This window comes from Manis pentadactyla, chromosome 9 (genome assembly GCF_030020395.1).
Source record: "Manis pentadactyla isolate mManPen7 chromosome 9, mManPen7.hap1, whole genome shotgun sequence".
In the NCBI taxonomy this organism is placed as follows: Eukaryota; Metazoa; Chordata; class Mammalia; order Pholidota; family Manidae; genus Manis; species Manis pentadactyla.
In genome coordinates, this window is record NC_080027.1 from 50,634,352 (window position 1) to 50,922,709 (window position 288,358).

Genomic DNA, 288,358 nt, shown 5'->3' on the forward strand with positions numbered 1-288,358 from the left:
TCATAATAAATTCTATATGAGTATTAGCAACAAGAGCCAACAACGTCCACAGCAAAACAAGAACAAAAGCAAACAACTGTAATAAAACTCCCACAGAAAACAACAACCCCCAAAACTGATGAGGGATGACTGAAGGCAGTGTTGATAAAGGTGGAAGGATGAGTCAAAGCAGAGATGGGATGTTCTCCCTCAGTTTTATGCTAAATGATTGGGAATGCTCTGTGACATATCCTTGGGTTGGAGATCTGTTTGAACTGCAGCACTAAGGTGCACCATGCCCTTGCATGTGGGCACACAGGAACTGAAAGCACACTGTGTCTCCTCCTTTACCTGACAGGTTGGCTAACTGCTCACAATCAGAGAGAACAACTGGGAACAGACTGTGCTGTACAGCAGCTTAGAATTAGCACTTGTAGTGGAGACCAGCAACATCGCCATTGAAGCCATGAGTTTTCAGTGTTTTTCAAACATCTTAAATTCATGTGGAGAGCTCACTGAACAGGTGCCTGGTGACTGCCCACCTAGTGAAAATCTATGGGTTGGTTTTATCCAAAACATACACCCAGTGCACACATTTGGAGGGCGTTGGCTTCATGCACATGCGTGCTGTGTATGTATGTGTGTGTGTGCTGTGTGTATGTATAGATGCATATGTATTAATTCACATCTTCCCATTTCATTTCAGTCACTGAGCTAAATTCAGCCTAAATATTTTTCTAGAAACCTTTACTACTTCTATAAAGAGAAACTTTGATTCCAAAGGGGAGAGGGGGAGGCTGAAGGAGAGTCAGTGAGAATGAGATGGGAAATGGGAAGATATTCATGTTGCAACTCCAAATTCCAGGTCTGATCCTTGGGGGCAGAATTAGCCTTTGGGCACAATTCTTCCTGATTTTCAGTTGCTGAGAGGAAAAAGAGGAGAGTGTTTCTTACTGTCCCAGCAGTGAAGGTGTCTTATTTCTCCTGGCCACCTGAGCTAGGGGCAGGCGACCTTCCCTTTCATTAGAGTTCCTTGGGGAAGGTGACTTCTTCATCCAGCAGATGCTTTCCCAGGGCAGTTTTGTTAATCCTCCAAGAACATCAGTTACTGTGTATGAATAGCTCACACAGGGGTGCCAAGTGCGAAAGAACCCCTGCTTATTTCCTGATGGGCAGGCGGTAGTGTGCCCATGCCTGGCTTGACACACTATGCTTGGGAAAAGGGCAGTCAGCTGTGTGCTGGAGGAGGGCACCAGCTGGGTATCGGATTTCCTACTGCTCTGTGGGCTGCTCATGCTGGAGTCCTGAGCTCCACCAGGAGTCCCTCTGGGCTGCTGAGCAAGTGGATCTCCCAAGGGACCCATCTGCTTGCTCCACACAAGAGTTATAGGACTTGTAGAGCCCCAGCACAACAGTCAAGACCAGTATAGCTGTGGCCATCATCCAGATGACTTGCCAGTGCTGACACAGTTTGGGATACATGACTTGTAAGAAATGAACCAATTCTTCAAATTTGCTGTAAAAAAAAAAAGAGGTGGAAAGTTTAGTATATTGGGTGCATATATGATGCCTAGACCCTACTTCTGTCTAGGAGTACCTTCCATGTTGTCTGCAGGAGTGTTTTTCAAACTTAGTTGTGCATAGAATCACTTGACAGCCACTATTCAAAATACCTCAGGCCTCCAAAGGTATGGTCTAGGAATCTATAATTCAAAAATTTTCCCCAGGTGATTTTTATCCCCAGTCCATAACCTTGATGTTGGGAGCCACTTCAATGGCTATGAGACTATTTACTTGTCTGATCACTCATTCATTCACACATATCATCTATTTATGAGATGGCCCTTGATAATCTGAACTCTCCCTAGCCTCAAGATACAAGGTTGGCTGACCCATACTCCCATGCATGCAGACAGGACCAGCATCTTTTCTGCACTTAGTGGTATTAGTTATCAGTTACAAGTTCTAATCTGCCCCTGCCTCCATGTTCAGATGCATAACCTGTTGTTCTTGTTCTCACTTCCATATCTGTGTCCAGAGCAGAAGGACTGTGTTAAACTCCTACAATACTCTTGATGTTGAGTGATAAATGACAATAAACTAGATCAACCTTTAGAGCTTACTTCAAAGTATCCCAGGAGCAACCCCAAATGGTTTATTCAAGGTATTTTCTCAATCCCATTAATCCTCATTCCTTAATTTCCCCTCTCCTTTTTCCCTCCCCTCTCCCCTCTGATTTCTCTCCTCCTACCTTCCCTTTCATCTCCCCCTGCCATTTTTTGCCTGCTTCACTCCCCTCTTTCCTCTTCTTGTCTTCCCAACTTCCTTTCAACGTTTCCACTCCCTTTTGGCCTAGTGAGAAGACATTTGATTTGATGGCCTGCTTTGATGAGTCCATTCTTTGAGCTCTAGAGTTTCATCCCTATTTCTAATCCCAGACCTATTTTTTAATAATATAAAAAATAATAATACTGAGGATCATCAAATGAGGAGGTGAGAAAAGTGACAGGAGGGCTTTCTGAAGATCTCAAGGCTCACACAGACCCTGAAATATGCAGGCCATCTGCTGAGAAGTAGAGAGCTCTAATTAAGAGTTGGAAAAAGATGCCTCACAATGGGTGGAGAGACTCAGCAACTATCCTACTTCAAAAGGGACCAGATGCTCTGAAAGCCTGCCTTGGATACTAAGGCACCTACTGGTTTCTTTTTCATATAAGAACTCTTTAATAATTGTTTCAGGAACAATTAAGCAAAGCAAAACAGTGAGCACATAAGCTGAGGTGAAAATCATTGGCTATTTGTACACTGGGAAGGGAGAGCTGAGAAACAGAAGCTTGTTTTCTTTCAGCTCTATTTAGATTTTTTAGTTTCTATTTAGATATAACTGGATGTCAAATTGCAATCTTTCTTTTGGGCTTTATTTCCATGTTCCAATACAAGCTGCTAGAGTGGGGAGAAACCCATTCTAACCCCATTTTTAAGTGAGACTGCAGAGGAGGAGGTCAAATCTGGGTTTGTGACCCTTAGCTGGTACTCATTTCCAGCCTATGAAAGAGGTTAGAACTAGAATTAGATTAGAAATAGAATTCCTGTGAAATCAATTTTTGATTTTTGGTTTCTCTTTCGGAGGTGTGAGGTTGTTTACCCCTCACTCAGCCATAGGGAGAGGGGCTTCAGAGATGCTGCTTAGAAAGCTTAATATGTTGCAGTTTGGGGACATAGTGGATTGGTGTGTGCTTCATGCATGAGCAATCTTAAGAGCAAGGATCTTGTTGACATGCTTGGTAGCATCAGAGTAGCAGGCCATGATAGGGAAACTTGTCCTTCCACCAACAGTGGGCCAAGGGTACACATTTCACCTTAACTGGATACAGCCAGGTGAAGGGGAGCTGGCATGGGGTGTCACAGATCCTGCCTGGAAATGCTGCCTAGAAGCTGAACAATGAAGGTATACTTCCAGTGCCCAAGGACTAAGAGAGGGATTTTCAGTGGGCAGTTAGAAGAGATGCATTCAACCTTATAAAGGGACCTGCAGCTGAGAAATCCTCAGCAATGGTGTGAATGTGGGTATGTGTTAGGGGGTGGGAGAAGCAGTTTCCTTTGAAGATCCCATAAAAGTGATACATTAAACAAAGTCAGAAGTCATTAATCCCTGCCAATCCCTGGAGTCTGCTCACAACAATATCAGTTAGGTTATAACTTCCGTCCCCTCAATCTCAGTTCCTTTTCCCAGCATTGATCTTGGAGACATCAGACACTACATTAGCAGATCTGGGGTGGAGAGTGGGAGTACAAGAGGGATTGGGGGGAAGAAGCCATGTTCTCTGTCCCCACTATAGGCTTCCTCCCTAAAGCAGACTGGAACAGGGGGAAAAAAGAAGCTTGAACTTTGTAAGAAGCTCAGACTTTTCACTATTTCAGTGATTTGGCCATTTTAATTGCTAAAAAGAAGTTATTCTTAGGACTTAAACTCAACCCAAGGATTTCTGTTTTCTGAGAGTTACTGGAAATCTGCCTAATATCATCTTAACCCCATAGAGTAGGTTTGAAAAGGCAGAAAAGACGAAAGTTTTCTGTTGCTTCTTATGAGTCTCACTTGTTCATTACATAAATGTCAGAAGACTGTTCTCTGTTTTAATATGGTTAAGATATTGGGATGATTCACCTGAAGTTCATTTAAGCTGCTCCTCCAGAAAGTAATATTTATAGCACATTATAACAGAAAAGGAATTCAGACAAAAAGACTGTAGTGTTGATGTCATAGCTCTTAAGTAAGGAGTCAGCTGCTGGGGTTAGCCCAGTATTTTTAAAATATACCAAGTGGAACATGGAACTTTAAATAACTTCAGACCTTGCTTGTTAGTGAGATGCCAAAATTTAATGGGGGAAATTATGTTTGAGTACAGGTTCCTAGAGGCAACTGTGTGCCTAAGAGACTCGGGAATGAATGAGGACATTGACTGGCATTGAAGACAACAGCTCTCAGGACCAGTCTGGCTTGGGTGACAGGTTAGGAAGGGACCCCATAACAGTGAGTGGGCAGTTTATATGATGGCACTGTCAGTTGCCATAGAGATGTCAAGCCATACTGCTGGGCATGAAAAAGGGAAGCTACACTCCTGTGCTGAAGGACGAGGACCCTACTGAGGGCTGTGCTGATGCCTGGTGTTTGTCACCCGAGGTACACACATGTTTTCAAGACCAAGAAGTGAATCCAAGAGGGAACAAAGTTTGGGAGAGAGAATGAGGTCTCTCAGGATAAGTAGGACCAAGCAGACACTCTTGGGCAGCATTGGTATGTGCTGCTGACCAGGAACTACAGAGAGGGACCCAGACACTGCCTTACTTCCCCTGGAGGTTTCATGAAATGAGAGGGAGCTGCCAATCAACTGAGATCAAGTTAGCTACATAAGAATTCCAGCCCTGTACTTCATAAACCAAACTGTTTATGTTCTGTGTACTCTCTCTGTTTAGTTCTCTTTTGTTTTTTTTCTCAGTATTTGAAAGTGTTTAAATACAGCTAAGACAAGCTGGAACTTCTAAGAAGAAGCCAAAGGAAGGGCTGTTGTCTAGGCCTGGGCTTGACTGCATTAGAGGGGAGAAAGGCATTGTAGTGGCCTAAAAAATAAGAGGACCAGGACCCCTAAGAGGGAAAGAAGAAGAGAATGAAAGCAGAAGATAGAATAGGAACTGTGCTTTAGTGTTAAAACTTGGGTTTTCTTTCTTTAGGGGAGGTGGTGCATTCTAGCTCAGCTTTATTTTCAGCAGTGAAGCATTTTCTCCTGCTCTCTTGGACTTCTCTTCCCTTGAACATTGGGGTTAACTCATGCAGGTTGAGACCCCTCACTCTGGTTGAAGCTTCCACCAACTGGGCTGTATGGGTTGTTTCTATGTACTTGGAAGCATATCCATCTCATTTCTAATCTTTGTTTTATTACCTTATTAGTTGTATGCATGTAATTTCCAGGGTCAACCCACAATGAGGCATAGACACATACCCTGTCCTAAGTTTAGCAGCTGATTAGATATCATTTTGGCTGGAGTCACACTGGACTCCAAGATAGCCTGGGGGCCTAAAAACTAAGATTTTAGTGAAATGTTCCAAGTTTGCTGTAACCACATTTTAAAAATCAAAATTCAAGACTTCTGGTTTGATTGTATTAATAGAGACAATAGGGAAGAACATATAAAATTGGGGCTATCATTAAAACCAGGATACTGATGAGGGCACCAGTAGGACAAGAGGCAGGATCTATGCTATCTTTATATACTGTTTATGTTCTGTGTACTCTCTCTGTTTAGTTCTCTTTTGTTTTTTTTCTCAGTATTTGAAAGTGTTTAAATACAGCTAAGACAAACTGGAACTTCTAAGAAGAAGCCAAAGGAAGGGCTGTTGTCTAGGCCTGGGCTTGACTGCATTAGAGGGGAGAAAGGCATTGTAGGCATGTTATATATTTTTTCCTTATTTAGGGAAAAATACGCTTAAAATATAAAATCTATATATTTTAAAAAATCAAGTATGTCCAATCCAGCATGCAAATACTATCAGATGACCAAGCTTGTTTAGTCATCTTGGAACATGCTGGAGACACCTTTGCCACTTAGCTGAGTTGGTACCCTACCCACATGTGTTCCTTCTGTCCCTGTTCTTGTAAGAAACCCCCTCTAGGGTTTCAGGTCAGCTCTACTAACTTTGGCTCTGTCATGGGGATGGCTGGGAAAGGAGCTAACTGACTGGACTAAGAGCGACTCCAGTCAGTGTCCCTCACAAATTCATGGCTCCTGGGAGCTCCTGATTGCTCTTGGCTCCACTCTTGACCACCTCTGACTCCTCAGCTCTTGCAAATTCTTGTTAACTATTTTGGCTCTTTCCTCTGCCTCTTTGTTTCTGTTGGCTCCTCTTTTCGGCCCCAGACCCACTGCTGTCCTCAACTGGTACCGCCAGGGATGTTGTACAGTTAAATGAATTATGAACCATTTCAGCAATGGCAAGGATTCCAACCTCCTTCTCCCATCTTTTTCATCTTCCTCAAGTTCTGTCTCTTCAGGCTCCTCAGGATTCTCACTCTTTCGTTCTTCCTCCTCTTCCTTCAGGTCCTGAAGCTCTTTGGTCTTCTTTAGACCTTCCTGGTATCTGGAGGGCAAAGAGGAACAATTGAGTCTGGAAAGAGCAGGCATGGAGTATCCTTTCCTGAGTTCCTAGAGGTGGGAACTTGAGCACCTCCAATAATTATGCACTTCCTGTGGTTCCACATAACAGGAAAAAGCTGGGAAGCTCCACTGAATCCCAAGGTGGCTCATGTCAGTATAATTTCCCTTCACTCCTCGTCATCTTTCCTGTTTATGTGAAAATGTGATAAAAATGTGGGTGCAGAATCTCTGGACTTGGTTCTTATCTTACAAAATGCCCAGTGGGTAAGAGTGCATTTGCTTTCCATGTAACCTTGGCACTTCAGCTCCCCACTTGGGTAGGGTGGCAACCATCTTACAGGGTATGGGAATATTTTGAGGAAGTGCCAACCGAAAGAGTTCATCTAGGGAGAGCAATACCTATCACACAGTCTTGTTGGGAGGTTTTATGGAAGTGACAGGCACATACCTTGGCCTAGAGAGGTTCCCAGTAAATGTTGACAAAGCCAATGGAGGCACTAACCCCCACAGATTCTAAGTACAGAAGAACTTGTAGGTGAAAAGACAGGCTTTCCAACAGAAACCCTTCCATTTCTTCTTTCAGGATCAATATTACACAGAACACATTCTTTTTGCTTGTCTTACAGCTGAGTGTTTAAGGACAGCACGGTTTGTCTGAGGCTACCCCACCATGGTGTCTATTGCTGCCACATGGAAGCCCACACATTCCACATGGACGGGAATCTGTGTCTCCCGCAGAAGGCATAGAGAAAAGAGAAGCTCAGGACATAGTGATGCCTGGTCAAAGGTAATTCTCTACCTGGCTGGGCTTCAGCCCTGCTCAGAACTCTGTGCTGTCAGTGACTGACAATGGGCCAATGGTATTATTGAAATTCAGTTAGAGAAGGGGAAAGTTGAAAATTGAGGGGACTCCCAGTTTATAGGAAGAAGGGGTGGCCAGGGCAGTTCTAGGAAGTGGGGTTGCAGCTTCCTGGGCATTGTTGGCAGCCACATGTCTTCTTTGGCTGGGCACATGCCAGGAAACCTCAGCATCAAAAGAGGAACCCACCCAGAGCCCCTGAGTTCCAGACTATTATGCACAGTGGAGTTCTTGTGGCTTTCTGCCTAAAAAGAGGGCAGTCTAGTTATTGTTTGACCACACCCTGTTGCCCTGCTTCCTCTTGTCCTTCCTGTGGAACAGTATTGGTGTTTCCTGTGTAGTTCTTTACTGAGGCAAGGAGGTCCTGGGGCTACTCGTTGCTTCCCTAAATCCTCTAAGAAACAGGAAAGGACCATGGGAAGGTATCTTCTGGACCTGCCAGGTAACCTCAGGTTGACTAAAGTCTGACTCACCCCTTATTGTATGCTTCTTCCTCCATCCTGGCCTTGGTCTTCTGGCTAATCTCCTCCAGGCAGCTTGAAGTTGGCATGGGAGCAGAAGCTTCACAATCTGGGTCCCCATTTGTCTTTCCACTAGTGAGAGAGGAAGTACAGGGTATCCTTTCAGGGACAGATTTGGTGTCTGAAAACCAAACCATGTCTGTGGCCTGATTCCTGATCATAAGTGAGGAAACTCATTCTGGATTGAACTCAATGAGGCAAGATTTTATAAAGGCCCTAGTCCAATGAATCTTCCCTAGATCCCCAAACATCAAATAGCAACCAGCTCCCCTTTTTCTTCATGCTCCAAAATTCACCTTTATTCTTATTCCTGGAAATGCTGTGAGTGGATAGAAAACTATTGGGGCCTCCACAGCACTAAGAGGAAGAAGGAAGCAAATTAAAATGTTCAGAGTCATTCCATTCCTGTAGTCCATCTTTTGCTTTCTTCATTTAAGTATCTCTCGAGTACCAACTAAATCACACGTATCTTGTAATGTGCAGGGGATACATTAGAAAATAAAAGAAATGGTCTTTTGCCATTGGAGCTTAGCAGGAAGGAAATGCCAAAAAAAAAAAGAGAGAAAATAATTCATTACAAATTGTGGTAACTTATATGAAAGAAACACACTGTGCAGTGACAAAAAAATAATGAAAGAATCTGCTTAGACTGGGTGGTCAGAAAAGGCCTCTTTGAGGTGGTATGACTGAAGCACAGATCTAATAGATGAGAAGTCAGCCATATCTATAGCACAGGGAGGATAATTCTAGGTAGAGGATGTAGGAGTGTGAGGACCATGAGACACAAAAGATGCAGAGATGTTTGAGGAACTGAAAAGAAACAAGTCAACTTTTGGACAAGATAGATTTTTGGTGGTTTTGAGGTTATTTAGATAGAGATGTCAAGTAGGTAGTTCCACCAGAGTGAGTTAGAGAAGAGCTCTAGGCAGGAGATATTCATTTGGCATTATCAGAATACAGGTGATATTTAAAGCCAGAGGGAATGGATAAAATTGCCTAGAGAAATAATATGAGGAAAGATGAGAATCAGGACCAAGCCATAGGCATTTCTACCCTTAGTGCAGATGGAGAAGAAGGAACCTACAGAGGAGACTGAGAAGTAGCAGCCAGAGAGGTAGGAGGAAAACCAAGGAAGTGTGGGGTCCAGGGAGTCAAGAGAGGAGAGTGTATCATGGAGGGGAGAGCTAAGTGCTTTGCACTTTTAAGAGATGTCAGATAAGTGCAGAAAAGGTGACTATTAGATTTGATAATATGAAGGTCAAGAAGAGCTTTGGTGAAATGATGGGAGCCACAGACAGATTGGAATGAGCTTGGTAAAGAATGGAAGTAGAGAAATGGGAAGACATAAATACAGTAATTGGACTAGGAAGGGGAGAACAGTGTGTTATGGGAAAGCATAGCTGAGGAAGTGGGTCAAATAATGAGAGTACATTTGGCCATGGATAGAAATGATCCCATAGAGGGGAATGAAAAAGGGGATGACCAAAGGAACAAGTTCTTTAAAAACAGAAGTAAGGACAGACCTTAGAAAGGTGGAGAAATTTCTCCTGGGTTATATGAAGATGGTGGGTTGGAGATCTGATAAACAAAGATGAGAGGGTTCCTATTTGATAGCTTAAAATTTTTCTATAAAATGGAAGACAAGGTGATATGCTGAGAGTGAGAGGCAGAGAGGCCTGGGAAGGTTTGAGGACAGAGGAGAAGATATCAAAGCATTGTGTGAGAGAAGGGAGAAAACAAATATGCTAGAAAATCATCACAGGATGGCTGGGCAGTGCTGGGAGCCCATTCGAAGTATGGCATCATGAGTCTAAAGGAAGTATCCTGATGGCCATACCTTCCCTATAAATCTTTCAGCCCACCTAGGTATCTGGGATCCCAGTGGGAGTCATGTCATGGAGGAGCCCTTGAACAAGGCAAAACAGTGAACATAGCTTTTCATCAAGGACTCTGAAAGATCACAACTGCCACCCTCCCTAACCTCTCAGACAAGCTTTATGAGTGAGCCTTATATCTCCTTCTCATTCTTGGCATCATCAGTTTCCCGTGTCTTACTTTTCATCAGACCTTGTAAAATTTACATTTCATCAAGCTGGAAACCAAAACCCATTGTGAACAAGAAAGATAACACTCTAAAAATATCACCTATTCATAACATTTCTCATTTTGCAAATTATGTACTCCCTTCCATGTGACCTTTGTCTAATGTGTAGTTTCCTATTTGTCCAAACAGAACAAGAGCAGAAAAACAGCTACAGCCACAGGCAGGAAAAGCAATTCTTTTATGAAACATGTTTATGCATTAGAAATGAAATATTGGTATTAGACTTTTAGAATTAGAATTTTTTATCTACAGCTATCAACCTTAGAGGTTTAATGACAGCATGTATAAAGGAGGACAGTGTAAAGGAAAAGAACCTGCCTGAGACAAATGTGGGTTTAAATCCCAGCTTCTACGTGTGTAAATTACTTAAACTTCCTGAACTTCAGATTCCTCAGCTATAAAATGCAAATAGTAATATTCACATAATGGCAATAGTGTAAGAATTAACAAAGAAATATAAGTAAACTTTCTGAAATATGGTACTCAATAAATGATATTATTATTATTGTCATAAAATTTATTGGCAAATGTTGGGAGTAATCTGAGGTTCTTCTAAATCTGATTCATAAAAAATCTAAAACTGACAAATTACCAGGTGATTATTTGTAATCTTTAAGGCAGAACTTGGTATATATTACTGACACTTCAGAGTCAGAAGAACCCAAAATGTGAATTTAAAGTATGGTAATATGTACATAAAATTGCTTTAGTAAATTTTGCAAGTGCATGCCTACTGTGTGCCATAACACATTATGCACTTTAGAGTTTTGCTGGCAAAGTGATGGTAAACAAAATTTTCACTATCCTTGGGTCATTGCTTTCTAGAGACTAAAACTTTTCCCTGGTAGATCCAGGAAGCCCATTTCACTCACCATTTAACGGGCAGATCTTCTGTTCTGGGTCCAGCTGTGCCAGGTTGAGTTAGTTGATCACCCTGTCCAACTCAACTCACCTATGGGGCTTTAGTTCTTAACATGCTTTTACATACATTCTCTCCTGTGACCCTCCCAATGATAAGAAGAGCTAACATTTATCTTATGTTCCAAGCTCTATGCTAAGTAAGAGTTGAATGAGCCAATAAGAGAGGTAATACTATTGTTCTTAGTTTGACAGGTGAGGAAGCCAAGGCTCAGAGAGATTAAATATGTAGCCAAAGATCACATGGCCAGAGCTTGACTTTGACCCTGTGTAGTCTGACAGCTGCCCATGCTTTTAACTACACTATTCCAAAATCCATTCAGGGTATTATCCCATTTAAAAGATAAAAAACCCAAGCTCAAGTTGATTAAGTGACATGCCTAAATTCACATTATTGGTGGTTGGTGGGCCTGGCTGAGACTCTCACCTTGGTCTTCTAACCACATGCCAAGATACATTTTTCTACACCCCCTTTCAATAGAAGTTTTTTCCTGAGGCTCTGAGTGGTGTGTGGGGCTCCTGGATACTTGCTGAGTAAAGCCATTCCTGCTCTTGGCTGGGCCATGGCTTATGATGCCTCCCTTCTTTTAAAGGCTGCTTGTTTAGAGGGAGAGATGAGCTGGAAGAACCTTTAGTTAATGCTGGGGGGTAGGGTGTGAAGTGGGGGAAACAAACAACATGTGAAATGTTTGCTGTTGTCTTCTGACCCCTAGACTGAGCTTATAGTTCCTTAAATATCTTCTCTAACTACCTAGAGTTTCTCCCTGTGCATCTTTAAGACTCAGTTCAAATACCTTTCCTCTGAGGAACCTTTCCCAGTGATTTTCCTTCTCCCACTTCCTTTGGTTAGAGTTGATCTCTCCCTCCCTCTATTCCCTCATTGTACCTTATAAGAGCAGAACTTGGAGATGGGGCATTTTTTGTTTTATATATATGCCCATCCCTCCATGTGACTGTGATCACAGGGAAAGGGACTAGCTTGAGATAGAATGGTGCTTGGCACACAATAAGCACCTTTATGTGTCTGTTGAGCTTTATTGACTTCACTGTGGCTCATTCAGTCCCTGCCTATTAATCCTGTAAAACAGGTAGGTCCTTTCCATAAATGGCTATTTCCTGATCACCCAGTGTTTGGGTTGAACTGAAGGAATTTCTATTCATGGCTGTAAACTTGAAGCTGTGCACAGCCTGTGCCCACCCTAGGGGTTTCTGGACCAAATACTCATGGATCTTGGCATCTTTTCCCAGTGTGAAATCTTGCATGTTTTCTTTCTGGGATGATTCATTAAAATAAGACTCATTGTTCTCTCTGTCCATGGGTCAAAAATGTTAGTCACTATGCTTGGCTCTCAGTAATGTGGGGGCTATTTAGTAAAAATGTATTGACAGGCAGGTATATTAGAGTTTTTTTTTTCATATGATAAGGAGTATTTGAAAGTGTAATTGAGTACAATCCTTTCCAATGGACATATCTTACCTTTTTGGACTCAGCAATGTCTCTAAGCCACCCCTATTGCATGGCTCCTTCAGACAGCCCAGCCCAGGGAACCTGAGCTAGAAGACCTTCCTTACTCCCTGTTATCCACTCCCAGATTCCTGGGGTCTACTACTAGATGATAGAGGGCTAATTCATTCCAGAATACTATTAGCAAAGGGGAGTTGCTTATTGTACATATCTGATGTCATATAAAGCCTTTAAGCAATTTACTCTGGCTGCTTCAAAAGTATAAAAGATATATTTTAGAGATGATAGTGAAAATTGCTGTGGGATGTAACAGTATAATGGCCTCCTTTATGAAACAAATGTGCATCAACCGTATTAGTGGCTTTGCTGATTCCTCAGCGAATGCCTCCACATACACCCTCTGCTTCTACTTCACTCTGCACTCCTCTCCACACCCAGCTAGTCACCAGGTTCATTCACAATAGCTCACAAGAGCTCTTTCAAAAACAGCTCTTAAATCCATCCTCTTCTCTCCAGTCATACTCAGCTTCTTTTCTGCCTGTTGGAGGGTCTGTTAAGAGGTTAAGAGCATGAGTTCTGCTATCTAGTAGCTGAGTGATCTCAGGCAAGTAATGATTTCTGAGGTGCAGTTTCCCCATCCCTCCTTAAATAGGGTATTATCTCATGGAATTATTGTAAGGATTAAATGAGAATCATTGATGTAAAGCAATTAGAAAAGCATTTGGCTTAAAGTAGGCATTCAGTAAATAATCATCATCATCATTATCATTATCATTATTATTCCTTGACTATTCCGTACTTTCTCATCTCAGAGCCTGAAATGTTGTTAACCTCCAGCTCGTCTCCTTAACTATATAACCTTAAGGTTTCACTTCAAAAGTAAATTCCTAGAGAAAACATTTTCTGAGCTTCCCCACTCAAGTCTGGGTTAAGATGTTCATTTTCTTATGTTGTTCCCTTAGCAACCTAGACTTCCTTATGATATCACCCATCACATTGTGTTTTAATGGACTGTTTCCCATCATCTTCCCATTATTGTGAGCTCCTTCAGTGCATTCTAGGTGCCTGACCTTTGGTGATTAGCTGTTGAAGAAATGAAGAGTAAAGGACAATAAATAAATAACTCTTCCTATTTGTGGAACTGCTCTGTTTTAATCTTTAAAACTAACTTTAAATAACACTCTATGTTTTTCTCTAAGTCTACAGTTTCTAGACCCTTGTTGAGTAAAGAACAGTTTACTATAAAGTGACCTATAATAATAAGGCTCAGAATTCTCTCAAATTACATTAGGCAATACACTTAGCTCTCAGGTATTTGAGAACTAGACACAGGTAATTTAATCTTCTTATCTTTCACAAGTTTAATCAGTTCCCTTCCTGCTTTGTCACTGTATGCTTAGGAAAATGTGAAATCATTTTAACATTAAGCTGAATACAGCAATCTAGAATGTACTGCATATTAACTTATAATGTATAGTTTCTCTTTGACACTATGGGCAAGGTAGCTAAAATCAACTGTATTTTTGTTTGGATGGAAGATAGGAATTTATTTTCACTCACAGATTGTCTCATTGTTAGCATCTTGGCAATCTACTAAATGTTTCCAGTTTCATGAATTCAGATGGAATTCATGAAAAAAGTTAGCAATTTTTTTTTATAAATGGAGAGGAGCAAGCTGTTGTTAGTTTGAATCCCTACTCTTTTGAATAGTCTTCCCCTTTTTTCAGCCATTTTTATAGGCTAGGTGTATTCTCAACAGGTAAGTCAGACACAGCATGGGTATCTCTCTGTAGCTTCTAAGAATGAGCTGCAGACACCTTCTTGGAGCTTCTTGCTTGATGTGTCACAATCCTCACTCTGTCCCTATCTCTCCTGGTTCCATACCCTTAGAATGGTGATGCCACCATTGATCCTCATTTGTTGCCACTCCTACTTTGGGGCTAATGCCTGCTGTCCCCAATTTTGTACCTTACTTTCTCCTACTAAGGACAGCTCAGGTTTTTTATGATCCCCACTGCCTCAGATAGAAGTGCTCAGCTGGCCTGAGCATTAGTTTCTCTAGAGTCTAGGCCCTGTCTCATCAGTCTGTTGAGAAGAGTGGAGACATAGATCTTCTGCCTTGACTGGCTCTGCAGATATCGTTGGGAATGGGGGCCTTGTTGGGGGCCCTCCTGGGGAAGGGGTTGATACACCCAAAGGCAGGATTGGAGAGGAGAATTTTAGTGTCCTTATCTCTTAGGGCATCAAGTGACCATTTCTGAAGAGATTCAGAGACTATGGACTAGATACTGTGACTCTAGGGACTTGTAAGATGCTGTAACCTTGGTTATTTCCACATGGTTGTTAGTTTGTCACCCCTTTACAAATTCCTTGTGGTGATCAGGAAAACAAGGAGGCAAAGAAGCAAACAAAGACACCCTATACGATGTGAAAGACCCATAAGCTTATGCAGGGTGAAATGGAAAGGTGAGGGATTGCTGAATGAAGATCAACACTTAAGTGGGGTGAGTCACTGAGTGATAGGTGGGTGGTTGCATATACTGAGAGCTGAGAAAACATACTGAGTCTGGGTGTGGGGAGGTTGGGAGCTCGTTTGCACTGAAAAGGGGCCCAATAAAGACTTCCTTGCCAGGTCAAGCAAAACTGTCCTAACAACAATGAAAATTGAAGGATAAAAGCTGTTTCAAGCCAAGGAAGAAAGAATAGAGGTGTATGTTCTGTCAAATGAAGAAAGACACAAGGGAAAAGTTATGAGACGTGACAGCTGTGATCCAGATGTTTTCCAGCAAGCAAATGAAAGAATTTGTAAAAACAATTTATAAACTCCTCTGAGTGTGTAGAAACAGCCTGCCTTGTTCTGGCTGCAGATGAAAAGACCTGCAAATTACATAGATGACTGGAAAAGCTGGGTGTAGCAGACACTGTTCATTGCCAATCCAATACTCATTCTCCTTCCTATATCTTAACAGCCATTTGATTTGCTCAGAAATTTACTCTTCTTCACAAAGCCATTTTGCTTCAAGGGAAGCTGACCCTCTTTCTCCATCTCCAGGGCATAGTGTAAGCCAATGACAGCAATCCCATTCCCAAAGTTTGTGACTGGCTTAGAAAGGGACTATGTTCCAAATTTGCTAACAAGAGGAAAGACTGAAGAAAGGTTTCTGGGTTTATTTCTAAGAAAGAAACATGGGAAAAGAGGGTTCTTTCTTCCTCTAGATATTATCCTGTCTGGATAGAATACCTGAAATAAGCAGCCATTGCGACAAGCCTGCTGACTGAGTCAACATACAAAGTGGGTAAGGGCAAGGAAATTGCAGAGGCTGAGCTGGGGCCTTGCTATACCACACCTAGAAAAGCTCTGCCTCTGGACTTACTATTTAAGCCCCTTGAGTTGGTGTTTTCTTGTATCTGTAGCCCAAAGAATCTGAACCAACAGAACAAGGCTTCTGTTTCCTCTGGGCTTCTCTGAGATTGTGTTACACCTGGCCTCAGCCACAGCATCTTACTGGGCCAAGAACTTTGAAAACTAGTCTGAAATCTTTGTGGGTCTCAGAGTCCCATAGAATTGTTAAAGTAGGTAGATAGCTAGATATAAGCAGGAAGAGGGAGGGGGACTTTGGTTGGATGCTTGCTTACATTCTACACATTCTATATAAGATGTTCCTATGGGATGGGAACTGAGGGTATAGCTAATAGACTGGCCCAAACTGGCTGGTTCCAACATGGAGGAATTGAACCTGACTTCATTTCCAAATACATTATCTACTCATCAACATAGTAAAATCCACACAACCCCCCCACCACTAACATAGTAAAAATAATTCCTTCTAGCACCATGACAGTTCCAGGGAGAACCAAGTATAGTCAAAACCTCCCCAGCTCCCCCACCCACATGAGGGTGGAGCAAGCCAGGACTCCAGTAAGACTCCACCTGTTCCACTTAATGAATATTTACCTACCTTCATATAAAAAAGGCTCCCTATTGTTCCCTGCGCCACCCACTCTGGGTCTGCCCACTCCCCAACTCTGGGGCATGTACTCTTGTCTTTTTCTGAACTTTATTCTCCAAATAAACTCTTAATGCTCAATGGCTTTTCTATGTCGGTTCTTGAATTCTTTCTTGGAAGGAGACCAAGGACCCATCTCCAGTAATAGAAGTTAATTTGCTCTCCATCATCACATTTTGGGAGTAGGGATGGAAGGAAAGGTGAGTTGGGAAAATTTTCCTCAGAGATCCCCAAAGTTAAGATGAAAATCAACAAACTTACTTTTCCAAAAGTGCAGGCAGTGCAGAGGTGGCAGGTAGGTTGCCTTTCCCATTGTGTGATTCCGACTGAATGGAAAATAGGAGACAAGAGAATTAAGGATCAGCTAGGAAGGAAGAAGCCAGAGATGCTGGGTCTCTGATAATGCTGGGGAGGGACTGCTGCTGGACCTCCTCTTCCACTCCCCTCCCCACCATGCTTTCTAATCTGCGTCTGAGCCCAGACATCCAGGCATTGCGGCTTCCCTGCCCTCCTTTCCTTAGTGTCCTTTGGGGCACATGCAATCTGTACCTTTTCCTTTTCCTCTTCCAAGTTTCCTTGAGTGAAGAGAAGAGTTTACATTTGAGGCTCCATTCAGGAGGGGAACCATCAGTTTTGCTGTCTCCTGTTTACTGACTTGGACTAAATACCAGCAGGCCTCCTACCAAACGCAGTTCCATCACTGCCCTGGAGATAAAGCTCTAGGCAAAATCCTTAGGAGATGCCAGTCATTACTAGAAGTTCAAGCCATCAGAAATGTCTTTAAAATGAATACCCCAGGACTACCATGCTGTTTTGGTGCAATGGATTTGGGTTAAGCAATGGTTTTCAACTCTGGCTGCACATTAGAATCACCTGGGGAAGATTTTGAAAATACTGATCCAATTCATAACCTTGGAGTAAGGCCTGGGCATAGAAAGTTTTAGAAGTACCTAACATGATTTTAGTGTATATCCCTGGTTGCCAACTCTTTGTCTAAAGGAATATGTATTTGGAAACCACATTTGTACATTTAGTATAATATCAGAAATAGGTCTGTTAAAACATATTAACTAACACTCCCCAAGCTCCCTTAAAAAAATGTTTTTCAGATTGCTTTGCTTTAGTGGGCAATTTGCAGGTTTCAATTGATTTCATAGATGACTGAAATGCTCGAGGCAAGAAGAGGTGAAAGAAGCTATTGCTGCCTATTGGGACAACAATAGAATTTGAATCCACTTTACCTATTGCTTACACAGTTAGATTGATTCCTTATGGAGTGGTGCTGGTTGTGGACACACAATAAACAACTGGAGAAAGAATTAGAAGAGTTTTAGATAGGATCAGCCAGATTCACAGAGGCCTGGGATGTGGAAAATACTGTTATGTAGGAACTGTCTTTGCTTTAAAAAATTGAACTGGATTTTTTTCTGATTACTAGTAATAGATTCTTATTATAGAAATATAAAAAGACATCAAGAAAAAAATAAAAATCACCTTGGTTTTACCATTGCCCAGTGGTTAATAGTTTTACATATATTCTTCCAGACTTTTCTATGTCTACACAGAAAAATTCCTTAAAAAACTACAAAGCAAATTATACTGTATATACTATTTTATATACTGTTTTTACATTTCTTTTTATTAATAATTATGGACTTTTTCATCAACAAAGATTTATATTCTAATTGTTATTTTTAGTGGCTTCATTAAAAACCTCTTATAGGGCTACACAAAATTTATTTAACCAATCTCTTATTAATGGACATTTCAGTAGTTTCCAGTTTTTCATTGTAAACAATGCTGCAGTGTATCGATACAGGATAATATTAGTTTTAATAACTCAGGCTCTAGAATCAGAGAGCCTAGTGTTCAAAGCTCAGCGCTACTACTTACTACATAATAGAACCTGCAGATACATAAACCCACTCCAGAGTGGAAAAAAATCATATCCACCTTGAAAGATTGTAATTTAAGCATAAAAACATTCAGTTTGCAAGAAACACTCTCTGAGTTACCAGTACCTTGCTCAAGCATTCTCAGGGCAGTGGAAAACATTGGGTCTGGCCTATATGAGCTTTTTGAGCCCACAGCCCAGAATCTGTGCTGGAAATTTCCTTTCCTTGTTGCACCTGCCCCCATCTAGGTCACCCCCATAGAAGTAAGTGTGAGGGAAAGATTGAAGAGGGCTGGAAGGAAGTTCATCATCATACTCACCAGGGCTGGTAAGGAAGAAATGGGTGTTGAGCTGGGAGACTGGCTGGGCAGGTTCAGGGCATTAAATTTGGGAACCACAGCAACGCTGACCCTTCGGCGGGGCATGTTCTGTGGGAAGAGGAATGATCAGACCCACTGTCGTGGAGGGAGCAGTACCCACAGTTCAGAAAGACCTGGGAGATGCCTCCTAGTTCCTAATGCTGAAATAACATTCACAGGATGTTGTTGGCTTTGGGGTAGTGATGGTGTTGGAGCTTGGTGTGGAGAGAGTGAACAAAGTTGAAACAAATTTTCTGTTAGTGGTGAGTGATTTTTCAATATGTTCTTATTTTAGCTTATTAGATTCTGAAGAAATGGAACAGAAATAATCCCCATTGTCTCAGTAACAACCATGCAACATTTCATATTCATTTAAGGGATGGTAAAATCAGGGAAACCACGAGGAAAGGAAGGTTGGAGGATGAGCTAGGAAGTGTCAGAAGCTGAATTAGAGACGATGTTCAGAGGTTTTCTGGTACCCATGCATCTAAGAATGAATGATTTCCTGTGGAAATTCCTGTTGGACTCTCCCTGGGAGCCCTGGTATTCCTGGAACATGCATACCTTTGCCATAGTGAGGGACATGGACCGCACTGTGCGAGGGACCCCGTCTTCTGCAGCAGGAGAGAAAAAGAGAACTAAGATAAGTTTTCAGAGTAGGCTCCAGCAGGAAACCAGTAAGCAGAAACTAAGCTAAGGTATCTATGGGTCAGAATTGGCCCTCACAGGGTAGCCCAAGGGCCTAAGTATTGAGGACACTGATTTTGACACTTCATCCTCTGAGCTGATCATCTGCAGAGTGGGAATTTTTTTGGACAGATCTTTTATCCTGAGTCCTCTGGGCATTATGAGAAGCCACATCCTCTGATCTCCCCCCAACATCTGCATAGTCTCGGTATGCCCTTAAGAGTGTGTGAAAACTATGCATAACAATACTAAGCTTATTGGGTCATTTCTTGCTCATTCAGTGGATATACAGTCAGGGAAATTATGAGCAAGGAAGGTACAGTGTTGATAAAGGATGGAAACTTATTGACCGAGTGGTTTCAAAGTAATTCACAACAAATGAAACCAGCACCCCAGGATTGTCTTCTCCATAGTACATACATTAAATGATACAACTTATGTAAAATGTTTTGTACTACACCTGGGTAATACTGCCACCAGAAAACACCATTACGTACAGAGAAAGACTTTTGAAAGCTCACTTCCATTTGATTCAGTTTGACTAATATCATCTAGCCTGTATATCTGTCTATATCTCATATACAGGTATTTCAGGTATGTTTCTTAAAGGCACATAGCTGATTTTTTTCTTTTTAAATTACATTTTATTTTGAGGTACATACAATAAATGCAAAAATCAATGTACAGCTTGATGAATTTTGACATGTGTATAACTCCTATAACCATCACCAGGTCAAGATATCAAACATTCTCCTTTTTTTTCCCCTTCACCTATTTCACCCATCTTTCCACCCTCCTCCCCTATAGCAACTACCAATCTGTTCTATATGTCTGAGTCTATTTCAGTTTTGTGTGTTTGTTAATTTGTTTTGTTTTTTAGATTCCACATATAAGTGAAATCATATGGTATTTGTCTTTCTCTGGCTTATTTCACTTAGCATAATAGCCTCTAGGTTCATCCATTTTGTCACAAATGGCAATATTTCATTCTATTTTATGGCTGAGTAATATTTAATTGTGTGTGTGTGTATATATATATATATATATATATATATATATATATATATATATATATATATATATATATAGTACATGTTTTTTATCCATTCATCTATCATTGGGCATTTAGGTTGCTTCCATATTTGGCTATTGCAGATAGTGCTACAATAAACCTAGGAGTGCATATATCTTTTTGGATTAGTGATTTTGTTTTCTTAGGGTAAATTCCAGAAGTAGAATTGCTGGATTGTATAGTATTTTTATTTTTGTTTATTGAGAAACTTCTATACTGCTTTCCTTAGTGTCTGCACCAATTTACAATCCCACCAGTAATATATGAGGGTTCCCTTTTTTCCACATCCTCACCAACACTTATTATTTCCTGTCTTAACCCTTCTGACTGTTGAGAAGCAATATCTCATTTTGGTTTCATTTTGCATTTCCCTGATGATTAGCAATGTTGAGGATCTTTTCACATGTCTTTTGGCCATCAGTATGTCTTCTTTGGAAAAATATCTATCCACGTACTCTACCCATTTTTTCATCGGATTTTTTTATTTGGTGTTGAGTTGTATGAGTTCCTCATATATTTTAGATATTAGCCCTTTATTGGATATATCATTTGCAAATATATTCTCCCATACAATAGGTTGCCTTTTGTTTTATTGATGATTTCCTTTGCTATGCAGAAGTTTTTAGTTTGATGCAGTTTTTAGTTTGATGTAGCAATGTTGCTTTGGCTATTCAGTGTTTTTTGTAGTTCATACAAATTTTAGAATTATTTTCTCCAATTCTGCAAAAAATGCCATTGGCATATTCATAGGGTTTGCATTGAATCTGTAGATGCTAGAGTAGAATGACCACTCTAAAAATTCTTCCTATCCACTATCATGGAATAGCTTTCCATTTATTTGTGTCTTCAATTTCTTTCATCAGTGTCTTACAGTTTTCAGAGTACAGGTCTGTCACCTCCTTGGTTAAATTTATTCCTAGGTATTTTATTCTTTCTGATGCAATTATAAATGGTATTGTTTCTTAATTTCTCTTCCTGTGAGTTCATTATTTATATATAGAAATGCAGCAAATTTTTGTATATTGACTTTGTACCCTGAGACTTTACTGAATTCATTTATTCTAATTGTTTTATTTTTGGTGGATCTTTGGTGTTTCTGTATATATATAGTATCATATCTGTAAATAGTGACAGTTTTACTTCTCCCTTACCAATCTGGATGCTTTTTTTCTTTTCTGATTGCTATGGCTAAGACCTCCAATACAATGTTGAATAAAAGTGGTGAGAGTGGGCGTCCTTGTCTTGTTCCTGATCTTAGAGGAAAAGCTTTAAGCTTTTTGTTATGGAGTATGATGTTAGCTGTGGGTTTGCTGTATATGACCTTCATTATGTTTAGATATGTTCACTCTATACCCACTTTGTTGGGAGTTTTTATCAGGAATGGCTGCTGAATTTTGTTAAATGCTTTTTCAGTATCTATGGAGATGACTGTATGGTTTTTATCCTTCATCTTTAAATGTGGTATATCACACTGATTGATTGTGGATATTGAATCATCCTTGCATCCCTGGAATAAATCCTACTTGGTTGTGGTGAATGATCCTGTTAATGTATTTTTGCATTCAGTTTATTAATATTTTGTTGAGGATTTTTGCATCTTTGTTTATCATAGACATTGGTCTATAATTTTCTTTTTTTATAATGTCTTTGTCTGGTTTTGGTATCAAGGTAATGATGGCCTTGTAGAATGAATTTGGAAGCTTTCTTTTCTCTTAAATTTTTTGGAATGGTTTGAGAAGGATAGGTATTAACTCTACTTTAAACATTTGGCATAATTGTCCTGTGAAGTCATCTAGTCTTGGACTTTTGTCTGTTGGAAGTTTTTTGATTATCACTTCAATTTCATTATTTGTAATTGGTATGTTCAGATTTTCTGTTTCTTCCTGGTTTAGTCTTTGGAGATTGCGTGTTTCTGGGAATTTATCCATTTCTTCTAGGTTGTTCAACTTGTTGACATATAATTCTTCATAGTAATCTCTTACAATTGTTCATATTTCTGTGATGCCATGATTTTTTCTTAATCCAATCTGAGATATTCTATTAACCAATGAGTTTAAGCTGTTTATATTTCTTGTGATTATTGCTGTATTTCTACCATCTTATTTTATATTTTCTATTTACCTTGCTTTACTCATTGATATTTTTTTCCTAACCACCCCTCCCATCTTGCATATTGATTTTGGAAGTTATTCTAATCTTTAGTGTGCCCACTTAAATGTTTAACATTTTATGTGACTTTAAATTAAAAATTAATCAAGATCTCTATTCTTTTCCTTAATAATCCTAAAATAATGATAACTCCCTTGCATCTTAAATTATATTGCTTTTCAGTATTTTTATTTCACTTTGTTTTTATCTCAAATGTTTCATTATGATTGTTATTTTAAACAGTGAATGCTTGTTGAGATTTACCCATGTTTACAAATGTTTTTGATCACCATTCCTTGCATTCTTCTCCTTTCTTTTGATCTCAATTTCATTTTGCCTAAGTACATCCTTTAGTTTTTCTTTTATCAAGGCCCTGTGAGAGATAAAATTCTCAGTTGTTGTGTCAAAATATCTTTACCTAGCTCTCAATCTTGCATCTTATTTCAGGTGGTTGTATTATCTCCTAATAAGTGTACCATTTTCTCAGTTGACAGTTATTTCCTCTCAGCTCTTTGAAGATTCACTTCATTGACTTCTGGTTCTATGATTCCTATGTAAATAATCTGTCACCTCTTTCTGGTTACTTTTAAAATCTTCACTTTGTCTTTGGTGTCCTGCAGTTTCTCTTAGATGTACTTTTATTTCTCCTGCGTGGAATTCACTGTCCCTTCTGAATCCAGTGATTCCTTTCTTTAGTTCTGGAAAATTCTCACATTCTGTAAAATCCCTTTTAATATTTTCTTTCCCCCATTCTCTCTTTATGGGTCTCCTAATACATGTATATGGAACTTTCTCAGTCTATACTCCATCTTCCATATCTTACAACATTTCTCTCATGTTTTTAATCATTTTATCTCTCTGAGATGCATTTTGGGTAATTTCCTCAAATATATCTTCCAGTTAATTAATTTTTTCCCTCAATTATACCTGGTCTAATTTAAATGTTGTAGTACCAATCAGTTAGGTTATGCTACCCAAATAAACAACCCAAAAGTCTTAATGGCTTATAAAAAGAAAGATTTATTTCTTGCTTATGCTACATGTCTATTTGCTTCTGAGTTGGAAGCAGGCTCTGCTGTGAATTTCCTCACTCAGGACTCAGGCTAATGGAGCTTCTACTGTTTTGAAGCAGTGATGATTGTCATGTCAGGAAGAAGAAACATAAAGCAAATTACACATTAGTTTCTTAAAGGCCCCAGCTCAAATATGAAACATGTCCTTCTATTCACATTTTATTTGTCCAGTCACATGGGCCTATCTGATTTCAAGGATGTGGTGAAGTATGCTCAGAAGGAAGAGATTTGGAATACTGAAGAACAGCCTCAACTATAGTAACCACCACAATGAAACTACTGCATTTTTAATTTTCATGATCCTTTCTCACTTCTAGGAGTTCTATTTTATTCTTTTTTAAATTGTATTCTTTTATTCATGTTTTTGACTCATTCTTTTCTGCCTCTAATAATTTTAAACATATGTATTTTTAAAATTTTATCAGATTGTTTTATTATGTAAGATTCTTAGGATATAGTTCTGTTGTTTAATGTGTCTGATGTTTCTCACTCAGGGTGGATTACTTTCTTATGTATTTTATAATTCTGTGTTGTGAACTCATCTTCAGTGAGACTTTACATAGAGGAATCCTGTGTGTCCTGGGCAGAGGATGTGTCTCTCTAGAGTGGCTTTATGTTTGCTTCTAACAATGTTCCTAAAATCACCATCATGATGTTATTTTCAGATTCTCTTCATATTACATCATCACTCCTGTCATGACACTTTTAGGCATGCACTTTCTCTATGAAGAAGGAAAAAGTATTTTTTCCTGCTAGAGTCCAGGGTGAAGCAGACAAACTTGCTTGATTTGTTTCTCTGTTGTTTGGTGTTTTTTTCTTGTCCAAGTTCTGTCTGGAGATGTTATTGGAAAGTCTTAAATTTCCATAGGCATCTCAGAGTCAACTTTCTGCTGTGCATGTCTGAGACCTCATCTCAGATTGCATGCAAGTGCAAAAGCCTAGCACATCAGATAACTTAAGCTGACACTTGTCCCCAAGGAAGCTGTAGACTCAGCTTGGTTTCAGTTCCCTTTTCTTATATCTTGAGTATTTCCATTTCTTTTCTTGTAGATTCAGCTATTCTTTTAGATTAATGTTTGCTTTATTTTATCCAACAGAAATTTCTACGTATCTGTGGTCAAAGGATTTTCAAGTTATCCAGTTAGCCAAAGTAGCAGAGCCAGAGACTAGTCTTTATATATGAAGAGTTCATACAAATTAATAAAACACCCATCTTACAAGTGGGCAAAAGATAGTAATTAAATAATTTACAAAAGTGGAAATACAGATGTCTAATAAACATTTGAAAAAGTCAAAATTATAAACTCAAATATGAGATGAATTACAATTTTGGCCCAAAGTCAAAAATATTTTTAAGAAAGAACAAGAATGTCAATGTCACAATGAATTGGACATTTTTGTTGCTCATTAAATGGAAATATAAATGAGTTACTTGGGAATAATTTGGTTTCAGAACCTTACAAATATTTCTTTCTCCTGAGCTACCATTTATACTTCTGGACACCCATATTAAGGATATAATCCAAAATGCATACAATCAACATTTCATATTCAGAAAAAAATAATAGATTTTTTTTTCTTTTAAATATATTATCACCTTTCTTTAAGTCAGATATCTTTCAGAGTCTCAGGCATAGCAAAGATTGCCAAGAGTCCTACAGAGGCCTAAAACCAGTGACTAGTAGGGAGTGGTTGTAGAGTATCTGATAGATACACCTGTTGGGTAGGTGCTAGCCTTTCGACACCAGCCCAAACTGAAAATCAGTGGGGTGGAAACAAATGTCTGAAAAACACTTATTGACCATTCAAGACTCAGCTACCATCTTCCTTCTTATTGTAAGTACTTTTTTCATCCTCCCAAACTGAATGTGAGGCTCTGTGGTGAGCTTTCCATGGAAGTGTGCTTACTTCTATCACAGCACAGGTTACACTTCCTGTCCTCTTCACAGGTTGGAAGTCCTTTGTGTCAGGGACTGTGTACCCTTTATCTCTATATTCCAGTATCATGTAGGGTACACCTGTGGTGTTCAATAATGTCTGTAGAATGAATAAATGAATGAGACTCACGGGTAACTGTTCATTCTATAAATCTTGGGTAAGGTAGTTCCCAGGAGACCTTGAACCTTACAGACAATAATCCAAGAGCCCACATGTTAGGATTTCCTTAGTGGCAAGTTTCCCCAACAATGACAGAGAGCAGTTTGTTAGAGGCTCAGATGCATATGGGTCAGGAGTCTTGCAGCCAAGATCCAAATCAGGCAGTCTGGAGCATGTGTACAGCCTTTGGACTCTGGGAAGTATCACTGACATTTCCCAGGAAACTTGTGAAACCTCCTGTTTATAAAGGTTTTTCCATCTGTTAAATTTTCTGTACTTTCCCTCCTCCTACTCTTGGTAACATGGATGTTTGCATTCTACAGAGATTCCTGTCACTAAAAGGTCTGTTTTCTCCTGCTAACACCATCCTTATTAGCCAGAGCCCAAACCCTGACAGTTTACAAGGAGAGGTCCTGGTCTAAGGGTGCAAGTGCTCCTAACTCAATGTCTACATTCTCCTAATGCACTGCTTACTCTGAAGTCAGAGCAATCTTCTAAAAATTAAATCTGACCATGTCAGGTGGCATAAGCTTACTGGTGCCTCCCAGTTCCTATAGGACAAATGGCCTGGCATGTGGCCCTGGCCTAGCAAGGGTTACCTCCCACCTGTCAACATCATACTCCAACACTGTAGCTACACCAAACTATTTGTTTCACATTCTTTCCTTCCTAACCCTACAACTTTGTACGTGATGTTTCCTCCACCTAGGATGTACTTCCACCTTCTATCTCAAGAACTTCTATTTTTACTTTAAAACACTGCCCAGATGCTATCCCACTGTAAAACTTTTCTTGACTCCCTGAAGCAGAATCATGTGGCCCTTCCTCTGTGCTTCTATAGCAATTCATATAGATTGCTTTTTTAAAAAAAGAATAGTTCCTTAAAACATTTTTCTTACCCGATGAGACTGCTATTTATCTGTTTATCTCAGCAATATTTCCTTTAGCCAAGCTCTTACTCTTCCCCTGCTGCCCATACTTCATCTTTCACCTGAAATGGTGTGATAGTAGTTTAATAGCTTTCCCTGTCTCTTTTTTTGCCCCAGTAATGTAACTATAGTCAGAGGGAACACACCATAGTCAGAGGGACCCTTCTAAACTCCGTATGATCATGTCATTTTCCCAACTAAAATATTTGGTTGGATCCCTAATGCTTTCTAGGATCGAGTCCAAATTCCTTAGCATGTACTGCCTAAAGGGGGACTCAGAAGCACAAAGACTATAGGGTCTAGGGTCTGTCACTCTCTCAAAGTAGAATGAGCTCTTGCAGCTCATGACAGTGTCAGCTTTGTGACAATGATCAGCAGCTCTCATTAATCGTGTCAGGAGTCAAGAGTTGCTTTGGGTCATTCATGTTTTCTGGCTCCAGGCTCACTGGAGCAGCTGCTGTGGGGCTCCTGTGGGCACACTGGACAGAGGCAGTGAGCCCTTGCTTAACCTGAAGCAGGTCTGGGGTTGCTCTAATAGATGTGATCCTAGCTTAAGTCATCAAGGACCTACACTGCAGGGCCAAGATGGAGACAGGAGCCCAGTTCCTTACCAGAGGGGCCACAGGTACGACTTGAATTCTGATTTGCAAGTTTTTTAAACTCCATGAGCTCTGCATGGTCTTTCTCATATGTCCTCTTCAGATTCTCCACATACTGCATCATCACCTCTGTTGCCTTTGACATGCGCTTCTCCTGCAAGGAAGGACAGTATGAGCACAAGGGCATTTGGAAAGGCTCCTCTGCACTTGTTTGCTCTGAGTGAGGCTCTGGGATGGAGAATGGAAAGGATACAGGGAGCAATCAGATGTGCTTCTGCCCTCTAAGAGTTTGCTGTCTGCCATGTGGGCTGAGAAGGGAACTCAGGAGGAGAACCAGAACAGGTATAGCTACAATGCTTCAGGAGATAAGAGGTGTGAGAGACATCTCTGTTTGCAGAGAATGAGTCAGGGAGGATTCATGCAGATGACATGAAGTGGATGTAGGAAGTAGGCATCTGGGCATGTAGATATGGGCAAGAGGGACAAAAAGCATTCAGGCCAGGGAACTCTCAGAGCAAAGGTGCAAAGGTAGGACATTGTAGGGCTTGTATCTAGGTGAGGATTTATCCTCCAGACAAGAGTCTTTAAAGAGTGAAAAGGGGTGCTACTAAGAATTATGGTGAGACAATAGGCACATACCAGGACTGGAAAACTGGGAAAGCACAGGTCATCCTACTTATGTAGGAATCAGCAAGTGGTTGTGTTTGTTCACAAGAAGAAAAGTAGTTAGGGCTGGGTTGGGAAGGACCTTGAATGTTAAACTAAGGAATCTGGACTCTTTCTGAAGGAAAAGAGGAGTCATCAAATGTCTTAAAATAAGGGAGTGAGAAATCAGGCCACCAGTGGAGACTAGATAGAAGGGAAAGAGACTGGTGGCAGTGAGAGCAACAGGAAAGAGAAGACAGGTGCCTAACCAGTCTGGTGGAACCAGAGAGAAAGGTGAGGACTGAGACAGGGAAGCTACGGGTGGGGGTGCCAGTCAGAGAAGGTGAAGACTAGTAAGCAACAGGTGGGCTGAGAAACATGTTTGGGAAGGAAGGCTCCTCAGAATGAGGAAGAGTTTTCTCTGCTTATCTTCCTTAGATCCCTCAGAATGCCTAGCCCAGGGCCTGCCCGCTCTGCAAGGACATGATCAGTGACCATTCCTTGGAAAAATTCCCTGCAGCCATGTACTGAGACAGGCTACTTCCCTCAAGCTCTCCCTTTATTGCTGCTCCCAGCTGGAGTGACTTCCTGGGTGCTGCTGCTGAGCTAGGCACCCTTTCCCTGAAGAACACAGGGGTGGGAGAGCCCAGAGGCTAGTCCTTCCAGTGTTCTATAAGAAATGCTTCAGGCTGTGCCCCAGGAACACCCTGCTGATGCAACCAATGCAGCAGGACATGGGTCCACGGCCAGAGCAGCAGTGTTGATAATATGTAGGTGCTTTCAAGGTATTGCAGTAACTCTATAGCAGATGCTATCATCTGCATTTGTGGTTGGAGAGGCTGGAGCACAAAGAACCAGGTAACTGGCCCAAGGCCACACAGTGAATCATGGTGGAGGCTGGATTAGACCTTAGGCAGTCTGATTCCACACACCATCCTGGACCAGGGTGGTGTCCTGTGTGCCTCAGGACTTCAAAGTGACTGTGAGGGAGCCAGACCTGGGCTTGAAGCCAGCTTTGCCACTCACTAGTACTAGTACCTTTCTGAGATGGTATGTCTTCATCAGGGGATAAAGATATTTACTTCACAGGGTTGCTGGGAAGATTAAATGATATGAAGTAGTTTTTCCTAAAGTATGTTTTGCCAAGTACTAGTTGCGTATGAGTTGAATAGGTATTTGTGAGAAAAATAAAAGGGGAGGTGGTTCTTCTGTCAAATACACTTGGGAAATACATAGGTAAAGTTAAACAGGCTTCCTCACTATAGGACTTCCTGAAGCCTTAATTATGCCAATATGTATTAGAAATCTCCAAGGAAGGAAGGTAGTACACAGTAGTTCTCAAACTTATGTGCCCACAGAAAGCTCTTCTCAAGGAGCAGCTTGAGGTTCAGTTGTCTGCCAAAAATACTCTGAAAAAATCACAATGTACATGAGATGTTTGGCACATAGGAAGCCACCAATAAGTGGTATCTGTAGTTGTCACTGCTTACATTATTGCTCTAGTTACTGTGGGCAGAGCAGAGCCAGTCAGAAGGGATGGGAGCTGGTTAGGCTCACCTGGCGGACAGCCCCAACCATCTCAGCTCGGCTGGAGAGGCGGGCAGACAGGCGGTGCAAGACAGAAATGTCCTCCAGCAGCTTCTGGTAGGTCTCTCGGTGCTCACAGTGGTGCCAGAGTGAAGCTGAGGACTGAAGAGTGAGAAGAAACATCACTTGGGGTCCTCTCATACCAAGACTGACTTAGGTTCTCAGAAGATGAGCCCTGGTCTGCATCCTAGCTGAAAGGGGTGGCTTCTTCAGAGCCCAGGCTACAATTTCTTCTGGGGATTGGAGAAGCCTAATATTGACACTCTATACCTGGTTGGCCTGAAAGAAGGGACTCACATCCAGGTCTCTTGGTCCCCAAGGAGCTCCCTGTGCCATCCCAGTTCACCCAGCCCCTTCCTGAGGAGCTCCCAAGAACTCAGAGTCCTTGCCTACAACCCTGAAGTAACCAGGGCTTCAGGATCTCTGCCTCAGCAGCTCCCAGCTCTCTGAGGAAGACTGTTTGGCTTTAGGGCCTTGGCCTGATTTCTCACTTCAAGAGCCTCTACTCGGTGACTGAGGAAAGCAGGACACTTGACATAGGCCTTGTAGTCAGTCCCTCCTCCATGGATTTCCCCAGTCAGGCTTCACATTACCGTAATGGAAGCTTTGAAGTTTTCCAGTTCCTTTTCTGTGTTCTCCTCTGTCAGGTTGCGTTCCCTTTCAGCCTGGTTAATTCTAGATTCCAGGGTATAACTGTCATTTCTAAAGGCCAAGGACAGTTGTACAAACACGTTCTGTTGGAAACAAGAGTGTGGAAGAGGTGCTAGGAGGAGTTACTGCAGAGAATAATGCTGCAGGTGTGTTTCTTTCATGAACATTTATGTTCCTGGAACAAATCATCAAAGCAGCCATGTACAAGTGAGACTCTCCCTTCATAGTAAACTGCATAAAAAATGGTGAAATAGAACCTGAGGTCCATGCTAGGTGCTTCCCAGGACCTGAAGACCAAATGCATTTTAGTGAAAAATAATAAGAGAATAACACTCGCTTTTTCCTGAATTTCAAGAAAATAACATCCTGCATTTGGGTTTAGATAAATTCAGGCGAACACAGCTGATTATGTAAGCAGTTTGGATTCATGCTAGGATTTATTACACATGGGTTTTGCATGAAACCACTGTATTTAAAAAAACCCATTTGGGATGTAAGCCTGTTGACTTAAAGCAAAGTTCAGCCACTTTGCCTGAGTATTCTGAATCCTACATTGGAAACAGCTTTAAGAATCTACCAGGAGATTAAATAAAGCCAAGTAGGATTCTGCTGGGAGAAACTTTCTGGAACAAATAATCCATGCCAAAAATGTAGGCTGCATGAATGAAACTTTGAAAGGTGGTATTGATCATATATGGGATTCCTGGTAGAATAGGAAACTACTGTGGAAGAGAAAGAGACAGATGGACTTTACATAGGAAGCAAGCAATAACCTTCATTTTTATAGCTTTCATTTGCCCTGCCTGAGTCAAGTGGTAGCAGATTTATACCTTTGGGGTGAGCTAATTCTGCCTGAGCTTTTGAAGCTTGTGTGTCATTGCCCACAGTGGGCAGACATCTCCTGATAGAGAACTGAAGGCCCTGAGTGACTCAATAACAACAATGATGACAGTATTGAAAGCCTTTTATGAGCATCTACTATATGCTAGCACTAATGTGAGTTTTATGCACCTTAGCTTATTTAATCCTGCAACAACCCTGTGTGGTAGGAACTGTTATGTCTACTTTATGGGTAAAGAAACTGAGAACAGAGAGGTCATTAACTTGTTCAGGGTGACAGAGGGAGTAGCAGAGCCAGGATTCAACCTCAGACTATCTGATTCCATAACCTGTGCTACTTTCAGCTTGCTGAGCACTGCTTGTGTTAGCATACATCTGAGGACAGGAGCTGGCCCTTAAACCATCTACCTATAGCTCATCTTCACTAATATTCATAGGTGGAGATTCTTTGTCCTACAGAAATCTCAGTCCAGTTAAGTTCTTCAGTAATGCTCAATCTTTAGTTCCCTATACCTGGATTATCCCTTTCATGGCAGTATGACATGAGTTCTGAATTCACTCAGAACACTTGGGTCCATATGTTGGTTCTGCTAAGCACTGATTCTGAGACCTTGGGTAAGTTTTGAATCACTCAGTTTCCTCCTTTGTTCTAATTCTTGCTGTACCTGTTTCTCAGAGCTGACGGGGATGGATATTAGTGTGTTATGAACTGTAAGTGCAACATCTGTGTGCAAGATAATTATTACTATCTATGGCAGATTTCACATTGTCTGTCTTCCTCTGTTTATGTGGTCCACTGGGTCTCAGGAAGGTATGTTCATTTTCTTGTTATCAATGACAAACCATGCTGTAAAGACTATAAAACATTTCATCCTCCCAACCTGGAAGGAAGAGATTTGGGAATCATCCATATTCTTGCTCTCTTCCTTCTATAACTCTGACATAATTGTCTTGGAAACAAAATAGTGCTGGCATTAGAGGTCCTCACCATTTCACCTCAGAGGCATTCCCTTTGTCCATCTACACCTTTACCAGAAAAAAATGCAGAAGAATTCCTCTCAGCTCTCACCACCCCATTGGGCAGCATCTCCAAAGAGACAAAGAGGCCCAAGGGGATAATGAAAGAGTCAGGAAGGCAGGAGTGCCGACAGTACAGCTTCCCACCTTATCTGAACTAGCTTCCTTATGTGTGAAGCCCTCAGAAGGGAAGAACCTTCTTCATCCAGACCAAAGTTTGAAACTTAAAATCTGACCATTTTTTAATAATTTTGAAAAAATTAGATTCAGTTCTGCAGCCTCTCATCTGACTTTATGTATCTAAGTCATACTTTTAAAGAACATCAACAGTCCTTGAAGGAATGTGGAATATCCAACTACCTTCTCATCTCTGACCAAATTTGTCAAAAGCTTCCATTAACTGGAGTAGGAGATGTGAGTGGTTCAGTAGGACTGATCGTGATGTCCATATTGCCCCATTGTCACTTATTCTCATTTTTGTGTGAAAATGTGAGGGGCAAAGGCTGGAGAAGGGAATGTTTTTAATAAACCCAGTCAAGCCCAGGCATTAAATTTTATAAAGCACTAGAGTTACTTACCTCAACTTCCTTTTCAGTGAGTGGAGGGGCACTGTGAAAAAGAAAAGACATGCGAATAAACTTTATCCAACCTATGAAATACCAAAAGGTGACTTTGAACAAGCAGCAGACCATGTGTTTCCAGGAATTGAGTACACAAAATTGCTGAGCTGGAAAAGATGCAGGGTACCCTTTGTGTGAGCTCTGTAACCCATGGAATAATTGTCCAGATATTGACTCCTATGGAGGAAGTGGTGGAAAATATTAGGTCCTGGGGGTGTCAGTCTTCCATCAGTGCCACTACTATTTATGACTTTGAACAAGTTATTTACAAGTTTGCTCATCTGTGAAATGGAAATAATAATATCTACTTTGCAGGGGTCTTAAGGAATATATGTATGTATGTATAAGTGTGTGTGTGTGTGTATATATATATGTATGTATGTTGTGTATATATTCACATATATATTATATCCATATATATGTGTGTATATATGTATAAATGCATATATTCTATGTGTACATGTGTGTATATACACATAACACCCATACTCAGTAGGCATTCAGAAGATGGTAGCTATTGTTATTACTAAATCACAGGCTTGTTGTGAGGACCTAATAAGTAACTACATGTGCTACATACTTTATAAACTATACATATCTGAGTAGCCATTATAATTTTGGGAGGCTACCTCAGGTCTGCAAAGCTTGACTCTCCTCTCTCTGCAGGTGGTAACAAAGGTGCATGTGGGCCAGAGAATAAAAGGTAGGGAAGAGTGGCCTAAGCTCTTCTCCGCAGGGAGAACCACCTCGGATGGCTGGGATCAGAGCCCCAGCTGGCACAGGCATGTCACTCTGAGAGGTCCCCTTTGCTTGTGGTCCCCACAGCAAGAGTCCTTTCATCTGCATGCTCTTGCTGCTACTACTGTTCTTGCTGGAAACTAAAATTCGCCTTGTTCTGAAGCCCAGTGTAAATAATGTGTGGGCCCCTTCCTGTGCTGGAGTAGGAAGACCAGGAGAGGTCCTACCAGCATCACAGGACTTGGCAAAAGAGCATACCATTGATAAGATTCTCAGGAAACACAGCTTCCTCCTTTTGATGGGTGTGGAGGGACCCCAAGAGCAAAGGTAGAGGTCAGCTCTCTCTGCAAGGGGCTGGTTCTCATCCCTGACGAGGGACTGTGAATGCCTTCCTGTCAGGATGAGGCAACAAGACCCCATGGCCATCAAGTCAGCAGAGTACAGAGCATGGGATAAACAACGGCAAAGATGTTTGATGCTTACAATTCTTGTCACAACCCCATCGTCACGCCCTTTCCTCTGTGGGCCAGCCAACGTAATCTTAACTGTCATATAGAGCATGCACATGTTCTTTAAATGTTTATCAAAACTCACTGAGCTTGCCTTTGACTCCTGGCTTTGTTTGGATAGTATGTGAAATTTCTGTATTTTCATCAATTATTAACCAAACATTTAAAAAATTTTGATGTCTCACTTTTTGCTTTTTTGCTATAGAACACAACTTTATAAAAAATGTACAAAGCCCTGAGGAGTCAGAGAGGTGTGATTTAGGTGAAAGAGCCACATGACATGGCCAACTCCTTATGCAAAGAGCTATGCCTTGTGAACTGCAATAGGCAGCTAGGGGCCAGAGCTATAGGCCTCCAACAAGATGGAGTCCTAATTGATGATGCACTGGGAAACTACTCTGGATGGCATTGTTTGCCTCAGAATCCAAACTCCACTAATATGCCTTAGAATACAATTAAGGCCCTCTGTGAACCGGTGCCTGTCAATTTCTCCTCTTCCCAATCTCCAGCCACATTGGCCATTCTGCTCCTCAAACATATTTATCTCATTGTGGCCCCTGGACCTTTGCATTTACTGTTATTTCCTTTTTTCCACCATTCTCTTTTGAAAGAGATTTATTGAAATATAAATCACATAATATTTACCCTTTTACAGTTTATAATTCAGTAGTTTTTAGTGTACTCAAAGAATTATACAACCATCAGTACAGTTAATTTTAGAACATTTTCATCATCCCAAAAAGAAACCCCATGCTCATTAGTAGTCACTCTCCACCTCCCCCAGACCTCTATCCCCCAACCCTAGGCAACCACTAATCTATTTTCTGTCTCTATGGCTTTCCCTATTCTGAATATTTCATATAAATGGAATCATACAACATGTGGTCTTTTGCAACTGGCTTCTCTCGCTTAGCATTTTCAAGGTTCATCCATATGTAGCATATATCAGTATTTCATTTTTATGGCTGAATAATATTCCATTATATGAATACATTACATTTACCAATTCATCAGTTGGTGGACATTTGGGTTGTTTCTACTTTTTTGCTGTTATGAAGGTGCTGTTATTGAATGTTTGTGTACAAGTTTTTGTATGGACATATATTTTCATTTCTCTTTATAATATACTTAGGAATGGATTGCTGGGCCATATGGTAACTGTTCAACTTTTTGAAGAACTGCCAAACTGTTATTTCAAAGTGGCTGCACCATTTAACTGAGGGTTCTAATTCCTCCACATCCTCACCAACACTTGTTATTGTTATGTGAAATGGTATCTCATTATCATTTTGATTTGCATTTCGCTAATGACTAATAACATTGAGCACCTTATCTTGTGTCTATTGGACCCCTCATATATATTCATTGAAGAAATGTCTACTTAATTCCTTCACCCATCAAAAAAAATCAGTTGTCTTTTTATTACTATGTATTCTGGGAACAAGTACCTTATCAGATATATGATTTGCAAATATTTTCTCCCATTCTGTGGGTTGTCTTTTCACTTTCTTGATAGTACTTTTGCATCACAGAAGTTTTTAATTTTGATGAAATACATTCATCTATTTATTCTCTTGCTGCTTGTGCTTTTGGTGTCATAGCTAAGAAACATGAACTAACCCAAGGTCATGAAGGTTTGCTCCTGTTTTCTTCTAACAGTTTTATAGCGTTAGTTCTTATAGTTAGGCCTAGCATCCATTTTGAGTTAATTTTTGTGTGTTGTGGAATATAGGGTTCCAATTTACTCTTCTGCATGTGGCTATCCGATCACCCCAGCACCACTTATTGAAATTACTGCGCTATTTGTCTGGATATCTCTTCACCAAAATCTTTGCATAGATAGCTTCTTTTGTCATTTGCATATCTCTAATTAATTACTATTTTATCATAGAGGCCTTCCTTAACCCCCTACCCAGTGTTCCATTCCCATGTCATTCTCTATATGTATCTATTTCATGGTCTTCCTAGAAGCTTTGTTATTCAAAATCATTCATTTGGTTACTTGATATTATTTGATTCCCCACCTAGAATATAAGTGCCATGAGAAAAGAGACTATGTCTGTTTGTTCTCCATTCTATTGTATGGTACATAATAGGCATTCAATGAATATTTATTGATTAAATGACAGTTTATTGCTCCTGTTAATGTTTAACTCTGGGCTACCTCATCCAGTGACATCTCTTTGCATTCTTGTTAATCAACCATTGACCACATCCCTAATTCGAGTTCCAGACCTGGTGTTTCTACTGAATCCATTCAACTTGCTGACCTTATGAGCTATTTCTTGATATGGTCCAATCCCAATTCACATAGTCCACATAGAACATGAAACCAATTTTTTCTTCATATTAAAACTCAAGTGTAATCTTCCCATATTTCTGTTCAGGAAAGGACTCTTGAAGCTCTGGCTTCCTTCTGTTGGAGGACATCTTACATGACCATTTGTCCATCTATCCCATGCTCCAAACCAAGGCCAGAGAGATCTTGGCCTAACCAAAGGCCCAAGCTGGAAACAGTCTCTGCTGAGGCCATGAGTAGGGAGGCTGGTCTGGTGGTTGGAGCAGATATCAGATCTAGAATTTCCCAATTATAGGGACATGGTGGATCTGGGATTGAAACCATATTGCCTGGTCCAATGCCCACCACCCTGTGCTGTCATGAGCCTCTGGTGACCCTTGTGGCCAACTATGAACCCCACCTGCTTTTTCACTTGGGACCACCTCATCTGGGCCTTTACCATTCTTTTTGTTTTGGATGCATTAGCTCTCTGTCTGGACCATTTGACATTGATCCTTCTGGGGTTAAAAGTCAGGGCTGTCCCATCTAACATCTAACACAGAGGACATTCAATCTGTAACCTATGGCCTGATTTTACCTTCCAGGGAGAGACTTGTGAACCCGCAGTTTTCGCAGCAGCACATCAGAAATATTGGGCATCACGTCCAAGCCACTTTTTGACTCTTCTTCCTCAGTAGCTGGTGTGAGTTCAGAAGGGAGCCCTGAAAAAAAAGTGCTTAAATTATAAAATGTCTGTTTGAAATGTGCCTTTGGTAACTTGCTTCAGGGGGTGAGCAAGAGTTTTAATAAGAACCTAGTTATATGCCATAGGCTTTATCATTGTTATGTAACCCTCTCGATGACCCAGTGAGCTAGCACTTAATCATTCCTCTTATACGTAAACCAAAACTGTGAAAGGCTAATAACTTTCTTAAGGTCACAGAATTAGTAAATGGCATAATCAGACTTCAAACTGATTCTATCTCCTCTAAATTTTATGTTCTTCCCATTGTTCCCCACAGTAACAAGCTCTTGTATCTGAGGTCTGAGGTTGGTTTCTGATAACTAGAACCTGGTTCGCTTTTTGGCTGTAATGTTTGGAGAGGTCCCCTATCTTCGGCAGATTTCTCTGGAGGCCTGTTGCTTAATTATTCTTCATCAAATGAGTTCAACAGTTGCATCACTTGTATCCTACCTAGAAATCAGCATCTGGTTCCATATTGCATAGATAGAAACAGAAACAGAGTTTTTCCAGTGTAAAGAAAAGGTCATTTAGATTTTTTTACAGATCTCAGAAAAAGATGCTTCCTAGTCAACAGAACCAATGAGCAGCCTTTTGTTATCTCTGGAAACTATCTTAGTTCTGTGCTGTGAGGCAGAAAAACAAACCAAGTATTCTCTTTCCCATAAATCCTCCTCCTGTTTGAAGATAGCTCTTGTACCATTCCAAAGCTTCTCTTCCCCAGGTTCTAGCCCTGTTTTCCCAACTTCCCGTTGTGGCCCACTGTGGCCCATGGCCTCTCGAATCATCCTCTGCCTGTTCACACTCTGGCTGTTGTTGCTCTAGAGGCCCAGATGTGCCCTAGTAAACTCTTACTCAGGAGGACATTGGCAGATGTCTCTGGCATTGATGTGTGCTATACATGCAGCATAGACTTGGTGTGCCTTACTATGGATTCACAGTACACTTAGGATTAAAAGCCTCAACTCTCACTTGAGCAAAATCAGCTATCTTCATCCCATACAATGCTTACTTTCCATTTGCATGCAAGACGTTACAGGATTCCATGTTTTACCATCTCTTATGGGTTTTAACCCAGCAGATTTCCAACCTGCTCAGTCATTTGCCAGAATTGTAGACCAGGACAGAGATAAGGACTATAGGCATAGTTATGGTAGCCATCTAAATGAAGCTAAGATTGGGAGTCATGTGAATTAGAAGCCTTACCAAGGAAGACCATGCAGAGAGAAGAGGAATTATAGTTTGACTCAAGGTAAAAGATATTTAAATGCTTTGAGCTTTACAAAAACATGAGTTCCAGTAAAGTCTAGAGGGCCATCTATCAGAGGAGAGGCAGTCAGTGATCCTACATTTGATATAAAATTCGACCAGATGTTCTCTTAGCTACTGTCACCTCTTGGGTTCTGTTCCGGCATTTATTGTTCTCTGAAATTTCCATGTGACAGATGGTAAAACTTGTGATATCTCTGGCCTTACTCTACCTTTATGTATCTCACTGTACCCAACAGAGACATAATTAAGTACTGGGCTCCTGAGAAATCTGTATGATTAACTGAACCATTAGGGGTCTAATAATAAAGCAAAAGCCATGTCAGGCTTTTGCCTAGCAAAGTCCCATGGGTTGAACTCTTGCCCCACTCCCAACCCGCTAATCAACTAGTTAAGGTTTCTATCCCTGCTGAAACAGCTATCTGAAGAGTAATCTCAGAACTGGTGGGTCCCAGAACCAGCCACCCTCCTCCCAAACAACCATATTAACAATAATAACAACAACAAAAAACTGAAAACCAACCAAAAATATGCCCACAACTCTCAAAGACAGGAAAAGGCAATAATCTTTAAAATTAACCACCAGACAAAAAGGTGGAGCCAAGATGGCAGCATGAGTAGGACAGTGGGAATCTCCTCCCAAAAACATACATATTTTTGAAAATACAAAAAAGATAACTATCCCTAAAAGAGAGACCAGAAGACACAGGACAACAGCCAGACTACATTCACACCCACAAGAACCCAGAGCCTGGCGAAGGGGGTAAGATACCAGCCCTGGCCTGGTGGGACCTGAGCGCCCCTCACCCCAGCTCCCGGTGGGAGGAGAGGAGTTGGAGCAGGGAGGGAGAGGGAGCCCAGGACTGCTAAATAGCCATCCCTAGCCATCAGCACCAGAGTACAGACACAGTGCATGCGTGGGGTGCTGGAAACTAGGGAAACAGGACAGTAAGACCTGTGAGTGGGTCCCCGCAGCCGGCGCCCCTGGGACAAAGAAAAGCGAGTGCTTTTTGAAAGTCTTAAAGGGACAGGGACCCCACAGCTGGACAGAAGCGTCCCGGGACACTTAGCCGAGCAGCTGGGAATCCCAGGGAACTCTGGGCACACTAACCCCCTGGGCAGCAGCTCTGAGACCCCTCACAGAGGTAAACAGCCCCCCGTCTGTTCCCCCTCCGGGGCCCCACCATATCAGAGCAGCAGCCTGAGGCTGGCCACACCCACAGCAAGGGAGCTTCCTCCATAGCCCAGCTGACAGACAAGTCAACAGCATACCACTGCATCTATCAACATGAAAAGGCAAAAAAATTTGATCCAGACCAGACTAACTCAGACATCTTCCACATCTTCCCCTGAGAAGGAATCTGGGGAGATAGATTTAACCAATCTTCCTGAAAAAGAATTCAAAACAAAAGTCATAACCATGCTGATGAACTTGCAGAAAAATATGCAAGAACTAAGGAGGAAGAATACAGAAATAAAACAATCTCTGGAAGGACTTCAAAGCAGAATGGACGAGATGCAAGAGACCATTAATGGACTAGAAATCAGAGAACAGGAATGCAGAGAAGCTGATGCAGAAAGAGATAAAAGGATCTCCAGGAATGAAAGAATATTAAGAGAACTGTGTGACCAATTGAAACGGAACAATATTCGCATCATAGGAGTACCAGAAGAAGAAGAGAGAGAAAAAGGGATAGAAAGTGCCTTTGAAGAAATAATTGCTGAAAACTAGGGGAGGAAATGGCCTCTCAGACCACAGAAGCACACAGAACTCCCATGACAAGGGACCCAAGGAGGGCAACACCAAGACACATAATAATTAAAATGGCAAAGATCAAAGACAAGGAAAGAGTATTAAAGGCAGTCAGAGAGAAAAAAAAGGTCACCTACAAAGGAAAACCCATCAGACTTCTCAACAGAAACCTTACAGGCCAGAAGAGAATGGCATGATATATTTAATGCAATAAAACAGAAGGGCCTTGAACCAAGAATACTGTATCCAGCACGATTATCATTTAAATATGAAGGAGGGATTAAACAATTCCCAGAGAAGCAAAAGTTGAGGGAATTTGCCTCCCACAAAACACCTCTACAGGGTGTCTTAGAGGGACTGCTCTAGATGGGAACACTCCTAAAAAGAGCACAAAACAAAACATCCAACATATGAAGAATGGAGGAGGAGGAATAAGAAGGGAGAGAAATAAAGAATCATCAGACAGTGTTTATAATTGCTCAAAGAGTTAAGTTAGACAGTAAGATAGTAAAGAAGCTAACCTTGAACCTTTGGTAACCGCAAACTTAAAGCCTGCAATGGCAATAAGTACATATCTTTCAATAATCACCCTAAATGTAAATGGACTGAATGCACCAATCAAAAGACACAGAGTAATAGAATGGATAAAAAAGCAAGACCCATCTATATGCTGCTTACAAGAGACTCACCTCAAACCCAAATACATGCACAGATTAAAAGTCAAGGGATGGAAAAAGATATTTCATGCAAACATCTTACTACGCTGATGGACAATGACTGTGAAGGGGTATGTGGGGGGGATTTGGTGAAGGGGGGAGCCTAGTAAACATAATGTCCTTCATGTAATTGTAGATTAATGATACCAAAAAAAAAAAATAACCACCAGAGAAAGACAGAACTTACTAGGAATAAATGTAAAGCTCTCATTCTTGGAAGCCTTTTCTTCTTCCCTCAAAGAATCAGTACTGAGGGGAAGATGTAAGAGGAAAAGTTCTGACAAGGAGTGCAATACTACGGGATGGGAAGGAAAGAGAACTAAGCAGGTGAGCAGACAGCCTTTGGAGGAGATGCAGAGAGTTTCTCCAGAGCAGAAGGATCTCCATATAACATAACAACATTCCAACAAGAGAAAAAAATGGCCTGTGCTGCTGTTTGCTTTTCTTGCAGAGAAGGAGAGGAGAGGAAAGATGGAATGATTGCACAGTATTCTACCAGAGCTGATTATCTTGAACAATGTGGAAGGATTTACCAGAAAGGAAGATGAAAGAGAAAATAAATAAAACTAGTCCATCTGATGGAGTGAGTGTCAGGTGACATATGGAAAGCCCCAGATGAAGCTGTATCCTGCCCCCAATTCTGAAAATAGCACAGTGGTCAGACTCCTTAGATTTTGCCTAGTTTTTCCTTCCTTTACCTGGCAGGGAGTGAGAGCGGCTTCTGGGAATAGTTGGGTCAAGTCTGGAAAATAAACAACTGTCTCTATAATCCTATCCTAAATTGGTAAAATAATATATAACTCACTACTACCCTCTCAAAGGAATAAAATATGTCACCACTTTTTTGCAAAAAAAAACTGAAGTGTTGGACTATGAACAAAGTTATAGAACAAGAACAGAAACCAGTCCCACAAACACCACTGCCCACAGACCCAACTGAACTTCCCCTTTTCCCCACCACCCAAGCAGTAACAAAGCAGACACAAGCCACCTGATCCTCAGCATTGCAGGAAGAACAGAAATCTCAGATACGTAGCAAGGAGTCAATGAAGATTAACCTAAATAATATATCTAGGTAAAAAGAAAATCCACATAGAAATATCCATATCAAAAAGAAATAAAATAAAAACAAATGGCATGGCAACTATACAAAAATACTAAGGTCAAAAGAGGAAGGAAAGAAGGTATAAAGAAGAAACATGCAGAAAACAGCTGTCAGAATGGAAACACAGATGTAAAAAACACATCAAAAATGCATTTTTGTGCAAAACATATCACAAGTGCTTTGACTCAAGGAGAAATAAGGCCCAGAAAAAATAAAAATAGGGTATCAGAGGAAAGATGAGAGGATCACACAAAGATGGAAGCCGATTACAATTTAAGGAAATAAATTGAAGACCAAAATAACAAAACTAAGCAAGAAGTTATAAAAATATAGAACTAACAAACATGTTGTAAATATTGTAAATAAAAAGAAATAAAACACATACAGCCTCAAACTGAATTATTAAGGAAGGTGGAGGAGATTGAGATGAAGCACAAGGGATGTAAAGAGGGAAAGAAAGATTGAGGTATTTAGAGATGGAATAATGGACCTGCAGTTGAGACCCTGGTGAGAAATTTACAAATTTGATGTTTGTGAACTAGTGAACAAAAGAATCAAGTACCTATTTGAAGGTATAAGAGCAGAAAAATTTTCCTCAATTGAGGAAAAAAGCTGAACTTGCAGATTGAAAGAGTACATCATACATATATATGTGGAAAAAGAAATGTTTCTCCAACTATCCTCATAGAAAGACTAAGCCATCTACAGGAAGAAGTGAGAGCTGAGAGGTGCAAGAAGTCAGCTGGTCTCAGACTTCTCTACAACATTGAATAATGTGCAGCATCTAAAACATTCTGAGGGAAAGTGATTCAGTATTTGCAACTATCTAAGTCCTTCAAAAATAAAGAACATTTTCAAGCATGCTAGAATTCAGAGAACACAGCACCTTCGAGTCCTTTTAGGAAAAACTGTTGGATGATGAAATCCAGCTAAACAAGACATAAAGCAAAATTAGAAACTTGGGAATGGTGAGCCCTGGTAAAGAGTCTGGCAGTTAGCATTAAATCATTTTTAAATCCTTTTACATACAAGTTTAAGGCTAAACAACTATAGAAGTTAAAGTTAGACATGGAATGTAAATGTGACAACTTTGACAATATAAAAAGAATATTTTATCATTTGTATATGTGGAGATGGAAAGGTAGGAAGAAATATGATGGTGAGAAGAAATGCTGCCATTCACGTCTTTTTCTGCAGGAAGTCAATAATCCAAATTTGAAACATGTAATATTAAAAAAGCACCTCAATGACTCCAATAGTATTTCATAGTATGTATTTTAAACTTTTAAAACTAATCTTTTTTTTGTATGAAGCTATTACCAAAATTCAACAAGTCATTTAGTTTCACTTTAATTCAAGTTCAATTGAATTTTAATGCTTTTTATTTTTAAAAAGAACATCAAGCAATCTTCTCACCAGGATCTCAACTGCAGGTTCATTATCCTTTCCTCCCTCCTTCAGTGTTTGTGGGGAAGGGGACATTTGGTGTAAGCTATTTTTACTTTCTTCTTTATATTTTTCACTATAAGTTTAATTCTTTGATAATGGGCATGAGCTATTTTTAATAAAAATAGTAAAATTATTTTTTAAATATCTGCATGTACTAGCTCATTCCAATGAAGGCATTTGTTTCTGGCAATCTCCAGGACTCAGAAAAGTAATGTTTGGGGCTTCTGGTTAAAGATGCTCTGAGACACAGGATGACCCCCAGAAGGCCAAAACTACTGGTTGGGAATAAACTTTCTTCAGCTCAATCTTCTCCAGGAAGGCCTTTTCCCTGGCTTGAGACCTGAGGGCTCTGAGTCCAGCCTGGGGGTGTCTGGAAGGAGTTCCTCAGCTCACACCTCTGTCAACATCCAAACATCCAGGTCCAGTTATCCAACCACTTCCTAGACACTGCCACCTGCATCAGAATAATAAAAACCACTCAATAGCCACCATTTATCAAACACCAACTTGCACTATATACACTTTCTCATTCATTCCTTACAACAGTCTTACAAAGTAAATATTGCTAAGCTCATTTTCTGGGGAAACTGCAAACTAGAAAAGTGTGGCTCAGCTGAGTTAACTAGGTTCCCCAGGGTCCCAGACAGAGGTACAGCCAGAATGCAAAATCATGTCTGTCAGACTATGGCATCCAAGCTGCACCCCAAGGACATTCACCATGTCCAACCTAAATTCTTTGCCTTCCTCCTCAAATGAGCTCCTCCTCCTGAGCTGCCCATCCTCACACCACACCCTCAGCCATGCAGACACACTGGTGGTTTATCTGGTCTCCCTTTTCACCTCATCCTCTCACTGAGTCCTGCCATGCTGACCTCCAAATAGCTCTCAGACCAGTCCATCTCAGTCTATAGTCTCATCACCACACACCAGGCTGTTTCCATACTGGTCTCCCTGCCTCCAGCCTCTCTGATTTCAGGCCAGCTTTCCTAATTTATCCAGAAGAATTATTATCAAACTCTGTTTGGTCCTGATGTTTCCTTACCTGCATGCTTCTCTGGATTTCCAAGGGTTTTGAATGAAGTTCAAACTCATTAACTGGCCTTAAAAGCCTCCTGCCTCCTTCATCCTCTCCATCCTTGCTGCCCATCTCTCTGGAACACATGGCCCACACTTGGTTCACATGGGATTTCTTCTGCTCCCAGAACATGCTAAGCACTAGAAGATGCCTGTATGCCTTTGTTCCTGCTGTTCCCTATGCTTGGGACACTCTTCTCTTCCTCCACTCATGCTGCTCTCCTGGACTCCTGCCCTGACTCACCTCTACTGAGCTGACAGCTTATTTCTCTGTCTTCCTAGGTACTTTATGTTCTTAAAGCCTTAACACAATGTATTAAAGTGATGTTTTCTACCCTGTGTTTCTTCTCCTAGAGAGTGAGGGTGAGCTCATTCATTTTTTCAATATTTATTGTGTGCTTACTATGTTCCAGGCAATTGGTTTGGAGCTCAGGATATAATGCTGAGCAAGATAGACATGTCACTGTCCTTTGGGAGCTTGTTATTTAGGGAGACAGAGATTAATTTGAGAAACACTCAAAGATTAAATTTCATACTGTGATAGATTTTATAAAGGAGAAGAATCTGGAGGTGCTGGAAAAGTCTTCCCTAGAAAACTGACATTTGAGCAGATATCTAAAGACTGAATGGTCCTGGCTAATGGTTCAACAGGCAAAAAGGAAGATAAGAATATTCCAGAGGCGGAGCCAACATGGCGGCGTGAGTAGGACAGTGGGAATCTCCTCCCAAAAACATATATATTTTTGAAAATACAACAAATACAACTAATCCTAAAAGAGAGACCAGAAGACACAGGACAACAGCCAGACTACAACTACACCAGCGAGAACCCAGCGCCTGGTGAAAGGGCACTATTTACAATAGCCAAGAATTGGAAGCAACCTTAATGTCCATCGACAGATGAATGGATAAAGAAGATGTGGTACATATACACAATGGAATACTACTCAGCCATAAGAAAAGGGCAAATCCTACCATTTGCAGCAACATGGATGGAGCTGGAGGGTACTATGCTCAGTGAAACAAGCCAAGCAGAGAAAGAGAAATACCAAATGATCTCACTCTTCTGTGGAGTATAAGAACAAAGGAAAAACTGAAGGAACAAAACAGCAGCAGAATCACAGAACTCAAGAATGGACTAACAGGTACCAAAGGGAAAGGGACTGGGGAGGATAGGTGGGTAGGGAGGGAGAAAAAGGGGGGTATTAAGATTAGCATCCATAGGGGGTGGGAGAAAAGGGAGGGCTGTACAACACAGAGAAGACAAGTAGTGATTCTACAACATTTTGCTACGCTGATGGACAGTGACTGTAAAGGGGTATATAGGGGGGACCTGGTATAGGGGTGAGCCTAGTAAACAAAGTATTCATCATGTAAGTGTAGATTAATGATTAAAAAAAAAAAAGCAGTTCCTGTGTGGTGACCTCCAGTGAGTTCTACACAATGATATAAAGGGCATATAAAAGTGTAGGCAAAGGGTCTGTTTGTGTTTATACAGAGAATCAAAGCCTAATTTGGCTACCCCAAAAATGAACTAAGATACAATATGAAAAAGAACTTCCAACATCAGCACTCTTGGGAAGACTCATGCCAGAAGACAATCATCAAAAAAACCCCAACAAAGATCCACACACTGCTACAGGTGTAGATGCACTCATCCCACCAATTCCTGGACTTGCCATGGGAATGAAGAAGGAGATATCTAAGCTGGCCTGTGCATACAGTAAAACAACAAATTTGACTGGATCTATACTGTTGGAACTCAACCAAGAATTAGGAGAAGTGCAAATTGTAGCACTCCAAAATCTTACAACTACAGACTATTTACTGTTAAAAGAACATATGGGATGTGAACAGTCCCCAGGAATGGGTTGTTTTAATTTATCTGAATTCTCTCAGACTGTTCAAGTTCAGTTGGACAATATCCACCATATCATACATAAGTTTTCACAAAAGTCTAAGGTGCCTAACTGGTTTTCTTGGTTTCGCTGGAGACGGCTGGTAATTACAGGTATGCTTTGGTTACGTAACTGTACTCCTATTATGTTAATGTGTGTGCACAATTTAATTAGTAGTTTAAAACCTATCCATGCTGAAGTTACTCTACAAGAAGATATGTCAAAGAAATAATCAATCTTTCCAGGTTTTCTTCTGCCTGCTACTTCTATAGCTTTTCTTCTTCCTACCTAATTACAACCCTTAAATAGAATTCGTGTCACATATCGAATTTACCGAGTATCATAATTCTTCCAAGTGGTAAAGACACCTCAAGACAAATGCTGGGCATAGAAGCCACAGGGCATTAATATGCAAAGAAGTAAAAAGCTAACCTTTTCAAACAATAAGGCTTCTCTCTCACTTACCAACTTTACATTTCCCTGTATGGCTCCGGAAGATGACTGGTTAGCCAGAGTTGGGTAAGGTTCCTCAAGGGAGGGACAACCTAAGACAGGCACAGTCGCAGGGGGGCCATCAGGTGAGAAATTGGGGATCAACAGAGGTGAGGCTTAGAACCTCACCCCCCTGTTCTGAGAGAAATCTTCTGCAAACGTGGATGTTTTATTGCCCTTGTCTAGCTTGGATTAACACATAGTCTACAGGCACACACCTGATCATCTACATTTGCTCTCTTACAACACTAAACTATGTTTTCTACCTTTATCTTGTATCTACCTACCACTTCAGCATTTTATTAAAATAATAATAATAAAGAGAGAAATGTGGTATCCACATATAAATTAAGTATAAAAATCAAATGAGTATTCATATTTGAACTGACTGTTTATAGTTCATAATGCATGAGCAAAACTGAAAGTTTCTGTGATGACTGCCCTTGTACTGTTTACCATGTAACTTATTCACTATGTAAGAATTTGTTCTCCATATAAGAACTTGTTCGTTATGCTTCAGAAGATTGGTGACTGACGAAAATTAGGCTTGGGGTGGATTAATGATTGTGCATTGAGCATTGACTCCCCTATACAGAATTTTATTGTTGTTAACAACCATTAGATCAATAAATATGAGAGATGCCCTCACACACACACACACAAAATATATATATATATATATATATATATATATATATATATATATATATATACATACACACTTCCAATTGTAAAATAAATAAGTAACCAGGATGTAATGTATAGCATAAGGAATATAGTCAAAATATTGTAACAACTTGGTATGGTGATAGCTGGTACCTAGAATTATCATGTATATAAATGTTGAATCACTGTGTTGTACACCTGAAACTAATGTAATACTGTGTGTCAACTACCCTTCAATAAAAAATAATTATCCAGAAAAAAAAAAAAAGAATATTCCAGGTAGAGGGAACAGCATGTGCCAAGCCTGTGAAGAAGGAGGAATGAGTTGCTGAAGGAAGGCCAAGATATTAAGAGTGCAGAAAAGAGTGATTCTAGAAGTTCTGGGGAGGGTAGTAGGGTTAACCACATAGGGCCTTTTATGTCCTACCATAGATTGTAGTGCTCATTCTAAGAGCAGAATGAAGCCTCTGAAGATGCTGAACCAGCCTTGCATTTCAGAGATTTTTCTCACTGCATGTGGACAGTGGATTGAGCTGGGTGAGGAGGTCAGGAGTATAGCCAGAAGGATGAGATAGGAGGTTATTGAGGTAGCTGAGAGGTCTGACAATGACAACTGGAACAAGGGCCTCTCTTCTTGACCGCAGGGTCTAAACCTTTCTCACTTCTGCAACCCCAGCATGCAGCCTGGGAACTGGCCCACAGACAGCCTCACATCTTTGGCTTGGAATGTCTTGCAAATGATCAAGACCCAAACATCCTATAAATGGTCCCTGAGAAGAGAACTTGTTGGTTTTTTGGAAAGCTAGATGCAGCAAGGAAGAGAGACTCCCAGCCCTCAGAAACTGAATGAGAGCCAAAGTTCTTAAGACCCTAGAATGTTCTTATTAGGTGTTCCCCACCTTCCAAAGAAACAGTAAACAATTGTCATGAGATTTGAGTTTTCCCTGTGAGCTCATATGCACTGTTGTATTTAGAGCCTCTTAAAAGGGCCAGCCTCTCCAGCCCCTAAAGAGGGCTCCCAAGGCATTTTTGTCCTGGATTCAGTGGGGAATGAGGCTCTTCAATTGGGCTTTCAGAATGTAGGAAAAGGAAGTCACAATTCTGCAGGTATCAATCAAACACAATGGTTACTTGTCACATCCACAGCACTGTCCAATACACTGTGGAGCACTTAGCTTGCAAGACAGAATTTTGCAACCTTGATGATAGGAATTAAAATGTATGCCTGGTTCCTGCTGGGAGTAAAGACCAGCATCGTTATATCAGTTCAGTGAAGTAGGTTCTATTATTATCCCATTTTATAGGTAAGCAAAGGGAGGCATCCAGAGAATAAGAAACTTGTCCAAGGCTATGCAGCTGAAAAGTGGTGAAGCTTGAGCTCTTAACCACTCAGATCCTAGAAATGAGAGAAAAATGGGATAGAGGGTTCATTTATTGAATACCTACCATGGTTAGTTTTATTTTCTAAATTTATTATATATGGGAGTCAAATTCATTTACCTGATAACTCTATTTCTAAGATCCATGTTCCTTCATAGTATGCTTCAGAGTGAGGCGTTGATGTAGGTAGTTGGTGTCTAAATTGGTATCATCTTTTGTAAATTAATTTGGCAGTATGTATACATATTTAAATATAAATATCTTTTATATAAATATAAATAAAAATATCTGACCAAGTAATTCTATTTACAAGGTATTATTCCATGGGAAAACATGATTTCTATAAAGATACATCTAGAAGAATGTTCATTATAACATTGTTTATAACAGAGAAAGAGTGGAAACAACCTAAATATTAATCAATGCCCAATGAATTGGAAACTAGAAAAATGTGTGCAACTCTCTACTTATTAAAAAAAATATAAAGCCTGCTCTGGACTTCTACTCTTTCTCCTTTCTACAAACTTTCTACTCTTCTACTCTTTCTCCTTTCTACAAATTTTAAATACAAATTTGCACATGATTTAGCTTCAACCATATAAACAATTATAATATCTAAGGGGATAGCAAAATGGCCACAGGAAAAACAGGGTTCCTGAATGATCACATGGAACAGAGCCACCTGCTAACCTGACATCTCACCTTAGAATTATTATTTGAGTGTGAAACAATCTTCCCTCTCCTGTAAGTTATCAAACTTTGAACCCTCTATGTCACAGCAACTTAGATTTTATCTTAACTAATGCAGAAAGATTGCAGAATACTTTAAGAGACACTTATATAGAAAATTTGGTAGTACATATAGAAGAAAATATTCCATGACCAAATGAGTTTAATTCCAGTACCTACAAGTGTTTATTTCTATATATGAAAAGTTATTAATATATTAAATGATATAATTTACATAATTATCTTAATAGATGTCCAAAGACAATTGATAAAATTCAACATGAATATTGAAACTTAAGAGAAGAACATTTCCTTAGAATGATAAAAATAAAAATACAATGTAATATATATGAAATATTTTTATATTTTAGTAAATAATATATTTTTCTATTTAGTAATAGTATAAAGTGATTTAATATGAAATAATAATAAAAATTAAAATGTTGCATCTATTTAATAATCAGACACAACATAATCCTTGAAATAAAAACTCAGAAAACAATTCAATTAAAAACAGACAAGGAAAGTGTTCTCCTTATCATCATTAGCATCATAATTAAAGAATGTTGCCAAAGAAATAAAACATATACAGATACACAAGAGAAATACATATATACACACAAACACACAACTAAGACAAAATAGTGAATTTGATAAAAATAAATAAATAACAGACTGTGAATATGAAAAAGAAAGGCATTTTTCAAAGTGGTAAAGAGCTTTTGGATTTAGACATATCTTGATTTCAATCGTGACTTCAGCAGTTAACAACCATGTGAACTTAACCAAACTGACCCTCAATCTCCTCATTTGTAAAATGGGTAAAATAAGGCCTACCTCCCTGGATTGTTGTGAACATTAAGTGAAATATTATTAAACTCTTAGCATAATACCTGAGATGTAGTAGTCACTCTAGTTATAATAACTGTGCTAGTTAATCACTATTGTAATCACTCTATCACTTGTTAATAATGTTATTTATTATATAAGAAACATGTATTATATAAGAAACAAGCAGCATTCATCTATGCCACTAATCATCAGCTAGGAAAATCTAATGAAAAAAGAGTTATCTTCATAAATAAGAAAAATTATAAATCACATAGAATATATACCAAAAGAGATATGGGGAGAACTAGAGAAAGAAACTTAAATCTTTTAGACTAAAAATAAAGGTAAACTTAAATTAATAAAGAGACAAACCATGTGACTGAATGAGAACTAAATGTTTGAAAGTAAATTAAAAGTCTATAAACTGTAAAACAAAACGAGGATGGTTCTTCTGAATCCACTGTGTAGCTTTAGAGCAATCACAAACTGTTGCATAAAATGGTATAAATTTCACTTAGAGAAATAGGTAGGTTAGAGGCAAAACTGTAAAAGACCTGGAATCCTTGACTCTAAAGTTAGAGTTAAGAACCTTCTGATGTCATCTAGTCCAAGAGGGAACAGGGGCCCACAGAGGTTGAGGAACATATTTAAAGACTCCATTAATTGGTTCTTGAACTGGGATGTGAACTCAAATCCCTGACTTCTTGTCTACTTGTTCTTTCTTTCATTTTGCACTGGATCTTTATATCTAGAATATAATGAATATTCTGAAGAAGAAGAGCACAGAGGGAAAGTAACCCTACTACATATTAGAACATACCATAAGGAAGCAGTAATTAAAATGGTGCATGTAAGAGAATGAAACTGGATTACTGTCTACCTGCATACACAAAAGTAAACTCAAAATAGATCAAAGACCTGAATGCAAGTCATGAAACCATAAAACTCTTAGAAAAATCATGGCAAAACTTTATTGAATATAAATATGAGCTTTTTCATGAATATATCTCCTTGGGCAAGGGAAACAAAAGCAAAAATGAACAAGTGGGACTACATCAAACTAAAAATCTTCTGTACAGCAAAGGACACCATCAGTAGAACAAAAAGGCATCCTACAGTATGGGAGAATATATTCATAAATGACATATACAATAAGGGGTGGACATCCAAAATATAGAAAGAGCTCATATGCCTCAACACCCAAAAAGCAAATAACCTGATTAAAAAATGGGCAGAGGATCTGAACAGACACTTTTCCAGAGAAATTCAGATGGCCAACAGGCACATGAAAAGATGCTGCACATCGCTAATCATCAGAGAAATGCAAATTAAAACCATAATGAGATATCACTTCACATCAGTTAGGATGGCCAACATCCAAAAGACAAGCAACAACAAATGCTGGTGAGGATGTGGTGAAAGGGGAACCCTCCTACACTGCTGGTGGGATTGTAAATTAGTTCAACCATTGTGGAAAGCAATATGATGTTCCTCAAAAAATGAAAAATAGAAATACCATTTGACCCAGGAAGTCTACTTCTAGGAATTTACCCTAAGAAAACACGATCACAGATTCAAAAAAGACATATGCACCCCTATGTTTATTGCAGCACTATTTACAATAGCCAAGACATGGAAGCAACCTAAGTGTCCATCAATGGATAAATGGATAAAGAAGATGTGGTACATATACACAATGGAATATTATTCAGCAATAAGAAGAAAACAAATCCTACCATTTGCAACAACATGGATGGTGCTAGAGGGTATTATGCTCAGTGAAATAAGCCAGGCAGAGAAAGACAAGTACCAAATGATTTTACTCATCTGTGGAGTATAACAACAAAGAAAAAATGGAAGGAACAAAACAGCAGCAGACTCACAGAACCCAGGAGTGGACTAGTGGTTACCAAAGGGAAAGGGGTTGGGGAGGGATAAGGGAGAAGTATACAGCAATACAATAATAGTAGAGAACTTTAATACCCCATTTTTAACACTGGATGGATATCCAGGCAGAAAACCAACAGGAAAACATTGGCCTTAAACAACATGTTAGACCAGATGGACCAACAAACATATACAGAACATTCTATCCCAAAGTAGCAGAATACACATCCTTCTCAAGTACACATCAATCATTTTCCAGGATAAATCATATGTTAGATCATTATAACACAAAATAAGTCTTAATAATTTAATAAGGTTGAAACCATGTCAAACATCATTCTGACCATAATGGAATGAAATGAGTAATCAATTACAAGAGAAAAATATAGCCAATGAAGGGTCAATACCAACTAACAAAAAACAAACACACCAACAAGAAACCCAAAATCTAAATGGACACATGGGTAGAGATGGGTTGCTAATCTACCTGTAAGAAAAAAGAGTAAGTAAATATTTTAAAATTTTAAGCTGAGCTTGCTTGCTAGCAAATTAATTGAAGTACTAATGAAGTGGCATTTGCTGACTATCTGTTTCTTACTATATTCTGGCCAATAAGGAGTAAAGCAAAACAAAGTCCAGGGTTGGTAGTTCTTTGGAGGAAAACTCCTCACTGACTCTGCAGGTAGCATTACTCATTGGAGGCAATTTGCTAAATGCAAATGTTTCTACTCTTTGACCCATTGAATCTCAAGCCTGAGAATTTATCCCAAGGGAGTAACTTAAAGGAAGAAAGAAAAAAATATACAAGTACAAAGTTGTTTATAGTAAGGTTATTAATCACAGTTAAAAGAACTGTAAACATCTGAAATATCCAACAATAGATATATGAATACAAAACAATACTATGTACCCATTAAATGATAAATATGAGGAGAAATCAAAAGATCTGGAATTAGTTATGAAATAAGTTAAAATAAGTAGAAACAAAAAGTTATATCTATACCATCAAACCAATTGTGAAAGAATTATAAATATGAGTAAATACTGGAAAGAATAAAAACTGTTGCTTGTTCAGAATTTATGGGGTTAGGGATGAAATTTTAAGATAAATCTTTTCATAATATTTTGAATCTGCTTTAATAAACAAAATTAAAAGTAGAGAGTATATAATATTTTTTCCAAAGATTTCCTTTAAATAAAGATGGCTAATTTTTTTTTAATAGTGTTTTGAAAAATTTTTGGAAATTTTACTTCTGGGAATCTTCTTGTTAATGTTGAATAGGTAGGTGTTAGTTACTGTATTTCAGACTGGGGCTTCCAGCATGGTTGGTGGCACCCTGGACATGCCGGCATGACAATCATTAAGCAGAAAGCTTCTATGTTTAGACCGACCATGGGCAGCATGAGCCATCAGGAGAGGTGAGCCAGGAAATGGAGGATGAGGAGGCAGGAGATCCAAGTCCTATTTTCTGAACATGAGTCTGGCAGGATGGGAGGGTGGGGATTTGCAATCACCAAGAAGGAAGGGCTGGGGTCTGGACTTTGTGGTGACAGCAGATTGGAAATTAAGAAATGACTCTGATGTCTTCAAAAGAGGAACTGTTCTATTTGTGTGGCTTCCTGGGTGTGAGAGGAAAAGGAAAAGGAAGCATCGAAAGTTCAGATGCCTGGGTCACCCTTCCAGACCCACTAGGTGCTAACAAGGCTCAGGGAGGGCTGCCAGTATCCGGATGGGGAGCTGGTTGGAAGGAGGCAAGTTTAGAAGTTCTCGGAGTGGGCAGGAAACATGATCTAATTCACTTGTTCATCTGCAAACCTTTACTTTAGGAACTGTTCAGTGTCTGCCCATACTCGCCACTGAGAAGGAGGATAAAGGTACTGGCAGGAAGTCTAGTGTTAACATGTTCACCTTCTTTTATCAGCAAAAATGAGTCCAGCCCTGGCCTAAGAAGAGCATCTGCCCTGACCCCACCTACCTTTTTCCTGCTCAGCTGCTTCACTAAGGTCTGGAAGCTTGAGCCCCACTAAGTTCTGATTTCTTATCAGGATATGCTCCTTTTTAGGAAAAGAAAAAGACAACATTTCAGATGATAACATCAGACTGGTGTCTGCCTATAACTCTGTGACCTCACAGCCTCATTTGGGAGATATGAACAGCAACCTCAATGGTAGGTGGACAGTCATGACATAGTGATATCTGAGGGGCATCAGGAAGACCATTACTTTCCCAGACTGAAACTCCACCATTGACACCACATTCCTTGGTTTAAGAGTTGTCCCTGGTATAGTCTGCTTTTTAAATAAAAGTGTGGGCCTCAGGGTAAATAAGCTGCCAGCAACTGTGTGGCTGAGGGCCATAGGACTAACAGAAGCAGAGCCTATGGCTCTGGGGACAGTAGGTTCCCCAGTTATGTGTGGAGCTGCCTCTGGAAACAATCTTTGGTGAGCTCATGGCTGTGCTCCAAGCTGGCTAGAGACTCCTGCTCTGTTGTTCTGCGCAGTGAGCACCCATTTCCAGGAGTTGTGACCTCCTTCACCCCCATGTTCCTCAATGGCCTGTTATGACACCTCTTGAGTTATTAAACTCTATAGACAAATGAGGCCTGAAAACTACCACCCCAAAGGCAGCAGGCCCAGCAGCCTATCCTGCCTGGGACCACAGCAGTCAAAGCCCTGACCACAGTATGTGGCACAGGTAGGCTCACACCTGCTCCAAGTCAGTCAGCACCAGGCCAGTGCCCCCAGATGGAAATGCCCACAGAGCTTCTGTGACTTGTGCTTATGAGGGTATTTTCAGTCTCCTGTGTTGCAGAGGTCACTAGAAAGTTTGGCCCTCTGGGTAAAGAAGGAGAGGAAGGGGCCAGCAGAGGGTGCTCATGGCCCAAATGGAAGTCACTGGCCCAGAAGGGCCCTTTACTTGTGCTATTAGCAAGCTAGAGGCCTATAGCCAATCAGCTCTCAGCACACTGACCTGGGGAAGGGGTGCTCAGCTGCCAGGGCAGTGGTTAGGGGGATGGGACTTCCAGGTTCTCTGTGGCTCTCTTTGCTGCAGAGAGAAGCTTGCAGGGGTATGGGGGTGGGAGTGGCCTGTTGCTTGGGTCTGGCCTCTGATGCCCTGAGGCCTGCAAAGGCAAATGCTTGTCTGCCTGGCCCAAAGCTCCAGGACTGTGGCTCATGACAGGCAGCCTTTCCAGGCCTGTACAGATCCACTAGTTAGTGAAGTCTTCCTGGCTGCATGGGTTTTCTACGTAAAATATTAATATCAGCAGCCAGATCCCAGGTCTGCAGGGGCCTCCAACTCAGAGCATTATGGAAAGTTTCTGAACAGGAATAACAGGAATGAAGGTTTCTGAATAGGACACACTGGAATGTATCCCTGCTAGCACAGAACCCCCCTCACTTTTGTTGACTGCGATCAGGTGCCTCTTCCTTACCTGTCCCATGTCCCCTCTACAGGGAAGCCAGAAGAGCCTTGTCTAGTTCCAGCTGTGGGAGCACCAGGTCCCACCCTCTGGAGTCCCAGTTGCTGTGGCCTGTGGCCTGGGTTGGCCCTTTGGGGAAGAGGGGACCAGACAAGGATTCCTTTATCTTGTTAACCTCTCTCCTTCACACCTTGGTCTCTCTCCCCTATATTTCTGGATATCCCTTATCTCTCCCTGCGTAGGGTGGCAGCTTCATAAGAGACCACCATTTCTGGCTTAATGGCCAATGAATGTTGAGGAAAATTGGAAGAAATTCACCAGGGAGGTGCAGCCCCTCATGGCCATCATTGTCCTTGGGGATGGATTTGAGGTCTTTTGTTAACAGGCTTCAGGAAGGGGAAGTTTGGGGCATGACAAGGGGAAAAGGTATTTTATCCTTGCCTAGCCCCATCCCCAGCATGACAAGGTGCTCCATCAAGGGCTTCCTGTTTATGAGCTACCAGCTCTGGCTGGAGGAGTAGAACACAGTCCAGGAATAGGGCCCATGTGCTCCTCCGTACACTCACCTTCCCCTTGCAATGTGACTTTATATGGCAAGTATATCCCAAACTAACCTCACCCTAGTAAGGGAAAAGCACCCGCAACTGGTGTTTGTGAAGAAGATGCTGCACAGAAGGCCTGCTTTATCAGGGTGGGGGAGTTTAGGGCCCCATGAGAACCAAGTCCAGGCCAGAGCTGCCTTGCTGAAGAGCCCAGCTTAGTCCAGAGGTCCTCAGCCTGGGGTTGGGGGGCAGCCTACAGTGCACACCCTGCCCAGCTGTCCCCCAGGAACCCACCTCTCGGAGCTTGGTCAGTTTCTGCATCCGCACTGGCTGCACCTGTATCTGAAAGTCTTTGAGTCCAGGTGCCTTGGCCAGCTTGCTGCTAGCTTTGCCTGAAAAACACTTCTCTTCCTCTGCCAGTGGCAACTTGGCAAGCACTTTCTGCAGCCGGGGGCCAGGTTCTTCAGGGCCACTGTCCCAGGAGACCCCCCGAAGCAGGGGCGGCCGGGCCACAGGGGGCCAAAGCTCAGCTTTGGAGCCAACCCTGGACCCTGTTGGTTCTCCAGCTGTGCCTTTTCCCTGGGGGGCCGGGGGAGCCGCCCCTCCAGAGCCCAGGTCTGGACTTCTCGGCAAAGGGTTGCCCTCCCTGCCTGTCTTCAGAAGTGGCTTCCCCAGCTCTTTCTCTGCAGGGCCTGGTTGAGGGCTGTTCAGGGCCATTTTTCCACCACTGCTTGTGCCAGAAGCTGGGTCCTTGGATGTGGCCTCAGGGATCTGAAGGGGATCGAAGTTTTCCTTTTGTTCTATTGAAATCTCTTTGGACTTCTCAACTGTGGGAGACCGAGGAGTCAACCTGCCCTGAGACACTTTCCTCTGGTCATTCTGTTTCCAGTCAGTTAGCCCTTTGGGGACATTCTGAAAGAGACAAGGTAGAGCTTGGACCCCGGAGGCAGGTTGGGGAGGAGGTAGGTGGGGGCTACTTCCCCTGTGGGGTCTCTGACCCCACAGGCCCTGCTAAGGGGCCTGTGGTGTGTGTGTGTGTGTGTGTGTGTGTGTGTGTGTGTGTGTGTAGGGATATGGGCTAGGTGGAGGGGCTTCTCATTCAAGTCTGAGCCAGTAAAGTGGACCCACAGACAAGCCTGAGGTTTGTAAAACAGACAGGACAAGGGGTCATGCCATTCAAAACCTGCCAAGAACTTACTAAGAGATAGGAGCTGTGAAGGACAATTGAACAGAGAGCAGCTTGGAGGCAGTCACAAGTTTTGACTTTAACTCAGCTGTCCCAGATTCTAGTCCTGCATCTGCCTGATAAGGCTCTTAGTTCTTAGGGACTCAGAGATCCCATTAGGTTTGTGAACTCTCTGAAATTATATGCAAATGTGTGTGTGTGTTTCTGTATGTTTGTGTTGCATGTATTTTTCTGGGAAGAGAATTCACAGCTTTCAGTGATATCTCAGAGGCTTCCGTGATGAAAAAGAATCATTAGATGAGGTGATTTTTGCAAAGGTGATATCTTACTAAGATTCTGTGCTCTTCTTTCATTTCCCAAGGGAAACCTGCTTTGTGAGGAACACCTGGGGTCTGTGTCTGGGTATTTGTGTGGCTGTCTTGCATGTGTGCTGAAACTCTCCCTAAGGGCTCTATCCCAGACCCAGTTCTAGATAAGATTGGATTCTGTGCTGCCCTTGATACCAGCTTGAGCACTTTGCTCCAACCAGGTGTAGGGCCCTTATATTTCTCATCAGCAGAGATGAGGTCTTTCCAGGCTGTTCCCAGGAAGAATCCCAATAAGGGGATGGAGCTTTTACTCTTTCCATTAGAGCTGACAAAGGCAGCAGTCTTGCCTGGCTATTGCTCAGCCCAGTGGTCTCCCAGTCTCTGGCCAGCAACCTGAGTGGGGTTGCAGAGCTACAGCCAGGACCACCTAGAGGTTACTCCCACTGAATCCTGCCTCCTTAATTGTGCCTACCAGTTACAATAGGGCAGAGGAAACTTCTAGCTTCCCCAAACTTGACCCTGCACTCATGCACACCCACTCATAGGCTGCCCAGGGCCAACCTAGGCAGCCTGAACTCTGCTGACACTGTGTCTACTACACTTAAATAATCCAAATTGGACAGATCTCAAACTCACAGTCTCGCCAAGGTGAAGTGAAGGGACTTCGGCCTCATCCCCCTTCTGCTAAAGTAAACATGCATTAGTCAGCAATGTGGAGACCATATCTCCTCTTGAAATACCTTCAGAGAGGCCCATAACAATGGTACAGATGCCTTCCCCACCCCAACCCAGCACCCTCATCCTAATGGGTCATGAAGGGCCTCTCAAGGGTTAACAGTAAGAGGAGAGACTGGTTGGCTTAGAAACCCCAAATGGGCACCTCTTACCTGTGGTGGGGCTCCAGGGAGAGAGGACTGTGGGCCACTGCATGCATCCAAACCTGGAATGGCCCAGACACTGGTGAGTGATGTCCAGCACCCCAGTCTCTCAACTCTCCCTTTAGCAAAAACACATCTACCTTCCCAGAATGTCTTCCCTTAACTCCCTTAGGCCTGGTTGCCAGTAAAGCCACTTGTTGAATACCTCGCACATGCTTGGTGCTGTGCTCAGTCCTCATTTAATCATCACAGAAACCATAGGAGGAACCGGAGGCAGAGGGAAATCAAGGTCACATAGCCAAGAAGTGTCAGTATTGGGAACTGAAGCCAGGCTGCTGGGCCTGAGCTTGCCCCACCACTCTGACAAGGGCAGGCTGTGCTCCCTGGTACCTTACCCTTCCCATGCTGGTCTGTGTGGCCCTGTACTCAGCCTAATGAAAAGGAAGAAACCAAAAAGCAAGAAGCAGCCTAAATGGAGGTTTTTCCAAGTAAGCTCTGAGGTGACCTCTCTCTGAGTCCCCTAGGCAGAGACAGCACCAGTCATAGCTCTCTTCCTACAGTCTTGACCCCATTCTCACCAGCCTATTCCATTTTGGACAAGGCCTGTCTCCCCACACTAGCTCAAAACCCCAATAGAAAGTACCTCCACCTCTTCCGGGCAGCACAGCCCAGCCCAGCTGGGGGCCCCAGGGAGGGGGCCAAACAGGGTCCTAACTGGGAAGCCTGCAAGATGAGAGGCACCCTGGTGAGGCCAGCAGAGGGACTGAGCCACCACCTAAAGGGAGAAGTGAGGGTGGGAAATGCCAGGGGCAGTAGACCTCACCGGGTGGTGTAGGGATGGTGAGTGAGTTGCTCTGAGAGGGTGCAGAAGATCCGGGGCTGAGGTTCGGGCAAACAGCTGTGGAGACAGGCACAAATTGGCCAGCATTCATGCAGTTTTAGGACCTCTGCCCAACAAAGACATCCTTTCAAGTATTTCTGACCCCTGGGAACTGGGCCAGGGGCTAATTCTGAACTTCCATGTAAGCTCCTACCATAGCACAATGCCTTCCTGCTGCCAGCCCAACAGAGGGAGGCACTTCAATCATTCGAGGGCTGAGGATTGGGGTTACACTCCTCAGCCTGCTTGGCTTGACCTCAAAGTACCTTCTAGAATAGAGGACCTGTCATTGCTTAGCAGGTACAACTCTAAGGACTGTATTCCTAGACTTCCCAGAGTGATCCTGATTTCAAATGCTTCCCTTGTCTCCTAAGTATGTTCAAGTTTGTCTAAAACCTGCTCCAACTTTTTGCTCAGGAAGAAGAGGAACTTTAGCCAAAAGGGTAGCAGGAGGATTTCGGGGTCCAGGAAAACCTTCCTTCTAATTAGAAATTCCATAAAGACACCAAGACCAGCTTCCTTCCACATAGTGCCTAGGATTCTTCCTGAGGCCCATAGCTGGAGGCCAGGGAGAGGGAGTCCAGTGCTGGTCTCTTTTTCCTTTGATGAGGAGGTGCCAATAGAGCAGGGCCTTCTGGGAAAGGTGGGGATTTCACACAGATTCTGTCCATGCAGGGTGACCTAGGAGTCGGTGCACATGGGCATCACACAGAGGATTCCTCTCCATGCAGGATTCAGGGAGGGAGGATCCCAAGTTAAGTTCATGGGTATAATATTCCCTAGAAGCCTGGGGACAGGTGGGGCTTACACCTGCAGTTGGGGCCCTCCCCATCCTATACCCCACCTCAGAGGGACTCAAGGAATCTGTACCCCCTACCTGATGGAGAGTCTCCGGGGCCACTCCTGGACTTCCTCCCACGGCGGGTAAGGAATCGCTCACTCACTGACTTGGCTTCTTTCAGCAGCGCCAGGTTTTTCTGCTTGTCCTCCTCTGAGATGCTGATGTCTGGTAGCTGGTCTTTTACCAGGTCAATGACATGGCCCAAAGGATCTGCAGAGAGAGGGTGAGCTTGGGGTGAGAGTCAAAGAATTCTTAGCCTCTGGCTAAGAGGCCCTGCCACCCCCACAACTCAGCACAGGGATGCTGCCTGAGATGGACCCAGCCAGCCAAATCTTGGCCCTGTGCTGGGCCATAGAGAGGACTGCGTGGGGACAGACAGGGCTTTCTCAGTAGGCCTGGCCCTCCAGCTTATAGCCTGTGGCTGTGGCAGGTCCTCTATCACAAATGGTCATGAAGCCACCTAGGTTTCTAGTATTGTCCTAAACTCTGCTCTCAGAGCAGGCTGTCAGGAGCCCCACTTCTGTGCTATCTGCTCCCCTGATGTGTTCTCCCTGCAGGTCTCTGTTTCTTCAATAAGCTAGTGATCTTAATATCTGGGAATAAAGGGAGCTTTCCAAAGATCATGAGCCACCTTCCCTTCGTCCTCTACTGACACTGTCTACCCCCATACTTCTCTACAACTGCCTCTCCTCCAGCAGCCACATCTCACCCAGCTGCTCAGAAACATGGAAGTCACTCCACACTCCTCCCTCTTCCTCAGTCTTCCCATGTCCAACCGACTGATCACCAAGTTCTGATAATCATTTACCTCATAAATGTCTTTGGAACCTGTTTCTCATCTTGCTTACCTGCACAATTACGTCAGCCACTGCGTAAGTCTGCCACCTGCAGGCGATCCCCTCAGTCTCATCCTCCACTGCCTATCAGAGGACCTTCCTTCCGAAGAGCCAGAGCTGACCATTCTGCCTCACCTTACCAGATTCCTCAGTATGCCATCCAAATGCTAAACTGGGCCCAGCCACTTGTGCTGAGCCCGCCTACTTCTCCTGAGGCCCCTCCCTCCAGACCTTCAGCAGTAAACAGCTCCCATTTTGCTTCTCCAGCCTCTCTTCCCCTTCTGGTTGTAGCTCCCTGGTTTGCACTGGGTGAAACCCCCCTGAGGCTCAATTACCCTAGTAAGGAAGGAGCTAAAACCCACCCCCACCTCACCCCAACCTTGGGCATTCAACGAGTTCAATGCCCTAGTCACAGTGGTTGGCCAAGGGGTAGCCATGAGAGGCCAATGGGAGGCAATTCTGAGAATTGTGTGTTGTGTACATGGGGGAGAGGAACACTATTTCCACTGAGGGGATGCAAGCCTGGAATTGTTGGTAGCCATTTTCCAAGAAGAATGGTAACACACAAGAGAGGAGACTTGAAAGATGGGACAGGACTATTATTAATGACCCAACTTGAACACCGAATTCAGCACTCCCTAAAACCACAAGCCCTGGCTTTTATTTACTTCAGTTTTTGGGGTATAAGCTGTTTGAGTTGGTTTTCTATCATTTGAAAGAGTGCTGACTAATACACATGACAGAGTATTCAGTTATTTTGTATGGCTCCTGCTTCCCCACCATGTTGCTTCAAACTGAATGCCTTTCCCCCCTTGTTTATCTGTCCATCTCTTTAAGGCACAGCTCAAATACTCTCTCTTCTGGAATACCTACACAACCTTCCCCCTACCCCCAACAGAGTTGGTCCCCTTCTTGCCTCAGTTTCTGTAACATTTCTGTGAAGGGCCTTATAATACAGTGTCCTGATTATGTATCTTCTTATTTCTCAGTCTCCTCAGAGACTATAAGCAGCTGGAAGGCAGAGACCAAGTCTGTATCTTATCTACATTCTGATTGTCCGGAGCAAACCCTGAGAAACCACTGGGGGACAGAGCAGGTGATTGGTGCAGCCTGCCTTGCATTCAGGCACATGCCTACCTGGATGTAGACCTTTTAGGAGGGGGTGGAGGGCTCTGTTCCTGAAGTCTCAGCTATTCTTTCTCTCTTTGACTTCCTCTTAACACCCTGGTCTTGTCTTTTTACCAAAACAGTTAAAATTGGATGTCATACTTCTGGGCTCAAACACAGAAGGGCAAATCAACTGCCCTGTTGTTGGGCTCATAGGGATGGACCTGCCTGAGAAGGAGAGGGGAAGGGGCCAAGCCCAGCCAACCTGCCAGACCTCAGTCTTCCTACTCAAACACACCTTCAGCTGGACCCCATCTCTGGTTGCAGAAATAAGATCAACTGGCCTAGTCCTTACCTACAGAAGTCAGTGAAGTAGTGGAGACCTTCAAATGTCGGTGAGAAATCCGCTTGTGGGGACTGTGAGCTCTAAAAGACAGAACAGAATCATCTTGTTAAGGAAATTTGTCCACAGCTTATAAATAAGCAAGTAGATACCTGTACATTCTTTCAAAGTTGTCTAAGCTGAGGAACTTGTTAGAATTACAATTCTCAGGCTCCACCCCAGACCTATTGGATCAGAAACTCTAGAGAGGTGGGTCCCAGACATCTGTGATTAAACAAGCACCCTAGGTGATTCTGAACCATTGCCTTTGGGAGATGTAACTTTGACTATTTACCATTTATTAGGGCTCAGACTCTGAGTGAACATCTAACTTGTTGAAAATTCTCAAAATGTGAATGATTGTCTGGTAGAGATGCAGATGATTTTTGCTGGGCAGGAAAGATAAAAATAAGGTTTCATCCCCCTGTGAAACATTAACCTATTTTATATCTAATATAGCAATCTTATTCCAGCATTCTTTCTCTCTCCGCTGATTATTTATGCATATCCATTTCTTAAATCCTCCTTTGAACTAGTTTTGTTATCCTTATGATTCCCTCATTAATGCATTAGAGAAATCTTTATATATCAGTATATATTTGTAAAAGAGTTATCTTTGTTAAGTTTTTGGAAATTATACTTAGGCAATCTCATTCCAGCTAGACCAGTGCATGGGCTAGAGCTGTGTAAAACCAAGGCATGTGAGCCAGTGTCCCTCCCAAAGGATTATCTTCCAAAGACACAGGACCCACTTTGGCCAGGGGCAGGATTTCACAAAGACTCATCCTTCAGGTCTGTTTACAAAAATCTGGGCAGTTATTAGAAAGTAACTCCTCTGCTATGATTTGTCCTTTTCTCACAGGCTAGCAAAGTACAAAGAGCAAAATTCAGGAGAGAAAAATTAATTTGGGAGGGGGAGATAATGGAAAAATCCAAATTCTCTCTCCTATGTTGAAAACTTTCTTAATTTTATTTCATCAATAAAGTGATCGGCAAAGAAAATATTCATAAAAGAATATAGCTACCTAGTCCCCATGTGCTAGGAAATACTGTTCTTCACAGCGCAAAGTTTAGGCATATGGGATATACCTGTTGGCCAGGTTTTTGTCAGTTTCTCCTTCCAGTGAACTGACATCCCCACTCAGGACAATGGTGGGTGGACTGCAACGTATTCCTGCAGTGGGAGGGCCCTGGCAGTTTAGAACAAAAACATAGATGCAGTTAGGTTTGGGTTGGTGGAAGCTTCCAGGAGCAGGGACTGGAATATTTAATCCAGCATCATGACACTCAGAGACATCTTGATAAAGGTTGAATGTAGTTTATTGGGATTGTTTATGGGAGAAAAAGGCCGTTTTTCCTTCATTCCCCAGCAGGCATTCACTAAGGGTCCACTTTTCATGCACTAAGACTTGCTTACCTGTAAGGCATCCCCGGTTAATTCTCACTAACAGTCTAGGAAAAGAATGGTGCAGAGTCTCAGGCTGTGGCCAGCCTGGCTGGGTAAGAGTGGAGGCCAGGAGAAAAGGTGTTGGCACCCACAAACACCTGAGACTCAGTGACATTTGGGTAGTTGTGACATTTCAATAAAGGTGATTTGTTTGATGGGTAATAGAATATAGTTTAACTTTTGTAACTTTGTGAAAATGCTTATCTAAATAAATACACTTATCTGCGATTAGAACAAAATTATATGGTGATGAGCTGATACTTGCTTTGTCCTCTTTTTGCATGTTCCCTCAGTTCCCTTGTAAAATGGTCAAAGGTTGGCTCCAAGAAGGTTGTCCAAATAAAATGAAATGATGAATGTGTGTGTGCTTTGGAAGTGTCATATGGTTAGCGATTAATCACTATTGTCATTAAAATGAACGGGGGCTCTATTTAGTTCTCCCCACCTTTTGTTCCCCAGGCTCCCCTGGTGGGAGGCCATCAAGCACCAGGGAGGCCACTCCAAGGAGCCAGGAGGGAAGCAGGAAGATCTTAGGTCATGGCATGGGGCCTGAGGACACATGAAGCAGTGTCCAGGGGAGTGCTGAGGTCAAGAAGGGGAAGCAGTGCGTCAACATGGCAGGTGACAGGATGGAGCTGGGGCAGGCAGGGCCAGGGGCAGGTGTCCAGCTAAACAGGAGAGCCAGCAAAGAGAGAGGAATGGGAGGACTTTCTACTGCAGGGAGTTTCTAGTGAACAGAAAGGGCTAAAATTTTTTTAGAGGCTTCTGTTCATAATACTAAAAGGGCTTCTTGCTTATGTGGTCTCTTAGATCTCAATCAGGGAATTAGCATCCTCTGAAGCCTGTTCTCTGATCTCAGACCTAAGGGCCCATTTGCTGTGAGAAGTGTTTACAAGTTATTATATAAGTTACCAACATTTCATAATTGGAAGAATTCTCACAAAGGTCTGGATTTTCTGCTTGTCCTGAAAAACCAGGAGATGAAGCAATCATGGGTCTGCATTTCTGCAGAGGAACCCCTGGTTGGAATCAGCATGTAGTGGCCTGCTTCAATCATTTATGTTCCCTGCCTGGTCCCAAAGGTATCTGAGTTACTGCCTCTGTGGTACACGTTTCTTAAGCTGTCTTGGTTTTCTGGAGCACAGAAGTTTGTGCTTAAAGCTTCCTCCACCCACGTCATCTTTTTTTTAAAACTTAATTGAGGTATGATTGACATATGAAAAGCTATACATATTTCATGTATACATCTTGATGAGTTTAGAGGTAAGTATATACCTGTGAAACCTTTACCACAGTCTATGCCATAAACCTATTCGTCACCTTTAAAATTTTCTCATGCTGCCACCTTCTTCTTCTTTATTATTATTATTATTATTATCATTATTATCTATTATTATTATTACTGTGATAAGAACACTTATAAGATCTCTCTCCCTAGCAAATTTTTAGGTGTCCAATACAGTATTGTTAACTCTAGGCACTATATTATACAATTGATATCTTGGACTTACCCATCTTGTATAACTCTCATGCCATCTTGATGGGGTTTCTTTCCATATAGCCTCATGGGTGACTGTCACCATGGAAATGCTAGTTGAAACACTAGCTGTGTTTATAGTATGTGTGAGCTTCCTTCCCTGGGTGGAATTTATTTCAATGGTGAAATTTTGAGCTCTAAAAATTACCCTTTTCATATTTATATTTTCTCTGGTGAACAAGAAAAAATGTGCTTTGACTGAAGGGTTCATTATATCATATGGCTTTTGCCATCCCTTGGGGTGGGGCTTGCACAAATTCCCAGCAGCAGATAGATAGATCTACATAAAAGGGGCAGAAAAAATCAAACATTATTTCTGCATGTTGTGTTCTGAAAAGAAAAAAATTGTGGTGGTGGTGGTGGGGTTATAATGTATACTCATTTCCGACAGTTTAATATATTTAGGTTGCTAAGTAAGTAGAATGAAGTTCATTTATCTATTTAATTTTATTGATACACTACTTATCTCCCAAAGCAATTTGAAGCAACAAACAATAAAATATAAGACATAAAAACATGAGACTATAAAAATGGGGAAGCAATCTGATAAATATAAACATCCCTAGAAAGAGAAATGCATGCTCCTTCTAATCATCCATGGTTTGACTCTGAAGTTAAACTGTTTGACCTGAAATATAACGAGGCTGGGATCCACGTGGGTCAGGCTCTGAGAAAGATTGCTTTCAAGAACTGCTCAGCAGACAAACAAAAACAATGTACAAAGAACTCCACTCTGCACCAAAAGGGGAACAAACCTTAACTCCCACGCTCACCTTTTCTCTCTTCTTTGACTCTTGACTTGCTTACCCTCCCCACAAAAATTTCTCTCTCCCTCTCCCTCCCTTTCTCCCTCTCTCCTTCCTCAGCTTACTCCTCCAGCTCCATCCAGTTATTTATTATACATATTATTTTAGTCTTTCTTTTTATGATTGACTCAGAAAAGTTTTCAAAAGTCTTATAGTCTAAAAGAGGAGTCAGTCTGTTAACATTTGTACATTATTATACTTTATCTTGTCTATTCATCCAGTGAACTTTTACTAAAAGCCTATGGTCTATGCTAGGGCCCAGGAAGACAAGCTGAACCGGGCAGTTAGCACGATGGGATGGGGAGTGGGGTTGAAGTACTCTCCCCCTAACCCCCCACCTAAGCAGCACTGAGGGCCTGGTGCTCTCAGTGTTGACCTATGAGGTGAATGGTCTGCAAGGCACTGGAGTTGCTGCTTTCTGGTGGCAGTTTTACCTGCCTCCTGGCTAAAGACCATTTGCTGCAAAGCTCTCCTAAAGTAGCTGCCATGCTGGGGCTGGGCTGAAAGCACCCTCACTCTGAGGAGGTAAGGGCAGAGGTGCTTAAATAGAAATACAGAAGCAAGCTACGGGTGGCACCTGCTAATCACATAGCCATGGACACACACAATTCGAAACTGCTTAAAAACCAGGAGATACAAAGCAATTAGGCAGAAATCCTTTAATTCCCTGATGGAATGTCCTGGAATGCTCCTTACTCTCCCCTTCCAATGTGTACAAAATATATGGTAGTAAAGTTAGTGTTCTTTCCCTAATCAGCTCAGAGAATGGTTGAGCAAGCTCTGGAAAACTTCTAATTTTCTGCAAAACTGTTTTTGTGGGGAACATTCAGTCTTGTATGGGCTGTGTTTCACTCCAGCAGGTACTGGGGAAATGGTCATCTAGGAGAGACTTGGGATAATTCCAGGGGCCTTGTGGAGTGAATTCCACCAGGTTTTCATACAGTGTAAATACCCATTCCTGCTCTTATTCTGAGCTACCATACAGAAGGCAGTGCCTCAAGAAAGCTTGTAAGACAGTGTATCTAAAATAGAGTCTGCCAAGAAGTTACTTACTGGCTTTGGGACTTCAAGAGCCCCAGGCTCAGGAGCCACACTAATTCATGATACAGCTTCTTGCTTACTGTGTGACCTTTGCAAAGTTATCTTGCCTCTCTGTGCCTCAGTTACCTCATCTGTAAAATAGCAATCTCACAGGGTATTTATAAGAAACAGGTTGATATAGAAATAGGATTGCCAGATAAAATAGAGGATATCCATTTATATTTGAATTTCAATAAACAATGAATAAATTTTTAGTATAAGCAGGTCCCAAATATTGCATGGGTACAACTATATTTTCATTTGCTAAATCTGGCAGCTCCATCCAGATGGACAGCTCTTGAAAGGGTACTTGGCACCTAGGAAGTGTTCAATAAATGTCAGATGTTCTATTATTCTAACCTTTGGCACTAAATTAATTGCTCTGGAACTTGGTTTTGAGGAGATTGTTGTTCTTAGTTTTGAGTCATTTGGAGTTAAATTAGGAGGGCCTTGCTGGTCTGGTCATGGAACCACAGAGCATCTCCCCTGGGACACTGACCATGTGAGTCTGTTATCAGTGACTCCGGGAGAAGCCCACCTCCCAGGCCACCTCCACCTGGCTCCACTCCCTTTCTTATCATCAGTTTATTAGATCAAATATGTCTGCTTTCTGTTGGTTATAGACATGAGAAGCAAAGGAACAAACGTGGGTAGACAAAAGTGACACTTACTCAGACCTACTGCATGTGAGGCCCTGTTCCAGACACTTCCCATGCGTTTCTCATTTATTTTTCTTGGCAACTCTGCAAATGATGCTCACAATACCCATCTACAAATTGGGGATGATTATACCTCCTGACCTCATAGGATTGTGAAGAGGAATTGAGAGGAGCAAAGTGAAGGCCCTGAGTGTGGAGTAGGTGACTGATTCATTTCTTTTCTCACCTCTTTTTTCCCATTTCAATCCACCTTACCAATGAAGAAATGTTCTTGTCCTGGGCTGTGCAGCTCTTATATAGTGGAAGAGACTAAATACCAGGCCTGTAGACCTTCCTACCACACCTCACTATTCTTACAGTTGTTCCCACTGCTATCGCCTCCCCTGGTGTCCTGAGGGCCTCTGACACTCCTCTCTTATTCTTCCAAGCTGCACTCTCCCTCACAGTCCCTTTCCTCCAGGAAGCCCTTGAACCAGCTCCAGGCTTGAGGAAAGATAGCAGGGGCAGCCCCTTACCTTTCCCGGGGTCCAGCCTCCCCAGAGATCCATTTCCCTTCCCTGGAGTAAGCTGAGCACTGGGGGGCTGGGCCATCTCCTGGCAAGCTCACCCTATAATAAACCAGCAAGTCACATTTTGTTCTCCTTAAATAAACCTTATAGAAACAGTTAAATGTTTATTTCACTCATAAAGTTCCAGGAATGCACAAGTTTCCTAACTGCCTGGGCACAGGGTTAAATATAGGCCAGTGTCAAAGACGGGAATATTGTCTTCCTTTCCCCAATGTCACATGACTAAACCTGGGTTAGGAAGCTCTAAGCAACAGCTGGAGCCCCAGCCCCAGCCCCAGGCCAGATGAGAGTGGAGTTAAGCTCCTGCACTTGAGCCCTGGCAGGTAGCATGGGAATGAAGGGCCCTACTGGAAGGCAGTATGAGGCAGCTAAGTGTGGGAGGCCTAGACTAGAGTCCCACCAGAGTGACCTAAGCACTTTACTTAACTTTTCTGAGTTTTGTGTTCTCAAATATGATTTGGAGCTGACAATCCCCATTTTCCAGGCTTGTTTTAAGGATTAGACAAGATAGCACAATAATAATGAGGAGGAAGAGGGTGGCAGTAGAGGTCGGACCTTGTGGTGGCTGTATCCCCAGGGCCCACTGTCATGGGCTGAAAGGCAAACAGGGACAGCCTCTGTGGAAAGGCGCCCTGGCCACAAAGGGGAGTTAGTGCTCTTTTGATAGGATAAAAGGACTCTCTGGGGACTTACAAGAAAATGATTTTTCCAGCAGCAAGTCCTAAGAGCATGGGAGAGAGCAGAAATACCTCTGCTGAGGTCTGCTGGAGGGGCTCCTCCCTGCCAAATGGTGAGGACCAGTTCCCTGGCTCCCCAAAGACTCCCCATCCTGTGAATCCCCCTGTACGTCCCGAACCTGCCATTGGTAGACTCATTGTCCACTCTCTTCCTAGAAGCCAGGGACCACAATCACTGGATTATTCTGCCTTCTTCAACGCTGTTTTTACTCTCATGCTAATGGACTTCAGGAGTGTGGAAGTGCACACCATGTCTATAGCCTTCATGGAGAGTGTATCACCCAGCCAGCCAACCATTCATCCATCATTATCTTCTCTCCTCCTCTCTATTTTCCTAACACAGTTCCTCCATCCATTTCTTCCTCCTTTCAATTCAGACATTTGGTCATCCAGCCAGCCAGTTATCCACTACCCAGTCACATAACCATCCACCCATTCACTATTCTGCTCATCCACCTATCTATCCATCCATCCATCCACTTACCCATCCCTCTACCCTCCCATTCATCCATCCATCCATCCATCCATCCATCATCTATCCATCTATCCATCATTTCCTGAGTTCCCATCACATGCTAGAGCCTATGATGAGAACAAGAGATACACATGTGAAAGATACAGTCCTTAACCCTAAGTAGCTCACATGCAGTCTGACAGGGAAATCAGAGAAACAAAAAAATAAAAAGCTACTCCATTGCTCACAATTAGAAATAAGGACAAATCATTGTAATTTACATCCCTGACCATCTGTAATGAGCAACATTTCTAAACACATTCTGCTTTGTTCTAGGCACTTTCACAGCTATAACTTCATAGTCCTTACTCTGTGACCACAACACTAGAAACCATCCTGTTGCAACTGTCCTCTTACCCTTTCCAATCTTTATCGTAGAGGTTGGGGCATCAAGTACCTGCTTCTGATGCCCAGGACACCCCTGGTGTCCAGGACTCGGGCTTTGTGGCTGGGTGGGGTCAGGGAAGACACAAAGCTGGCAGGAATGCCTCATCAGGAAATGGGCTGGAATCTCTGCTCAACTATGACACAACTATGTGACCTTTGACAATTATATATCCTTGCAGAGACTCTGTTTCTTCTTCTTCTATAAAATAGAGATAATAATATCTACCTTGGAGGGGGGAGACCACGTAGATGTCTTCAGTATCTTGTACATCAGATCCTAATACTTCACTGATAATTTGTTTGATGGTATTTCATTGAAGACCTTAATTGAGGCTATTCTTACAAAGGGTATGATGAGATAAGTGGAAATGAGGTCAGAGAGGATGAATTCAAGATCCTCAACTCGAACATTCAAGATACTGCCTGATTTCTAGTGATTGCAGTGTTCTTACCTTCCTCAGTTTTCTCATCTGTAAAATGGGAGAACCTACCCCTTAGAATTCTTGTAAGGGACTACATGCAAAACCTAGAGCAGAGACCGTCACATAAAAAGCATGGTATGAAGGTTTTCACTAGAGGAGTTGAGGGGGGGTGTGGTTCCTCAAATCACCAGGTTCCAAGTGTTTAACATGCATTATCTATTATGTCTTCCTCTCTTTACTGACTGATAACTGATTCTTTGGATCCTAAACCTTTTTTTCCCAGTAGGGGAAGCATGCATTTCCAAGGGTTCCTTTAGGGAAGAGTAGACAGAACACCAGTCTGCTAACCAGTGAAGACAGGGCCTGAACAGCCAAGGGGAGATAAAATTGAGAGAAATGCTGGTAATCTGCCTTACAGAGTAAAGCATTCTGTTAAGCTCTAGACATTCCTGGGATGGCATAGAACAAGAATCCCCCAATTGCCAATCAGAGAGAGTTATAAGAGAATGTGAGAGCGAATGAAATCAGAGAGAATTGTCATTCCATTGCAAATCCACCAGGGAAGTGAACTTCCTGGGAGTGGGAACTTGGTTAGTTGGTGCTCAACAAACATTTGTTGAATGAATTCAATAAACACTTATTAAGTTGAACTCAATTCCATATTTATTGAGTACCAACCATATGTAAGTGAATAGTTGTGTCTTCCCTATGTGTTCAAACAAACTCTATTGCCATATAATAAGATACTATCAGACTAAAAAGAAGGTAAAAAAAATTCTAGTCCAGTTTCCTCAGCTTATTGCCACGAGGCAATGGATCCAGACCTTGCTACTTCCTTTTTATGTGACTTTGGACAACTGGCTTAACTTCTCCAAGCCTTAGCTCCTAATCTGTAAAACAGGTATAGTCATTTCTAACCTATATGACATTACAAAGGTTGTCTGAGATAATGAGTGTGAAGAGTTTAGCCTAGAACACAACAGGAGCCCCATGTGTTAGTGTCTTTCCCTGCATTTGGATATGATACATAACTGCTCTGAACTTCCAATTCCCTGAGGATGGTAATCTCTGTCCACACAGTGGTGTTAGAAGATCAAATGCAATAATGCATGTGAAAACTTTTTGTAAACTGTTTTGTGCTGTTTTAGGCACTGAGCACCTACTATAATGAGTATTTTGCTTAGCATTTTATATATATGATTCTGGTAATTAAAGTCAAGCTGCCTGGGTTTGAATCTAGTCTCAACCACTGAGCTGTGTACCTAGTACATAATACTTTTCTGGGCTTAAAGTCTTCATATGTAAATGGAAATAACAAAAACACCTACTTCAAAGAGGTATTTTGAAAATTAAATGAGATAAATTATACAACAAGCCTAGCACAGGGCCAAGAGCACAGTAAGGGTTCCTTAAAGGCTCACTGTTGTTAGTGGCTATTACTGTCATGCTTGACTTATAGATGAGGAAACTGAGGCAAAATGAGTAACACATCCAGGGTCATATTCAAGGATATGAAGGCCAGCTCTTTCCACTCTGCCACACTTCTTATACCTGGTGTTCCTATGGAGAGTTTCCTGTACCTTTTGAAACTGCCTGGCTGCTTGGAGAACCCAGCTTGATACCTTTCTCTTTTAAAAGAACAGCCAAGCAGGATGGGCTCTGAGTGCAGCCCACTGTCTAGTGATGGCAGGCCAGGATGGGTCTCTTACTATGCTGACACAAATAGGGAGAGAATTCCAGATTTATTATGATGACAGCTACCATGTTTTCCAATTTGGGGCCAAAAGAGGATGAGGCCCAGCAGCTTCATGGTCAGAGAGGTTCTAAGAGCTCCACCAGCAGATGCCTTCCTATTGGGGCCACACATAGATGGCTGCTTCTCCAGAGCACACTCCAATCTGATTTTCAGTTAATTAAAAAGTGAGGGAGCATCCATTCATGATAAAAACTCTCAACAAAATGGGTATAGAGGGGAAGTACCTCGACATAATAAAGGCCATATATGATAAACCCACAGCCAACATCATACTTAACAGCAAGAAGCTGAAAGCTTTTCCTCTAAGATCGGGAACAAGACAGGGATGCCCACCCTCCCCACTGTTATTCAACATAGTACTAGAGGTCCTAGCCACAGCAATCAGACAAAACAAAGAAATACAAGGCATCCAGATTGGTAAAGAAGAAGTCAAACTGTCACTATTTGCAGATGACATGATATTGTACATAAAAAACCCTAAAGACTCCACTGCAAAACTACTAGAACTAATATGGGAATTCAGCAAAGTTGCAGGATACAAAATTAATACACAGAAATCTGTGGCTTTCCTATACACTAACAATGAACTAGCAGAAAGAGAAATCAGGAAAACAATCCAATTCACAATTGCATCAAAAATAATAAAATACCTAGGAATAAACCTAACCAAGGATGTGAAAGACCTGTACCATGAAAACTACAAGACACTCTTAAGAGAAATTAAAGAGGACACTAACAAATGGAAACTCATCCCATGCTCTTGGCTAGGAAGAATTAATATTGTCAAAATGGCCATCCTGCCAAAAACAATCTACAGATTCAATGCAATCCCTATCAAAATACCAACAGCATTCTTCAGTGAACTGGAACAAATGGTTTTAAAATTCATATGGAACCACAATAGACCCTGAATAGCCAAAGCAATCCTGAGAAGGAAGAAAAAAGCATGGGAGATCTCACTTCCCAACTTCAAGCTCTACTACAAAGTCACAGTAATCAAGACAATATGGTACTGGCACAAGAACAGAGCCACAGACCAGTGGAACAGAATAGAGACTCCAGATATTAACCCAAACATATATGGTCAATTAATATATGATAAAGGAGCCATGGACATACAATGGGGAAATGACAGCCTCTTCAACAGCTGGTGTTGGCAAAACTGGACAGCTACATGTAAGAGAATGAAACTGGATCATTGTCTAACCCCATACACAAAAGTAAATTCAAAATGGATCAAAGACCTGAATATAAGTCATGAAACCATAAAACTCTTAGAAAAAAACATAGGCAAAAATCTCTTGGACATAAACATGAGCAACTTCTTCATGAACATATCTCCCCAGGCAAGGGAAACAAAAGCAAAAATGAACAAGTGGGACTATATCAAGCTGAAAAGCTTCTGTACAGCAAAGGACACCATCAATAGAACAAAAAGGTACCCTACAGTATGGGAGAATATATTCATAAATGACAAATCCAATAAAGGGTTGACATCTAAAATATATAAAGAGCTCATGCACCTCAACAAACAAAAAGCAAATAATCCCATTAAAAAATGGGCAGAGAAGCTGAACAGACAGCTCTCCAAAGAAGAAATTCAGATGGCCAACAGATACATGAAAAGATGCTCCACATCACTAGTCAACAGAGAAATGCAAATTAAAACCACAATGAGATATCACCTCACACCAGTAAGGATCGCCACCATCCAAAAGACAAACAACAACAAATGTTGGCGAGGTTATGGAGAAAGGGGAACTCTCCTACACTGCTGGTGGGAAGGTAAATTAGTTCAACCATTGTGGAAAGCAGTATGGCGGTTCCTCAAAAAGCTCAAAATAGAAATACCATTTGACCCAGGAATTCCATTTCTAGGAATTTACCCTAAGAATACAGCAGCCCAATTTGAAGAAGACAGATGCACCCCTATGTTTATTGCAGCACTATTTACAATAGCCAAGAAATGGAAGCAACCTAAGTGTCCATCAGTAGATGAATGGATAAAGAAGATGTGGTACATATACACAATGGAATATTATTCAGCCATAAGAATAAAACAAATCCTACCATTTGCAACAACATGGATGGAGCTACAGGATATTATGCTCAATGAAATAAGCCAGGCAGAGAAAGACAAGTACCAAATGACTTCTCTCATATGTGGAGTATAAGAACAAAGCAAAAACTGAAGGAACAAAACAGCAGCAGAATCACAGAACCCAAGAATGGACTAACAGTTACCAAAGGGAAAGGGACTGGGGAGGATGGGTGGGAAGGGAGGCATAAGGGTGTGGAAAAAAGAAAAGGGGCATTATGCTTAGCATGTATAATGGGGGGAGGGGTCATGGGAGGGCTGTGCAACACAGAGAAGACAAGTAGTGATTCTATAGTATCATACTACGCTGATGGACAGTGAGTGTGATGGGGTTTGTGTGGGGGACTTGGTGATTGGGGTGTCTAGTAAACATAATGTTCCTCATGTAATTGTAGATTAATGATACCAAAAAAAAAAAAGTGAGGGTGGGAGTGGGAGCAGCAATGGTTAGTTGAGTGCTGCTGTGATCTCAAGTCAAGAGGACACTGCTACATAACAGGGATAAGCTCTAATTTCTGTCTAGAGGATCAGAAAGTGCATAAAAAGGAGGCACTTAAGGAAACCTGGAGTGAGAGTAATTTTGAAGAGCATGGTGGTCTGCATTTCTAGGAGTCAATGTGCATCGAAGCATGTCTGGCTGAAGGAGAATGGAGAAGGTGATTGCACAGGATGGGGCAGGGCCGGCACAGGACAACAGGCAGAAGGGATCTGGGAAGAGAGCGCCACAAGCTGTGGTGCTTTGCGGTTTGCATGACAATGAGTTCTGCAGGGCCCAGGTCAGCCCTGTCAGACAAGGACTTTGGAAGAACAGGACTGGGTCCCCTCAGCCCAGGCACGAAGAGCTCTCACAGAAGATCCCAGAGACAGGTACTTAGGCAGGATAAAGACTAAGTGTGTGGTCTCCAGAGCAGGCTCCCTGGGTTCAAATCCTGGGCCTGTCACTTATAAGCTGTGTTTTACTTCTCTGTGCCTCAGTTTCCTCAGAATGAATGGGGAAGATACCTACCTCGTAAGGTTGAATGGAAGTTAAATGACTAAATATGGTAAATTAGTAAATGGTATGTAGTTAGCTTTTATTATTAACAGCTTTGTGGACAGTGGAGCTCCGAGGTCCCACGGGTTGTATGTATACTGGGGATGCTGGAGCAGAAGAAGTGAAATAAGTGAGGTCTTCTTATGAGAGTTCACATGACCTGCCCCTGGGGTCCTCCAGAAACCCTTAGAGGAGGATGGGGGGTGTCTCTCGGTGGAAGCTAGAGCCAGTGAAAATTGAGCTCTTACAGCTAAAATGAGCCTCTGCCTCCTCAGGTTTGCAGGGCACTTCTGAGGAAGCCATGCTGTCCCAGTGAGTCAACTTTCTAACATGGCTGCTGGTTACAGGCCAGGAAATCATTGGTGCCCTGGTCACACTGCCTCTGGGGTCTGGGACCAGGTCTGGTGCCCCTAGGTGAGGGGGAAACAGGCTGGTATATGCCTAGAGGAGGGGCTGGGGGAGGATCTGAATACTGTCATGGGAGCAAAGCCTGGAGGAACTGTTGGAAGAGAAACTTGGGATGATGCAGAAACTGCCTTCCTGCATCGGCAGGTTTTCCCCCCACTACAGGCCGCTGTGGGAGGTAGAACTGAGGGAGAGTCTCAGTGGAGGCAGGCTCCAGCTTGACCAGGAAGCAGAGCTGGCCAACCATGGCAAAGACTTCCTTGAAAGGTGGGAACTTATGGAGCTACTACTACAGATTCCCAAGACCCACCCCAGGAGACTCAGGTTCAATAGGTCTAGATGGCAGAAGAATCTGGAATTTAACAAGCAACGAGGTGACTAAGGACTCATGCTATTCAGAACTTTGTCGGCCTGGGAGGAAGGGGCTTAGATTTGATTTGAGGTCCCTACTAGCTCTGGCAGTCTGTCATTCTGTGATCCCCTAAAGTCGTGGGCTTGTGTCCTGACAGCTTTTATTGCTGCCTGAACCTTTTGGTTACAAGCTCATCCCTTTGAGCCCTTCCGGTTCAAGGACCAGCTCAAATACATGCTCAGGACAGAGCCTCACCAAGTGCATTGTTCAGAAGCTTTATTTCTTTGTGGGTTTTGATTACAGCTTCTGATTAGGCACCTCAAAAGTGTGTGTGTGTGTGTGTGTGTGTGTGTGTGTGTGTGTGTGTGTGTGTGTGTGTACAGGAAGAAAAACAGGATCAGCTTTTGTGTTTTTGTGTGAGTAGGCCTTAGCTCGTTCTTGTGTCGATGACGGGAAATAAGGGTTGGGACTAGAGGAACCAGAAGGAGGGCTGGACCCCGGGCAGCTGTCAACTAAAAGGATGCGTTATTCTCTGCCTGCTTCATGGGATGGGAATTCATGCGGCACCAGGAATTCCAATTGAGTCCTCCTGGTCAGCCTTGCTTTTCTGGCTGTCTAGCTTCCACTGCTCCTAGGGACCTGGGCTCCAGCCCCTGGAGCCTCCAGCCCAGCTGGAGACTGTGGCTGCCTGAGAAGCCCAAGGCAAGTCTTCTGATGGGTGTAAGTAGGGAGACACTCTTCATTGTTGATGCCCATGGGCTTCTGGGGAACAAGGGAGGCTAGTACCTGTCAGTAAGGGCAGAGAATAAAACAGTACTAAATATGACATGGCTTTCAGTCTGGGGCCAAACGTGCCCCAGCTCCGTGGTCCCCCAAGGCCAAAGAAGGCACTCAAGACTGAGCTGAACAGAGTGGCAGCCACTAACACTTGCCCTGAGGAAGAGATCAGGAACCCAAGGCAAGTTAACAGGCTCATGTGAGTTTTCTTGACCAGGATGTGGAGTAGCTGTGACACAGGCCCAGCTTGGTCTTACTCCTGAGTCTACATTCTTAAGTCCTGTGCTAATGGTCCTCCCTCCCAGGACTTGAGCATCCTGGCTCCAGCTCACCTGATTTCCTCATGGATCCTTCTCTAGCCAGGCTCTGGCAATTCAGAGGCTATTGGTACTGCAAACAGTCCTTTATTGTATGGAGTTCCCATGAGCACAGAGACAGAGTCACAGCATTTGACAGAGCTTCAGAGACCATGGAGGCCCACCCCATCATGTTATAGAAGTCTGGTTCTGACTCATAGGGAGAGTGAACTTGTGGGGATCTGGGATCTGGAACTCCTGCTGTTCAACTAAGTCTCCCTGAGCCTTGACTGTGTGGTGAACTCATGGATGCCTCCTCCCGTTTGGCCATGCCTAGAAATTCACCCTGATCCAGTGGAATGCACCTACATGGGATCTGAAGTCATGATGGTCAGAAAGGCCAACTGGCTTATGTGCTGTTTTGCCTTATATCTCCTGAGGAGAGGATTACAGGATCTTTTACTTAGACAGGTTTGTAACCAAGAGGAACAGAACTCAGTGTAAAAAATTTCTTTACTGAGAATGGAGCTGCATCTTTGCCAATCTTTGATTTTTAGTTTTTTAAAAGAATACTTGTCTTCTTGGGGCGCAAGGCATGGCAGCTGCTTGGGGGAGCTGTCTAGGAATCAAGACCTAGATTTTGCATCAGAATCTGGCTTAAGGGCATTATCATTGTTAGTGAAGTGGAAGGGGCTAGGAATGACCATGGCAAGAAATAGTCCAGGGCTGGGGATTAGGGATGCTACTGGGACAGAACCCAGGAAAGTCATGACCTGAGGAGAGGAAGCAGTCACATTTGAATCCAGATGTGAGTGTTTTGCTCTGTGTTGTCCTTTCCTTCTGTAATCTCCAAGCTATTGGGAGATTAACCAACTTTTTGTTGGCTAAACCTCACAGTCCACTGTTAGAAGTGCTTTGGGGTAATTGAAAGTGTCCACGCTTGGTGAGGAGCAACAGCAGGAAAGAGGCAGCAGAAGAGCACTCAGTTTGGGGGGGGCCCGACGTCATGCACAGAGGGGCAGAGGAGCAACCTGGAGCCTCTAAAAGCAACTGACAAGCAGGTCCCATCGAGGCACAAGATATTCCTGGGGAAGAGACTCAATAAAACTCTGAGCTGGCTGCCTGCAGCCAGAGGCACAGGGGATCGGCGCACTGTCATGTAGAAATTCAAGGGCCCCCCAAGGCTGCCAAGTTCTGCACCATCTCGATCCCTCGAACTGAGGATATGGAGCTAAAAGAGGCGATTCTTTTCTAAGTATTTATTATCTAAGTTCCCACAGCTGTGATGTGTAAGAAAATAAATGTCATCATAACATGAAAATACTCACTAATCTGCTTACTTATCAAATTAATGCTCACTCATACATTCTTCCCTCACTTAACCAGTGCCTGTCCCTTCTGGCTGAGGTCAGCAAGGATGACTGTCGGATGTAACTGGAGGTCCAAGTTCAGTACAAACCAACTGCAAGGCTTATGAAGTCAAAGAAAACAGTGGAAAACTTCATGTGCCAGGTCTTGGACCAATGATGAGCAGACGGAGATGGATCAGTTAAAAAATGAAGGAAAAAATCATGAGGATGAGGCAATATAGCTTCTTCACAAGAGAATGATTTCAATGTTGAGGGACTGGAAGAGGTCCTTGGGAAAATGAATGAAGCCCTTAAATATCAAGCAAAGAATCTCTTAATAAAGGTGCTATGAAGTAAAATGTAAAAGATGTGGTCCACGTGAACAGATTATTTTGTTGGTATGGAAATTAAATACGCCAACTCCAAAATCCACACACTTGATTAATTCTTTGTTCATTCTAAAAAGTAGCATATACTCTATATTATATTACTTTGTGATAGGTATAGCTAAAAATAACTTGTTTTCATAATTTTCTTTGTATAATACAATCTCGATACACTTTAACTATCTTCATCATTTCCTTTTTTATAATACAATTTTGCTGAAAATCTTTTCCACTTTTAACTGTGAAATTTTGATCTTCATTTTAAGTGGACTCAGTAAAAATGACCTTTTGCTGGTGCTGGTGCAAGGTGCATGACCCTGACATGACTAGGCCTTCTGTGCTGATGGTTCTCCAGGTCTTTCTCCATTCTAGGAGGGTACCTACTTGGGGTGGTTTGACTTTCCAGGAGGCCTCAGTCATACACAGCCTAGGAGTTTCTGCTCTCAGGATTCATGGGGGCCTCAGTCAATTCAATGAACTTTGGGTATTTATTCCTCAGTGTAAAGCCACACACCTTACCCAGGTGCCCACTGCAGCCTGCACAGGCTGTCAGCAACACTCTTGCTAGGCCAGGTACCATGGCCTCAGCCCAAAATGCTTGGCTTGGGCCCAGCCAAGCAAGCTGCAGGCAAGGAGGGCACTTACTTGGCTGGCAGGGCTCTGGGCTGCCTGTGGCTCTCCGGGGGGCTCCTCATCCTCAGGAATGTGGGGCATGGCAGCCTCCTGGCGGGAGTGGCCACGTGTGCCTGGAACTTCCTCTGCGTCAGCCCCAAAGATGCTCCAAGAGGCCTGGGCTCCGCAGGCTGAGGAGACGCCAAAAGGACAAGTCAAATCCGTTCCTATCCCTGACCCAAGCAGGGTTCCGTTTCCAGGAGCTATGAGCCAGAAAGAGCCTGCCTGAGTTTGCATCAACACCGGAGGTTGGACTAGGCCAGGAGAGGGCATTTGGAATAGCATTTCCTCCTGTTCGCTGGCTCTGTTTATAAAGTTAGACATGACCTTAGAGATTTCACATCTAATTTGGTCCTTAAAGTAAACACAGCTATCCCAGAAGGGAGAAAAGTGCTTCAGACTCCTCAGAGCCATAGCTTATGGCAGACCTCCATTAGGATCAGATGTGTACCCATGTACCATTTATTGAGCACCTACTAAGTTCCAGGCACTATCTAGGGGCATTGCCAACACCACCTCATTTAATTCTTGTGATGACCTCTTATACAGGTATTAATTTTCATGTTTTATAGATGAAAGAACCACTTCTGAGAGTGGCAGCACTTGCCCAAATCATGCAAAAAAACTAGCATTTAAATCCAGATCTTCCCAATTTTGAGGCTAGGGCTCCCTTCCAGTATACCACACAGCCTTGACTGGGTCAGGGAAGAGGGAAGGATAATATTTCCTGACTTCTTGTCCCATGAATGACCTCACACCCTTCAGCAACTCTTCTGACCTTTAGTATGGGCTCTCTCACTCAAGGATAGCCCTCATTGGTCCTGCCAGCCTGATAAAACCATGTTTCTGGAAGGTCAGCTAAGGTGGATCTCATGTGACTTGTGCAGTGCCTACCCCCAGGTCTGATTACTTTCCCAGAAGCCAGGTTTATCCCATCCACATTGGATAGCAACCTTGAGGCCTGGCTGGGATTGACCCCAAAAACATAATCTCATCTATCTCACCAGTGATTGGTTCAGGGATAGGTAATAGATCCAGCCTAAGCTAATGAGCACACAGCAGTGTTCTGGGATCCAGGTGCTTTCTCTTCTGGGTGGTGGAGTGTGCAGATGTCAGACCTGGTGCTGCTGCCACCATTTTGTTTCCATGAGGAAAGAAGACTCAAGATAAAACTGACATACTCAGAGGGGGCAAAGCCAAGATACAGAGAAAATAACCTAGAGTTTTGATGGAAAAGTTCATCTAAAGCCTGAACTCTTTCTAGGCTGGCCAGTTACATGAACAATTACGTATTTTAGTGTTTAAGTCAGCTATGGTTGGGTTAACTTATAACTACTTGTACCAACTTTTAACTACTAACTACTGTTACTTGTAACTACCAGTTGCTCTTTCATGTGTCTTGCCAGTCAAGAGGCCTAGGACCATGATCTCTCTAACAGACCTGAACTACTGAGTCTAGGTCCTCTACTTCCTCTTAAAATTAAGACCAGTAATGTCAGGTCTCCACTTGGACATTCAGGATAACTGTAGAAAGAGCACAAGCTTTGGAACATATACCTGGATTTGAGTCCCCACTCTGCCATACTAGCTATGTGACCTTTTACATTGGTTTCACCTCTGAGCCTTGGTTTCCTTATTAGGGGAACAGAGATAAGAATGCCTCCCGTGCAGGGTTGTTCCAAGGATGGAATGAAATAGACCACCCAACATGGAGTAGGTGCTCCCAGAGGCCACCTGCATGGAGGTCTGCATCCCAGGAAGCTTGGGCAGAGTCCAGAGGCCTCTGTCTGCCTGCTTCCCACACTTATACTCTTTCAGGTTCCCTTCCCTTTTCCTAGTGGGGTAGGAAAGGACCTGCAGAACCTCAAATCAGCTCTATCAGATAACAGATGAAAACTACTGGATGCAGATGTTATTCTCAGACTGTGTCCTCAGCCACAGCCAGGGGGCTGCTGGGATGCACAGCAGGAATAGAAGACACTGTCATTTACTCTGTAGGAACATAGTACCTACTGTGTCGTGGATCATATGCAAGGTGCTGACTGCTAGAGGCTGAAGGAGGAAGAGTCAGAAAGCTCCACCACTTTCATGATTCTAGATATTCTTTCTGTCCCCAGAAAAAGCTCAGAAAGGACCCAGAGCAAGAATGCTAAAGGTAGTGTCAGATCTGACACCAGCCACAGCTCTGATGGACAATGCTACCCAATGTACACACCTCTGACTGAGCTCCCTAGGCAGGCAAAGAGCCTGATTCATTATGGATAACCAGAAGATTCATTTAAAAATGCTTGTTGATCTTCAGCCTTGGTGGTTGGCCTATGTGATCACCATCTTGACTTTGGTCACTCTCTGCAATAGAAAGGTAGCCCCTTTCAACTCTGAAACAGTTAGGGTGACCCCTGCTGGTCAACTCAAGAAATCTCACCTCAAGTAGAACATCCATGAACTGAGTGATTCATTTGCCACAAACACCTACTACCAGGTGTTGGTGATTTAAAGATGCTGAAGATGTGGTCTTGGCTCTCAGAAAGCACAGAGACCAGTGGTGGGAGGCAGTAGGAAAATAGTATAATGGAGTAAATACTTTGAAAGTGTGAAGTTTCAGGATCCCAGAAAAGGTCCTTCACTATGATAACTGAGGCAAGTGGGATATAGTTTTAATAAAGATTCCACATAAGAAATGGTGTTTGAGCTGAGCCATGAACACAGAAGTGCTGAATGGAATTTCTATGAATGGGATAGCTGGAGGCCTAATGGAAGAGGTGAAACTTTACTGGATAGATTTAATCTGGCTCTTGGGAATAAGAGCTATGGAGCCATGGCACTCTGTGTCCCCCACCATCAAGTGTTTACTGTATGAATAAATTGAGCACCAGGTTTCCCCAGAGATGAGTAATTTCTGTCACCTTTACTTGGACTTCAGCAGCAGTGACATCACTGGCTCTGGGCAAACTACATGGTAACAGAGGTTAATGGTAGAAAAGAATAACCACAGACCCCAATTCTGCAAGGGAAGTTGGCTACATCTCCCAAGAAACGTCTTAAAATGATGTGTGATGTATGGACAGGTGCAGGCTGTCTTAAAAAGACTATGGTTTCTAGAACATGGAAGGTGACCATTCTACTTTCCTTTATGTCTTAATCTCAATGAAATGTATGTGTTCTGAATGCTATGAAGGATTTAGATAAATTGGGGCATATTTAGAAAGGGGAAGCAACATGCAGAGGGATAGAATTTATCTTTAAAGAACTAAAGACCTTTACCCTGGAGAAGAGAAAGTGCGGGGAGAAATAAAATCTCTTCTCAGATATTTGAAACTCATTTCTGTATTTCTGTTGTCCCCAAAGGATAAATGCATGACCAATAACTGAAAGGTCAGATCAAGGCAAGGGAAAACTCTCTAGTAGTTGAAACCACCTGACGATGAAACAGGCTTCTCTTTAAGGTAATGAGCTCTGGACTCCTGGAAGAGTTCCAGTAAAGGCTGGGGCAAGAATCATAGGATTCCTAAATCCACTTCAGCAGCCTTTTCAATCTTGAGAGTCCCTGAAATCCTGGGATCTTCCTAGTCACAACACACCACAGACATGATGGTCCCATCCCATAGGATTCAGGATCACAGTGTTCCAAAGTCACATCTGAAACATCTTCTTTTCTGACCTTTCACTTTCCTCCACCTCCTGCTCCTCAAGAAAGACCTGAAGTCAGTCCCTGGGTCAGAAAGCAAAGTAAAACAGAAGCCAATTAAGTGAGGCAAGCACAAAGAGATGTCAGCTGCTACAGGATAAAGCAGAGTGGAGGCTGGCTGAGGTCCCACACTTGACAAGACAGGATCTCGAGCTCTTCAGGGAGAGCCCTGGCAGTCCTGCCTGCTGAGGCCATTCCCACGCTGCTTCACCCCATTTGCTTTCCCTCCGATCCTTTATTATAAATTCACTGCTTAAAATAGCAAGGTAAAAGCAGAGTCCCTCCCCCAGGGTGATATCTGGGTTCCGCTGGAGCTCACTGGCACACAGAACTCAGATCTATTGTAGCAGAGTTAGGAATACAATCTCCAGGAAGTGGTGATCTAGAGCACTGACCCATAAAAGGAAAAAATGTTTAGGAATGTTTGGTCTCCAAGCTGCTCCTTCTTTAACCCATTTTCAGAGCTCTTGTTGCTGCCTCTCCAGCCTGGTCAGTAAAGGGTTAGGTGGGTCATTGCCAAAAGCCAATCAGCAATTTGAACTCTACTCATTCGGCCCACAGCCAATGAAGCAACATACAGCTTGGCCCATTTTCAAGGAAGGAAAACTGAGGTCCAGAGAAGGGATGCAACTAGACTGGGTCCAGTTACTTTTGTACCTGGCACAAATTATCTAAGCTTCTGTTGGGATATCTGTCCAATCATTTGTATAACTGAAAAGGCCCGAAGTCTCTAAAAGTCCCTAAACTATATATAAATATTTTATCTGTCCCTGGCCATTCTCATAAAAGAAAACAAATGAATGTACTTTTTTCCATTCTTTCATTCATCAGATAGTCCTAGTTTGCCTTCTGAGTACTGTATACTATGCTAGGTGTACTTCAAGCACTATCTTGTTTAACCCCCATGAGATGGGTTCTACTATTTCCATTTTGCATATTAAGAAACTAAAGATGAGAGAGGTTCAGCAACTTGCTTGAGATCACACAGCTAATAAGTAGCAGGCCAAGGATTATAACCCAGGCTAGTCTGATTCCAAGGCCCATCATCTTTCTCTTCTTTATTTTACCTCCCCTGCCAGGGGTTCTGCAGCAGAACAGAGGAAGCAGCAGGTTATCAGGCCAGGGCAAAGGAGTGGGTCCACAATTTGAGGTTGCAGGAGTCCCACTGTGGGGTGGCAAATCTACCCATTCGTCTGTCTGTCAGTTCATCCATTCACACACTTGCCTTCTGACTCTTCCATTTATACAACTGTCCTTAGTTTGCCCATCTGACATCTTACCCCTAAAAGTCCCATACTTGTTAGGTCAACACCATAGCTCTGCATTGGGAAAGGCCACTGTAGGACCCTGTGGGTTGTGAAGAGATGGTGGGAGGGAGGAGAGGACTGCTCTGATAGAGTGGCCATGTGGGCACAGGCATGCCCATCCACAACTGGTGAAATGCCTCCTGCACACCTCAGCCAGTGGGAGGGGTGGTAGCCTGTTTTAGGGGCCACCTGTGTGGCCATGGGGGACCATCATCAGGAACAACCATGGAGGCCATCTTCAGGAGTCATGATTCATCAAAGGCCTTTATATAGACCATCCCCTTCAGTGCTCTCAGCAACCCTATAAGGTGGGTAACAGAAATACTATTACTATTAACATTATGATTAGACCCATTTTACAGATGAGGAAACAGAGGCCCAAAGACTTGCCCAACATCATATCATGTATGAGTGGCAATGCCAGAAGTCAGCTGCAGGTCTCACTGACTCCCCAGCTCCTTGCAAGGCCAAGCCAGCCAGCTCGTGAGTGGCATTCTTGGCAAGCAGTGGCCTCTTACAATGGCCCTAAGGATGCTTCTCCCAGAGCCTAGAGACCAGCCCAAAGAAACCAAATCCCTCTCTGAAACCACTGTGTCCCAAGAACCCAGTCTACAAGCTAAATGCCTCTCATATTCTCTGTTAATCTTTGGGCTCTGGGGAAGAGCCAGAGGCCCTTCTGGGAAACAAGAGGTTAATCTGGACTCCGCTGACCTTTCTGGAGTGACTCAGAATTCTCAGAAGGGAGTTTTTTTGTTCTTTCAGCTTTGAATTTTTGCTTTCATTTTAGCAGCACAAAGAATTTGAAAGAGATTAGGTTGCTATTAATACCACTGGGCTATCTCTAGATGAAGAATTTGATGGAGGGAATTGTTTGGGGTGACTGTACATACATCTCTCTTAGTCCCTCTGCAAAGTCAGAGGGTGACAGGGATGACCACTGGAGAAGGGCCAGTCCTGCTCCTGCTCCCATCTTATAGACAGGGTCAAGGACTTAATCAAAGCCACACCTGTGAGTGAGAGGCACAGAAGGTTCTAGAACCCCTGCTTCCCAGGCCCCACAATATGTTAGCTTTCTGTCTCTAATTTTGAAGGGCTTACTTTTAGTAAATAATAAGTAATTGTGTTCATGCTTTGAAAGAAAGTATCCTTTGGGAGTGCCTCCTGATCTTTCTTCCTCTCATGGGAGGAGAGGATGCTTCCTACCCCCTGCCCGAGCAGTCCTGGACACACTGGGAAAATCACCACAGGCATCAGAGATAAGCTCAGAGTGCTGAGAGGCACCTCTCAGGGCCCTGGGCCTGGCCAGCTGCAGAGCTTGGTCCTATACCCACAAGTGAGCCCCAGTAGGGGTCCACCTTGGGATAGCCCATTCCTGCTTCCTAACCTTGGGGTGCTGCCACAGGACTTTGGAGCTTGCAGACTAGGTTCTAATTCTATGCTTGTTTCTTGCTGGATTAGTCTCCCCTGGCCTCAATTTCCTCATCTGTAAAATGTGGGTAGCACTATCTACCTTTTAGGTTGGTAAGGATTAAATTAGGAAATAGAAGCAAGGCTGTATCTGAGCACATAGCATGTACTCAATGAGACCCTTCCCCATTCTTTAAAAGGTCAGCTGAGTTCTCTGAACCATGGCATTATCAAAACCCAACCAGGCCCAGATAGTCTGCTGATCATTCTGGAGACCAGAGTCGCTGGATTTATCTCTTGCAAGTAAAGGAGACACAGTCCTGGCTAGGCTAGGGCCTCCCCTCTGTACTGACAAATAAGTAAAAGGCCAAAAGACATGGCTGGAATTAAACCCATTTTGGGCCATGCACTGTGGTGATACTGATGTTCACTCTGCTGTTGGGCAGCCAGGGCTGCAGGTGATGGGTTTAGAGAGTACAGTATTGTGGTTATCCCAGATATGTGCTGTGGTCAGTTCTGAGGCAGCAAAGGCGGGATGTAGAGGGCAGATGAAAGAAGCAACAGAGAGGGGAGGATGAGAGACTGGAAGGGACTTCCCCGATGACTTCTTGCCCCAGGACAATCCCTCTGGCCCAGGGGCTGGGAACACAGGGGCTGCGGCCTAGTGGTGCTTCAAGGCTGGCCCTAAGTGGTCCCCAACACCCTCTGGGGTCTGTACTTTCTGGCCATGCTCTCTAGTCCTAGGATCTCTTATCTGCTTTGTTGGCTGGGGTGCCTTCATCCCCTGACTCAGATCTCATCCTAGCCCTGGGAAGGAGCCAGCATCTGTGCAGACCAGTGCCAGAGCCACATCCAGGGGGACAGGCTGGGTTAACTCCCAGAGGAAGACTGCAAGGGGGGGCACCGCTGAGCTCAGTGGGGGCTTGGGGTGTGGGACACACAAGAGAGAAAGCAGGTCTGAAAGAGTAGCTGACCCCTCACTTCCTCTCTTATCTCTTCCCCCCCCATTGCCCTTTCCTCACACAAACATTGAGGCCATTCTGTGCTCATTGCCTTGGGGAGGGGTGTAGCCACAGGAGGTAAAGAAAAGGGAGTCTAACTCTGCCTTATATGTTCAAAGGGCTAGCCCTTAAGGAAAGGGAAAGTGCTCGGGGCATAGGAAAATGATTTGGAAAAAAGCATCCTAGTAAGGGTAAATCCCCCTGCTACATGAAGTAAAAGATTATGGGGCAGGTGCAGTAGAAACAATGAGAGGCAGACTCTGGGGAGTCTCTGAGAAACGGGCCTGTGCACCTCCTGGGGAGGTAGAAAAAATCCCTTAATCCAAGAGCAGAGAAGTCTTGGACCCTATTTCCCAGACAGAACCTCCGAGGAGGAGACCCCCAAAAGAGGAAATGGCTATTTGGTATGACTCGATAGTTAAGTCATTTAGACATCCTCGTGAGGTTTCTGTGTGCAGGCATTTCTGTATAGCCAGGAGCAGAGTTGCCAGACCTGACAGAGTCTTAAGTGGGCTGATTCAGAAAGTTACTGACAGAAAGCATGACGGTCATCTAATCAAATGGGGGCCAGGACAGATGACAGTGAGTGCTAGGGTACCCTCCTCACCCCAACAACCTGGGAAGCTCATTGGACTTTAGATACCACTCTGGAGGAAAAGGAGGGTTGGATAAACCCTGAAATTCCTGGTATTCAGACTCTACAGCCCTGAAAAATGGTCAAGCTGGAGCCAGACCTCCATCTACCCCACTCCTTCACCCCCACCCCAGCCATGACAGGAAGTAAGCCAGAACATCTCCCCAGGTTTCCTCTCCAGCTTGTTCACTTCAGCAGTTCTTTTTTTAAAAATAAGCCCACTTGAAAAAAATGTTCACTTCTTGGAAATATGTGCAATTGCTCAATCAGAGGCAGTTCAAAGGCACTGGGAGCAGCAGAAAAGCATCTGAGGCTTTCATTTAGCTCCCAGCAGAAATAAATCTTGCCCCAGTTCTCTTTTTTCTAGGCCATCCAGCACCCTCTTCCCTGAGTCACTCATTCCCGGGTGACATGAATCACCATTGTGGGGTCAAGGACCGCACGGTGTGCCTGGTCTGTGCAGCTGACCAGGACACCGAGGGGCCATCAGAAAGAATAGAAAACCAAGAAACGCCTCCTAGGTCTGGGCCCTGGCTCTGTTCTTCCAGGTATGTCCTGGGGACTCCTCCGGCCTGTCTGAGAAGGAGGTGGATTTCTTGTCCCTTCCAACCTGTACTTTGTTGGAGCTTCTTCATTGTTACGCAAATTGTCAAGAATTTTGTGATCTGGTCATTAAAAAGACATCATTAAAATTTAAATTACAATTAAATACATTGAAAACAAAGATCATAAATGCCCCAAATAACCACATTCTAGTTATTTACTATATTTTACTATTATCTATAGTAAAATAGGGGATGCTGTTTCTTCTGTCTCTTTATGAGGGAATCACCATAAAATGATGTTACTGTGCACTTTCAACTCCATGCTCTATGACTTCAAGTTATTAATTTGAAATTGGTCATGATGGGAATATTTATACCACAGAAATCAGCAAATGCTACATATGAAGTCCTTTTTTTCCCTCGGAGAGCTGGCTGTTAAACATTTACCAGCACACCATTGAGCCTCTCAGTCCCAGGCCCCCACCCTTGCCAGGGCATAGAAGGAATGCAGGTGACTTTAATATCACCCCATGACAGCAAAGTTATGGAGATCTGATTGCCAACTGCTTTTAGACAACTCTTCCCTGGTATACCATACGCCCTCACACTTACCATGTTTCACATAGAACCCGTTGTTTCTTCCTCTCCCCGGCCTTGCCCTCCCCCAAGGCCACTCCTCCTGTACCCTAGTGAATGGCACTCAAGTTGATACCTGGAAGTCACCATAACTCCTCCCTCTGTCATCCTTCACATTCAATTAGATTCCAAGTCCTGTCATTTCCAATTCAGACATGTCTTTGATCATTTCCCTCCTTCCCATGGGCACCACCCCTGCCAAAGCTCTCTGTGATCTGAGTCACTGCAACAGCCTCACTGGCCTCCTTATCTCTGGCCTGGCCCCTTCCAGCCACATTCCACAGGATGCCAGAGTTGTCTCTAAAACATAAATTGGATCATCCTTCCCCTTCTTGTAACCTTGGAGTGCTCCTTTTTACTTGAGACCAGTTCTGCATCAGGATCCCAGCCCCTCTGTCTGGCCTCATCTCCTATTTCAGCCTTTGTACACTGTGAGATCCAAACACAGTGGACCAAGGTCAACTTCCAAACATGCATTGCTTTTTCACACCCCTTGAACATATCCTCCTCCCTATGCCTGGGATTCATTCAATCCCCTTTCTACACCTGATAAACTCCTATTCATCCTTCAAGATCCAGTTCAAATATCCCTTCCTTCATAAACCCATTCTTCTGTCACCCCAGAAAAAATTACGGTCTTCCCCTATTATTTGCCTATTGCTGCTGTGTAAAGTACCACAACCTTGATGTCTTAAAACAACATTAATTTATTATCTTACAGTTCTGGGAGTCTGAATTCCAAAACCAGTCTCAGTGGGCAGAGCTGTGTTCCTTCTGCAAGCTTTAGGGGAGAATCCTTTTCCTTGTTTTTCCAGCTTCTAGAGGCTGCCTACATTCCTTGGACGGTGGCCCCTTCTCCATTTTCAAAGGCAGCAATGGAGTATCATTTCTCCTCTCTGGCCTCTGCTGCCATCCTCCCATTTCCTTCTCATCTGACTTTGACTGTCCTGCTTCCTTCTTATAAGGATCTTTGCGATCACATTGAGCCAACACAGATAATCCAGGATCCTTCATTTAATTTTATCTGCAAAGGTCCTTTTTCCATTTAAGGCAATGTATTTGTAGGTTCCAGGAATTAGGACATAGACATCTTGGCATGGGACAGGGGAGGATTATTCAGTTTACCACACTTCTCTGTTCTTCCAGAATTTGCACAAACTTCAATTCAACTAAAATTTGAGCACCTCAACAGCAGGGACTATGCCTTATTCATATTTTTATGGATATTTTAATAAGTATTCATATTTTTATGACCCATATCCAGTACAGGGTGAAACACAGAATGGCTACTCTTTAAATATTTGTTGAATTAATCAGTGAGTGAAACTGTACTGCTAATAAACAGATTAACAAGGCTTTGCTTTAATTGGCAACCAGCTTCTGTAAAAATGAGACTCATGCAGAGGTGGCAAACTCAAACCCTTCATGGGCTAGGCAGGGGAATGAATGACACAATGAGCTATGAAGACCAGAGCTGGGCTGGAATCTGGTCTGTTTACTCCCAAACCCTTGATCTTCTCTCTGTGCCCTATTTTATGCTTGCTGCCAAATCCTGGGCTGGGTTGGAATTGATAATATTGTCACATATGTTGTCAGACTTTCATTACGTTACGGAGTATGGCAAGACCAGAGAAGACAGGCACCATCTAATGATAGCAATTATTATTCAGTTTTGAGGTCATGAAAAAATGCCAGCCTTTCTTGGCCATATTTCACAATTGTTCAGGAAAAGCAAGATATTTAAATATGAAATCCTCCTTTTCATAAATGTTAAATCTAACTAAAAATGAGGGAAACTCAGGCAGGCCAAATAAACATAACTCTGGGAAAAATTCGGTCTGTAGCTACCAGTTGCCACCTCTGATTTATTCTGTTAGAAAATGTTGCTCTGGCTTTTTTCTGCTAATTAATCTAGTTCAAATCAAGTCTGATGATGCTGTCTATGAACACTGCCTAAGAAAGCCAATAAGCTAAGCAGATACTGGCTCTCCCTAAAGACTGACCCCCGCATCTTTCCCTGCAACTCCTGTTCTCTGGGTGGTTTGTGATTCCACGAATCTTTCCTTTCTATTTGGACCCTGGATTTACTGCCCAAAGAAACAGCCCTTTGCTTGGTTATGGCTTTATTCTTCACGAGAGGCTGAGCCCTGAAGTCTCACTAGTGCAGTGGCCATGCGTCATCAATCCAAACCCAGCCTAGGACTTGGTGGCAAGCATGAGATGGGGCATAGAGAAAACAGCAGGGGCTTGGGAATGAATGGAACAGGTTCCACCCAGCTCTGGCCTTTACAGCTCAGTGACCTTCAACAAAGCATGAACATCTCTGGGATCAAGCTGTCATTTGGAAGATGGGGTTAAGATACTTCTCTCAAAGGGTTGCTAAGAGATTTAAATAAGGCATATGTCCAATACATAATAGATATTGAAAAAGTGTTCTTTACTCACCTCTGAGAAAGAGAATATTGATAACAAATGTCACTTGTGCTTCATGCAATGAAGGCCTTCACTTACAAGCTCAGTGCACTCCTTCCCAGGCACTCCACAGGCTTAGATTTCTGCTTTTCCTTCCCACAGCAGATTAAAAGCAAGAAAGGATAACTAAGCACAAGGATGTAGGCAGACACACTCTAAAGAGCAGAAACAAGCACTAGGCTTGGCATAGACTCTGGGGCCATTAAATCTGGGTGCATCTTTGTAGACAACTTCCTAGTCCCTGAACTCAGCCCTGGTTTGCAGCCTGGCACAAAAGTTGGTGGGCATGAATGAAGCAAAGCTCCAATGCTGGCTCCTTGGAAAAGATAGGAGAGCAAGTTCTATTTTAACATTTATATCCAACATGATTTAGATGCATAAAGGTTTGATGGTTTATACACAATCATTTCTGTTCACAACGTATTTATTGGGGGAAAAAACAAATGATTCTACTTTCATTTAAAAAGTGTATATATTTTTAAGCTTAAACAGTTTAAGTGAAATATGGGTAGATAGATCATGGCTATATCTATCCACAGGGGAGGGAAGTCCAGATTAAAATGCAAATGTTAAAAGTGGTTATCTTCAAGTGGACTTATGGATAAACTCAATTTAACACTTTAAATACTTACATCTATATTTTTCCTTTTTTTTTTTAACAATGAGCAGGACTTGCAAAATAAATAGTGGAATTGTTAAAGATAAAAAAATCTATTTGGTGTTCTGAAAAATTTCTTGAAGAGAACCATTTATACCTGATGATCATGAACTACTTAGGTATCAGTGGTCTTCATTTCAGTGTATGCTAGTTGAGGCTCTGAGTGTTCCTGTGGAATTTCCTGTCTAGAACTCCCTGGACAACTCTTGCTCATCCTTTAATGTTCAATTCAAATATCACTTCCACAGGGAAGCCTGCCCTGACTTCCCTATCTGATGCCCATCTTCTGGGCTCCAACAGCCCCGTGTTTTCCTTTGCCTCCTTGCTCTTCACTTTGTCTTGTAATCCTTAGTTACTACACCAGCAGTTCTCAACCTTTTTTGCTACCCAGTCCTTTTGCTATATGGCAAATTTCTATTAACTAAGAAAGACATAAATCTCCAGGGTGGTAGAAGCACGAGTAGTTCTCCAGTGAACTCTGATGAGGTTCCCCTATCAGGTGCAGTATCCCCTCCGACCTCTCCCTTCCCCTTTCTCAGTCACACTTCATTAAGAATCATGGCCCAGACAGTGGGCTCCTTGATGGCAGGCCCAGCATATAATTCACCTCTCTGGGTGTCTTGAATAGATTAATAAATGAATAAATGAGTGAGGAAAAGAAAATGTGTCACATACTCTATGACACAGAGAGGTTAAGAGTTTAAACCCTGGTTTTTGAGGAAGCCTTTGGAAGCCAAGTGACCCCTCCAGGGCTGATTTTGCTTGTGACCCCATCATGGCCTTTGAGTTCCTCATGTGAGAAGCAGATAGGACTTTGCCCCAGTTTTCTTTTACTGGAGTGACATGAGCACACATCACCTGGGCTGCTGCATATGCAGGTGGATGACCTTGCTTAGCCCTGTTCCCACTGAGCTTGTCCAGCTTAACAGCTGAGTTTTTCTCTTGATGATGTAACTGGGCTTCTTGTTTTCTCTGCCACACAGATATGCAGATTTTCCCCCATAGGATCCTACCAATTAAAACCTTGCAAAGGGCAGGGCCTCCTCCTCTCCGTCTGCTTGCCTCTGCTCGACCATCCAGGAGTACTTTGCAAAGTGACAGATTTAATTTGTCAGTAGGACTTGCAGCTTTAACCAAAACCCAGCAGAAAACCACAGAGCAACCCCACTGGCCCTTCCACCTCTACTTGGAAAGTAGCCAAAGCACTTCCCAAATGGATGCTGGTGGCACATGCTCAAATGTGACAGCACTCCAGTGTTTGCTGTATGGCACTCCTGGAACCATCTCTTTCCCAACAGAGCAGAGCATGAGGGTTTTCAAGGTAGTCATAGACTCCAAACCCAAATCTGGACACATGGCCCAACTCCTGCTGCAACAAGGAGACAGACTCTGATATTGCGGGTCCTAGCAATCTAGCACCTGGAACTGCCCATTCCTCTGGCCTTCTCCCTGGTCCCTTATCTTGGGAGAAGGCGAGAGGAATTGAACTGGATTGATGGGACTTGGTGGGACCCTGACTACATCAAGTCCTGCTCTGCCTAGGCAGACTCTCTCAGAAGCCAACAGTGGGGCCAAATCTCAATCAACAACCTTTTTCTTAGATCTTCTGGCCTCTGAACCTGAAGTTGTCCTTTCCTTAGGATGGGGACAAAGATGGAAAAAGACAAGCTGATGTTTTGTCCAGGACATGAAATCTGTCAAAGGCCATGCAAACTGCCAGGAGTAGTCTGTCTGAAAAGCCAGGATCAGCACCTTATCACCTTGGGAACTTTGTTCCAAATAAAAATAAAATTTCTTTCTTTACTCAACCACACCCCACCCCCAGCTAAAAAAAAAAAAATGTAAATGAACATCTGGTTCCTAATGTGCCTCTCTCTGCTACTTCATCTGTCCTACTTCACCCCCTTTTCCCTCCCTTCCCAGCATTGTTCTGGGCAGTGACCACCAGCATCTATATGCAGAAACTGGCCTGGGAAAGTCAGAAGGAAAAGTCCTTCATAGTGCCTGCTTAAACCATTCATTCATTCAAGAAATGTTTGTGAAGCGCCTCTGCAGTGTCAAGTACTATGCTGGGTGCTGGGACTCTGAGGTGTGACCTTTAAGGCTGCCTTCCCTGGAAGCCTTCCCTGACCTCTCCCGGATGCTGTGTGCTCTCTGGTCTATGAAAGCTGCTCCATCTGCCACACAGTGGTTTCCTCTTCCTGTGTATTAATTGCGTCTACCAAGCCTAAGGGCAGAGAGCTTTCTTTAGTGCCCCAGCTGTGGGAACATAGCACGGGTCCAGAGCAATTGTTCCATACCTGGTGCCTCCCTCCTTCTGAAAGCAAAAACTCTAGGAATCAAACCATGCCTTTCATCAAACCAGGGCCTACTACACAGCTAGCACACACACACACTGTACATATATATACATATGGGCTCTTGAACCATCTCAGCTCTGTGAGGAAGGTATTATATCTCCATTTTACAGATGAGGGAATGGAGTCTCAGACAAGTAAAGTGACTTGTTCTAGATCACACATTCAGGAAACTAGAGTCAGGACAAAAACCTGGGTCTCCTGTGTCCAAAATGGGGTCTCCAGCCCTTCTCAAGAGAGGTCCCATTCCTGTTCTTCTCTAACCTCAGCAGAGACAGAATGAGAATTGGGAGATGTTCCCTGACAAGGGATCTTGATTGTTCTAGATCGTTCACAGCCCTACCTCAGGGCCAGCCAGGATAACCCAAGCTGAGGCACAGAACTGAAAAGTCCTCACAGCATCCCCCAGAGTAGATAGAAAGCAGCTGCCCCATCTAAGACAAACTGAAGAGATAGCTCTTTCCTGCTGGGGGTGGAGCACTGCCAGCTCAAGTCCCCAGTTCCTGTTTATCTCCACTCTGGGAACTCCAGTTCTTCTTGTGAAGAAGTTGTCTAAGAATGGATCAATGAAAAAGAGAATGCAACAAAGAGTCAGAAAGAAAGTAGGTCCTGAAGCTGTCATCTGAGGCCCTGATCAAGCTATGCCTGATATCTCCAGCCTTTGATGTTTCAAGAAGCAATGAAAATCTCTTTTTTCTTAAACTGGCTGGTGTTGGCTATTTGGGGCACTTGCAATAAAGAGTACCAACTAGTGCAAACAGCCCAGGCTTTGTAAAGTAGGCTGTACAAAGTCTTTCTCAACACCAAAAGCTTCCCTCAACTCACTGCTCTGCCAGCAACATGAGAGTTTGAACTGGCAAACTCCGATCTAGAGCAAGTGAGCTTGCCCTTGTTTCTTAACTAAACATATTACAATGCCCCTTTTCTCCTTCTTCATTCCCTGCTCCTATTGATAGGTTCGGCATCCTTCCAGAAGCCCCAGCCCAAACCTCTGAATTTCCTATCTCCATGATGACTACCTCCCATGCTTCCCTCAACTACACACACACACACATTTAAACTCAGACTCCAGAAGAGGGATTAGGTTTGAAGAACCTCCGTGTTTCTGCCTAAAAGATAAGCTGGTGGACACAAAGACAAAGACATGTTTGTTGAGTCAAATTTCAACCTTCAAATGATTTTCAAATGTCGTTGCCTCCTTCCAGATGACTACCAGGAACTCATTCCACCTACTCAATGTTAGATGCGATCTGACTGCTAGCCCTCCCCAGGAAAGCAGACATCAAGACCAAGGCTGCGAAAGGCTGTGTGAATAGGCTTACCACCCTCTGCCCTAGATGCTAGTCCCACAGTTTGGGTAAGAACTCAAGTTTGCAGGACAAGGAAGAAACTCATACCTTGCCCACCAAGGCCAGTGGAGGGGATGGGAGCAGTTGTGGTTCTTGGCTGGGATCTTTTCTTTCACCAAGGGAATCTGAGATGAACCCAAAAGATGCTCCTTGGACAGAGGCTGTGGCCACAAGAAGCCATGAGCTAAAGTAAAACGGAGCAGTTCCGTTGGTATTCAAATCTATGTAAATAGCTGCAGGATTTGAGTCTTTAGACACCACTTGAGAATGGACTATGGTAAAAACCATGATGTGGAATGTCCTGGCAGGGTCAGGGTAAGGAGGATGAAGTCAGGAGCTTGGGAATGGCTCTCCCAACAGCAAACTTTGGTGGCCTGAGGCACATGAATTGCAGCATATTGCTAATTAAATAGGCATGTGCAACTGCCGCAGCTTAGATATGAGACAGGAAGGAACTGTACAGGATTTCTCTCCGGGGAGTTGTCATCTTTCCACATGGGAAGATGCAGTGCATAGAAACAACTTCAGAGCATTAGAAGACAAGTGGTATTTATTGCACCAGGTGCTCTACTTGGCTCTTTATATCCTTTGTCTTATTCAGTCCTTACAACAGCCCTGCATGGTACTATTATTGCCATTTCTCAGATGAGAAAACTGAAGCTTAGAAAGGATAAAGAATTTGCTCCAGGCATCACAATGACTAAGCACTGTAAACAGGGTTTGAGCTCAGTATAGCTGACGGTTCTGTTCAACATACCTCAGTGAGGCTTCTAGGGCAATGCAGAATCCAACAGTAGCTTCAACCACCACCACCGTAAAAGAAACGTTGACACAGAACCAGAGGAGGTTTTTCTGGCTAAGGATTCACCAATTCAAAATGGAGAAGGTATTGTTCTTAACTTCAGATTCACATATCTTCTGTCTTTAAAACTGCAATTTGTTGTTTGTATAATGTCTCTCTGCTTAAGTTAACTGATAAACAACATAGAGTTCAACCCAGGGTTTAAGCTGAGTCATTCTGAATGAGCTTCTGAAAATGCAGAAGAGTCTGGAAATTTCTCATCTGCACTTCCAGATGAGAGAAGCTGATCAGTAACCACAAATGGACTTCTGAGAGGGTTGGTTCTCCTGAAAAAGTAATCCATCTTCCAAGTGGAAGTGGCCTTTCAAAAACATAATTGGTTATATTTCTCCCTTGATTAAAACATTTCTGTCGCTCTCTGTGCACTTATTCCCAAATCTGAGAATGCTTACTAGAATCATCTGAGGTGTACTCCTGGGCCTATCCCAGATCTACTGAATCAAGATAGCTGGGGACAGGCCCCAAGAATCTATATGGCTAACAGTCCCTCAGGCAAATCTGATGCAGCATATCCAGAATACCAGAACTGGGAAACCCCTGGTCCACAGATAAAGCCCAGGTTCACTGGCACGCAGTCCAGACTTTCTGTGCTGAGTTTACCAACCTCTCCTGATTCTTCTCTAGCCATCACACCAAGGTATCCCACACCACATCATCATCTAATGCCTCTGTTTCCAGAATATTCCATTTGCTTTCAAACCTCTGGACCACCCTTTCTGCCTCAAAGGCCCGTCTCTCCCACCTGTCTCCATGGAAGACTCCATTCATCCTTAGGAACCACTTCATGATCCTCACCAGATTAATCCCTTCTGCCCATTTCCTTTCAGAAGTTTAAATCGTCTACTTGGAACTGTAAAACCAAACAGCATTGGGTTTTACTTTGTATTTTCCATTTCCTAGCTCTGTGACTTTGGCTGTTAAATCTCAGTGTCCTCACAAATTGTTGTGAAAAATAAGTATGCAAATATATGTAAATTTATAAACAGTGCTCATAATCTCTAGCACAGAAAGTTGTCAGAATGATAGCTTTTATTATTACTATTATTATTATTTGTATTCCCAATTTGATGACATTCCTCTAACACAGGGTTCAGAATACCAGAGCTGGAAAACCCCTGGTCCAAGCTATGGCCTGTGGGCCAAATCTGACCCACTGCCTATTTTTGTAAATAAAGTTTTATTGGAACACAGCCACAGTCATTCATTTATGTATTGTCTATGGCTATTTTTGCACTGCAAGGGCAGAGTTGAATAACTGAGACAGATTCTGTCTGATTCACAAAGCCTAAAATATTTACTATTGGCTTTTTACAGAAAATAGTAGCAAACTCTGCTCTAACATGATTATGATTATTTGTTTTCACTTTAGTCTCTGCCATTTGGCTGCCAGCAACTGAATGGTATTCATGTCAGCCTTATATTCATCCTTCAAAACCCACTGTTTCTCATGTTTGTATCCCCAGCACTTGATATATAATTAGGGTTGGCAAATGTTGACGTGAACTGAATAGATCTTTTTTTAAGTTATTTTTACAAATTTGTATGTTGAGGTACACACAATAAAATGCAAAAATCGCAGTGTACAGTTTGTTGAATTTTGACATGTGTATACACTCATGTAACCATCACCCAGATCAAGATATCAAACATTCTTATGGACTTTTCTCCCCTTCATCTATTTCACACATTTCCCCCACCTCCAACTGCATGGTAACCAGCTGTCCATTCCCTGTGTTTATGAATCTACTTCAGTTTTGTTTGTTTTGTCATTTAGATTCCACATAAAAGTGAAATCATATGGTATTTGCCTTTCTCTGCCTGACTTATTTCACTTAGCATAATACCCTCTAGATCCATCCATGTTGTTGCAAATGGCAAGATTTCACTATTTTTTAAGGCTGTGTAATATTCCACTGTATATGTGTACCACTTCTTTTTTGTCCATCTGTTGATAGACATTTAGGTTGTTTCTATATTTTGACTATTGTAAACAATGCTGTGATAAACACAGGAGAGCATATATCTTTTCAGATTAGTGACTATTTTCTTTGGGTAAATTTCCAGAAGTGGAATTGCTGAGTCATATGGTATTTCTATTTTCAGTTTTTTGAGAATCCTCCATACTGCTTCCCACAGTGGCTGCACCAGTTTGCAATCTCACCAGCAGCACGTGAGGGTTTCCTTTTCTCCACGTCTTTGCCAATACCTATTATTTCTCATTTTGTTGATGTTAGTTCATTCTTATGGTATAATGTGATATCTCCTCATGGTTTGAATTGAATAATTCTTTGCCCAGTTTAAATGTACATATATCCAGAAAGTCCTTAAGGGGAGAGGGTGTAAGACTTCCCAGAGGACCAGGGCTGAGGTAATGGGGATGCACAATGTAGAGAAACCAGGAACACCTAGGAAGTAAAATCAGGCATTCATGGGATCAGAGGTTTTCCCTGCAGCCCTGGTTCTCAGCCTGATTCTTCCTCCTGGGGCAAGAGAGGCCCTGACCTCATTGCACCAGACAATCTCACTGCCTCCCACTATCCAACCCCAGTATCTAAGGCCTTGCAGCTGGAATATTTTCCCTGATTGAGAGAAGAGGGAAAAGTCCCTTACAGGAAATTCTCTTTTCAAAGTTCAGTATATCCCCATTATACAAGAGAGCATTAATTGTTGGCCCAAATGGTCTATTGACCTTCATGGTCCTTATAGTGGATAATTAATGTTCTCATCTTTAATAAATGAACTAATTGATTGAGATTTTTTTCTCTGTGGATTTACTTTTTTTTTAGTTTACACTACCCATGCATTTGCATGTCCTGAGCAAGTTTGGAAAGAGAGCTGGGATTTCAAAACAATGAGGCCATTTCTTTGTGAGGTGGTTATGTAACCACTCTGTGACCTTGGGCCAGTCATACTTTTCTCTAGGCCTAGCTTTCAGCTTCTGTACAATGACTTTCAAACTTTTGACTCCCTGGTGTTCTAGCCACAGAGATGGCCTCTCTGAACTCATAATGATAAAATGCTTCAGTAACATATTCTCCCTCCTTTTCCCCTTCCCAGCAAATAAGCAATTTATTCCTACTTGAGGCTTAAAAGAAGATACTTTAGCTGTAAAGCAGATCCTCAGAAGATAAGAAAATGCCACTAATGTGATTGGAAAAATCTGAGCTGGATAAAATGGAAACAGAGCTCTCCCCTGAGTCCGGATAAGGAGCAAATGGATTGAGGCCAAGTCCATTCCCTCCTTGAGCCTCTGGGAGCTAGCAGTCTACCTCCTCTTTCAGAATGCAGTGGCCTCTTACCCTTCACTCTCATTACAGATACCCCCATGGGCATAACTGCTAAACCTGCAGGATCCTGGTAATCTGGGGCAAATCAGTGTTACTGTGGATTGAACTGGTTTTTATTGATTTCCCTGTGGGTGATTTATAACTACCTTATTCTTAAAAGGGTTTATGGCCAGATGTCAATAAAACACTCTGAGGTCAAGAGAGTTAAAAATAAAAGACTGAAAAAGGGAGCAGGACTGTGCAGAGGAAAGAGAGATAACTCCAGCAGCCAAGGTGGGATGACTCCTCAGCTCAGATGACCCAGAGGGACATCTTGGTTTTCAGTTCCTACTGACATAACAAATTGAGATCAGCAGCATCTTGCTTTTGGCTATTGTAAGAATTACAGAGTAAAGAATAGCCACATCTTGAGTTTTCAAAACTGACCCTTTGCTTAAAGGGAACAAAATTAGAGTAAGCATTTAAGAACTTCACAGTTCACTTCATAGGAGTCTTTCCTTTTTTTTTCTTTGGTATCATTAATGTACAATTATATGAGCAACATTGCAGTTCCTAGACTCCCCCCATTATCAAGTCCCCACCACATAGCCCATTACAGTCCCTGTACATCAGCATAGTAAGATGCTATAGAATCACTACTTGTCTTCTCTGTGTTATACTGCCTTCCCCGTGCTCACCCCCCACCTACATTATGTGTGCTAATCGTAATGCCCCTTTTTCTTCCTTATCCCTCCCTTCCCACACACCCTCCCCAGTTCCTTTCCCTTTGGTAACTGTTAGTCCATTCTGGGTTCTGTGGGTCTGCTGCTGTTTTCTTGCTTCAGTTTTTTCTTTGTTCTTATACTCTACAGGTGAGAGAAATCATTTGATGCTTGTCTTTCTCCACCTGGCTTATTTCACTGAGCATAATACCCTCTAGGTCCATCCATGTTGTTGCAAATGGTAGGATTTGTTTTCTTCTTATGGCTGAATAATATTCCATTGTGTATATGTACCACATCTTCTTTATCCATGCATCTACTGATGGACACTTAGGTTGCTTCCATTTCTTGGCTATTGTAAATAGTACTGCAATAAACATAGGAGTGCATATGTCTTTTTCAAACTGGGCTGCTGCATTCTTAGGGTAAATTCCTAGGAGTGGAATTCCTGAGTCAAATGGTACTTCTATTTTGAGTTTTTTGAGGAACCTCCGTACTGCTTTCCACAATGGTTGAACTAGTTTACATTCCCACCAGCAGTGTAGGAGGGTTCCCCTTTCTCCACATCCTCACCAACATTTGTTGTTTGTCTTTTGGATGTTGGCCATCCTTATTGGTGTGAGGTGATATCTCACTGTGGTTTTAATTTGCATTTCTCTGATGATTAGCAATGTGGAGCATCTTTTCATGTGTCTGTTGGTCATCTGAATATCTTCTTTGGAGAAGTGTCTGTTCAGTTCCTCTGCCCATTTTTTAATTGGATTATTTGCTTTTTGTTTGTTGAGGTGCCTGGGCTCTTTATATAATTTGGATGTCAACCCCTTATTGGATATGTCATTTATGAATATATTCTCCCATACTGAAGGATGCCTTCTTGTTCTACTGATGGTGTTCTTTGCTGTACAGAAACTTTTTAGTTTGATGTAGCCCCATGTGTTCATTTTTGCTTTTGTTTCCTTTGCCTGGGGAGATATGTTCATGAAGAAGTTGCTCATGTTTATGTCCAGGAGATTTTTGTCTATGTTTTTTTCTAAGAGTTTTATGGTTTCATGACTTACATTCAGGTCTTTGATCCATTTTTTTTTTGCTTTTTGCTTTTTTTTTTATTAAGGTATTATTGATATATAATCTTATGAAGGTTTCACATGAAAAAACAATGGGGTTACTCCATTTACCCATAGTATCAAGTCCCCACTCATACCTCAATGTAGTCACTGTCCACCAGTGCAGCAAGATGCCACAGATTCACTATTTGCTTACTCTGTGCTACACTGTTTTCCCCATGATCCCCTACACCATGTGTACTAAACATCATACCCTTCAATCTCCTTCTCCCTCCCTTCCCACCCACCCTCCCACACCCCTCCCCTTTGGTAACCACTAGTTCCTTCTTGGAGTCTCTGAGTCTGCTGCTATTTTGTTCCTTCAGTTTTGCTTCAATGTTATACTCCTCAAATGAGGGAAATCATTCAGCACTTGTCTTTCTCTGCCTGGCTAATTTCACTGAGCATAATGTCCTCCAGGTCCATCCATACTGTTGCAAATGGTAGGATTTGTTTCTTTCTTATGGCTGAATAGTATTCCATTGTGTATATGTACCACCTCTTCTTTATCAATTCATCTTCTGATGAACATTTAGGTTGCTTCCATATCTTGACTATTGTAAAAAGTGCTGCGAAAAACATAGGGGTATATATGTCTTTTTGAATCTGAGGGGTTATATTCTTTGGATAAATTCCAAGGAGTGGGATTCCTGGGTCAAATGGTATTTCTATTTTTAGTTTTTTGAGGAACCTCCATACTGCTTTCCACAATGGTTGAACTAGTTTACATTTCCACCAGCAGTGTAGGAGGGTTCCCCTTTCTCCACATCCTTGCCAACATTTGTTGTTTGTCTTTTGGATGTTGGCCATCCTTACTGGTGTGAGGTGATCTCTCATTGTGGTTGTAATTTGCATTTCCCTGATGATTAATGATGTGGAGCATCTTTTCATATGTCTGTTGGTCATATGAATTTCTTCTTTGGAGAACTGTCTCTTCATATCCTCTGCCCATTTGTTAATCGGGTTATTTGTTTTTTGAGTGTTGAGGCGCGTGAGTTCTTTATATATTTTGGATGTTAACCCCTTGTCAGATATGTCATTTACAACTATATTCTCCCATACTGTAGGATGATGCCTTTTTGTTCTGTTGATGGTGTCCTTTGCTGTACAGAAACTTTTTAGTTTGATGTAGTCCCATGAGTTCATTTTTTTGCTTTTGTTTCCCTTGCATGAGGAGATGCATTCAGGAAGAAGTTGCTCATGCTTATATAAGGGACGTTTTTGCCTATGTTGTCCTCTAAGAGTTTTATGGTTTCATGACTTACATTCAGGTCTTTGATCCATTTTGAGTTTACTTTTGTGCATGGGGTTAGACAATAATCCAGTTTCATTCTCTTGCATGTAGCTGTCCAGTTTTGCCAACACCAGCTGTTGAAGAAGTTGTCATTTCCCCACTGTATGTCCATAGTTCCTTTATCATATATTAATTCACCATATACGGTTAGGTTTATATCAGGACTCTCTAGTTTGTTCCATTGGTCTATGAGTCTGTTCTTGTGCCAGTACCAAATTATCTTGATTACTGTGGCTTTGTAGTAGAGCTTGAAGTTGGGGAGCATAATCCCCCCAGCTTTGTTCTTCCTTCTCAGGATTGCTTTGGCTATTCGGGGTCTTTTGTGGTTCCATATGAATTTTAGAATGATCTAGTTCATTGAAGAATGCTGTTGGTATTTTGATAGGAATTGCATTGAATCTGTACATTGCTTTAGGCAGGATGGCATTTTGACAATATTAATTCTTCCTATTCCATGAGCATGGGATGACTTTCCATTTATTGGTATCTTCTTTAATTTCTCTCATGAGTGTCTTGTAGTTTTCCAAGTATAAGTCTTTCACTTTCTTGGTTAGGTTCATTCCTAGGTATTTTATTTTTTTGATGCAATTGTGAATGGAATTGTTTTCCTGATTTCTCTCTCTGCTAGTTCATTGTTAGTGTATAGGAATGCCACAGATTTCTGCATATTAATTTTGTATCCTGCAACTTTGCTGAATTCAGATATTAGATCTAGTAGTTTTGGAGTGGATCCTTTAGGGTTTTTTATGTACAATATCATGTCATCTGCAAACAGGGACAGTTTAATTTCTTCCTTGCCAATCTGGATGCCTTTTATTTCTCTGTTTTGTCTGATTGCTGTGGCTAGGACCTCCAGTACTATGTTGAATAGAAGTGGGGAGAGTGGGCATCCTTGTCTTCTTCCCGATAGTAGAGGAAAAGCTTTCAGCTTCTCACTGTTAAGTATGATGTTGACTGTGGGTTTGTCATATATGGCCTTTATTATGTTGAGGTACTTGCTCTCTATACCCATTTTGTTGAGAGTTTTTATCATGAATGGATGTTGAATTTTGTCAAAAGCTTTTTCAGTGTCTATGGAGATGATCATGTGGTTTTTTTCCTTCTTTTTGTTGATGTGGTGGATGATGTTGATGCATTTTTGAATATTGTACCATCCTTGCATCCCTGAGGTGAATGCCAATTGATCCTGGTGTATAAATCTCTTAATGTATTTTTGAATTCGATTTGCTAATATTTTGTTGAGTATTTTTCCATCTACGTTCATCAGGGATATTGGTGTGTAGTTTTCTTTTCTTGTGGTGTCTTTTTCTAGTTTTGGTATTAGAGTGATGCTGGCTTCATAGAATGAGTTTAGAAGTATTCCCTCCTCTTCTATTCTTTGGAAAACTTTAATTAGAATGGGTATTATGTTTTCTCTAAATGTCTGATAAAATTCAGCAGTGAATCCATCTTGTCCAAGGTTTTGTTCTTGGGTGGTTTTCTGATTACTGATTCAATTTCATTCCTGGTAATTGGTCTGTTTAGATTTTCTGTTTAGTCCTTGGTCAGTCTTGGAAGGTTTTATTTTTCTAGAAAGTTGTCCATTTCTTCTAGGTCATCCAATTTGTTAGCATATAGATTTTCATAGTATTCTCTAATAATTCTTTGTATTTCTGTGGTGTTCATAGTGATTTTTCCTTTCTCATTTCTGATTCTGTTTATGTGTGCAGATTCTCTTTTTCTCTTAGTATGTCTTGCTAGGGTGTTATCTATTTTGTTTATTTTCTCAAAGAACCATCTCCTGCTTTCATTGATTCTATCTATTGTTTTATTCTTCTCTATTTTATTCATTTCTTCTCTGATCTTTATTATGTCTCTCTTTCTGCTGACTTTGGGCCTCATTTGTTCTTCTTTTTCCAGGTTCAATAATTGTGAATTTAGACTATTCATTTGGTTATTGTTATTCCTTCTTTAAATAGGCCTGGATTGCTATATACTTTTCTCTTAGAACTGCCTTCACTGCATCCCACAGAAGTTCAGGTGTTGTGCTGTTGTTTTCGTTTGTCTGCATATATTGCTTGATCTCTGTTTTAATTTGTCACTGATCCATTGATTATTTAGGAGCATGTTGTTAAGCCTCCATGTGTTTGTGAGCCTTTTTGTTTTCTTTGTACAATTTATTTCTAGTTTTATATCTTTGTAGTCTGAAAAGTTGGTTGGTAGGATTTCAATCTTTTGGAATTTACTGAGGCTCTTTTTGTGGCCTAGTATGTGGTCTATTCTGGAAAATGTTCCATGTGCACTTGAGAAGAATGTGTATCCTGCTGCTTTTGGGTGTAGAGTTCTATAGTTGTCTGTTAGGTCCATCTGTTCTAGTGTGTTGTTCAGTGCCTCTGTGCCCTTACTTATTTTCTGTCTGGTTGATCTGCCATTTGGAGTGAGTGGTGTGTTGAAGTCTCCTAAAATGAATTCATTGCATTCTGTTTCCTCCTTTAATTCTCTTAGTATTTGTTTCACATGTGTTTCGTGCTCCTGTGTGCTGCATAGTTATTTATAATGGTTATGTCCTCTTGTTGGACTGACCCCTTTATCATTATGTAATGTCCTTCTTTGTCTCCTGTTACTTTGTCTTGAAGTCTATTTTGTCTGATACAAGTACTACAACACCTGCTTTTTTCTCCCTATTGTTTGCATGAAATATCTTTTCCATCCCTTCACTTTTAGTCTGTTTATGTCTTTGGGTTTGAGGTGAGTCTCTTGTAGACAGCAAATAAGTGGGTCTTGCTTTTTTATCCATTCTATTACTCTGTGTGTTTTGATTGGTGCATTCAATCCATTTACATATAGGGTGATTATTGGTACATATGTCCTTATTGTCATTTCAGGCTTTGGATTCATGGTTACCAAAGTTCAAGGGTAGCTTCTTTACTATCTAACCATCTAACTCAGCTCACTTAGTATGCTATTATAAACACAGTCTGATGAGTTTTTCTCTCCCTTCTTTTTCTTCCTCTTCCACTCTTCATATATTAGGTGGTTTATTTGTACTCTTTTGTGTTTCCCTTGACTGATTTTGGAAATAGCTGATTTTATTTTGCATTTAGTTAGTGTTTGGTTGGTCTACTTTCTTTGCTGTGGTTTTATTTTCTCTGGTGACATCTATTTAGCCTTAGGAGCACTTCTACCTAGAGCAGTCCCTTTAAAATACACTGTAGAGATGTTTTGTGGGAGGTAAATTCCCTGAACTTTTGATTATCTGGGAATTGTTTAATCCCTCCTTCAAATTTAAATGATAATCTTGCTGGATATGGTATTCTTGGTTTAAGAACATTCTGTTTCATTGCATCGAATATATCATGCCATTCTCTTCTGGCCTGTAAGGTTTCTGTTGAGAAGTCTGATTATAGCCTGATGGGTTTTCCTTTGTAGGTGATCTTTTTTTCTCTCTGGCTGCCTTTAATACTCTGTCCTTGTCTTTGATTTTTGCCATTTTAATTATTATATGTCTTGGTGTTGTCCTCCTTGGGTCACCTATGTTGGAAGATCTGTGGGCTTCCATGGTCTAAGAGACCATTTCATTCCCCAGATTGTGGAAATTTTTAGCAATTATTTCTTCAAGGACACTTTCCATCCCTTTTTCTCTCTCTTATTGTTCTGGTACCCCTATAGTGCAAATATTGTTCCATTTGGATTTGTCACACAATTCTCTTAATATTCTTTCATTCCTAGATATCCTTTTTTCTCTCTGCCTCAGCTTCTCTGTATTCCTGTTTCTCTGATTTCTATTCCATTAACCAGCTGTTGCACCTCATCCAGTCTGCTGTCAAATCCTTCCATTCTTTGTTTCATTTCTGTTATCTCCCTCTGGAATTCATGCCTTAGCTCTTGCATATTTCTCTGTAGCTCCATCAGCATACTTATCACTTTTATTTTGAATTCTTTTTCAGGAAGATTGGTGATTTCAGTCTCACCAGGCCCTCTCTCTGGTGTTTGAGGGATTTTGGACTGAACAAATTTCTTCTGCCTTTTCATGGCGATGGAAGTGATTGCCGGCGAGTGGCACATGTGTCAGCTGGGAGAACAAAGTCCCTTCCTGCTTGCTGGTCACCTTGGCCACCTCCACTGCTTGTGTCATTCAACCACACACAGAGAGCAGCCTCTGGTTGATCCCCTGAGCTGCCATGGGCAGGGTGGCCCTTGGGATGGCCTAGGACACTGGCAGGTGTTGCAGGCAAGCAGTATGTGTTCACTGCAAAAATAAAGCTCCTTTGTGCCTTCCAGACTTTGCACTGGTCTCCACTGTCTGTGTCAGTCAACTGCGGGCATGGGGCAGCCTCTGGTCTGGCCCGGTTAGCTGCGCACTGGGAGAAGCCTCTGTGTGGTTACTGTGGGTGGGGCTGTTCCCCGGCTGCTCTGCAGCAATGGCGGGTCAGCTGGTTCACTTGCAGTGCTGTCAGGGGGGAATGAACAGCAGGCTACTTATTGCTATGAGGGGCTTTGGAACTCTGTTGCCACCCAGAGGGTTAGGGCGCCGGAAGTTTGTTAAAGTTGCCAGCCTGCTGGGCTTAGTGTGCCAGATGATTTTGTCCACCTCTTAAACCCTTGTCCCTTTAAGATTTTTAAAGCACCACTTTTCTTTTGTCCCAGGGCAGCTGGCTGTGGGGACCTGCTTGGTTTTGGAAGGAGATTTCCACTATCTTGCCATGCTACCATCTTGAGAATCTCAGGAGTCTTTCCATTTAAGAATGGAAAAGAAGTCTTTTCCATTTAAGAAATTTCCATTCAAATTTCACTCTGCAGAAGAACTCCTCATGCAAGAACATTACCAAACCATTTACATTTATGTAGTAGGATCTGGAATTACTTTTGCTTTTTTTTTTTAAGCAGGCAGTATAAATATAGGGTCTGGGCATTATATCCATGTCTGAGTCTGATGTAGTTATAGGACAGACTGTCTAAAGGGAGCTAAGGAACATGCAGAACTGCACATGAAGCTCCTATAATTCAGCAACAATAGACAATGACTTTTAATTCTGGCTGCAGGTCACTGTCGTTTAGTGGTTGTGTGACTGGGTTACTTAAACAAATTCTGGCTTCACTAACTGCAACTGACCAAAGAGTATATCTCTTAGAAGAAAAACAGTAAGGATATTGTTATGGGCTGAACTGTGTTCTCCCAAACTTTATATATTGAATCCTTAGGCCCCAGCACCTCAGAATGTGACTGTATCTGGAAATAGGGTCTTAAAAGTAGCAATTAAGTTAAAAATCAGCCTGTTAAAGTAGTCCCTAATCCAATCTGACTGGTGTCCTTCTAAGAAGAGGAAATTTGGGCACACAAAGAGACACCGGGGATGCGCAGGCACAGAGGAAAGCCCATGTGTGTGCACACAGCACAAAGGTGGCCATCTACAAGCCAAGGAGAAAGACAGCAGGAGAAACCACACCTGCCAACACCTTGATCTTGGACTTCTCCAGAACTCTGAGAAAGTAAATTTCTATTGTTTAAGCCACCCGGTCTGTGGTATTTTGTTACAGGGACCCCAGCAAACTAATACAGCTATTGATAGAATTTCTGAGCCCTATCAGGTTTAAATTCAAGTCTCTTTCAAATACCTAATCTTTGGAATTGAGATCAATGAATTTGGTGGAATAATTGCTTTAGTATTTTTCCAGGCCAACCACAAAGTTCCTTTCAAGACCCTTTAATGAAGTAAAAATGCCCTGGACTAGACCCTAAGAATTCTAGTTCTGAGGAAGTAAGAAGACAACATAATCTTGTACATAGAAAATCCCAAGGAATCCACTAAAAATCTACTAGAAATAATACACAAGTTCAGCAAGTTTGTAGAATACAAGACTGATGTACAAAAATCAACTATCTGTCTATACACTGGCAATGAACAAAAGAAAATGAAGTTAAGAAAACAATTCTATTTATAATAGCATCAAAAAGCATAAACTACTTAGGAATACACTCAACAAAAGACTGTTTATACATAAAGAAAATTTATACTCTGAAAAGGACAAAACATTGTCAAAAGAAATCAAAGACCTGAAAGTTGGAATGTCATCCTATGTTTATGGTTCAGAAGACTTAATATTGTTCAGATGGAAATATTAAATTGATTTGCAGATTCAACATAATCCCTATCAAAATCCTAGATGCCATTTTTTTACAAAAATTGACAAGCAGATCCTGAATTTCATATGGTAATGCATGGGACCAAGAATAACCAAAATAATCTTGAAAAAAAGAAGGAAAAAATTGATAATTCACACCTCTCAATTTTAAAATTAAATATGTAAAACTATAGTACGACAGTATACTATAACAGGGCAGGCATGTAAGTCAATGGAACAGAATTGAAAGTCCATAAAAACATCTCTACATTTACAATCAATTGATTGCAACGTAAGTGTCAAGATAATTCAATGGAGAAATAATAGTCTTTTCACTGGATAGTTCTGGAACAATTGGATATCAACATTCAAAATAATAAAATTGGACCCCTTCCTTATGACATACACAAAAAACAACTCATAATGGATTAAACACCTAAATGGAAGAGATAAAACTATAAAACTTTCAGATAAAAACAGTGAGTTAATCTTTGTGTCTTTGGGTTAAGCAATGCTTTCTTAGATGCAATAGCAAAGGCAACAAAAGAAAAAATAAACTGGATTTCATTAAAATTAAAAACATTTGCACTATAAATATTACCATCAAGAAAGTGAAAGTACAACTCATGGAATAGGAGAAAATATTTGCAAATCATATATCTAATAGGGGCCTTGTATCCAGACAACGATTTTTAAATGACCAAGAGATCTGAATAGACATTTCTCCACAGGAGATATACGAATGGCCAATAAACACATGAAAAGATGTTCAACCTGATGAGCCATCAAGGAAGTACAAATCAAAACAGTAATTAGATACCACTTCATCACAACCACTAGGATGGCTAAGACACAAAAATACAAGTAAGAACAAGTATTGGCAAGGATGTGGAGAAATTGGAGCCCTTATGTATTTCTGGTGAAAATGTAAAATGATACAGCCACTTTGGAAAATGCAATGGCAGTTCCTCAGAAGTTTCAACATAGATTTGCCATATCATCCACCAGTTCCACTTCTATGTATATATCCAAGAGAAATGAAAACATATGTACACACAAAAAATTGTATACAATGTTCATAGCAGCATTATTCATAATAGCCAAAAGTGGAAACAAACTAAATGTCCAACTAATTAATAGATGAATAAAATATGGTATATCCATACAATTGAATGTTATTCAGCCATAAAAAGGAGAAAAACACTGATACATGTTAAAATATGGATGAACCTTGAAAACTTTATATTAAGCAAAAGAAGCCAGTCACCAAAGACCATATATTGTATGATAGCATTTATATGAAATGTCAAGAACAGAAAAATCTATTCTTGACAGAGACAGAAAGTAGATCAGCTTAGGGCTGGAGAGATGCAGAAAATGAGGAGTGACTACTAACAGGTATAAGATTTCTTTTTAGGTGACAAAAATGTTTTGGAATTAAATGGTGGTGATGGCTGCACAATTCTCTGAATATACTAAAAACCATGAATCATACATTTTAAATAGATAAATTGTATGGTATTTGAATTATATTTTTATAAGACTTAAAAAATAAAACTTCTGCAAAACAAAAACAAAAACAAAAAATCAGCGGAATTACCTTTGGTCCTTACTATGTGTGACCTCTCTGGACACAGTTTCCTCAAACATAAAAGGTGGAAGTTAAGCTATATGATTTCTAAGTTTCCTTCCATCTCTAAAATTCCTGAGTGTATTTAATTTAAGAAATGGAAGGAAAGAGATGGGTTATGTGTATGTGTCTAGGATGGGATTATGTGGGGAGAAATGGAGGAGGAAGAGGAGACAACAAAAGACTCAAAGAAATAGATGAAGAGACAAAGGACATGAACTCAGAGCGACAGACACATAGAGACATGGAGACAAGACTCTCAAAAAGAAATTCACCAAGGTGCATGTGCAGATCACTTGGCCATTCTTCCATTTAGCAATTATTCACTGGGCAACAATGAAGCCAAGCTCTATATGTAGTCCTAAATCAGGGAGATGGAGCCGCTGAGCTCAGCAATAAGAGACAGATCAGTAATCAGGCAGTCACAGGCATGGACAATGAAGGCTGCAGTAGTTCAAGACGTTCAGGGAGTACCAAGGAAGCATGCACACAAACATACACACATACATGTGTACACACACTCACACCACATCACTCTCAACACATGCAACACTCCCAAAAGTCAAATTGTTTTTGCAGAGGGCATCATTTGTCACCTGAGGCTTTTAGAATTCTGCTAGCAAACACACTCAAATATATATTTTGTTCTTAAAAGTATGGGCACACATGGGGGTGAAATCTTTTATTCTCATCCTGAAGTCCCTATGAAATGAGGCTCAAGGCTGAGATTCAGCCCTCAATCTGGGGATTCCCCTACTCCTTCCCCTTTATCAGGATGGACCGGCTTTGGAAACAGAGAGGAATGTGAACTATTACAAGCACACCAGCACAGCTCCTCTGGGTTTTCAGCTGGAAAGTTCCCAGAACACATTCTGTTCTATTCTCTTTTCATCCCATTCAGACCTGGCCCAACAAAGGCCTGTTTCCCCTGTCTTGTGGCTCCTCTACTGCTGACAGGTATGAGAGGGAACCTCAGCCCAAGAGGAAAACTGTCTCTGTTCCCTGCACAGTGTCTGCAATAAATGCTTCTGAATGACCACCAGGTTCTGCTCCATTTCAAGAGATTCACATCCCTCACCCTCCCACCCCCTGATCAACTGTGACTCCCAGTTGCCTTGCCCATGGGACAGAAGTGATGCAGAGAATGAGCATCTCCCCCACTTCCTGTAGGCTGACCTCCAGTCTTCTGACAATTAAATGGCCACCTGTAACCACTGCATGAGCTTTCTGACTGCAATGCAGTGTATCTCTCTGCTTAAAGATCATGCACTTTAGTTCTTATTTTTCTAGCTGTAACCCTTGTACTGATTCTTCAGTGACTCCACTTTACCTCCCTAAGAGATGCCCGAGCAGCACAAAACAGAGAAAGTGCTCAAGCGTGGGGAGGAAGGACAAGCCAGTCTATGCCTCAGGCTGCTCCTCTATAAACAGAGATAATTATTTCTACTGCTGGTGGTTGACAGGATGAAGGGAGATGCATAAACTACTTGGCACAGAGTTGGTGCTTTGGAAGGACATTTGCAGTTTTCGCCTGTTTGGCACTCAGTCCCCATCTTCTGGTTAAAGCAGCATCTTTATTGTCACTGTGCTTGGGGTGGCAGTGGGGACCCCACTCTGGGAGGGGTCCAATTAGAACTCTCCATGGCCCTGGTCCTGGTGTTGAGGGAGGGGAACATGACTCAGACTGAGACAACAAATTCCATTTAGCAATTTTTGTTGGAACTACTGGGGACGTTCTTGCTGCTGGGGTTCTGAAGGGATAGAATGTAAGCTGGGAACTGCAAGTGCCACCATAAGGCAGATGGCACTGAGATCAGACCCAATACCAAGGATAGTTGAGAGAGAGAGGGACTGAGCCCCATGGATCCACCCATATCTCAAACTGCCCTAGACTTCTCAGTTGTGTGACCCAGAAAATTCTAGTTGTTGTCTAATCTCCTTTGAATAAGTTTGTATTCCATACAAACAACAGTCTTGGGTAATACAAAGCTCACCAGATTTGGCTTTCCCCTCCACATATTCACTGCCATTGCTGGGGGTAGGGGGGCTCCACAGAGGCAGTGCCACATCTCATTTCCCCAAACTCAGTCCCTTTTCCTTCAGCCTGTCTTCCAACACACTGATTGTTCTCAAACATGGGCTTAGTCATGTTACTCCTCATCTGAGAAGATATCCTTGACTCCCCTCTGCATGGAGAGCAAGTTCCAACTTTCTCAGCTCCAGCTTTAAAGCCCTCCACAATTTGACACCAATACCCTGTTTTTAATCTTTTTTAAATAAAGGTATAACTGGCATATAACATTATATTAATTCAGGTGTACAACATAATGATTCAATATTTGTAAATATTATGAAATGACCACTGCAATAAGTCCAGTTAACATCTGTCACCATACATAATTACAAATTTTTTTTTCTTTTGATGAGAACTTTTAAGATCCACTCTCTTAGCACCTCTCAAACTTATCTCTCACAACACTTTTGCCTGGCTCTGCAAATACTATGCCTGATTTATATCAACCCATTCCCTACTCTGTAACACTCCCCACTCTTCCACCCCATGACTTTCCCTGGAAATCCTTCTACTTTTACCTACCTGCTAAAATCCCATCTATTCAACTATTGTCTCTTCCATGAAGCCTCCACAGATGGCCAAGGCAGAATAATGTCTTGATCCCCCGAACATACTCTCTTGTTATACATAATACCTGTCAATCTGTCCTTATATGGGAATAATGTGCATACATTTTGAGAGTAGGGAGCAATTCGTACTCAATTCTGGATCCTTCTAGGGCCTTTACAGAAGGTCTGCCATAGGCCCCTGGTGAATGTGCTGACACAAGGCATCAGCTTCTTCTGACAAACTTGGAATCCTCCCTGCAGCTCCTCAACCACATCCTAGGAGAGGGGATCCCAGCCTTTGGTCACGGTTCCTATTTACTAGGAAACATTTTTTTAAATTCTGATAAAATACACATAACATACAATTTACAATTTTAACCATTTAAAAATGTACAATTCGGTGGCATTAAGTACATTCACAATGTCACACACCTATCACCACTACCTAGTTCCTGAACATTTTTATGACCTGGAATGGAAACCTCAGACCCATTAAACAGTCATTTCCCATTCCTCCCCTCCCCACAGGCCTGGACACTAATTTGCTTTCTGTCTCTATGGATTTGCTTATACTAGATATTTCATGTAAATAGGATCATACAAATGTGGTCTTTGTGTCTGGCTTTCACTTAGCATCATGTTCTCAAACTTAATCCATGTTGTATCATGCATCAGTATTTCATTCCTTCTCACGACTGAGTAATATTCCATTGCATGGATATATCACATTGTATTTGTCCACTCACCAGTTGATGGACATTGGGTTGTTTTCACCTTTTGGCTATTATGAATAGTGCTGCTATAAACTTTATTGTACAAGTTTTTTTTTGAACACCTGTTTTCAGTTCTCTTGGGTATGCACCTAGGAGTGGAATGGCTAAGTCATATGGTAATTCTCTGTTTACTGGGCAGTCTCCTATACTTGCCATCTTCAATCCTTACCAATATCCTGGGTTTGCTTGCCTGACTTCACCTTGGAGGGTCCATTGGCTTTTTAGAAGGGAGCTATTTCATCATTATTATTGTCTTCTGATGGCAGTCCTTATAGGGTATTTCTAGTTTTTAATATTAACCTCTTGTTATTTAGAACATCCCATTGTCTAAGCTATTTCACAGCAATACTACAAGGCAGATACTACCCTGTCCATTTCCAGATGAGAAGGCTGAGACTCAGTGGGTGAAGAGACTTGATGCATTATGACTCCTTCCTGAGCCTTGTAAAAAAGGATTTCCCAAATTCTCTCAGGAGCAGCACCTGGCAGCCCCACCTCAGGACAGCAGCTGTCAGTTTTTAAAACTCTCAGGCCAAATGGCACGCAGTCTATTAAAAGACAATGCTGGTCCCTAGGAATGGCCCTTTCTAGCCTTGATGGCTGTGAAGGCTTCCGTCTACTTCAACTTCATTTTTCTCCCTCACAGGCACATAAAATCAGAAGACCTAGAGTCTACACCTGACGTATTCATTTTCCAGGGAGATCTCGAATTTCCTTCACTATTCCATAGGAGGTACTAAGCCTCTGACCCAGGGACATGGCACCGAGAGTGTTAGCAGCAGGAAGAGGACAGCAGTGGTAATGGGGGTAAGCAGGTTCCCCTTTAGGGGAGCAGGAGAGGGTGCCTGTGACAAGGGTGCTTGGGTAGCAAACTAGGTTAATCAACAGTAGCTGCTGCAGCCCCAAATCTCAGTGGCTGTGAGTGTACATCTTGCCACCTTATGTCTAATGCAAGTTGGGATGCTTGCCTCCACCTGGTAGCAAGTTCTAGAACAGAAAATCCTACCTGGATGATACATCCAGCATTAAGCAAGAGTTCCTTGGTGATCCTGGCTGCCAAAACTGTTCTCCTCTGTTGCCCAATGGGTGCTCCCCTCCTCCTTGGTGGAGAAGTGAGACCTCGGTGCTTTTGCCTGTTAACTCTCCCAGGTCTTCTAGGACTTCTCTGCCAGCTCAGTTTCCTGTTGCCCATAGAACAGATCCTTAATTTCTCGCCTCTGGGAAGTCTCAGGCTCTGCAGTAGCTGTTACTGGCCTCACCCCTGATTCTCTGCCTGTGGCAGAGGTGCTTAGCCCTCCCTGAATATTCCCGTGCTCCTCTGCACTTCCCAGCCTCTTTGCAGTTGGCTGGGGCCATGCGACTGGCCCTGGCCAGGAGACTGTGTGTCACCTCACCCTCTGGGTTGCGGGACTGAGAACTATACCTCCTACAGCTGTCTCTCCCTCTGCTGAGTTGGCTCTGGAGAAAAGAAAAGCTTTAGCTTATAGAAAAACAAAAGAACCAGCTCAGAAGAAAATGGCCCCCTCACTTCTCCACTGGGTGGAGGAAAAGCATTAATTGGGTAAGAGAGGAGAATGGCTTTGGCAGACAGGGCCATCCAGGAATTCTTGGCATTTAGATAGCCATTTAATGCCAGATATGTCTTCCATATAGGATTTTCTGTTATTAAGCTTCTTGCTTTAATTTGAGGTAACAGTGACCTGTGACTCAGATATCCCCAGTAGGACCATGGGACAGGGAGGCAGGCAGCGTGTCTCAGACTGTAATGTGCACACAGATTGCCTAGGGGTCTTGTTAAATAGCAGATTCTGACTCAGGAGTTCTGAAGCAGCACTCAGGGGTCTGCATTTCTAACAAGCTCCCCAGCAATATTGATGCCTCTGGTCCCTAGGCCATCCATGCTCCGAATGGTAAGGTTGGGCAGGGCCAACTTCTCCATAAAGTCCAGCAGGAACAGTGTCTAGTGCCCATGAAAATGTTTTAATTTCTTTTAAAATCAGAAGAAAAAAAGTAAAGTTTGAGATCAAAGAAAATGTTTGAATAGGTAAATTAACATATTTATCTTTACAACAACAGAGTTACACAATAAATTTCTTCTGGAAGGGGCTGCTTCTGAAGGGAAAAGTGCCTGAAGCCCAGAAAAATCCTAAAGCTGCCCTTGGGGCAGGAGAGGGGTGGTGGTGGTCCACCACTACCTGTAGCCCTGAAACTGTGAAGCCCAAGGAATTCCTGAAAGGCTACACAGACATTTGGCTCCACAGTCCTGGAGGATTAAGTGAGATTCAGTCTGAGAATGTGCTATGCAGATGGCAGTTAGCTGCGCAGGCCTTTTTCCTGGGTCTCCTCAAGCTCTCCAGATCTCCTTCACTTCAGGGGCTCTGGGAGTGGGTACCCAATGCCTCCCGGAGATGCCCCAGCTTCTAGTGACCGTGAGGTTCATCTCTTCCAAGGGACTGAAATCCAGTCTTTTGTCCCCTCCCCTACCCCATAGGACACATCCACCTGCTCCCAGAGCTGCAGAGCTGGGAGCAGATGGCGCTGTAGTGTGAGGGATGAGGGATCAGGCTCCAGGGACTGCTTTTGTTATCAACAAACACAAGACCATCATCTCTGATCTGAACAGCAAACGCTCAAAGTATGAGTCAAATGCCTTGTTACAGAAAAGAAAATGAATGGGCATTCCTTTCAGCAGTAAATGTTTTCTTAAAAACATAGCTTTCCATGTACTTTAGCCAGATGCCAGTTCTAACTGTCCCTAAAGGCACTTCACAGGCTTTTAGAAAATGAACAATAATAGCTGACTCTTCTAACATACCTGCAGCCCTCCTTGTCACAAAGTGTCTGACACAGTCTTTGCTCTGGGATGGCCTCAGTCATGCAACTACTGGGGCGAATCACTGGGCTTTGCAGGGTGAACAGTTCACAGATGAAGAAACCAAGACCTTGGAAGGGAGAGGAGATTTGCTCAGAGCCAAGTCTAGAACCTGGGACCACTGATTGAAGACTGTCTTCACTTCGGCACCAGGGATGGTATTGGAAGACTTTCTCAGTCCTCAAACCTGGGGGGGTTCATTCATTCATTCACTCATTCAACATCTATCGTGAACCTGCTCATACTTGCCATGGTTCTATCTTCCCTTGATTCCCTTCTCTGAACCCATAATGATCTAACCGTTTTTGAAATCTTACTGGCACAGCCTCTTCATCCTCCTGGCCTGATAGCTCCAAGTGTGAGAAGCCTGTCTACTGACAGGCAATATGTACTCCGCACCCAGGGCAACCTAGCCTTGACTTTTCCATTTTCCACTCTGTAATCCTGAGTTAACTAATGAACCTCAGAAAGCCTTAATATTCTCATCAGTACAATGGAAATATTATTACCTATGTCACAGGGTGTTGTAAAAATATGAGATGATGTATGGAAAGCACATAACACAGTGTATAGCTGGTGCTCCATAAATGATAGTTGTTATAGAAATGATAGTAAGTACATTATTATTATTATTATTACTCTTGCTCTTGTCAGGTGAAACAAGTGGACCACAAGACCGGAGGACCACTGCTCAAGGACACAGCGAGCTTGACCAGGCTCCAGTGGCTTTCAGTCTCTGTCCAAAGTCTCATTTTGAGCTGATTGAGTTGGATTTGGTTACTTGCTGAAAGACTGATTGGTAGAGTGTCTCATTTAGCCATGGCAGTCATTGAAGCCCAGGGTTAGCCAAAGCTGATATTTTAAAACATAATGAGGTATAATTAATCACATTTCTCTCACTAACCAGTATTCTTCTAAGGAAAACAAAAAAAGCTGGTGGCACTGTTAAATAAAGAGCATGATTTTCAAATGTTTTCATCTTACTCAGCCTTTAAAAATTTCTATTTTTATATGTTTTATAAAATAACTGGCATATTAATACAGTAATTCATAAATAAGATTTAAAATAAAGAGATACATATAAATTAGAGGTACATGCTAAATTTTTTTTTTAATTAATGAGATGAACCATTAACAAACCTTTGCCCTCGAGAAGACCTCAGCTCTAGAGAACACATTGGCACTGCCCTGGGGAATGTCTTCCTGAGGCCTAGCTATCTACTCCTTCCTTTGATTCTCTGAATTATCTTCCAGCAAACCCCATCTTTCTACAGAAGACAAAGAGGACTCCAAAGCAAAATGTGTGCTTACCTAAGTTCCCAGGGGAGAGACCCCTTCTGTGCTCTGCAAAAGTCTCCCTGTTGTAGGCAGAGATAACTATCAGGCCACATTATGGCCTGGGAGAAATACAGCTCAGAACTTTCCATCATCCAAACAAAATCTCCATCTCCCAGGCATTTTGGCCACTGGAAAGGGTTATCTCTCACCATGCATTAGATACAGACATTCAGAATTATATACTTCAGTCTCTTGTGAGTTTGGTTATCCTAAGTCAGTTTCCTTGTGCACAGTCAGCTCCAGGCCACTGACCAGGCTTAGGGATAAGCCCAGACCCTGGAATATCCTCAAGATGATACTCCTCATGGAGTCCTCTTGGCATCCATCCATCTAAGTTCTTCTTGACAGTACTCAGCCTCACCATCATTACTTTCCAGCCTATACTAGGGACCAGTTGGACCCCAAAGGGGAAACAGGAAAGATGTCTTAGGTAAGATGCCAAGGAGGATATTACATTCTTTCTACTAGGGTACCAGTCCTCAGACAGGTACAAAATATCACAAGAGAGCCTTTCGAAAAACCTGACCATTTGGGGGCTACAAAATAGAGGAGTCCCATGTGCTCAGTGGTAATCTGGGCTTGAATATGGGTTATGATTATACACATATAATTACTTATATTACATAATATTACATAATGATTTATACTTACACACACATAATTACTTTAGCTACAGCAGTCCATTTCATCTTCATAATAACTCTTTTAGCAGTCCTATTATTATGATCACCAGCCTCCCCTTATTTTATAGGTAAGGAAAGTAAGACAGAAGAGGTTAGATCATTTGTCCAAGGCCACACAGTAAGTCTCAGCACTGGGACTTCAAGTAACTTGATTTGAGAACCTGAGGTTCCACCCACTACTCTGTACTGCCTCTGAGGCAGACTGGGCACTGTGGCAATGTCTATGAACTTTCAGGGCAAAGCCTTGGTGAGTCACAGAGAGGTACTCAAGACTCACAGTAAGACAGAACATTTCTGCCAATAGAAAACCCATGATTCTAGACTTGTATTTTCCTACTAAACAGAGGAAGGAGCTTGTTCATTGACAAGATTATGAGACCTAATAAAGATGGTCACACTGTGAAAGAAGACAAATGAGAGGTAAAGTAGAGCAGGCCTAGTGGAGCAGTTGCCCCAGACTCCTGCCCAAAAGCTCAGAGCTACTGCTCTAAGCAGCTGGGGCCTCCTGGGTTCAAACTACAGGAGCAGAAACAAGGGCTGGATACAGACTCTGCCCTGGGCCCAGGTACATAAGCCACAGACATGGAAATTGCTGTGGATTGGTGGTCTGGTGATTTTTTATTTGACTCCCCATTCTCCACTTGCTAGTTACTAGTTGGTAGTCTTGAATAAGGGGCGCAACTTCCCTGAGTCAGTTATTCATAAATATATCTCTTTGACAGCTATGGTATGACTTTAATGAGATATTATATATATAAGTGCTTAGCACATACAGCATGCTCAAGCAATGGTAGTTCCCCTCCCTTTTCTTCTCAAAGGAAGGAGTTAGGCAGTCATTTGTTCCCTGGCTGGAGCTGCCTAAATGGAACTTCCATGAAAAAATTCTCACCAGATATGTCTAGCTGGATTCTTGCCTTTTCCATGGAATGACTCTTCCTCAAACATGTGCCCACCAGGCATCTAAGGGAGGGAAAGAGTGAGGTTCCATCAGGCAGCAAAGAGGGGAGCTGGGGTGCCTGCCTTTGTGGGACCATGTGGCAACCCCCAGAGCCCCAGTTCTCACTGTCTCTCACTAGAACATAGCATATCTCCCAGGCATACATCACTGGAGAGACCAGCTTTGCAAGAGGGCTTGGGCCAGGCCCTCACTGCAGTACCGTTAGGAGAATAACACTTCTTCTCATACATGATTGTTTCCTTCTGTGAGGAAGGAGTCCCAAGAGTGTGAGGCTCCTGGTTACCCCCGGGTGGAATGGCTGTCTGATGGTGAGTTCTGAGACTCGACTAACTCAGCCCTTTCTCTTGGGAATGAGCTGCCTACAGAGAAAACATTCTCTCAGCTCCTCCTGCTCTAAGATTTAAAGGGGCCTGGGGGGCACCACACAGGGCTGGGGAGTAAGTCTGCTTAATTCAATATTAGAAAGCCTACTTGATGAGCAACATAAACCACACTCTCTAATACTAGCTTTGTCAGGCATAGAGTGTTATAAGACTGACTCCTCAGCAAGCCTTAGAACTTAAATGAAGGAAGGAGATGTTTTTTAATGAGCCTCCTTAAAGACCCCACCAGGTACCCATGATCAACCATCTAGAAAATAAGTCTGCCACTCTGCTTGGGGGCATCAACAGAGGTTAAAACGGTACCCAGAATTATGAGCAGTCAGAGCCTCACACCCAGTACAGAAGTCTCCTCAATGGACTGTCTGAAGGGGAACACACAAAAGCTCAAATAATAATAGCTAATGTTTACTGGTTGCTAAGAACAGACACTGGGCTAAGGGACTTAACCTTGCAAAGTGGGCACCATCATTATTTCCACTTGACAGGAAAGGAAGCTGAGGCTTGGAGAGATTAGGTGCAGCTGGTCAGTAGTGGAACCGCACAGTCACTCCAGGGCCCACACTTTCCACCAGGGCTGGTGCAGCCTCTAGCAGAAGTACCATCTTCTTCTGTGATAATTAGGGAAGAGCTGTCAATGCTGAGCCCACTTCCTAACTTGGGGGCCAGTGCTCTTTGGACCACATCCATATTATGAGAAAAGTCAAGGGTGTCTTCAGGCCTTTTTCACCTTCTGGTGAACCAGGAACCTTGGACTCCCTGGGAACACCTTCTTGGTTAGCCTGTCAGTAGCACAACGCCCTGCAGCCTTTGTGCGTCCCTTCCTGGAGTGGCCACCATGCCCTCAACACTGCACCCCCGCCCCGCAGCCCCGCTGTGAGCAGTGTGTGCTCTCCTCTCTGTCAGGGTCTCTGGCCAGCCCACAGGTTCCTAGCTTTCCCCTGGTTTTGCCAGGGTGGCTCAGCTTTTCCCATATCCTGTACTCATGGGTACCCCTACTCACAGAACCCCAATTTCCTCCAAGCCAGTGTTTCCTAAACTTGGGTCACCTGTACACCGCCCTTACATTTTTTGCCATGTCTATGTGTCATCTGTACATTTACTGAGTTAATTTTCTTTAATTTGCCCAAATTAAAGAAATGAGCCCCAAATTATGGCCCTGCCATTTACCAGCCTTGCATTGTTGGACAAATCCCTTTCTCTCTCTGTGCCTGTTTCCTCACCTGTGTAACACGGTTAATAGCAGTACTATTCCATTTGTTGCTGTGAGACCCCCTGAGGTGCGGCACCTGGCACACACTGAGGGGGCAGTCACCTTCGGCTACCCTTGTCGTCACAGTGATTAAAACGGGAATTTTATCCCCACTGTAAATTGAAAAATCTGTCCCCCTTACATCATGAATAGAGAGGAGTTATAAAAATAAATGGAATAAAACATGTAAAATTCTAGCTATTCCCTGACAAAGGCTCCAGGCCTACCACTTGCTATCATTTTGTCAAGAAGGGAGACAAGCAAGTGTTCAAAAGATGTTGAAGGCATACCTGGCTCAAACCAGGTGAACAACTTGTCCTGATTGTCCTCAGACTTCTGGCCTTCGGACTGAAAGGCCTGCAGCACCCACTCCCGGGCTAGCTCAGCTGGAGGCCCTCCTTTAAATGAAAGGCTGAAAAGAACTTAGAAGAGAATAACATTCTCAGGATGTGAGTGCATGAGTTTAGGGCAGAATCAGCACCCCACTCTTTATCATATTGCAAAACAAGCCCACACTTTGGGTCACAAGCCCACCTCTGAGCACTGAGTTTCCAAATGCAACAAAGGTATGGAAAAGCCATCACATGTGTACCACTGATAAAATCACCAAAGAAAAACCACATTTGTAAATGCCCAACGAAAGGAACAATGATTAAACTGTTGTACACTAAAATTATTGTAGATCATACAACCATTGAAAAATCATGTTTCAAAGTATCTTTAATGACATAGAAAAAATTGTGATAGAATGTTCAGATAAAAAAAGCAAATCAACATGCCCTTCAGTAGGTGAATGGGTGGGTAAAAAAAACTGTAGCACATCTAGACAATAGAATATTATTAGTGCTAAAAAGAAATGAGCTATAGGGGAGACCTGGTATAGGGGAGAGCCTAGTAAACATAATATTCGTCATGTAAGTGTAGATTAGTGATACCAAAAACAAAGCAAAAAAAAAAAAAAAAAAAGGGCAGTTCCTGTATGGTAACCTCCAACGAGTTCTACACAAGGGTATAAAGGGCATATAAAAGTGTAGGCAAAGGGTCTGTTTGTGTTTATACAGAGGATCAAAGCCTAATTGGGCTACCCCAAAAATGAACTAAGATACGATATGAAAAAGAACTTCCAACATCAGCACTCTCTGGAAGACTCATGCCAGAAGATGATCATCAAAAAACCCCAACAAAGATCCACACACTGCTACAGCTGTAGATGCACTCATCCCACCAGCTCCTGGACTTGCCATGGGAATGAAGGAGATATCTAAGCTGGCCTGTGCATACAGTAAAACAACAAATTTGACTGGATCTATACTGTTGGAACTCAACCAAGAATTAGGAGAAGTGCAAATTGTAGCACTCCAAACTCTTACAACTACAGACTATTTACTGTTAAAAGAACATATAGCATGTGAACAGTCCCCAGGAATGGGTTGTTTTAATTTATCTGAATTCTCTCAGACTGTTCAAGTTCAGTTGGACAATATCCACCATATCATAGATAAGTTTTCACAAATGCCTAAGGTGCCTAACTGGTTTTCTTGGTTTCACTGGAGATGGCTGGTAATTACAGATATGCTTTGGTTATGTAACTATACTCCTATTATGTTAATGTGTGTGTGCAATTTAAGTAGTAGCTTAAAACCTATATATGCTGAAGTTACTCTACAAGAAGATTTGTCAAAGAAATAATCAATCTTCCCATGTTTTCTTCCGCCTGCTACTTCTATAGCTTTTCTTCTTCCTTCCTAATTACAACCCTTAAATAGAATTCGTGCCTCATATCAAATTTACCGAGTATCATAACTCCTCCAAGTGGTAAAGATACCTCAAGACAAATGCTGGGCATAGAAGCCACAGGGCATAAATATGCAAAGAAGTAAAAAGCTAACCTTTTCAAACAATAAGTCTTCCCTCTCACTTACCAACTTCACATTTCCCTGTATGGCCCCGGAAGATGACTGGTTAGCCAGAGACGGGTAAGATTCCTCAAGGGAGGAACAACCTAAGACAGGCACAGTCGCAGGGGCCATCTGGTGAGAAATTGGGGATCAACAGAGGTGAGGCTTAGAACTTCACCCCCCCCTGTTCTGAGAGAAATCTTCTGCATACGTGGATGTTTTATTGCCCTTGTCTAGCTTGGATTAACACATAGTCTACAGGCACACACCTGATCATCTACATGTGCTCTCTTACAACACTAAACTATGTTTTCTACCTTTATCTTGTATCTACCTACCACTTCAGCATTTTATTAAAAATAATAATAATAAAGAGAGAAATGTGGTATCCACATATAAATCAAGTATAAAAACCAAATGAGTATTCATATTTGAACTGACTGTTTAGAGTTCATAATGCATGAGCAAAACCGAAAGTTTCTGTGATGACTGCCCTTGTACTGTTCACTATGTAACTTATTCACTATGTAAGAATTTGTTCACCATGTAAGAACTTGTTTGTTATGCCTCAGAAGATTGGAGACTGACGAAAATTAGGCTTGGGGTGAATTAATGATTGTGCATTGAGCATTGACTCCCCTGTACAGAATTTTATTGTCGTTAACAACCATTTGATCAATAAATATGAGAGATGCCCTCACAAAAAAAAAAAAAAAAAAAAAAAGGACAGACTTCCAATGGTAAAATAAATAAGTAACCGGGATGTAATGTATTGCATAAGGAATATAGTCAAGATATTGTAACAGCTTGGTAGGGTGATAGCTGGAACCTAGAATTATGTATATAAATGTTCTACCACTGTGTTGTACACTTGAAACTCATGTAATGTAATACTGTGTGTCAACTACCCTTCAATAAAAAATAATTATTTAAAAAAATAAATAAATAAAATAAAAAGAAATAAAAAGAAATGGGCTGTTAAGCTGTGAAAAGACATTGGGAAAACTTAAATGCATACTACAAGTGAAAGAAGTCATTCTGAAAAGGCTACATACCATTTGATTCCAACTGTATGACATTCTGGAAAAAGCAAAACTATGAAGACAGTAAAAAGATCAGAGAGGGTTTTTAGGGCATTGGAACTACTCTGCATTAATGATGGATATATGATATTGTACATTTGCCCAAACCCCTAGTATGTGTAACACCAAGAGTGAACTTTAATGTAAGCTATGGACTTTAGGTGGTAATTATGTGTGAATGTAGTTTTATCATTTGTAACAGATATACACTTTGGTGGGGCGTGTTGAAAATGGAAGGACAGAGAGTACATGGAAAATACCTATTTTTTAGAACTTTGCTCTGAACCTAAATTCATCTCATTTTGCTATGAACCTAAAACTACTCTAAAAAAACAAAACAAGGTCTTTAAATTTTTTTAGAGCAGACTAAAAAAGCACATGCAGTAAGACCCTAGTTTTATAAAATATAGAGAAATATGAAGAAAGAAACGTGCCATAATATTAAAAATATTTATCTCTGAGTGATAAGGTTCTGGAGAATTTTTTTAAATTTCTTTATATTTATGTCTGAATTCCTTATTTATACTCATTTCTACATTTTCCAAGAAACTTTAGTGAGGAATATACATTACTTTTATTACCAGAAACAAAATTTGAGTAAAAATGACAAATAAAAAAGTACTAGGAAGACAGTAACAGAACTGATTAAGCCCAGACTTTGCGAACTGTTTTCTGCATCTGTGGCTGACTGGGAAAGAGGTCTTTTCTCTGGCTGACGTGCTGTCACCGGCCTTCCTTCTCCACTGCAGAAGATCCTCACGGAGAAGGCAGGGATTACCAAGTCAAGGACTCATGCTTCCCCTGCATCCTATCCAGTGAGCCTGCTCTGGGCTCTCGCATGAACTCAGGGTCCAGCCTCCAAGGTCCAGGGGACAAATACAATATCCCCTCTCCCTCTTTTCTTGATTTTCCCATCATTTGAAAGGTGACCCCAAGACCTGAGTTACTAACTAAAGGAAGGGGGCATCTAACACAGGAAACACCCACTTTGGACCAAGGTAGCCTGAGCTAGAATCCCCACTCACCGCCCACAGCTGTGTGCCTTTGGGCACATAACTTCACCTCTTTGTGGCCACAAGTGTCCTCATCTCTATCAGAGGATTAAATTAAATCACCATTCTAGCACAGATCCTGGCACAAGGGAACAACACAATTTACATTAGTTTTCTTTCCTCCTTCCTTTTACATTTCCTACACAAGAATTCATTTCTCTACCTCCCTCCCTCTGACTCAAAGAGCTCATCAGGCAGCAGGAGCATATTCCTAGGGCCCTGAGACCTCTCCTCCCTATCCATCTGGGCCTCTGCTCCTCCTGGGTCAGCAAACAGAATCCCTCTGCTGACTGCCAAGCCACAGAGTGGATGGCTGAGGGGCAGCCCAGTGGCTCCATGAGGCCTCCCAACAGAGTGGGAAGGAGTGGAAACTTTCTTTACATCTTTTCAAGACAGACTAGAAGAATCTGATCATCAGGCACACATACATAATAAACCCAGGGCCCAGTTTAACCAGAACACACTTTATGTGCATTACGTCCATTTCTTCATAAGAAAAAAAAACTGATCCTGAGCATTTAATACCCTCCCAGCATCATTCTGGGTGCAAGACACACAGTGGAGAATGAGAAGGGGTCTCTGCCCTCACAGGGCTCAGTCTCCACTCCTGCTGGACATGCAGAGTATGCCCATTCACCTTTTCTACCAAGACTTAGAGGAAAAAGGCAGGGACTATTTGGGAAGCTGAGAACCCATACATGTAGTTCAGTGCATTGGCTAGGGAACCTAGCTAACTCTCACAGAGACTCAAAGCACCCCTCACTCAGTCAGACTATGAGCTCATTGGGCCCCTGGGAATCATTTTCAAGAAGGTGTTACGTGGCCCTAACCACCCTCATCTAAGACACTAAATCCTCTGCTCTGTCACTTGGTGGCCAGGTAACCTTGAACAAGTCATTTAACATCCCCTAGTTCTACTGTCCTCGCCTGTAAAATTGAAGTAAATAGACATCCCTCATAGCATTCCTGACAAGAGACATGAAATCACACGTCGAACCTCAGGAGGGGTGCTGGAAGGGGGTAAGTGCTTCCCCTCCTGCCCTCTCAGAAATGACACCAACCAGAAATGAACAGAGCCTGGCGTTTAAGAGCAGAGCCTCCAGAGATGGGCTGCCTGGGCTCAAATGCCAGCACCACCTCTTACCAGTCGTGTGACCTCTTGATGCTAAAATGTCCCCATATACAAGATGAGGGTAGTAATAATAGTCTCTGACCTGAAGAGTTGTAGAAGTCTTCAATTAATATATGGGAAGTGCTTAGAACAGTGTTCAATGCCTAGTAAGAATTGTGTTTGCTTTTTTTCTTCCAGGTGTTTATGATTATTGATCGTGCAGCAATTAGCACACAATTATACCTCCCACATGATCTTAGACAGTATGTAGAAATATCCCACTGACTACCAAGCATAGAGGAAGGTACATTAACTGTGAATGCAAGCAGCCCCCCCAACACACACACACACACACACACACACACACACACACACACACACATGCGCGCGACACTATTCAAGGCAGGAATATACTCTCACACTCAGCCATGTCAAAGGGCAGGAGCCCTATAGTTAAAATCAAACAGACTAGGGTTTGAGACCTAGCTATGTTCTTTCTTAGTGGTCTGATCTTAAGTGGCAAGTTCCTTAGCCTGAGTTTCTTCTGGATAAAAGTGTTGAGGCATGGTTGTGGGGTGGGGAGGGGTGGTGCATTAACTCCTCCTGTCTCACCAGCATGTCATTGCCCCCTGGTGGGGACTACAGAAACCCTTAGCAGGCTCTGACTCCCTAGCACTCCCAGCCTAAGTCCTGGGAAGCTTCCTTTTTCCTGCAGAAGACCCAGCTCACACAACCTGTGGCTACTTTTCTTCCTGGCCCCTCCAGGCTCCCGAGAGAGCAGCCTGAAGGGTGTTAACAGAACAGCAAAGGCAGAGCTCTGGGATGAAGGGGCGCTGGCCAGGGGTCCTAGACCTGCACTCTATTTACTCAAACTGCAGAGCATCTCTAGGCTTTTGCAACCATTTACTGGGCAGGAGGGAGCAGGACAGCTGGATCCCTGCTGGCCTCTGGCTTCCACCGGCCTTGCCTTTGGAGAAAGCCAGCCTGAGTGCCGCTCAGTCTGGTAACAGCTTTGACATGCAGCTTCTGGAGGTGAACAGGTCTCAGGGCACAGGCTGGAGAAATGCAGCCCCTCTAGGGAGCAGGGAAAGGGCACAGGGGGCAAAGCTGGTGATGGAGGGATGGGCACAGACATGATAACAGTGTGTGTGACCAGAACACAGGATAGGAGGGGCAGAGACAGAAACAGGGTCAAGGATGGAGTCAGGGCTGGGCCAGCACAGGGTTCAAGGAGGGGTGAGGCATGGGTAGGGGTGAAGGGGGTGAGTGTGCAGAGAAAAGCACAAGCAAGCACACGGCAGGGCTGGGACAGGGGGAGCAGCAGTGTAGGGGAAGCCCAGCCTGATGCGCTTGCATAATCTGGGGACTCTCCAATGCCCCAAAGGGGTCCACAGGGACTCTCGGGGTGGGGATCTCCAATCAGAATCCACACTTTCACCCTAATCTGTCCATGCTTTCTAACAGCAAGCAAAAGGAACATGATTTAGTTAAGTTAGGATTGGCAAGAGTCACTTCTTATTTAAAAATTACGACAGCAACAATAAAAATTCTCGGCTGAAATGCCACCCAACAAAGCCAACTCCCCAGAAAGTTAAAAACAAGCACCCCATCCCAGCACCCTGTACCTTTAAGGAGGAGAAGGGTTCCCTCCGCTTTCCAGCTGAAGAGGCAGGTTATTCTTGGATATAGCTATGACTTACCTAAAACTGAGTTAGTCCCCTTTCCTCCTCTGGCCAGCCTCTCTTCACTCTGGGGAGCTTTTACCATTTAAGGTCAATGTTACATCTGGCTTCAGAGCTGAGAAGCCTCTGGTTGCTGAGCCTTAGCCGCCCGCCTCCTCCAAGAGGGGCTGGGACTTAGAGCCCAGAGCTCCTCAGGGAGCCCCCTCTGGCCCGCCCAGGGCTAACAGCAGGAGCAGCTACCAGGCCGGTCCCAGGGCTCAGAGCAGGCTGGGCCTGCCAGGCAGCAACTCCCCCAGGGCCCCTCCCAGCCCCCATATGGCTGAGGGCAGTGCCCATAGGCAGCCCATGCCACTGGCCACTGTCCTGACCAGACAGGGACCAAGGGAACTCTGCAGATCTGCCTCCCAGCCTGGAATCTCCAGCAAGCATGTGAGCCTGGACAAGACCCTGGCCCAGCGCCCAGAGAAACTGGGAACACTTCCTGTCCTGGGGGTTTGGAGGCCGGGGCTGCTCCTACCTTACACTCTTGGGATTACCAAAGAGAAGGGCCTGGGAGATTCAGCTTTCCCAGAGCTGGCGCCAGCCCCAGGGTCCTCAATCCCTGCTCCTGCACTCTACAGCCCCTTGGACTGTTGGAGCCCTGTCTGGGAGCTTTAGTCTGCTCATCTCTAAAATGGGAGTAAGAGTGACAACACCTACCTCATAGGGTTACAGGAGGATTAAAAGGGATAATATTGAAGGTTTAACTCAGTGCAGGCATTTTATATGTCCTGATGGGTACAAATTCATTTCCTATCCCTGCTCCAGACACAGGTGAGGAAGAGCTGCCTCCCTCCCGGAAGTCTGCACCCCGCCCCTACTTGCTCCTCACCCACCATGTGGGCAGTGCCCACCTAGAGTCAAGATCCTGGAGCTCCAGACTGAGCACGCCACATGGGGACCTCAGCCCTCTTCTGAGGTTCAAGGCAGCTCAGAGAAGCCCTGGGTATGCTTGCCAGATAAAATACAGAACACCCACTTAAATCTGAATTTCATCTAAACAACACATAACGTTTTTAGTATAACTATGTCCCAAATATTGCACGGGACATACTTATACTAAAAAAAAAGCATATTTTTTAAAATCTGAAATTCTAATTTTACTCTACATCCTGTATTTTTATTTGCTAAATCTGGCAACTCTAGCCCTGGGCCATCACTTGCCACCCTAGAAAGCATTCACCAGTCATTCTGAGAGCTCTAGGGACTGGTACTTCAAAGTCTGTGGCCTCAAGCCCCTCTGATGACAGCTGGCTGTACACAGTGCTTTTTCCCAGCCCCAGGCCATGGGTCAGTCACTCCAGCCAGGCTTTCTCCCCCAAACCTAGATTACTGGTCCCTATGCCAGACCCTTCCATGGGCATCTAGTCCTGGACTGTCTTTCCTCCTTAGTTGTTATGTGAGATTCCTGATAAGAAGGCAGGGTATGCTGTCTGCTACACCCACAAATAATGTTACTTTTATAAAAAGGACCAGAGGAGACTACCCTGGGTACTAGTCATGCTTTCTCTCTTCTCACACTTATCTATCTGCTGGGCACATGCTCCCACTGGCAAAGCCACATGGTGGTAACTCCTAGAATTGCAGAAATAGGGACTATAAGGAATTTACCAAACTCTTTAATGCTAGTCCTCCAACATCACTGTGCATTAAAATATCCAAGTGTGAAGCTCCTTGGACACCTCTTCCAGAAATTCCAGTTCCATAGATCTCAAGTGGGACCCAGGAATCTGCATTTTAATTAAGGGCCTATGATGACTCTGATGCAGCTGGTCCAAGGATCCCACTTTAGGAAATGATGCTCCAAAGGTTGATATTGTGAATTCAGCAGCAATTTCTGCAGAGACAACTAGGAACAGGTTGAAATGGAACCACAGGCTTTGTGTGCATGTGAGGGATGGTGCGTGCCTGTGTGTGTGTGTGTGTGTGTGTGTTTGTGTGTGTATACAAACTGTATATTGAGCCCCTACTATATTCCAAGCACTAATTAGATTCACTACATAAAAGCATGTATGTATCCTTACAAGTACCTTAAGAAAGAGATTATTATACCTTTCCTTCCAAAGGAGACTGAGACTTGAAGAGGTGAAACAACAGCTAGTATTGCACAGCTGGTCAGAGGTAGAGCTAAGAGGTGATCTTAGGCCATTGGCCTTAAACTCTTTCTCCTGTACCATATGCTGTGCTTCAGCCAGGGTTTCTTAAACTAGGATCCATGGATAGCCTACAGGGTTCTCTGAGCCAACTGAAATTGTATGCAAAGTACTGTGTAATTTGTGCTCTTCTTGGGCACAGACATTCATAAGACTGGCAAAGGGATCACCAAATAACTTCTAAATCACCGCATTACACAGGCATTTCATGAAACACATTACTGGGGGGGTGGGCAAAATGGAACAATCTCTATAGAAGACAATTCAGCATCATCAAGATTATAGGGCTCATACCCTCTGGCGCAATTCCACTTCTTGGAATTTATTCTACAAATATACTCCCATACTCGGGAAATGACAAATGAACAAGATTATTCATTGCAGTTTTGTCTATAAAAGCAGAAGGATTGGAAAGAACATAAATGTCCACCAGTTGGGAGTCATAAAAGATGTCAGGATACATCTATAAGGAAGGATAAAGAAGCTCTTTATGTACTGATATGAAAAACCTGCAGGATATATGGTTAAATGGAAAAAGACAAGATAACAGAACAGTATATAAATACATATACACAAACACTTATATTCACGCATATGCAATCACAAGTACCTATGTGTATATGCACATGATCTCACCAAGTAGTACAAGAACGTTAATATTAGTTGCCTATGGGGAGGGAAACTAGCTGGAACACAAAGTATTCACTGTATACTTTTTTATCTAAAGTTTTGAATCATATGAGTAAATCATGTGTTTGTATTAAAAAATAATAACAAAATCAAAGCATTGCTGTGAATTGGATTTAATCAGTTCATCTAGCACTGCCTCTCCCAAGTGTCAAAGAGTGCTGGCATGAGATTGACTAAGGCTTATTTTTGTATTTTTGTGTTTTATTTTGGAGTAATTATACAGACACACAGGAAGTTGCAAAAATAAGGCAAAGAGTCCCATGTACCATTCACCCAGCTACCCACAATAGTGACATTGTCTATGGCTGTTGTACAATATGAAAATCAGGAAGTTGGCATTGGTACATTACTGTTAACCAGACAACAGATCTTGTTCTAAAGATTATTTTTTTAAACATAGCCTCTTACAGCTCATATATTCATTTAAAAATGTTTATTGAGCACCTTTAGTGTGCCAAATGTACTATTGGATGATAGGATGTGGTAGGAAGACCTCAGACCCATTCCTGCCCTCATGGCGTGTAGACCAGTGAAGGTGACCCCCTTACCCAAGTGGCAATAGCATCACAGAGGCCCAGGGTCCAGCAGTGCACAAGGAGTGCTGACCACAGCTCTAAAAAAGGAGCTGTGTCCCTTGCTGTCCTGGTCATAGAGCTTCACAGCTTGCCCAAAAGCTGACTTTAAATCCTTAAAAGAGCATGAGCAATTACTCAGGCTATATTTATCCTAGTTCCTGGAGCCACACAGGGATTTGGCCTCACTCTACCAAAATCTTCAGCTCATCACTCATTCCCATCAGAGACAATCACGTGTCCTCAACATAAAAGCAGTGGGCCAGCAGAGGCACATAGATGCACTGGCACACAGCTGGAGGAGGCTCTCCCAAAAGGCCATTTGACTCCAGGCCACAGAAGAATTTCAGAAGTCCCAGGCCAAAAGCACAAAGCCAGAAGAAGCAGCATCTTGCCAAGAACACTGCCAGCTCAGGGGCTGACTGCTGGGATGACCTCCCTGGGAGTTCTGACCTTCCTGCCTGTGCCTTTTGTACTTAGGGACTCTGTGCTCTGCCCAGCACTTAGTAGGCCCTGGATGAGTAAGTGAACAAATAATTAGCCAAATCAGCAGGAACTGCACCCAGGTGTAAATCCAGGTGAATGACAGATGTCATTTACTGAACACAGTGCTAGGTACTATGCCAGCCACTTTACCCTTAAGGTTGAGTTCAGTCCTCAGCAAATCCATGTAACATAGGACTTCTCACAGATGCCCTCCAACCCCAAGTCCTAGATGAGAATCTGAGAAATGGCAAAGTCAAAGAACCTGCCAGTATCTCACAGTCTGTAAATCCAGATCTTTCTGGTTCTAGAGTCCCTGAGTGTCAGGTTCAAGACAGCAGCCTGGGAACATAACGTATCTCCTCTTTCTCTCACGATATCATTAAAGTGACAGCAAAGAACTTAAAAAAGGGATAAATACTTAGCCACAATGAGAATGGGAGGGGTTATGAGTGAACGTATTTCTGGAACTAGCAAGAGGATGGAGGAGTGGTGCCTGACGAGGCAAGGAGGAGACCTCAGCCAAGCCCTGGGTGACCCACAGGGAAGGGGGCTTAGCTGCTCTGGTTCCCCCAAGAGACTCTGGCCTTGAAAAGCCAGGTGTGACAAGCACAGCAATGAGATATGGAGCCAAGGGAACAATTAGAAGTTTGTGGACAGAAGGGGCTGAGAAGGAAATACCTCAAGTCACTTTCATAAACAGCATTTGGACTAAATGACTTCAGGCAAAAGGAAGAAAAGAACCATAAACACATTCTGAGTAGATTTCTTTTTCATAGATATTTGGATTAGCAATTCTAAGAATACTTACTGTACATTCTAGGATTGACTAAATTAATTAATATGTTGGTCACAGTAAGAGTCATGTTTCTCACTGTCAAAGGAGGAAGCTACAAATATGGAAAGGAGGAAAAACAATAAACCAGGCAGTGCTGTGTTGGAATTGTAGATACTGAAGTGAACAAGATAGGCAAGTAGGTAGATGGATGGATATGTATACAGGATTGCATGTATGGACATATATTTATATACATACATCCAGATGTGTGTGTGCATAAACATACATCTATTTCCTAGTTCTGTCCACTGAGAGGCCTGGAAATAACAATGCTCCGGTAGCAATGAGCATGCTTTGCACATAGATTTTAGTTTATAAATGCCGTTCTCCAATAAAAGAACTCCTTGGAGAAATGGGTACTTCTAGGGCTGGGACTGGGAAAGTATAAGATGACCCTGATTGTCCAAAAAAGTAAGGAACTGCTTCAAGAATGATGGTGACATGTCAAAAGGACATAGGACCACTTGAAGGGGCCCCCATTGGCCAAATCTGAGACAATATTGCATCAAAGTATCTAATGATAGTTAAAGATTATAAACCATGAATAAAATAAGAATTCCAAAGTGGTGGTTCAGTGGGCTGGGAAGAGAAAGGATCTTAGAATCCCAGCTTTGCTTTAGCCAGCCCTGGAGGGAACAGTTACTGGGAAAATTGCCATCCACTTTCTCCACTCTCTCTCAAAAGCTTTACTTACCCATCTGTTTCAAGGACTTTCACTATACACATACCTGTGTCTGGGCCTGTGCTAGGCAGCGAGGTTATAGAGGTGACCAAAGTGTGACCCCTGCCCTCCAGGAGTTTATGGTATAAGACTAAAGAAAGTAACACCTATGATACAAGGTGTGTGGGTGGGGGTTTGCAAACTGTATGCTTATGTGAGGTGTTATTAGAACTATTCTATAAGGAAGAACATGGTTAGTACCATGGATGGTCTGGGGTGGGGGTAGGGGGTAATTGAACTTGAACCAAGTGTTGCAAAAGTTCTATGGAAGAACTAGTGGCATTAGGAAGGTTTGCTTTAGAGAAGAGTTGGCATTTGAGGCAGTCATGAGTCCAAACAGATGTAGGTTTCTGGAGATGGAGAGTGGGTCATGGAGGATATTCCTAGAGGAACACGTGAAATGGGCCCAAATGTAGCAGTGGGAAAGTGCTCAGGAATGCAGCAGCAGGGGCTCAGTCACTGGGCTAAGTTAAAAGGTCAGGCTATCAAGGAGCCTTGAGACCAAGGCTCAAGAGTTTGGACTTAGCTCCATGTGGGCTCCCAAAAGGTTTCTAAGCAGGGATAGTGTATGAAGAGAGCTGGGCTTTGGGAATATTGTTCTAGGACAGGGAGTATGTCTAGGGGTACTAGAGAAACCCTACATTTGGCTTTGGAGCCAGATGGACTCCAAGGAACTCTGGGGAAATGAATTAAGCTCTCCAGTGTCCTCTTCTTCAAGATGTGTAACACTGGGAATTGTCTTCAAAATACATAACTCTTATAGCCCAAGCACTGGCCAGTTATAATAGGTATCAGCAGCTGTCCAGCTGAAGGAACTGGCTTCTGGAGGTCCCTGCAGTAACAGGCATCAGTCCTTCAGTTGACAGATCATGGGGAGGTCCAGGAATCCTGAGGAGAGACCAGAATAACTGGGGGTGTAGGGAAGCAGTCACTTACCAGCAGTAGCTACTTACCACCTGACAAGGAAATACCTCAATATTTTAACAATGCATGGCCACAGTGGCATTGGCTAGACTAAATATTAGCCTGAGTGCTCCTGAAATATAAAGATGTGGCCTCAAGAGAGAGGAAGATGTCAGGGAAGACCAGGTTGAACTACTGGATGTATAGTGGAGTAATCTACTGAGATTGGAAAGTAAGCTGGCAGGACAGCAAAACTCAAGAGTTCCATTTGGACATATTAAATTTTAGACAACTATGAAACAAGTAGAAATGGCATGTAGACAGTTGAATATGTGAAGCCCTGTAGAGAAGTTGGTAACAGCAGTGATGTGGGTGGACAGAAAGCGATAGACAAAATTAACTTGTGACTGACTGCATGTGGGGGATGGAAAAAGGTGACTCCAGCATTTTAATCCTGAGATGGGGGAAAAGACAGTTAATGCCACAGGGAAGCCAGAGCGGGAGTGCATTGGTTAAGGAAGATATGAGTTCAGTTTGAGAGGATGCCTGGATGGAGATGTTCAGAAGAGGGTTAGAAATGCAGGATTAGAAGGATTGTTGCTTGAGAGATGTCCAGATTGGGGCATAGATTTTAGAAATAGGGATCTCTGAAAGAGCTTAAGTCACAGGTGAGGATTGTGATCAAGTGAACGGAATTTTGTCGTGTCAATAGACCGATGAGATCAGAAGCCAATTGCAGGGGTTTGGTGAGGTCTTAGATGTAAAGGCAATGAGGCTTAGTGATCATTCCTTCAGTAACCATGTGCTGACATGAATATATGGGAAGAGGGAGAAAGGACATGGGTAAAGATGGACTGTGATACTAGGGTAACCTTAGAAGTCCCATGAGGGAACAGAGGTCAGGGAAAAATTTCAGAGAAGGCAGTATTGCTCTTTGGAGAAGTCTGGATGAGTTTGTCCCCTTTTCTGGGCTCCCTGTATCCTGTGCTTACAACATGACCATCAGAGAAGAGCTTCCCATGGCTCATAATACCTGCACATGGGGTAAATGGACAAGACTGTTCATGCTGCTGGTGGCCATTTGGGGATTCTGGTGGTCCCAGACCCCAACAACACACCCAAAGAGCTAAGGAGAATTAGTATCTCAGCCTTATGTAGCTCACTGGAAAGCTGGAGCACACGAAAGAGAAACCTGGTATTAGACACCTGTCACTTAGTATAGGGACTTCTCTGCCTCCCTCACATTGTTGTGAGATCCTCAAAGACAGGGATCCTATGCGATGGATCTCCATAAGAGGAATCAAAGCAATTACAACAGCAATGCACTGAATATCTGTTATGGGCTTGGCACTGTGCTAAGCCCCTCATGTGGATAATCTTATTCAACCCTCACTGAAGCACCATGAGGTAAGCATGCTCTAGTTATCAACATCAACCCATTTTAAAGATGAGGAAACAGAGGCTAAAAGTTGGTGGTGTGAGAGGTGAAATAGAAACTTCCTCTCAAAACCACATAATATGAAAATATAGCAAATACAACTAATCCTGAAAGAGCAACAGGAAAGAAGGCTGTGGCAGACTGCCTACACCTGGGGAAAACAGCAGACCTCAAAGGAAAGGGTAAAGTACCAAAGTTGTGATCCAGCAGGACCCAAGCCCTCTCCCATACCAGCTCACCACTGGGAAGAAGAGAAATGGAGTGGGGAGGAGCTGGAGGCCAAGGACTGCTGAACACCCAGCCCTGGAGATCTGCTCTGGGAGCACGTACGTACATTACATGGTGCTCTGGAGATTAGTGGGTTTGGAAAACTAAAACAGGTGGAATATTTGGAGAGACTGAGATTCCAGCTGTTTGTGGAAAACAGGTATCCACAGCTGGCCGCTCTGGGACAAAAGAAAGGCAGGCAGTATGAGAGACTTCCTAACAGTGAGGGGGCTGCTAAAGGGGCAAGGATTGCACAGAGCTTGCTGCTCAGGAGAAAGGACAGGTGGACAAAATTGTCTGGGCATGCTCAACCCAGCAGGTTGGGAACATTCAGGAGCTTCAGGTGCTCCATCCCCCTGGCGGGCAATGCAGCTATGCGGCCCCCACCACAGTACACAGCTTGCTGCTCCTTCCTCCCAGCCTGCACCCACTTGCAAACTGGCTGCCCCCTGCCATTGCATCAGGCCAGCCAGAGGGCAGCCCTGCCTATGGCAGCTACAAGTGCAAAATACAGAGGCTTCTCCCTCCATGCTCGGCCAACTGGCCCTTGCAATGGATGCAGGCACTGCAGTTGGGAAGCGGGAAAGAGCTCTTTCCTTCTGACAATCACCAGCGCCACACCCCTGTGATCCCCGCAATCACTCCAGGGGCTGAGCAGCTTCAGAAAGCAGAGCTTCTGGGCACTAGAGGGCACCACTTACAAATATGAGACCTCAAAGGAACTTGGTTCAAACAATCCTGCAAACACCAGAAAGAGGGCCAAATGAAACTGAACTCATCAATCTTCCTGAAAGAGATTTCAAAATAAAATCGAAACATGCTCACGGAGCTACAGAAAAATATTCAAGAACTCAGGGAGAAATTCAGGAATGAGATACAAACATTGAAGAATTCAGTACCTGAAATCAAACATACAATGGGGGATTTAAAGGCAGATTAGATGAAGTAGAGGAGACAGTAAATGAAGTAGAAATTAGAGAACAGGAATACAAAGAAGCTGAGTCACAAAGAGAAAAAAAGGATCTCTAAGAATGAAAGAATATTGAGAGAACTGTGTGACCAATCCAAACAGAACAATACTCACATTATAGGGGTACCAGAAGGAGAGAGAAAAAGAGATAGAAAGTGTCTTTGAGGAGGTAATTGCTGAGAACTTACCTGGTCAGGTGAAGGAGATAGTCTCTAAGGCCATGGAGGTGCACAGATCTCTCAATACAAAGGACTTAAGGAAGACAACACCAAGACATATGTAATTAAAATGTCAAAGATCAAGGATAAGGACAGACTTTCAAAACCAATTAGAGAGAGGGAAAGGATTAAAGATGGCGGAGTGATAAGTGAGACAGAGACTTCCTCCTAAAACCGCATATAATATGAAAATATAATTAATACAACTAATTCTGAAAGACCAACAGGAAAGAGGACTGCACCAGACTACATACACCTGGAAAAAAATAGCAGACCTCACAGAACAGGATAACGTACCAAAGCTGTGACCCGGCAGTACCCAAGCCCTTCCCCCACCCCAGCTCACCAGTGGGAGGAAGAGAAACGGAGCTGGTAGGGAGTGGAGGCCTGGGACTGCTGAATACCTAACTCCGGAGATCTTCTCTGGGACTACAAACCTACATTTCATGGTGCTTTCATGATATTCTCATGATTAGGGGATTGGAAAGCTAAGACAGACAGAATTCTTGGAGAGACTGAGATTCCAGCTGCTTGTAGAAAGCAGGGATCCATATCTGGCAGCTCTGGGACAAAAGAAAGGTGGGCAGTCTGAGAGACTTCCTAACAAGGAAGCCCTTAGCAAGAGAGCTGCTAAAGGGGCAAGGATTGCACAGAGCTTACTGTTCAGGAGAAAGGACAGGTAGACAAAATTGTCCAGATGCACTCTGCCCAGCAGGTTGGGAGCTTTCACGATTTCCAGATGCTCCAGCTCCCTGGCTGGCTGCACAGCTCCAAGGACCCCCTCTGTGATAAGCAGTCTACTGCACCTTTCTCCAAGCCAGCCCCACCTGGCTCGCAAACCAGCAAACCATACTCTGGTGGTAGGCCAGTCAGAGGGAAGATCTGTCTACAGCAACTACAAATGCAAAGCATAGAGGCTTATACCTGTGTGCTCAGCCCACTGATCCAGGCAGTGGAGACAGGCATAGTGGCTGGGAATGAGGAAACAGCTCTTTCCTCCCCCCCAGGCAACAACACCACTCCCCTGTGACCCCTGACATTGCTTCAGAGGCTGAGCAGCTCCAGAGAGTAGACCTTCTGGACACTAGAGGGTGCGATATACAAATATGAAACGCCAAAGTAACCTGGTACAGAGTAAAATTAATGTAACTCCTGAGAAAGAGGACATGGACCTCATGACTCTTCCTGAAAGGAAGTTCAAAATAAAAATCATTAACATGCTAATGGACATATGGAAAGATATTCAAGAACTCAGGAATGAATTCCACTTGGAGATCCAATCATTGAAGAGCACAATGGAGGGTATTAAAAACAGATAGGATGCAGTGGAGGAGATGATTAATGAAATAGAAACTAGAGAAGAGAAATACAAAGAAGCTGAGGCACAGAGAGAAAAAAAGAACTCTTAAGAATGAAAGAATATTGAGAGAACTGTGTGACCAATCCAAACAGAACAATATTCACTTTACATGGGTACCAGAAGAAGAGAGAGAGAGAGAAAGGGATAGAAAGTGTCTTTGAGGAGGTAATTGCTGAAAACGTTCCCAATCTGGGGAAGGAGATAGTCTCTCAGGCCACGGAGATGCACAGATCTCCCAACACAAGGGACCCAAGGAAGACAACTCCAAGACATGTAGTAATTAAAATGGCAAAGATCAAGGATAAGGACAGACTATTAAAAGCAGCCAGAGAGAGAAATAAGATCGCATACAAAAGAAAGTCCACCAAGCTATCATCAGACTTCTCAGCAGAAACCTTACAGGCCAGAAAGGAGTGGCATGATGTATTTAATGCAATGAAGCAGAAGGGCCTGGAACCAAGATTACTTGATCCGGCAACAGTATCATTTAAATTTGAAGGAGGGACTAAACAATTTCCAGAGAAGCAAAAGCTGAGAGAATTTACCTTCCACAAACAATCTATACAGTATATTTTGGAGGGGCTGCTATAAACGGAAGTGTTCTTAAGATTTAATAGCTGTAAGCAGAGGTAATAAAACCACAGTAAAGAAAATAGAACAGCTAATTACTAAGCAAATGCAAAATTAAATTAACTACCCCCAAAGACTATCAAGGGATAGACAAAGAAGACAGAATATGATACGTAATATATAAATAATGGAGGAGGGAGAAAAAGAAAAGAACCTTTAGATTGTGTTTGTAATAGCATATTGAGTGAGTTAAGTTAGAATCTTAGATATTAAGGAAGTTAACTTGAACCTTCGGTAACCACGAATCTAAAGCCTGCAATGGCAATAAGTATATACCTATCAATAATCACCTTAAGTGTAAATGGACTAAATGCACCAATCAAAAGACATAGAGTCAATGAATGGATAAAAAAACAAGACCCATCTATATGCAGCCTACAAAAGACTCACTTTTAACACAAAGACATACACAGACTAAAAGTGAAGGGATGGAAAAAGATATTTCATGCAGCTAATAGAGAGAAAAAAGCAGGAGTTGCAGTACTAGTATCAGACAAAATAGACTTCAAACTAAAGAAAGTCACAAGAGACAAAGAAGGACATTACATAATGATAAAGGAGTCAATCCAACAAGAAGATATAACCATTATAAATACCTATTTACCCAACACTGGAGCACCTACATATGTGAAACAAATACTAACTGAATTAAAAGGGGAAATACAATGCAAAGCATTCATTCTAGGAGACTTCAACACTCCACCCACTCAGAAGGATAGATCAACCGGACAGAAAATAAGTAAGGACACAGAGGCACTGGAAAACACACTAGAACAGATGGACCTAACACACATCTACAGAACTCAACACCCAAAAGCAGCAGAATGCACATTCTTCTCAAGTGCACATGGAACATCTTCAAGAATAGATCATATACCAGGTGACAAAAAGAGCCTCAGTAAATTCAAAAAGATTGAAATTGTACCAACCAGTTTCTCAGACCACAAAGGTATGAAACTAGAAATAAATAAGGCAAAGAAAATGAAAAATCCCAAAAACACATGGAGGCTTCACAACATGCTCCTAAATAACCAATGGACAAATGACCAAATAAAAGCAGAAATCAAGCAATATATGGAGAAAAATGACAACAATAATTCAACACGGCAAAATCTTTGGGATGTAGCCAAGGCTGTTCTAAGAGGAAAATATATTGCAATACAGGCCTACCTCAGGAAAGAAGAACAATCCCATATGAGCGGTCAAAACTCACAATTAAAGAAACTAGAGAAAGAAGAACAAATGACACCAAAGTCAGTAGAAAGAGGGACATAATAAAGATTAGAGCAGAAATAAATAAAATTGAGAAGAATAAAACAATAGAAAGTCAATGAAAGCAAAGCTGGTTCTTCCAGAAAATAAACAAAATAGATAAACCCCTAGCCGACTTATCAAGATAAAAAGAGAGTCTACACACATAAACAGAATCAGAAATGAGAAAGGAAAAAATCACTATGGACATCACAGAAATACAAATACTTATTAGAGAATACTATGAAAAATTATATGCTAACAAACCAGATAACGAGAAGAAATGGACAATTTTCTAGAAAAATATGACCTTCCAAGGCTGACCATGGAAGAAACAAAATCTAAACAGGCCAATTACCAGCAAGGAAATTGAACTGGTAATCAAAAACCCACCTAAGAAAAAAATGGCTGGAACAGATGGCTTCACCACTGGATTTTATCAAACTTCTAATGAAGACCTAATACCCATCCTCCTTAAAGTTTTCCAAAAAGTATAAAAGGAGGGAATGCTTCCAGACTCATTCTATGAGGCCAGCATCACTTTGACACCAAAACCAGACAAAGACCCCACAAAAAAAGAAAATTACAGACCAATATCCCTGATGAACATAGATGCAAAAATAGTCAACAACAAAAAAATATTAGCAAATAGAATTCAAAAATACATAAAAAAATCATCCATTATGATCAAGTCAGATTTATTCCAGGGATGCAAGGATGGTACAGTAGTTGAAAATCCATCAACATCATCCACCACATCAACAAAAAGAAGGACAAAAACCACATGATCATCTCCATAGATGCTGAAAAAGCATTAGACAAAATTCAGCATCCCTTCATGAGAAAAACTCTCAACAAAATGGGTATAGAGGGCAAGTACCTCAACATAATAAAGGCTATATATGACAAACCCACAGCCAACACTATACTTAACAGCGAGAAGCTGAAAGCTTTTCCTTTAAGATTGGGAACAAGACAAGAATGCCCACTTTCCCCACTTCTATTCAACATAGTTCTGGAGGTCTTAGCCACAGCAACCAGACAAAACAAAGAAATACAAGGCATCCAGATTGGCAAGGAAGAAGTTAAACTGTCCCTGTTTGCAGATGACATGATATTGTACATAAAAAACCCTAAAGAATCCACTCCAAAACTACTACATCTAATATCTGAATTCAGTAAAGTTGGAGGATACAAAATTAATATGCAGAGATCTGTGGCATTCTTATATACTAACAATGAACTAGCAGAGAGAGAAATCAGGAAAACAATTCCATTCACAATTGCATCAAAAAGAATAAAATACCTAGGAATAAACCTAACAAAGGAAGTGAAAGACCTATACCCCGAAACTACAAGACACTCATGAGAGAAATGAAAGAAGATAACAATAAATGGAAATGCATCCCGTGCTCATGGACAGGAAGAATTAATATTGTCAAAATGACCATCCATATTCAATGCAATCCCTATCAAATTACCAAAAGCATTCCTCAATGAACTAGAGAAAATAGTTCTAAAATTCATGTGGAACCACAAAAGACCCCAAATAGCCAAATATTGAGAAGGAAGAAGCTGGGGGGATTACACTTACTGACTTCAAGCTCTTCTACAAAGCCACAGTAATCAAGACAGTTTGGTACTGGCACAAGAGCAGACCCATAGATCATTGGAACAGAATAGAGAGCCCAGATACAAACCCAAGCATATATAGTCAATTAATATACAATAAAGGAGCCATGAATATACAATGGAGAAATTACATCCTATTCAACAGCTGGTGTTGGCAAAATGGAATAATTACATGTAAGAGAATGAAACTGGATTATTATCTAACTCCATACACAAAAGTAAACTCAAAATTTATCAAAGACCCAAATGTATGTCATGAAACCATAAAACTCTTAGAAGAAAACATAGGTAAAAATCTCTTGAATATAAACATGAGCAACTTTTTCCTGAATGCATCTCCTTGGGTAGGGCAAACAAAAGCAAAAATGAGTAAATGGGACTACATTAAACTAAGAAGCTTCTGTACAGCACCATCAGCAGAATAAAAAGGCATCCTACAGTATGGGAGAATATTCATAAATGACATATCTGATAAGGGGTTGACATCCAAAATATATAAAGAACTCACATGCCTCAACAACCAAAAAGCAAATAACCCTTTTAAAAAATGGGTGGAGGATATGAAGAGACAATTCTCCAAAGAAGAAATTCAGATGGCCAACAGACACATGAAAAGATGCTCCTCATTTCTAATTATCATAGAAATGCAAATTAAAACCACAATGAGATATCACCTCACACCAGTTAGGATGGCCAACATCAAAAAGACTAGGAACAACAAATGCTAGTGAGGATGTGGAGAAAGGGGAACCCTCCTACACTGTTGGTGGGAATGTAAATTAGTTCAGCTATTGTGGAAAGCAATGTGGAGGTTCCTCAAAAACTAAAAATAGAAATACCATTTGACTCAGGAATTCTACTCCTGGGAATTTACCCCAAGAAAATAAAATCCCAGATTCAAAAAGACATATGCACCCCTATGTTTATTGCAGCACTATTTACAATAGTCAAGATATGGAAGCAACGTAAGTGTCCATCAATAGATGAATGGATATAGAAGATGTAATATATATGCACAATGGAATATTATTCAGCCATAAGAAGAAGAAAAATCCTACCATTTGCAACAGCATGGATAGAGCTAGAGGGTATTATGCTCAGTGAAATAAGCCAGGCAGAAAAAGACAAGTACCAAATGATTTCCCTCATTTGTGGAGTATAACAATGAAGCAAAACTGAAGAACAAAACAGCAGCAGACTTACAGACTCCAAGAAGGCACTAGCAATTACCAAAGGACAGGGGTAGGGGATGGGTGGGAAGAGAGGGAGAAGGGGATTGAGGTGTATTATGATTGGTACACATGGTGTGTGGGGGTTCACAGGTAAGGCAGTGTAGCACAGTGAAGACAAGTAGTGACTCTGTGACATCTTACTGCACTGATGGACAGTGACTTCAATGGGGTATGAGGGGGAACTTGATAATATGGGTGAATGTAGTAACCACAATATTTTTCATGTGAAACCTTCATAAATGTGTATCAATGATACCTTAATAAAAAAAGATGAGGAAACTGAGGCATGGGAATATTAAGTGACTTGACCAAGGTTAGCCCATCAAATAGCATGCTTTGATTTTAATTTAGTCAAACTCTGGAACCAGCACCCATAACCACCACTCCATACTGCATCCTGTGCACTGGTCCCAGCACACAGCTTAACATCTGATACATGTTAAGTGTTCCAAAAATGTTGACTGAATTAAACTGGAAATAATGAAAAAGCTAGCAGTGGGCTGCAAGGAAACAAGGCCGAGGTCTCTGAGGGCATTTTGGAACTGATTTGTGAAAAGGAGAGATAATGGGAAGGAGAAATCAAGGAATGCCAGTCTGTTGAGCACCACATCCCTGCTAAGAAAGAACAGAGGCTTGATCAGGGAATAAGCCAATGAACACTTGCCTGCTGGGTTTTACTCAGTTTCAAGCACAGGCCACGCCAAGCAGGGGATGAAGTGAGGTCTCTGGGCTCTGCCCCCAAGGTGACCACTACCCTGCCTGCTCATGGGAAGATGTGGAGCAGGGCCGGGAAGGCTAGAAGAGCTATAGAAGCTCAGGGGGATGAGAGGCCTGTGGGGCCTGGGTCTCTCAGGAAGGGCTCACTGGAGAGGTAGGAACTTGAGGGCTGTGTAGACAGGCTAAGTCAAGGGAGGAAGAAGGAATTTCAGGTTGGGCCAACAGGTGAACAGAACCATGCTGGGCCTAATGGATGGACAAAGTGTAGGATTTTTAAGTTGCAAAGAACAGAAACCCAGCCTGACTGGGTTGAATGTAAAGGGAGCTTGTGCCAATGAAAACTGTGCCTGTATAGATTCCAAAGACAGGAAAGGAAGTACAATCAGACCTCAAGGGAGAAGGGAGCCTTCAATGCCTACAGTCCCTACTCTGTCTGTCTCAGTATCTGTACCCTGTTTCCCACAGGCCATGTGACTCTCTCTCTTCTGCCTTCTCCTGTCTGTGCATCTGCTTCTTCCACCTCCTGTCTCTACCCCTGCTTTTTCTGCATACTTACCTTGCTGCAGCTTTCGTGGCCTCTCAGCTCCAGCCCTCTCTTCTCCACAACCACTGGCCAACTGTCTCGTTTTCAGACTCTCTAAAGCATTTGACTGGCTTAGCTTGTCTGTTTAAGCCAAGTCTTGTAAGCTATTAAGTACCTTTGAGGCAGGCATCCCTGGTCTATTAGTCATAGCTGAGGCCATGCAAAACTGTGGCCCTTTTTAGAGACTGTGGGTGGGGCAGGCAATAAAAGATGTCATGAACAAAGAGTGAGGAAAGGACCACACGTTCATCAAGCTCTCACTATGAGCCAAGAACTGTGGTAGGTGACCTCTGTTACATTATTTAATGGCTCTGTGAGATAGGTTTTATTATTCCTATTTTACAAAAGAATAAACTGACACAATGTGCCAGGGTCATAAAGGCAGAAGTAGCCGAACTAGAATTTAAACCAAGTTCTGTCCAACTCTGTAGTTAATGCTCTTTCCAGTGGACCATTCTGCCAGGGAACTGGGAGTTAGAAACACTGAATAGTCTAAGAACACCATAGAGGTCAACGAGTCTACGGCTCACCCTGCTTAGAGGTACTGCTAAGGCAGACCTGCTCAAACTTTTTAGGATTCCATAACTCTGAGAACCTGAGGAAAGCTGTGGAACATGCCCCTACAACCAGACCTGCACTTTCATTGAATTTACATACCTCCTAAAGCTCATCCACTGGTCTCCACCTCAGAGGCTTTTCTCTACAGCATTGCAGACTATTGATTTTTTTTACCCCCTACTTAAATGCAAACAGAGCTCATTACTTTATGTGGCAGCCTATTCCAAAAAACAGAGTTCTCGTAACTTCCCCTCCTTTAGGTCTCCTTGAGCCCTGTGGAGAAATGCAGAACCCATCTCTCTCGTACCCTGGCGGCCCTTCAAATATCAGCAGATAGTGACTGTGGCTTACCCAGGCTCCAGCTGAAGCCAGAAGCCTGTCATTTGTTTAAACCCTCATCCCATGCTGATCTCTCTCTCCACTAAATAAAACATACTTTGCTAAAGTCCCTCTAACAATGTAACGCCCAGAACAGCACAGGAGAACTGCTGGTGTCATCTAACCAGCAGCTCTTTATTCAGGGGATTCTGATTTCCTATGGCCAGGACACTCGATCTCTTTAAATTCAACCTATAATTGTGTTGGCTTCAGTAACAACCGGGTCATTATTTGGCTCACAGAAAACCTGTGGTTACTGGGACTCCCAGATCTTTACTGTAAGAACTAAGCTGTCCCTACTTGGCCTCCCTTAAATTATCCTGTTTAACACTGTAGTCTCAGCCTGTTCTTCAAACACAGGATTTCCATGCTGGGGCCATGACACAACAGATTGTTCATCTCACCAAAGGAAGAGTCAAATCTTTCTCAGATTCTCCCTTCTGGCTTTACAAAGCATTTCTTTTGGATGAAAAAGGGAAAGAGATGTGAAACAGAAAAGGATTTTTGAGGTTTGCAAGTTGACATTCCACCATTAAATTAATGCTAACAAAAGCTTCATTTCACTAATCCTGAGAGGAACTTGATCTCCAGATGCACTGGGCTTGTTGGTTCCATGCCTGCAACATGAGCAAGGCCTTCTTCCACCTCCCAGAGTAGGGTGCTTTTCCTTTTAAAAAGACTTTGAAGTTACAAAGAGCATATATCACTTTTAAGAGCAAACCTAAAAGAGGTTTTGTAAGCAGCTTTGCTCAAGTGAAGGCTAACTGAATTAAAAACAGTCCCCTTTCCTAACAGTAAAAGAGGAGGGGGGAGGGATGCATTTGTTCCTCCTAATCTCTCCAATGTATAATGCTGAGCTGCTCCAGAGCTTAGTTCCCAGACCTATAGTCTCAATCTGCACTCACTCCCAAGAGGATCTTGTCTGAGCTCATGATTTTAAATACCATCTGTACTCTGAACACTCTCAAATGTTTATGTCCAGTCTGGACCTCTTTCCCAAACTCTAAAGTCATACATACAACTGCCTACTCAACACTCCCCTTGGGTGTCTCATAGACATCTCCAACTGAACCTGTCCAGCCACCAGTACCTGCTCTTCCCTCTGTCTTCTCTATCTTAATAAATGACAAGTCCATCCTTTAAGCTGCTCAAGCACAAAACCTAAGTCATTCATGATTCCCCTCTTGTTCCCCACATAACACACTGGGAATCCATCAGAAAATTCTGTCAGTTCTACCTTCAAAATATGTCCAGAATCTGACCATTTCTTTTGACTTTTACCACAACTACCATGGTCTAGGCTACCATAAATTATTGCCATGTCATCAATGCATTCACCTCCTACCTGGTCTTCTGGTCTCCTACCAGCAAAGCAAGCAGGGTGATTCTTTTCAATTATGAATTAATCATGTCTTACAAGACATACTTTGTACCAGATACCATACATGGCAATTTATATATATGACTTATTCTCAAAACATATTCTCAAAAAATGTTCAGTCTACATTTACCAATAAGAGAATGAAGCTTAAGAGAATGACATATCTTTTCCAAGACACACAGGTGCTCTGTAAAAGAGCTGGACCTGAATACCCCAAGGCCTGTGCTCTTTCCTTCAATCCAATTGCTGAAGAAGAATTCATTTTTTTTCTCCCTAAGAAATTCCTTTCTCAAAGCTGCCTGATCAAGTCAATGTAATCTAGAGTCAAGTTGATAAAAAGAAATTTTTAACAAAATCAAGTAGGTAAGGATAGAAGAAAAGCAGGAATAGCACCGCTCTAAGTCAGTCTTCTTGACAGCAGTTTACCTGCCCAATTTATTCCATTCAATCAGTAAACCCATCCAACTTAAACTTTGATATATCAGAAAGAGGTTTTTTCAACCAGATGTCCTGGGACCACATGAAGATAATACCAACCAGGACCGTATTTTCTCTCTTTCCCATTCTTGGGATTCTGGACCCTGCACTATAATTTGCTTATTTTTCACATCATTCTGGATACAATGTTCCACAGCCCCAATACCTCTTTTATTTCAACAATGACAAAAATTGCACAAATATCTGAGTACATCCTCCAAATATGGAGAAATATCTGTGTTTCAGAATTTACAAATGCTCCATCCAATCCATTTGTTTTTGTAAACTTGAACTTCCACATTTAAAATAAACCATGCATTAGACAAAAGAATTCACTTTGGATTCTGAGGCTTCCTTTGTGATCTTTCTTCCTTCTTCTGGAATTAAAAGCAAAAGATATCTTCTTAGAACATTGAGGCCTGTTTAGGATTTTCCAAAAGTTAGTTTTAAGGGGTACTAGGGACTTCCCTCATTTTCTTGGGTGGGAATGTTGCCTGTTTTTTTTTTTTAATGTTGAAAGCATTCTGGGAATGGAAAACTGCAAAGTAGGACCCTGCAGGGTGTATGTATAGACCCAGTGGTGGGTGATAGGCTCCCCAAGAGCACCAAGGGCCTGAATGGAATAAGTAAACTCCTAGAGGGTGAACAGCCTTTGGCAGCCACCTTGGCTGTACATATAAGATGGCATCCCATGGCCCACAGGGAACCTGCTTCTGCTTTGAATGTGGATGTTGGATGTTAGGGATTATGGTGAGCTAAAAATGTGGTATGAACCAGAAAGGCTCTGAAAAAAGAGAGTGTATACTACTAGCAAGACACAGTTCAGATTATAAAATGTGAAGAAGTGGAGTATGCCAAAGCACAGAGCCAGGCTTAACACTAGCTTGCAACCAAGCTTCAAAACACCAGGGAGTTCAGAAAAAAACAGGATAGGATCTCAGGGACTACAACCAACGGACCTGCCAGGAAGGAAGAAAGTGGGGATTTGTAGGGTAGGTGGAGGAGAGCAGGAAAGGAAGGGTTTTACTTTTCCAAAAGTCTGAAGACCCACCACAGTCCCTAGGGAACATGGCACGTGCTGCAGAACAGGGACCCAAAGCCACATCCACAGTTTAATATTCATTTATTCATTCATTCAATAAACACATATCTTTTATGCTTCCCCCTAACTAATCTCCTTGTCTATTCTCTGTCTCTGTCCAATCCAATCCCTCACAGTAGCCAGAACGGTACTTCTAAAATGCTACTCTGTTGTTTACACCCTCTGGCAGAGGAAGACCAGATATCAATAACTCAAGGACTCCACTCCTTGCATCAAGAATTCCTCCCCCTGAGTCTTGTCATTCCCTCCTCCTTCCTGCTGACCCTGGACACTCACATAACCTTCTCCAGTTGTGTTAATATAAAATCACATCACAAAAGCCTGAGCAATGTCTCCGGAATTTTGTGTTAGAATAATTCTTGTAACTCTTGAGTTTGACCTTATTTTTTGAGTTTTTAAAAGAGGAAAAGGAGAGTGCAGTAGAATGAATGATGCTGTCTCATTGAAACAACCATTTACTACTTCATTTTTCCCCCAGCTTCTCTCATTGAAGCCTCCATATGACATCTACATGTAACAGAGGAACTGCTAATGTAACAGAGGAACAAAAAAGAAAAGAAAAGAAAACACAATCTCTGCTATGTCTGGAAATGGAGCAGCAAGGCACATTAGGGTAGGTAGCACTTATTATAGGAAAAAGAATCAACGGAATGCTCTCTCCCAACAAATATAAGGCAAACAGGCACTCATACACAGGGAAGGGATATAACAGAAACTCCTACAGCCTGACAAGGACTACCTCTCCCAAACATCTGTGTACACTAAACTGACTACTGGGGTAAATCTGCATAGGAGGCAATAGCACTAAGCCCCTGACCCTTCCTTTTGCAGGAACACTACTAGAACCTCACTGATGTATTGAGACAGCCCCTGCTGGGATCTTTGGGCAGGAAGGGACACCAAGAGCCCCAGAGGGGTACATATCATGAAGCTATGGGTTGGTGATCCAACTTGTGATAAAAGCCTAAGAGTCATGGATGAGAGGTGATTTTGATGGGGAATAGTGAGGCTGGAGGTCCCTCTCAGGCAGGCTACTGTGGCATAGGTATGTGCTTTGGGTGTAATGACTGAGTTGAATGTATGAACTAAAAGAGCCATAACCTTAGAACCTAAATATTAGGTGCTCCTATGACCCAAAATAGTGTGTCAGTCAGCTAGAGAAGGTTTTGCTAACGTTACAAACCTTTGCAAAATCTCAGTGGCTTACAAAAGCAAAGGTTTATGTCTTAGCCATGTCACATGCTAGCTATGGTTTGGCCATAGCTCTGCTCCATCAACTTTTCACTCTAGGACTCAACTGAAGGAGTAACTCTTATATGAAACAGTACCTTTTTCCTTTTTTGTGGCAGCAGAAAAAAGACAGATTGTGGTGGCTTTCAAAGCTTCTGTTTGGAAGTAATACATGTTACATCCACCTCACTGGCCAATCACAGGGCCAAGCTGGACAGTGGAGTGAGAAATACGATCCATTCATAGAAGGACCCAGTAGGGACAATCTACCGCAGAGTTCTAATCTAATGAGGGCATTGTCATGGCAGTGGGCCACAGCCACATAGGACCTGATCTCAGCTGTGACACCACACGAAGACAACAGAAATAGTGGTGGCAAATCATCACTGGATCAGTGAGACTCTGGAGCTCAGCCTCCACCTGGCATTTGGCTGCACGACTGACTCTTTGGCCTGAATAAGTAACTGATAAAAGACAGGCCTGCGAGTGCTTGGAAAATGTAAAGGAGATGACTTCAGTCGTACTTCACACTGGGGAGGCTGCTCATACCAATTACAAAACCAAGGAGGTGACCTACGGTCATAACAGTGACCAGTCATCAGTGGTAACTGTACCAGACAGGCACTGTTCCACACTGCATAGGAGTTACTTTAATTCACACAAGAAATCATAAGGAGATATCAGTATTACCCCTGTGACTACAGAAACTAAGACTTTAAAAGGTGAAGTATCCTTTCCAAGGATACACAGTTAGCAGATGGCAGAGTTCTGATTCAAACCCAAACCTATCAAACTCCAGAATTTTCTCTCCAACCTTCACCATTTGTGTGCCACTCTCCGATGCTCTTCTCTGATACCCACCTCTTCAGTCTACTTTCCTCCCATAGTTTGACTCCATTTCCTTTTTCCTGTCTTTGCCTATTTTTCTCTTAGACACTCCCTCTGCCACTGCAGTGCTGGGAGCCTCCCCAAAGAAGGATCCTTATTCTCCATCTCTACATCCTGAAAGTTGAAACCATAAACCTGCCTGTGTCCAGTTCAGAAAGTTGAGATTGCTCTGAGGTGTCCTGCGCTCCATGTTCCTTCATCACCTGCCAAGAATGGCTACTTTTTGCCTTAAGTATATCCCCTACTTGGAGCTTCCAGCTGTGCTAGAAAAGGGGCAAGAGGAGCAGAACCCTATAAGCAGACCCTGCGAGGAAGGTACAAAACAAGACTAACTTGTCCTAATTCATAAGAAGAGGTCCTTATTTCTAGAATAAGCAAACTATTCAGCAAAAAACAACTCAGGGGGAGCCAAGATAGTGGCATGAGTGGAGCAGTGGAAATCTCCTCCCAAAACCACATATATTTTTGAAAATACAACAAATACAAGTATTCCTAAAAGAGAGACCAGAAGACACAGGACAACAGCCAGACTACATCCACACCCACGAGAACCCAGCACCTCACGAAGGGGGTAAGATACAAGGCCCAGCCCGGCAGGACCCGAGCGCCCCTCACCCCAGCTCCTGGCAGGAGGAGAGGAGTCGGAGCGGGGAGGGAGAGGGAGCCCAGAACTGCTAAACACCCAGCCCCAGCCATCCGCACCAGAGCGCAGATACAGTGCGTGCGTGGAGTGCTGGAAACTAGGGAAATAGGACAGTAAGACCTGTGAGCAGGCCCCGCAGCCAGCACCCCTGGGACAAAGAAAAGCGAGTGCTTTTTGAAAGTCTTAAAGGGACAGGGACCCCACAGTTGGACGGAAGCATCCTGGGACACTTAGCCCAGAAGCTGGGAATCCCGGGGAACTCTGGGCACCCTAACCCTCTGGGCAGCAGGGCAGCTTGGAGCCCCTCATGGAGATAAACAGCCTCCCGGCCATTTCCCCTCCGACACGACTCTGCCATATCAGAGCAGCAGCCTGAGGCAGGCCACGCCCACAGCAACTGCGGAGCTAAACTCCATAGCAGCCGGGCAAGAATCAGGCCCAGTTTGCGCACAGCTGCCCAGCACAAGCCACTAAAGGTCACTGTTCTCCTAGGAGAGGAGGGCCACAAACCAAGAAGAAGGGACGTTCTCCCAGCCGTCACTCGCCCCAGCTCCGCAAACTATCTCTATTGCCATGAAAAGGCAGAATCTAAGACAGAAAAAATCACAGAGACAACACCTGAGAAGGAGACAGACCTAATCAGTCTTCCTGAAAAAGAATTCAAAATAAAAATCATAAACATGCTGACAGAGATGCAGAGAAATATACAAGAGCTAAGGGATGAAGTCTGGAGGGAGATTACAGAAGTGAAACAATCTCTGGAAGCATTTATAAGCAGAATGGATAAGATGCAAGAGGCCATTGATAGAATAGAAACCAGAGAACAGGAACACATAGAACCTGACACAGAGACAGATAAAAGGATATCTGGGAATGAAACAATATTAAGAGAACTCTGTGACCAATCCAAAAGGAACAATATCCACATTATAGGGGTCCCAGAAGAAGAAGAGAGAGGAAAAGGGATGGAAAGTATCTTTGAAGAAATAATTGCTGAGAACTTCCCCAAACTGGGGGAGGAAATAGTTGCTCAAACTACAGAAATACACAGAACTCCCAACAGTAAGGACCCAAAGAGGACAACACCAAGACACATAATTAAAATGGCAAAGATCAAGGACAAGGACAGAGTATTAAAGACAGCCAGAGAGAAAAAAAAGGTCACCTACAAAGGAAAACCCATCAGGCTATCATCAGCCTTCTTAACAGAAACCTTACAGGCCAGAAGAGAATGGAATGATATATTTAATGCAATCCATTAAATATGCATTATTTTTTGCATTAAATATGCATTATTATTCTTCAGAATAATAGAAGAGCCTTGAACCAAGGATACTGTATCCAGCATGACTATCATTTAAATATGAAGGAGGGATTAAACAATTCCCAGACAAGCAAAAGTTGAGGGAATTTGCCTCCCACAAACCACCACTACAGGGTATTTTAGAGGGGCTGCTCTAGATGGGAGCACTCCTAAAAAGAGCACAGAACAAAACACCCAACATATGAAGAATGGAGGAGGAGGAATAAAAAGGGAGAGAAATAATCATAAGGCTGTGTTTATAATAGCTCAATAAGTGAGTTAAGCTAGACAGTAAGGTAGTAAAGAAGCTAACCTTGAACCTTTGGTAACCACGAATCTAAAGCCTGCAAAGGCAATAAGTACATATCTTTCAATAATCACCCTAAATGTAAATGTGAATGCACCAATCAAAAGACACAGAGTAATAGAATGGATAAAAAAGCAAGACCCATCTATATACTGCTTACAGGAGACTCACCTCAAACCCAAAGACATGCACAGATTAAAAGTGAAGGGATGTAAAAAGGTATTTCATGCAAACAATAGGGAGAAAAAAGCAGGTGTTGCACTACTAGTATCAGACAAAATAGACTTCAAAATAAAGAAAGAAACAAGAGATAAAGAAGGACACTACATAATGATAAAGGTCTCAGTCCAACAAGAGGATATAACCATTATAAAAATATATGCACCCAATACAGGAGCACCAACATATGTGAAAAAAATACTAACAGAACTAAAGGAGGAAATAGAAAGCAGTGCATTCATTTTGGGAGACTTTAACACACCACTCACTCCAAAGGACAGATCCACCAGACAGAAAATAAGTACGGACACAGAGGCACTGAACAAGACAATAGAACAGATGGACCTAATAGACATCTATAGAACTCTACATCCAAAAGCAACAGGATATACATTCTTCTCAAGTCCACATGGAACATTCTCCAGAATAGACCACGTACTAGGCCACAAAAAGAGCCTCAGTAAATTCCAAAAGATTGAAATCCTACCAACCAACTTTTCAGACCACAAAGGTATAAAACTAGAAATAAATTGTACAAAGAAAGCAAAAAAGCCCACAAACACATGGAGGCTTAACAACATGCTCCTAAATAATCAATGGATCAACGACCAAATTAAAATGGAGATCCAGCAATATATGGAAACAAATGACAACAACAACACTAAGCCCCAACTTCTGTGGGACACAGCAAAAGCACTCTTAAGAGGAAAGTATATAGCAATCCAGGCATACTTAAAGAAGAAAGAACAAATCCAAATGTATAGGCTAATGTCACAATTATCGAAATTGGAAAAAGAAGAACAAATGAGGCCTAAGGTCAGCAGAAGGAGGGACATAATAAAGATCAGAGAAGAAATAAACAAAATTGAGAAGAATAAAACAATAGAAAAAATCAATGAAACCAAGAGCTGATTCTTCAAGAAAATAAGCAAAATAGATAAGCCTCTAGCCAGACTTATTAAGAGAAAAAGAGAGTCAACACACATCAACAGAATCAGAAATGAGAAAGGAAAAATCACGACAGACCCCACAGAAATACAAAGAATTATTAGAAAATACTATGAAAACCTATATGCTAACAAGCTAGAAAACCTAGGAGAAATGGACAACTTCCTAGAAAAATATGACCTTCCAAGACTGACCCAGAAAGAAACAGAAAATCTAAACAGACCAATTACCAGCAATGAAATTGAAGCGGTAATCCAAAAACTACCCAAGAACAAAACTCCCAGGCCAGACAGATTTACTTCGGAATTTTATCAGACATACAGAGAAGACATAATACCCATTCTCCTTAAAGTTTTCCAAAAAATAGAAGAGGAGGGAATACTCCCAAACTCATTCTATGAAGCCAACATCACCCTAATACCAAAACCAGGCAAAGACCCCACCAGAAAAGAAAACTACAGACCAATATCCCTGATGAACGTAGATGCAAAAATACTCAACAAAATATTAGCAAACCGAATTCAAAAATACATCAAAAGGATCATACACCATGACCAAGTGGGATTCATCCCAGGGATGCAAGGATGGTATAATATCCGAAAATCTATCAACTTCATCCACCACATCAACAAAAAGGACAAAAACCACATGATCATCTCCATAGATGCTGAAGAAAGCATTCAACAAAATTCAACATCCATTCATGATAAAAACTCTCAACAAAATGGCCATAGAGGGCAAGTACCTCAACATAATCAAGGCCATATATGATAAACCTACAGCTAACATCATACTGAACAGTGAGAGGCTGAAAGCTTTACCTCTGAGATAGATCGGGAACAAGACAGGGATGCTCACTCTCTCCAGTTATTCAACATAGTACTGGAGGTCCTAGCCATGGCAATTAGACAAAAAGAAATACAAGGAATCCAGATTGGTAAAGAAGAAGTCAAACTATCACTATATGCAGATGACATGATATTGTACATAAAAAACCCTAAAGACTCCACTGCAAAACTACTAGAACTAATATCGGAATTCAGCAAAGTTGCAGGATACAAAATTAACACACAGAAATCTGTGGCTTTCCTATACACTAACAATGAACTAATAGAAAGAGAAATCAGGAAAACAATTCCATTCACAATAGCATCAAAAAGAATAAAATACCTAGGAATAAACCTAACCAAGGAAGTGAAAGACCTATACTCTGAAAACTATAAGACACTCTTAAGAGAAATTAAAGAGGACACTAACAAATGGAAACTCATCCCATGCTCCTGGCTAGGAAGAATTAATATTGTCAAAATGGCCATTCTGCCCAAAGCAATATATAGATTCGATGCAATCCCTATCAAATTACCAACAGCATTCTTCAATGAACTGGAACAAATAGTTCAAAAACTCATATGGAAACACCAAAGACCCCAAATAGCCAAAGCAATCCTGAGAAGGAAGAATAAAGTAGGGGGGGATCTCGCTCCCCAACTTCAAGCTCTACTACAGAGCCACAGTAATCAAGACAATTTGGTACTGGCACAAGAACAGAGCCACAGACCAGTGGAACAGAATAGGGACTCCAAACATTAACCCAAACATATATGGCCAATTAATATACGATAAAGTAGCCATGGACATACAATGGGGAAATGACAGTCTCTTCAACAGATGGTGCTGGCAGAGCTGGACAGCTACATGTGAGAGAATGAAACTGAATCACTATCTAACCCCATACACGAAAGTAAATTCAAAATGGATCAAAGACCTGAATGTAAGTCATGAAACCATAAAACTTTTAGAAAAAAGCATAGGCAAAAATCTCAGGGACATAAACATGAGTGACTTCTTCATGAACATATCTCCCCAGGCAAGGGAAACAAAGGCAAAAATGAACAAGTGGGACTATATCAAGCTAAAAAGCTTCTGTACAGCAAAGGACACCATCAATAGAACAAAAAGGTATCCTACAGTATGGGAGAACATATTCATAAATGACAGATCCGATAAAGGATTGACATCCAAAATATATAAAGAGCTCACATGCCTCAACAAACAAAAAGCAAATAATCCAATTAAAAAATGGGCAGAGGAGCTGAATAGACAGTTCTCTAAAGAAGAAATCCAGATGGCCAACAGGCACATGAAAAGATGCTCCACATCGCTAATCATCAGAGAAATGCAAATTAAAACCACAATAAGATATCACCTCACACCAGTAAGGATCGCGATCATCGAAAAGACAAACAACAACAAATGTTGGCGAGGGTGTGGACAAAGTGGAACCCTCCTACACTGCTGGTGGGAATGTAAATTAGTTCAACCATTGTGGAAAGCAGTATGGAGGTTCCTCAAAATGCTCAAAATAGAAATACCATTTGACCCAGGAATTCCACTTCTAGGAATTTACCCTAAGAATGCAGCACTCCAGTTTGAAAAAGACAGATGCACCCCTATGTTTATTGCTGCACTATTTACAATAGCCAAGATATGGAAGCAACCTAAATGTCCATCAGTAGATGAATGGATAAAGGAGATGTGGTACATATACACAATGGAATATTATTCAGCCACAAGAAAAAAAACAGATCATACCATTTGCAACAACATGGATGGAGCTAGAGGGTATTATGCTCAGTGAAATAAGCCAGGTGGAGAAAGACAAGTACCAAATGATTTCACTCATATGTGGAGTATAAGAACAAAGGAAAACTGAAGGAACAAAACAGCAGCAGAATCACAGAACCCAAGAATGGACTAATAGTTACCAAAGGGAAAGGGACTGGGGAGGATGGGTGGGAAGGGAGGTACAAGGGTGGGGGAAAAGAAAGGGGGCATTACGATTAGCATGTATAGTGTGTGGAGGGCACGGGGAGGGCTGTGCAACACAGAGAAGACAAGTAGTGATTTTACAGCATCTTACTATGCTGATGTACAGTGACTGTGAAGGGGTATGTGGGGGGGAATTGGTGAAGGGGAGAGCCTAGTAAACATAATGTTCTTCATGTAATTGTAGATTAATGATAGCAAAATAAAAAAATAATAATAATAAAAAAAATAAAAAATAAAAAAAAAAAACAACTCGGGAATTTGAAAACACTGAAAATACTCCAAGTGCCAGAGCCTTTCTGCTGCAGGCCCAGACTGTGCAGCCCCACACTTGGCATTTGGAGAGTCAGCAATTACTATTTCATCTGAACAAATGTCATCCTAAAGTTTAGCCTTAGAAGGGTAACCTTATGCTCTGAACCAAAAACTAGGAAAATACTTTGGAGAGAGAAATTTCTTTCCTGATTTGTGAATGTTCTTAAGAAAAAAAGTCTCCTGATTACCTGAAATTCATATTACATTTGGTTTTGTAATCAACAAAATCTCTTGTATGTATAAACAAAAATAGTGTTACATGAGTTTGGAACTGTGCATGCATCCCTCCACAATTAACCTATGGAGCACAGAGGCAGGCTTATATCTAGATGACTTCTCCTCAAGCAGTGTATCTCATCATGTGATTACCTAATGCTTTAAACCCAGGTTGCCGGATTTTACTCCAGACTGAGGGTGGTACAGCACAGAACTCTGTCACTTCTAACAATCTTTCTAAGAAATTCCCACTGAAATTTGAGAAGCACTGTCCTAACTAGTGAAAGGCAAAAAAAAAAAAAAAGAGAGAGAGAGAGAGAGAGAAAGAAAAGACTCAAGTGAGTTCATGTGAAATGGAAGTTTTGGAATCCCCCAAATGGCTATAAATTCTCTCAGAAAACAGCCTGTGCAATTACTTGCAGAAGATTGCTATTGTGTTCTAAACCGGGAAACAAAAATGAGAACACTGATTCCTCACAACATAAGAATAATTTACTGCAGGAAGGAAATAATGTGTTGTTGGTGCAGAAGTGGGGAGGAGAGCTCTGAGACAGAGGTGTTGGGTTTTGCCCGGTGGCCCCTCTGACTGGCAGCTATAGGAAAATGCTGAGGCTGGGGGAGGAGCTAGCCCCTCGCCATGGTTCTGGGCCGAGAGGCAAAACCCCAGGAGTGCTGAAGGGGCACCCCAGTTTTGTCCAGGCCTCCATCCTCCTCCACAAAGACTTATGCTTCAGTGGATGCTCACTACACCCCACCAGCAGGGTGTGATGAGCCAGTCACAGATTCCACTCCCCTTTCCAGCTCTGGGGCTAGGCAAGTGACCAAACCTGGCCAATGAGATAGGAAGGCAACTTCTGCTGAGGGGCTTCTGGGGAAGATCTCCTCAGTACAAGAGAGGAGAGGGAAAGACTCCACCCCTTCTTGTTCTACACATTGTGGGGATCCAGCTATGATGCCTGGAACTGCAGCAGCCACTTGCCACCAATCTGAGGCTGGACCTGGAATAGAACCAGGAGGCAGTGCTGGGGCCCTGGAGCTTGGAGCCAAACTGTCTCTGAGCTTCTAATTTTGTAAGATGATAATTCTCTTTATTGTTTAGGACACTTTGAACTAGGTTCTTATTAAATTACACCAAAAGCATCTTAACTGTGGGAGGGAACTTTTAAAAACTGACTGTGTGTGATAAATGTGAAATCAGACAAAAATTTTTATTATTGTAAGGGCTGGTGCTAGAATTCCTTTTAGGCAGGGAACTGCCTTTTGGGAAAAACATGTGGAAAATTGTTGGGGTACAATGAGGAGTTTCAAAAATCTGAGTATTAGCTGGAAAAGAATAGTCAGATGGAGACAGCGCTGCACAGTAGAGGGGGAAGCAGACTCCTAGAAACTGTGGAGGAAGACATGACAGAAATAAAAGAGAAGTCAAGAGAGCTTTGGAATATGTAATATGACCCTCACCCTTTGCTAGGTTCACAAATACTGTTAGTGCACATACACAGTCAATTAATATATGACAAAGGAGCCATGAATATACAAAGGGGAAAAGACAGTCTCTTCAATAAATGGTGTTAGGAAAATTGGACAGTTACATGCAAGAGAATGAAACCTGGATTAATCCTTAACACCATACACAAAAGTAAACTTGATGCATTAAAGACCTAAAAAGAAGACGTGAAACCATAAAATTCTTAGATGAAAACACAGGCAGAAGTCTCATGAACATGAACATAAGCAATTTTTTTTCTGGACATGTCTCCTGGGCAAGGGAAACAAAAGAAAAAGGAAACAAGTGGGACCACATCAAACTGGAAAGCTTCTGTACAGCAAAGGACACCATCAACAAAACGAAAAAGCATCCATCCTACAGGATGGGAGAATATATTCATAAATGATATATCTGATAAGGGGTTAACATCCAAACAGGTAAAGAACTTGTACAACTCAACAACAAAAAAACCAAATAACCCAATTAAAAAATGGGCAGAGACTCTTACAGCACTAAATTATGTTTTCTGCCTTTATCTTGCATCTACCTACCACTTCAGCATTTTATTTAAAAAAATAATAATAATAAGGGAGAAATGTGGGATTCACATATAAATCAAGTATAAAAATCATATCTGACTTGATTGTTTATAGTTCATGATGCGTGATCAAAACCAAAAGTTTCTGTGATATGACTGCCCTTGCACTGTTCACCATGTAAGAACTTATTCACTATGTAAGAATTTGTTCGTTATGCTTCAGAAGATTGGAGTCTGTTGATAAATAGGCTTGGGGTTGATTAATGATTGTGCATTGAGTCTCCTATACAGAATTTTATTGTTGTTAACAACAATTTGATCAATAAATATGAGAGATGCCCTATCAAAAAAAAAACATGGGCAGAGAACCTGAGTAGACATTTTCCAAAGAAGTCATACAGATGGCCAACAGGAGCAAGGAAAGATGCTCCACATCTCCATAATCATCAGGGAAGTGCAATTCAAAACCACAGTGAGATATCACCTCACATCACTATCCAAAAGACAAGAAATAACAAGTTTTGGCAAGGATGTGGAGAAAAGGGGCCCCTCCTACACTATTGGTGGGAATGCAAATTGGTGCAGCCACTACAGAAAGCAGTACAGAGGTTTCTCAAAAAACTTAAAATAGAAATACCATGTGACCCAGTAATTCCACTTCTAGGAATTTACCTGAAGAAAACAAAAATCTCTTATTTAAAAAGATATATGCACCTGTATACATATATATTCATAAAATAAATTCATGAACATAAACATAAGTAATTTTGTTTACTGCCACATTATTTACAATTGCCACATTATTATGAAGCAACTAAAGTGTCCATCAATAGATAAATGGTTAAAGATGTGGTACATATACACAATGGAATATTACTCAGCCGTAAAAATGAAAGAAATCCTATCATTTGTGACAATGCAGTGGACTTAGAGGGTATTATACTAAGTGAAATAAGCCATGCAGAGAAAGACAAATACCATATGATTTCATTCATATGTGGAGTCTAAAAACAAAATGGAACAAAATAGTAATGGACTCATAGATACTGAGAAGAGACTGGTGGTTACCATGGGAGAGGGGTTGGGGTGTGTGAAGGTGATAATAGGTGAAGAGGATAAAGAGGCACAAAATCTCAATCATAATATGGGGATAAAAATACAGCATAGACAATATAGTCAGTAGTACTATATCATCTTTCTATGTTGACAGAAACTACGCTAGTTGGCATGAGGATTTAATAACACATATAACCATCAAGTCACTATGTTGTATATTTGAAACCAATATAATATTGTATACCAACTATACTTCAATAAAAAAAACCTAAAAAAAACACAAATACTGTAAGGGGATCCCTTGTAGATGCCAGTGAATTGTGTATTCAGGTTGACATGGGGCATCTGAATCAGGATGGCTTACATGGCTGCAAAATTCTGGAAACAGAAGCACCAGGAGAATTCACAATAGACTTGGGGGGTGCTTTGGACTTCTGGACTGTGGAATTTGGGATTAGGAGCAATCTTTTCCATAGTTCAAGTATTAAGGAGGCCCCAGCTGACAACTGGGTTGCAGGGACCCAGGAAAGCCTATTTGAGGAGAAGGTGAAAGGCTTAATTGAGACCTCTCTATATTGCAGCTCATCAGTAGAGGGGCAAAAATCATAGTGTGAATCAAAACAGGAAACACTGGGTGCAGTGCCCAGCATTTGGAGACTGGAGAGTCCATGGGAAGTGGAGTGGCTGGGGCTATTAAACAGATACAGGGCCATTCCTATAGAACCTGCAGTGAATTATCTAGTAATGTGGGGGGCATGTGGGCCCAGTTGCCCCTGGCTCTGGGGCAAGAGGATGGTCGGCCTCTCGCCCTGGTCTGGCCAGCCAGAAGTGTGCCATTTGCCAGTCCTTGCATTTGGGATGTAATAAGCGGTCTGCCAAGGTTGTCCAAACCTGCCCTGTCCCCCATTCCTGCTATTTCATGGGAAGAGCAATAGAACTATTGGGAGAGACTCAAGAAGCTATCTCTAAGAATGACAGAAGACCCCAAAGGGCACAGACAGCTGGCACTTTTGTATCTTTCTTACAGCTAAAGCCTGGGCCTTAGAAAGCATGGGAGGCTTTGGAGAAGAAGATCTGGCTACAGGGATCAGGCTGGAGGATGGCATTCAAGGTTCTTGGACTCTAGCATCTGAGGAAGGGAAAAATGGAAGACAAGCTTACCCAGATACTTGCTGATCTGACCAAGAGGCCTGAGTATGGAGCAGAATGGAGAAAGTGCCCAAAGAGGCAAGATCCATGGCAGAACTGGATGCAGGATACCTGCCTGGAATTCTGGCTATTGCCAACTGGACTCTCCCGTCCTCATGTTCACCACATGAGATGTATCACTACTTACCGTAGACACATGCTGTTAAGGGATATGAAACAATTGCTGCTTGCTCCTTGGTCACCACATACACAAGTCAGAACCCTCTGTGTGTGCCTGCCATCGAGTCACTTCCTCCATCACCTGTCCAGCTGGGGGCAGTGTAGGGGGGTGACCCTGGGCCCTAGCCCCTCCCGCTCATCCCGCTATAAGTAATCATTCATTCACCCTCATTCCTGACCTGTGAAACCCACCCACCCATCTGAGGCTGTTCCTCATCTCTCTCCCCTGAAGTATCGCAGCAGCCTCCAGTTTGCCCTCCCTGCCCCCAGCCTCTGTCTTCTTAAGGCACCATCTGGATCAGGGTGTCAACCTGACCAGAGCCTTTCAACGTCATCCTCACTGCTTACAGAATACAATAGAAATCCCTCAGTGGGACATCCAAGATCCTACACAATCCAAGTACTACTTGCCTTTCTAATTTTATTTTCCAATCTATTCCCCCATGAAATCCCGACCCCATGCTTAAGCCACACCTAAATACTTATTTCTGTGTAATGTTCTGCATGTTCCTACCTTGCTATCTTTTCTTAGTTGGCTCTTTCTACTATGAAGCCTTCCTCCCTCTCTGCATTCACTGAAGCCCTAGCCACTCTTCATAATTCAAGACAAATACCCCCTCCCCCATGAAGTATTCCTAGTTGGAAGTAACTTCTCATTTTTCTCTTCCTCTTGGTACATATCATCATCTCAATAGCCATCCTTGTCACTCCCTGCCTATGCTTCAGTGAATTTGTTTCTTGTCTCTTTTAACCTTTATTTGAATGTAAACACCTTTAGGCCAGTACCATGTATTAAATTGCTAGCATGGTGTGTATATTCAATAAATATTTTCTGAATTTGAGCTGAGTTAGAAGCTGAAATTAGGGAGAGAATTCTGGGAGCAGTTAATAGAAGAGAGAAAGAATGGAGAACCTGGTCCTGCGTCTTCCACAAAGCCAGCCCACCTTCAAGGAGGAAGACGCAGTGTCTCTAGGCTTGGCTGTACCTAAAGGGCTCGCTGCTGTCTCCAGCCACACCTGCTGCAGTGTTCAGGGACAGAACCTTGACCTGGTGAGAAGCTGACACAACTGTTTGAACTACAGGTCACTGGAGTACTGACATACTGAGATGTTAATGCCAAAAGTGGGCATCCCAGACACTCAGGTTTCCAACCCTCATGTTTTCCTCTCAAGGAGAGTCTTCCCGGATGTGGTTCTCCTTGAGGGAGGGGACAAGGAGAATCAGCCATCACCCTGGGCTCCAGTGAGCAGCACCAAGGTGGGCTTGGGTGTGCAGAAGCTATAGCGGCCTTGGAAGGCCTTGCGTTCTGCTTGCATTCAGCCTAGTGTCCCTTTGGCTTCCAGATGTGCCACATTCCTTGGCATGGCATAATGCAGGCCCCATTGCCAGCTACCGACACTGCTTGCACCTCTGCCTCCACAGGCATCCAGCTTTCTGACAGAATAAGGAGGTGGCTGGCTGCCATTACCTCTGCTTCTCAGGGGATACTTTCCCAGCTGTGCTGGAACTTGTGAAGCATGAAGCTTTTTCATAGGGACTAGGTTTGATGTGGGATAAGAAGGAGATGGACTGAGTCAGCATCTGGCCTCGGCGCTAGGCCCTAGGGATCCATCATGTACCCCAAGCTCAGGTGTAGACTGACCCTTAGGAGCCCACCACCACCACCACCCTCTTACCACAGCAACCACTGTTTAGAGAAACAGGAAAAAAAACCTGTTCAGGTTAACTGCTCCGAATGAGATTGGAGGTTTACGGGGCCTCCAGCATGTGACTGATAAAACAGGTTTCTCAAGTAGAATGCAGTTCTTTCTGTATAAGGGTGAATGGTTACCATTTTATGCCACTAAAATCCCATCAATAACCAGGACTTTATAAGAGCCCCTGACAAATAATGGTAATTTACTATTATGGGTTGAATTGTGTCAGCCTCACATTCACATGTTGAAGGCCTAACCCCACCACCTCAGAATGGGACCATATTTCGGTCATTGCTGATAAGGCTGGTTAAGATGGGGCCACAGGGTGAGCCCTAATCACATGATTTGTGTCCTTATAAAAAAAAAAAAGGAAGTTTGGACACAGACACACACATAAACGGAGAGCACCACGTGAAGAGACACAGAGAGGACATCACCTGCAAGCCAAGGAGCGAGGCCTCGATACACCCGTCCCTCGGGGCCCTCAGAAGAAACCACCCCCACAGACACCTCGTTTCCAGGCTTCTAACCTCCAGAACTATGAGACAAAATATTTCTGTTGTTTAAGCCGCTCGGTTCATGGTACTTTGTTATGGCTGCACTAACAAACTACCACACTTACCATTCAAAAATTCTCCCTACACATCATGTTCACTTACTGCAGTTAAAGTTTACAACAATACAATGAGTTAGTTACTTTTATTTCTCCTCATTTTCTAATTGAGGACTATAAGGCTATGAAAGGATAAAAAACTTGCCTGAGGTAGTAAGTTACAGAGCCAAGATTTGAACTCTGCTGCTTGACTCTGAAATCCCTGTTTTTTCTATGCCCTGTCACTGCCTCAGCCAGAATGGACGTCCTTATGAATCAGTGCTGTCATGTGTCCTGGGCTCATGGAAGCTATGCCCAGTCCTTGTCCTCTCTGTGTGGACACACTCTGTTGTTGTCAATGCAATGGGCTTCCTGCCATGCCACCCAAGATAGACAACACTTGGCAGCTCCCAGATGGCCACACAAGAGCTAAGGTGGCCGAAAGGCTGGCAAGGGCTGACAGTCAAGGCCCAGCTGGCAGGAGGAGGTGAGAGAGTGAGGCCAGTACTCACGAACTGACAGGCTCAGCCATAATTCTATAGACCAAGTGGTGCCAGGCACCAAGAGAAGTGCATGAAAATCCAAGGAGGCACGAAGTAGATGGACAGTTATGTGGAACTGAGCCTGGGGAGGAAGGACAAGACAGGCACAGAAATGCAGGCTCTGGGACCCACAGAGACCAAGGAAACTGCAGTTCAAGCTCAAGGGACCCTGGACTGGACCGAATGTGGGCCGGGGAGAGCCCACAGGAGCCCCTTGGGGCCCAAAGTCGGAAGTAACTGGTGTCTGAAGCTGATTCCCATGGGCCTGACTTTGGCAGAAACAAGGTAGAGAAGTGAAGAGGCTTCTTGTCTGAATTCCAGAGAAATAACTACCCTTGTGCAAATGAAACAAATGGGAACAAACGGTGCATGGTGGTCCACGAACAGCAGGCTTAGAGTCATTGTGGCTTTCCTTTGGGGCTCCTCTGCCCCTACTCTGGTTCAAGTCCAGGGGTCATGAAAGGCCTTTAACAGCCCTGGGCAGAGCACACCTTCCTCATTCCTCTTCTGATTCCAGGCCTGGGCTGCCCACCAGTTAGTATACCAGCAGGCCCAGCAGATGTGCCCCAGCCACTTCCTGAGTGTTTCCCAGCCTCTGTCAGCCAGCCTTCCTTGCTTCTACAATGTCTGGGGTCTCAGATATAAGCTATGAGCTCACCAGATGGGACCACAGCCAGCCAGCAGGAAGTTATGGCAGGGGACTTGCTTCCCCCTCTGAGCTCTGCTCATTCATCTTTACAGCATTCCAGGATTTTTCTCAAGTGTGCATACCTACCTTTGGTGGGAAATGGATGATAAGCATTTTAAATGCCTGGAAGTTTCCTACTTGATGGGCTCTCCTTCTGGCAAGATCTATACCAGAAACCCTGGAGTTCACTGAGACCACAAGTTCCTCTTCAACAAGGAGAAGTGAGGGGATCCTTAGAGCTAATGTCTTCCCTTGCCTTTCTCAGCTTCTTGGCAGTGGCTTGCTGAGAGTAGAAAATGCTCAGGCCTTTTAGAACCTCTTCTGGAGCTGGCATAGGAGGACTCAGAGCACACAGACAGCTTCCCTCAAACTCTTCCTCCAATGTCTACTCTGCCTGGCCACCTCAACTTCGACTCTTTTCCATCCTTAAGTGAGTGAGAGGCCACCCCTTTGCAACTCAGAGGTAATAGTACTTGGGAAAGTGCCAGGATCTTAGAGCTTGAGCTGCAGCTGAGAGTGAAGCAGTTTCATTTTAACAACCAAGCACCCCAAGTTAGAAACCATAAAATGCCAAAAAAAATTAGTCTGTCCTCTCCGATCTTTTATTGCCTCCCTCACTGAAGCCATCCACATGCCCATAAGCAAAGCTGTCACCCAAATGGAGGTGTTGCTGGATTCATTTAAGAGATAAATATGGGAACTTAGAAAGTTTATAAATTCAGTAGGTGTTAGGAACCCAGCTTTGCTTTGCTGATGTTTGCCTGTGGTTTTTGGACTGAGCTGTGCATGCAGGTCAGGACAAAGCTCACCACCCACCAGCCTTGGGCTACAGAGACACTGATTTGTAATGGGGATTTTATTGCTCTTGTCTGCAATGTTTAATGTATCAGCACCACATGCCAGCCTCCATGGGGCTCTCACTCCCCCAACAACACCTTCCCATACACACACAATACCCCAGACACTCTTTGGAGACTGACATCCCCATATTCACTTAATAAATATTTATAGCATATGAGACAACGGGCTGGAAAGCACAAGACAGCTATGGCTCCCACTCACAGTGGGATCTGCCTGGTATCAACTTGGCTTGTAAACCTCTCTGAATCTAGGGCAAGGTGTCCTAGGGAAGAGGTGATAAACATGCACTGCTTGGCTGAGCCCCTAACTGACAGAATCTTGAAACCAGAAACCTACTCTAGGTTTCCTGCACAGCCCATGAGCTGTAGATCTCCACGAGTGTACACTCTCAATGGAAGACAAGTCTGAGAATGAGATGCATTTCACTTCTGAAAGATGACCCTTCATTGAACATCAGAAAGGAAACAATGTCCAGATGTTCCAAGAAAGACCCCCTCATGCAGCATCTAAGCATTTTCTAAGTCCTGGAGCCCTTTAAGATTATGATATCAGATTATGAGCCCCCTGAGTACTCCTCCCAGAAAAATAAACACATACATACAAAACTGTGCATGCAATAAATTTGGAGATTGAAAGATGAATTAGACCCAAGCCTTTGACTTCCGGAAGCTAGCTGTCTTACAGAGAAGGTAAACAAACATATAAAAATGAACATGGCGATGAGAAAGTGACCAGTACTCTGGAGGATTATGGTGCTTAAGCATTTTGTGAGTTCATGCAAGAGAGATCAAGCTGTAAGGTAAAGAGCCAAGCAGAACAGGAAGGAACCAGTCCTAAATGCTGTTTTGTGTACTGAATATGTGTACTTCAGATGTCCACTCAGGGTCTCTTTTCCCTGACTTATAAGTCAATGTCCCGGGACTTTGGAGTCCGTGGCTGAGGAAGTTCAATACCCTCTCCAGGATTTCTGCTGCTCGCTGGCTTCCTTGTGCTTCTGCCTCTCAAAATTCTGGCTTCTGCACACACCACTTCTGTCCCTACACAACATCCCCCACAATACGAAATTCAGTCACTCCTTTGATTTCCATCACACCAAGCATTTGCACAGGTTTTACAAAATATTGCAGGGGGTCCTGGGAAAGGGTCATGTGACAGAGCACCTGGCCTTGTGCCGTCCACCAAGTTCTTCTTCCCCACCTTCTCTCTGCACTTCTGTCTCTTACCTCCTCTTTTCCAGAAGCAACTCAAAAAGTTCCTGAGCCTTGGTGTCAGCCAGCTCCCAGGCCTGGGGTGAGGATGAAGGAGGGTTGGCAGGGGAGGGGAACTGCCCTCTCTCCAAGAAGGATACTTCTTTGGAAGGCATCTTTCCAAAACACACACACAGTTTGACAACAAAAGTCTCCTTCCCACTTGTATCTGTTAGTTGAACAGAACAAAATCCACTCTGGCTAGATTAAGCAAGCAAGAATTTATGACAGGATATTAAGTGTCTTACAGAACTATGAGGAGGGATTTAGAAGAAGCTTTAGGTTGAGCTTTCAGAAAAGCTTCCCAAAGATGATCTGGGCCACCAAAGAAGCTTCTCGCTCCAGAACCAGCGCTAGTCCTGCACAAGGCCACCAGCAAAATGGGTGCCCCTGGACTCCCAACATCCATGAGGCTAGTGGCAGCACACAGGACGTCTGCCTGCACTACCAGAAAGCTCGGTCAGCCTCTCTGCTGCAATGTCAGCAGGCACAGCAGAAGTCTCTGCTCGACAGCCCCATGTCTCCCACAAGTACACATGATGGCCGGGCCGTCCTTGCCTCCGGATCTCTGATGGTATGGGAGTCCTGGAAATGCAGTGTTTAGCTCGCCAGCCTTTGTAATCCTGGACAGCCCACTACAAAGCAGATGGAATGAAGGCTGAGTACTGATCTACTGTGTATATACCACACCATGTTATTTTGAATGGGAGGAGAGAGAGAAGAGGTTAAGGGGAGAAATGAGCCAACTTTTATTAGGCACCTAATATATATGAGGTAATTTACATCCATTACTTCTTTAATTCCTACAACAAACTATGTGTAGGTGTTATCACCATATTAAAGGTGGGAACTAAAGCTGACAGTGTAAGTTAATCGCCCAGTTCACATCGGGACAGATGCCTCTTGGAACAGTAGAAGAAACCCTTACCCCCACTCCCAGAGCTCATACAAGCTAAAGACAGGTGAACAGCCTGGTTCTTCCATTAGAATTCCAAACATCCTGCATGGTCTCCACTTTGACATCCTCTGTACCCAAGCTCCTCCTATTTCAACCACCATATGCTTCCACTGATGCCCTCAGAAACCACCTCACCTGCTAGCTTCTGCCTGAGGCTATCAGCCAGCTTGATGTTCTGCTGGCTGACTTCCACCTGCCACCCTTCTGGAAGCACATAGGCTGCTTCTTGAATGCCTTCACCTTGTGGGAGGATTCTTGTCAAGTCTTTCACTATTCCACAATCATCAACAATTCTGGAACATCTGTTGTACAGTTGCTTTGTACAATTCAATCCCAACCTCAACCTCTGAGTAGTGTCCTGGTAACCGCACCTCTGTGCCCCATTCATTTGTCATTAGAGCATTCTCTACCTTGCCCACTTAAATGACGACTTTGGGTTCTGCAGTCTGCTTGTCTGACAGTTACCAGGCATGCTGCAGACTTGACTAACCTCTGAGTTCCAGCCTCGGGGGCTCCATTTGCAGCATCTCACAGTGCTTAGACTTGTCTTCCACAAGGAAGTCTCCCACCTGCACTTTCACTCCTCAAAGGCCTTCCTTGCTACTCTTCTGTGCAGAGAATAACAGACCAGTATCTTCACAAGCCTATTTGAGGACTTAGTGGAATCATTATGAGGTGCCCTGACATATGTTTAGACCTCAGAAAATCCTAGTTTCTTACATCTACTCCCTTCCTATGATAGGCTGCTTCTGAAATGGTTCCAGATGGCCCAGTCTCCTGGTATTCACACCCTGGTGTAATCTCCTCTGTGTGTGTGTGTATGTGTATGTAGACTGGATCTAGGGAGTTGCTTCTAACAAACAGAATATGGCAAAAGCAATGGGGTGTCACTTTCAAGATAAGGCTACAAAGGACCACGCCTTCCATCCTGCTTGCATTCTCCCTCTCCCTCTTCCCTCCTCAGCTTGCTGGTTTTGCTGGAGCAAGCTGCCATGTTGGAGAGGCCCACATGGCAAGGAACTGAGGAAGGCCTCCAGCCTATAGCTAGGAAGGAACTGAATCCTGCCAACATACACAAGAGCAAGCTTGAGAAGGTGATCTTTCCCGTCATGTCCACACCCCAAGTGACACCTTGAGTCCATCCTGTGAGAGATCGTGAAGCATGTAAGCTGTACCTGGATTCCTGACCTACTGAAACTGTGAGATAATAGATGCTGTTGTTTTAAGCCACTAAGTTTTGGGATAATTTGTTATGCTGCAGTACATAACTAATACACTTCCCTTCATAGTATCATGGGTTCCATTTCTGGGCCAAAGCTTCTATGTTAGTGAAGAGGAGAAAGGAATACCCTCTCTTTTGCATTGTACATTAAGGTCAGATTGTCTACCCCAGGGAAGGCATCTGAGAGTTCATCATAGTCAGGACCCATTGGACCTGCCCGTTGGTCCTGCATAGTCTGGCCCACACACTCATCCTTATGATGTAGGCCACACACACTTGTCTGCCCTTCACCACTACAGCTGTGCTCCTCCCTCAGAAACAGGCAGTGATGCCAGGCCCCTCTCTCTTTGGCTCTAGGCAGAGCCAGGACAGGGGTAAGGCAAGGCAGGTGTGCACAGGGCTAAATTGTAGGAGGCACTCCCTCTCTGGCTCATGCAATTGCAGGGTCAGCACCTGAGAGGAGGGTCTCCTTCAGTTTTGCGCCCTTGGTGCCTCACCTGCCTCATCTTAGTTCCTGCCAGCTCCCAGGGCACACCTTCCCTGCACTCCTACCCCAGCCTTAACAATCCCAGACACAGGTGCTGGCCAGCCACAGTAGTCACATTTCCTGCTGACTCCAGCTTGATTCCTCAGCCAAATGTCAGAGGGCACCAGGCTGTCTGAGAGCCGACCCTTCTGTGCCAGGATGCCTTAATTCATGAATTTCAGTATGCGGATGCATTTAAATCCCTCTGCCCTGATGGCTCCATGAAGGATGCTGGTTTTGTCTCATGTACCAAGGAGCTCTTTCTCCTTCATGCCAAAAGGGAATGACAAACAATCATCCCACTTCCCACCAACCTGCTCCAAAATGAAAAAAAAGAAGAAAAGCATTATGGTGAAAACAGATAAATTGGACTATGTCAAAATTTAAAACTGTGCATCAAAGGACATGATAAACAGAGTGAAAAAGGCAACTCACAGAATGGAAGAAAATATTTGTAAGTCATATATCTGATATGGATTTAATATCCTGAATATATAAAGAACTCATACAAATCATCACCAACAACAAAAAAGATCCTGATTTTATAAGTGGGCAAAGGACATGCATAGACATTTCTCCAAAGAAGATACACACATGACCAACAATCACGTGTAAAGATGCTCAACATCACTAATTATTAGGGAAATGAGCCAGAGCTACATGCTTCCTCACATCTAATGGATCAATGTGGTTGTATGCCCACTCCTAAAACAGTCACAATGGCCAGGGGAATGCCAAGGAGGTTGAGATGGTGCTGATGATTTGGGCCAGTTGAAACCTTCCTTGAAACCAAAGTTGATTTGACCCTAGACTTACACCACATTGTTGCTATAAACTGTTGGAATGGCTACTGGAAAGGTAACATAACATCCACTAAAAAAGCCCTTTATCAGTGTGAACATGTTGTGTTGTGTTTGTCAGTATGTGCATGTGTGATATGTCTGTGTGTGTGAGGTGTTTGTGTGTTTGAGTGTATTATGTATATGTGATGTGTATGTGTGAGATATGTTTATAAGTGTGCATGTTGTATGTGATTTGTGTGTGTGTGTGTGTGTGTGTGTGTTGAGAAGACCATATGCCCAGTGTTCCTTCCATTTGGAGCCTTTCACTCTGCCCTCTGCTCCTACTACCTCGCTGGCTCCTAGGCCCTATGACCCTATGGCCAATGTGTGTGCAAAATCCCTTTCTCCTTAAGCACAGATAATAGGTTGAAAACTTTAAAAACAACTTTACTAACAAAAAAGGAGAACAGAAAGAAAATCAATTCAGAGAGCATAAGAAACACACAAAGTTATTTTGACAATGTATGTGGCTGAGCCAATACTAATCTCCTCTTTTCCCCAAAATGCTGTCTGCCTTTGAGCCTTCCCAGCTCCTGCCTGGCTCTAACTGACCCACACAACTTCATTCCCTGCTTTGCAGAACAGGCTCCAGGTGGCTTATCCACTTGCAGCCATGGCCAAAAATCCCATCTGTACTCACCATTTCACTCAGGACTTTTCCCCCAACCCCACCACAGTTCCAGGAGACTCTGCCCTTCCCAACAGTAAGGGGCCCTCAGTAAAACAGCTTCATCATATTCTGTGGTAAGAATCAGCATAGTTGAAAAGACAGGAAGCTTGCCTCATGCTCTCCATCAGTGTACTTCACACTCCTGCGAAGGACTAGGAGATCACCTCCCAGCCCTAGTCTAGTACCTGGTCTAGCTGCCTGGCCTACTGCCTGCTGCCACCTGCCCCATACCCCTCTCCCCCAAATCAAGCTGATCCACAGCCCTGTGCAGCCCTCTGCTGCCGTCTGCTGGGCCTTGCTTCCCCAGCCTGGAGTTCACAGCAGCTGGGACCGAAGGGCTCTCTTCCCCAAAGCTTTGAGAGTTCCTCTTTGGTCTGACCACTAGAACACAGCTACCAATATTTTAATCCATCCATCACTACTCATATGCTTGATTATTTGAAAAAAAGAAAAATGTGGAGAGGATTTACCTCACCACAAAGGCCACAGTGAAGATTAAAAGGGTTATTCATTCATTCATGAGCCAAATGTTTATTCATGCCAACTCTTTGCTAGACATCATGTTGGTACCAAGGATACAAGAAAGGAATTAGAAAGAAACCATCCCATAAAGGAAATGAATAAGATACAGGGACAGAACATCCCACGGGGAAGCTACTTGGCTGAGAAGGAGGCAGCACTTCAGTATGAGCAGATGTCACAGCAAGAATGGGGTAAGGAACTGGGCTGAGTCTTCTGAGCAGAGAGACAAGGAGAGCATTTTGAAGTCCAGAGGAAGGTGACTGAGGCTGGGAGCAGCTAGAGCTGAAGTAGGGCAGTAGGCACTGGCTAGAGTGGGCAGAGGCTCGCAGAGAATGGAAGAAGAGTGGACTTTATTCTCCATGCAGTGGAAACCACTGAAGTGTTGGGAAGTGGGTTTCTGAGATCAGGCCCTCCCATTCTTCCTGCCATACCTCTGGGTGCTCTGCAGTCTCTGGCTGGTTCCTTCTTCTCCACTCATCTCTAAGGGCACGCAAGGAAAAGGCTCGGTCCTGGGCTCTCTTTTCCTCTCTTTCCACATTCTCCTCTCCCTCCACCATCTCACCCACTCCTATGGTTCTAAGTAACCTTCATATTCGTGTCCATGTCTCCAAATATAACCTTTCCTTCTGGTTCCATATCTGCTTATCAAACTGCTTACTTGCTATCTGCTTTTGGATTTCTCCAGCATCTCAAATGTAACATCTCAGCCCTACACTTTTGATCTAACCCCAGCACACTCTCCTTCACTCCCAAACTGATTTCTCCTCTAAATCTTCCCCAACCTAGCAAATGGTACCACTTGCTGAGACTCTATAACATAAACAAGCCCAAATACAGTATTTTTTTTCAAAGTCCCTCAACCTTCCCCAACCATTACTATTTCTCCGCTTTTAAATATCTACATTAAAAAGGTGGCTAAATTTACATGGTCGAGAAAGGTACAAAATGAAAAGGTTGCCCCTGGAACTCAGCCTACACCCAAACCATCAACAAATCTTGTTATTTCTACCTCCAGCAGGTGTCTCAAAGTTGTCCATTCTCCCCATCTGTGGGCAGGGCCCACACTGAAGACTCACCACCACCACCTCTGGCCTGGAGCACTGCAACAAGCTCCTAACTGGCTTCCTCACTGCAAGTTTGTTCTCTTCCAGCAATCTCCACGGAATGGCCAGGGAGATGTGGTTACACTCTGGGAAAATGGAGCCTGTCATTTCCCTACTTCAAATCCATTAATTACTTGCCTTTGTGCTTAGGACAAAACCAAGCTCTCCCAAAGAAATCTGGCCCATCTTTCCAGCTGCATCTCACCTTCTTCTCACCCATGATTTACTGTGATCACCATGCTGATACTTTTGTAGTTCCTTTAAACCCGCCAAGCTGTTTTCTGCCTTTCAACCTCTAATTGTGTAGCTTCCTCTACCTGGAATGCTTCTGCCTTCATCTCCATGAAGCTGATTACTTATTCTTCAAATCATGGCCTAAATGTCACCCACCAGCAAGATTGTCTCTATCCACCCCATCCAAAGTCTGTCCACTTCTAGATCTTTCTGAGATCAAAATATATTTTGAAACTTCAATCAGTAAAGCAGTTAGGTATATAAGAGAAGAAATTAATGGAACAAAAGAAAAATCAGAAATAGACTCTAATGCACAAGGGAATTTAGTATATTGTAAAGGTGTAAAGGTGAGATTTGAAATCACTGGGGAAAAGATAATAGTTTAAAGGTGACTCACAACTAGTCAGTACCAACCAAAATAAAAACAATCAATTCCAGATGGGTCAAATATTTAATGTAAAAAATAAATCATAACATATAAGCTAATTTATTACTAATCTAAGAAAGAGGCCTTTCTGAGAAGGCTGTAAAACCCAGAAGCCATAAAGGGAAAAGTTAATAAATGTGTCTAAGTAGCAATGTAACTGGCATGAAAAAAGGGGAAAAAACCTAAAACTAAATCAAAAGACTAAGTTCAAAAATAGGGAAAACATATTTAAAACAAATTTGTCAAAGAGTTCTTTTCCTTAACTTAAATTGGACTGATGTAGATTAATATGAAAATTTTCAACTGGGTTAAAAATAGAAACCCAACAGAAAAGTTAGAAAATTGTGCAAACTTTCAAGACTTTTGTATACTAGAACCCAATAGTAAATTGTGCAAAATATAGAAATAGTTTACAGAAAAATAAAATTAAAAAATGATAAGCATAGGGAAAGATGCTCTATTTCATGTCTAATTAAAGAAATTCAGATCAAAATAGTAAGAAACCTTTTTTTTTTTTTCACTTATCAAACTGGTGAAGGGGCTGTGAGGGAATTAATACTCTCACCCACTTTTAATGGGAGGGGAGTACAAACTGATGCAGTCTTACTGCAGATTAATTTGATAAAATCTATCAAAATTTAAAAAGCCTATATACTTTCACATAGCAAAGAATTTAGATATGGTTATACCTAAAAAAAACTGAGATATGTATATATAAGAATCTTTGCAGATTTTTATGAATGCAAAACCCAAGGTATCTAATAAAAGTAAATAAATTACATGTCATCCACATGACACAATAGTGCTAGTGATTAAAGAGAATAAGGGAAATTTGGATGTGCTGATGGGAAAGGTTTTAAAAGACATATTAAGAGAAAAAAGAATGTTGTAGAGGAAAATGACCCCTTTTGTAAAAATTATAACCGATACATATGTGGAATGTTATAATGTACAGAAAACAATACTTTTTAACCGTTGGGGAGGGTTAAGAAGGATAAGAAGGAAAGGAGCAAGACTCCCCTTTTTCACTTTGTATTTTCTGGAGTACAGTTGAAGACCTTTAAATTTTACTTTGGATTTATATTATTTTTTAACATTTTTTTAGAACTTGGCACTCAATTGTTTATTATCAAATTATGGCCTCTAAGCTTTGAATGACTTCCAAAATATGCTCTGTGCTAAATAACAGAATTCCTTTAAGCATTTCTCCTTTAAAGTAAGTAAGATGTGAAGCTTTCCCTGTTGAAGACCCTGGGGTGGGCATTGCTGGAGGAAGAGGATTTCCTGCCATTTTCCGGAGGGGTGGGTGCGAGGATGCTTGCTGGAGCACTGTCCCTCAGTAACCCTGTAGCCTCAGCCTACTGAAAACATTTCCATGGCCCTCTCCATGGAAATTCCGTTCCCCCAGGCACCTCACTTGGAATCCAATCAGGCAGCACCTTGATCTTGGACTTTCAGCCTCCAGAACTCTGAGAAATAAATTCCTGTCGTTTAAGCCCCCCAGTCTATGGTATTTTGTTATGGCGGCTCAAGCAGACTAAGACACAAATCTTTCCTAATGAAAGCTGAGGCTGCCCCCTACTCCCCACCAAGTTTGTCCTCCTTCGGATATACTCCCACAGTCCTAGAGTTCCTGAATTTCCTTACATCTTATAGTTTACCCATTTATCACAGTAAATAATTCTTTATATTAAACTGCCCATTTAACCTACTGTGTGGTTTTTGTCTCCTGATTGGACCCAAACTCTTTCATCTCATCAGTATTTTCTATCTTAGGATAGAAATTTTTTAAATTATTTATTTGTTTGTTCATTTATTGCTCATGTGTCTCCTGCTAGACTGTATACTCCATGATCACAAGGACCATGTCTCTCTTTTGTGTCTTGTCATTCAGTTCATAGTAGGTGCTCAGTAAAGCCTTACTGAGTGAGTAGAAAGCAGTAAAGTGTAGTGATTATGAGTGTGGACTCTGGAGCCATACTCTGTAAGTTAAAATTGTTTGGCTCAGCCTCTAAATAAGTGTGTGACCTTGGGCAGGGTGCTTAACCATGCCTCTCTTTTCCCATCTATAAAATGGAGGTAATAATACTATGTACTTCATAGGACTCTTGTGTGGATTGAATTAGTTACTATACATAAAGCACTTAGAAGAGTTCCCAGCACACAGTAAGTGAACTATACTACGTGAAGCAAGGTCAAGGGGAATGAAGACAGTCTAGAGACTGGGGTAACATTCGTCTTCAAATATCTGAAGGACTCTCACAGACAAGACCCAGTTAGACAAAACTACCACAGAAGTGGAAAACTATAGGAAAGGAGGTTGGGCTCATTACAAAGCCTTTGAAATAGTCTGAGCTGTCCTAGAGAGATCCATCATTCCTGGTTTGCCCAGCACTGTACAGGTTTTAAAACTGAGTTCCCATCCTGGGAAACTGCCCTGTCCCAGGCAAACCAGAGAACTGGTCACTCTAGCTATCCCCACAAGGCCTCCTTCATGAAGCAGTGAGTGTACCTCTCTAACAGATTTGAGCAGAAGCCGAAGAACCATGGTTCAGGGATGTTCGAGAAGTTATTCCTGCATGAGGAAGGACCTAGGACTAGAAGAACTTTAATCCAGATTTTTTAATAAACAGGTATCAGCAGAAGCAGCAGGCATCTGGAGACAGAAAAACCCAGGTTCAAATTCTACCTCTGCCACTTAATAGCTGTGTGACCTTGGGTAACGTAATTAACTTTCTGATCCTCAGCATCTTGATCTTTAATAGGAACAATCATTCCCAATTTTTAAGGTCCGGGTCTGGATTGGGCATAATGTATGTAAATTGGCTTGCGCAGTGCCGGGTACAATGTAAGTATTCAAGAAGTTGAAACTTCTTTCATCGTTCTGACTCTAGGATTCTCTAATCTCAGCTTATCTAAGCAGTAGTTCTCAAAGTGTGATCCCTGAGACAGGAGCATTGGCATCACTGGAGAACTTGTTAGATACGCAAATTATTCATCCCACTTCACACTTACTGACTCAGAAGCTGGGGATGGGGCCCAGAAATCTGAGTTACCACTAGCTCTGTAGGTGGTGCTTTTACACTAAAAAGTTTAAGGTGCACTGCTCTAAGGACAGTCCTATATCTGAAAGACAAAAATGGAAAATCTCTCCAAAGCTTAAAAATCTTTCCCTTTATTCCACCATAAAATAAAGTTATTTTTAAATGAAAATAGTGCTTAAATGTTGATCTCAATGTTATTTTTTTTTAGTTGCCTTTGTCAACAAGCCTCATGGGCAGGAATCATCTGTACTCTGTGTAAATATGTCAGTATGCCCTGGCCTTGACACATCCTCAGCCAAAAAGTACTGATAAATTGGCTAAGTTTGGTTATACTGTGTAAACAACTTACTTGACCATCATAAACTACACAGTCAATTGACTTTCCACATTTACAGATGGAAGTAAGTAGCTAGGGATAGCTAGGAAAGAATTTCCTAAATTGTTATAACATACTTCTTTAGACATAAAGTCACCACAGGGTTAAGTGAAAAGAATTCTAGTGGAGTGCACGTTAATTTTTTTTCTCCACCCTAACAAGTCCCAGAACACGGTGATATGTTTATAACATACATAAAGACAGACAAAGAATCAGGTAAAAGTATTTTTAAACAGTTCTAAACTCATTTTATAAACAAAGATCTTTTAATATACAAATCCTAAGATAATTCAGTCAAAATAATCCATCTTATCTTGAATTTGAAATGCTTCTGACAATTTTTAGGAATGACTATGAAGAACAATCTTCATTTTTCAAGGTTCTGAAAGTATCTTCAAAATATTTATTTAAACACATAAGCAGAAAGCTTCATTTTCACAAAATAATAACATGCAAAGTCCAAGTGTGCATTTGCTTTTGGAAGCAATATCTTTTTTGTGCTTCCAACTGTGGTTTTATAAAGTAATTCCAAATCTATTTATGTACTGAGCACTTTATAGGTCCCTTATACTGGGAAAGAGGAGTACTCAAAAAGTATTCTGACCTTCAGGAAAGTCAGAGCCAGAGGGGAGAAAATATAGCATTCAAAAATATATTTTAAATGTACGTGATATATAACGAAATATATATATATATATATATTCCAAACTAAATATTTTTAAAGACAGTAAGAAAAATAGGAAGGAGAGAGATCCTTGAAGGATGTTATCAGAGCAGACTTCCTGGAGGATATGGTACATGATGCCAAAGAATTAGTAAATTTCAATGCTGTGGTGTATTCCTTTGTCACTGACCTTTAGAGAGTGTTATTCTTGCAGTCAGGATTTTGCTTGATATCCTCTCTGCCTGAAACACTCCTTCCACATTCTGCCTATTCAGATCCAACCCATCTTTCAAGGCCACCTCAAATTCCATTTTCTGTTCTTCAACAAGGATCAGTAATAAAATCCTTAAAACAAGAAGGGATCTTGTGATTCTTATCTTTGGGGACAATAAGAAAGAGAGGAAGAGAAGAATTTGAGTTCTACCTGAAGTGAGAAAAGTCCAAAGCATAGAACATATGGTCACAGTTTCCAAAGTAGAGTCACGTAAGTCACATTACACCACATCTTGTTCCTACACCAATCCTAGGAAACAGATATGACTACTCCCCACTGCCTCACATCATTGCAGATCACTGTATCTATGTAATTGGACTGTTCTGAAGATTCAGTGGATTTCAGCATGTAAAGTGCTGATACAAATAAACATTTAATACCTGTTAGTTACTATTAATTCCTACTAGGGAAGTAAGGATCAATGGGAAAGATTAAGTAACTTTCCTACGCTTCCCAGGGATACCACACACTTCAGGACAATTCCTATGCAAGTTTCATACCTTGGGAATTACCAGATCAAATGGGTAATGTCAAACACCAGAGATACAGACAAGTGATTACAAGTTCTCAAGGAAGACTCTCCCACCTGACCGCGTCCATCACCACTGCCACCCCTATTTGCAACTTTTATATCGAAAGGCCAGAATATCATCTGTATTAGTAGGATTTTTTTTCCTTTAGTCTCCCCACTTTAACTTGTGGTGTAGTCTTTTAAGGCTTCCAGCATGGGCCAAAGCTTCTAATTTTGTCTCTTTGTGGGCATTAAAACTCAAGTTCCTAAAGTAATGGAAAACAACATCTGCTTGTACCCACTTGCTATCTGGGTAGTCTTAGCACAGGCTTAAATTTCTATTATTCAGATTATTAGGTCTCTCAGCTATGCATTTACAAGGACATTTACTGTGCTGTTCTTGTTATTTTTAATCCAGCATATCTAGGTGTTTATAGCAAGAGGATTTTCTGGTTATTCTAATTTGCCAGATTCCTCTCATAGTTTTCACTAACCATCAAATTAGGCCTGTTAACCTCTGCATTCCCAGTTGTTATGTAAGGAAGCACTTTATGTACTTTTAAATATCTGAAAATAAGCTCATATTTATTAAAAACCCAGAGGAAACTATGGCACAGATTATAAAAAACTGCTAATATTTTTATAATCTAGTTATTTGTAATGACAAATAATAACCCTAAAATGATTTACTGATGACCATATATCCTAATATTTCAGAAACAAGCCTATATTAATAATTAACAGGGGAAAAGTACAATTTAAAAATTCATCTGCAGAGACTTATACTATTGATAGGCTCTGGTAAGGGCTGAATTGTGTCCTTCCCAAATTACGTTGTCCTAATCCCCAGTACCTCAGAATGTGAGGTATTTGGAGATAGGATCTGAAAAGAGATAATTAAGTTAATATGAGGTCATTAGGGTGGGTCCCAACCCAATATGACTGGTATCCTTACCAGAGAGGAAATTAGGACGCAGACACACACAGAGGGAAGACCATGTGAAAACACAGGGAAAAGACAGCCATAAACAAGCTGAGGAGAGAGGCCACAGAAGAAACCAACTCTGCTGGCACCTTGATCTTGGACTCCAACTTCCAGAACTGTAAGAAAATTAACTTCTATTGTTTAAATCACCCAGTCTATAGTACTTTGCTATGGCAGCCCTAGAAAATTAATACAACTCCCTATTCTGTCTTAATAATGTATACAAACTACTTAAAACACTTGCCTGTGTATCCTGCTGTTTAAAAGGTATGTAAGATTTTGAACATTGTTAAGATCAAATATTTTTTATTCCTTTTTAATAATTAGCATATTTTACAACATATAAAATAGCTCACTCTTCAGATTGGCTAAGTGTATATATATATTTACCAACACTAGAACCACAGTATCAACAACAGAAAACTAGAGATTCTTAGCTATCTATTTTGAATATGTACTCAAATCTATACTGACCAAATACGCTAATTGCTTTACCTTGATCTGGTGTACTCAGGCCCAAAATGGAGCATGGCATTCTGTGAACAGACCATTGCACAGTCATGCCAGCTGAAATAAAATCTTTGTACTCCCTCCAAAATTGGATCTACAGCTTAAAAATATTTTATTTAATCAGTGTCTGCTACAGTTTAGAGAAAAACAAAAAGCTGCCTGTAGTGTCAAGAGTTGCACTTCAAGTCCCAATTGTTGCCAGCTAATTTTCTCTCCATCCTGTCCTCTGATTCCTTGCAAACCCTCTTCCCCTACTTGCCCACTGAATGCTAGAATTCCTCAGAGCTTGGTCCTGGGCCCTATTCTTGTCACTCTACATTCTCTTTCTAGATTACCTCATCCAGTCCCGTTGGTTTAAATTTCATCTGTATGCCAGCAGCTCTCACACTTATTTCTCCAGCTCAGACACTGTCTTCTGAGTTTCTTATCTGTATATCCAACTGCCTGTCTGATTATCTGTCTCAGGGATATCAGAGTCAGGGCAAACCACATCTGAAATCCAACTAGTGATCTACCCTCACCCAAAGGGACTCCTCCACTAATCATTCCTATCTTGGAAAATGACATTTCATTCACTCAGTTGTTTGTACCAGAATCCTTCTTTATACTACTTTTCCAATGGCCCATATATACAATGCATTTGGAAGTCCATATGTATTTTTGTTTAATGCTCACTTGATACACCTTAAAATGTACTAAACAGTGTTTCCTAGAAATACTGTGCTGAGCTCTCAATATAGTGTACACTTACCACATGAAAGATGCAATCGAGCTGAATTTAAATTTTTTATTTATTTTTTAATTAATTAAAAATATTTAATTAAAATTTAAATTAATCTTGGATTTCCAAGATTTAGTATGAAACATTTATCTCAATTTTTATATTGATTACGTATTGAAATTATATTTATTTTGGATATATTGGGTTAAATAAAACATAGCACTAAAATTAATTCCATCTACTTTTTTTTAATGCAGCTACTAGAAAATTTTAATTACCTACCTAGTTAGCATTATTTTTGTATTGGACTGCTCAGCTCCAAACATTGAAATTGTTATGCAACTAATCAAAACATAAATTTAACAAAGCTTCCACTTAAAGGCTTTGAGGGAGGTGGGAGGAAACACAAACAAGTTGGTATTTTTTAAAGATAAATGTGTAACATGCTGAAGCTAGATTGAACTCTGGGCCCAGAGTGGATGAAGTATTGAGTTAAATAGGAGGCAACTGGAGGGGCGGAAGATGGCGGCGTGAGTAGAGCAGCGGAAATCTCCTCCCAAAACAACATATATCTATGAAAATATAACAAAGACAACCCTTCCTAGAATAAAGACCAGAGGACACAGGACAATATCCAGACCACATCCGCACCTGAGAGAACCCAGCGCCTCGCGAAGGGGGTAAGATACAAGCCCCGGCCCCGCGGGAGCCGAGCGCCCCTCCCCCCAGCTCCCGGCGGGAGAAGAGCAGGCAGAGCGGGAGGGAGACGGAGCCCAGGACTGCCGAGCACCCAGCCCCCGCCATCCGGGCCAGAGTGCAGGGCGCTCGATACTAGGAAAACAGGGCAGCAAGAACAGTGAGCAGGCACTGGAGGCTGGGCGACTGAGGGCATAAGAAAAGCGCGCGACCATTTTTTTTTGCTTTTTTGCTGCTTTGTTTTGGCGAGCGCTTTTTGGAAGTCTTAAAGGGACAGGGACCCCAATACTAGGGAAACAGGGCAGAAAGACCGGTGAGCAGAGGCCTGAGGCTGGCACCGGAGAATAAAGAAAAACGAACGACCACCTTTTTTTTTTTTAATTAAAAATTTTTTTTTTTTTTAAATTAAAAAAAATTTTGTTTTCTTGTTTTTTTTTATGGACGTTGTTTTGTTTTGGCGGGTGCTTTTTGGAAGTCGTAAAGGGGCAGGGCGGGTCACTTAATCCAGAGGTAGGGAATCCGGGATCTCTGGGCACCCTAACCCCTGGGCTGCAGGGAGCAGGGAGGCCCCTTACGGAGATAAATAGCCTCCCAGCAGCTCCTGCTCCAACGCGACTCCACCATTTTGGAGTAGCTGCCCAAGCCAGGCCATGCCCACAGCAACAGCGGAGATTAACTCCATAGCAGCCGGGCAGGAAGCAGAAACCCTGTCTGCGCGCAGCTGCGCAGCACAAGCCACTAGAGGCCGCTGTTCTCCCAGGAGAGGAGGGCCACAAACCAACAAGAAAGGAAGTCCTTCCAGCCGTCACTCGTCCCAGTTCTGCAGACTATTCCTATCACCATGAAAAGGCAAAGCTACAGGCAGACAAAGATCACAGAGACAACACCAGAGAAGGAGACAGACGTAACCAGTCTCCCTGAAAAAGAATTCAAAATAAGAATCATAAACATGCTGACAGAGATGCAGAGAAATACGCAAGAGAAATGGGATGAAGTCCGGAAGGAGATCACAGATGCCAGAAAGGAGATCACAGAAATGAAACAAACTCTGGAAGGGTTTATAAGCAGAATGGATAGGATGCAAGAGGCCATTGATGGAATTGAAATCAGGGAACAGGAACGCATAGAAGCTGACATAGAGAGAGACAAAAGGATCTCCAGGAATGAAACAATATTAAGAGAACTGTGTGACCAATCTAAAAGGAGCAATATCCGTATTATAGGGGTCCCAGAAGAAGAAGAGAGAGGCAAAGAGATGGAAAGTATCTTAGAAGAAATAATTGCTGAAAACTTCCCCACACTGGGGGAGGAAGTAATCAAACAGACCACGGAAATACACAGAACCCCCAACAGAAAGGATCCAAGAAGGGCAACACCAAGACACATAATAATTAAAATGGCAAAGATCAAGGACAAGGAAAGAGTGTTAAAGGCAGCTAGAGAGAAAAAGGTCACCTATAAAGGGAAATCCATCAGGCTAACGTCAGATTTCTCAACAGAAACCCTACAGGCCAGAAGAGAATGGCATGATATATTTAATACAATGAAACAGAAGGGCCTTGAACCAAGGATACTGTATCCAGCACGACTATCATTCAAATATGACGGTGGGATTAAACAATTCCCAGACAAACAAAAGCTGAGGGAATTTGCTTTCCACAAACCACCTCTACAGAACATCTTACAGGGACTGCTCTAGATGGGAGCACTCCTAGAAGGAGCACAGCACAAAACACCCAACATATGAAGAATCGAGGAGGAGGAACAAGAAGGGAGAGAAGAAAAGAATCTCCAGACAGTGTATATAACAGCTCAATAAGCGAGCTAAGTTAGGCAGTAAGATACTAAAGAGGCTAACCTTGAACCTTTGGTAACCACGAATTTAAAGCCTGCAATGGCAATAAGTACATATCTTTCAATAGTCACCCTAAATGTTAATGGGTTGAATGCACCAATCAAAAGACACAGAGTAACAGAATGGATAAAAAAGCAAGACCCATCTATATGCTGCTTACAAGAAACTCACCTCAAACCCAAAGACATGTACAGACTAAAAGTCAAGGGATGGAAAAACATATTTCAAGCAAACAACAGTGAGAAGAAAGCAGGGGTTGCAGTACTAATATCAGACAAAATAGACTTCAAAACAAAGAAAGTAACAAGAGATAAAGAAGGACACTACATAATGATAAAGGGCTCAGTCAAACAAGAGGATATAACCATTCTAAATATATATGCACCCAACACAGGAGCACCAGCATATGTGAAACAAATACTAACAGAACTAAAGGGGGATATAGACTGCAATGCATTCATTCTAGGAGACTTCAACACACCACTCACCCCAAAGGATAGATCCACTGGGCAGAAAATAAGTAAGGACACGGAAGCACTGAACAACACAGTAGAGCAGATGGACCTAATAGACATCTATAGAACTCTACATCCAAAAGCAGCGGGATATACATTCTTCTCAAGTGCACATGGAACATTCTCCAGAATAGACCACATACTAGGCCACAAAAAGAGCCTCAGAAAATTCCAAAAGATTGAAATCCTACCAACCAACTTTTCAGACCACAAAGGCATAAAACTAGAAATAAACTGTACAAAGAAAGCAAAAAGGCTCACAAACACATGGAGGCTTAACAACACGCTCCTAAATAATCAATGGATCAATGACCAAATCAAAATGGAGATCCAGCAATATATGGAAACAAATGACAACAACAACACTAAGCCCCAACTTCTGTGGGACACAGCAAAAGCAGTCTTAAGAGGAAAGTATATAGCAATCCAAGCATATTTAAAAAAGGAAGAGCAATCCCAAATGAATGGTCTAATGTCACAATTATCGAAATTGGAAAAAGAAGAACAGATGAGGCCTAAGGTCAGCAGAAGGAGGGACATAATAAAGATCAGAGAAGAAATAAAGAAAATTGAGAAGAATAAAACAATAGCAAAAATCAATGAAACCAAGAGCTGGTTCTTCGAGAAAATAAACAAAATAGATAAGCCTCTAGCCAGACTTATTAAGAAGAAAAGAGAGTCAACACAAATCAACAGTATCAGAAACGAGAAAAGAAAAATCACGATGGACCCCACGGAAATGCAAAGAATTATTGGAGAATACTATGAAAACCTATATGCTAACAAGCTGGGAAACCTAGGAGAAATGGACAACTTCCTAGAAAAATATAACCTTCCAAGATTGACCCAGGAAGAAACAGAAAATCTAAACAGACCAATTACCAGCAACGAAATTGAAGCGGTAATCAAAAAACTACCAAAGAACAAAACCCCCGGGCCAGATGGATTTACCTCGGAATTTTATCAGACATACAGGGAAGACATAATACCCATTCTCCTTAAAGTTTTCCAAAAAATAGAGGAGGAGGGGATACACCCAAACTCATTCTATGAAGCTAACATCACCCTAATACCAAAACCAGGCAAAGACCCCACCAAAAAAGAAAACTACAGACCAATATCCCTGATGAACGTAGATGCAAAAATACTCAACAAAATATTAGCAAACCGAATTCAAAAATACATCAAAAGGATCATACACCATGACCAAGTGGGATTCATCCCAGGGATGCAAGGATGGTACAACATTCGAAAGTCCATCAACATCATCCACCACATCAACAAAAAGAAAGACAAAAACCACATGATCATCTCCATAGATGCTTAAAAAGCATTGACAAAGTTCAACATCCATTCATGTTAAAAACTCTCAGCAAAATGGGAATAGAGGGCAAATACCTCAACATAATAAAGGCCATCTATGATAAACCCACAGCCAACATTATATTGAACAGCGAGAAGCTGAAAGCATTTCCTCTGAGATCGGGAACTAGACAGGGATGCCCACTCTCTCCACTGTTATTTAACATAGTACTGGAGGTCCTAGCCATGGCAATCAGACAAAATAAAGAAATACAAGGAATCCAGATTGGTAAAGAAGAAGTTAAACTGTCACTATTTGCAGATGACATGATACCGTACATAAAAAACCCTAAAGACGCCACCCCAAAACTACTAGAACTGATATCGGAATACAGCAAAGTTGCAGGATACAAAATCAACACACAGAAATCTGTGGCTTTCCTATATACTAACAATGAACCAACAGAAAGAGAAATCAGGAAAACAACTCCATTCACAATTGCATCCAAAAAAATAAAATACCTAGGAATAAACCTAACCAAAGAAGTGAAAGACTTATACTCTGAAAACTACAAGTCACTCTTAAGAGAAATTAAAGGGGACACTAACAGATGGAAACTCATCCCATGCTCGTGGCTAGGAAGAATTAATATCATCAAAATGGCCATCCTGCCCAAAGCAATATACAGATTTGATGCAATCCCTATGAAACTACCAGCAACATTCTTCAATGAACTGGAACAAATAATTCAAAAATTCATATGGAAACACCAAAGACCCCGAATAGCCAAAGCAATCCTGAGAAAGAAGAATAAAGTAGGGGGGATCTCACTCCCCAACTTCAAGCTCTACTATAAAGCCATAGTAATCAAGACAATTTGGTACTGGCACAAGAGCAGAGCCACAGACCAATGGAACAGACTAGACAATCCAGACATTAACCCAGACATATATGGTCAATTAATATTTGATAAAGGAGCCATGGACATACAATGGCGAAATGACAGTCTCTTCAACAGGTGGTGCTGGCAAAACTGGACAGCTACATGTAGGAGAATGAAACTGGACCATTGTCTAACCCCATATACAAAAGTAAACTCAAAATGGATCAAAGACCTGAATGTAAGCCATGAAACCATTAAACTCTTGGAAGAAAACATAGGCACAAACCTCTTAGACATAAACATGAGTGACCTCTTCTTGAACATATCTCCCCGGGCAAGGAAAACAACAGCAAAAATGAGTAAGTGGGACTATATTAAGCTGAAAAGCTTCTGTACAGCAAAAGACACCATCAATAGAACAAGAAGGATCCCTACAGTATGGGAGAATATATTTGAAAATGACACATCCGATAAAGGCTTGACGTCCAGAATATATAAGGAGCTCTCACGCCTCAACAAACAAAAAACAAATAACCCAATTAAAAAATGGGCAGAGGAACTGAACAGACAGTTCTCCAAAAAAGAAATACAGATGGCCAACAGACACATGAAAAGATGCTCCACATCGCTAATTATCAGAGAAATGCAAATTAAAACTACAATGAGGTATCACCTCACACCAGTAAGGATGGCTGCCATCCAAAAGACAAACAACAACAAATGTTGGCGAGGCTGTGGAGAAAGGGGAACCCTCCTACACTGCTGGTGGGAATGTAAGTTAGTTCAACCATTGTGGAAAGCAGTATGGAGGTACATCAAAATGCTCAAAACAGACTTACCATTTGACCCAGGAATTCCACTCCTAGGAATTTACCCTAAGAATGCAGCAATCAAGTTTGAGAAAGACAGATGCACCCCTATGTTTATTGCAGCACTATTTACAATAGCCAAGATTTGGAAGCAACCTAAATGTCCATCAATAGATGAATGGATAAAGAAGATGTGGTACATATACACAATGGAATACTACTCAGCCATAAGAAAAGGGCAAATCCAATCATTTGCAGCAACATGGATGGAGCTGGAGGGTATTATGCTCAGTGAAACAAGCCAAGCAGAGAAAGAGAAATACCAAATGATTTCACTTATCTGTGGAATATAAGAACAAAGGAAAAACTGAAGGAACAAAACAGCAGCAGAATCACAGAACTCAAGAATGGACTAACAGGTACCAAAGGGAAAGGGACTGGGGAGGATGGGTGGGTAGGGAGGGATAAGGGGGGAGAAGTAGGGGGGTATTAAGATTAACATGCATGGGGGGGTAGGAGAAAAGGGAGGGCTGTACAGCACAGAGAAGGCAAGTAGTGATTCTACAACATTTTGCTATGCTGATGGACAGTGACTGTAAAGGGGTTTATAGGGGAGACCTGGTATAGGGGAGAGCCTAGTAAACATAATATTCGTCATGTAAGTGTAGATTAGTGATAGCAAAAAAAAAAAAAAAAAAAAAGGGCAGTTCCTGTGTGGTAACCTCCAACGAGTTCTACACAAGGGTATAAAGGGCATATAAAAGTGTAGGCAAAGGGTCTGTTTGTGTTTATACAGAGGATCAAAGCCTAATTGGGCTACCCCGAAAATGAACTAAGATACAGTATGAAAAAGAACTTCCAACATCTGCACTCTCTGGAAGACTCATGCCAGAAGATGATCATCAAAAAACCCCAACAATGATCCACGCACTGCTACAGCTGTAGATGCACTCATCCCACCAGTTCCTGGACTTGCCATGGGAATGAGGAAGGAGATATCTAAGCTGGCCTGTGCATACAGTAAAACAACAAAATTGGACTGGATCTATACTGTTGGAACTCAACCAAGAATTTGGAGAAGTGCAAATTGTAGCGCTCCAAAATCTTACAACTACAAACTATTTACTGTTAAAAGAACATATGGCATGTGAACAGTCCCCAGGAATGGGTTGTTTTAATTTGTCTGATTTCTCTCAGACTGTTCAAGTTCAGTTGGACAATATCCACCATATCATAGATAAGTTTTCACAAATGCCTAAGGTGCCTAACTGGTTTTCTTGGTTTCACTGGAGATGGCTGGTAATTACAGATATGCTTTGGTTATGTAACTATACTCCTATTATGTTAATGTGTGTGTGCAATTTAAGTAGTAGCTTAAAACCTATACATGCTGAAGTTACTCTACAAGAAGATATATCAAAGAAATAATCAATCTTCCCATGTTTTCTTCCGCCTGCTACTTCTATAGCTTTTCTTCTTCCCTCCTAATTACAACCCTTAAATAGAATTCGTGCCTCATATCAAATTTACCGAGTATCATAATTCTTCCAAGTGGTAAAGATACCTCAAGACAAATGCTGGGCATAGAAGCCACAGGGCATAAATATGCAAAGAAGTAAAAAGCTAACTTTTTCAAACAATAAGGCTTCTCTCTCACTTACCAACTTCACATTTCCCTGTATGGCCCCGGAAGATGACTGGTTAGCCAGAGACGGGTAAGATTCCTCAAGGGAGGAACAACCTAAGACAGGCACAGTCGCAGGGGGGCCATCAGGTGAGAAATTGGGGATCAACAGAGGTGAGGCTTAGAACCTCACCCCCCCGTTCTGAGAGAAATCTTCTGCATACGTGGATGTTTTATTGCCCTGGTCTAGCTTGGATTAACACATAGTCTACAGGCACACACCTGATCATCTACATTTGCTCTCTTACAACACTAAACTATGTTTTCTACCTTTATCTTGTATCTACCTACCACTTCAGCATTTTATTAAAAATAATAATAATAAAGAGAGAAATGTGGTATCCACATATAAATCAAGTATAAAAGCCAAATGAGTATTCATATTTGAACTGACTGTTTAGAGTTCATAATGCATGAGCAAAACGGAAAGTTTCTGTGATGACTGCCCTTGTACTGTTCACTATGTAACTTATTCATTATGTAAGAATTTGTTCTACATGTAAAAACTTGTTTGTTATGCCTCAGAAGATTGGAGACTGACAAAAATTAGGCTTGGGGTGGATTAATGATTGTGCATTGAGCATTGACTGCCCTATACAGAATTTTATTGTCGTTAACAACCATTTGATCAATAAATATGAGAGATGCCCTCACAAAAAAAAAAAAAAAAAAAAAAAAAAAAAGGACAGACTTCCAATGGTAAAATAAATTAGTAACCGGGATGTAATGTATAGCATAAGGAATATAGTCAAGATATTGTAACAGCCTGGTAGGGTGATAGCTGGAACCTAGAATTATGTATATAAATGTTCTACCACTGTGTTGTACACTTGAAACTCATGTAATACTGTGTGTCAACTACCCTTCAATAGAAAAATAATTATTTAAAAAAAAAAAAAAAAAAAAACCCAAGCCAGCCAATCAGACTCCCTTCTAGTTGAACAATAAAGATCACTAACTGGAGTAGATTCAACCCAGAAGTGATACTATGAATAAAAAAATAAATAAATAAATAAAATAAATAGGAGGCAACTGCAATAATCCAGGAAGGAAAATAGTATTTCCTTCCTGGGCTAGAGAGATGGTGGAGATGAAGAGAAGACCGTACATTTGAGAGACACTTGGGAAGTAAAACTGCCACTGTTTACAAATTTACTTAATCAGATCCTTCTCTGATCCAATCAAAACATTGCTTGCAAGCAGATTTAATTATGTTATAATTTAATGAACAGTAATTAAAACCTATTTAATCAAATTCTGTAATATAATCAAAACATTGATTGTAGGCTTAATCAAATTCAACAATTTTATTGAAATCACAAATCCACCAGATTCTCACATGCTTCAAAACACACACACACAGAATACATGAGCTATCGCACTGATTACAGAATTCGTTATAACAACTGTACTTAAAAGTGATCACAAAGGTAGTACAGGTATGACTCACACCTAATAGCTGCTATTGACTAGCAACCAATGACTGGGTTGAGGAACGAAAGAATTATTCATGGCAATCTTAAGAAAACAAGTTGGCCAGGCCCACCCTCCAAGGGCCAAGACAAGGGCTCGGCGGCGGAGGCGGGCCCGTGGAGAGGGCTGCTAGAATTGGCCGTTGGTCTCGCGCCAGTCCGGCACTAGGCCCCGAACGCGCCTCCTTTGTTGCCCCGGCGGGTACGCCTGTGACGCGTGAAGTCCAGCGCGCGGCACGGCGCAGGTTGGACTCAGAAGCCGCAGGCCCACAGAGGTGACGGCTCGCTACGCGAAGCCATAGTCCTACAGTCCCGGTAACACCGAAACCGCAGACAGAAGACGGCGTCGGACAGAGCCCCCCAGCGGGGACTGCTTCCGGGGCAGGGGGCGGGGCTGCTGGAAGTGGCCGGACGCTGTCTGCGGCTCGTTGTTTAAGCGGCTGACGGGAAGGAGAAGGTTTGGCTCCGGCGGCGCCGCGGGGCGGCAGTCACGACCAGCCCTCAAGCCGCCGCTAGCCTCTGGACTGGCAGAAGCCAGGAACCCCGGCTGAGGAGCGGCGGGGCGAGACGCCCGCTGGCCTTCTGATCGCATCATGTCGCGGGGCTCCATCGAGATCCCCCTCCGGGACACTGACGAGGTAAGTGCCTAGTATGGGGGAGGGTTGGAGCCGTGAATTTGGACGGTCCCCTCCTCTCCCTTTCTCTCGACTTCATTTCGGAAGCGAGAGCACCCTCTCCTCTCGGAGTCAGATCGAAATCCCCAGCCGAAGCTCTTATCACCTCCTTCCCCAGCTCTTGCGCCCTCCCAGGCGGGGAACCCCATGTCCCCGCGGCCTCGGGTCCACCCCAAGGAGTTCTTGAAAGTTCCCCTCCAACCTGTTCGTATTTGACAGTACTCTGCTCCTTTCCTAATTCACGGGTGTTGGGGTGTGAGGGTCCCCGATAAACTGCAGAGCACCTCACAGATCAAAGGATCAAAGGTGGGCGCTGGTGTCACCGCCGTCTGTCTGCTGCCCACACTAGGTGTCTTTTTCTGGGATGTCACTCTTTCCCTTAGAAACTCGCGTCTGTCAGGGTGCGCTGTGTCCGCCACACAAGGCTCCATCGGCGAAGTAGAGACCTCCACGATACAGACGCTCCTGTGTGCTAACAGAATGACCCCCTCCCTTTCCGTGCCTCGGTCATGAGTGGCCTATGGCTTGTCTGAGTACAGCTCTCAGCATTCGTATTGTCTCACTGGATATCACCTACTCTTACTTTTGTTTGTATGATTGAGACACAGTATTGAGATATAATTCACTCACTGAAAAATCCAGGGTTTTTAGTAATATTCATAAAGTTGTGTACCCATCACTGCTGTCTAATTCCAGAACATTTCCTCCTGTTATTTTGGTGCCCACATTCAGGGGTGTCTGTGACACACAAATGCTGCCTCCATGATTAATGTGTACAGTGGCATTCAACTTTGCATTGCCTCCTGAATTGTGCTGAGAAAGGTGTCAGACCTATGGCATGAGTCTGTGGGCTGCTCATCTGCACTTTACCTGCATTATATGGTTAAGCAGGGTTTTGTTTGTTATTTTTGAGTAAGCAAAGCTTTTGTAGTATTTTGTAGTTCTGGTGATTTGAGGACAGTTAGCAGGATTTGTTTGCTGCTCTATGTTTTTACTTTAATATTACTATCTAACCTACTTGCATGTGCTCCTTAAACATTTCTTAACATATACTTGCTCAGCTCTGTTGAAAGTGAACACAGCCTTACAGATATCATATTCAAGTATATTAAAGAAAAGCATCAGTCAAAGGAGAAATGTAAATTAAAACAAACAAACAAACAAACCAGGAGTTAAAATCTGCATTTTCTGTTTTAGGTCATTGAACTTGACTTCGATCAGTTACCAGAGGGAGATGAAGTTATCAGTATTCTGAAACAGGAGCACACACAACTGCACATATGGATTGCTTTGGCGGTCAGTATTCATGTTACGTATTTTTTTAAATGTTGATTGGGAAAAGCATGTGGTTTCTGTTTTCAGATACAGTAATAGCCAGCTTGAGTGTGTGATAAATAAATTAATTGTACCATATGTATGGAAGTTAATTGTATTATCATCTGTAGGACAAAAATGCCAGTTTCCTAAATAATGTGCTACTCCACTGACAAATTAATACATACTGGTAAAGGAAATGCATTTAAGTTAAATATACTTAATTCTATATTGAGTGTTTGATTATTTAGTGATTATTATAGGTAAGATGCCCACAAAAAACAAGGTGCCATTATGCAAACATTTCTACCTTACATTGTTTCCTGTAACAATAAAACATTTCCCCCAAAATACTCTAGAAGGTGATTAGGTTCCAGGCTAACTCACAAAAGCCCTCTTGGATGAAGTTTATCTCGAGCTTAAGTTTTTTTATCCCGTTTGGTCCCTTCCATAACATAAATACTACTGGAGATACCCAGGAAAATTACTCAGAGAGCCTGAAATTCTAACACCCTCCCCCTTCCCCAGCCCCCATTGTATAATGATGCTTCCTTTTTATGGGAACATTATAGTAAACTATTATAGTTATATAATATAGTAAGTACTATAATCATTATTCCAAAGCAAGGGGTGCCTCTGGTCTCTTTCATAAAGATACAGAACAGAAAAGGCTCCTAATACTGTCTTGAAGGGTCAGATAAGTAGGTCTGGAATTGGGCTTGCATCCAGTGCCCAAACCTAATTCCAAGAGTTTCTCAGATACGGATTTACAGCAAAGTACTTTTAGTGACAAACAGTGCCTTCCTGCTTGAAGTGCTAAGTTTTCCTAGTCTGTGAAGGAAAAAAACCATTCATACTTTTGTCACACATTTTTTTTTTAATACAAATGTCTCCACTAGCAGCACTTACACAAAAAATTGGAATATTGGAGAATCAGCAGGGCAGCTGTGGTAAGGTAAATTGATGAAAGATTATGTATTATAGGTTATTACAGAGGAAAGAATGTAGGCTTTGGGATTAGAGAGGCCTTTGTTCAAATTCCATCTTGGCTGCTTACTAGCTATGTGACCTTACACAAATGATCTATCTATTGCACTTGCTTTTTTATGAGAATGTTAGTATTCACTTCAAGGGTGGTTGTACAGATTAATGTGTATGAAGCTCCTGGCAGAGTATGTGGCCCTATAGTAAGTGGTTGACAAATGATGGATATAACTTTTATTATTAATTATGGAACACATACCCAGGGAAGTTATTAAACAGGCCCAAAGTCAAATCAGTTTTGATAGATCTAGAACCAGATCCCAAGTTTTCCGTTTAGAATTCCTTTTATGTCTTAATATTGCTTTCTCTTGGGCTCTGAGTTAGTTTGAAATCAACTATTGCTAGGGAAGAAGTGAACTGGAAATATTTGTAGTGATTGTAATCTTTTTAAACAGCTTTCTTAGGTGTAAGTCACCTATAATAAACTACACATATTTAATGTTTACTACTTGAGAAGCTTTAGCATATGTATACACCTATGAAATTGTCACCACAATCAAGATAATGTGTATATCATCACTGCCAAAAATTTTCCTCCAAACTCTCCCCCACCTCCCACAGTGCCCAGGCAACCCCTGATCTGTTTTTGTTTTTTACCCGTGATATGTTTTTTGTTGCTAAAGTTTAGTTTGTGTTTCCTGTAGTTTTATATAAATGGAATCATACAGTGTATACTCTTTTTGGTCTGGCTTATTTCACTTGGCGTATTTTGAGATATATCCATGTTGTAGCATGTATCAGTAGGTCCTTTCTTTTTATTGCTGAGCGGTACCCATTGTACAGATATACCTCAGCTTGTTTGTCCATTCACCTGTTGATCAGCATTTGGGTTGTTTCCAGTTTGGGGCTATTACAAATAAAACTGCTATAAACATTTTTGTACAACATATGTTTTAGTAATTCTAATTTGATTCTTTGCCTTATAGCTGGAATACTACAAGCAAGGAAAAACAGAAGAGTTTGTAAAGTTGTTGGAAGCAGCACGGATTGATGGCAATTTGGACTACAGAGACCATGAAAAAGACCAGATGACTTGCTTGGATACATTGGCTGCTTATTATGTACAACAGGCTCGGAAGGAAAAGAATAAGGACAATAAGAAAGATCTTATTACCCAGGCAACCCTCTTGTATACAATGGCTGATAAAATTATTATGTATGATCAGGTAAAGAAGTCAGATTTCTTTGAATTTATGAAAGCAAAATGTATGTGATGGGCAACAGATTTTTTTTTAACTTTTCTTAAAATAACATGGTTAATATAAATAGTCAAAAAGAAGAGATATTTCTCATTAAAATTAGAATTTCTTTAGTCCTTGTACTGTTGAAATAATGTGGGCAAATTTAACACACAAAACTTATCCATATATTGAGTCAGTAATTCCAACATCTCCAGGTGAGTTTCAAGCATATTTTAAGGAGTTCTAACTTTTCTTTTTGTCATCTTCCCTGTCACCAAAGATTTGTATTTCAGGATAATTTCTCAATTTGTAATTAAGAATTGCTAATTGGTAGTTAAAATATATTACAGTTGATACAGGAATTTGTGTGATGCTCCACCTCCTTAGATGGTTTTCATTTTAGTGTTACACATTCATGTTAAAGTCTTGAAGTCAAATCTAAGATGATGCATTACTTTTTCAGAACCATTTGTTGGGAAGAGCCTGTTTCTGCCTACTTGAAGGTGACAAAATGGATCAGGCTGATGCACAGTTTCACTTTGTACTCAACCAGTCTCCAAATAATATTCCAGCCCTTCTTGGTAAGTCATTTTCAGCAGTCATCTTAGAAATCTATATTTTTCAGCACATGCCTAGAATATGTCTGTTTATAATAGCTCCTTAGTAACTGGTCTGGACCACAAAGTTGAAGAGCTTTATCTTAGTAAAAATGAAACTATTTGTAACAGATCATTGTTTCTGTTGAAATTACAGAAATAAAATATATACCAGTTAAGAATAATTTGTTATTCACTTCTAAAAGTCAGTAAACAATCTCTCTTTGGACAATTCTAAGCTATTTTAATTATCGTTTTATAACATTTAACCTAAAGACAGAACTGTTGTATCTATAGGCATAAATTTTTATGCCCTTATAGAAAACAAGTTTTAATATGAAATCTCAGTATTTCTTACTGAGAGATGTATCTGATTTAGGTGGTTAGTGTACAGCATGTGAGACTTGGGTTCTTTAATCAGTGCATGTTTATTTTAAAAAATCATTACAGGTAAAGCTTGCATTTCATTCAACAAGAAAGACTATAGAGGAGCTCTTGCTTACTATAAGAAAGCATTACGTACTAACCCAGGATGTCCAGGTAAGAGAAGAACTTTAGGTCTAAGCCGTGTATTATCCAACTTAAAATATTGAGGATTTGACAGTTGCTTATGAAAATTAGTTATGAAAAAATATGGTAGGATTGTTGAAATTCTTAAAAATTGAGGTACAGACAATAAAATGTACAAATCTTAGTGTACAGTTTCATAAATTTTGACATGTGTACACTCATGTAACCATCACCCAGATCAAGATACCAAACATCTTCAGTAATTTTTTTCCCTTCCCTTATTTCACCCATCTTCCCATCTCTCTCTTCTATGGTAACTAGTCTGTTTGTGTTTATGAGTCTGTTACAGCTTTGTTCATTATTTTGTTTTTTAGAGTCCACATATTAGTGAAATCATACGGTATTTGTCTTTCTCAATCTGACTTTTAATTCACTTAGCATAATACCTTTTAGGTCCATCTATGTTGTCACAAATGGCAAGATTTCATTCTTTTTTATGGCTGAGTAATATTCCATTTATACATGTATGGCATCTTTTTTTCCATTCATCTGTTGATGGACATTTAGGTTGTTTCCATACTTTGGCTTTCCAGTTTTGGTTTTCCATTATTTGTAAAAAAGGCTGAGAAAAATTTAGAGGTGCATATATCCTTCTGAATTAGTGATTTTGTTTTCCTAGGTTAAATTCCCACAAATGGAATTGCTGGATCTTATGATATTTCTATTTTTAGTTTTTTGAGAAACCAGAATTGAGGGTTTTTAAAAAATACTATGTCTGGTTGACAAGCTGAATAGTAGATCATATTATAATTTTTTTGCCCTATGCTATTTTTCTTTTCAAAATCCCATTCATTTAGCAAATTTTACTGAGTACCAACTATGTGAAAGGTGCTCTTCTATACCCAGGGAATGCAGCAATGAACCAAAGAGGCAAAAGTTCCTGTCCTCATGGAATTCATTTTCCAGTGGGGAAGATTAAATGAGTAGAATATATACTATGTCAGATATTGGAAAGGGCAAAGGAAAAATACACAGCAGAAAGGAGTGGGTATGAGAAGGCAGTGGGGGGTTTCTTGGAGAGGGTGAGCAGGTAAATGTATCACTGAAATAGTAACATTTGCATAAAGACCTAAAAAAACTAATAAGAGGGTTACAGATATATGGAAGAAGATTACTCTCAGAGAGAAGGAATAGGCGGTACAAAGATCCTGAGGAAAGAATGGGCCTGGGAAGTTTAAGGAATAGGGAGGAAGCCACTGTGGCTTGAAGAGGGAGAGAGAGAGAATGAGGAGGAGAAATATAGTAAGAACTGGGGTCAAAGATATAACCAGGGGGCAATCACGTGCATCACGGATTATTATAAGGACTTTAGCTTTTACTCTGAGAGACATAGGAAACCACTGGAGGGCTACAGAGGAATGAGTAACATGATCTGACTTAATATTTGAAAGGTTAATTTGAGCTTCTGGGTTGAGACTATAGAGTAGGACATAGGGGCAAAGAGAAATAAGGAGACCAGGTGGAAGACTATTGCAGTCATGCAGGTCAGAGATGAGTGTGACTTGCTCTAGGGTGGTAATAGTGGAGGTGCAAGTGGTTAAATTCTAAATATATTTTGAAGGAAGAACCAGTGGGGTAGGTGTGCTATGTGAGACAAAGGTGGAGTCAAAGGCAACTCCTTTGCATAAGCAATTGACAGAGTGAAGTTCATTTACAGCATTTGGAAAATAGTTCAAGAGGAACTTGTTTTAGTCCTGATAAGTTTGAAATGCTAGGAGGGCTGGAGTTCAGGAAAGAGGTCCAGGCTGAAGTCATTAATTTGGAAGTTGTCAACATCAGGTGGTGCATAGTAGCCATGAAACTGTCTGAGATCCCCAGGGGAGCAGTGTAGATAGAAAAGAGATCCAAGGATGAAGCCCTAGGGAAATCTGCCATTTAGAGGTCAGGGAAATGAGAAAGAACAGCCAGAACTGTAGGAGGAAAGGAGAGTAGGTGCAATGACCTTGAGGTCAAATGTAAAATATTTGCAGAAGGAGAGGGTGTCAGACAGTGTCAGATTCTGTTGTTAGGGCAAGTAAAACAGGGACCAAGATCGTTAGATTTAGCAGCCTACAAACCATTAGGGACCTTGATAAAAGCAGTTTTACTAGAATGGTGGGAGTGAGATCCTTCTGGAATGAATTCAAGAGAAAACAGAATGGAAGTTATTGGAGGCAGCAAGTGTAATTAGATTTCTCAAGTTTTGCTATCAAGGAATAAATAGGAATGGCTTAACAACTGAAAGGGAAATGGAAGCAAGAGAGGATTTCTTTTTTAAGATGGGAGAATGTAAGTGGATGATGATTTAGTGGGGAGGGAAAACTTGACACAGGAGAAATAAGGGAGGGTTGCTGGACCAGTGTCCTTAAAAGATGAGAAAGAGCAGGATCTAGTGACCAGTGGAGAGGTTGACCTTAAATAGGAACAGAGTTGTGTTTTGGCATGGCCTGTATATAATCATAACTGAAGGGATTGACAGTATGTGCCTGTAGTCAGTCACAATATGTAGAGCCTTAATGAAGCTTTTCATTCTCTGTTTAAAAGTTGCTCTTTGAAAATTAGATATGGAAGGTACAGTGTAGCCAGGAGTATTGGAAGAGAGGAAAAATACAAGTATTGTTAAACGTGTTCTGTTCTGTGGTGAGAGAGGTATCCATGATGCGGGGCACGGGCGTTGGGGAGAGAGGTCTAACCTCCAATGAAACCAAGTTTATGATACACCAAAATATTTTACAGCATAGTTGTACTGAGATTAATTCTGAAATTTTCCAATTCATAAACAGAATGTTTAAGCATTTTTTTCTTTCGAAACCTAATAGTACGGTAGTCTGACAGATTAAGTGACTTGATTTTATTTTTTAGCTGAAGTTCGTTTAGGAATGGGCCATTGCTTTGTGAAACTTAGCAAACTGGAGAAAGCTCGTCTGGCATTCAGTAGAGCCCTGGAACTCAATTCCAAATGTGTAGGAGCATTGGTTGGACTGGCTGTTCTAGAACTCAACAATAAAGAGGTATGTGAGTGAAAAAATTATCTCTCTTCTGACTAATTTGTTAGATCCACAGTCCCTTATCTAAAGTTCTTAAGGCCAGAGTGTTTTGGAAGTCAAGATTTCAGATTATAGAAATGTAATAATGGTGCCTGCACTGCATAATATGTAACACATCAGTTATTAGGACATAGCCCCAAATGCAAATTTATATTTCTATGGCAAAATGAATGACTGTTCACACTAATAGGATAGCCTCACACTTAACGTTTTGCTACCAAATGAGCTTGCTCCAAGATTACAAAAAAACTTTTGATTTTTTTAGAGGTTTTTGATTTCAGCATCTCAGATAAGGGATTCTAGACCGTTTATCAGTTTGGAATGCTTTTGATTGCAAGTAACAGAAAGCATACTAAAATGACTTAACATAAGGGTTTTTATTGTTTAATAAACCAGCTGTCTAAAGTCTCAGATTTGGCACATTAGTATCATCAAATGCAGGGCTTTATATCTTTCTGTCTTCCCTTAATATGTAGCTTTTCCCCCTATCTGTCACCTCAGAGTTGCAAGGTAGCTGCTGCATCTCCAGGCATTTCATTATTATATCACCCTTATAAGGAGGGAGGAAAGGGAAAGGATAAAAGGCTTTCTCATAGAGAAGTTTCTGCCCTACATTGAGAAAGAAGCTCCCCATCATGCTTCTGTTCATATATCATTGTCTAGACAGTGTAACCATGTTTCCCAGCCTCTGTACTGTTAGCACGGGCCGGATAATTCTTTAGTGTGGGGAGTTCTACTCTTTAGGATGTTTAGTAGTATCCCTGACCTCCGCCCACAGACTGCCAGCACATCCTCTAAGTTTTGCTAACCAAAAATGACCTTGCCCCCCATTGAGAACCACTGCCTTAGGCCAATCTCCAGAAATGAAGAATAGATTCTTTTGACAGGTTTAGATTAATCATGATTCATCTCCTGGGGTTGGAGAAGAGGAGGCAGCTTTCTTTCCTGAAATCAAAAGATCACAGGCTACAAAGTCTGGATTCTGTTAGCAGAGTAAAAGGGGTAAAATGATTGTTGAGTAATCCACAAACGTCTGCCACCCAAAAGACAGCTAGAATTGGTAAAACCAAAGGTTGCTCTTTGTGGGGGAAGTGGGAGACTAACTGAAAGGAAAGGAGCGACACACAGCAGCAATTCACCGGAGAATTCCGCTTTATTAGGAAAAGGTGTTGGGTTATATAGGAAGGGGCATGGGGTGATTGAGGTGTCACTTCTACGGGGCTGGTGGCTATTGGCTAGGTGCTGGGAGTGGGAGGGGGGAGAGAGGTGATTGGGCTTCAGGTGGTGCCGGCGGGAACCGAGGACTTGGAAGAGAAGCAGGAGGTTCGCCATCTTATGGGTGGGGGCCCTTCATTCCCCCCTTTCTCCTCTATGGGGTTGTGGACGTTGCTTTCTCTCTGACTGCTTCCTGCTGAACGGGGGCGGAGAAGGGAGTGAGGGCTTGAGGACTGGGAGGAAAGGGTTGATAGGACTCCCCACAGTAAGGACGAGTAGATGTGGACTTCTTCAGGTTGGAAATCAATGAAGGTTCCCTGTAACCATAGGTTGAGGACTTGTTGATTCTAATGGTGCCAAGAGGATACGGGTGCCAGAAGCCAGGCATCTGCGGCCATTGTTTCCAGGAACAGTTTCCAGTGGAGAGAGGGGTCCATCTCGGCGTGTGGTGAGGAGGTTACGTGAGGGTGAGGGATCTTCTGTGGCCAGAAGCTGATAGTTCCTGAGTAAAAGCTGGTTGAAAGTCTGATTAGAGATTTTACCAACTTGGGATTTGATAAACTTTACTATACAAGGTAAGAAGAGACAGGCGAGAAGAATGATTATTATAGGGCCTGCAATGGGCCACAGCCAGGTGAGGAAGGGGTTTGTTAGTATTGAAGAGAATGGGTTGGAGGAGTAATACTGTGGGTACCGGGAGTTACCCATGTAGTGAATGGCGCAAGACCAGTAGGGACATCTCTGTAGGTGTCTGGCCATCGCCTGCAACAGGCTTGTTTTTGGTCATAGAGGAAGCAGAGGTAGAGAGAATAAAGGTAGCTGCTAGTGAACACTTCGGTGGAGGGAGGAAAGTGGAGGTATAAAGGCACGGAGCAGCCTTTCAGAGGGCAGTCTGATGTGGCAATGAGGGCAGTAATTTTTGTTTGATGCTGTGTGTAAGTCTGTCTGACTTTGAATCGCCATACAAAGGAGGTTGGGGTGGCGGGGAAGACAATAGGAATGAGGAAAAAAAGCGAGAGAGAGCGAGGGAGCAGTAAAGGAGGAAAAAGTCATGATTCGGGTATGGATGGCAAAGGGGGTGAACGGGATTTTGGAGGAAAGAGGACAGTAAGGTCAGGAGTCTGGAGGGAGGGAGAGTCTGTAAACTTTTGTATGTTAAGAGACCCTTTAGGTGATGTGGGGACAGAATGGTAAGGGGCACCCCGAATGTCAGTTTATGAGCTTCCTTCTGCAAGAGCTGTCCAGCGGCTAATGCCCGTAGGCAGGGGGCCCATCCCCGAACTGTGGGGTCTAATTGCTTGGAAAGATAAGCTACTGGGGCAAAGGATGGGCCATAATATTGGCCTCGGACTCCTAGAGCTTGACTCGACCTCTCATGAATGTATAATGAGAAGGGCTTCGACAAATCAGGAAAATGGAGAGCTGGGGCTTCCACAAGGGCTCGATGGAGCTTAATGAAGGAGTGTTGGGGTGAGGAGGATAATGGTTCTTCAGGGGGACCCTTGCTGAGGTCGTATAGGGGTCTTGCCAACAGGGAGAAGTTAGGGATCCACGCTCTAAAATACCCAGCCAGGCCTAGAAAGGAAAGGATTTCTGTCTTGGTTTTGGGAACGGGCAGGTCAGAGAGGAGCCGTTTTCTAAGGTAATGGACTTTCTTTGTTGAGATAGAAGAAATCCGAGGTAAGTGACAGAAGGGGAAGAGATTTGAGCTTTGACAGGGGATACCTGGTAACCTCTGGAAGCTAGAAGGTTAAGTAGGGAGGCAGTGTCAAGTTGAGACTGTTCCCACGAGGGACTGCAGAGTAGAAGATCGTCCACGTATTGTAATAAGGTGGACTCGGAAGCCTTGTGGCAAAACTGTCCAAGTGAGTTGTTCAGAATGTCTTGTGTATGGGTCCGTCCAGGTGAAGGCGAAAAAATCTTGGGAGGGGGGGTCCAGAGGGATAGAAAAAAATGCGTCCTTGAGATCTAGGACTGAGAAGTGGGAGGCCGAGGCAGGGATCTGCAATAAAAGGGTGTATGGATTTGGGACTAAGGGATGGATAGGGACGATGGCCATGTTAATGAGGTGAAGCTCTTGGACAAGGCGGAAAGGTCCGTTGGTTTTTTTAACAGCTAATATGGGGGTATTAAACGGGGAGTGAGTGGGTCTGAGGTAATTTTTGTTTAAAAGATCTTGAATGATGGGTTGAAGGCCTATGAGGGCTGAAGTGGTTAGGGGGTATTGGGCCTGACAGATATACTGAGAGGGGTCACGTAATTTGATAGAGGCAGGAGGACATAGAGCCACGGAGGGGTTTGTAATGTCCCAAACTCTGGGATTTACAGGGTGTATGAGGGCGGAACTGGAGCTTTCATTGGGTAGAGGGGGGTCGTCGGCTATGAGGGCCATCAGAAAGGGAGTACTGGGGTCTGTGGGAGTGGATATAGTTATGGAAACATGGAGGAGAGAAAGGATGTCCCGTCCTAGTAAGGGGATGGGACACTGGGGCATAACCAGGAAGGAGTGGGAGAAAGGTATGGGATTGTCTTGGGTTGTGCATAAAAGGGGGGGGGGCTTAATGGGAAAATCTGTTTACCTCCTACCCCGACTATAGGAGTAATGGCAGGCGTGGTAGGGCCCCGGTATTCCCGCAAGACTGAGAAGGTGGCTCCTGTGTCTAGGAGGAAGGAGATGGGGCGACCGTCTACTATTAAAGTAACCCTGGGCTCCTGTTTGGTGATGGAAATGGTCGGGCGAGAAGCCCCCGGGCCCCGTCAATCTTATTCTGCCAGCCCCACTACGGAGGGCTTAGGATGGGGGTTGTTCGTCCAGCCTCCCCTTCGGGTGGCTGGGCAATCAGACCCCCAGTGGCCCTTTTTGTGGCATCTGGGGCACGGGGTGGTAGGAGATCTGGGGGAGGGGCATGCCCTTGACCAATGTCCTTCTTGTCCACACTTGAAACAAGCTCCTGGGGGGCCTTGTTTGTAGAGGGGCGCCCAGGTTGTGGTTTTATCAGCTGGGCCAACATTTGGAAATTGGCCTGATCAGCCTTTTGTTTACGGCGTTCTTTCTCCTCCTCCTGGTTATGGAAGACTTTAAAGGCCACTGTTAGGGTCTCAGTCTGTGGGGTAGCGGGGCCCTGTTCTAACTTTTTGAGTTTAGCTTTAATGTTGGGGTAGCTTTGAGCTAGGAAGTATGTCATAAGGACATGTCTCCCGTCAGGCGTTTCTGGGTCCAGGCTGGTAACTGTAATAGGGCTTGAGGGAGTCTGTCTAAGAACTCGGAGGGAGTCTCCTCCCTCCTTTGAGTTATGTCTTGGAGCTTTTGAGAATTGACTACTTTACGAGCTGCCTTTTTCAGACCTGTTATTAAGCAGCAGGCGAAGATATCTCAAGAGCAGAGACCCATGGCAGTGGGGGACTGAAGGGTTCTGGCTCAGTCTGTGGGGGAGAAACAGGTGATGGGGGCAAAGACGGAGGAGGCTCCTGGGACTTAGAGGGGGGCTGAAAGGCTCAGGCTTGATCTGCAGGGGGGGTGAGGTGGGGGAGGAGATGGTGGTGGAGGAAGGGGGAGGGGCTGTTGTAGGAGAGGAGGGGGAGGCGGCGATGGCGGAAGAGGGTGGAGGGGTTGTAGGAGGGGGAGGGGCTGAAGGGGGAAGCCTGTATGGCGGAGGTTCCTCAGCTGGGTTAAAGGTAATAGAGGAGGGACTGGGAGTGTGTGGAGGGGAGGGAGACAGCTTGCAGGCTAGGAGAACTTGGGGGGAGGCTGGGGGAGGAGGCGGCGGCGGCAAGGGAGGCGGGAGGAGGAGGAAGCGGAAAGCTTCGGTATAGGGAATCTCCTTACATTTTTTCAGGCGCTGGCAGTAGTTAAAGAGATCGCGAGTGATGTCAGGATCAAGAGTTCCCCCTGCGGGCCATTGGTGGTTATTGTCTACGGGGTATGTCGGCCAATCTTGGGAGCAGTATGTGCGGAGAAGTTTTGGTTTTATATCAGGTGTCAGGGAGAGGGTGGCTAGATGCTTGAGCAGGCATTCAAGAGGTGAACTTCCAGGGAGGGATGAGGAGGCTCCCATGGCTAAAGGACAGAGAAGGAGACAAACAGGGGAAGACGAACGGAGACCCTCGGACTGGGAGCAGACCGCACGGAGACAAAGGGCGTCCCCGATGACCCTTGGTGGTCTGCGGAAACTCGTATACGAGTCGGTTTCTTAGGAAGTGTGGTCGTCACCCAGACTTCTCTAAGAAGGCAGAGTGCCGGGGTCCGAGGAACCTAGTACTAGGAGTTTTCAGCGGAAGGAACGGAAGGAGGCCGGGGGGAAGGGAGCGTTCTCATCCGCAAAGGAGTCACCTCGTTTATGGCTGTCGGAGGAGGGGCCTGAGGGTCCGCCGCAGCCATGAAGGCCTAAGGCGGGGAGAGTTCCCTCCTCGTCGGGGAAGAGCGGCCCGCTCCGGGGGAAAACTTACCCAAAGGCCAGAGAGGAGTGGTGAGTGTGAGGAGCCAGCGCCGGAAAAAGAGGACGAGGGCAAGCTGCTGCTGGTGTCTGGGGGAAGACGGGGCCCAGTTGGGGTGTCCTGTCTCCCGGGTTTCGGCACCAATGAAAGGAAAGGAGCGACACACAGCAGCAATTCACCGGAGAATTCCGCTTTATTAGGGAAAGGTGCTGGGTTATATAGGAAGGGGCATGGGGTGATTGTGGTGTCACTTCTACGGGGCTGGTGGCTATTGGCTAGGTGCTGGGAGTGGGAGAGGGGAGAGAGGTGATTGGGCTTCAGGTGGCGCCGGCGGGAACCGAGGACTCGGAAGAGAAGCAGGAGGTTCGCCATCTTATGGGTGGGGGCCCTTCACTAACAAAGCAGAAAATCTCAAGCAAGAACTGAACAAGAAAAGAAAAAGAGAAAAAAGTTAAACAGAAAAACATGAATTAAAAAGGGGGGATTTAATTACAAATGCAGTATTTAAAAATCTTGAGGCTTCCAGTTCCTGGCACAATGATGAAATAGCACAAGCTGTTGTCCATCTCTCTCAATTCAAAGCCTAGAGAAGTATGTAGAACTTAGATTTAACTGTAAGTATGTAGAAGAATTTTAACTGTAATCTCTAAGTGTTAGGCAGGAAAATAGATACAAGCAGTGTAGAAAGAGAACAAGGTCCGTAAAGCCCCCTAGAAAGGACTCAGCTAACCAGTTAAACTAGAAAGCCAGAAAAGACCAGAGTTAGAGTTAATCAGTTAAAGCTCAAAAGGTCAAGAGCAACTTGGCCTTGAATGTTTGAATATTCCCCAGATAAAGAGAAGTATCTAAGCATAGCCCATGTCTTCATTGTGTCAACTAGATCATTGTAAGATTTACTCTAGCTTGCTAAAAGGTCCACCTATAAACAGCATAATAAAAACAGGGAGATCCCACCTTAAAGCCAAAATTGCATTTTAAAAAATCCAGGAAGTAATAAGATTCTTAGCCTACCCTTTAGCAAACAAATAATAACTCGGCCCACCCTGGAGGGCAGGGCAAATAGTCCTAATTGATATGCCCCTGGACCAAAAAGCTGCTATTCTGGGAAGAAATCAACAGTAAATTTCTTGTGTTAATTTTGGAGAATTACCTGGAAAACTAATCAAAAGAAAGATGTAATGACTCATCAAGGATAAACATTCAGGGACTACTTAACAAGTCCACATCCCTAGCCCTTTGAAAATCCTCAATCACCTATAAAACCCCAGGCCCTAAAACCTTGAGGGGGCCTCTTCTCTGATGTAGCTTACACTCTCCTTTCTCTGAGTGTGCACCTTTTTTTGCTTTAAATAAATCTCACAACATTTTCTCTGTGCTTTTCCAGTGGTGTCTTTGTTACTTTGCTTTTGCATTCTAATCACCTTATACTCTGACTTCCCTGCATTTCCAAACCAATTTTCCCCCCAACATAGGAGCCCCCAGGAAGATAAGGAAAATAGGGAGAAGAGAGTCAGGCATCATGGTTAGGGGATAGCTTTTGGGAGAGAGCAATAACCTAGATATACCTCTAGCAGCATGGATATTATCTTAAAAATGTGTTGACAAACAAAAATAATCAGAATGAGATTCATAGCATGTATACTTTTTATATTTATTTAATACACATAAACAACATCACATGTTTCATAAGATAGTGCATACTAGGATATACATCCAAAGTGGTGGTTCTGGTGAGGAGGGGATTAATTGGGATTGAGGAATATATGAAATAAAACCAGAGGGGTTTCCATGGAGCAAATATGACAGGATATAAGAACAGAAGTATGACAATACAGTGAGTAGCTTTTTGCTAATAAATTTGCCTCTTATCAATAGAAATGGAAAATTCAAGCCAATAACCAATAAAGAAGTTGAGTCAGTAATCAGCCTCGGCTGTTTTACAGTTAAGTTTTGTCAAATTTGCAAGGAACAAATAATCCTTAACACAAACTTGCAGAAAAAGGAAAATGAAGGAAATCTTAATTTTTTTTAGGAGGATATACATTTTAAACTGAATTCTATAGTAATAAGTAGTAAGGAGAGAAAATTTATAAGGCCAGATTCTGTTTATGAATATACAGCCAAAAAAGTAAAAAACAAACACCCAAGTAGAGTTTATCATAGGAACACAAGGACATTTCAACATTGAAAAAAACAACAACCTGGCCATTTATCTGGATGCAGAAAAAGCATTTGAGAAAATTCATCACTCATTCATTCTATTGTAGAAATAGAAGTTGTTGGCAGAAACTGTCTATTGCTTTTCCAATAGCCATTTCACAGAAACATAGAGCCATGTTTCCTAACAACAGAAACTCAGCTTTGTTCAGGTCATAGGAAGAGACCCTTTGAATCCAAACAGTTTTCATAGAACCTGACAATCTGATCTAAATTTCATAAAAGCCAAGTGTTAGTCTGGTGAGAGGAAATCCCAGGGCAAAATACCTCTAAAAACCTAAATCAAAGGGAGAAATAAAGTTTAAAAACCCATTTATTGCTTACAAACTCCAGTCCGGGGCCATCTCTCTTTCCTGCTCCAGCGGAAGCAAAACCGGCCCCCCCCCCCCACCTTGGAGGTACAGATAAGCCCTCTGTTGCCCAGGTAATTACCCACTATATGGAAATGAACTTCTCTCCACCCCTGAGGAATGATGCAAATGCACTAAAGCCATACTTCTTTCCACCTCTGAACACCTATTGATATGCAGATGTACTAAAGCCAGGCGAGATATTCTGGAAATGTTACAATTTTACCCACACCAAGAATCAAGATTAGCCAAATAGTTTTGAATAACAATGAGGTAGGGAGAGAACTTATTTATAGAGCTTATAGAGCTATAGTGATAAAGCTAGTGTGATAGTAGTACACAGTAGTACCAGTGGAACAGAGAGCTCAAACTGACCTGCATAAAGATGGAAACCTGATCATAACAGAAGTAGCCTGATCAACCAATGGACAATTGATAATCAAAAGTTATAACCCTAACTCATGCCATAATTAGTTACAGATGGATTAAAGATTTAAATGTGAGAAGCAAAACTTTAAAACCTTTCGAATAAAATACGTAAAGTACTAATACATGCTACAATAAGGATGAAATAGACTAAGTGGAATAAGCCAGGCTCAAAAGACCGCATTGTATGATTCCATTTAAATGAAATGTTCAGAATAATCAAATCTATAGAGACAGAAAGCGAATTAACAGTTGAATAGGGCTGGGGGTAGTGGAGAATGGGGAGCAGATAAATGGAAAATGACTACTAATGGGTATGGGCTTTCTTTTGGGGATCATGAAAAAGTTACAAAATTCAGTTGTGATAATGGTTGTACCACTCTTAACATACTAAAAAAAGTTGAATTGTACACTTTCAGTAGATAAATAGTATGTGAATGATATGTCAACAAAGCTGTTAAAAGTGTACTCTTGGGGTATTTTCTACTATTTGCCTTAGGGATTAGTCGTAAATTATTTAGGACTCTACTATCAAGCATATTTATTACATGCACCAAATACCAGCAGGCAGGAAGTGCTTTCTAGTGGGCATGCTTCTGTAGTCAAATTTGTTAACAAAACTAAAGTCTAATGATTTAACTCACTGTTTGAAATTTTTTATTCCTGGTAAAGGTTAACTAAAATAAGAGTTATATTTTAGTATCTGAACTTAGACTTATATAACCTATTTCTTCGGACTGTAAAGAAAACTTTGAAAAAATGCTAATTAAGTAGTGTTTTCTTTCACTCAACCCTGCTGCCATTGTTTTCCTTTTAGGCTGATTCCATCAAAAATGGTGTTCAGCTTCTTTCCAGAGCCTATACTATTGATCCTAGCAACCCTATGGTATTGAACCACTTGGCAAATCACTTTTTCTTCAAAAAGGTAGAAGTCATTTATTTAAAGTCATTAGTTTTTAAATCCTGATTTTTATTTTTCTCTGTTGCAAAATTGAGAATTTCATTAACTTGGATAGAAATTTGAAAATGTCAAGAGTTTTTTTTCTTCCAATGAAAGTTTGTATTAGTTATCTGTATGTTTGTTCATTCATTTGATATTTACCAACACGTTAGGCCATACCCCACACTGTGATACGGATGTAGAGATCGGGAACATGTGGTGCTGCACTCAAGGAGCTCAGTTCATAGAAAACACAGACTCATAAGCAAATGTAAATGTGAAAATAAAGGTCTCTACCCGGCTGTGGTAGAGAAATGAAAGAGGAAGTGATTAAGTGGTTAAGGAAGGTTTTCACTGAGAAGGAAAAGCTCTTGAACTAGGTTTTCTGGAGGAAGTTACTAGGTAGTTGAAAGGGGAAAGACACAGATCTGTGAAATAGTTTAATGAGAGCCTAGCATATGGTGGGCTCATGACAGGATCCAGATAGTGGGGCAGCTGTGTGATACGAGGAGTTTGGACCTACTTATGTAGGCAACAAGGAGGCAATGAAATTTGTTTTTATTTTGATCATGATGTAAGTTTTAAAGTTGCCACTAATTCTGCAGAAGCAATGGTATTTTAGGTTTCATAAATAGTAAACCCAAGATTTCATTGACAAATTGTTTATACAGTAAGCATGAAAGTTTAATCTGCCATATCAAAACCAGCTATTAAATTATACTAAGAACTTTAAAGTAGTTAAATCGCAGTTTAGGTAAAAATGCACAAAACTACATCAGTCTTTATTAATAATAGATACTATGTTGCTGTTATTGTTGCTATTAAATGCCAAGCCTGGTTAAAAGTGCATTCCATGAATTTATATAATATTCATATAATCATATGAGGTAGGTAATATTATCCCCATTTTGTGGATGAATAATTGAGACAGAGTTAATAGCCTAAGGTTACATAGCCATTAACCGTGAGGCTTCACTCCCTGTGGCTGTGAAAGCATCCTCCCCTTTCATAATAAATTACTAGTTAAGCTTTACCCTGTAACTGTAATAGTATTAAAAGGCAACTACTTAGGGAGAAGATGGAAATGCATCTTACAAGTAAATATTATTTAAGGTAAAAGAGCTACACAAAGTATTTTGGTTTTTACAGAAAAAACAAAGGACTGATGATTCTGATATTCAAGTGCTCAACAATATATTCAACAATCAGAGCTTAGAGCTGTTAGGACAGCTTCCTTGAACCAAATGAAAATTACTCAGTTTTTGATTTTCAATGTTAGTCACCTTTCCACTGCTGAAGATAAAGACTTGCTTGTACTTAACACAATCAGTATGTACAGAACCTTACAGATTGCTTGAGTGAAGTATGCAAATCAGGCAGCCTGATCTGTGGTCAGCACTGTGCCAGGTGATGTGAGGTCGTCTTGTGCTGAGTATGTATTCTTAAGGTTTATAGAGTGTATATACATCTGTTTTCTCAATGTGTCACTTTAGCAGCCCGAAGAGGCAGATGGGCAGGATATTTCTGTTTCTCTTTCTATACATAAGAAAATCGAGGCTCAGAAAAGTTCAGTAGCATCACTTGCTGAAATTTCTTTCACTAGCAGATAGTAAAGTTGAGATGTGATCTTTTAATTCTCTGCCCACCACACTACATTGTCTCCCCCACAAAAGAATCATTTAGCTGGAAGAAAATGTATTATTAACACCTCAGACACTTCAATAATTGAGTGGTAAAGAAGGTTTAGATATGAGAGCTCTTATGACTCCTGGAGTAGTTATCAGAGACCTCCAGAGAGAGCTGAGAATTGAGCTTGGTCATTGATTGGGAAGAGAATTAGCCAGGATGCAGAGTAGATTAAGGACAGAAATTGTGGAGGAAGAAACTAAAAAAGATGAAGTTTCATCTTGTGCTGAAGATGTGAATGTGGAATTTAAAAAATAGAATAGTCAATCATTGTTAAATTTCAAATGAACTATTTTATTCCCTAAAAGGTGTGTCACGAGTCATAGAAAAATAAAAATAGGAAAATTAAAGTAGATTCCATAGCAAAATAAACCCAACATTTGACCCTAACCCTCATCCTAGAGTTATATGAATATAATAAAAAAGCTGTAGTGACACAGCTAAAAATGTGGATTTTGAATTACTCAGTTCAAATTCAGGCATCACGATTACATAGTTATGTGTCTTTGGGAAAATAAATTAAGTTCCCTAAACACTAATTTCCCCACTTGCATAACAGTAATAATACCTACTTTATAGGATTTGAGGGGTGGTAGTTAGGATTAAATGTAATGTGCATATTTAATAATTATCTAATGGGAAATAGTTACTGTTAAAAACTGCAGTCACATTATTTATTCCTAATGTTAAAAAAAAAAAGGTCGAAACTGGCCACTGACCAAACAAAAGCTCTACTTCAGACCAGTTTTCTAGTCAAACAAATAAAATAGATTCCTATTAAAACCAGAAAGTTTTTTCCTACCCCTGATATACAAACTGATTTTGAAACTCAGATTAGCTGGGTATACAAATGAAAGCCAGGTCCAATGGGATGGTCATAACTCATGCTTTCAGCAGAGCTGAATTCAAATCCAAGTGCTGGATTGCTTCCCCTATAGAGGAAGAATCATGTGACAGAACATTCCCTTAGAGTCAGAAAAAACCCTCAAATTCAAATTCTAGCTTCTCCACTTTAGACAACATACTTTGTTTCTTTAAGCTTCTGTTTCCCTGTCAATAAAATGGTAATGACACTCTGTGCAGGGTTTTTGACTAAGCTTAGAACTAATATGAGTATCATACCTAGCATAGTGCTTGCATATAATACTACTCAATTGTCACTGCTGCCATTTCTATGAAAAAGGGACTTAACCTCTCTTAGGTTTTTCTCATCACAAAAATAGGGGTAATACCTCAAAGGGCATTAAATGAAGTAACAGATATATGGGCAAATGTCAAGTACTGGGTAAATGTTAGCTCCTACCATCTCTCCTGAATTTATAAGCAAGGGGTATGAGAAAAATGATTTGTAATTCTGAATACAGTGCTGTTACTGTTAATTTAGTTAACAAATTTTAAAAATGAAATTTGAAGAAGCCTTATGACTGAGGCTGTTAGAGTTGTTTGAGTTCCCTCAGTTGATTTCTGAATCTTCGTTGTTCAGGATTATAGTAAAGTCCAGCACTTGGCTCTGCATGCATTCCATAACACAGAGGTGGAGGCTATGCAAGCAGAAAGTTGCTATCAGCTCGCTAGGTCATTCCATGTTCAGGTAAGATAATTGTATACCTTTTCTAAATATCTAATTCTTTTGTTTTATGGTTTTGCAAGACTTCAAAAACTTTTGTATGTTTTGTTGGTCTTGTTTGATCTTCCTTTTTAGGAAGATTATGACCAAGCTTTCCAGTACTACTATCAAGCCACACAGTTTGCCTCATCCTCTTTTGTGCTGCCGTTTTTTGGTTTGGGACAAATGTATATTTATCGAGGTGACAAAGAAAATGCATCTCAGTGCTTTGAGAAAGTTTTGAAAGCTTATCCTAATAATTATGAAACTATGAAAATTCTTGGCTCTCTCTATGCTGCCTCAGAAGATCAAGAAAAACGAGATATCGCCAAGGTATGTTTTTTAAAATCATAGCTCTTTTCTGTTAGTTATCCTTAGACTCTTATTCTTCATTATTGCTAGTGGAAATGTGATGGAAACAGTTTTGTCAGCTGAGCTTGTTCCAGTTGAAATAAAAACAGTTGAATTATTAAGCAGGGTAGAGTAGCCACCACTCTTTACTTTGACAGCCGGCAGTTGGAATAGATGATGATCTGTTTGATCCCAGGGTCATTTGAAGAAGGTCACAGAACAGTACCCTGATGATGTTGAAGCTTGGATTGAATTGGCACAAATCTTAGAACAGACTGATATACAGGTATTTTAGCAATGTTTTTCATCTCCTACCTAATGCTTGATGTAGTCTTTCTTTCATTTTTACATATACACCTTATTCTGTCCACCATGAAAATACAGGGTGCCCTTTCAGCCTATGGAACAGCAACACGGATCCTTCAGGAGAAAGTCCAGGCCGATGTCCCCCCAGAGATTCTGAATAATGTGGGTGCCCTCCATTTTAGACTTGGAAATTTAGGAGAGGCAAAGGTAGGAAAATAGAAATACTTCCTTTTTTTAATACTATCAAGTTGAATGCACACTTTTTTAGATGTAGCACCTAAGTCTTTTAACAATGTAATTTTCTTTCTCATAGAAATATTTTTTGGCATCATTGGATCGTGCAAAGGCAGAAGCTGAGCATGATGAACATTATTATAATGCCATTTCTGTTACAACATCATACAATTTAGCCAGACTGTATGAGGCAATGTGTGAATTCCATGAAGCAGAAAAAATATATAAAGACATCTTACGGGAACATCCTAATTATGTTGACTGTAAGAATTTTAAACTTTTTTGTGTTTGTATATTAAAATTCCTACAGCAGCTGCAAAAATTTAGCCTGAAAAAATATCTTTGTTAGAACCAATTGTAAAAAATTTTGAAGGTTATAATATCCCCTTCTCTTCAAGGCAAATTGTGGCCTTAAAAAACAAAGATGCAGCTTGACTTAAATTTATGCTAGAAACTTATAAACAACTAAAAATCAGTTGGACCATGTGTCATAGACTTGCTTATCTTTAGTGGGCAAGCTACATTTATTAAATTTTTAAGAAGTGCTTGGCATATTTGGTGACAGATTTACCTTTCTGATGGTCTTGCTTTTATTTTATATAAACATTTTATTTGCATTGTTTATAATAGAGCAATATTTTCCCTTGAAATAATTATTGCTAAAAAATGTCCTACCTTGAGTATTTACAACCTAGATGTTGCGAAATTCTGAAAGTTTTTAATTAAAAATATACATACTGTACTTCCCTAAAAAGAACCTGAAGCTATGATGTTTTGACTTTGGTTAAATCAGGAGCTATTGATTTGGCCTCTGTCATGCTGTTATGGATACAAAAGTGATTTTAAATAAGTAAGATTTTAGTTGAATGCTAGACTAAATTTGAATTGATTTGATAGGCAGTAGTAAGCCATTATTGGTTTCTTAAGGAGAGTGACATTTGCTGGAGAAAATAACAATTTGTGTTGCACTTTTGTATTATCATTTAAAGGGAAGAACCACAGTTAGAGACCAGGTTTTCAAACTGGTAATCCGTAGTAGTCCATGTTTTCACTGTTTTGCCAGAATAAGCAGTTTTTTAAGGAAAAGAAGCTGACAGAACTATACTTGAGAGAGAAATTGGAAACAGACAGCTCCAAGCTTTTAAAATAACAGCTTGAGTTAAGGACTTTGACCAGAATGCTAACATTGGGAATGAAGTGGAAGAGATAAAGCTGAGGTTTCAAACAATAAGACTTGAAAGTGACAGAGTTGCTCTTTAACTTGTTAGATTATTAGTTATATTGATGTTTGATATTCTTTCACCTGAGGGGACTTTCTGTTCATTGTATGAATGTGTTAATAAAAAACAATTGTTTTGAATGTATGACTTTAAAATTATGATTCTTTATTATAGCTAATATTTTAAAGATAAAAGCTTTAAATGTATATTTTCAGGCTATCTGCGGCTAGGAGCCATGGCTAGAGATAAAGGAAACTTTTATGAGGCTTCTGATTGGTTCAAGGAAGCTCTTCAGATTAATCAGGTTGGTAATATTAACTCTTATGTTTGAAAAATAGTTATTTAACTTTTTTCCCCCAGTAAATCAGTTTTTCCTTTTAATGGCAATCACATTTCTAATATCTTGGCATCTCCCATTTACTTGTTAAAGATACTAACAAGTATAGCTCAGAGATAGTGCATATTCTGTTATAGATGGCCACGATAAAGCAAATATCACAATAAAGCAAGTCAGATTAATTCTTTTGTTTCCTAGTGCATACAAAAGTTATGTTTACACAGTACAGTAGTTTCTTAAGTGTGCAATTGCATTACATCTACAAAAACATTTAAAAATACTTTTATTTCCAAAACATGCTAACCATCATCTGAGCTTTCAGTGAGCCATAATCTTTTTGCTGGTGGAGGGTCTTGCCTCAGTGTTAAGGGCTGCTGCCTGATCAGGGTCCTGGTTGCTGAAGGCTGGGCTGACTGTGGCAATTTCTTGAAATGAAAATGAAGTTTGCTGCTTCAACTGAATCTTCCTTTTGCAGAAAATTCTCTGCAGCCTGCAATGCTGTTTGTTAGCATTTTACCCATGGTAGAACTTCTTTCAAAATTGGAGTCAATCCTCCCAAACAATGCTCCTGTTTTATCAACTAAGTTTATGTAGTTTTCTAAATTCTTTAGTGTCATTTTAACAATCTTCACAGCATCATCACCAAAACTTGTTGAAGGAGTAGATTTCATCTCAAGAAATCATTTTCTTTGCTTATATATAAGAAGCAACACCTCACCCATTCAAGTATTGTCATGGGATTGAAGCAATTCAGCCACATCTTCAGACTTCACTTTGAACTCTAGTTCTCTTGCTATTTCCACTGCAATTGCAGTTATTTCCTCCACTAAAGTCATGAACCCCTCAAAGTCATCCATGAGGGTTGGAATAAACCTCTTCTAAACTCCTGTTAATGTTGGTATTTTGACCACTTCCCATGAATCACAAATGTTCTTACTGGCCTCTAGAATGCTAAATCCTTTTCAGAAGGTTTTCAGTTGACTCTGCTCACATCCATTAGAGGTATCATTATCTATGGCAGCTATAGCCTTACAAAATGTTTTTCTTAAATAATAAGACTTGAAGTTGAAATTCCATGGGCTGCAGAATGGATGTTGTGTTAGCAGGCATGAAAACAACATTCATCTCACTGTCCATCTCCATCAGCACTCTTGGGTGACCGGGTGCATTGTCAGTGAGCAGTCATATTTTGAAAGGGATCTTTTTTTCTGAGCAGTAGGTCTCAACAGAGGGCTTTAACTATTTAATGAACCATGACAGATATGAGTCATCCAGACTTTGTTGTTCCATTTATAGAGCACAAGCAGAGTAGATTTAGCGTAATTCTTAAGGACTTTAGGAATGGTAAATGAGCAGCTTCAACTCAAGGTAGCCAGTTGCATGAGCCCCTAATAAGAGTCAGCATGTCCCTCGAAGCTTTGAAGCCAAGCATTGACTTTTCTCCAGCTATGAAAGTCCTAGGTGACATCTCTACCAATATAAGGCTATTTCATCTACATTGAGAATCTGTTATTAAGTGTAACCACCTTCATTCATTATCTTAGCTAGATCTGGATAACCTGCTGCAACTTCTACATCAGTACTTGCTGCTTCACCTTGCACTTTGATGTTATATAGGTGGCTTCTTTCCTTAGGTCTCATGAACCAGCCTCTGCTAGCTTCAGACTAGCTAGCTTCTACAGCTTCCTTATCTCACTCAGCCTTCATAGAATTAAAGACAGGCCTTTGTTCTGGATTAGGCTTTGACTTAAGGGAATGTCATGGTTGGTTTGATCTTCTGTCCAGACCACTGAAATTTCCTCCACATCAGCAATAAGGCTGCTTCACTTTCTTATCAATCATGTGTTCACTGGAGTAGCATTTCCTTTAGAACTTTTCCTTTGCATTTATAACTCACCTGTTTCAATTAGCCTATCTAACTTAGCTTTCAGTGTGTTTCAGCTTTCCACATGTCTTAAGCTTAGTCATTTTTTAGCTTTTGATTTAAAGTGAGAAATATTCAACTATTCCTTTCATTTGAACAGTTAGAGGCCATTGTAGGGTTATTAATTGACCTAATTTCAGTGTTGTGTCTCAGGGAATAAGGAGGCCTGAGAACAGAGAGCGAGATGGGGAAACACCTGGTTGGCAGAGTAGTCAGAACACATGCAACATTAATCAGTTAAGTTTACCATCTTATATAGGCATGGTTCATGACACCCAAAAATAATTACAATGGTAATCAACTGTTCATCAGCTGAACATCACTGATCACAGATCACCATAACAAATATAATAATAATAATGAAAACTTTTGTAATATCACAAGAATTTCCGAAATGTGACAGAGACATGAAGTGAGTAAATCCTATTGGAGAAATGGTGCCGATAGACTTGCTCAACACAGGGTTGTCACAATCTCCAATTGGTAAAGACACAGTATCTGCAAAGCACAGTAAGGCAAAGTACAACAAAATGAGGTGTGTCAGTATAGAAGTCATCTACAGTTTTTGATGGTGACCCACCATAAGAAATAGATCTCCCATCATAGCCTCATATACACGTGTGTGCACGAACAACTGAAAGTTTTGCAAATCATTATGTACTCTTTGCCATGTACAATACACTGATATTTTTACCACATTGTATTCCATTGCATCACTTATGCTGATAACTATACAGTAAATTGATTTTACAATTCACTGATCTCTTTCTGCTATCAGTTTGAAAAACACCATTGTAAATGTAGCTTGTAAACCTCTTCAGTATTCAGTTACCGTGGAAAGATGATTGATCTCTCTGAATCCAAATTGCAGATTTGCTTCTTTTTATATATGTGTTTCAGGACCATCCAGATGCTTGGTCTTTGATTGGTAATCTTCATTTGGCAAAACAAGAGTGGGGCCCAGGCCAGAAGAAATTTGAGAGGATATTAAAACAACCAGCTACACAGAGTGACACTTACTCTATGCTGGCCCTTGGCAATGTCTGGCTCCAAACTTTGCATCAGCCCACTCGAGATCGAGAAAAGGTAATTTCTTTTTGTCTCTTTAAACCAAAAGTGATGGTTGTTTGATTCTAGTTTGAATTTTTAAAAAATGTTTGTTTCTTTTTATAGGAAAAGCGTCATCAAGATCGTGCCCTCGCCATCTACAAACAAGTACTCAGAAATGATGCGAAGAATCTGTACGCTGCTAATGGCATAGGTGATTATAAGATTTGCATATCCATAATGATTTGTGAAATGAATGATTTTGGAGGAATGTTTAAAGATCAGAATTTCTCCCTAGATGTTAGGGATGTACTAAAGGTTTTATGAACAACTATTTTAAAACAGGACTTTCAGTTGTTTTTCTGGCTACAATGAGAAAATTATTAAATGTGAGGCCTTTTCATAATTTTAGGAGCTGTTTTGGCCCACAAAGGATATTTCCGTGAAGCTCGTGATGTATTTGCCCAAGTAAGAGAAGCAACAGCAGATATCAGTGATGTGTGGTTGAACCTAGCACACATCTATGTGGAACAAAAGCAATATATCAGTGCTGTTCAGATGGTAATGTCTTACCTTGCAAGATATTTTAGTATCATGTTCATTGTTAAGCACATATTTTCTTAATTATATAGCCCTGCTATGAAGCTGCATGCTACCTCTTGTTATACTGTGTCTCTTTGAACATTTATAATTATATAATATTAAGGCCAGTCTTTGATGTCCAGACAGAGATGTACATCCTGGTTCTGCCACTCGTTGCATGCCTTAGGCAAAGGATATCCTCTCTGGTTCAGTTTCTCTGTCTCTAAAATACAGATAGTTAATCTCATAGAATTTAGTGAGGATCTAGTATTAAAAATACTTGGCAGCATACTTGGCATTGACACACCTGCAGATCAGTAAGTACCCAGAAGATCGTAGCACTTAATATTCATTTGCTTATTTTACCCTTTAATTTCTCAGACAGGAGAACTGAGTTTCAGAAAGGCTAAATGACATTTTAAAAAGAGAAAAAAGCTCTGTGGGGAAAAGTTTTCGTGACTATAGGATTTTGTTATACTTTTTTCTGTTTGTTTAGTGCTTGAACTTGAAATAAGAGTCATACTCAGCATCTATAGTGTATTAAAAAGTAAAAAGGCTCTAAGGCTCTATGGGAAATACTATGGTCAGAAAAAGCCAACTCCTTACCAAAAGTAAAAGACAAGAGCAGTCCAGGCTCTGGGAAGTGGTTAATTTTTTTTTCTAAGAAAGGTGGTTATTATTGAGTTCAGAATATTGGAAAGGCATTAGTCAAAGGACTTACAGAGCCCAAATTGCATGCGGTAGTCTCAGAGGCTGTATTTTTGGAGGTGGGCCTTCCTGATCTGCAGAATAATAGTGTTGCCTTTTAAAAATACTTTTTAAATACCTTTTAACTTTTTAATATACTATAGATGCTGAGTATGACTCTTATTTCAAGTTCAAGCACTCAACAAATAGAAAAAGTATAACAAATTAATAACTAGTGTATTCAGGGGAAACTTTCTAGCCATCTTCCATGAAAAAGCTCTTTCCTATGACAAGATATGTTCCATGGTAAAAAAGTGACATGTTCATGGCAAAATTAATACCAGTGTTGCTATACTGGTTTTACCAACAAGTTAAATAAAACTGCAGTTTCTCATGCTCATGGCCAGTAGGTTCCACCAATCCTAAAGGAAGGTGGCAGAGAGCATAACTCATAGAAGCCAAGTGTATGACTTCTAGTAAGTTGTTAATAAGCTGATTCTAGATAGTTTTACTAAAGATGAAAAGGGCCTTCCAGTCTTCCAGTCTGTTTCTCCTTTTAGTGTTGGTCCAGTTTTCAAATGTAACAATTATTTTGAGTCTCTACTTTTTCTTATGATTAGATTTCTCTGTTGTAAAAATGTAACCTGGTGAATGTCAAAAGTCACTCAGTTATTCTTTGAAATTAACCATTGAAAGGGTAAAATACCTTTTCATTGAGCTTTCAAATCACTTGAAAATTTGTTACAAAATGACAATGTAATTTAATCCTGTGTATCTTAACTTTTTGTTGTATTGTAGTATGAAAACTGCCTCAGAAAGTTCTATAAGCACCAGAACACTGAAGTTCTGCTGTATTTGGCTCGGGCCCTCTTCAAGTGTGGCAAGTTACAGGAATGCAAACAGACTTTGCTGAAGGTAAAAACAACTTGTTATTATTCTCATTCAGTTCTATACTGCATTGTATTTTTTAAAATTCTGTTTTGTGCATGTTCATATACCTAACCCTCTATTTGACTAAAGTCCTTTCTATGTTATTAGAATATATGAAAGATTTGCCTTTTTTTTTAATAGGCTAGACATGTGGCACCCAGTGATACAGTTCTTATGTTTAATGTGGCCTTGGTCCTGCAAAGATTAGCTACCTCTGTCCTGAAAGATGAAAAGAGTAATCTGAAGGAAGTACTTAATGCTGTGAAAGAACTGGAGCTTGCACACAGGTAAAGATTTTGTAGAAACAACCTCTGAAGTGCTTTGCTTCCTTAAACCCATGTCTCAAAAGGTGCTGAAAATCACTTCCCTCAAAAGGGAATTCATTCTCTATTAGCAATCCCTCTATTTTTAAGCCAAAGCAGACAGCTGCCACCAGGTGGCACCAGACCATACCCAGGAGCCTGTCCCATAAGCTGACCCCTAGGACTGGCTGGCTAGCTTTGCAAGCTTGCCCAAAATTTTTCATTAATTTGACAATAATACAACTCAGCATCTTACCTACTTGAAATTTTGGACTCTACTTACGTTGGTTTTACTTGTTATCCAAGTGTGTCTTTTTATTGACTTACATTGAGCTATGTATGATTAAGGCCTTTCCTCTTAAGTACCAAGTAGGTTTTTTCAACTCAGCTCAATGTGGAACTTTATAGCATTTACTTGGTAATTAATGTGTGGTAAAATTAAAACCTGATACCTCTTCAGGTTCTGTCCAACCTTATTTGAATTCTTGTTTAAGCTTTCTTGCTTTGCCCATAGAGTGTAAGTGCCTTCATGGTCTATGCCTCTTAAGCTCCATGCTGACATATTTAGTCAGTTAAGTATTTAGTACTAATTAAACTACTAATTGCTTGAACTGATTTTTAGTTATTTGTGAATTTACTGATAACATTAAATATAACTGCATATCTTAATGAGCTTCTCTTTTAGTCAACGTATTTAGTAGTATATTGATGAGATTCTTTTTTTAAATGAGTTGCATATATAATTTTCCTATTGAGATGATAGCCCTTTGAGTATTAAATACATTCATGCAAGTCAATCAATATGTAAGCCTTTTCTCAGACTATTTTTGTAGAACAGATTAAAATCTAAAGGGCCTATTTCATTAGAATTTTTTTGTCAAGTAAGGTATTTTATTTTTGCATTCTATTTAGATACTTCAGTTACTTGAGTAAAGTGGGAGATAAAATGAGATTCGATTTGGCCCTTGCTGCTACAGAAGCCAGGTAATGTTAACTACTTTAGAAGGTGACTTTGGGTAAGTCAGTGATATCCATGTGGGCTGAGAGAGTGATACAGTAGTGAACAGGTTACTGGCTTTCCTGGGATCAGTCTTTCACACTCCTCTCTGGGACTCCTTAGCCTGGACCAAGACTTTTTCCTAAGGATCCTTTCAGGAAATATGGCAGAACTGATTTAGTGCAAGTGCTTAAGTCAGGTAGGAAAATTCTTTTCTATCTATTTCACTAACATCAGCTATGTCACCAGAATCAAAATATGATTCCTGACTCTTTGAGTCATGTGTAAAGATAATGTTGGAAATCTTTTCAGCTGTGCTTTGGGAAAACTTTTATGCTTTGGAAACTTAATGTAGTTGACAATATTGGCTTATGAGAAACTAAGTTAATTTTACTGATTAAGTCTTCTCATAAATATCAGCTGATGGTCCTGCTTCAGACTTTTTAATTTATGTAAGGAAAACAGATGCTTTGAGTTTTTGAACAAAAATATATACCAGCTGCATTCATATTTCTCTAAATATGAACTGTCCTAGACAATGCTCTGACTTGCTGAGCCAGGCCCAATACCATGTGGCCCGGGCACGCAAACAGGACGAAGAAGAGAGGGAGCTGCGGGCCAAACAAGAGCAAGAAAAAGAACTGCTAAGGCAGAAACTTCTTAAAGAACAGGTATTATGTGTTTAATTATATTACAGTTGGAGAATTGTGTGCCTTTATATACTTTGTATGTTAAAAAAAATCCCTTCTGATGGTAGCTATGATTTTTTTCATCCTAAGAACATTCTGGTGAAGTTTTTTCCTATGCTTTTTACCTCATAGGAAGAAAAACGTCTCCGAGAAAAGGAAGAGCAAAAGAAACTTCTGGAACAGCGGGCCCAGTATGTAGAGAAGACCAAAAATATCCTTATGTTTACTGGAGAGTCTGAAGCAGCAAAAGAAAAGAAGAGAGGTGGTGGTGGTGGACGGGTAAGATATGGCTCCTACTAACAGTGATGGCACCAGTCTGTCTTGACTTTCAGAAATGGAGATAATTGGCTATATTCACTTAGTACTTAGTCCTTAGATTTGACTTCCTCCTTTGTTAAGAGACGGTCTTCCAACAGAGAGCTTTAAATGGTATCCAGTGTTTAAAAATGCATTCCAATGTTAGCTCAGTACATTTTACCTTGTAGTGACCTAAGTAGTTGCTGATTTTGCCACATGAGACATTCCTCCTAATTAGAAGTCTTTAAAATATGGGCCTTACCAAACACTTCTCTGTGACTTGGTAACATATCCTTTGTTTGCCAGATAATAGGATAAGGCCTCTCTCTAGACCATAGCATTCCAGCCACACTTCCAGCAGGAAAGAACTGACTGTCACCTGTTTGGATTTCAGCGTTCTAAGAAGGGAGGGGAGTTTGATGAGTTTGTCAATGATGACACCGATGATGACCTGCCTATATCCAAAAAGAAGAAGAGAAGGAAGGGTAGTGGAAGTGAACAGGAAGGTGAAGAAGAGGAGAGTGGTGAAAGAAAGAAGAAGAAGAGGAGAAGGTATTATCATTAATGTGTTTTAAATAACCTTATAAAGGTGGCAGAAGACCTTTTGCCTTCTGAATCTTTCTTACACTTAGAATTTGAGAATACCTGATAATCACTTGATCTTCCGAGACAGTGAAGCCTTTTGTTCCCCCACTTCCTGTTTTAATCATAAGACTCCAGTACAAAATCCCAAGTACTTGGAATCCCCACATACCTCCCCAGCTTGCCTTCTGAGAGCTATACAATAGTCAAAACTGCCTTTCTTATGTCTTTTTTGTAATATTAATTGGAAAATGTATGCAATTTAGAATGAGAAAGCCTGGTGCATCCCCACTAACTGTCCATGTGCAGTGTTAGAAAGTTTACCAAGCCTCAGTGTCCCCTCTGTGAAATGGTCATTGTGATGCCCTCCTCATGGTTTTCCTGGACATATAAAATGTTAACTAGTGTTAAAGAAGGGCATTCTTATCTTCCCAGTGCCATCGGCTATTAAGATATGTGGTGCCAGGCCCATCCCTCACCTGGAGGTGCCCCTAAGCTGTCCCTTTCCTCTCTCGTGGTGCTTCCTTGTCCAAGAACCTCTGATTGGCTACCTTACCTAGACTTGTTCTTTCCTTCCCTTGGCTGATTATACTTGGGAAAGAACCTGATGAATTCATTTAAATACAGACCTGTGGAGCTGAAGCTGTGCTAAGGCATGAGCAAGCCTAGAGTGAGCAGTTGGGAAGGAAGAAGGAGGGGAAAGATACTGAGGTCTGGAGTCTGGTCTTTCCTCACAGCCTTTATCACTCCACCAAGTGGAAGATTCAAGTTTATCTTAGATTAATAAGGGGCTCAACAGTGAATGAATTAGTTGACAAATACCTGCTTTTACAGACTACCAAGCCATCTGCAGCAAGGGTAAGTTACGGCATCTGCCGTTCAGGAGTGCCCGCTGTGGTCGAGGACAGCACTCAGAGAAGTGTGTTCAGAATGGATAATGTTTTGATGCAAAGTAGTCTTCAACTTTATGGGCATGAGTGAATCCTGACAAACTTTCTCTTGGTGTTCACTACTTAAGACCTCCAAAGGGAGAAGAAGGATCTGACGATGATGAAACAGAAAATGGCCCCAGACTGAAAAAGCGCCGTCCATCAAGAGCAGAGAAGAAGAAGACTGTAAGTTCATTCATAGTACTGGGTTTTCTGTCCCCTGTAGACATAGAGTTGCAGGACATTAGCATGCTTTCTCTCCCTGCAATTTCTTCAAGCACAGATGCTTGTTTATTGGTTGCTGTTTGATTGTATCACTACAGTACAAACCCAGTTTAACAAGATGTCCTAATGTGAGAGTCTTGACTGATCTGTTATTTTTCTTCTTTCTTTAGTCCAAGCCAGAGCGTCTGCCTCCTTCAATGAAGGGAAAAATAAAATCCAAAGCCATAATATCATCTAGTGATGATTCTTCAGATGAGGATAAACTTAAAATTGCTGATGAAGGGTAGGAATTTTTCCCTTGGTATATTCTTCTGATGAAAGGTACCTGAGAGCTGTCGCTGTGCCATGGCTTTACTCAGCTTCTTAGAACTGTAAAGCTGGAAGAAACCTTGGCATATCTTACTCTAACTCTTTCATTTTGTCCTACTGTGTGCTGGTCCCTCAGAAAAGAAAACCTGTTCTGAAATCTCATTTTTTTGTGGATATTAGCTACAATTTCCCAGGTGACATCCTCCTAAATGCAGTATATCATTCTGCTACACTACCACCAACTGGCTGGGAGCAGTATGATGAGTGGGTTGCCTGATCCTGGCCACATGGAGATAGGGACTTTCTTGACCTTCCCCTCCCTTGTCCTAAACTTGCCCCTCAAGCTTGAGGTGCCCCCTTAACCAATTTGGATTCCTAGACTAGGTTTCCTGATCTATACCACACCATGTTCTTCTTAGCCTATTTCATTCACTCATTCAACAGACTTTGGAACATCTATTCTGTGAGAGAGTGTGCTATGTGTTGGGATACAGAAGACAGACACAGACCATACCCCTGGGGATGTTATGCTTCATAGGTAGTGGAGAATAATGGATAAACATTATAGTGGCATAAGTGTTATCACTAAGTTTTTCCTTTATTGCTGTCCAGGAACCACACCTAATCTGGAGTTGGAATGGTAGGGGATGTCAGAAATGTTTCTATTAAAAAAAAATAGGCTTTTTGAGTTGAGTCTTAGAATAGACTCCTGGTTGGTTAGAGGAGAGGCAGAGGTGAGAGGTTAGCATGTTAAGGGGCTAAGAGTGCTGGGGAAGCTGACCTTGGAGGGTAGAGGTCTGTAGGGAACCATTTGTAAAGACTTGCAGTCCGCTTTTCCCTGAAGACATTGGTTGATACAAATTCGGACTCCTCCCGAGAGTACTGCTTGCTCTTGCCCACGGCCTTGCCCTGGGCCATTGGCTAGAGCCATGCTTGAGCAGAGCAATGAAACGTGGTTTTAGAATGAACACTGTTAAATGTGTAGGCAGAAAGTTCAGTGTGAGAGGCTGAGCTGCTGCCAACCTACACCTGAGGTCAAGGCCAAGTTGATTAAGTTGATTTGAGCCACTTGCCTCAGTTAAACTTTGTCCTGACCATCATGACACATTTGTTTATTCGGCCAAGTAGATGGAGCGCATAGGGCCCCGGGGGCCTGCTGGCCTTTGGTATATATAAAGGATGAACATACAGTGTCTTCTTCCTAGTCACTCTGCAGGTTCTCTCAGTGACCTGAGTTCCGTAACGTGTGTCAAGGTTTCTTCTTTCAGATGTGGGCACAAGGAGCCTTTCTTCAGTCTGCAAAGATGTTTTTATTTCTGCAGGGAGGTGAATATATTTCACCTCCTTCACCCTTAGTAGACTGAACCCCATAGGATTTAATATTCCTTTCTTCTAATATTGCCATGTAAATTCAAACTGAGGAATATGCCAGCAGAGAAGTGTTTCCCCTTCTCCAAAAGTCTGGGGGTGTGAGCAGCTGCCACGGTGGTAAAGGGAATGTTTGCTCCAGAGCCTCCAGGAAGCCAAAATTCCCTGGATGCCACCACTATTCCGAGCATAAGCGTAAGTCCCCTTACCTTTAACATAGCAACTGACAAGTAGGGGGAACTCGAGCACACGTAAACAAGCAGCAGAACCCTTTAGCCCCAGCTTCCCGTCTTGGGTAAGTCTAGTCACAGTGGAGGGCCCTAGTGCTGTGGCAGTCCCAGGATAGGAATGGTGACTTTGCTCTTCAGGTATCTGATAGCACAGACGGTAATCGGACAGGAAGTGTCTCACTCATCCACCCTGGGAGAGGGTTAATTTTTCAAAATCTGTATAGCCAGGTGAGATCCTGGGTTTCACCTCTGCTGCTATGAACTTGTGTATAAAGATAAGCAAATGCAAACCTTTCTTTTCATAATTTTAGATATGATGTTGAGAAATATTTCATTCTGATGAAAGATACCTGATACAACCCAGTGAAAGTCATCCTTTGCTGTTATATAGTGTTGTCTGCTCACTAAAGTGCCTCATTCTTTTTTCCTTTTTTTATCCTTTATTGTGAAATAATCACATTTACATAAAGTACACAAAACAAATGTCACAAAATGAGCACCTCTGTGAACACCATCCAGATAAAAACAATAGAACATTAAATGCCCTTATTTTTCAAAAGCCCATTCTCTGCTTGTGAGGGCGCCCACCGGCCGGAGCCCAAGAGTCTAACCAGCGCTTGTCTTTGGCAGACACCCCCGCAACAGCAACAGCGACTCAGACGAGGGGGAACCGCGGAACCAGCGCACCTCTTCCGAGAGTGATTCCGACGAGAACCAGCATAGGTCCGGCAGCGAGGCCGGCAGCCCCCGCAGGCCCCGAAGACAGCGGTCCGACGAGGATTCAGACAGTGACCAGCCAGCCGGAAAGAGGCGGCCCTCGGGCTCCGAACCATCTGACAACGAGTCTGTGCGGTCCGGGAGAAGCCGCTCGGGAGGCTCGGAGGTGGACTCCCGCCCAGCCTCTCCAAGTGCCGAGTCAGATCACGGTTCAGAGAGAGCATCTGATAATGAGGGTTCTGGCCGAGGCTCTGGAAATGAATCAGAACCCGAGGGATCCAACAACGAGGCCTCGGATCGAGGCTCGGAACGTGGATCGGATGACAGTGACTAGGGTTTATTTCAGAAATAAGCGTCATCTCTGGAGGAAACTTTTTTAATATATGAAAGCTGTGATAAAAACGTTTGAGTTGTTTAGTCAAACAATTGTGAAATTTTTCCTAAGGCTATTTTTTTTCTATTCATTTGTATATTACTAAGACCCAAGAGACATTTCCCGTGCTAGAGTCCAATATTTGAGTCCTTTGAGCAAATGAAGAATGTGACTATTCATGGCACAGTTCCGCCTGTCATGTGTGAAAACTGCCGGGCAGATAAAGACAGCTGGTAAATCATTCCTGCAGAGGTTTGACTGAAACTGTAGCAGACGTCTCGTCATCTTTGTTAAGCGGCTTACTGTTTTGATTTTTATTGCAGTCTTTTACCAAGTGGTGCAAGAAACTTGTTTCATTTTAAATTTAGATCAAGAATATTTTTATTTTCTGGAGGAAGAGGTATCTACTGTATAATTGCACCAAAGTACAAATGAAAGGCAGGTTTTCTTTAATAGTGTGATACTGCAAGCCACGTAGATAAAATCACAAATATATAATTTGTTAGTTGAGTAAGAGTGGAAAAATGCTTTTCTGTTACTAGAATTCAAAGACCCACCTATGCCACATAATAAACTTCTTTTGCCAACTTTTATGGGTAATTTTGTGTCATTTTTATTTGGTTCAATTTCATATGAAGATTTAATATAAATAAACTGTGCAAATATTTGGAAGGACCTGAATTGAGTCAGTTTGTTTACTCAAAACCTTTGTTAATTCTTTGGAGATTTGTGGAGTTTTTTTGAAGATCCAAAAATCTAAGACTAATATAATTTTTATTTTTAAATATTTAGTGGTTAACAAGAGTAATATTTTTATGTAGCACTAGTTTGTAAAAGAGCTGCAATTAATTTGGTGATGTATTAAATACATTAGATTAGTCATTGAGAATGGGATGACACAATGTCTGTCTGCCCTCCAGAATCTAATGGAGAAGATCCCTTCACTGTCCCCATGGTGTGAAAAATGGGATGATGTTTGCACAGGTTGTGGGAGAACAAGGGAGGACCAAGTTGAGGCAAGGTCTCCGGAAGGACAGAGACCCTAGATGACCTGAAGGACTGACCACGTGGAGGGTTGAGGGAGGGTGTTGTAAGCGGTGGGGGTCACCGTGCAGCTCTAGGAACTGGACTAAGGGAGGCAAGGTGTATATCCTCCTTGGAAAGGTGAAGGGCCTGAGATTGAGAAGTTCACGCAGCTACTAAAGGTGAGGTTCCAACTAGAATCTAGGTCTTCTGTCTCCTTTCTCCCTGCGTTGTCCAGTTTGTTACATATAAACGTGAGGTCCTGGTCCTCTGGAGCACAGCTGGGGGAAGTGCCCAGCCAGGCAGAAGCATGGCAGGTCGGGGGGCACCCACCGAAGACAGAGAAGAAAAGAAAAAAACGATAGCACCTGCCACCGTTATCAACGCAGCATGAAGATGGCGCCCAAGGGAAGGGGGGAGCCTAGAGTGAAACCCCACGGCACCCGCAGCTGGAGCAGGACCCAGAGAGAGAGGAAGATGGCGCCCACCAGCTTCCCCACTGGAGGGTATCCCAGCAGGCCCTGCCCCTCAGTCCGCGCTTGATGATCAGTAAGTGAGCTGCTCTCAGGTGTCTGGGCGCTTTTCTGAGGCTGCTGCTTCTCCAGGCCCTGTGGTGAGTACGTGCACGTCCTTTAAGAGACGGTCCTCAGTTCGCCGCAGCCCCTCGCGTCTTCTCGGGCACGAGCCCTGTTGGTTTTGTAAGCTAGGTGTTTTGGGGGCTCGTCTCTCAGATGCAGGCCTTAAAAGTTGGGGCACTCCAGGGAGGTTACAAACCGTTGCTCTCCGGGGAAGCCCCAGGTTTGGGGCTCCCTTCCCGTTCTGGGCCGCTGCGCAGGGCCTGGGGGGCTGGGGGGCGTGTTATGGGGAGGCTGGGTCAGCCTTTCCTACCTGCTTCCATGTGGGTTTTTTTCCTCATTTGTCTGTTGTGAAATAGTCATTCCTCTAGCTCTTCGTTTTTTTCCCAGAGGAAATTGTTCCATATGCAGCTGTAGGTTGTGTCAGTGGGAGGAGGCAAGCTCGGGATCCCCCCGAGTGGCTATCATAAAGCGGAACCTCAGCTGGATTCCCCTGAGGGGGGCCGCGTCAGGAGGCAGCGAGGGTCGGCTGGCCAAGGGCAGACACTGGGAGCCAGGAATCCTGGAGCAGAATCTCCCTTTGTGACACCTGCAGACCATGTGACCTTGGGCTGGTTGCCTCTCGGTGAAGGGCCCCCACCCATAAGATGGCGAACTTCCTGCTTCTCTTCCGGGTCCTCGGTTCCCGCCGGCGCCACCTGAAGCCCAATCACCCCTCGCCCCCCTAATCCCAGCACCTAGCCAATAGCCACCAGCCCCGTAGAAGTGACACCTCAATCACCCCATGCCCCTTCCTATATAACCCAGCACCTTTCCCTAATAAAGCGGAATTCTCCGGTGAATTGCTGCTGTGTGTCACTCCCTTCCTTTCACTCGGTAGGCCACTTTCCTCATCTGAAACAAGCTGCCTCTACACTGAACGTTTTGAAAGCCTCAGTTGGATCTACCACAATTAGAGAACGTGATTTACAGTGGCTTTCATGTTCATTCAGACCCAGATACTAGAGGCCCTAGACCAAGCTATTCTATACCAAGTGCCTCAACCATAATTAGAGCTATTAATTTTTAAAATAAATTTTGTTTAAATTTGGGCAAGAAAAACCACTTTGTTATTCTGACTCTGACACTAAATCACTTCCTCTGCTGAAATAACTCTTTATTAACAAGAGGCTTCCTAAGTGGGCAACTGAATTCTCTTACAGCAGGAGACTATACCTAACTCAAGATTGTTGTGAGTATTATCAAGGCAAGTTGAGTGATGGGCATGGGACAGATTCCCAGTAAAGTCCTCCCTGTGATCACATCGGTTCTGAATGTCTGGCACTTGTTCACCAAGCGCACTGGTCCTTGTTTAGACCAAGTGGGGACTAGGTCAGTTACTCTTTCATAGGTCAACCTTTTAAAAATTCTTAACTTTTCCCAGTTCCTCTTGAGAAAAAAATTTTAGTTCCCAGGAAAATGACTTTCCTGGAGCTTAGGTATCCCTTGTTTTGATTCCACTATTGAACAGTTTCCTCCCTGGGAGAATAAAGTAGCCGACAAGCAAGAAAGACCTTTTAAAGGAAACTAGTATTGGCTCCTAAAACTAGAATTTGAAGCATAAGCCAGTACAGTTTTTTCCTAAAGGTAGTTTCCTAAAGTTTCTGGTCTTTTGGGTATGTTAGAGCAGTACCAGTCAGCCGTGATGCTCACTACAGAGCATTGGAACACAGAGAAGGTGCTTGCTGCAGGCAAATCAAGTTAACTAGATGTCAGTGTGTTCACTGGTTTGGGTGGAGCCGATCATCAACAGCCTGCAGCCTATCACCAGAACCTCACTTTGCATCCTGGCAATAGGAAGGCTGACCTATTGTGACACATTGATGTGACAAAACGCTTCACTTTTCAGCCTCAGTGACCCTATCTATAAAATGTGGTTGTTTGAGATCCTTTTAAGTTACACAGTCCAGGGTCGTGGCAGAGAACTTTAAACAGAGTAGTCTACCTCAACTTCGTTAGTAACCTGAGGTCTTTCTGTTTCAAGTAATTGGAAACCATATCTGCTGTTTCAGGCCAAATTTTTTCATAGGTACAGATAAATTCTGTTTTTTGCTTATGAAATATATGTGTTTGCTCTTTTTGCTTTTTTTAATTCAGCTTACTACAGCAAAAATGTTCTTGCAACATTTTTCATTTTGAAAATACTGTATTTTGGAAACTATTTCAACTTTTTATGCATTTTCCTTAACATAGTCAATTGATTCCAGGAAGACAGGGGTTCTGTCTTTTTTGTGCATGCAGTCTTCAGCTAAATAGTGAAGAGAATACTTGTTAGGTAGAAGACATCAGGGCTGGATTTTCAAGTATCTTATCCAGAAGTCACTAAGTTTGTGTATTCAACTTCTGTCAATTCTATCTTCTAAGTAGATTTCTAAGCCAGTGTGTTCCCCAGACTGTTTTCCATGAAACACAGTCCCAAAAGATACTCCTTAAAAAAGAGTTCTATAGCCAAATAAGTTAGGGAAATGCTGTATTCTATAGCCCTTTGCAATCAGGATGTTTTTGGTGACAAACCACAGAAATCAGTGTTTCAACCTGATTTAACAAGAAGGAACGATTATTGTATCCAGGACTGTGAATTGGGGAATAGAAGATACAGTCTGTAAGATAAATTCTAACCGAAATAAGCAGGCGACGAGAGGCAACAAAGAGCCAGGCAGTTTATTTGAGTGCAATCCCGGGTGACGTTCACCAGTCTGCACCGGGACAGGCTGGAGAAGTCACGCCCAGCAGGGGACGCAGCGAGTTTTTAAAGAAGGTAGGGGGAGGCAGAGCATAGATTTAAAGCGGTGCAAGGACTGGCTAGCCTAAGGCACATTTTTCAGGTTGGGAGGGGGCAGCAGCCGGGGACTTTGGCACGTCGTCAGTGTCCAACATGCTCACCCCTCCCTCCGGTGCCTCCAACCTTACACAGTTCAATCAGAAGATCAGTATTGTCAGACTCAGCTTCATTCATGGGTTTTATCATGCTATGGAAGAATACATATGCAAATAATCTAATCCCTTTACCCCATCAGAGGCTTTCTGTGTCTCCTTTCTCAGTTTCACCCCCTTCCATTCCCACATATGAGAGTGTTGAGTGAGGTATTTAACTCTTCTGGTGTTTTAGGCTTGTAATTTGAACATTACCGATTGTGTGCTCCTATAGATAGTGGGCTCCCCCCTCTGTCCTGGCTGACACCAGACTATTGATTAAAATGATCTGGTCATGTGTCCCCACTGGACAATGAACTCAATCAAGGACAGGGATTATAGCTTCTTCATCTGCTTTTCCGGGGGGCAAGCATAATTTGTTCTTACTTTTACAACTGTGAAGGCACTGAGTGTTAAACTAATGGAACATCGCTGCTCTTGAGCATGATCCTAATAAACCAACCTGTAAGTTGGTCTTTAGTTTCAGGCAAGGTGGATTCATCTAAGCAGAGTAAAGTGTCTATGACAGCATCCTCTCCTGAGAGGGACCAATGCCAAAACCTTTGTTCTCTCCTGGACTGTTTTGTTTTTTGAAACAATGCTGCTTTGATTTCTCCACTGGGAGCTAGTGCTCTAATTTCCTTAACTGTAAAGAAGTGGAGACCTCATTTCCTGCCTCAGCCTGCTGCTGGATTGTCCTGGCCCCAAGTGTGCATCTGTGCTTGTGTGGAGACACGCTCCTCACTTATCTCTCCTGCTTCCAGCTTGGAGTGGCAGCTGAAGCTATGTGAAGGAGGCTTCCCAGGCCAAGGAGGTGGGAGAAGGGCACATCACCACATTTCTGGGCTGCAAGCAGTTGAGTGAGGGACAAATGCTAGGGCTGGTTGAGAGGATGTCAAAACCTTGCTTCAGCCCCTGTAATCCTCTTGTCAGCTGAGTCTGAACTCCGGCATTGGAATGATGCACATCCTTATTTTTCATGGTTTACACAAATTGTGTTTCCACCCTTCTGATTCTCCAAGAAAACTCAGGGACTCTTCCTGCTGGAATCACACTTCGAACAGCTGATCTTGTCCATAACCCCTATTCAAGGCAGATCTGTTGTCATATGAGTTGGCATTGATTCCCAGTGACAGTTGTGTTGTGGCCAGTGGCCGCTTGTTCCCTGTGGCAAGGACAGCAAGTGCCATACTGTTATTTGGTCCCAAAGAATGGAGTCCAAGAATGGGAAGAGGGTTTGGACTCTTGAAAGAGCTAGAACCCCTCATCCATAGTAAAAAGAGGCAAGTCATGCATTGAGGCAATTCAAGTCGGTAATTTCAATATGGGAGGATGGAATCGCTCTCTATGAAGTCGATGCAGAGTCCCAGGCTGTCACACTGGAGGATGCAGTACAATCCTTGGTGGTCAGTAAGGGGGCCTATATCACACTGTGGACCAGGGCTCCTCAAACTTTAATGGACTAATAAATCACCGGGGGATTCTGATCCAGTAGGTCCAGTGTGGGACAAGGTGTTTTGCAAGTCTAAGCTCCCAGTGATACTGGTCCAGAAACAACACTTTGAGTAGCGAGGTTGTATTTGCTACTCAATGCCCCTGTGCTGGGGGAACACTCAAAAAGTTTTTTCACTGGGGCTGAAGGGTCTGGCAAGGGTATAGAGAGATGGAGAAAGGGGAGGGGAGAGCCATTTCTCTTAGTGAAAGAGAAGATATGAAATAGTTATTTTGAAGAGCAGGAAAGTGAGCATACCAGGGTGGCAGTAAAGTCTGATAGCACAAACTTTAAAAGATCTGAGCCCTTGGAAGAAAGGACAGCAGAAGTGGTTGGCAAGCACTGGTGGGAAGCCAGGTGGAGGATGGCCCAGGCCACTGTCATGACAGGGAAGACAGTAGGGGAAGTGATGGCATCAGGACGAGGTAGAGGAGGGACATGGGACAAGCATCATGATTAATTTCCTGCCTATGATGAAAAATGCCAAGCTATAAACAGTATAGTAAGAACAGGAGGGACTCTATCTTAAGGCTAAGATTCCATTTTAAAAACCAGGGAGTTAGGAGATAAGATTCCTAACATTTTTTTTATTAAGGTATGATTGATATACACTCTTATGAAGGTTTCACATGAAAAACAATGTGGTTACTACATTTACCCATATTATCAAGTCCCCACCCATGCCCCAATGCAGTCACTGTCCATCAGTGTAGTAAGATGCCACAGATCCACTATGTGCCTTCTCTGTGATACACTGTTCTCCCTGTGATCCGCCACACCATGTGTACTAAACATAATACCCCTCAATCCCCTTCTCCCTCCCTCCCCACCCGCCCTCCCACACCCCTCCCCTTTGGTAACCACTAGTTCATTCTTGGAGTCTCTGAGTCTGCTGCTATTTTGTTCCTTCAGTTTTGCTTCATTTTTATACTCCAAAAATGAGCATTTGTCATTTGTCTTTCTCTGCGTGGCTAATTTCACTGAGCATAATATCCTCCAGCTCCATCCATGTTGTTGCAAATGGTAGGATTTGTTTCTTTCTTATGGCCAAATAGTATTCCATTGTGTATATGTACCACATCTTCTTTATCCATTCATCTGCTGATGGACACTTAGGTTGCTTCCATATGTTGGCTATTGTAAATAGTGTGGCAATAAACATAGGGGTGCATATGTCTTTTTGAATCTGAGAAGTTGTATTCTTTGGGTAAATTCCAAGGAGTGGGATTCCTGGGTCAAATGGTATTTCTATTTTTAGTTTTTTGAGGAACCTCCATATTGCTTTCCACAATGGTTGAACTAGCTTACATTCCCACCAGCAGTGTAGGAGGGTTCCCCTTTCTCCACATCCTTGCCAGCATTTGTTGTTTAGTCTTTTTGACGCTGGCCATTCTTACTGGTGTGAGGTGATACCTCATTGTGGTTTTAATTTGTGTATCCCTGATGATTAGTGATGTGGAGCATCTTTTCATGTGTCTGTTGGCCATCTGAATCTCTTCTTTCGAGAACTGTCTCTTCATATCCTCCGCCTATTTGTTAATCGGGTTATTTGCTTTTTGGGTGATGAGGTATGTGAGTTCTTTATATATTTTGGATGTTAACCCCTTGTCAGAGATGTCATTTACAAATATATTCTCCCATACTGTAGGATGCCTTTTTGTTCTGCTGATGGTGCGGTACAGAAACCTTTTAGTTTGATGTAGTCCCATGAGTTCATTTTTGCTTTTGTTTCCCTTGCTTGAAGAGATGCGTTCAGGAAGAAGTTGCTCATGCTTATATTCAGTAGGTGTTTGCCTATGTTGTCTTCAAAGAGTTTTATAGTTTCATGACTTACATACAAGTCTTTAATCCATTTTGAGTTTACTTTTGTGTATGGGGTTAAACAACCCAGTTTTATTCTCTTGCATGTAACTTTCCAGTTTTGCCAACACCAGCTGTTGAAGAGGCTGTCATTTCCTCATTGTATGTCCATGGCTCCTTTATCATATATTAATTGACCATATATGGTTAGGTTTATATCAGGGCTCTAGTCTGTTCCATTGGTCTATGGGTCTGTTCTTGTGCCAGTACCAAATTGTCTTGATTACTGTGGCTTTGTAGTAGAGCTTGAAGTTGGGGAGCATAATGCCCCCAGTTTTATTCTTCCTTCTCAGAATTGCTTTGGCTATTTGTCTTTTGTGGTTCCATATAAATTTTAGAACAATTTTCTCTAGTTTGTTGAAGAATGCTGTTGGTATTTTGATAGGAATTGCATTGAATCTATAGATTGCTTTAGGCAGGATGGCCATTTTGACAATATTAATTCTTCCTGTCCATGAGCAAGGGATGAGTTTCCATTTATTGGTATCTTCTTTAATTTCTCTTGAGAGTGTCTTGTAGTTTTCAGGGTATAGGTCTTTCACTTCATTGGTTAGTTTTATTCCTAGGTATTTTATTCTTTTTGATGCAATTGTGAATGGAATTGTTTTCCTGATTTCTCTCTCTGCTAGTTCATTGTTAGTGTATAGTTATGCCACAGATTTCTGCATATTAATTTTGTATCCTGCAACTGCTGAATTCAGATATTAGATCTAGTAGGTTTGGAGTGGGTTCTTTAGGGTTTTTTTAATAAAATATCATGTCATCTGCAAACAGGGACAGTTCAACTTCTTTCTTGTCAATCTGGATGCCTTCTATTTCTTTGTGTTGTCTGATTGCCGTGGCTAGGACCTCCAGTACTATGTTGAATAGAAGTGGGGAAAGTGGGCACCCTGGTCTTGTTCCTGATCTTAAAGGAAAAGCGTTCAGCTTCTCACTGTTAAGTATAATGTTGGCTGTGGGTTTGTCATATGTGGCCTTTATTATGTTGACGTACTTGCCCTCTATACCCATTTTGTTGAGAGTTTTTATCATGAATGGGTGTTGAATTTTGTCTAATGTTTTTTTGGCATCTATGGAGATGATCATGTGGTTTTTGTTGATGTGGTGGATGATGTTGATGGATTTTCTAATGTTGTACCATCCTTGCATCCCTGGAATAAATCCTACTTGATCATGATGGATGGTTTTTTTAATGTATTTTTAAATTCAGTTTGCTAATATTTTGTTGGGTATTTTTGCATCTATATTCATCAGGGATATTGGTCTGTAATTTTCTTTTTTTATGGGGTCTTTGCCTGGTTTTGGTATTAGAGTGATACTGTCCTCATAGAATGAGTTTGGAAGTATTCCCTTTCTTCTACTCTTAGGAAAACTTTAAGGAGGATGGGTATTAGGTCTTCACTAAAAGTTTGATAAAATTCAGCAGTGAAGCCATCTGGTCCAGGAATTTTGTTCTTAGGTGGATTTTTGATTACCAGTTCAATTTCGTTACTGGTAATTGGTCTGTTCATATTTTCTGTTTCTTTCTGGGTCAGTCTCGGAAGGTTGTATTTTTCTAGAAAGTTGTCCATTTCTTCTAGGTTATCCAGTTTGTTAGCATATAATTTTTCATAATATTCTCTAATAATTCTTTGTATTTCTGTGGTGTCCGTAGTGATTTTTCCATTCTCATTTCTGATTCTGTTTATGTGTGTAGACTCTTGTTTTCTTGATAAGTCTTGCTAGGGGGTTATCTATTTTGTTTATTTTTCTCAAAGAACCCGCTCTTGCTTTCATTGATTCTTTCTATTGTTTTAGTTTTCTCAATTTTATTTATTTCTGCTCTAATCTTTATTATGTCCCTCCTTCTACTGACTTTGGGCTTCATTTGTTCTTCTTTTTTTAGTTTCATTATTTGTGAGTTTAGACTGCTTATATGGGATTGTTCTTCTTTCTTGAGGTAGGCCTGTATTGCAATATACTTTCCTCTTAGCACAGCTTTCGCTGTGTCCCACTGATTTTGCGGTGTTGAATTATTGTTGTCATTTGTCTCCATATATTTCTTGATCTCTGTTTTTATTTGGTCATTGATCCATTGGTTATTTAGGAGCATGTTGTGAAGCCTCCGTGTTTTTTGGGATTTTTCATTTTCTTTGTGTAATTTATTTCTAGTTTCATACCTTTGTGGTCTGAGAAACTGGTTGGTACAATTTCAGTCTTTTTGAATTTACTGAGGCTCTTTTTGTGGCCTAGTGTATGATCTATTCTTGAAAATGTTCCATGTGCACTTGATAAGAATGTCTATTCTGCTGCTCTTGGGTGTAGAGTTCTGTAGATGTCTGTTAGGTCCATCTGTTCTAATGTATTGTTCAGTGCCTCTGTGTCCTTACTTATTTTCTGTCTGGTTGATCTGTCCTTCTGAGTGAGTGGAGGTTGAAGTCTCTAGAATGAATGCATTGCATTCTATTTCCCCTTTTAATTCAGTTAGTATTTGTTTCACATATGTAGGTGCTTCTGTGTTTGGAGCATAGATATTTATAATGGTTATATCTTCTTTTTGGATTGACCCCTTTATCATTATGTATTGTCCATCTTTGTCTCTTGTGACTTTCTTTGTTTTGAAGTCTATTTTGTCTGATAGAAGTACTGAAGCTCTCACTTCTTTCTCCTTATTGTTTGCATGAAATATTTTTTTCTATCCCTTCACTTTTAGTCTGTGTATGTCTCTGGATTTGAAGTGACTCTCTTGTAGGCATCATATAGATAGGACTTGTTTTTTTATCCATTCAATGACTCTATGTCTTTTTATTGGTGCATTCAGTTCATTTACTTTTAGGATGATTATCAATAGGTATGTATTTATTGCCCTTGCAGACTTTAGATTCATGGTAATCAAAGGTTCAAGGTTAACTTTCTTACTATCTAAGAGTCTAACTTAACTCACTTAATATGCTATTACAAACACAATCTAAAGTTTCTTTTCTTTTTCTCCTCCTTTTTCTTCCTCCTCCATTATTTATATATTACGTATCATATTCTGTCCTCTTTGTCTATCCCTTGATTGACTTTGGGGATAGTTAATTTAATTTTGCATTTGTTTAGTAATTAGCTGTTCTACTTTCTTTACTGTGGTTTTATTACCTCTGGTGACAGCTATTAAACCTTAGGAACACTTCCATCTATAGCAGTCCCTCCAAAATAGACTGTAGAGATGGTTTGTGGGAGGTAAAGTCTCTCAGCTTTTGCTTATCTGGAAATTGTTTAATCCCTCCTTCAAATTTAAATGATAATGTTGCCGGATCAAGTAATCTTGGTTCCAGGCCCTTCTGCTTCATTGCATTAAATACATCATGCCACTCCCTTCTGGCCTGTAAGGTTTCTGCTGAGAAGTCTGATGCTAGCCTGGTGGGCTTTCCTTTGTATGTGATCTTATTTTTCTCTCTGGCTGCTTTTAACAGTCTGTCCTTATCCTTGATCTTTGCCATTTTAATGTTTTGGTGTTGTCTTCCTTGTGTCCCTTGTGTTGGGAGATCTGTGCACCTCCATGGTCTCAGAGACTGTCTCCTTCCCCAGACTGGGGATGTTTTCAGCAATTACCTCCTCAAAGACACTTTCTATCCCTTTCTCTCTCCTCTTCTTCTTCTGGTACCCCTGTAATGCTAATATTGTTTTTTTGGATTGGTCACAGAGTTCTCTCAATATTCTTTCATTCTTAGAGATCCTTTTTTCTCTTTGTGCCTCAGCTTCTCTGTATTCATCTTCTCTAGTTTCTATTTCATTTATCATCTCCTCCACCGTATCCAACCTGCTTTTAATACCCTCCATTGTGGTCTTCAACAATTGGATCTCCGACCGGAATTCATTCCTGAGTTCTTGAATATATTTCCATACCTCCATTAGCATGTTAATGGTTTTTATTTTGAACTCCCTTTCAGGAAGATTCATGAGGTCCATGTCATCTTTCTCAGGGGTTGTATTAATTGTACTCTGGACCAGGTTCCTTTGGCGTTTCATATTTGTATATGGCGCCCTCTAGTGTCCAGAAGCTCTACTCTCTGGAGCTGCTTAGCCCCTGAAGCAATGTTGGGGGTTGCAGGGGAGTTGGATTGGTGCCTGGGGGAAGAAAGAACTGTCTCCTGCTTCCCAGCTGCTGTGCCTGTCTCCACTGCCTGAAGCAGTGGGCTGAGCACACAGGTATCAGCTTTTGTCCCAGAGCAGCCGGATAAGGATCCCTGCTTTCCACAAGCGACTGGAATCTCAGTCTCTCCAGGAATTCTGCCTGTCTTACCTTTCCAACCCTGTAATCACGAGAGTATCATGAAAGCACCATGAAATGTAAGTTTGTGCTCCCAGAGCAGATCTCTGGAGTTAGGTATTCAGCAATCCCAGGCCTCCACTCCCTCCCTGCTCAGTTTCTCTTCCTCCAGCCGGTGAGCTGGGGTCGGGGAAGGGCTTGGGTCGCACCAGGCCACAGCTTTGGTATGTTACCCTGTTCCGTGAGGTCTGCTCTTTTCTCCAGGTGTATGCAGTCTGGAGCAGCCCTCTTTCCTGTTGCTCTCTCAGCATTAGTTGTATTAATTACATTTTCATATTATATGCAGTTTTAGGAGGAAGCCTCTGTCTCACCTCTCACGCCACCATCTTTAATCATCCGCTCCTAACATATTTTATAGTAATCAACCAATAACCTACCCTATCTTAAAGCAGGGCAAGTAGTCCTAAATGGTATGTTTCCACTGCTTGAGGGTAACCACTATCTTGGAGAACAGGATCAATTAATTCCTTGTGTTGAGTTTATCTTACAGAATATCTAGAGGACTATGGATGATGACATAACATCTCTCACTGGAAATAGACATTATGAGATCAGATGTTGCACCTACACCCTCTGGCCCTTTGCCCCATTCTTGAAATCCTTAAAAGATAGAATCCTAAGCCTTTAAGCATACCTCTTCTCTGAGGTTGCCCACACTCCCCATTTCTTCGAGTGTGTGCTTTGTCTTAAGGCCTTCTCTCTGCTCAACTAGGGAGATTAATAAGAAACCCCTTTTCCCAGTGGTAAGCATTTTTGTTAATTTGTTATTTCATTCAGTTTTCTAGACTTAAGCTCTCTCAAGTCTTTACTCTCTCTCTCCTACTTAGACAAGTAGTGAGGGGCTACTGAGATCTCTGATTTAAGCTTGCCAGTTCATATTGCCTGGGTAACTCAGACAGGACGCAGCTATACGATCATGCTCTTTAGCTGCCTGACCCAAAATCTTTCTTTGACTTGGATAAATTCTCAGAACATAATCTCACTCCATCCAGTGCTGTGGGCTCCCCCAAATCCTGGGGTGGTAGGGGCTTAGTTCCCATGCTGTGCAGATTCAAACAGGCGCTGGATGCCAGGTGACCCTAGCTTCAGGAGTTGGCAGGGGATCTGCTCTATGTTGAGCTGGAGTTCAGTAAGCTTCCCTTTCCTTCCTCTGCTCTTCCTTGCTCCCTGCTTCTTGCACATCTGCTGCCATTTGCTGCTCCTCTCACTTTAATGAATTCCTTCCTTACCTATGCTCATCAACTTGCTTGAGAACTCGTTCTCAGTCAGAGTCAAGAACCCTCCCCCTTCTAGGTCAAGGTTTCACCTAATGCACAGGGAAGAACCTCCTCAGACACAGCTGCCTGACAGCCAAGTTTCCTTCAGAGCTGGAAAGTGACAGGAATGTTCAGAGAGAGATGGGAGGACACAGGAACATTTGCTGAAGATAGACCCTGGGGGTGGGCCTCTGGGGGTGAGGGAAGGGCTCAAGAGATCAGAGGGTGGGGAATTGGGACAGAGTAGCAGATGTTTGGGGAAGCTCAGGGGTCAGGGTCCAGGATGGATGACCAGGGGCCCTCTGGCTTCTGGTGCACAGAGGTGTCAGTGAGGCACAATGAGAAGATGGCTAACCAGTTTAAACTACATAGAGTGGGGCCACTGGCAGGTATTGTCTCCTGCAGCTCGGGTAACGCATACATCCTTTCTGGGGGAGGGGGCATAACTACTAGAGCAAGGTCACTCCTGGAACATGAGGCTAGGGTCCCCATTCTCTGGGGCCCTGCTGGAGTGTGAAGCATGTGTATTCAAACCTTGTCTTTCAATGGCACATGGTAGATGTTATGTTTTTTTAAAGCAGTGTGGTTAGACACTGCAGTGTCTATGTTACATGGGGGCCTTAATATTCACTGGTCATCATTTCCACAAATAAAGCAAAAATTCTGTTTTGAGCCCCAAATATCATATATGCCCAAGTATAGCATGACTACATTCCCACTATAAAGGTTCTCTCACTGCCCCAAAGGGTTTTGACTGACTTAAGTTTATATATTTCTGGGACATAGGTGAAATAGTTTAATGTCTACTAATAATATTTATTAACTTCATTATAAACATTTAAGAATCATATTATGTAAAACATCGATTAAGAACTAGTGCTTTTCTCCACATTTCATAAAATGTTATTTAGATACATCACAAAATCTTTGGGGTGTTGGTCTTCAGCCTTTTTTAAACTATGTAACATGGTTTTCAAGAGAGCATTACCTTCCTTTCCATGGCATCTTATGAAATCCAGGCTTGAGGATTTGCTTGCCTGAAATGTGACCCACAACTACAAGTGCCCACTTGCCTCACACTGGGACAGCTGGTTTCTGATTGTCCTGTAAGTGGGTATTTTCCTTCTCCATTTAGTGTACCGACTTTTTAAGCCATCCTTAAAATGCTTTTTTTTTTTACTTTTGCTTTTTCAATCATGTGATCACGTCCCCAGAAATAATGATTAAATCTGAGTTAAATTTCTCTTTTTTTAAAATTTTGTGTTTTTTTACACCAATGCCAGCAGAGGGCCTCCATAAACATCAGAAACTAGCATTGGTTGGACTATTTCAGGTTAATGTGTCATCCCCAAACAGTGTACATCTGTGTGCAAGTGATTAAGAGGGCCTTCTGTAATTGAAAACATGGTTAGAGCTAAACTGTAAGGCCACTACCTCTTTTGGGGGTAATTTGGGGATGAAAAACTGTGCTGGCATCTATGGTATGGGTTGCTATGTTATATTTTTCCCACTTTTTGAAATCTCCAATTCTGATCATATCTCAACAGAAAATATAAGAGCTGTTGGGGAGGAAGAATTTTCCTCTACCCCTCAAGGTTCCAGCTGGTCTAATAATCAAACTGACATGAGACAGATTGACAGGAGGAATAGCAAAGCTTAATTGCATACCAGTGGGAAAGCCATAGGGATGGGTTCCAAAGACAGTCAGGGAGAATGAGGTATATATGTCATCTGAACCAAGGAGAAGCCGGTAGGGGTCTGAGACTTCAAAGGAAAAGGAATATGAAAAGAATAAATGTTTGGTAAACAAATACTTGATGGGTATAGGAAAATGGAAGTTCCATGGCCAGGATCCTCACCTGATCCTAATCTCCTCACCCCCTCTGCACATGTAATGATGTAGTACTTGGCCTACAGTGTATGTGCATGCTTGCCCACATGTTGGCAGTCAGCCATTATTGCCTGTGTTGCTGTATAAAGAGCTCCACCCTGTGCTCTAGCCAGTGGAGAGGCCTGGCTGGCACAGGCGGAGGCTGAGGGGAATTGCAGGCTTGCCAGATGTGGACATGATTTTAGCACTCACCCTGTCCATGAGAATAAAGCTTGGTATAAACCCTGTTACTCCCAAATTTTTGTTGTCATTTTTCAATCTCACTGAATCCAGAGTGAACTTTCCTGGAGCTGGGAACCCCCTCTGGCCTTGAGCTACAATGGGCCACACAGAAACAGGGGGCACAGGGAGGAATTTTAAGTCTGTGTCACATTCCTTCCTGTCTGTCACCCTTAGTTTATATTATAATGTAGTTCTCTATGGTGACAGCTCTCCTCCTGTAGCAGTTCCTCCATTTAAATTCTTTTTATTCAGTTGTGGTGGGTGGGGAAAGGAAGTCAAAGTATCTTCCTGAATCTTTTGAGCCGGTGATTTTCAGCTTAAAATAATCTGCATACCTAAGTGGCACATTTTGGAGAGGCCTGCTCTGGGTCCCTACAGGGCTCTAGAGTCATCAAACTGAATTCCAGCTCTTCCAATGCAGACTGTGTGACTTTGGATGGTAGTTTTATTTGAATGCAATTTTCATCTCCTTAGCCTCAGTTTTCTACTGTTTATATTGGGATGACAATGTCTCCATCTCAGGATTGTTCTAATAATCGAATGCAGTAATGTATGCTGTGGGCCAGGCACACAGAGCTCAAGAAAGCCTTTTTTCCTATTTAGGAGTTTTTTGTGGTTAATCTTTTATTGTGAGTATTGCAACTGTTTGTCTTAGTTTGTCCTTTATTTTGAGGCACACAGATTAATAGACAAATCCAACAATTTCCTTTACGGTTTCTGGATTTTTTTTTCAGGCAGAGGTTCCATAAAGTTAAAGAAGCTTATGCTTCAGGGACCACTACCTGCATGGGGCCTCTTCCAAGGCCTTCTAGAGACATCACCTCAGTCTCTGCTTTGTCATCATGTGCTGTTCCCCCTGTGTATCTGTAGTATCTCGTCTTCCCACTTATAAGGACACTGTCATATTAGGGCCCACCCTAATGACCTCGCGTTAACTTGATTACATCCACAAAGACTGATTTCCAAATAAGAGCACATTCACAGGAACCTGAAATTAGGACTTCAACAAATCTTTTGGGAGTGGGGGACATGACTCAACCCATAATGGGGGGATTTGGAAGCTGACTGTTCCTCACATCAGGTCCTATGGCCCAGCCCTCAGAGGCTCCTGCATGTGCTCACCCGGCTTTCACTACACACTTCTGCAAGGAGGAGATCACCCTCTGGGGTGAATCTCTTCCTTTCTTTCCTCTTCCTCTGTCTCCCAACATGCAATTCAGCGTAGCGGTGATGAGGGCTGGCCTCTGTGACACGGTGCAGGTTCAAAGCACAACCCTGTGACTTTGAGTTGTGTGGAAAGAACTTGCAGGAGGCGCTCATAACTACTTGTTGAGTAAACTGAAGATCTCGGGCAAGGTGCTTAACTTCTCCAAGCCTCAGTTTTCTCATAAGTCTATAGAGATAGAAAAATACCTGCATCAGGAGGGCTGGAAAGATTAAATGGAATGAGTAATCTAATATGCCCAGTCCAGCCTGGCATATACTAAATGTTTAAGAAATGTCAGCTAGAATAATCATAATAATATGCCATAGAATAGCCATGGATAATATCAATGAGGGGTTTATATTATTAATAAACAATAAGAGTAATCCTTCAAGACAGTCCATTCCACTTAGACTAAAAGGCGAGATCCTCCCTGTGTCCAGCTAGTGCCGTGTGCGGCCCCTGCTCCTCCCCAGCCTGGAGTCCCTGCTCTCTGCTCCGCCGCCCTGGCCGCCTCCTGTCCTCAGGCGCTCCTCTGAGTTCCTCCTGCAGGGCCTGTGGCTTTGCTTCCCGCTGCAGGGCAGGTTCTTCCCCGAGAGCTTTGCAGAGTTCACTCCTTCGCTTTCTTTGGTTATCAGCTTCTTGGTCACTGCCTCTTAAGGCCTTCCCTGAGCACCCTCTTTCAGGTAGCCCTCCGGCCCTCGCTCTCACTTGCTCTCATCCCTTTCCCCACGTCCAGTGCATTTTGCTAATACACTGTATTTGTTTATTCCCTCTCTCCCATCCCCAGAATGTTTGCTCTGTATGGCTCTGTCTTTCACTGTTCTGTCCCTAGCCCTGGAAGTGTGTCGCCATGGCATCCAGTTGGCAGTCAGTCAGTGTTTATGAGTTGAATGGTCTTGTAGAGCATTCCCACACTGTCCGGTACTGACTTTCTTTACCTGTCTACCTGGCTCCTTGCAGTGACCCTAGGAGGTGGGCAAACCCAGGATTATTTGACAGATAGGGCAAACAAAGCCCGAAGAGCTGAAGTGGTTGGCCTAACTTATGGAATTAATGAATGGGGAAGCTGGGATTCAGGCACTGACTGCTCTGACTGCATGTCCCACGCAGACCTAAGCAGCCTTCAAGGATTCAGTGCTTATCAATCACGTAATTGCATCATCCACAGTTGACAGGGGACAGAGCTGAGGCCAAAATCCTCACCCCACCCTGCATTATAAGGATGTCCAATAGGTCTTGGTCTTCTTTCCCTTGGGATGTACAGGATTAATACTCTTGTATCCGCCTGCCAAGGGGGGAGGGATGTCTTCTCCTGGCAGCCCAGCAGAGGGCGCTACAGAGACAGCATCTTGCTTGATGGTCTGGCTCTGCCATTCTCGACTAAACTCCAGGTGAGGTAGGGCGCCAGGACATTCTGTGGGTCTGGGCAGCCTGTGTGACTCCAGTGTCCTATTTCTGCCCCCCTTTGCCCTGTGCTTAGTCTCCTGGATGTTTCCTTCTCTCAGCTCAGGTAGCCCTTTACTCACATCTCACCTGCCCCCAGGCCACACGATCTGCACCTGTCTTCCCCACTTGACAGGGGGCTCCTGTCCAGGTCCCAGTGCCTTTACAGCTCTGAGACCCTCCCTTCCACGGGTACAGATGACTGGGTTAACTTCAAGTGGGGAACTGGGTGCCTTGTCATTGGAGTGGGAGCACTGGGAAATGGTAAGGGAAGGGCAGCTATGAGAAAAAACTGTCACTCCAGCAAGCGTTTACTCATAACTACCCTGTTTTTAGTTTCTGTCTAGTGGGCTGGTGCAGATAGGTACAAAAATTACTGTAATAATTACCTTTGTATACACGCAAACACACACACATACATACTTATGAGATGAATATAGGAATACATATAGGTATATATAATTCTGAATGAATGACTGTAGTTAGAATTATATAATAAATACAGTTACTTATTCAGAGTTACCCTGTAATCAGTAAAGCTTAAGTTTCAAGGCCTTCCTCTTACACAGGAGTCTCTCTGGACCCTGGATTTTGTATTCTTTAAGAGCCACACCTTCTCCCCCACACCCCAACTGCATAAAAGTCAGTTCCACAAAACCTGATTCCTTGTTGCATTCGGTGTCCATTAACTGATCGCTAATACGTGCCCAGCACTGTGCTCGCACCGGGAACAGAGCAGTAGGAGAGCCTTCCCGTGGCTCTCTTCTCAATACGGTGGGAAGACAGGCAGTCAGCAGGTGGTCACAGTGAAGCTGAAGCGTAGTAAGTGCTGGCTGGGGAAGTGGCATACAGAGGCCTTGTGGTGGACAGTTACCTTTTCTTGTTGGCTGTCTACCCAAATCCCTTCCAAAGTTCTGTTTTTTGCCCCCACACTGTACATCTTGGTGGGAGTCAGGGCATGCTTGACACCACAGGGGACCAAGAAAGCATGACCCTTGCTCTGCTAAAGGAAACCGGGGCAGCAAGGCAGACACATGATCCAGCTGTCACCTGTGGGCTTCTGCCCGGAGCGCTGAACCGGGACAGTGTCACTGGGGAATTCATTCAGATACTGACAGGGGAGGCCCCAGGGTTTGATGGGGGCTGCAGCTGTCCTAGGCAGGCTACTGCTGTGGTTCAGGCTACCCAGCCTCCCTTACTTTGAAGCCTGGTTCTCTGGGCTTCCTATGGACCCAGTAAATTAAGTGGAGTTCCAATAAATTCCCTTTTTACTTAGTTTGTCCAGAAGTGTTTCTCTTCTTTGCAACCAAGAACCCTGATGAGCACAAACTCCTAACTCAGCCTTTGGCAGAGGAAGGCGTTTTCCAAACGTGAGGCATTTATGCTAATACCTGAAGGATGAATAAGAATAACCTAGAGGAAGGGGAGAAAAGAAGTGGTAATAGTAAAGAGAACAATTTCCAGGCAGAGGGAACAGCCTGTGCAAAGGTCCAAAAACAAGATGGAAAAAAAAAGTACAAGTGGGCAAACAGCAGATGACTCAGTAGATGCCTTGTTAGACTAAGGAATTTGAAATTTATTCTGAGGACTACTAGGAGCCACTGAAGCGCAAAGGAAGGGCCTGACGTTAAGAAAGACTCCTGACTTCAGTGTGGAGAATGGACTAGGAGAGTAAGCTGAGAAGCAGGGACTGCTGCTCAGGCGTAAGATGATGATGGCACTTGGACCTGGGTGGTGCAGATGGGGAGAGACGAATGGTCTCAGTAGCTATAATGGGAGTAAAATGGACTTTTCGAGAGGGAGGAGGGGCCAACAGTGACTCATGTTTTGGGCTTGGATGGGAGTATTCAGAGCCAGGAGAGGGGAAATGCTGGTTTTTCAGGAGAGTTAGCGATAGGCATGATGGGTTTGAACTGCTTGTAGAACACTCAGAGGAAAGTCAGGAGCTGGTTAGAAGCCCAAGTTTGATATTTTGGAAAGAGGTTTGGACTCAAGCTATAGATGGTCATCAGCAGCACACAGACGGTCACTGAAGCTACGGGAGTGAGTGGTGGTATTGAGGGGGGAAGGCTGGACAGTAACATTCATGCGCCAGACTAGAAGAGAGCCTCAGAGGAGACTAAGAAGCCTGAGAGGGAAACAAAGGAGGACACAGAGTGGTCAGCTGTCTTATACTTTCTATATATAGGTCAAATAAGAAGACTGAGAAATGCCTGTTAGACTTAGCTGGTGACTGCAAGCTCAGGGTAGTTCAAGGGTAAGTCTTGGTTGGAAAAGCTACGACAAACGTTGAGATGTGGACTCAACATACTGCAGGACTGTGTGCGAGGCTGTCTGCTAGTGACTTCCACGTGCTACATTATTCAGTTCTCGTGGCAATCCTTAAGCATTAGCCCCATTTTCAAAAGAAATCAAGACTCAGAATGGTAAAATTTAGTGCCTAAAGTCACACTGCTACTAAATAGTAGGAATGAACCCTACATCTATCTAGAAATCAAGTCGGAGTCCTTTCCATTACTTCGTCCTTCTTCTGTGTCCAGATCCTGCAATGTAGGATAGCTGTATTTTTTATCTAGTTCAACAAATATTTGAGTGCTTACTGTGTGCTAGGCACTGTTCAAGGGATACAGCAGTGAGTGAATAAAGTCCAAAATCTCAGTCTCACATTCAGGAAGGAGTCAGACTTAAATGCAGTAGTCATATACTAATAGTAGACATGGAGATATTTAAAGCAGGAAAGAGGAGTAGGGGAATATGTGTCCAGGGTTACATTTTTAAATAGGGTGGCCAGTGGAGGCCTCACAATGAAAGTGACATTTGGGCCAAGACCTGATGAAGGGGAAAGAGCTAGCCATCCAGTTATCTGGGGTAAAGTAGGAACAGAAAATCTCCAACACTTGGCATGTCCCAGGAACTGCAAGGGGGCAGTGTGGTGGGACAATGAGCAAGGGCCAGGCATAAGAAATTAGATCAGAAAAGTAGAGTATGTGTAAGGTCAGGGAGGAGGGGGACTAGATCAGATGTAGGGCTGTGTAGACAGCATTTAGTGTTTTTGACTTAAAAATCTTAACTAGGTGGAAAGCTATTTGATGGGTTTGTTACCAAGCAGGGCTTATTTCTATTTATTTTTAAAGGATTCCTCTTCCCCTGGCAGCTGAAGGAGCACATGGAGGAAATGAGTCCAGTTAAGGCTATTGTGCTATCTAGGTGAGAAGTGAGAGTAGCAGCTGAAGAGAAGTCTGATTTCTAGTGTTTTGAAGGGAGAACCAGCAAGATTTTATGATAAATTGGAGGAAGGGTTTGACAGTCAAGCAACTGAAAAGGTATTTTGTTTTTTTGAGATCAGATATTAGCCACTGAAGATGGAGAACAGCCAGCGAGGTAGAAAGAAAACTTAAAGAGTGTGGTGTCCCAGAAAGGAGTCTCAAGGAATGATTTAGTCACGTGCTGTCTACAGGATGGCCACCGGCTGAATACAGCACTGGCATTGTTGATAAAGTGCTGTAGGAGTAGAGTGCAGCCTGTTTGAGAAAGGGGAGAAAAGGAACTGGTCAGGTGAACAGACAACCCTTTCAAACAGCTCTGCCATATATATAAAACAAGAGCAGAAGTCTGGGGCAGTAATTATAAGATTTAAAAATACATGGAAGCTCATATTTAAGGCAACTCAGTGCATATTTGTATGCTAATACTAGTTGCATAGTCATTCATAGAAGGTACATGCTTAATACATCCAAATAGTTTTCTATGGTATGGCAGGTTATAAAATATGCCATCAGTGTCTTTGGAACAGATTAACTCTTTTAAGGGGTATCTGAATTGTTCTTGGAAGAATGAGGGTGGATGAAATCCCTACTATTGTGACCAATGAAAAACCACTGCACAACAGGTCTTTCTTTGGCTCAATTCCTCAGCTGATTGGGAGAATTCTGGCTGTAAACTCAAGACCTACCTCGCTAACCACAAACTGTTACTTGCTGGGTTAAAAGAAATCAATTTCCCCCTTGGTGAGGAGGGTTGGGCAGAGGGCCAGGAATATTTATTTCTACAGACTCACAATAAGTTTCAAGTTCTTTAGTTTAGTTTCTGCTTAGCCTGAATTCCATGATACTCAGTTACCTACTAAAAGCTACACGTTTTGTCAGTGAAGACAACTTTGAGAATACAGGAAGGGCTTGGCTCACTTTTCTCACTCAAATAGAAAACTGGTTCTACCCACAACCCTCTTGAAGAATAAACAGGTAGCACATCAGACAGTGAAGGTTCTATCAGGGTCAGCAGCATGTTTATTATTGTCTGCCTAGGGGCTCTCCCCAAGCCAAGTACTGCTTGTTCATAGGTAGTAAGACAGCAACTGGTCTCCAGTAGTACTTGAAGAGCCTCTATCCAAGCCAAAGCAAGCCCAGGATAGTCACGTTCCTACTAGGGCTCATCAGCAATTAGTTGGGTGCATAAGCATGTTTTAGTGGTTCCTAAAAACACATCTTCAACTTCCATGTAGAGCTTCAGTTGGATTAGGCAGCAGCAAACTTCACTGGGCTAGCACAGGGCTTCTAGAAAACTTCCCAGGCAGGGGCCATTCCTGGCAGCTCCACCTGCAGAATACCTGTGCTTGTCTTGGCCATGAGGGTGGTCTGCGTCTCAGAGATCAGTGTGTTTCAGCAAGTTTGTTGCTATGTAGTAGTAGTGCCCAGGAATTCAGGAGACCTGACCTCAGCACTGTTATTGACTGAGGTCTTCTAGTAAGTAATCTGATTCTTGAATAACCACCTTGAATTTTGTGTCTCATGAAGTTTAAAGTTCCGTAAATCTTCAAGCTAAAACTGGTCTCCTAACCTACAAAGCAAACAATTCCTCATAAATATGTGGGTTTTACTTAAAAATCACATATTGTACAACTGCATCAAGTATCACAATGTTTATTGATAGATACAAGTATATAAAATCAGGGCATGAACATGACTTGATAAATTAAGTAGACTTAATTTCAATACTATAATAAGAGGGACCAATTCAAATTCTCACCATTTGTTTCACACCCACAAAAACCACTTCAAGGGCATTAACGATCTCTCAAAACTGATCAGTTTTGTGCAAGTAAACCATGTTTCTTTTAAAAAGACTTGTGCACTTGCCCAGGCTCAAGGATATTAAAATCTAGCACATAAAGCCCATTACTAGAGGTAGAAATACAGGCAATATACTATTACGGCAACAACCATCAATTACAGTTAAGAATTTTTCTGTAACAACCAAATGGATAATCAAATATTGCAACAACTCAAGTATTACTGAGCAAAGTGCATTTCTACAGTATTCAGTGTTGCTATTCAGTTTTCTAACTTAAAACAGCCTATGATAACTGGCAGCAAAGAAGGTCCTTGCAATAGACTGCCTCTGCTTGAGAACTTATGATGTAATTATTGCATGCTGCTAATATACTATCTAAACATTAAAGATACTCCTAAAATATTTGATGGTAGACTATGATTAAGACATACACTACAAAAAAACCTTACGCAGAAGGAAATCCTAACTGACGTGCTTCTGCTTTAAATATTGTGAAAACATTACAGCGGAATGAATTTTCGCAGTGGTTAGGTCAAATGCAGTTACATCATAGCAACAGTATGTTTTGCACAATTTAAGGCTTTGGCTGGTTCTTTAGTCAGCTTCTTCCTCTGATTCTTCTTCTTCAGCAGTTTCTAGCCAGGTTAACCACTGATTCACCTGTGATTTAATTTAGAATTTAACAAAATTAGTAGTACTTAATTAAAAGATGAAAACTTCAAATAGTTTTCAGGATCAAACTAGCAACCCACCCAATAACAGATAGGACTCCTTTCACAATCGCAAAAACAGCCTCTACAACATACTACAAATAAATTAATTGTATATTAGTATTTCAGAAGTGGTTTATTTGTACCTGGGTAACATATAACCATTTATGGCTAGTTAAGTGTCATTTTTGACACTGCTCAAATTACAATTTCAGATTTCAGTGCGGGAGTGGCTCTTGTTGAGCCTACTTGTCAGCAGTACTGCAGAGTAAGGAAGATTCCCAAACACACTTCAAGCCCCACCCCAGAACTGCTGGATCAGATGCCTTAAAGACAGGGCAAAGACTAACTTGCTACAGGATGATCCTCATAAAGCTAATCTGTGAACCTATATAAGATACCATAAACCATTGTTCTCTGGTCTCCAGGGACACTAGTGTACGAAATCATCTGGGTTGTGTACCACACACAGATCCACTGAATCAGAATCTCTAAAGGCAGGTTCCAGGACTTATCCCAAACCACTCTTCAGATTATTAATGTGTACTGAGTTTAAAACCCCGAGGTATAAAGTTCTGCCTCTAGGCCAGAATTCCACTTAGTAAGATGGTAAAGGGGAGATCACTTCTGGTTTTTCTTATCTCCTCTAACATTTTAAAAGCTTAAACTCAATCTTCCAAGTAGCTTTACTTCTAAAATAAAGTCAGCTACTTTTAACATCTTACCCAGCATTAGGATTAAAGCCTTTCATGCCTACCTTAAAAAAGCTTGTACAGTGCAGAATGGTATGTATATACAAACTACTAGGACTATTTTGCCTGTATTCGAGTTTTAAATGCTCATTAAAGTTTAAAAAGCAAAGAAATGGCCAAATTTCTAACCAATTATTTACCTGGAACAAAGCCTTGCCTTTCCCCGGAAACTCTTGGGTTATATCTTCTTTCCAAGCCAAGAAGGCTTCTTCTTCAATAATTTCCATGTCATAGAAGTGAACAAAAAAACGGAGTAACATGCCTAGAAGAGGAAACATAACCCCATCAATTCAGTGTGCTGTTGAAGTGCCCTGTACCCACCAGTCTTCTGGTATCTGTCCCCTCACCTTTTGGGAAGTTGCTATTGTAGCAGTGCACCTGAAGGGCATATAGGGCACTGACTTGCAGATCAACGTGATCATGAAGGAATTTCTGCATTACTGGCTTGAAAGAAAGCAGCAGTTGTTTCTCTTGCTCTAACTGTTCTTTGGAAGGAGCAGAGGAAGAATCTGTTTCATCACTGGGTGGGTTTACTTCACTAGAAATATACTGTAAGAAGCTGCATAACAGAAAGAGATCTTTTAAGAACCCAAAAACTTTGAAACAGACAATTCTTAGTCCCTTGCACTGTAGACCTTTCTCTAGTAAATAAGGCCTAACTTTGTATTGTAGGTAGATGACCACAACGTTATCTTACCTAGTCATTAAGATGTTCACAAATCCTTTATCTACATGAAGTTTGGGAGAGATGTTATCTTTAATCCATTTATATATGGTTTGAGGGGATGGATCCAACTTTATTTGCTTCAACAGTTCCTTCTCCAATTTGAGAAGTGGGAATAAGAAACTCAGTCCCTTTCCTTCCAAAATCTCCAACATGCGGTCCTTATTCTGATCAATTTCTGAAGAGACAAAGGCATTTCCATCGTCAGCTAATTTTACGTGACTGGTCTAGAAAAGAGCTTTACAAATGACTTCCCAAATGTGTAAGATTCATATAGAATAAAGAACCCAGCAAAAACTATAGACCAAAGGGAAGTAGTTAAATCATAACCTCTCTTTTTAAAATAAAGATGAAGTCTACCTGTGGTAATGGTCATGCTTATCTGGAAAGGATAATTACATGTCTGACCTATATAAATCCAATCATGGGACTAAGAAATCTCTAGAATCAGTTTATGTGTGTGTGTGTGTGTGTGTGGTATGTGTATGTATATATATAATGTATATATAAAAAATTCCCTGGCATTCTCTTACCTGGGAGCATTTTCTGCATATTGACCTTGCTTTGTTGAAAAAGTTCGGTTAACCATTCTCGATCTTGTAACTTAGCTAATTGCTGAAGACAAAGTAAGAAGAGAGGAAAATGGGTGCCACTTTCCAGTGGTTGAGCTAGTTCTGAAATGCTCACCAGCTCTGAAATGATGGCACGAGCTGCAAACTGTGCTAAGTATGATTTCACCAAGGGGATGTCAACCTCTAGTTTGGGGCACTGGTCCAGTACATTCAGGAAAGCCTTAGAAGAAATACAGAACACAGCTTAGTTCTCAAATTCAAATTGAAGAAGAACTCTTATAGAATCAGAGAAGTGCCCACCTGCATGAAGTTGTCACTTGTGGCTATTCCTTCCTGCTTGAGTAAACTGATCAAAGAACTTGCTTTTTCTTTATCTTCATCGCTTCTATCCAGTGACAGGATGATTACTTTGCTTAACATCTCAGGAAGAAAATGTTTAGGAGCCCTCATTTCTCTCACACCATTGACAGCTTCATTTGCGTTTCCACTATTCAGATATTCTGTCACAACAGTTTCCTGAAAACACAACCCAAGTATCTTTACAATGTCTTCTTACCTCAAATTTACTCCATGAATTAGACTATGGGATTATTTGACACTTACAGTTAGTTTAAGTAGTTCTTCCTTTGATGGTGGTGGCTTTTTACTAGTCTTGGCAGGCTTTTCCTGGATAAGTGGTGGATTAGTTTTGAGACCAAGCTGAGGTGTCTAAAACCAGCAGTGTAATAGGAATAAATGTTTAGTAAACTTTAAAAAAAAAAAAAAAAGCCCATAGAATACCCAAAACACCAAAAAAACCTTTAGAAATGTTGCCACACCACAGTTCATACCTGTCCCAGAGGTGGTGTTTGAGTGCGTGGTGGTTGTGCACTAGGAGGAATCATAGTTATCTGGGGCTGAAGCTTTGGCACTTGATTTTTATTCATTAGGAATGACTGAGCAGGCCTCAGGCTAATCTAGAATTAAAAACAAATCAGAACAGATACCCAAGTTAACAACATGCAGTTAGCAAACTAAATACACTTCATTCCAAATTCTAAATTAATGCAGTATGTAGAAAACACTATAGAATCTAGGGTACAAATGTCAGTTTCTCAAGTAACTGGGAAGGCTTCACTCCAGTTAACGTTTCATTTCTGGCAAGAAAACTTAAAAAGATCTGACCCACACAAGAGTAAGATACTATTTATATTTGTTCAGAATTCTCCTTGGATAAGCATCACCAAATATTAAAAACCAGAAAATTCTAATTAGTTTGGAAGATGTATTTAAGTAATGTACAGAGAAATCACGATCAAAATCTTGACAATCGTTTCCCTTGCTCTAACTGAATACTTTTTTAAGAGGCTTGCCCTCATATCTCATAATCTTCACTCATAGGACGCTGGACAGCCAAAGAAAAGAAAAAGAAGTACAGAAAAGAAAGAAAGTTTAAAGAACTCCAGCATTAAGTCCTCTTAATAACGCGTCTTTTTATAATCATCGGGCAATAGACTTCTGAATCAACAGGCTACGGTATATAAGTAACATAGGCAAATGTACCTCATCTGCATTAAGCTGTCCTTTCTTAGAAAACCGAGGTGGCATATCCTTCGACTGTCCTTGCAGCTGGGATAAGAGTCCCTGACTCTGGTTATGGTAGAGCTGGCTTAGCCCCTATTACAGAAAAGGAGAAAGAAAGTCTAGATAATAAAGGTTCCATAAGCCATAAGGAGAACTAAATTGAATTTTCTCCAGAGAAAGTAAAAGATGCAACAGGGAAGAATTAAAAAAACAAAACAAAACAAAAACCAAACCCAGCTAACCTGTCAAATAAAGTGATGTGATTTTACTAATATTTTACTCATCTTAAAAGATAAGCATTTTGCCCAGCTTGAAGTAACCGTCATGGGTGTAAATATGGTTTAGGAAAAAAAGACACTAAAACACCCACACTTTAAAAAAGCCGAAGTAAATCACACACATTTCATGATTTAACACTTGTTGCCTTAACATTCTTAAATGTTTTCTCACCTGGCTTTTCATAAACTTGCCTCCCATCTCTCCAAACTGCGACTGGGTGGGAGGCATGATGTGTCCCCCATGGCCATTGAAGAGTTGATTTGAACGATGACGCCCCATGGTGGGTGAAAATCTATCCTGGATAACTCCTGGACCAGTACCAATTCCGCTACCTTAAAATACATTCATGGACAATTCTTTACAACTCTATTATTATAAAAAACACTAAAGTGAATTTTAACTTAACCAAACCACTGTTTTGTTCATAATCACCTGGCATTTGTCCAAACATATCGGCAAGTCCTCCAAGTGGGTCCCTATCCATTTTCATCCTGGGCGGCATGAACGGCCCCTCCAGAAAGAAGTCACTTCTCATCCCTTGAGCCATAGGAGCAGGAATAAACACCCCTAGATCCTTTTGAAATAAAGGGAATAAACATTTGATTCTGGACACTCCTGCAAAAAACTAAAGTTCTTACACTAGGGAAAACACGAACTTCTAGACTATTAGAGTGCTATTTATATAATTTCTGTAGAGCTTCCTCTAAAAATGGCATTCAAAACACTAAATACATTAAGCTCTACCAGTAAGTCTCAAATGAGCATTAAGGATCCTTGTGCTACTATGAAGTTAACCCAGTGATTTCAAGAAGAAAACAGTAAGTATCTTACTTTTACTGCATCTTGACGGATTTGATTGATCGTCTTTGGTCCATTGTCAAGAAAAGCCTTGCGAGGAACCCAGTGGTGTTCTCGCAACTCTACGGTGTCCTTTAATTTAAGAATAGTTTCGTTTCAGTATTCCTGAATGGAAAGTCAGCTTTACCAACAACACATTTAAAGAAACCAGTTTTACCTGCAGCAGGAAACGAATCCTCGCTGGCAATTCCTTACTTAACATCAAGGAACACATTCGGGCAAAGTACTGATCCATTAAGGACTAATAAAAGAAAAATACATTGATTAGGAAGAAAAGAAGTACGATGGCAAATGTATATATAAGGGCTTTTAAGACTTCTGAATTACAATCAAGGTTAGTAACTAAATACAGCTATGCCCTATAATACCACAAAGAAGCTGAGTATAATTAAGACAAGCTACTCACACCGTTTCTGTCAGCAACACACATACCTTGGCTCGTTCATGGTCTAATCTAGGTCCCACTGTCCTCATTATCTGACAGAGGCACTCCAAATCCTCTCCCATATCTTTGAGTTGGACTCTCTTCTTCTTTTCCAAAAGCTACCAAAAGAAGTAAAATGCCAGATGTTGACAATATCTTACTTAGTTTAGATGAAGTACTTTCCCTCATGTTTGCACTAACTTAGTAATTCCTAGAGTAGGGAGGAGTATAATACTTTCTATTTTTTTTCTATGAAGAAATCCCTCCAAATAAGCAATTTTAATGTAGGTAACTTCTACCCTTCCTCGCAAAACACTACATACTCCCAATATTTACAACACGTAAATAAAAGTTTTACATGGCCAGCAAAATTGTTAACTAGCCTACCAACATACTCAGATGGTACAAAGCAATTACAATTTCCCCTTAATAATGATGCACACAGTGATTAAGTCTAAATTCCCAGTGAAACTTACTGTTTTGATGCACTTATGAAGGATAGATTCATGAATAAGATCAAGCTTTCCAAGTTCTCCAATGAATTTGATGTTCCCCAACATCTTGATCTTAGCAATAGCTCTCTGTTCCTCCTCCTCGGGGAGGAGGGGATTTTCACGCTTATCATAGACTGAAGAAAATACAAAAGAAAAAAAGTCAACATTCAGTATCAAGTTGAAAATATAAAGTACTACTTAGTATTAAACATAATAAATTCTCACCATCAACATTTCTGGTTCGATTTTCAAATTCATCTTGTAATTTGGAAATTAGGAGGCGTCTGAATGTCTAATAGAAACAATAAAGACATTTGGCAGGTTTTGTTAATGAAATCTTCCAAACCAACTTTAAAATAAGCAAGCAAACACTACCACTTACTGTGCTTTGCTTCTGTCCTGGCTGACCCTCTGCTGCTGGGCCATCAAAGTTTGGTGCATCTTCTGCCAACCGCAGACATAGCTGAGCATACAATGAGCTATACTTTGGCTCTTCTAGGGCTTTGTCCACAATCTGAAGGACAATGTAAAAAACAAGTTTTTTACTCAACACGACAATTTTTGGGAAGAACCGTTCCTTTGTAATACTTCCCCCTGCAGTCTTAAGAATTTTAAATCTCTCAACAAATTCCTTACTGACCAATTGTCAATGACCCATTTACAATTTGGGAATAAGAGCACCTCTTCTATAAGATTTACTACATGAACTAGATTAAACAATGCATATGAGTGCTTTGCACACAGCAAAAAAAGAAGAGGCACTTACATGTTGACTATTACAGTGTACCAGAAAGGTCCAATTTATACAGATCTAATACTAGCCACACCCCTCCTGCTCAGGATTTGAAAATATCTTGGGTATCAAAACTATAGACACCAGAATCTAATCTTATACCAACTATCATACAATTTCATTTCCAAGACCAAAATGATGTTTTCCAGAGGGAAGAACAAAAAACCCTGGGAGAGTCAGCTGATAAGCCCCTATTTAATTCTTCCAGCGTGGCTGAACAATTTAAAATTCACCTCTTAAATCTGATGCCATTAAGTTGGTAGTTTTTTTTAAAACCATCATTACTTAAAAGTCCATTTATCTAGCTCACACCTCATTGTTAGGCAATGATACCAAGGAAAAGCTTGGGTTTGCTTAGTATTTTCCTCTCCCTTTCAGTCAAAGCCAACATTTCACTTACCAGCAGTATGACCCCTTTAAGGATGAGTTTAGACTCTACACCCACATTGAGGAGCTCAAGGCATAGCTTGTCAAACTTTTCAGGAGTAAGCTTATTTAGTATGCTGGGAAAAAAACAACACTGTGTCAGCTAATACACAAAACACTGAATTGAGAAACAGCTTTTTAAATTATGTTAATCTTTTAAATTACATTAGCTCTTTAATAAAGACATATTTTCTAACCCATCCAACCAAGATGTTGAAGCAAACTTCTTTACCCTACTGGGGTCCCCAGCTGTTCAAGAAATCTTTCTCAAATCCTCAAAACCAAGAGAGCAAGAGCCTTATTATTCAAGGCTAGCTCCAGGAGCTAAGACCATTAAGTTCTGTGCCACAGCAGGCACATGAACTGGTAGCATAAAAGGCTTCTGGATTTTAGCTCAATGTCCAAAACCAACTCTAAGTCCCAAAATACTGATATGCTGCTCATCAAGATAAAACTGTCAACACTGACATTCATTAAATAGGTACTTTGGGCACTGACAATGCCTTCTGAGTGATATAACACTACACACAAAAGTAATACAGCCAAACCACTCTGCTTCCCTTTTAGTAAAAGGATAGACCTATAAACTTACCCTCTTACTTTCCTGAAGATTGCATCATGTCGTTCTTTTTCATTTGCGGAGTTGTTTGCTGCGGAGTTGTCATCTCGTCTAGTGCTTCGTGCAGGAATCCATTTCTGAGCGTTTTGCCCTGGGGTTTTCCCCAGGAACTCGCTAGTGAAAATTGAGATTTATAATTAAGATAATTTAAACAGAATCCAGGCACATCTATCAAATATCTTACCACTAAGAAATTCTTCTAAATAGAAAAGGCAATTAAGTTCTTCTTGACTTTGCTAACAACTAAGTAACTCACCATCAGTGATTCTTAAACAGTGTGTACCATAAACATCTGATGGGCTGAGTGAACAGACTGCTAGGCCTACTCCCAATTTCTGCTTTAGGGGGTCTGGGTAGGGCCTGATAATATGCATTCCTAATAAGCTCCCAAGTGATGCCAATGTTGCTGGTCCAGAAGCCACACCTCTAGAACCAGTATTTTCTAATGTCTATGACCATGATGCATTCACACTGCCTTGCTGTACCAGTCAGTATGGAAAATAAACTGGTTTCAGAAATAACATCAGTGAAAACAATAATCCAAAGAGTAAGAAGATAAAATAGTTTGAGAGCTTTAACTCACATCAAATGATTTGGCTGAGGAATAATCAAGAACTGGTATTCTAATTTTAGGATATGTAACAGAACCATGTGTAAGATTAGGACTCCTGACGTCTGCTGCCATAACTATACTGTTAGAGAAAAACTATTCATCTGTGAATCTGATTTTTATAAAATACTGTTTTTGCATGCTTTTTATACATACCTGTTGCCAGCAGTCTTGGGATAGTGCTGAGGTGCACCCCTACTTCCTCCTCCGCCCGAAGAAGCACTGTTTAAAAGAAAAAACATAAAAAATATATATATACATGCCCCAATTACATCTTGTCTCACTTATAAGCTAGTGGGTCTTTTAATTATTTTGTATTTCAGAAATTACACCACAGATGAAGACTGACCTTGGGACTAATGGAACACCAAGTAATTGACATTCATTCTTCAGATGGCAGTTAGTAGAAGGCAGGGAAACTTCAAGTACTTTTTAAAAATGTACACCACACATTACAAATTAAACTTGCAGCACACTAAGTTAGAATTATTTAGGGTGGCCATTCTTTTGGTTTTTCTCCCTAACAACTGCCAAAACTAAATCTACACACACCTGAAACGAGAAGCACCCCCTTCTGCAATCGCACTCTCCACTTTGGCGGCTTAACAACGAAGAATCTTCAAAAGAATAATATTAATGGATGGGGTGGGGAGGGAAGAGGATGGGAGAAACGAAAAACCTAGAATGAGAGAAAGAGTACCAAAATTAGATATTGCTAACATACAATTCTATAAATCCTCCTTCAGTTATGACTTATTTCAGATCTTGGCACTGCAGTTAATTGAACTTTCACTGCATTGCAGATCTCACAAGACTAAAAATAGAATGTACTCAAAGAAAAATAGACATTAAAATTTAATTTTGTTTGGCCACCTGAAAATTTCCTTGTGTTCAAAAATGCAAAGAACCTTCATAGAAACAAGAACATCTCAGCTAAGGACTAATCTCTAAAAATTCCACTGTACTTCCCTTAAAAGTGAGTACAGAAACAGAAATCCAACAGAAAAATCTATTATCAACACAGACTTATTAAATATTATGTGGAAAATGCAGTAGTTTTTACTGAATCTGAGACGAGCCCACAGACTGGTTCAGAGTTAGGTGAAGACTGCTTAGCAGTCTTCTTCACTGTCCATTCTTTAAACTCCCCCGCACGGAGGGCATCCGCGAAGTTGCGAGAGGGACGGGGTGGACAGTGGCTGGCACTAAGCAGGCGAAGACGAGGGCCACAAGGCAACAGGAACCTCCGGCCCGCTTTTTCCCTTCCTGGAACAAAAGAGCAGCGGATTCCTCCCACCCAAGCTTGACTTAGGGAAGTGCTTCCGACAACCTTCCTGCGAAGCCGCCGGGAACAAGCCTCGGTGGCGGGGAGCGGAGGCCGCCCCCACGCCCGGCTCTTTGTTCTCCAGGCAGGAGGGCAGCCTCCTGCCCACCAGCCGCCTCCAAGCCGGCTCCCTCCCGCCCCGTAAACCCCCAAGGGACTGACAGACGCCTCTCCGTTCCCTTGCCTCCGGACGGAAGAACCTAAGTCCTTGTTCTCCCTCTCCCGTCCCAGGCGGGGCCCGCTGGGAGGGCCCTTCGCTCCCGGCTGACACAGGAGCTCCACGTACCTCCCCACAGGGAGGTCGGGCCCCGGGACTCCTGTGCCTCGGCTGGTCCCGCGCCAACGGCCGGGCCTTCACCGCCGGCCCGCGTCCCTCCCCGCCGCGGCGCGCGCCGCCCCGCCACGCTCCCCGCCGTCGCAGCACACCCGCGCCACGGCCCGCCCCGACCGCAGGCTCGGCTCCGCACGGGACGGCCCCCAACTGCAACCCGCCAGGGCTGCCGGATTCCTTCTATTCCGTCAACAACGGGAAAGGGAGAATAAAAGCGAACAATTCCTAGGTGCCCACTGTGCAGTGGAAACGCTAGAAAGGGTCGCCCCGCCCGGCTCCGCCTGCGGCCGCCATTTTGTGCTGCTCAAGAAGAAGCGGCCGGGGCACGGCGGCCATTTTGGAACACTCTACTCGGCGGCGGTGGCTCCACTCACCTTCACCAAGAACTCAGCAGCTGCCACAGCAGCTGCCTCCTCAGGATCCGGTCGTCGGGGACAGGGAGGGAGGGGAGGGGAACGGAAAACAAAAAAGGGGGAGGGAGGGGGAGGAAGGAGTCGGGAACGACTTGAAACTTTCAGCTCAGAGGAGTCGCTGCTGCAGCCACCACCCGGTACTCGCCGCCACCTCCATAGAGCTCCGACTCGCTGCTGGCGCTAAGGCGTGTCTGAAGCCGAACTTATCACTCCGGGGCAGGCGAACCCACCAGAGCCGTCCCGAATGGCTCCTTCACTACCCAATCAGTAGTCTGGGTGCCGCCTGCCACCAATCCGCGCGGGAAGGCGGGGAGGAGGCACCGGGCAAGCTTGGTTGCGGCGCAGGCTCGCCGCAGTGCGCAAAGCCCTATTCGTGAAGGCTCTGAGGCCAAGCGAGTGGCGTAACGGGACCTGAGCACAGTGGAAATGCGAGACCTTTGCGTAAAGTCGGAGCGCCCTTCTGAGTCTGCGTTGGTGTGACTGTCTCCCCTTCCTCCTGTCTCTTTGTTCCCCTACTCCCTATCCCGCACCCGATATATACTACCCTCTTTCCCTTCTACCTGGTTTTGTCACCAGGACTCTGGGGAAGAAATTCGCCTTTTTTCTACCCTGCCTGATTCTTGTCCGTGGCGTGTGAAGAGCACTGTATTTCCTGGCGCCCGCAGGGAACCTCGACTGCCCCTTGCAGGCCGGGATTCCCTCGGACGGGCCGGTAGGCTTGAGGCCAGGCGCCCCCGGGGCGCAGCGCCGGGAATCACTATTGCTCTCCCAAGTGTTCGGCTTCCGCAGAGTAGGGTTCACGAGACAAGACCGTGCACCCAAATAACGTAAATAAGACTTCATTCAGCTCCCTATTTATTCTACCCCCTGCAGAGGGAATGAAAGGAAGGGGTTTATTGTCTTTGTACTTCACACTAGCAGCTTTCCCTAAAGGACTGTCCGCCCAGCGATCACGGAGGGCTACCCAAAATACACCAGACTTCTTTGGAAGAAGTATTTGTGGAACGCGGCCGTTTGGAGGACTTTAATTGCTGGCTCCTGGTTTTTGTTTCTGTCATTTTGTTTTTAAGAACGTCGAAGACTGTCAACTGTATATTTCCATTTTATGTAAGTTCCATCATAACAAACAGGATTAGGCTTTTCAAAGCCGGCAGGTTGAACTACTTACACTTCTCAGGTAATATTTTGAAGGTTACCATAAGATGAAGTGTTCCATCGTTTGCGACATAAGAGCTATCCAAAAATGGAGTCCTGGCTATACAAAAATGGGCTGTTTCCATATATACTTAACAGAAATTTCCCTATCTTAATTTTGAACATACAGTTCTTGATACAATGTGTAATCAAAAGCATGAATGTGTGTGTGTATTTTAACATGTATGACTTAAGGAAAGTGTGCAATAAAGGCTAGGATTTTCAAAGACCCTAGGTTACATTTGACATGTCAAAACAGCTCGGGTGTTGAAAGCGCCTAGTTTTAATACAATTTTCAAGAGTGTTGCAGTTTTTCTTAGGACTTTTAAACCTAGTAATAGAAGGGTGTGGCTTTGAAGGTTCCTAAGACAAATCCAGCTTCTTTAGATCTTTTGCACATATAAGGCTGATTATTCCCTCTCTATATTACTACAATTATTGCTATTAAGTCAATTTCAGTTGAACTTTGTCTTTAACAATTGGAAAAGATATTCTCACTCTTGGAGTTACATGATAAAAAAAGAGGAAACTTAGTTTTGTGAATGGTGTGAGCTGTTTCAAATACAAGAGGTTTCACTTTGTAATTTCACGACACTTCTAGCTTCAGAATAACACCAGAATAATATTTCTTTAAAAATTTCTGTAGGGCTTTACAGTTTGCAAAAATGCTTTCATATATGTGATGTTTTTACATAACTTGTTTATAGTCTTTGTGACTAAGAGCACATTAATCTAGTAGTATAAAAAAGTAGGCTTCAAAGAGCATATTTACTAAGTCCTAAAACTTGGGTGGTCTTTTAACTGGGGAACTTGAAATTCAATGATTAAAAATAAAAAAGGTTTTATTCAATCTTTAATTTTTTCTAATTGTGAACTCTGTTACGGACTTTCCATGTGAGAAACTGGGCTGGGAGAGAGTAACCCAAGGATAAATATGGATAAAACACCATCTTTCAACTACCTTTCGATCAGTGGGAGAGAGATCCACAATTTTTAAATGTTTCCATCACATCATGGATATATCAAAAGTCGAGATCATTGTCTGGAATTTAACTTTTAGTTTATAGAAAATGGAATTTTAAATAACACCCACTGCACTCTGCTAGTTTTTTTTTTGTCCCTGATCAATAGTTTTTTTAAAATTCATTTTATTATCATTAATCTACAATTACATGAAGAACATTATGGTTACTAGACTCCCCCCTTCACCAAGTCTCCCCTCCACAAACTCCATTACAGTCACTGTCCATCAGCGTAGTAAGATGCTGTAGACTCACTACTTGTCTTCTCTGTGTTGTACATCCCTCCCTATGTGCCCCCCACATTATACATGCTAATCGTAAGGCCCCCTTTCTTTTTCCCTGCCCTTATCCCTCCCTTCCCACCCCTCCTGCCCAGTCCCTTTCCCTTTGGTAACCATTAGTCCATTCTTGGGTTCTGTGATTCTGCTGCTGTTTTTTTCCTTCAGTTTTTCTTTCTTCTTATACCCCACATATGAGTGAAATCACTTGGTACTTGTCCTTCTCCACCTGGCTTATTTCACTGAGCATAATACCTTCTAGCTTCATCCATGTTGTTGCGAATGGTAGGATCTGTTTTTTTCTTATGGCTGAGTAATAGTCCATTGTGTATATGTACCACATCTTCTTTATCCATTCATCTACTGATGAGCATTTAGGTTGCTTCCATTTCTTGGCTATTGTAAATAGTGCTGCAATAAACATAGGGGTGTACCTGTCTTTTTCAAACTGGAGTGCTGCATTCTTAGGGTAAATTCTTAGAAGTGGAATTCCTGGGTGAAATGGTATTTCTATTTTGAGCTTTCTGAGGAACCTCCATACTACTTTCCACAATGGTTGAACAAATTTGCATTCCCACCAGCAGTGTAGGAGGGTTCCCCTTTCTCTACAACCTCACCAACATTTGTTGTTGTTTGTCTTTTGGATGGTGGCGATCCTTACTGGTGTGAGATGATATCACATTGTGGTTTTAATTTGCATTTCTCTGATGACAAGCGATGTGGAGCATCTTTTCATGTGTCTGTTGGCCATCTGAATTTCTTCTTTGGAGAACTGTTCAGCTCCTCTGCCCATTTTTTAATTGGATTTGCTTTTTGTTTGTTGAGGTGCGTGAGCTCTTTATATATTTTGGATGTCAACCGTTTATCGGATCTGTCATTTATGAATATATTCTCCTATACTGTAGGGTATGTTATTGTTCTATTGATGGTGTCCTTTGCTGTACAGAAGATTTTCAGCTTGATATAGTCCCACTTGTTCATTTTTGCTTTTGTTTCCCTTGCCTGGGGAGATATGTTCATGAAGAAGTGGCTCATGTTTATGTCCAAGAGATTTTTGCCTATGTTTTTTCTAAGTGTTTTATGGTTTCATGACTTACATTCAGGTCTTTGATCCATTTCAAATTTACTTTTGTGTATGAGGTTAGACAGTGATCCAGTTTCATTCTCTTACATGTAGTTGTCCAGTTTTGACAGCACCATCTGTTGAAGAGACTGTCATTTCCCCATTGTATATCCATGGCTCCTTTATCATATATTAATTGACCATAAATGTTTGGGTTAATATCTGGGGTCTCTATTCTGTTCCACTGGTCTGTGGCTCTGTTCTTGGGCCAGTACCAAACTGTCTTGATTACTGTGGCTTTGTAGTAGAGCTTGAAGTTGGGGAGCGAGATCCCCCCAACTTTATTCTTCCTTCTCAGGATTGCTTTGGCTATTTGGAGTCTTTGGTGTTTCCATATGAATTTTTGAACTATTTGTTCTAGTTCGCTGAAGAATGTTGTTGGTAATTTGATAGGGATTGCATCAAATCTGTATATTGCTTTGGGCAGGATGGCCATTTTGATGATATTAATTCTTCCTAGCCAAGAGCATGGGATGAGTTTCCATTTTAGTGTCCTCCTTAATTTCTCTTAGAGTGTCTTATAGTTTTCAGGGTATAGGTCTTTCATTTCCTTGGTAAGGTTTATTCCTAAGTATTTTATTCTTTTTGATGCAATTGTGAATGGAATTGTTTTCCTGATTTCTCTATTAGTTCATTGTTAGTGTATAGGAAAGCCACAGATTTCTGTGTGTTGATTTTGTATCCTGCAACTTTGCTGAATTCCGATATCAGTTCTAGTAGTTTTGGAGTGGAGTCTTTAGGGTTTTTTATGTACAATATCATGCCATCTGCAAATAGTGACAGTTTGACTTCTTCTTTACCAATTTGGATTCCTTGTATTTCTTTGTTTTGTCTAATTGCCGTGGCTAGGACCTCCAGTACTAAGTTGAATAACAGTGGGGAGAGTGGGCATCCCTGTCTTGTTCCCAATCTCAGAGGAAAAGCTTTCGGCTGTTCACTGTTCAGTATGATGTTGGCTGTGGGTTTATCATACATGGCCTTTATTATGTTGAGGTACCTGCCCTCTATACCCATTTTGTTGAGAGTTTTTATCATGAATGGATGTTGAATTTTGTTGAATGCTTTTTCAGCATCTATGGAGATGATCATGTGGTTTTTGTCCTTCTTTTTGTAGATGTGGTGGATGATGTTGATGGATTTTCAGATGTTGTACCATCCTTGCATCCCTGGGATGAATCCCACTTGGTCATGGTGTATGATCCTTTTGATGTATTTTTGAATTCAGTTTGCTAATATTTTGTTGAGTATTTTTGCATCTACATTCATCAGGGATATTGGTCTGTAATTTTCTTTTTTGGTGGGGCCTTTGTCTGGTTTTGGTATTAAGGTGATGTTGGCTTCATACAATGAGTTTCAGAGTATTCCCTCCTCTTCTATTTTTTGGAAAACTTTAATGAGAATGGGAATTATATCTTCCCTGTATGTCTGATAAAATTCCGAGGTAAATCCATCTGTCCCAGGGGTTTTGTTCTTGGGTGGTTTTTTGATTACCACTTCAATTTCTTTGCTGGTAATTGGTTTGTTTAGATTTTGTGTTTCTTCCTTGGTCTGTCTTGGAAGGTTGTATTTTTCTAGGAAGTTGTCCATTTCTTCAAGGTTTTCCAGCTTCTTAGCATATAGGTTTTCATAGTAGTCTCTAATAATTTGTATTTCTGCTGGGTCTGTCGTGATGTTTCCTTTCTCGTTTCTGATTCTGTTGATGTGTGTTGATTCTCTTTTTCTCTTAATAAGTCTGGCTAGAGGCTTATCTATTTTGTTTATTTTCTCAAAGAACCAGCTCTTGGTTTCATTGATTTTTTCTATTGTTTTACTCTTCTCAATTTTACTTATTTCTTTTCTGATCTTTATTATGTCCCTCCTTCTGCTGACTTTAGCTCTCATTTGTTCTTTTTCCAATTTTGAGAATTGTGACGTTAGACTATTCATTTGGGTTTGTTCTTCCTTCTTTAAATATGCCTGGATTGCTATATACTTTCCTCTTAAGACTGCTTTTGCTGCATCCCACAGAAGTTGGGGCTTTGTGTTGTTGTTGTCGTTTATTTCCATGTATTGCTGGATCTCCATTTTAATTTGGTCGTTGATCCATTGACTATTTAGGAGCATGTTGTTAAGCCTCCATGTGTTTGTGAGCCTTTTTACTTTCTTTGTACAATTTATTTCTAGTGTTATACCTTTGTGGTCTGAAAAGTTGGTTGGTAGAATTTCAATGTTTTTGAATTTACTGAGGCTCTTTTTGTGGCCTAGTATGTGGTCTATTCTGGAGAATGTTCCATGTGCACTTGAGAAGAATGTGTATCCTGTTTCTTTTGGGTGTTGATTTCTATAGATGTCTGTTAGGTCCATCTGTTCTACTGTGTTGTTCAGTGCCTCTGTGTCCTTACTTATTTTCTATCTGGTGGATCTGTCCTTTGGAGTGAATGGTGTGTTGAAGTCTCCTAAAATGAATGCATTGCATTCTATTTCCTCCTTTAGTTCTGTCAGTATTTGTTTCACATATGCTGGTGCTCCTGTGTTGGGTGCATATATATTTATAATGGTTATATTCTCTTGTTGGACTGTTACATCATTATGTAATGTCCTTCTTTATCTCTTGTTACTTTCTTTGTTTTGAAGTCTATTTTGTCTGATACTAGTACTGCAACACCTGCTTTTTTCTCCCTATTGTTTGCATGAAATATCTTTTTCCATCCCTTGACTTTTAGTCTGTGCATGTCTTTGGGTTTAAGGTAAGTCTCTTGTAAGCAGCATATAGATGGGTCTTGTTTTTTTATCCATTCAGTGACTGTATGTCTTTTGATTGGTGCATTCATTCCATTTACATTTAGGGTTATTATCGATAGGTATGTACTTATTGCCATTTCAGGCTTTAGATTCGTGGTTACCAAAGGTTCCAGGTTACTTTCCTTACTGTCTAAGAGTCTAACTTAACTCACTTAGTATGCTGTTACAAACACAATCTAAAGGTTCTTTTCTATTTCTCCTCCTTTTTCTTCCCCCTTCATTCTTTATATATTAGTTATCAAATTCTGTACTTTTTGTCTATCCCTTGATTGACTTTGAGGATAGTTAATTTAATTTTGCATTTGCTTTGTAATTAGCTGTTCTACTTTCTTCACTGTGGTTTTACTAACTCTGGTAACAGACAGCTATCCAACCCTAGGAACACTTCCATCTATAGCAGTCCCTCCAAAGTAGACTTCAGAGATGGTTTGTGGGAGGTAAACACTCTCAGCTTTTGCTTATCTGGAAATTGTTTAATCCCTCCTTAAAATTTAAATGATAATCTTGCTGGATAAAGTAATCTTGGTTCCAGGCCCTTCTGCTTCATGGCATTAAATACATCATGCCACTCCCTTCTGGCCTGTAAGGTTTCTGCTGAGAAGTCCGATGTTATCCTGATGGGCTTTCCTTTGTATTTGATCTTCTCTGGCTGCTTTTAGCAGTCTGTCCTTATCCTTGATCTTTCCCATTTTAATTACTATGTGTCTTGGAGTTGTCTTCCTTGGGTCCCTTGTGTTGGGAGATCTGTGGATCTCCATGGCCTGAGGGACTATGTCCTTCCCCAGATTGGGGAAGTTTTCTGTAACTACCTCCTCAAAGGCGCTTTCTATCCCTTTCTCTCTCTTCTTCTTCTTCTGGTATCCCTATAATGCGAATATTGTTCCGCTTGGATTGGTTCCACAGTTCTCTCAATATTCTTTCATTCTTAGAGATCCTTTTTTCTCTGTGCCTCAGCTTCTTTGTATTTCCTCTTCTCTAGTTTCTATTTCATTTATTGTCTCCTCCACCGTATCCAACCTGCTTTTAATACCCTCCATTGTGCTCTTCAATGATTGGATCTCGGACCAGAATTCATTCCTGTGTTCTTGGATGTCTTTCCATACCTCCATTAGAATGTTGATGATTTTTATTTTGAACTCCCTTTCAGGAAGAGTCATGAGGTCTGTATCATTTAAATCTTTCTCGGGAGTTGTATTAATAATTTTACTCTGGACCAGGTTCCTTTGGCGTTTCATGTTTGTATATGGCGCCCTCTAGTGTCCAGAAGCTGTAGTCTCTGGAGCTGCTCAGCCCCTGAAGCAATGTTGGGGGTCGCAGGGGAGCGAGCGGTACTGATGCCTGGGGGGAGGAAAGAGCTGTTCCCCGCCTCCCAGCTGCTGTGCCTGTCTCCACTGCCTGAGCCAGTGGGCCGGGCACACAGGTAAAAGTTTTTGTCCCAGAGCAGCCGGATATGGATCCCTACTTTCCACAAGCAGCCGGAATCCCAGTCTCCCCAGGAACTCTGCCTGCATTAACTTTCCAACCCGATAGTCATGCGAGTCTCATGGAAGCACCATGAAATGTAGGTTTGTGTTTCCAGAGCTAGGTTTTCAGCAGTCCCAAGCCTTCCACTCCCTCTATTTCTCTTCCTCCCGCTGGTGAGCCGGGGTGGGGGAAGGGCTCGGGTCCCGCGGAGCCACAGCTCTGGTACGTTACCCCGTTTGGTGAGGTCTGCTCTTTTCTCCAGGTGTGTGCAGTCTGATGCCGTCCTCTTTCCTGTTGCTCTTTCAGGATTAGTTGTGCCAACTATATTTTCTAACTGTATCCAGTTTTAGGAGGAAGCCTCTGTCTCTCCTCTCACGCAACCATCTTTAATCCAATGCACTCTGTTAGTTTTAACACTTCCATCTTATTGTCAGTTTTTGTAAGATTGGAAAACTAAGAGTCTTGACTGAATTGTTAAGTCATATGTTTTTGCATGATTTTAACTCATCATGTCAAATGCTGGTTATTATTCCAACACATACATGTCCTGGGGCATCTGCTATCCTTTCTGTGCTTAACAATTCTTTAATCATACATCTCCAGCCCAATTCTCTCACTAACTTCAGTTCTGAATTTTCAGCAGCCTTTTGATAGGAGGTGCAAACCTACAGCCATACTTAGTTTGGGCCATGTAATAGTTTTTAAATTTTGAATTAGTTGACAATGACATTTTAGGAGATTTTACTTAAAAATGCAGCCCATCATTTTGTGAAAAACCTAAAGTATGGCAATACGGGGCATGAAATTCCACAGGGCAACATTCAAGTATATTTGAGTAGTGACTTCCTCATCTAGGTGTTTTCTCTTTAAATCTGACCTGATTCACTCATTTATGTTCCTGTTTGATCTCTATAGCCATTTTGTTTCTCTGAGTTGTTTGTTCAAATTCAACTGATTTGGTATGTAGCTGATCATCTTCCTGTTGTAAAGAAAAGGAGTCAGACCAGTTGGTTCAAATACCTTTTCTACCACTTACTGTGTAATGTTGGGCAACTTATTTAACTGTTCCCCCCCTCTTAGTTTCTGAATCTGTAAAATGGGAATAACAGTATTTAGAGTTGTTCTAAAGATTAAATGAGATAATGTATGTAAAGCACATAGCATAGTTCCTGACATAGTAATTAATGTAAATATCATCACTATTACTAATTAAACAACTGTTTTACAACTACTTTAGCTTTACTAAGGATCCCATTATTATTCTATACTAGAAGTTTGACTCTAACATTTTCTCTTTCCTTTTGATCAGATTTCATATTCAATTATTTGCTGCATCCTGGTGTTACCTCCAAATCATCTTCATCCCTAGAGTATAGCATTGTGTGCATGCTAATCCAGGTCTTAGTAAATTTTTCTCCTGAATTATTGCAAAATTCCAGTTGGTCTTCTGTAGTCTTTTCCCTCTGCTCTCTATACTCCTATTAGCCTACCTTAAAACACTTTCCCTGCCCTCAACATATCATTACCACGCTTAAGAATCTTAATGCTTTACTATTTTCTACATCAGTTGATCTCAACCTGGACTGAACAATAGAATCATCTGGGGACCTTTTTAAACTCTCAGTGTCAGGCTGCATCCAAGACCAGATAAATATGAATCTCTCAGAGAGGGATCCAGGAATCTACAGTTTTTAAAGCTCTCCAAGTGATTCCAGTGTGCAGTCAAGGTTTGAGAACCATGATAACAGGTAAGAGTTTTATGAAAAATGGTCAACAATTTCAGCTGAAGTAAACCCTGGGAACAGGAAACTGGGTTCTAGAAAAGATAACGGACTTTCCTCAGGTAGGGAAACAGGCATTAGAACCCAGGGACCCCAGTTTATATGCTTTTGCCTGGCTTTCAAAGTCCTTCATATTCTGGCCCTACCCCACCTCTTCTATTGGCCTTATTTTTCACCACCCCCAGATACTAAATCTTCTCTCAGAGAGCCAGTTAGGCTGGTATTTCTGCCTCGAAAAATTAACTCCTACTAAAGCTCCATTGCTTACAATTTTGAAGCATCCTCATCTATCCCCTCTACTGATTCATTCCTGAAGTACAAATGAGTATATTTAAGTGTCTTGCTCAAAAACCTCAGTAGGTCTCCCCAAACAGAATATCTGAACCCTTTAGTTAGTCATAAATGACCCTTTGTAATCTTGTTTCAGACTACTTTCCTGTTTCTAGCCATACTCTTCCTCCATTTCTAGTTATTCATAATCTAGTTTTGGGGTACTCAAGCTTTGCTCCATTATAACACCAGTGTTCTATATTACATGACCAAAATTCGGTGGTCTTTTGTCTACTTGGCAGACAAAAATAAAGCTAATGAGTTAATAAGCTAATGGTTAGACAAAGAGCTTGGGCTTTCTCTATTTTTAAGGAGCTCATAATCTAGACAAAAGATACATACACCTATTACATATAGGGGTGGAGAAGGGTAGAATCAATGCTCAATGAACAACCAAGAAACAAATGCTATAAGGTCTCATAAAAGGAATAATGGAAGATGAGGCTGTAGCCATCCTTCCTTGAGTGCCAGAATGATGATTTAGGACTGACAATATGGGCAAAGACAGTTACTGAGCTGATCAGAAGTAATGAGTTTAGAGCTGATCAGTTTTAATTGATCAGAATGCTGTTACAGGGAAATTAACCTTGTAGCTGGTATAGAATGGATTGGAAGGGAAACCTGGAGACAGGGAGATGTTAGAAGGTTATGTACTGTATTATTTTTATCTCCCTTCCAAAATCATAAGGTCTGTGAGATTGGGAACACCTCTTGCAATTCCAGTAGAGTTCTTTGCACACAGCAGCTGAGAAAATATCTGTGCATATTATCTTATTGATATTTATTCATTCATTCTTCTCTTGACTTCTATGACTATACTTTCCAGGATTTCTTCCTACCTCCTTATATCCTTCACCAATTCAGCTGTCTTTGCTGGCTTTTCCTTCACTGCTTGACCTCTGAATACTGGAGTACCCATGGATTTATTCTGGGCCTTTTTCTCTTCCCTCTAATTACTTTTCCCCTAGGTAATTCATCTGTCCTATGATTTAAAACACCATTTTCATGACGATGATTTCCAAATTCCTATCTCTATCTCTATCTCTGACTCATCTGGCCCCCCATGCAAGCTATAGATACATATCCAATTGCTTACTGAAATTTCCCCTTGGATATCTAATAGGCATTTCAAATTTAACATGTCCAGAATAGTTTTCCTCCATTGTTCACCATCTGCCATTTGCTAAGGCCAAAAACCTATGAATCATTCTTACTTCCTCTCTGTCTCTCATCTCCCATATCCAATGCATCAGAAGTTCTTTTGGCTCTATCTCCAAAATATATTTTGCATTGGTCCACTTCTCTTGATCAACATTGCTATCACTTTAATCTAACCACTGTTATCTCTAGCCTGGATTACTGCAATAGCCTCCTAACTGGCCCATCAACTTCATCTTTTGCTCTCCAATACATTCTTTACCCAGAAGCCAGTTATCTTCTTAAAATGCACATCAGACAACACCACTCTTATGCTTAAGATCCTTTGATCATGTATATACACAATATCCACAATGAAACCCAAACTTTTCATCATGGCCTACATGGTCTTACATGATCCAGCCCTTGAATATCACTCTGACCTCATTTCTTACCATGTTCCTCCTTTGACCTTTATACTTCATTCACACTGGCCATTTTTTTCCTATTCTTCAGACATATCAAGTTCATACAAAGCTTTTAATTCCTCAAACATACAAAAGCTATGTCGGAGAGGGGCAGAAGATGGCGGCGTGAGTAGAGCAGCGGAAATCTCCCAAAACAACATATATCTATGAAAATATAACAAAGACAACCCTTCCTAGAATAAAGACCAGAGGACACAGGACAATATCCAGACCACATCCGCACCTGAGAGAACCCAGCGCCTCGCGAAGGGGGTAAGATACAAGCCCCGGCCCCGCGGGAGCCGAGCGCCCCTCCCCCCCAGCTCCCGGAGGGAGAAGAGCAGGCAGAGCGGGAGGGAGACGGAGCCCAGGACTGCCGAGCACCCAGCCCCAGCCATCCGGGCCAGAGTGCAGGGCGCTCGATACTAGGAAAACAGGGCAGCAAGAACACTGAGCAGGCACTGGAGGCTGGGCGACAGAGGATATAAGAAAAGCGCGCGACCATTTTTTTTGCTTTTTTGCTGTTTTGGCGAGCGCTTTTTGGAAGTCTTAAAGGGATAGGGACCCCAATACTAGGGAAACAGGGCAGAAAGACCGGTGAGCAGAGGCCTGAGGCTGGCACCGGAGAATAAAGAAAAACGAACCACCACCCTTTTTTTTTTTTTTTTAATTAAAAACTTTTTTTTTTTTTAAATTAAAAAAATTTTTTTTTCTTTTTTTTTTGGTGGGCGTTGTTTTGTTTTGGCGGGTGCTTTTTGGAAGTCTTAAAGGGGCAGGGCGGGTCACTTAATCCAGAGGTAGGGAATCCGGGATCTCTGGGCACCCTAACCCCTGGGCTGCAGGGAGCAGGGAGGCCCCTTACGGAGATAAATAGCCTCCCAGCCGCTCCTGCTCCAACGAAACTCCACCACTTTGGAGCAGCTGCCCGAGCCAGGCCACGCCCACAGCAACAGCGGAGATTAACTCCATAGCAGCCGGGCAGGAAGCAGAAACCCTGTCTGCGCGCAGCTGCGCAGCACAAGCCACTAGAGGCCGCTGTTCTCCCAGGAGAGGAGGGCCACAAACCAACAAGAAAGGAAGTCCTTCCAGCCATCACTCGTCCCAGTTCTGCAGACTATTCCTATCACAATGAAAAGGCAAAGCTACAGGCAGACAAAGATCACAGAGACAACACCAGAGAAGGAGACAGACGTAACCAGTCTCCCTGAAAAAGAATTCAAAATAAGAATCATAAACATGCTGACAGAGATGCAGAGAAATACGCAAGAGAAATGGGATGAAGTCCGGAAGGAGATCACAGATGCCAGAAAGGAGATCACAGAAATGAAACAAACTCTGGAAGGGTTTATAAGCAGAATGGATAGGATGCAAGAGGCCATTGATGGAATTGAAATCAGGGAACAGGAACGCATAGAAGCTGACATAGAGAGAGACAAAAGGATCTCCAGGAATGAAACAATATTAAGAGAACTGTGTGACCAATCCAAAAGGAACAATATCCATATTATAGGGGTCCCAGAAGAAGAAGAGAGAGGAAAAGAGATGGAAAGTATCTTAGAAGAAATAATTGCTGAAAACTTCCCCACACTGGGGGAGGAAGTAATCAAACAGATCACGGAAATACACAGAACCCCCAACAGAAAGGATCCAAGAAGGGCAACACCAAGACACATAATAATTAAAATGGCAAAGATCAAGGACAAGGAAAGAGTGTTAAAGGCAGCTAGAGAGAAAAAGGTCACCTATAAAGGGAAACCCATCAGGCTAACGTCAGATTTCTCAACAGAAACCCTACAGGCCAGAAGAGAATGGCATGATATATTTAATACAATGAAACAGAAGGGTCTTTAACCAAGGATACTGTATCCAGCATGACTATCATTCAAATATGACGGTGGGATTAAACAATTCCCAGACAAACAAAAGCTGAGGGAATTTGCTTTCCACAAACCACCTCTACAGAACATCTTACAGGGACTGCTCTAGATGGGAGCACTCCTAGAAAGAGCACAGCACAAAACACCCAACATATGAAGAATCGAGGAGGAGGAACAAGAAGGGAGAGAAGAAAAGAATCTCCAGACAGTGTATATAACAGCTCAATAAGTGAGATGAGTTAGGCAGTAAGATACTAAAGAGGCTAACCTTGAACCTTTGGTAACCACGAATTTAAAGCCTGCAATGGCAATAAGTACATATCTTTCAATAGTCACCCTAAATGTTAATGGGTTGAATGCACCAATCAAAAGACACAGAGTAACAGAATGGATAAAAAAGCAAGACCCATATATATGCTGCTTACAAGAAACTCACCTCAAACCCAAAGACATGTACAGACTAAAAGTCAAGGGATGGAAAAACATATTTCAAGCAAACAACAGTGAGAAGAAAGCAGGGGTTGCAGTACTAATATCAGACAAAATAGACTTCAAAACAAAGAAAGTAACAAGAGATAAAGAAGGACACTACATAATGATAAAGGGCTCAGTCAAACAAGAGGATATAACCATTCTAAATATATATGCACCCAACACAGGAGGACCAGCATATGTGAAACAAATACTAACAGAACTAAAGGGGGATATAGACTGCAATGCATTCATTCTAGGAGACTTCAACACACCACTCACCCCAAAGGATAGATCCACTGGGCAGAAAATAAGTAAGGACACGGAAGCACTGAACAACACAGTAGAGCAGATGGACCTAATAGACATCTATAGAACTCTACATCCAAAAGCAGCGGGATATACATTCTTCTCAAGTGCACATGGAACATTCTCCAGAATAGACCACATACTAGGCCACAAAAAGAGCCTCAGAAAATTCCAAAAGATTGAAATCCTACCAACCAACTTTACAGACCACAAAGGCATAAAACTAGAAATAAACTGTACAAAGAAAGCAAAGAGGCTCACAAACACATGGAGGCTTAACAACACGCTCCTAAAAAATCAATGGATCAATGACCAAATCAAAATGGAGATCCAGCAATATATGGAAACAAATGACAACAACAACACTAAGCCCCAACTTCTGTGGGACACAGCAAAAGCAGTCTTAAGAGGAAAGTATATAGCAATCCAAGCATATTTAAAAAAGGAAGAGCAATCCCAAATGAATGGTCTAATGTCACAATTATCGAAATTGGAAAAAGAAGAACAGATGAGGCCTAAGGTCAGCAGAAGGAGGGACATAATAAAGATCAGAGAAGAAATAAATAAAATTGAGAAGAATAAAACAATAGCAAAAATCAATGAAACCAAGAGCTGGTTCTTCGAGAAAATAAACAAAATAGATAAGCCTCTAGCCAGACTTATTAAGAAGAAAAGAGAGTCAACACAAATCAACAGTATCAGAAACGAGAAAAGAAAAATCACGATGGACCCCACGGAAATGCAAAGAATTATTGGAGAATACTATGAAAACCTATATGCTAACAAGCTGGGAAACCTAGGAGAAATGGACAACTTCCTAGAAAAATACAACCTTCCAAGATTGACCCAGGAAGAAACAGAAAATCTAAACAGACCAATTACCAGCAACGAAATTGAAGCGGTAATCAAAAAACTACCAAAGAACAAAACGCCCGGGCCAGATGGATTTACCTCGGAATTTTATCAGACATACAGGGAAGACATAATACCCATTCTCCTTAAAGTTTTCCAAAAAATAGAGGAGGAGGGGATACTCCCAAACTCATTCTATGAAGCTAACATCACCCTAATACCAAAACCAGGCAAAGACCCCACCAAAAAAGAAAACTACAGACCAATATCCCTGATGAACGTAGATGCAAAAATACTCAACAAAATATTAGCAAACCGAATTCAAAAATACATCAAAAGGATCATACACCATGACCAAGTGGGATTCATCCCAGGGATGCAAGGATGGTACAACATTCGAAAGTCCATCAACATCATCCACCACATCAACAAAAAGAAAGACAAAAACCACATGATCATCTCCATAGATGCTGAAAAAGCATTTGACAAAGTTCAACATCCATTCATGTTAAAAACTCTCAGCAAAATGGGAATAGAGGGCAAGTACCTCAACATAATAAAGGCCATCTATGATAAACCCACAGCCAACATTATATTGAACAGCGAGAAGCTGAAAGCATTTCCGCTGAGATCGGGAACTAGACAGGGATGCCCACTCTCTCCACTGTTATTTAACATAGTACTGGAGGTCCTAGCCACGGCAATCAGACAAAATAAAGAAATACAAGGAATACAGATTGGTAAAGAAGAAGTTAAACTGTCACTATTTGCAGATGACATGATACTGTACATAAAAAACCCTAAAGACTCCACCCCAAAACTACTAGAACTGATATCGGAATACAGCAAAGTTGCAGGATACAAAATCAACACACAGAAATCTGTGGCTTTCCTATATACTAACAATGAACCAACAGAGAGAGAAATCAGGAAAACAACTCCATTCACAATTGCATCAAAAAAAATAAAATACCTAGGAATAAACCTAACCAAAGAAGTGAAAGACTTATACTCTGAAAACTACAAGTCACTCTTAAGAGAAATTAAAGGGGACACTAACAGATGGAAACTCATCCCATGCTCGTGGCTAGGAAGAATTAATATCGTTAAAATGGCCATCCTGCCCAAAGCAATATACAGATTTGATGCAATCCCTATGAAACTACCAGCAACATTCTTCAATGAACTGGAACAAATAATTCAAAAATTCATATGGAAACACCAAAGACCCCGAATAGCCAAAGCAATCCTGAGAAAGAAGAATAAAGTAGGGGGGATCTCACTCCCCAACTTCAAGCTCTACTATAAAGCCATAGTAATCAAGACAGTTTGGTACTGGCACAAGAGCAGAGCCACAGACCAATGGAACAGACTAGAGAATCCAGACATTAACCCAGACATATATGGTCAATTAATATTTGATAAAGGAGCCATGGACATACAATGGCGAAATGACAGTCTCTTCAACAGGTGGTGCTGGCAAAACTGGACAGCTACATGTAGGAGAATGAAACTGGACCATTGTCTAACCCCATATACAAAAGTAAACTCAAAATGGATCAAAGACCTGAATGTAAGCCATGAAACCATTAAACTCTTGGAAGAAAACATAGGCACAAACCTCTTAGACATAAACATGAGTGACCTCTTCTTGAACATATCTCCCCGGGCAAGGAAAACAACAGCAAAAATGAGTAAGTGGGACTATATTAAGCTGAAAAGCTTCTGTACAGCAAAAGACACCATCAATAGAACAAGAAGGATCCCTACAGTATGGGAGAATATATTTGAAAATGACACATCCGATAAAGGCTTGACGTCCAAAATATATAAGGAGCTCTCACGCCTCAACAAACAAAAAACAAATAACCCAATTAAAAAATGGGCAGAGGAACTGAACAGACAATTCTCCAAAAAAGAAATACAGATGGCCAACAGACACATGAAAAGATGCTCCACATCGCTAATTATCAGAGAAATGCAAATTAAAACTACAATGAGGTATCACCTCACACCAGTAAGGATGGCTGCCATCCAAAAGACAAACAACAACAAATGTTGGCGAGGCTGTGGAGAAAGGGGAACCCTCCTACACTGCTGGTGGGAATGTAAGTTAGTTCAACCATTGTGGAAAGCAGTATGGAGGTACATCAAAATGCTCAAAACAGACTTACCATTTGACCCAGGAATTCCACTCCTAGGAATTTACCCTAAGAATGCAGCAATCAAGTTTGAGAAAGACAGATGCACCCCTATGTTTATTGCAGCACTATTTACAATAGCCAAGAATTGGAAGCAACCTAAATGTCCATCAATAGATGAATGGATAAAGAAGATGTGGTACATATACACAATGGAATACTACTCAGCTATAAGAAAAGGGCAAATCCAATCATTTGCAGCAACATGGATGGAGCTGGAGGGTATTATGCTCAGTGAAACAAGCCAAGCGGAGAAAGAGAAATACCAAATGATTTCACTTATCTGTGGAATATAAGAACAAAGGAAAAACTGAAGGAACAAAACAGCAGCAGAATCACAGAACTCAAGAATGGACTAACAGGTACCAAAGGGAAAGGGACTGGGGAGGATGGGTGGGTAGGGAGGGATAAGGGGGGGAGAAGTAGGGGGGTATTAAGATTAACATGCATGGGGGGGTAGGAGAAAAGGGAGGGCTGTACAACACAGAGAAGGCAAGTAGTGATTCTACAACATTTTGCTATGCTGATGGACAGTGACTGTAAAGGGGTTTATAGGGGAGACCTGGTATAGGGGAGAGCCTAGTAAACATAATATTCGTCATGTAAGTGTAGATTAGTGATACCAAAAACAAAGCAAAAAAAAAAAAAAAGGGCAGTTTCTGTGTGGTAACCTCCAACGAGTTCTACACAAGGGTATAAAGGGCATATAAAAGTGTAGGCAAAGGGTCTGTTTGTGTTTATACAGAGGATCAAAGCCTAATTGGGCTACCCCGAAAATGAACTAAGATACGATATGAAAAAGAACTTCCAACATCTGCACCCTCTGGAAGACTCATGCCAGAAGATGATCATCAAAAAACCCCAACAAAGATCCACGCACTGCTACAGCTGTAGATGCACTCATCCCACCAGTTCCTGGACCTGCCATGGGAATGAGGAAGGAGATATCTAAGCTGGCCTGTGCATACAGTAAAACAACAAAATTGGACTGGATCTATACTGTTGGAACTCAACCAAGAATTTGGAGAAGTGCAAATTGTAGCGCTCCAAAGTCTTACAACTACAAACTATTTATTGTTAAAAGAACATATGGCATGTGAACAGTCCCCAGGAATGGGTTGTTTTAATTTGTCTGATTTCTCTCAGACTGTTCAAGTTCATTTGGACAATATCCACCATATCATAGATAAGTTTTCACAAATGCCTAAGGTGCCTAACTGGTTTTCTTGGTTTCACTGCAGATGGCTGGTAATTACAGATATGCTTTGGTTATGTAACTATACTCCTATTATGTTAATGTGTGTGCGCAATTTAAGTAGTAGCTTAAAACCTATACATGCTGAAGTTACTCTACAAGAAGATATATCAAAGAAATAATCAATCTTCCCATGTTTTCTTCCGCCTGCTACTTCTATAGCTTTTCTTCTTCCTTCCTAATTACAACCCTTAAATAGAATTCGTGCCTCATATCAAATTTACCGAGTATCATAATTCTTCCAAGTGGTAAAGATACCTCAAGACAAATGCTGGGCATAGAAGCCACAGGGCATAAATATGCAAAGAAGTAAAAAGCTAACTTTTTCAAACAATAAGGCTTCTCTCTCACTTACCAACTTCACATTTCCCTGTATGGCCCCGGAAGATGACTGGTTAGCCAGAGACGGGTAAGATTCCTCAAGGGAGGAACAACCTAAGACAGGCACAGTCGCAGGGGGGCCATCAGGTGAGAAATTGGGGATCAACAGAGGTGAGGCTTAGAACCTCACCCCCCCGTTCTGAGAGAAATCTTCTGCATACGTGGATGTTTTATTGCCCTGGTCTAGCTTGGATTAACACATAGTCTACAGGCACACACCTGATCATCTACATGTGCTCTCTTACAACACTAAACTATGTTTTCTACCTTTATCTTGTATCTACCTACCACTTCAGCATTTTATTAAAAATAATAATAATAAAGAGAGAAATGTGGTATCCACATATAAATCAAGTATAAAAACCAAATGAGTATTCATATTTGAACTGACTGTTTATAGTTCATAATGCATGAGCAAAACCGAAAGTTTCTGTGATGACTGCCCTTGTACTGTTCACTATGTAACTTATTCATTATGTAAGAATTTGTTCTACATGTAAAAACTTGTTTGTTATGCCTCAGAAGATTGGAGACTGACAAAAATTAGGCTTGGGGTGGAATAATGATTGTGCATTGAGCATTGACTCCCCTATACAGAATTTTATTGTCGTTAACAACCATTTGATCAATAAATATGAGAGATGCCCTCACAAAAAAAAAAAAAAAAAAAAAAAAAAAGGACAGACTTCCAATGGTAAAATAAATTAGTAACCGGGATGTAATGTATAGCATAAGGAATATAGTCAAGATATTGTAACAGCCTGGTAGGGTGATAGCTGGAACCTAGAATTATGTATATAAATGTTCTACCACTGTGTTGTACACTTGAAACTCATGTAATGTAATACTGTGTGTCAACTACCCTTCAATAAAAAATAATTATTAAAAAAAAAAAAAAAAAAAAAAAGAAAACTACAGACCAATATCCCTGATGAACGTAGATGCAAAAATACTCAACAAAATATTAGCAAACCGAATTCAAAAATACATCAAAAGGATCATACACCATGACCAAGTGGGATTCATCCCAGGGATGCAAGGATGGTACAACATTCGAAAGTCCATCAACATCATCCACCACATCAACAAAAAGAAAGACAAAAACCACATGATCATCTCCATAGATGCTGAAAAAGCATTTGACAAAGTTCAACATCCATTCATGTTAAAAACTCTCAGCAAAATGGGAATAGAGGGCAAGTACCTCAACATAATAAAGGCCATCTATGATAAACCCACAGCCAACATTATATTGAACAGCGAGAAGCTGAAAGCATTTCCGCTGAGATCGGGAACTAGACAGGGATGCCCACTCTCTCCACTGTTATTTAACATAGTACTGGAGGTCCTAGCCACGGCAATCAGACAAAATAAAGAAATACAAGGAATACAGATTGGTAAAGAAGAAGTTAAACTGTCACTATTTGCAGATGACATGATACTGTACATAAAAAACCCTAAAGACTCCACCCCAAAACTACTAGAACTGATATCGGAATACAGCAAAGTTGCAGGATACAAAATCAACACACAGAAATCTGTGGCTTTCCTATATACTAACAATGAACCAACAGAAAGAGAAATCAGGAAAACAACTCCATTCACAATTGCATCAAAAAAAATAAAATACCTAGGAATAAACCTAACCAAAGAAGTGAAAGACTTATACTCTGAAAACTACAAGTCACTCTTAAGAGAAATTAAAGGGGACACTAACAGATGGAAACTCATCCCATGCTCGTGGCTAGGAAGAATTAATATCGTCAAAATGGCCATCCTGCCCAAAGCAATATACAGATTTGATGCAATCCCTATGAAACTACCAGCAACATTCTTCAATGAACTGGAACAAATAATTCAAAAATTCATATGGAAACACAAAAGACCCCGAATAGCCAAAGCAATCCTGAGAAAGAAGAATAAAGTAGGGGGGATCTCACTCCCCAACTTCAAGCTCTATTATAAAGCCATAGTAATCAAGACAATTTGGTACTGGCACAAGAGCAGAGCCACAGACCAATGGAACAGACTAGAGAATCCAGACATTAACCCAGACATATATGGTCAATTAATATTTGATAAAGGAGCCATGGACATACAATGGCGAAATGACAGTCTCTTCAACAGGTGGTGCTGGCAAAACTGGACAGCTACATGTAGGAGAATGAAACTGGACCATTGTCTAACCCCATATACAAAAGTAAACTCAAAATGGATCAAAGACCTGAATGTAAGCCATGAAACCATTAAACTCTTGGAAGAAAACATAGGCACAAACCTCTTAGACATAAACATGAGTGACCTCTTCTTGAACATATCTCCCCGGGCAAGGAAAACAACAGCAAAAATGAGTAAGTGGGACTATATTAAGCTGAAAAGCTTCTGTACAGCAAAAGACACCATCAATAGAACAAGAAGGATCCCTACAGTATGGGAGAATATATTTGAAAATGACACATCCGATAAAGGCTTGACGTCCAGAATATATAAGGAGCTCTCACGCCTCAACAAACAAAAAACAAATAACCCAATTAAAAAATGGGCAGAGGAACTGAACAGACAATTCTCCAAAAAAGAAATACAGATGGCCAACAGACACATGAAAAGATGCTCCACATCGCTAATTATCAGAGAAATGCAAATTAAAACTACAATGAGGTATCACCTCACACCAGTAAGGATGGCTGCCATCCAAAAGACAAACAACAACAAATGTTGGCGAGGCTGTGGAGAAAGGGGAACCCTCCTACACTGCTGGTGGGAATGTAAGTTAGTTCAACCATTGTGGAAAGCAGTATGGAGGTACATCAAAATGCTCAAAACAGACTTACCATTTGACCCAGGAATTCCACTCCTAGGAATTTACCCTAAGAATGCAGCAATCAAGTTTGAGAAAGACAGATGCACCCCTATGTTTATTGCAGCACTATTTACAATAGCCAAGAATTGGAAGCAACCTAAATGTCCATCAATAGATGAATGGATAAAGAAGATGTGGTACATATACACAATGGAATACTACTCAGCTATAAGAAAAGGGCAAATCCAATCATTTGCAGCAACATGGATGGAGCTGGAGGGTATTATGCTCAGTGAAACAAGCCAAGCGGAGAAAGAGAAATACCAAATGATTTCACTTATCTGTGGAATATAAGAACAAAGGAAAAACTGAAGGAACAAAACAGCAGCAGAATCACAGAACTCAAGAATGGACTAACAGGTACCAAAGGGAAAGGGACTGGGGAGGATGGGTGGGTAGGGAGGGATAAGGGGGGGAGAAGTAGGGGGGTATTAAGATTAACATACATGGGGGGGTAGGAGAAAAGGGAGGGCTGTACAACACAGAGAAGGCAAGTAGTGATTCTACAACATTTTGCTATGCTGATGGACAGTGACTGTAAAGGGGTTTATAGGGGAGACCTGGTATAGGGGAGAGCCTAGTAAACATAATATTCGTCATGTAAGTGTAGATTAGTGATACCAAAAACAAAGCAAAAAAAAAAAAAAAGGGCAGTTTCTGTGTGGTAACCTCCAACGAGTTCTACACAAGGGTATAAAGGGCATATAAAAGTGTAGGCAAAGGGTCTGTTTGTGTTTATACAGAGGATCAAAGCCTAATTGGGCTACCCCGAAAATGAACTAAGATACGATATGAAAAAGAACTTCCAACATCTGCACCCTCTGGAAGACTCATGCCAGAAGATGATCATCAAAAAACCCCAACAAAGATCCACGCACTGCTACAGCTGTAGATGCACTCATCCCACCAGTTCCTGGACCTGCCATGGGAATGAGGAAGGAGATATCTAAGCTGGCCTGTGCATACAGTAAAACAACAAAATTGGACTGGATCTATACTGTTGGAACTCAACCAAGAATTTGGAGAAGTGCAAATTGTAGCGCTCCAAAGTCTTACAACTACAAACTATTTATTGTTAAAAGAACATATGGCATGTGAACAGTCCCCAGGAATGGGTTGTTTTAATTTGTCTGATTTCTCTCAGACTGTTCAAGTTCATTTGGACAATATCCACCATATCATAGATAAGTTTTCACAAATGCCTAAGGTGCCTAACTGGTTTTCTTGGTTTCACTGCAGATGGCTGGTAATTACAGATATGCTTTGGTTATGTAACTATACTCCTATTATGTTAATGTGTGTGCGCAATTTAAGTAGTAGCTTAAAACCTATACATGCTGAAGTTACTCTACAAGAAGATATATCAAAGAAATAATCAATCTTCCCATGTTTTCTTCCGCCTGCTACTTCTATAGCTTTTCTTCTTCCTTCCTAATTACAACCCTTAAATAGAATTCGTGCCTCATATCAAATTTACCGAGTATCATAATTCTTCCAAGTGGTAAAGATACCTCAAGACAAATGCTGGGCATAGAAGCCACAGGGCATAAATATGCAAAGAAGTAAAAAGCTAACTTTTTCAAACAATAAGGCTTCTCTCTCACTTACCAACTTCACATTTCCCTGTATGGCCCCGGAAGATGACTGGTTAGCCAGAGACGGGTAAGATTCCTCAAGGGAGGAACAACCTAAGACAGGCACAGTCGCAGGGGGGCCATCAGGTGAGAAATTGGGGATCAACAGAGGTGAGGCTTAGAACCTCACCCCCCCGTTCTGAGAGAAATCTTCTGCATACGTGGATGTTTTATTGCCCTGGTCTAGCTTGGATTAACACATAGTCTACAGGCACACACCTGATCATCTACATGTGCTCTCTTACAACACTAAACTATGTTTTCTACCTTTATCTTGTATCTACCTACCACTTCAGCATTTTATTAAAAATAATAATAATAAAGAGAGAAATGTGGTATCCACATATAAATCAAGTATAAAAACCAAATGAGTATTCATATTTGAACTGACTGTTTATAGTTCATAATGCATGAGCAAAACCGAAAGTTTCTGTGATGACTGCCCTTGTACTGTTCACTATGTAACTTATTCATTATGTAAGAATTTGTTCTACATGTAAAAACTTGTTTGTTATGCCTCAGAAGATTGGAGACTGACAAAAATTAGGCTTGGGGTGGAATAATGATTGTGCATTGAGCATTGACTCCCCTATACAGAATTTTATTGTCGTTAACAACCATTTGATCAATAAATATGAGAGATGCCCTCACAAAAAAAAAAAAAAAAAAAAAAAAAAAGGACAGACTTCCAATGGTAAAATAAATTAGTAACCGGGATGTAATGTATAGCATAAGGAATATAGTCAAGATATTGTAACAGCCTGGTAGGGTGATAGCTGGAACCTAGAATTATGTATATAAATGTTCTACCACTGTGTTGTACACTTGAAACTCATGTAATGTAATACTGTGTGTCAACTACCCTTCAATAAAAAATAATTATTAAAAAAAAAAAAAAAAAAAAAAAAGAAAACTACAGACCAATATCCCTGATGAACGTAGATGCAAAAATACTCAACAAAATATTAGCAAACCGAATTCAAAAATACATCAAAAGGATCATACACCATGACCAAGTGGGATTCATCCCAGGGATGCAAGGATGGTACAACATTCGAAAGTCCATCAACATCATCCACCACATCAACAAAAAGAAAGACAAAAACCACATGATCATCTCCATAGATGCTGAAAAAGCATTTGACAAAGTTCAACATCCATTCATGTTAAAAACTCTCAGCAAAATGGGAATAGAGGGCAAGTACCTCAACATAATAAAGGCCATCTATGATAAACCCACAGCCAACATTATATTGAACAGCGAGAAGCTGAAAGCATTTCCGCTGAGATCGGGAACTAGACAGGGATGCCCACTCTCTCCACTGTTATTTAACATAGTACTGGAGGTCCTAGCCACGGCAATCAGACAAAATAAAGAAATACAAGGAATACAGATTGGTAAAGAAGAAGTTAAACTGTCACTATTTGCAGATGACATGATACTGTACATAAAAAACCCTAAAGACTCCACCCCAAAACTACTAGAACTGATATCGGAATACAGCAAAGTTGCAGGATACAAAATCAACACACAGAAATCTGTGGCTTTCCTATATACTAACAATGAACCAACAGAAAGAGAAATCAGGAAAACAACTCCATTCACAATTGCATCAAAAAAAATAAAATACCTAGGAATAAACCTAACCAAAGAAGTGAAAGACTTATACTCTGAAAACTACAAGTCACTCTTAAGAGAAATTAAAGGGGACACTAACAGATGGAAACTCATCCCATGCTCGTGGCTAGGAAGAATTAATATCGTCAAAATGGCCATCCTGCCCAAAGCAATATACAGATTTGATGCAATCCCTATGAAACTACCAGCAACATTCTTCAATGAACTGGAACAAATAATTCAAAAATTCATATGGAAACACAAAAGACCCCGAATAGCCAAAGCAATCCTGAGAAAGAAGAATAAAGTAGGGGGGATCTCACTCCCCAACTTCAAGCTCTATTATAAAGCCATAGTAATCAAGACAATTTGGTACTGGCACAAGAGCAGAGCCACAGACCAATGGAACAGACTAGAGAATCCAGACATTAACCCAGACATATATGGTCAATTAATATTTGATAAAGGAGCCATGGACATACAATGGCGAAATGACAGTCTCTTCAACAGGTGGTGCTGGCAAAACTGGACAGCTACATGTAGGAGAATGAAACTGGACCATTGTCTAACCCCATATACAAAAGTAAACTCAAAATGGATCAAAGACCTGAATGTAAGCCATGAAACCATTAAACTCTTGGAAGAAAACATAGGCACAAACCTCTTAGACATAAACATGAGTGACCTCTTCTTGAACATATCTCCCCGGGCAAGGAAAACAACAGCAAAAATGAGTAAGTGGGACTATATTAAGCTGAAAAGCTTCTGTACAGCAAAAGACACCATCAATAGAACAAGAAGGATCCCTACAGTATGGGAGAATATATTTGAAAATGACACATCCGATAAAGGCTTGACGTCCAGAATATATAAGGAGCTCTCACGCCTCAACAAACAAAAAACAAATAACCCAATTAAAAAATGGGCAGAGGAACTGAACAGACAATTCTCCAAAAAAGAAATACAGATGGCCAACAGACACATGAAAAGATGCTCCACATCGCTAATTATCAGAGAAATGCAAATTAAAACTACAATGAGGTATCACCTCACACCAGTAAGGATGGCTGCCATCCAAAAGACAAACAACAACAAATGTTGGCGAGGCTGTGGAGAAAGGGGAACCCTCCTACACTGCTGGTGGGAATGTAAGTTAGTTCAACCATTGTGGAAAGCAGTATGGAGGTACATCAAAATGCTCAAAACAGACTTACCATTTGACCCAGGAATTCCACTCCTAGGAATTTACCCTAAGAATGCAGCAATCAAGTTTGAGAAAGACAGATGCACCCCTATGTTTATTGCAGCACTATTTACAATAGCCAAGAATTGGAAGCAACCTAAATGTCCATCAATAGATGAATGGATAAAGAAGATGTGGTACATATACACAATGGAATACTACTCAGCTATAAGAAAAGGGCAAATCCAATCATTTGCAGCAACATGGATGGAGCTGGAGGGTATTATGCTCAGTGAAACAAGCCAAGCGGAGAAAGAGAAATACCAAATGATTTCACTTATCTGTGGAATATAAGAACAAAGGAAAAACTGAAGGAACAAAACAGCAGCAGAATCACAGAACTCAAGAATGGACTAACAGGTACCAAAGGGAAAGGGACTGGGGAGGATGGGTGGGTAGGGAGGGATAAGGGGGGGAGAAGTAGGGGGGTATTAAGATTAACATACATGGGGGGGTAGGAGAAAAGGGAGGGCTGTACAACACAGAGAAGGCAAGTAGTGATTCTACAACATTTTGCTATGCTGATGGACAGTGACTGTAAAGGGGTTTATAGGGGAGACCTGGTATAGGGGAGAGCCTAGTAAACATAATATTCGTCATGTAAGTGTAGATTAGTGATACCAAAAACAAAGCAAAAAAAAAAAAAAAGGGCAGTTTCTGTGTGGTAACCTCCAACGAGTTCTACACAAGGGTATAAAGGGCATATAAAAGTGTAGGCAAAGGGTCTGTTTGTGTTTATACAGAGGATCAAAGCCTAATTGGGCTACCCCGAAAATGAACTAAGATACGATATGAAAAAGAACTTCCAACATCTGCACCCTCTGGAAGACTCATGCCAGAAGATGATCATCAAAAAACCCCAACAAAGATCCACGCACTGCTACAGCTGTAGATGCACTCATCCCACCAGTTCCTGGACCTGCCATGGGAATGAGGAAGGAGATATCTAAGCTGGCCTGTGCATACAGTAAAACAACAAA

At 41.8% G+C, this 288,358-nt stretch overlaps 3 protein-coding genes and 1 non-coding gene across 18 annotated transcripts; 1 reads left to right on the top strand and 3 right to left on the bottom strand.

Annotated features, from left to right (window-relative positions):
* Positions 1 to 711: 711 nt before the first annotated feature.
* IRAG1 (inositol 1,4,5-triphosphate receptor associated 1) lies at positions 712 to 129,013 on the bottom strand. 14 transcript variants are annotated; one of them, XM_057507368.1, is made up of 22 exons: positions 128,582 to 128,698; positions 91,566 to 91,684; positions 79,876 to 80,033; positions 63,710 to 63,810; positions 62,594 to 62,664; positions 60,332 to 60,505; positions 59,398 to 59,472; positions 58,584 to 58,636; positions 58,333 to 58,380; positions 56,497 to 57,114; positions 54,215 to 54,293; positions 36,846 to 36,969; positions 32,681 to 32,711; positions 30,188 to 30,328; positions 29,565 to 29,696; positions 27,375 to 27,516; positions 19,322 to 19,371; positions 18,719 to 18,826; positions 16,766 to 16,830; positions 7,963 to 8,082; positions 6,482 to 6,613; positions 712 to 1,495 (listed from the first exon to the last, which is right to left on the bottom strand). In XM_057507368.1, exons 3-22 carry the CDS (start codon positions 79,942 to 79,944, stop codon positions 1,252 to 1,254), a joined length of 2,577 nt encoding a protein of 858 aa, XP_057363351.1. In that variant the 5' UTR covers positions 79,945 to 80,033; positions 91,566 to 91,684; positions 128,582 to 128,698; the 3' UTR covers positions 712 to 1,251. The 14 variants fall into 14 exon arrangements, with proteins under 14 accessions (XP_057363351.1, XP_057363350.1, XP_036773900.2 ...); XM_057507367.1 differs by having other exon boundaries at positions 128,657 to 128,675; XM_036918005.2 differs by lacking the exon at positions 91,566 to 91,684 and having other exon boundaries at positions 58,333 to 58,377; positions 128,657 to 129,013.
* Positions 129,014 to 191,449: 62,436 nt separating this feature from the next.
* CTR9 (CTR9 homolog, Paf1/RNA polymerase II complex component) lies at positions 191,450 to 227,516 on the top strand. 2 transcript variants are annotated; one of them, XM_036918015.2, is made up of 25 exons: positions 191,450 to 191,646; positions 192,880 to 192,978; positions 194,967 to 195,206; positions 195,685 to 195,802; positions 196,268 to 196,357; positions 199,229 to 199,377; positions 208,873 to 208,980; positions 212,165 to 212,272; positions 212,384 to 212,620; positions 212,835 to 212,924; positions 213,023 to 213,151; positions 213,258 to 213,441; positions 214,614 to 214,702; positions 217,560 to 217,745; positions 217,833 to 217,920; positions 218,119 to 218,174; positions 219,774 to 219,890; positions 220,047 to 220,192; positions 221,120 to 221,191; positions 221,740 to 221,875; positions 222,026 to 222,172; positions 222,585 to 222,742; positions 223,791 to 223,887; positions 224,097 to 224,209; positions 226,464 to 227,516. In XM_036918015.2, the coding sequence occupies exons 1-25, from the start codon at positions 191,602 to 191,604 to the stop codon at positions 226,882 to 226,884; spliced, it is 3,423 nt and encodes a 1,140-aa protein (XP_036773910.2). In that variant the 5' UTR covers positions 191,450 to 191,601; the 3' UTR covers positions 226,885 to 227,516. The 2 variants fall into 2 exon arrangements, with proteins under 2 accessions (XP_036773910.2, XP_036773909.2); XM_036918014.2 differs by having other exon boundaries at positions 191,451 to 191,646; positions 218,119 to 218,267.
* Positions 227,517 to 250,041: 22,525 nt separating this feature from the next.
* On the bottom strand, positions 250,042 to 262,316 carry EIF4G2 (eukaryotic translation initiation factor 4 gamma 2). Its single transcript, XM_036918076.1, has 23 exons — positions 262,297 to 262,316; positions 261,331 to 261,511; positions 260,330 to 260,867; positions 259,585 to 259,633; positions 259,189 to 259,254; positions 258,396 to 258,536; positions 257,778 to 257,880; positions 256,967 to 257,098; positions 256,810 to 256,876; positions 256,567 to 256,718; positions 256,099 to 256,209; positions 255,824 to 255,907; positions 255,640 to 255,738; positions 255,241 to 255,382; positions 254,980 to 255,140; positions 253,797 to 253,922; positions 253,570 to 253,674; positions 253,267 to 253,482; positions 252,928 to 253,186; positions 252,368 to 252,572; positions 252,018 to 252,229; positions 251,811 to 251,932; positions 250,042 to 250,868 (listed from the first exon to the last, which is right to left on the bottom strand). Exons 1-23 carry the CDS (start codon positions 262,314 to 262,316, stop codon positions 250,803 to 250,805), a joined length of 3,357 nt encoding a protein of 1,118 aa, XP_036773971.1. The 3' UTR covers positions 250,042 to 250,802.
* On the bottom strand, positions 254,315 to 254,456 carry LOC118928647 (small nucleolar RNA SNORD97). The gene has a single exon (XR_005031308.1). It is a non-coding gene; the product is annotated as a small nucleolar RNA SNORD97 (small nucleolar RNA).
* Positions 262,317 to 288,358: the final 26,042 nt, after the last annotated feature.

What these genes read in the sequence shown, in the direction of transcription:
- IRAG1 (XM_036918002.2), bottom strand. Translation starts at nt 65,815, where the DNA reads ATGAACCCTTCAGTCAAAGCACATTTTTTCTTGTTCACCAGAGAAAAT. An exon ending in TACTTCACTGACTTCTGTAG is followed by an intron (nt 60,506 to 62,593) that starts GTAAGGACTAGG and finishes CTCTCTCTGCAG; the next exon opens with ATCCTTTGGGCCATGTCATT. An exon ending in CCCCGGAGACTCTCCATCAG is followed by an intron (nt 59,473 to 60,331) that starts GTAGGGGGTACA and finishes CTGTCTCCACAG; the next exon opens with CTGTTTGCCCGAACCTCAGC.
- CTR9 (XM_036918014.2), top strand. Translation starts at nt 191,602, where the DNA reads ATGTCGCGGGGCTCCATCGAGATCCCCCTCCGGGACACTGACGAG. An exon ending in ATCACTTTTTCTTCAAAAAG is followed by an intron (nt 208,981 to 212,164) that starts GTAGAAGTCATT and finishes TTCGTTGTTCAG; the next exon opens with GATTATAGTAAAGTCCAGCA. An exon ending in CTAGGTCATTCCATGTTCAG is followed by an intron (nt 212,273 to 212,383) that starts GTAAGATAATTG and finishes CTTCCTTTTTAG; the next exon opens with GAAGATTATGACCAAGCTTT.
- EIF4G2 (XM_036918076.1), bottom strand. Translation starts at nt 262,316, where the DNA reads ATGGAACACTTCATCTTATG. An exon ending in GGATTCGTTTCCTGCTGCAG is followed by an intron (nt 255,739 to 255,823) that starts GTAAAACTGGTT and finishes CTTAAATTAAAG; the next exon opens with GACACCGTAGAGTTGCGAGA. An exon ending in GTGAACATCTTAATGACTAG is followed by an intron (nt 252,230 to 252,367) that starts GTAAGATAACGT and finishes TCTGTTATGCAG; the next exon opens with CTTCTTACAGTATATTTCTA.